At 42.5% G+C, this 288,358-nt stretch overlaps 1 pseudogene; it reads right to left on the bottom strand.

The window, feature by feature from the left end:
• Positions 1 to 112,896: 112,896 nt before the first annotated feature.
• LOC142442254 (kelch-like protein 7 pseudogene) lies at positions 112,897 to 113,871 on the bottom strand (annotated as a pseudogene).
• Between the last annotated feature and the right edge of the window lie 174,487 nt (positions 113,872 to 288,358).

Raw genomic sequence — 288,358 nt, 5'->3', positions numbered from 1 at the left:
AAGGTGAGAAGTGTGACTAGAATTTTTCCTAAACATTTCTGACACGGTGTAAGGGTGGTGGGATGGGACTAAAAGTGAGGCTTTCTTCTTTAGTAAAGGGCACAGTCTCTGAAACTCACAGGGAAGCATTGATTCAATAACATTCAGTGACTAAGGGTGCTGGGGCCAAGATTTCAGAGGACGGAGGTCACCCACCCACTTGGCCCTTCCTGAGGTCTGAGCAGATGCAGCTTACCCTTCATGGGTCAGGATTCCTTTTGGAGCAGATTCGTCAGATTGAGCACAGGGACCCACTCAGCATCTTGGAGCTTCCCATCCAGAGTTATCTTGCAACATGAGGCTTCATCCATTGCCTCTCTGGAACGGCTGTCCATAGAATTCTCCCACCGTTGTTCATGGCAGCTGTTGCCTGGAGATAGAGGGAGACAGTGAAAGTCCTGGTGGAGTCCTGGCCCTTCATCTCGCTGCCCCTGGTTGTTCTTGTGACAATCTCACAGGACATCTTTTGCTTGTGAAAGACAGTTGTCTTCATATTCTAAGTTTCCGGAGCTTTTCAAGAACATTTGATATTTGGTTGTTTTTATTTTACAGTGACTTATGTTTGTCTGAAAATTTTGCCTCAGTGTTTTTAAAGGTTATTTTTTTTTTTCAAAAGTCAGCCACTAGGCCTATCTGTTAAAGTGTCTCTGAGGAGAAACGAACCATCTTCTCAGCTGCTAAACATTGGAACTGTTTGTGTTAGGGGTTCCAAGTTTAATTTCACATTTATTCAAGAGGGAAATTGACACATTGTGATGTATTTATTTTGGAGGTTTTAAAGAATTTTTAAGATTATGGTAAATTCTCCCTTTTAAGCTTCTTGGGTTTGCATTTGTATTTGTTTTGTTTCACATTCTAGTAAAAATCTCTGACATTTAAGGAAAAGGCATTGCTTTTAGAATGCTGTTGTTGGTGTTGCTGAGATGACTGCAAGGTGTGACATAAGTGTGGATCAAGTACAAGTCCGGGGAGATATCATATAGCTAAATAAGAGACTGTCACAGTATTTTAACATTAGAATAGAGGCGTCTAACCTACTAAGAATTGTGTAGGGAGATTTGCATTCTGGTGGTGAGAATAATTTTTTATATAATTCATGAATTCTATTTATGAATCATAAAATGCCTGTCATTGACAAGATGTTTTAGGCTGTTCTTGTTGTTAAGGGATATGAAATTGATCCAGAATCTTACATACCCTCAGCACTGACTCATAGTTAGCCTATATGAAAATGGAGGAAATACTGGAAAATCCAGGGACATCCTCAAAATTGTAATGTTGAAACGAAATGCTGCAGTTATCATATCACTCCAGCTTAATGAGTTGATTATACTAAGAAAGTGTTTATACTACTCACTGCTATAACATATTTGATGTAATCATTCAAATTGTTAATTTGGTCTTCAAATATCCAATTCTTTATAGGTCATTGTCTTCCTTGAAAAATGCTGACAGAGACCTGCTCTGATCTGCCTTTCAAGATGTTGATCTTAATTACAAAACATGCCCACATCTTCCTTGAAAGATATCGATTATCTGACTTGTAAGATGGTGACAGAAGACCTGACAAAAGTCTTTCTTGCAAGATGTTACTAAGCTTCCTTGCAAGATGCTGGGAAAACATTCTCTTATCTGTCTTACAAGATGTCGCTGATACTCTTTAAAAGGTGCTGATAGAAGACCTGGCCTGAGCTTCACTGATCTTTTTTGGAAGATGCTGATAGAGTACTGCTCTGATCTTCCTGACAAGATGTTGCTGCTCTTCCTTGCAAATTGCGAGAGAAGACCTGTTCTGATCTACCTTGCAAGATTTAGCTGAACTTCCTTGCAAGAAATTGATTGAGACCTGCAATGATCTTCCTTACAAGATATTGCTGGTCTTCCTTAAAGGGTGCTGATAGAAGACTTGCTCTGGTCTTCCTTGCCAAGATGTTGATGATCTGCTTTGCAATATAGAAGACCTGCAGTGATCTTCTGTACAAGATGCTGCTGATCTTCTTCAAAGAAGCTGTTAGAAGATCTGCTCTGGTCATTCTTTTTTACTTCTTCTTATTTTACATTTTATTAGGGGCTCATACAACTCTTATCACAACCATACATATACATACATCAATTGTATAAAGCACATCCCCACATTCCCTTCCCCAATCATTCTCAAAGCATTTGCTCTCCACTTAAGCCCTTTGCATTAGGTCCACTTTTCCCCCTCCCTCCCCGCTCCCCCCTCCCTCATGAGCCCTTGATAATTTATACATTGTTATTTTGTCATATCTTACCCTATCCAGAGTCTCCCTTCACCCACTTCTCTGCCGTCCATCTCCCAGGGAGGAGGTCACATGTGGATCCTTGTAATCAGTTCCCTCTTTCCAACCCACTCACATTCTACTCTCCCAGCATCGCCCCTCTCACCACTGCTCCTGAATGTATCATCCACCCTGGATTCCCTGTGCCTCCAGCTCCCCTATGCACCAGTGTACAACCTCTTCCCTATCCAGTTCTGCAAGGTAGAATTCGGATCATGGTAGTTGGGGGGAGGAAGCATCCAGGATCTGGGGGAAAGCTGTGTTCTTCATCAGTACTACATCACACCCTGACCGACCCATCTCCTCTCCTAAACCCCTCTATGAGGGGATCTCCATTGGCCGACACTTGGGCCTCCGGTTTCCACTCTGCAATTCCTCCTTCATTCACTATGGTATATATATATATACATATATATATATATACATATATACATATATATACATATATACATATATATATTCTTTTCCCCCCTTTTTTTTTTTTGCATGATGCCTTATACCTGGTCCCTTTGGCACCGTGTGATCACACCGGCTGGTGTGCTTCTTCCATGTGGGATTTATTGCTTCTGAGCTAGATAGTCGCTTGTTCATCTTCAAACCTTTAAGACCCTCTTTCGATAGCTGGCCATCATCAGCTTTCTTCACCATATTTGCTTATGCACCTGTTTGTCTTTGGCGATTGTATGATCGAGGTGTGCAGCCAATGATATGACTTTTTGTTCTTTGATGCCTGATAACTGATCCCTTCGGGACCACGCGATCACACAGGTTGGTGTTTTCTTCCATGTGGGCTTTGTTGCTTCTGAGCTATATGGCCGCTTGTTTATCTTCAAGCTTTTAAGACCCCAGTCACTATCTCTTTTGATAGCCGGGCACCATCAGCTTTCTTCACCACATTTACTTATTCACCCACTTTGGCTTCAGCAGTTGTGTTGGGAGAGTGAGCATCATAGAGTGCAAATTTAATAAAAGAAAGTATTCATGCATTTAGGGAGTTCTTGAGTAGAGGCCCAAGGTCCTTCTGCCACCTTAATACTAAACCTATGAATATAGACATATAGATCTATTTCCCCAACCTCCTATATATATATTAGCATGTACATGTCTTTGTCTAGACCTACATAAATGCCCCTTGAATCCTAGCTCTTTCCTCCATCTCCCTTGACTTTCCTCCTGCCTTACAACCATGCTCCGTCCCCACCTGGGCTACAGCTATACCACTTCTCTCCGCAACTTTGCCCTATATCATTCCCTACCAGGCCTGCCACTCCCCCCTCACTACCATTTTGGGTCCCATGTTGTTCCCTTGTCCCTGTGTTTGTTAATACCACTTCCTTACCACCCCACCGCCCCCTTCCCCAAGTCCCCCCGGAACTGTCGGTCCCATTGTTTTTCCTCCAGATAGTTCATCCAGCCTGTCCTATTCAGACACACCTGTAGAGACATTAACATGCATGAAAACAAGGCAGAGGAAAACAAAGCAACAGTATACAACCAGAAAACAAAACAACAAAAACAAGCCACTGAAAAGAACAAAATAAAACAATTCACAAAAGAAAAGCTTGTAGTTAGTTCGAGGATCATTTGTTGGCCCTAAGGAGTGTTTTCCAGTCCAGTCTGTTGGGGCACCACGCCCTGGCCCCAAAGTCCACTTTCAGCATTGCTTGGGGAACTTGCCACTCCATTCCCTTGCTGTTCTGCTGCACTACCCCAGTGCTTTGCCTCGGTGTGGTGGGATCAGGTCAGGTGCAATTCCTACACTGTGTCTCTGGTGCTGTCCCCTGTATCGCCTCTAGTCACTGAGGGGCATCATTTCTCATAGTAGGGCCAGCCATGTTGTTCTCTCTGTGGACTGGCTGCTCTACTCAGGAACATCATCCTCATGGCCTGCTGGACTAGGCTGTGTTCCACTCTCTCCTCCTGCCCCTTCATCTGCTCCCGTGTGCTCTGATCAGATATGTCTATCTCCCAGAGCTGCAGAATCAATGTCATCCTTTGAAACAAATTCTTTTCGGGGGAGGGGCAGGAATCCACTTAATTTTTGGTACTGGAGCCAGCCTCCCAAACCTCTCCACTGGTTCCCTACTCCACGCCAGGATATTGCATTCACACCTTGCAGCACTGGGTTGAAGTCTGGTCCCACTTTCCCTGTGGAGATATAAACAATACCCTCCCCTTGGGTGGATTAGTGCCCCATGCCCCCACTCCCTCTTCTTCCTTATATTCATCCTTTTGTTTTCCTCCCCCCCCCCCTCCACCATTTTCTACCATGTGCATCCCTGGTTTTGGTCCGTTCTCTGTCATACTACATAGTCTTCACCCAAAAAATGTTTGTGTACAGGAGCTTTTTCCCCTATGCCACTTTTGCTTTTTTTTTTTTTAAATAGTTACCTCAGTGGGCTAATGTTGTACTTGTCCTTTTGTGGCTGACTTACCTCACTTAGCATGATTTCCTCCAGTTCTTCCCATGCCACTATTTGCATCAAACGTTCATCACTGCTTTTTAGTTATGCATAGTACTCCATTGTATGTATATGCCACAGTTTTTTAATCCAATCGTCAGTTGATGGAAATTTGGGTTGCTTCCAGCTCCTTGCAATTGTGAACTGTGCCGCAATGAATATTGGAGCACAGATGTCTGGTCTTGGTTTGTTTCTTGCCTCTTCTGGGTATATGCCCAGTAGGGGGATTGCTGGGTCATATGGTAACTCTATTTCCATTTGTTTTAGGTATCGCCAGATTGATTTCCATAGTGGCTGTACGTACTTACAGGCCCACCAGCAGTGGATGAGAGTTCCTGTTTCCCCACAGCCCCTCCAACACTTGTTGCTTTCTGATTTTTTGAATTGGGCTACCTTTGAGGGTGTCAGGTGGGACCTCATTGTTGTTTTAATTTGCATTTCTCTTATGGCTTAAGATCGGGAACATTTTTTCATATGTTTGTTGGCCATTCGGATTTCTGTCCCTGTGAAATTTCTGTTCAAGTCCGTTGCCCACCTTTCAAGTGGGCTATTGGTTTTTTCTTTTTGGAAGCTAGCAGAGTATTGTAGATTTTAGTAATAAGGCCTTTGTCTGATGTGTCATTGCTAAAGATGTTTTCCCAGTATGTGGACTCTCTTATTACTCTCCTGGTGAATTCTTTAGATGTACACATGTGTTTTATCTACAGTATATCACATTTGTCAATTTGTGCCTCCTCTGTGTTTGTGTCCTTCCCTATTTCTGATAGCCTGTGTATTCCCTGTACCAAAGATCTCAAGTTGTTCCCAATTCCCTCATTGATGGCCCTAATAGTTTGGGGTTTAACTTCAAGGTCTGTGATCCTCCTTGAGTTTATTCTTGTGCATGGAGTGAGATAAGGGTCTTGCTTCATTTTTCTGCATGTTGATATCCATTTTTTCCAGCACCACTTGTTAAAGAGGGCATCTGCTTCCCATTTGATATTTTTGGGGTCCTTGTCAAAGATCAGCTGTGTGTATGCTGATGCTTTTATTTCTGGGTTTTCAGTTCTTTTCCATTGCTCTGAGTATCTGTCATTGTACCAACACCATGCAGTTTTGAGAACTGTGGCTGCATAGTATGTGCCAAAGTCAGGTAAAGCAAACCCTCCCACGGTGTCCTTCTTCGAGGAGTTCTCTGCTAATTCTGGGCTTCTTCCCTCTCCATATGAAGTTGGTAGTCAGATTTTCCATTTCTTTGAAGAAAGATGATGGTAATTGTATTGGGATGGCATTGAACTTATATAGCGCTTTTGGCAGAACTGACATCTTAACTATATTAAGTTTCCCAATCCAAGAGCATGGGATATTCTTCCATATGTTGAGGTCGCTCTTCGTTTCTTATAATAGTGTTCTATAGTTTTCCCTATATAGATCTTTTGTTTTTCAGGCAGTTGTATACGTAGATATTTCAATTTGTGTTTGGCTATTGTGAAGGGTACCACCTTTTTGATCCCTTCCTCTGTGTTCTTATCTGATGTGTATAACAGTCCGATGGACTTCTGTTTGTTGATCTTGTATCCTGCCACTCTGCCAAACTCCTCTATTGCTTCAAGTACTCCCCTTATGGAACTTTTGAGATTTTCCATATATAAAATCATATCATCTGCAAATAACGATAGTTTCACTTCTTCCTTCCCCAGACGAATACCTTTGATGTCACTTCTTTGCCTTATGCTGTTAGCTAAAACCTCCAGCACGATATTAAATAGGAGTGGGGAGAAGGGGCATCCTTGTCTGGTCCCCTTTTTCAGTGGGATTGTGTTAGTCTTTTCTCCATTGACTACCACTTTGGCTGTTGGTTTTTCATATATAACTTGTATTGTCTTAAGGAACTTCCCTTCCATTCCTATCTTCGCTAGTGTCTTAAACAGGAATTGGTGTTGGATGTTGTCGAATGCTTTATCTGCATCTATTGACATTATCGTGTGATTCTTATACTTTTTCATGTCAATGTGACGAATAATACTAATGGTCTTTCGGATGTTGAACCATGCCTGGTATGAATCCCACTTGGTCATGGTGAATTATTTGTTTTATATATTTTTGTATTCTGCTAGCTAGTATTTTGTTAAGGGCTTTTGCATCAGTGTTCATTAGGGATATTCGTCTGTAGTTCTCAATTTTTGTGGGTTCCTTGCCAGGTTTGGGTATCAGAGTTATACTAGCTTCATAGAAGGTGTTCGGGGGTTTGCCATCTTTTTCTATGTTCTGGAAAAGTTTGTGTAGGATTGGTATTAGTTCTTCCCTGAATGCTTGGCTGAATTCTCCACTGTAGCGATCAGGTCCAGGGGATTTGTTTGTTGGTAATCCCGTGATAAACTTTTCTATTTCTTCTATTGCTATGGGTCTGTTGAGATTCTTGATGTCCACTGAGGATCGTCTAGGGAGGGATTGTTTTTCCAGGAAATTGTCCTTGTCTTCCAAATTGTTGAATTCATTGGAGTACAATCCTTCATAGTACAGCGTAACTATCCTTTTGATTTCATTAGGGTCTGTTGTAATGACCCCTCCTTCATCCCTTATTCTTGCTATTGAGATTTGTTCTCTCATTTCGTAGGTTAGGTTTGCCAGTGGTCTATCGATCCTGTTTATACTTTCAAAGAACCAACTCCTACACTGCAATAATTCTGGGTCTGGTTTCCTTTCTCACATGTTTCAGGATTTTCTTCAATTCTAAATTTTATAATCTGATTTAAAAAAAATCAGATTTTTATATTGAAGAATGTTATTGAAAGAAATTGGCCGATTATCTTGCCGTGCAAGATCAAATGTTAACTTGTGTGTGTGTGTGTGTGTTATTTTATGCTGTAATCCTCAGTAAGACAGATGACTGATGACCAGGTAGGGCCTAACAGACAGGCAGACAAAGAAATTCAGGTGCTGAAAAAAAATACATAGACAAATATGATGGTACAGACAACATCCTGATACTACACAGCTAGAAGCAGCTGCTGCATGAGATGACCTGCAAAGCTACTTCGCACATTAACCTTTCTGGAAAATGTTCGCAGCACCACTCCCTAACCCACAGATGATAGGATCTTCCTTGTGAGATGGGATAAATCTGATGTGCCCTTCCTTGAAAACTCCACTGATATTTCCTGCAACATGCTGATAGACCACCTGCTCTGATCTGCCTTGCCAAATTGCTGATATATCTTTCAAGATGCTGGGAGAAGACATGGCCACATCTTCCTTGAAAGATGCCTTCGATGTGTCATGGGAGATGGTGAGAGAAGACGTACTAGGGTGTTCCTAGTAAGAGGTCGCTAATCTTCCTTCAAGATGCCGGAAGAACCTGCTCTGAACTGTCTTTCTAGATGTCCTTCATATTTCTTCACGGTGCTGAAAGAAGGCCTACTCTGATCTTCCCTGATCTGCCTTCCAAGATGCTGTAGACGACCAGCCATGATCTTCCTCGCAAGTGGCTCCAGCTCTTCCTTACAAGGTGCCAGAGAAGAAGTGGAAGATATCCCTGTTACCCTTGATGAGTGCTGAGAGAAGACCTGGTCTAATCTTCCTTTCAAGATGCTTCCATCAGCCTTGCAAGATGCTGATGGAAGACATGGTGTGATCTGCCATGCCAGATTTTGCATACTTCTTACCGAGAGGCTGATACAATACTTGCTCAGAACTTCCTTTCAAGATGTGCATGGCCTTCTGATCTGCCATGCAACATTTTGCTGACCTTATTTGCAAGATGTGATACAAGACCTGCTTTAGCCTCCTTGCAAGTAATCCCTGATATCCCTGTAGAAGTGCTGAGGGAAGACCCGCTCTGATCTTTCTGGCAAGATTTTGCTGATCTTCCTTGCAAGATACTGACCGAAGACCGGCTCTGACCTGCCTTGCAACATGTCGCCGATCTTCCTTGGAGGATGGTGACAGATGACCTGGTCTGATATTCCATGCAAAATATCCTTCGTCTTCCTTAAATCGTGCTGAGATGAGACCTGTCCCGATCTTCTTGCAACCTGCTTCTGATCTGCCTTGCAAGATGGCGACGGAAGATGTGATCTGATCTTCCTTGCACATGTGGATGATCGTGTTTGCAACATAGAAGACCTTCTCTGGTCTTCCTTGCAAAATGCTGATGATCTTCCTTGCAACATGCTGATAGGAGAGCTCCTCTGGTCTTTCTGGCCAAGATGTGGCAGATATTCCTTGCAAGATGCTGTGAGGAGACCTGGTCTAAGCTAACTAGCAAGATATTGCAGATTCTCCACCGAGGAGGCTGATAGAAGACCTGTGCTAATCAACCTTGCAAGACATCACCGATCTGCTTGGCAAGCTAGAAGACCTGCTCTGATGTTCCTTGTATGTGACTACTGGTCATCCTTGCAAGATGCTGAGGGCAAGCTGAGGTAGATGTTCCCATGTGCGCCTGGGTCTCCACCTTCAATGGGTCTGAGCCCAGTTCAGGCATCAGGAGGCTCACAGGTGAGTGAAATTATTCTCCCTCCAGCTCTCTGGAAAATTTTGGGTAGGTATGCATAGACTTCACTTCTCTTTTTTTTCTTCTTAAGTTGGCTTCAAAAGGTTTGTGGGGAAAAATAGGACTTTTATCTGTATTTCATAATTGCACATCAAGACCAGGGCATATGCAGAATGCAACGCCTTTAGAGAGACACGTTTGGGGGGTCCTGAATGTGTGTGTGTGTGTGTGTGTGTTTCTGCTTGTACATCATATACGGTTGTTTGCGTAGCATGGGTGTTAGCAAACACCTCGACAGTCTGTCAACCAGTGGTCTAGGCCAGGCAAACACAGTGGAAACTTCTCATGTGCTTCTTCACGTATGTTTGTCACACTCACCCTGCTCATAAGGAGGTCTGCATGCTGTCGAGCTGCTCTGGCTCCTCTCTGGTTAAAAACTTCACCTCTTCTTACTGAGGAATAGTATGGGTGCTTATTTCATTGCTCAAAGGTCTCATTATTTTTTGATTATTCATTTTAATATCGGGTTTATATACAGAATAACGTATTTTAAAGATACTGGCTGATGCTCTTGTTGGGTGCACGCCAATGTTGACTCGTGTGTGTGTGTGTGTGTGTGTGTGTATGGGTGTATGGGTGTGTGAGTGTTTCCATGTGATTGCACATCACAGAAGAGTCCTTGTGTAACTAGGATTTACCAAACACCTTGGAAGTCAGTCGACCAGTGGTCTAGGTCACGCAAACACTTTGGTACTTTCTGATATGGCAATTTACATGTGTTTATCAAATTGGTGCTGCTCCTCGGAACTGTGCAGGTTGTGAAACAACTCAGGCTACACATTGGCTAACAAATTCACCACCTACTACGTTGCAATAATTCTGGGTTTGGTTTCATTTCTCATATGTTTCAGGATTTTCATTAAGTCTACATTTTAAAATCATATTAAAGAAAATCAGATTGTTATATTGAAGAATGTTATTTAAGGTAATTGGCCGATAATCTTGCGGTGCAAGTTCAAATGTTAACTTTTGTGTGTGTGTGTGTGTGTGTGTGTGTGTGTGTGTGTGTGTGTGTGTGTGTTATTGTATGCTGTAATCCGGAGTAAGACAGACGACTGATGAGTAGGAAGGGCCTAACAGACAGGCCAACAAAGAAATTCAGGTGTCGAAAAATATATATACATAGCCAAATCTGATGGGAGGCACAACATGCTGATGCTACACACCTAGAAGCAGCTGCTGCATGAGATGACCTGCAGAGCTACTTCACACAGTACACTTTCTGGAAAATATTCGCAGCACCACTCCCTAACCCACAGATGATAGGATTTTCCTTGTGAGATGGGATCAATCTGATGTGCCCTTCATTGAAAACTCCACTGACCTTCCCTGCAACATGCTGATAGAAGACCTGCTCTGATCTGCTTTGCAAAATTGCTGATATATCTATCAAGATGCTGGGAGAAGACCTGGCCACATCTTCCTTGAACGATGCTTTCCATGTGGCATGCAAGATGGTGAGATAAGACGTACTAGGGTGTTCCTAGTAAGAGGTGGCTAATCTTCCTTGCAAGATGCCGGGAGAACCTGCTCTGAGCGGTCTTTCAAGATGTCATTCATATTTCTTCACGGTGCTGAAAGAAGGCCTACTCTGATCTTCCCTGATCTGCCTTGCAAGATGTCGGTAGACGACCAGCCATGATGTTCCTCTCAAGTTGCTCCAGCCCTTCCCTGCATGGTGCCAGAGAAGAACTGCAAGATATCCCTGTTAACCTTAATGGGTGCTGAGAGAAGACCTGGTCTGATCTTCCTTTCAAGATGCTTCCATCAGCCTCGCAGGATGCTGATGGAAGACCTGGTGTGATCTGCCATGCCAGATTTTGCGGATGTCCTTACCCAGAGGCTGATACAATACTTGCTGAGATCTTCCTTGCAAGATGTGCCTGGCCTTCTGATCTGCCATGCAAGAGATTGCTGACCTTCCTTGCAAGATGCTGATACAAGACCTGCTTTAGCCTCCTTGCAAGTAACCCCTGGTCTTCCTTTATAGGTGCTGAGGTAAGACCCGCTCTGATCTTTCTGGCAAGATTTTGCTGATCTTCCTTGCAAGATGCTGACCGAAGACCGGCTCTGACCTACCTTGCAAGATGTGGCCGATTGTCCTTGGAAGATGCTGACAGATGACCTGGCCTGATAATCCATGCAAAATATCCCTCGTCTTCCTTAAATCCTGCTGAGATGAGACTTGTCCCGATCTTCTTGCAACCTGCTTCTGATCTGTCTTTCAAGATGGCGACGGAAGACGTGCTCTGATCTTCCTTGCCCGTGTGGATGATCGTGTTTGCAACATAGAAGACCTTCTCTGGTCTTCCTTGCTAAATGCTGAGGATCTTCCTTGCAAGATGTTTATAGGAGAGCTTCTCTGGTCTTTCTGGCTAGATGAGGCAGATATTCCTTGCAAGATGATGTGAGGAGACCTGGTCTAAGCTACCTAGCAATATATTGCAGATTCTCCAGCGAGGATGCTGATAGAAGACCTGCGCTAATCAACCTTGCAAGACATCACCGATCTGCTTGGCTAGATAGAAGACCTGCGCTGATCTCCCTTGGATGTGACTACTGGTCATCCTTGCAAGATGCTGAGGGCAAGCTGAGGTAGATGTTCCCATGTGCGCCTGCGTCTCCGCCTTCAATGGGTCTGAGCCCAGTTCAGGCATCAGGAGGCTAACAGGTGAGTGAAATTATTCTCCCTCCTGCTCTCTGGAAAATTTTGGGTAGGTATGCATAGGGTTCACTTCTCCTTTTTCTCTTCTAATGTTCGCTTCAAAAGGTCTGTGGGGAAAAGTAGAACTTTTATCTATATTTCATTATTGCACATCAAGACCAGGGCATATGCAGAGTGCTACGCCCTTAGAGAGACATGTTTGGGGTGTCCTGAATGTGTGTGTGTGCTTGCACTTCATATACAGTTGTTTGCGTAGCATGGGTTTTAGCAAACACCTCGACAGTCTGTCAACCAGTGGTCTAGGCCAGGCAAACACAGTGGTAACTTCTCATGTGCTTCTTTACGTATGTTTGTCACACTCACCCTGCTCACAAGGAGGTCTGCATGCTGTCGAGCTGCTCTGGCTCCTCTCTGGTTAAAAACTTCACCTCTTCTTACTGAGGAATAGTATGGGTACTAATTTCATTGCTCAAAGGTTTCATGATTTTTTTAATTATTCATTTTAATATTGGGTTTTTATACAGAACAATGTTTTTTAAAGATCCTGGCTGATGCTCTTGTTGGGTGCACGCAAATGTTGACTCGTGTGTATGTTGTGTGCGTGTGTGTATGGGTGTGTGTGTGTGTCCATGTGATTGCACATCACACAAGAGTCCTTGTGTAACTAGGATTTACCAAACACCTTGGAAGTCAGTCGACCAGTGGTCTAGGTCACGCAAACACTTTGGTACTTTCTGATATGCCAATTTACATGTGTTTATCAAATTGGTGCTGCTCCTCGGAACTGTGCAGGTTGTGAAACAACTCAGGCTACACATTGGCTAACAAATTCACCACCTACAACGCTGCAATAATTCTGGGTCTGGTTTCATTTCTCACGTGTTTCAGGATTTTCTTTAAGTCTGCATTTTAAAATCATATTGTTATATTGCAGAATGTTATTTAAAGAAATTGGCCGATTATCTTGCCGTTCAAGCTCAAATGTTAACTTTTGTGTTTGTGTTTGTGTGTGTGTGTGTGTGTTATTGTATGCTGTAATCCTGAGTAAGACAGACGACTGATGAGTAGGAAGGGCCTAACAGACAGGCCAACAAAGAAATTCAGGTGTCGAAAAATATTTATACATAGCCAAATCTGATGGTAGGCACAACATGCTGATACTACACACCTAGAAGCAGCTGCTGCATGAGATGACCTGCAGAGCTACTTCACACAGTACCCTTTCTGGAAAATGTTCGCAGCACCACTCACTAACCCACAGATGATAGGATCTTCCTTGTGAGATGGGATCAATCTGATGTGCCCTTCGTTGAAAACTCCACTGACCTTCCCTGCAACATGCTGATAGAAGACCTGCTCTGATCTGCTTTGCAAAATTGCTGATATATCTATCAAGATGCTGGGAGAAGACCTGGCCACATCTTCCTTGAAAGATGCTTTCGATGTGCTATGCAAGATGGTGAGAGAAGACGTACTAGGGTGTTCCTAGTAAGAGGTCGCTAATCTTCCTTGCAAGATGCCGGGAGAACCTGCTCTGAGCTGTCTTTCAAGATGTCATTCATATTTCTTCACGGTGCTGAAAGAAGGCCTACGCTGATCTTCCCTGATCTGCCTTGCAAGATGCCGGTAGACGACCAGCCATGATGTTCCTCTCAAGTTGCTCCATCCCTTCCCTGCAAGGTGCCAGAGAAGAACTGCAAGATATCCCTGTTAACCTTAATGGGTGCTGAGAGAAGACCTGGTCTGATCTTCCTTTCAAGATGCTTCCATCAGCCTCGCAGGATGCTGATGAAAGACCTGGTGTGATCTGCCATGCCAGATTTTGCGGATGTCCTTACCCAGAGGCTGATACAATACTTGCTGAGATCTTCCTTGCAAGATGTGCCTGGCCTTCTGATCTGCCATGCAAGAGATTGCTCACCTTCCTTGCAAGATGCTGATACAAGACCTGCTTTAGCCTCCTTGCAAGTAACCCCTGGTCTTCCTTTAGAGGTGCTGAGGCAAGACCCGCTCTGATCTTTCTGGCAAGATTTTGCTGATCTTCCTTGCAAGATGCTGACCAAAGACCGGCTCTGACCTGCCTTGCAAGATGTGGCCGATCGTCCTTGGAAGATGGTGACAGATGACCTGGCCTGATAATCCGTGCAAAATAACCCTCGTCTTCCTTAAATCGTGCTGAGATGAGACTTGTCCCGATCTTCTTGCAACCTGCTTCTGATCTCCCTTGCAAGATGGCGACGGAAGACGTGCTCTGATCTTCCTTGCCAGTGTGGATGATCGTGTTTGCAACATAGAAGACCTTCTCTGGTCTTCCTTGCTAAATGCTGAGGATCTTCCTTGCAAGATGTTTATAGGAGAGCTTCTCTGGTCTTTCTGGCTAGATGTGGCAGATATTCTTTGCAAGATGCTGTGAGGAGACCTGGTGTAAACTACCTAGCAAGATATTGCAGATTCTCCAGCGAGGATGCTGATAGAAGACCTGCGTTAATCAACCTTGCAAGACATCACCGATCTGCTTGGCAAGATAGAAGACCTGCTCTGATCTCCCTTGGATGTGACTACTGGTCATCGTTGCAAGGTGTTGAGGGCAAGTTGAGGTAAATGTTCCCATGTGCGCCTGCGTCTCCGCCTTCAATGTGTCTGAGCCCAGTTCAGGCATCAGGAGACTCACAGGTGAGTGTAATTATTCTCCCTCCTGCTCTCTGGAAAATTTTTGGGTAGGTATGCATAGGGTTCACTTCTCCTTTTTCTCTTCTTATGTTTGCTTCAAATGGTTTGTGGGGAAAAGTAGGATTTTAACTATATTTCATGATTGCTCATCAAGACCAGGGCATATGCAGAGTGCTACGCCCTTAGAGAGACATGTTTGGGGGGTCCTGAATGTGTGTGTGTGTGTGTGTGTGCTTGCACTTCATATACGGTTGTTTTTCGTAGCATGGGTTTTAGCAAACACCTCGACAGTCTGTCAACCAGTGGTCTAGGCCAGGCAAACACGGTGGTAACTTCGCATGTGCTTCTTTACGTATGTTTCTCACACTCACCCTGCTCATAAGGAGTTCTGCATGCTGTCGAGCAGCTCTGGCTCCTCTCTGGTTAAAAACTTCACCTCTTCTTACTCAGGAATAGTATGGGTGCTAATTTCATTGCTCAAAGGTTTCATGATTTTTTTTTAATTATTCATTTTAATATCGGGTTTATATACAGAATAATGTATTTTAAAGATACTGGCTGATGCTCTTGTTGGGTGCACGCAAATGTTGACTCGTGTGTGTGTGTGTGTGTGTGTGTGTGTGTGTATGTGTGTATGGGTGTGTGAGTGTTTCCGTGTGATTGCACATCATACAAGAGTCCTTGTGTAACTAGGATTTACCAAACACCTTGGAAGTCAGTCGAACAGTGGTCTAGGTCACGCAAACACTGTGGTACTTTCTTATATGCCAATTTACATGTGTTTATCAAATTGGTGCTGCTCCTCAGAGCTGTGCAGGCTGTGAAACAACACAGGCTACACATTGGCTAACAAATTCACCACATACTACGCTGCTATAATTCTGGGTCTGGTTTCATTTCTCATGTGTTTCAGGTTTTCTTTAAGTCTACATATTAAAATCAGATGAATGAAAATCATATTGTTATATTGAAGAATGTTATTTAAGGTAATTGGCCGATAATCTTGCCGTGCAAGCTCAAATGTTAACTTTTGTGTTTGTGTTTGTGTGTGTGTGTGTGTTATTGTATGCTGTAATCCTGAGTAAGACAGACGACTGATGAGTAGGAAGGGCCTAACAGACAGGCCAACAAAGAAATTCAGGTGTCGAAAAATATTTATACATAGCCAAATTTGATGGTAGGCACAACATGCTGATACTACACACCTAGAAGCAGCTGCTGCATGAGATGACCTGCAGAGCTACTTCACACAGTACCCTTTCTGGAAAATGTTCGCAGCACCACTCACTAACCCACAGATGATAGGATCTTCCTTGTGAGATGGGATCAATCTGATGTGCCCTTCGTTGAAAACTCCACTGACCTTCCCTGCAACATGCTGATAGAAGACCTACTCTGATCTGCTTTGCAAAATTGCTGATATATCTATCAAGATGCTGGGAGAAGACCTGGCCACATCTTCCTTGAAAGATGCTTTCGATGTGCTATGCAAGATGGTGAGAGAAGACGTACTAGGGTGTTCCTAGTAAGAGGTCGCTAATCTTCCTTGCAAGATGCCAGGAGAACCTGCTCTGAGCTGTCTTTCAAGATGTCATTCATATTTCTTCACGGTGCTGAAAGAAGGCCTACGCTGATCTTCCCTGATCTGCCTTGCAAGATGCCGGTAGACGACCAGCCATGATGTTCCTCTCAAGTTGCTCCATCCCTTCCCTGCAAGGTGCCAGAGAAGAACTGCAAGATATCCCTGTTAACCTTAATGGGTGCTGAGAGAAGACCTGGTCTGATCTTCCTTTCAAGATGCTTCCATCAGCCTCGCAGGATGCTGATGAAAGACCTGGTGTGATCTGCCATGCCAGATTTTGCGGATGTCCTTACCCAGAGGCTGATACAATACTTGCTGAGATCTTCCTTGCAAGATGTGCCTGGCCTTCTGATCTGCCATGCAAGAGATTGCTCACCTTCCTTGCAAGATGCTGATACAAGACCTGCTTTAGCCTCCTTGCAAGTAACCCCTGGTCTTCCTTTAGAGGTGCTGAGGCATGACCCGCTCTGATCTTTCTGGCAAGATTTTGCTGATCTTCCTTGCAAGATGCTGACCGAAGACCGGCTCTGACCTGCCTTGCAAGATGTGGCCGATCGTCCTTGGAAGATGGTGACAGATGACCTGGCCTGATAATCCGTGCAAAATAACCCTCGTCTTCCTTAAATCGTGCTGAGATGAGACTTGTCCCGATCTTCTTGCAACCTGCTTCTGATCTCCCTTGCAAGATGGCGACGGAAGACGTGCTCTGATCTTCCTTGCCCGTGTGGATGATCGTGTTTGCAACGTAGAAGACCTTCTCTGGTCTTCCTTGCTAAATGCTGAGGATCTTCCTTGCAAGATGTTTATAGGAGAGCTTCTCTGGTCTTTCTGGCTAGATGTGGCAGATATTCTTTGCAAGATGCTGTGAGGAGACCTGGTGTAAACTACCTAGCAAGATATTGCAGATTCTCCAGCGAGGATGCTGATAGAAGACCTGCGTTAATCAACCTTGCAAGACATCACCGATCTGCTTGGCAAGATAGAAGACCTGCTCTGATCTCCCTTGGATGTGACTACTGGTCATCGTTGCAAGGTGTTGAGGGCAAGTTGAGGTAGATGTTCCCATGTGCGCCTGCGTCTCCGCCTTCAATGTGTCTGAGCCCAGTTCAGGCATCAGGAGACTCACAGGTGAGTGTAATTTTTCTCCCTCCTGCTCTCTGGAAAATTTTTGGGTAGGTATGCATAGGGTTCACTTCTCCTTTTTCTCTTCTTATGTTTGCTTCAAATGGTTTGTGGGGAAAAGTAGGATTTTAACTATATTTCATGATTGCTCATCAAGACCAGGGCATATGCAGAGTGCTACGCCCTTAGAGAAACATGTTTGGGGGGTCCTGAATGTGTGTGTGTGTGTGTGTGTGCTTGCACTTCATATACGGTTGTTTTTCGTAGCATGGGTTTTAGCAAACACCTCGACAGTCTGTCAACCAGTGGTCTAGGCCAGGCAAACACGGTGGTAACTTCGCATGTGCTTCTTTACGTATGTTTCTCACACTCACCCTGCTCATAAGGAGTTCTGCATGCTGTCGAGCAGCTCTGGCTCCTCTCTGGTTAAAAACTTCACCTCTTCTTACTCAGGAATAGTATGGGTGCTAATTTCATTGCTCAAAGGTTTCATGATTTTTTTTAATTATTCATTTTAATATCGGGTTTATATACAGAATAATGTATTTTAAAGATACTGGCTGATGCTCTTGTTGGGTGCACGCAAATGTTGACTCGTGTGTGTGTGTGTGTGTGTGTGTGTGTATGTGTGTATGGGTGTGTGAGTGTTTCCGTGTGATTGCACATCATACAAGAGTCCTTGTGTAACTAGGATTTACCAAACACCTTGGAAGTCAGTCGAACAGTGGTCTAGGTCACGCAAACACTGTGGTACTTTCTTATATGCCAATTTACATGTGTTTATCAAATTGGTGCTGCTCCTCAGAGCTGTGCAGGCTGTGAAACAACACAGGCTACACATTGGCTAACAAATTCACCACATACTACGCTGCTATAATTCTGGGTCTGGTTTCATTTCTCACGTGTTTCAGGTTTTCTTTAAGTCTACATATTAAAATCAGATGAATGAAAATCATATTGTTATATTGAAGAATGTTATTTAAGGTAATTGGCCGATAATCTTGCCGTGCAAGCTCAAATGTTAACTTTTGTGTTTGTGCCTGTGTGTGTGTGTGTTATTGTATGCTGTAATCCTGAGTTAGAGAGACGACTGATGAGTAGGAAGGGCCTAACTGACAGGCCAACAAAGAAATTCAGGTGTCGAAAAATATTTATACATAGCCAAATCTGATGGTAGGCACAACATGCTGATACTACACACCTAGAAGCAGCTGCTGCATGAGATGACCTGCAGAGCTACTTCACACAGTACCTTTTCTGGAAAATGTACGCAGCACCACTCCCTAACCCACAGATGATAGGCTCTACCTTGTGAGATGGGATCACTCTGATGTGCCCTTCGTTAAAACTCCACTGACCTTACCTTGAAACATGCTGATAGAAGACCTGCTCTGATCTGCTTTGCAAAATTGCTGATATATCTCTGAAGATGCTGGGAGAAGACCTGGCCAAATCTTCCTTGAAAGAAGCTTTCGATGTGCCATGCAAGATGGTGAGAGAAGACGTACTAGGGTGTTCCTAGAAAGAGATCGCTAATCTTCCTTGCAAGATGCCCGGGAAACCTGCTCTGAGCTGTCTTTCAAGATGTCATTCATATTTCTTAATGGTGCTGAAAGAAGGCCTACGCTGATCTTCCCTGATCTGCCTTGCAAGATGCCGGTAGATGACCAGCCATGATGTTCCTCGCAAGTTGCTTCAGCCCTTCCCGGCAAGGTGCCAGAGAAGAACTGCAAGCTATCCCTGTTACCCTTAATGTGTGCTGAGAGAAGACCTGGTCTGTTCTTCCTTTCAAGATGCTTCCATCAGCCTTGCAGGATGCTGATGGAAGACCTGGTGTGATCTGCCATGCCAGATTTTGCGGATCTCCTTACCCAGAGGCTGATACAATACTTGCTGAGATCTTCCTTGCAAGATGTGCCTGGCCTTCCGATCTGCCATGCAAGAGATTGCTCACCTTCCTTGCAAGATGCTGTTACAAGACCTGCGTTAGCCTCCTTGCAAGTAACCCCTGGTCTTCCTTTAGAGGTGCTGAGGCATGACCCGCTCTGATCTTTCTGGCAAGATTTTGCTGATCTTCCTTGCAAGATGCTGACCGAAGACCGGCTCTGACCTGCCTTGCAAGATGTGGCCGATCGTCCTTGGAAGATGGTGACAGATGACCTGGCCTGATAATCCGTGCAAAATAACCCTCGTCTTCCTTAAATCGTGCTGAGATGAGACTTGTCCCGATCTTCTTGCAACCTACTTCTGATCTCCCTTGCAAGATGGCGACGGAAGACGTGCTCTGATCTTCCTTGCACGTGTGGATGTTCGTGTTTGCAATGTAGAAGACCGGCTCTGGTCTTCCTTGCTAAATGCTGAGGATCTTCCTTGCAAGATTCTGATAGGAGAGCTTCTCTGGTCTTTCTGGCTAGATGTGGCAGATATTCCTTGCAATATGCTGTGAGGAGACCTGGTCTAAGCTACCTAGCAAGATATTGCAGATTCTCCAGCGAGGATGCTGATAGAAGACCTGCGCTAATCAACCTTGCAAGACATCACCGATCTGCTTGGCAAGATAGAAGACCTGCTCTGATCTCCCTTGGATGTGACTACTGGTCATCCTTGCAAGGCGTTGAGGGCAAGTTGAGGTAGATGTTCCCATGTGTGCCTGAGTCTCCGCCTTCAATGTGTCTGAGCCCAGTTCAGCATCAGGAGGCTCACAGGTGAGTGAAATTATTCTCCCTCCTGCTCTCTGGAAAATTTTGGGTAGGTATGCATAGGGTTCACTTCTCCTTTTTCTCTTCTTATGTTGGCTTCAAATGATTTGTGTGGAAAAGTAGGATTTTAACTATATTTCATGATTGCTCATCAAGACCAGGGCATATGCAGAGTGCTACGCCCTTAGAGAGACATGTTTGGGGGGTACTGAATGTGTGTGTGTGTGTGCTTGCACTTCATATACGGTTGTTTGCGTAGCATGGGTTTTAGCAAACACCTCGACAGTCTGTCAACCAGTGGTCTAGGCCAGGCAAACACAGTGGTAACTTCTCATGTGTTTCTTTACGTATATTTGTCACACTCACCTTGCTCATAAGGAGGTCTGCATGCTGTCGAGCAGCTCTGGCTCCTCTCTGGTTAAAAACTTCACCTCTATTTACTGAGGAATAGTATGGGTGCTAACTTCATTGCTCAAAGGTTTCATGATTTTTTTAATTATTCATTTTAATATTGGGTTTATATACAGAATAATGTATTTTAAAGATACTGGCTGATTCTCTTCTTGGGTGCACGCAAATGTTGACTCGAGTGTGTGTGTGTGTGTGTGTGTGTATGGGTGTGTGAGTGTTTCCGTGTGATTGCACATCAAACAAGAGTCCTTGTGTAACTAGGATTTACCAACCACCTTGTAAGTCAGTCGACCAGTGATCTAGGTTACGCAAACACTGTGGTACTTTCTGATATGACAATTTACATGTGTTTTTCAAATTGGTGCTGCTCCTCAGAGCTGTGCAGGCTGTAAAACAACACAGGCTACACATTGGCTAACTAATACACCACAGACTACGCTGCAAAAATTCTGGGTCTGGTTTCATTTCTCACATGTTTCAGGATTTTCTTTAAGTCTACATTTTAAAATCAGATTAAAGAAAATCAGATTGTTATATTGAAGAATGTTATTTAAGGTAATTGGCCGATAATCTTGCCGTGGAAGCTCAAATGTTAACTTTTGTGTTTGTGTGTGTGTGTGTGTGTTTTATTATATGCTGTAATCCTGAGTAAGAAAGATGACTGATGAGTAGGAAGGGCCTAACAGACAGGCCAACAAAGAAATTCAGGTGTCGAAAAATATATATACAAAGCCAAATCTGATGGAGGCACAACATGCTGATGCTACACACCTAGAAGCAGCTGCTGCATGAGATGGCCTGCAGAGCTACTTCACACAGTACCCTTTCTGGAAAATGTTCGCAGCACCACTCCCTAACCCACAGATGATTGGATCTTCCTTGTGAGATGGAAGCACTCTGATGTGCCCTTCCTTGAAAACTCCACTGACCTTCCCCTGCAACATGCTGATAGAAGTCCTGCTCTGATCTACTTTGCAAAATTGCTGATATATCTATGAAGATGCTGGGAGAAGACCTGGCCACATCTTCCTTGAAAGATGCTTTCGATGTGCTATGCAAGATGGTGAGAGAAGACGTACTAGGGTGTTCCTAGTAAGAGGTCGCTAATCTTCCTTGCAAGATGCTGGGAGAACCTGCTCTGAGCTGTCTTTCAAGATGTCATTCATATTTCTTCACGGTGCTGAAAGAAGGCCTACGCTGATCTTCCCTGATCTGCCTTGCAAGATGCCGGTAGACGACCAGCCATGATGTTCCTCTCAAGTTGCTCAAGCCCTTCCCTGTAAGGTGCCAGAGAAGAACTGCAAGCTATCCCTGTTACCCTTGATGGGTGCTGAGAGAAGTCCTGGTCTGATCTTCCTTTCAAGATGCTTCCATCAGCCTTGCAAGATGCTGATGGAAGACATGGTGTGATCTGCCATGCCAGATTTTGCATACTTCTTACCGAGAGGCTGATACAATACTTGCTCAGAACTTCCTTTGAAGATGTGCATGGCCTTCTGATCTGCCATGCAACATTTTGCTGACCTTACTTGCAAGATGTGATACAAGACCTGCTTTAGCCTCCTTGCAAGTAATCCCTGATCTCCCTGTAGAAGTGCTGAGGGAAGACCCGCTCTGATCTTTCTGGCAAGATTTTGCTGATCTTCCTTGCAAGATGCTGACCGAAGACCGGCTCTGACCTGCCTTGCAAGATGTCGCCAATCTTCCTGGGAAGATGCTGACAGATGACAAGGCATGATAATCCATGCAAAATATCCCTCGTCTTCCTTAAATCGTGCTGAGATGAGACTTGTCCCGATCTACTTGCAACCTGCTTCTGATCTGCCTTGCAAGATGGCGACGGAAGACGTGCTCTGATCTTCCTTGCACGTGTGGATGTTCGTGTTTGCAATGTAGAAGACCGGCTCTGGTCTTCCTTGCTAAATGCTGAGGATCTTCCTTGCAAGATTCTGATAGGAGAGCTTCTCTGGTCTTTCTGGCTAGATGTGGCAGATATTCCTTGCAAGATGCTGTGAGGAGACCTGGTCTAAGCTACCTAGCAAGATATTGCAGATTCTCCAGCGAGGATGCTGATAGAAGACCTGCGCTAATCAACCTTGCAAGACATCACCGATCTGCTTGGCAAGATAGAAGACCTGATCTGATCTCCCTTGCATGTGACTACTGGTCATCCTTGCAAGATGCTGAGGGCAAGCTGAGGGAGATGTTCCCATGTGCGCCTGCGTCTCCGCCTTCAATGGGTCTGAGCCCAGTTCAGGCATCAGGAGGCTCATAGGTGAGTGAAATTATTCTCCCTCCTGCTCTCTGGAAAATTTTGGGTAGGTATGCATAGGGTTTTCTTCTCCTTTTTCTCTTCTTATGTTCTCTTCAAAAGGTTTGTGGGGAAAAGTAGGACTTTTATCTATATTTCATGATTGCACATGAGGACCAGGGCATATGCAGAGTGCTACGCCCTTAGAGAGACATGTTTTGGGGGTCTTGAATGTGTGTGTGTGTGTTTGTGTATATGCATGTATGTGTGTCCTTGCACATCATATACGGTTGTTTGCGTAGCATGGGTTTTAGCAAACACCTCGACAGTCTGTCAACCAGTGGTCTAGGCCAGGCAAACACGGTGGTAACTTCGCATGTGCTTCTTTACGTATGTTTCTCACACTCACCCTGCTCATAAGGAGTTCTGCATGCTGTCGAGCAGATCTGGCTCCTCTCTGGTTAAAAACTTCACCTCTTCTTACTGAGGAATAGTATCGGTGCTAATTTCATTGCTCAAAGGTTTCATGATTTTTTTAATTATTCATTTTAATATCGGGTTTATATACAGAATAATGTATTTTAAAGATACTGGCTGATGCTCTTGTTGGGTGCACGCAAATGTTGACTCGTGTGTGTGTGTGTGTGTGTGTGTGTGTGTGTGTATGTGTGTATGGGTGTGTGAGTGTTTCCGTGTGATTGCACATCACACAAGAGTCCTTGTGTAACTAGGATTTACCAAACACCTTGGAAGTCAGTCGAACAGTGGTCTAGGTCACGCAAACACTGTGGTACTTTCTGATATGCCAATTTACATGTGTTTATCAAATTGGTGCTGCTCCTCAGAGCTGTGCAGGCTGTGAAACAACACAGGCTACACATTGGCTAACAAATTCACCACATACTACGCTGCTATAATTCTGGGTCTGGTTTCATTTCTCACGTGTTTCAGGTTTTCTTTAAGTCTACATATTAAAATCAGATTAAAGAAAATCAGATTGTTATATTGAAGAATGTTATTTAAAGAAATTGGCCGTTATCTTGCCTTGCCAGCTCAATTGTTAAATTTTCTGTTTGTGTGTGTGTGTTATTGTTTGCTGTAATCCTGAGTAAGACAGACGACTGATGACTAGGAAGGGCCTAACAGACAGGCCGAAAAAGAAATTCAGGTGTCGAAAAATATATATACGTAGCCAAATCTGATGGTAGGCACAACATGCTGTTACTACACACCTAGAAGCAGCTGCTGCATGAGATGACCTGCAGAGCTACTTCACACAGTACCCTTTCTGGAAAATGTTCGCAGCAACACTCCCTAATCCACAGATGATAGGATCTTCCTTGTGAGATGGCATCAATCTGATGTGCCCTTCCTTGACAACTCCACTGACTTTCCCTGCAACATGCTGATGGAAGACATGCTCTGATCTGCTTTGTAAAATTGCTGATATATCTCTCAAGATGCTGGGAGAAGACCTGGCCACATCTTTCTTGAAAGATGCTTTCGATGTGCCATGTAAGATTGTGAGAGAAGACGTACTAGGGTGTTCCTAGTAAGAGGTCACTAAACTTCCTTGCAAGATGCCGGGAGAACCTGCTCTGAGCTGTCTTGCAAGATGTCGTTCATATTTCTTAATGGTGCTGAAAGACTGCCTACTCTGATCTTCCCTGATCTGCCTTGCAATGTGCCGGTTGCTCCAGCCATTCCCTGCAAGGTGCCAGAGAAGAACTGCAAGCTATCCCTGTTATCTTTAACGGGTGCTGAGAGAAGACCTGGTCTGATGTTCCTTTCAAGATGCTTCCATCAACCTTGCAGGATGCTGATGGAAGACCTGCTTTGATGTGCCATGCCAAATTTTGCGGATCTTCTTACCCAGAGGCTGATACAATACTTGCTGAGATCATACTTGCAAGATGTACCTGGCCTTCTGATCTGCCATGCAAGATATTGCTGACCTTCCTTGCAAGATGCTGATACAAGACCTGCTTTAGCCTTCTTGCAAGTAATCCCTGGTCTTCCTTTAGAGGTGATGCGCGAAGACCCGCTCCGATCTTTCTTGCAAGATTTTGCTGATCTTCTTTGCAAGATGGTGACCGTAGACCAGCTCTGACCTGCTTTGCAAGAAGTCGCCGATCTTCCTTGGAAGATACTGACAGATGACCTGGCCTGATATTCAATGCAAAATATCCCTCGTCTTCCTTAAATCGTGCTGAGATGGGACCTGTCCCGATCTTCTTGCAATCTGCTTCTGATCTGCCTTGCAAGATGACGACAGAAGACGTGCTCTGATCTTCCTTGCACGTGTGGATGATCGTGTTTGCAATATAGAAGAACTGTTCTGGTCTTCCTTGCTAAATGCTGAGGATCTTCCTTGCAAGATGTTGATAGGAGAGCTTCTCTGGTATTTCTGGCGAAGATGTGGCAGATATTCCTTTCAAGATGCTGTGAGGAGACCTGGTCTAAGCTACCTAGCAAGATATTGCAGATTCTTCACAGAGGATGCTGATTGAAGACCTGCGCTAATCAACCTTGCAAGACATCACCGATCTGATTGGCACTATAGAAGACCTGCTGTGATCTCCCTTGGATGTGACTACTAGTTATCCTTGCAAGATGCTGAGGGCAAGCTGAGGGAGATGTTCCCATGTGCGCCTGCGTTCCGCCTTCAATGGGTCTGAGCCCAGTTCAGGCATCAGGAGGCTCACAGGTGAGTGAAATTATTCTCCCTCCTCCTCTCTGGAAAATTTTGGGTAGTTATGCATAGGGTTCACTTTTCCTTTTTCTCTTCTTATGTTTGCTTCAAATGGTTTGTGGGGACAAACAGGACTTTTATCTATATTTCATGATTGCTCATCAAGACCCGGGCATATGCAGAGTGCTACGCCCTTAGAGAGACATGTTTGGGAGGTCCTGAATGTGTGTGTGTGTGCTTGCACTCCATATACGGTTGTTTGCGTAGCATGGGTTTTAGCAAACACCTCGACAGTCTGTCAACCAGTGGTCTAGGCCAGGCAAACACAGTGGTAACTTCTCATGTGCTTCTTTACATATGTTTGTCACACTCATCCTGCTCATAAGAATGTCTGTATTCTGTCGAGGAGCTCTGGCTCCTCTCTGGTTAAAAACTTCACCGCTTCTTACTGAGGAATCGTATGGGTGCTAATTTCATTGCTCAAAGGTTTCATGATTTTTTTTAATTATTCATTTTAATATCGGGTTTATACACAGAATAATGTATTTTAAAGATACTGGCTGATGCTCTTGTTGGGTGCACGCAAATGTTGACTTGTGTGTGTGTGTGTGTATGGGTGTGTGAGTGTTTCCGTGTGATTGCACATCACACAAGAGTTCTTGTGTAACTAGGATTTACCAAACACCTTGGAAGTCAGTCGACCAGTGGTCTAGGTCACGCAAACACTGTGGTACTTTCTGATATGCCAATTTACATGTGTTTATCAAATTGGTGCTGTTCCTCCGAGCTGTGCAGGCTGTCAAACAACTCAGGCTACACATTGGCTAACAAATTCACCTCCTCCTATGCTGCAATAATTCTGGGTCTTGTTTAATTTCTCACATGTTTCAGGATTTTCTTTAATTCTACATTTTAAAATCAGATTTAAAAAAATATCAGATTGTTATATTGAAGAATGTTATTTAAAGAATTTGGCCGAATATCTTGCCGTGCAATCTCAAATGTTAACTTTTGTGTTTGTGTGTGTGTGTGTGTGTGTGTTATTGTATTCTGTAATCCTGAGTACTCATCAAAAGGAAATGTGTTCCAAGTTTCCAACCCAACTACTGCTGAGAAACAAAGGCAGGGGCTGGATGATAATGAAATGGGGAAGCTTTACTTGGAAAGTGGAAGTAATGATCCAAAAGGAGAATCCTCAAGGTAAGATCTTGAAAGAAAAGGAATATAAAAAGAGAAGGTGAATTGTTAGTTTGTTAGTTTTTTTTTTATAGTTTTATGCATAAGAATCAGTAAGTAAATTTAAGGGTTAATGGATATGTACCACTTTCACAGGAACAATCATGGTTATGCACAGATTGGGGTTGTGATTATTGAAAAGACATGGCTTTTTGTACTTCTTGCTTCTAAATGTCTTTCCATTTCATCTGGTGTCTTTCAAGCACATTTTGGATCCTTGGCCAAAGTCCTGTTTCATGGTGACCTGGAGGTTAGGAAAGTCTTTCCTCTGCATGTGTGCCCAGCAGGTTTAATCCTAAATGATAGTAGGTTTGTGGGATGGTATACTTTTCTCGGAGGAAATGGGTCAACAAAGAGAGGGTATCAGGTAGTAAAATGCAGAATAAGCATCGGCAATACATAAGGTATGTATATTTCATAATCTTGTGTCAGTATGTCATCTCCCAGGGGAGATTCCTTGGGGAAGTGTGAAATTTGCAGTGTTACACAAGTCCAAGCTGTTTGGGCAGTGGTCTCACACAGAATGTCCAATGACTTCATTGTTCTTATTCTGGAATCTGATTCTTCTTGGTTCCTTTATTGGTAATAAATTATTGGTAATAATTATTGGTGATAAATATTGGTAAAATTTCACCAAAGATTATTTACAAGATTAATAAAAATAAAATTTAATTAAGATGGTAAATCTATTTTCATATATTGTTGCTTATTTTCCTTTCCTCCCTCCCTCTCTCCCTCCTTCTCTCCCTCCCTCCCTCCCTCCCTCCCTTTCACCCTTCTTTCCTTCCTTCCTTTCAGGATGTAGCAGTGATTGATAGACAGCCTTGAGAAAGAATGTGCATACCATTTCCTCTTCCATCATTCCTGTCAAAGAGAAAACTGGGGTTTCTGTTAAAAATTAAAGAGTTTATTGGAGTAACAAAACAATCCAGGGAGTGGCAGTAGTACCTCTAAGGATCCAAAGTACTGATGTGAAAGGAAATTTTCAGAGAGTATACATACAGAGGGATCAGGGAAGTTGCAAGAAAATTCTGATTTCTTGGCAATTTATAAAGTTTGAGTAATTTCACAATTATATATATATATAAGTGTGTATATATATTATATTTAAATAGGTGTGCTCATAGGCTTCTTGAAGTATGACAACTTTGGAAAGTCAATTACAAAAACACTACACATCATCAACAACAAAAATGAGGTTTGATCTATATCTTTGGCAGAAAGCATATCCTTATGCTGCCCACATAGTTCTTTTGAGCTCCTTCACAAAATTCAAAAGAAACTCACAAACAATTAGTGGCAGATCAATTAAACACAATCACATGTGGGATTATAGGATCAGGGAAAGGATCTTGACTGGGAGAGGTACACTACTGCCAAACTGAATAGCTTACAAAATTGGGGCAGAAATCTCTGATGTCCAAGTATGACTTAAGAGCATATGACTCTAACACCCCAATATCCATCTAGGACATAACCAGGGAGTGCGTTCTTAACTTTGTCTCCCTGCACTAGCCAGGGTGCTCTCAGTAACCTCGCTCTGTCTGACACTCCTTACATTGCTCTACATTGCAAGTCAGTGATCAGAAATAACTCAGTAGAGGGTGACTATGTGGAGATAGAAGCTGAGTGTAGCTGAGTCTGAACTTAAAGTGTCAAACTGCTATTATTTTATGGTAGAAATATAAACTAGTTAGGGGAATTTTATACTTTGTTTAGCTGTAACTTAGCAAGAACTTCTCCATAGCTCTGACCCAGGTTAACCCCCTCTATCTTGTCTCACTGATTCTCCTGTGACTGTGTGTAGGCATGAGTTGTCATGGGTGCTAGCTAAGTCAAAGGCCTAATTCTTACCTTAGTGTCATGAATCTTTCTGTCCCTACTTGTTAAGATCTGGCACCTGTATACATGGCCGGTCTCATCGATATTTAGGGCCCTAGCACTGAAAGCCCTGAAAAAAATATCTTAGTTAAAGCAAATTGTTTTCACCCTTTGTACCTGTCATTCCAAGTTTTGTGTCTGTGTGAAAAATTGTTTCACTCAGTCTGTGTACATGTGTGTATATGTGTTAGGCCAGGGTGACTAGAAAAAAAATGTAATGACACTCCTATAGGTATAAGAAAGAGCTTTATATCAAGGAGTGATTGTATATCAAACAAACATCCCAGTTCAGATCAAGTCCATTAGTCCAGTACTAGTCCAGGAATCCCTCGTCAGACTCACACAGCCACAAGCAATGATGTAGAGTGCAGGAAGCACAGCCCACTGGGTGAAGAGTTCTGTGGTGGAGGCATCTCCAGGGCTTTGGCAGGTCTCCCAGTGGCTCCTCAACAAGAAGGTGAAAATAGAGAGAGGAAGTTCCCAGGATCATCCTTGTGATAAGGCCACACCCACTAGGAGCTATCATCAGGCTTCCAAAATCCACCTCTTCATTTCTATATCTTCAATTTGACATGACAGTGTGTGTGTGTGTGTACGTGTGTGTAATCACTTCTAGTCAGTTGGCCACACAACTGTGTTAAATATTACATGGCAAAGGTGAGTGAGTGCTTCCAGTGCCTCATCTGCTTGTTGAAGCATTTCAGTCGGCATTCCACCACTCCTGGACCTACTTTTCACTGATGCTCTTAGTGCACCCTTAACTTTGAGTGATCCTGGTTTTTGCTCATATGGTTCCTCTTGAAGTGGTACGGGAAACAGCTACCTGTCTTTTGCCCTTTGTTCTGTATCCTGAACAGCATTCTGCCATTTGTTTCAAAGTTCACTGTAAAGGTGGACTCTCATGTACTTTAGCCTAAAGACCTTTATTATAGACATTTAGAGTCTTTACCACTGGGAATGTTAACATTGTTTTAAAAAATACCAAAAGTCCCATGGAAGTTTATTTACAATAATTTTGATAAAGTTGCCTCTGAAAGCTCACCCTGGCTAAGAAGGTTCTGGAGTCCCCTGGTGGAGAAGCTGCATTTAAACATGCCAGGTATTTGTATATGAGTGTCACTGTGAATGGTCTACAATATGGGAACAGTGAACAGCTTGCTGAACTCATGGATCACAACTCCACAGGAGGGTTTCCCCAAGAGCTGGTTCCTGAAGCAAGTTGGATGCAGGCAAGTGAAAGACCGAGAAGGTTTCCAGGGCTCTCAATATTATGACACACATAATTTAATATTTCACTCAATGAGTGGATGCTGGGTTTGAACCCATAACCTTGTGGTTAGTAACTTAATACTTAGTCCACTGCACCATGGAGCCTTTTTATAAACATCTGCTTCAGGGAACCTGTATTACAGGGTAGTGAGATGTCACTTTGAGGATCAATTGCCTCAAATGCCTGTGATATCTGTACAATGGGTAGGGACGACTGCTGAAAAGTCAATGACCAAAATTATGATTTGGGGGAGGATATTGAAAGTATCAGTGACTGCAAGTAAGGAAACCTTACTTTATCTACTCTTCATCCCTGATATTCTCTTTCAGTCTTATTTTTGTTCCCCAAATGCAAAGGGTATTTAAAAGAACGTGATTGGAGTCCTCAGAAAATGTCCGAAAAGGAAAACACTGACTTGAACATTAAATTACATTAAAATACACTGTCAAGAAATAGCTTTTTTTGTTAAGATTTCTGTTTTTTATCAGTAATAAATCTGGTGTACATGTACAAGGGACCCTCAAAGTGGCAGATATACTTATATTTCTTTTTACATATATACTCAGACTTTGAATATATTGAGTATATATTCAAATAATATATGACAAATATATTGAAATATTTTTTAAACATTTTATTAGGGACTCATACAGCTCTTATCACAATCCATACACACATCAATAGTGTAAAGCACATCTGTACATTCGTTGCCCTCATCATTTTCAATGCATTTGCTCTCCACTTAAGCCCTTTGCATCAGGTCCCTTTTTCCCCCTCCCTCCCGCTTCCCCCTCTCCCCTCCCTCATGAGCCATTGATAATTTATAAATTATTATTTCGTCATATCTTGCCCTGTCCTATGTCTCCCTTCACCCCCTTTTCTGTTGTCTGTTCCCCCAGGGAGGAGGTCACATGTAGATCTTTGTAATCGGTTCCCTCTTTCCAACCCACTCACCCTCAACCCTCCCCGTATCGCCCCTCACATCCCTGGTCCTGAAGGTTTCATCTGCCCTTGATTCCCTGTGCCTCCAGCTCCTATCTGCACCAGTGTACATCCTCTGCTCTATCCAGACTTGCAAGGTAGAATTCAGATCATAATAGTTGGCGGGAGGAAGCATTTAGGAACTGGAGGAAAGCTGTATTCTTCATCAGTGCTACATCCCACCCTGATGGACTCATCTGCTCCCCTAGACCTCTCTGCAAGGGGATTTCCAGTGGCCGACAAATGGGCTTTGGGTCTCCACTCTGCACTTCTCCCTTCATTCTCTGTGGTATGATTTTTTCCCCTGATGATGCCTTATACCTGATCCCTTTGACACCTCATGATCGCACAGGCTGGTGTGCTTCTTTCATGTTGGCTTTGTTGCTTGTGAGCTAGATGGCCACATGTTTACCTTCAAGCCTTTAAGACCCCAGACACTATCTCTTTTTATAACTGGTCACCATCAGCTTTCTTCGCCACATTTGCTTATGCACCCATTTGTCCTCAGCGATCATATCATGAAATATTTTTATTTTATATAATGATATTTGTATTTATTTATTCACTTTAACATATATTTACTTATATTGATATTCACAGTAATTTTCATATTTATATTCATATTTATGTTCACATATATGTTTAGATTCATATGTGTATTTAGATTCATATTTACATTTACATGCATATTCATATTCACACTCAAATTGTTATTCCTGTTTATATTTTCAATTATATTTACAGTAATATTCGTGTTCATATTTTTATTGATATTAATATCTGTACTTCCATACATATTCACATGTATATGTGTATTCATATTTAGGGCATGTTTGAGTCAAATTAATCTAGCAACCAATGATTACTGTTTTCCAGAGCAGTCATAGAGGTCTACCATTTTTACAGTTTGAACATTTTTATAGCATATGATCTATTTATTCTTTTTTACGTATCAGTTGACATCTTGGACATCAGACTTTTATAACTTAGATAGGTAGTGTTTAGGGCCCAGGCCCAATCCCAACTACCTGGAAAGCTACCGCTCCCCCCAGAAGAATTTACTTCAGAAGATACCACAGAAGCTACAGGTCAGAGAGAGGGATATGTCTGATCAAAGCACATGGGAGCAATGAAGGGTGAGGAAGAGGGAGCGGAGCACATCCTGATCCACCAAGCCTTGAGGACTGATATCCTTGCTCAGAGCAGTCAATGCACAGAGAGAACCATATGGCCAGCCCCACTAGGAGACATGAAAACCCTCGCGAACCCAAAGCCCTACAGGGGACAGCACTGGAGATACAGTGTGGGAGTGGCGCCCGATCTGACCCCACCGCAACAAGGCAAAACACTAAGGCCGGGCAATAGAACAGCAAGAGTACAGAGCAAGGAAGTCCCAAAGGAGTACCAAAAATAGACTTTGGGGCCAGGGCGTGGCACCCCATCAAACTCCACTGGAAAACACTCCTAAATGTCATCAAACAGACCTTGAACTATTATGTCATTGTATTGTTGATTTTGCTGCTGTTTTGTTTTCTTTTTTCACTTTGTCTTGCTCTGTCTTGTTTTGTGTGTGTATTATTATCTCTGCAGGTCTATCTAGATAAGATAGGCTAGATAAACAATCTGGAGGAGAAAACAATGTGACCGATGGTCCTGGGGAGAGGGGGGGGGGGGTCAAAGGAAAGGGGGAGGTTGGGGAAAGGAAATGGTGTTAATAAACCCGGGGACAAGGGTACAAGAAGGGATCCAAAATCAGTAACAAGAAGGGTGTGAGAAGCCTGATAGGGATTGATCAAGGACAATGTAGCTGAGTGAGATTACTGAATCCAAAATGGAGGCTGAGCATGATAGTGGGACAAGAGGAAAGTAAAAGGAAATAATGGATAGAACTAGGAGGCAAAGGACATTTATAGAAGTCACAATGCAGGCATGTACATATGTAAATATATTTATATATGATGATGGGGGAATAAATCTATGTGCATATATTTATAAGTTTATATTAAGGTAGCCAATTGACATTGAACCTCCACTCAAGTACTCCCTCAGTGCAAGAACACTTTGTTCTATAAAACTAGCATTCCATGATGCTCACCTTCCTAGCACTATCACTGAAGACATATGGGTGCATAATCAAATGTGAAGCAAGCTGATGGTGCCCAGCTATCAAAAGATATAGCGTCTGGTGTCTTAAAGGCTTGAAAGTAAACAAGCAGTCATCTAGCTCAGAAGCAACAAAGCCCACATGGAAGAAGCCCACCAGACTGTGTGATCACGAGGTGTCAAAGGATCAGGGACCAGGCATCAAAGAACAAAAATTCATATCACTGTGAATGAGGAGAAGTGCAGATTTGGTAGCCAATGCTCATCTCTAGGCAACTGGACATGCCCCTACAGAAGGGTCTTGGGGAGAAGAAGAGTGCAGGGTACAGTGTAGCAAAGATGGAACACAAAACTTTCCTCTAGTTCTTTTTTTTTTTTTTAGATTTTTTTTTTATTTTAACAATTTATTGGGGCTGATACAATTCTTTTCACAGTTCATACATATACATACATCAATTGTATAAAGCACATCTGTACAGTCTTTGCCCTAATCATTTTTTTTCTCTTTTCTTCTTATACATTTTATTAGGGACTCAAACAACTCTTACCACAATCCATACATATACATACATCAATTGTATAAAGCACATCCATACATTCCCTGCCCCAATCATTCTCAAGGCATTTGCTCTCCACTTAAGCCCCTTGCATCAGGTCCTCTTTTTTTCCCCCCTCCCTCCCCATTTCCCCCTCCCTCATATGCCCTTGGTAATTTATACATCGTTATTTTGTCATATCTTGCCCTATCCGGAGTCTTCCTTCCCCCCTTCTCTGCTGTTCCTCTCCCAGGGAGGAGGTCACATGTGGATCCTTGTAATCAGTTCCCCCTTTCCAACCCACTCACCCTCCACTCTCCCAGCATCGTCCCTCACACCCTTGGTCCTGAAGGTATCATCCACCCTGGATTCCCTGTACCTCCAACCCTCATATGTACCAGTGTACAGCCTCTGTCCTATCCAGCCCTGCAAGGTAGAATTCGGATCATGGTAGTTGGGGGGAGGAAGCATCCAGGATCTGGGGGAAAGCTGTGTTCTTCATCGATACTACCTCACACCCTAATTAACCCATCTCCTCTCCTAAACCCCTCTATGAGGGGATCTCCATTGGCCAACACTTGGGCCTTGGGTCTCCACTCTGCACTTCCCCCTTCATTTAATATGATATGTATACATATACACATACATACACACACATATCTTTTTTTTTGCATGATGCCTTATACCTGGTCCCTTGGGCACCTCGTGATCGCACTGGCCGGTGTGCTTCTTCCATGTGGGCTTATTTGCTTCTGAGCTAGATGGCCGCTTGTTCACCTTCAAGCCTTTAAGACCCCAGACACTATCTCTTTTGGTAGCCGGGCACCATCAGCTTTCTTCACCACATTTGCTTATGCACCCATTTGTCTTCAGCGATCCTATCATGGAGGTGTGCAGTCAATGATATGATTTTTTGTTCTTTGATGCCTGGTAACTGATCCCCCTGGGACCACTCGATCACTTCCATGTGGACTTTGTTGCTTCTGAGCTAGATGGCCGCTTGTTTATCTTCAAGCCTTTAAGACCCCAGTCACTATCTCTTTTGATAGCCGGGCACCATCAGCTTTCTTCACCACATTTACTTGTTCACCCACTTTGGCTCCAGCCGTTGTGTTGGGAGAGTGAAAATCATAGAGTTCCAATTTAATAAAGAAGGTATTCATGCATTGAGGGAGTGTTTGAGTAGAGGCCCAAGGTCCTTCCGCCACCTTAATACTTGACCTATAAATATAGACACATAGATCTATTTCCCCATCCTCCTATATATATTTGCATGTACATGTCTTTGTCTAGACCTCCATGAATGCCCTTTGACTCCTAGCTCTTTCCTCCATCTCCCTTGACCTTCCTCCTGCCCTACTACCATGCTTCATCGCCACCTGGGCTAGAGTATACCTCTTCTCTAAGCAACCTTACCCTTGATCATTTCCCACCAGGCCTGCCACTCCCCCTTCTCTACCATTTGGGGTCCCATGTTTTTCCCTTGTCTCCTCTAGTTCTTAAATGCTTCCTCCCCCCACCACTATCATGATCCCAATTCTACCTTACAAATCCAGCCCGACCAGATAATGTACACTGGTACAGACAGGAACTGGAAATGCATGGAATCCAGAAGATCCCTTCAGGAACAGTGGAGTGAGTGGCGATACTGGGAGGGTTGAGGGAATTTGGCATGTAAAGGGGGAACCGATTTCAAGGATCTATATATAACCTCCTCCCTAGGGGATGGACAAGAGAAAAGTGGGTGAAGGGAGACATCAGACAGTGTGAGATATGACAAAATAATAATAATTTATAAATTATCAAGGGTTCATGAGTGAGGCAGAAGTGGGAGGGAGGGGAAAATGAGGAGGTGATAGTAAGGGCTCAAGTAGAAAGCAAATGTTTTGAGAATGATGATGGCAACAAATGTAAAAATGTGTTTGACACAATGGATGGATGGATGTATGGTTTGTGACAAGAGTGTACGAGCCCCACCCCACCCCCACAAATGATTTTTTTAAAAATAAAGATAGGTAGTGTTTTTCTAGAAATATGTCCACTTATTCTAAATTTTCAAATTCACTGTTGTGATCTTCATAGTTTTGCTTCTGTTGTGATATTGGCCTTTTCATTTCTTATTCTTTATATTTGCTTTTCTTATTCCTTTTTTTGGTAAGTGAAGATTCCCTCCCCCCCCCCAGCTGTCTTCTTATTCCTTTTAATTTAATTTAATAAATTTACCAAAAGTTTGTCAAACTTTGTTAATATTTTTAAAGAATTAACTTGTCTTATTGCTTATTTCCCTGTTTCCTTTTCATTTATTTCTGCTCTATTCTTTAATATTTATTGTCTTCTGGTGACTGATGTTTTCCTTCGCTCTTTTTTGTTCTAATTGTTGAAGGTGTGTGTTAACATGCTGACTTTTGCTTTATTTTTTGATATCTTCATACACTGTTCATAATGTGTGTTCTTAGTATTGCTTCTGAAGTATACCAAAGCTTTTGGTATGCTTATTTTTGTTTTTGTAAGGAATTTAAAATCTTAACCCCTACCATTTCCAAGTAATTTAATGCACACAATTGCTCATTTTCCATGTTAGCTTTTTATTCTTTTATCTTTTATTATTTTATATAATTTAATAATGCTGTGAAGTAAAATTTATTTGTAATATCACAATTAAAAAAATGTATTAAAGCTAGCATTGTAGCCTAACGTATGGTCTATTCTGAAGAATGGTACATATGAACATGAGAAGACAGTACATTGACGCTTTCCCAGATAGTATCTTTCCTATATGTCTAAGAGGTCAGTAATTGTGGTATTTAGTTCTTCTGTTACTGTATTGATTTATTATCCAGTTGATATTTAGTGTTGTTCTGTAAAACCCAGTGGGGATGTATTTAACTCTATTACTGTAAAATTATGTAGTTCTATCTTTAAGTCTATAAGACCTTGATTAATATATTTTGAGGGTCTGCCACTAAATTAATATATACTTATTACTATTTTTCATCTTGCTCTGTTGTTCCTTTTATCATATAATGCCCTTATTTGTCTCCCATTAAAGATTTGGTCCTATTTTATTATTAATTTGTATAGCCAGTAACACATTTTAAAATTGTCATTGATTAATAATGCTACCCTTGCTTTTTTTATTTCCATTCTCTTGATATAGTTTCTTCTACCTTTGATTTTTAGATTATATTTGTCTTTATGTCTCAATTGTGTTTCTTTTAAGCAGATTTATGGATCAAGCAGATTTATGCTTTTCACTGCCTCTTGAGAGGTGCATTGAGTCCTTTTACATTCCATGTCATTATTGATGTGCATGCATTTATTGCTGTCATAATGCATTGCATTTCTGGGGTTTTTTCCCCCTTTGTGGAGTTATTGATTTTTTTTCCTCAAATTTTGTGCCTTGAGTTTATTTTTTTAAGTTTCTGTTAATTTTTTTAATTTTTTTCATTATTATTTTGTAAGACTTCATGCTTTGCTCTTGTTTTTCTTTTGGATTAGCTTTACCTTTTGTTCTTCTTCTGCATCCTTTCCATATTACTCAAGAATGTTGTTAATAATTATATGATTCTAGACAATAAGATTGGCATAGAAAATATTTTCTAGATCATTCTAAGGGAAATTCATTGAATAAATATGCATTTTTGAGTATTCATTAGGATGAAAATATTCAAGATACATCAGAGGATGTGAATAAAATTTCCACTCAGCATGAGAATATTTTTTTTGCATTAACTATTTCTAACTTTGACAACAAATGGCCCTAGTTAGTTTCCTGGAGTGTAAACTGAGATCTCATCTATACCTATTATTCTGAAGTCTGCCTTTGGATCTCTGGTGACAGACAGACAAAGCCCATTCCAATGAAGAGAAGGCAAGTGCCAATGCAGGAAGTTTCCCAAGAGTCACTCTGCACGGTATCCCTAGAAAGGTGCTGACAAGGTGGGGAAACCACAGCTTCTGAGAGGAAATCATCACTGACTTCATTCCCTGGCATCTGCTGAAAACGGCCTAGAGAACATTTTGAGAAATTAGTTTGCAATGTCCTCCCCTTGTGACATATTTACTATCCTTTGGAATCAAAGATGTCCTTCCAATGAGTGCTCCCTTCATTGTGACTCCAATGAGTGATCTTACTAATGACTCCGCACACCAGACTGGTCATTCCAGTTCACCTGTTCCCAGTGTCAGGAGTCTCTCTGTTTGGAACCCTTGTTTCTGTATACAGGGAGACAATGGGTAGCAAGCATCACTAAGGACATGTCACAAATTTAGCCCCAGAAGTCACCACAATTGTTTTCTCAGACATAGAGATCATTAGTCATTCACTGCACGATTCACTGCCAACAGTGCACAGGGAGCAAAACAGAAGGAAACCTTCACAGACCTAACCTTGGGCGATAGTAGGTCACTGAGCTCGGTACATTTGAAATCATGCATTGCAAGCTTGAATCTGGCATGCCTGTATTTTATTGTCAATGGTTTTGAGTAATGGATGGGGTGAGAATTAAAATGATAACCTGTTTTTCAAGAAGGAAACAGGGTTCTATAGGAAGGCAATGAAATATTAGAGTAACTTTAATATTTGTACTGTGAACAAATAATGCTAGTTCCTCCTTTCAAGTTGGCAGTGAGGAGAAAATTTAGAGAGTAATAAATTCTACATTACAATTCTGACTAGATCAGAGGATGTACATAGGCACAGATAGCAACTGGAAACACAGGGAATTCAGGACAGATGACACCTTCTGGACCAGTGGTGAGAATGGTGATTCCTGACGGGTGGAGAGAATGTGGGGTAGAAAGGGGGGACTGATTACAAAAATCTAGGTATAGCCTCCTCCCTGGGGGATTGACAGCAGAGAAAACTGTGGGGGGACACGTCAGACAGTGTAATGTATGACAAAATAATAATAATAATAATTTATGAATGATGAAGGGTTAATGAGGTAGGGAGAGTGTGGAGGGAGGGGAAAATGAACAGCAGATACTAAGGGCTCAAGTCGAAGGCAAATGTTGTGAGAATGATGATGGCAACACATGTACATATGTTCTTGACACAATGGATGTATGTGTGGATTATGATAAGAATTGTACAAGCCCCCAGGAAAATGATTTAAAAAGAAAAACAAAAACTGTCCGTGGACATGCTGAGAGATGAAAGAGGGAAGAAACCCTGAGTCCTCCTTGTCATCCATCTCTACCTGTCTAGTGCTGGGGATGTGTGCTCAGTGAGTCCTGTGCGCCCCCTGCTGCCCAGTGTCTTCCCTGCAGGGAAGTTTGTGTCTGGGCTCACACTGACTTCCCCTCACTGTGTTTCCCTTGCACAGTAATACACAGCTGTGTCCTCAGCAGTCACTGAGCTCAGCTGCAGGGAGAACTGATTCTTAGATGTGTCTCTAGTGATGGAGAGCCGGCTTTGGAGGGATGGGTCATAATTTGTACCGCCATTATAGCATATGAGTCCCATCCACTGTAGACCCTTCCCTGAGGGCTGGCGGATCCAGTGCCAGCAGTAACCACTGCTTGTGATGGAGAAACTAATGACAGTGCAGGTGAGTGACAGCTTCTGGGAGGGCTTCACCAGTACTGGACCCGACTCCTGAAGCTTCACCTGGGACAAGACGCCTGCAGAAAAAAACAGATGGTCCACGTCAGTCACTTGAATTCACAGCAATTCCCAAAGACCCAGGTCAGATATCTGAATCTCCACCTTGGGGAACTGTTACCAGGCACAGGAGAACACACAGAAATAGCATCTTTAGACCACAGCTCTGCTTTCCCAAGAGATCTAGAGCCCTGTCTGTAGAGAACTGATAGCTTTCCCGCCCAAGGGTGAAATTTACCCTAGTGCCTGAAGAATGATTTGCATGTGAGGGAGTTCTGTCCTTATAAACAGATAGTAATAGAGACCAGACAACCCTTTTCCTCCTGAGCCCATGCTAGGGTAGCTCTTTGTTTGAACTCATATGAATGTTAGTCTACAGAGAGAGAGCACTTGACCTAAGCGGTGTGTATTAAAGATAAAAGGAAAACCAAGTATTTCTGAGCTCAGTGTTCTCGCCCTCCAGCCCCTTAACGTCTCTGCCCTGCCTTGGGCTCCTGTATGTCCTGTGCCCCAGAGAGTGGACAGGATATCATTTGTTGAAAACATCAGGTGGACACCAGGGTATCATCATCACCCACAGTCTCCAAACATCTTTTCTTTCCACTTCAACACTTCCGTATCAACCTCCTCAAAGTCTTCAGGGGTTTTCTTTGGGCCACTGCCATCACCAACACCAGCACTCCTACAAACAACACATCTCAGGTTTTGATAACTAAGGCCAATCTCGGTGTAAATAAAGAGACTCAAGTGGCATAGGGCCTCAGGGAGGAGGTTTCCAACTGGGGAATGTGGGCCCCAGAAAAGAATAGTTTCATCTTTATAACTTCTAACTGATGCAAGACTGAGATGACAGTCCCTTGGTTTGCCAGAGCACATGCAACATTAGGGCAAAACTAGTCAGGAGTTCAAGGATAAATACATAGCAGATAAGTGAGTGAAAATTTAAGTCACCAGGGGTGCAGAATAAGAATAATGATATTTCAGTTTCTGAACAAAAAGACACCCACTTGAGACCCAACAGGCACCCTGGATTAAAATAAGGTCCAACCAGGCACTAGTCCTGATCCTAAGCAGGAGCTGGAAATAAAGGAGGGAAGGCGAGGGACGGATTAAAGGGTAATCACCTGTAGTACTTCAGCATCATTATTAAATCGACATAATTTATACTCCAGGAGCCTTCCTTATTGGAATCTCCATCCTTCGGTGAGTCCAGAAAATCAGGGGTTCTCAACATTCCTAAGGCCACGACTCTTTAATACAGTGTCTCATATTGTGGCGATGCCCAAACATAAAATTCTTTTCTTTTTAACATTTTATTAGGGGTTCATACAACTCTTATCACAATCCAGACATACACATACATCAATTGTATAAAGCACATCTTTACAATCTTTGCCCTAATCATTTTCAAAGCATTTGCTCTCCACTTAAGCCCTTTGTATCAGGTCCTTTTTTCCCCCTCCCTCCCCACTCCCCTCCCTCATGAGCCCTTGATAATTTATAGATTATGATTTTGTCATATCTTGCCCTGTCCTATGTCTCCCTTCCCCCCTTTCTCTGCTGTCCGTCTCCCAGGGAGGAGGTCACATGTAGATCCTTGTAATCGGTTCCCCCTTTCCAACACACTCACCCTCTACTCTCCCAGTATTGCCCCTCACACCTCTGGTCCTGAAGGTATCATCCACCCTGGATTCCCTGTGCCTCCAGCTCCTATATGCACCAGTGTACAACCTCTGCTCTATCCAGTCTTGCAAGGTAGAATTCGGATCATGGTAGTTGCGGGGAGGAAGCATCCAGGATCTGAGGGAATGCTGTATTCTTCATCGGTACTATATCACACCCTGACTGATTCATCTCCTCCCCTAAACCCCTCTGTGAGGGGATCTCCAGTGGCCAACAAATGGGCTTTGGGTCTCCACTCTGCACTTCTCCCTTCATTCACTATGATATATTAGATGATGCCTGCCTTATACCTGGTCCCTTTGGCACCTCGTGATCACACAGGTTGGTGTGCTTCTTCCACATGGGCTTTGTTGCTTCTGAGCCAGATGGCCGCTTGTTCACCTTCAAGCCTTTAAGACCCCAGACACTATCTCTTTTGATAGCGGGCACCATCAGCTTTCTTCACCACATTTGCTTATGCACCTGTTTGTCATCGGCGATGGTGTCATGGAGGTGTGAAGACAGTGATATGATTTTTTGTTCTTTGATGCCTGATAACTGATCCCTCATAAAATTATTTTCATTGCTACTTCATAACTATCATTTTGCTACTGTTATGCATCAGGAGAAACATGTTAAAGGGACGCTTGACCCCTAAAGGGGTCGCGACCCACATGTTGAGAACTGCTGGTCCAGATGAAGGCAGAATAAACCCAGGGTGGATTGGGTGAAGTTGCTGTGGGAGGTGTTCTTAGGAAACACTTGGCACCTCTGGGAACGCCTTGCACACACAGACACACATGCACACAGGTGAACACATGAAAATATTGGCGAACAAGAACCTAAAATGTACACAAAGAGAATTCAAAAGCCATGTGAAGTAAGAGACCATGTATAATATTTAACTTACAATAAGAGCTCACCCAAAAACCCAGAGCTTAGCATCGTGATCTGCGTGTCCGCTGCATTTATAAAATGTAATACTTGGTGACACTATTTTTTCCAGTTAATCTCATTTATCACACAAGGTTTTTTCAACAGTAAATAAACTCTTGTCAAACTTCATTGTTCATTGTTCAACCATAACCACCCTTAAATATTATAAATGATCTCTCTCTCTCACCTCTCTCTCTCTTCCTCCTTTCAGTGTAGACTGTTTAAATTTCTTCATGTTTGAATTTTTGAATACTAAAAGGGCACTACAGCATCACCACAGGGCATAATTACCAATGAAAGCAAATTAATTAATTATAAAGATGGTTTAGCTGAATTATGTCTCCTTAATTATGTGTGTCTTATTTGGAGATACATAGAATGAATGAGATTAACAATGAATGGTACTTTTTTAAAACAATTTATTAGGGGCTCATACAACTCTTATCACAGTTCATACATATACATACATCAATTGTATAAAGCACATCTGTACATTCTTTGCCCTAATCACTTTTTTCTCCTCTTTTCTTTTTTACATTTTATTAGGGACTCATACAACTCTTATCATAATCCATACATAAACATACATCAATTGTATAAAGCACATCCATACATTCCCTGCCCTAATCATTCTCAAGGCATTTGCTCTCCACTTAAGCCCCTTGCATCAGGTCCTCTTTTTTTTCCCCCTCCCTCCCCATTTCCCCCTCCCGCATGTGCCCTTTGTAATTTATACATCGTTATTTTGTCATATCTTGCTCTATCCAGAGTCTACCTTCCCCCCCTTCTCTGCTGTCCCTCTCCCAGGGAAGAGGTCACATGTGGATCCTTGTAATCAGTTCCCCCTTTCCAACCCACTCACCCTCCACTCTCCCAGCATCACCCCTCACACCCTTGGTCCTGAAGGTATCATCCACCCTGGATTCCCTGTGCCTCCAGCCCTCATATGTACCAGTGTACAGCCTCTGCTCTATCCAGCCCTGCAAGGTAGAATTGGGATCATGGTAGTTGGGGAGAGGAAGCATCCAGGATCTGGGGGAAAGCTGTGTTCTTCATCGGTACTACCTCGCACCTTAATTAACCCATCTACTCTCCTAAACCCCTCTATGAGGGGATTTCCATTGGTCGACACTTGGGCCTTGGGTCTCCACTCTGCACTTCCCCCTTCACTTAATACGGTATATATATATATATATATATATATATATATATATATATATATATATATATATACACACACACACACATATATATATACACACACATATACATATACACACCATGTACACACATGTACATACATACACACACATACATCTTTTTTTTCTTTTGCATGATGCATTATACCTGGTCCCTTGGCACCTCGTGATCGCACTGGCCGGTGTGCTTCTTCCATGTGGGCTTATTTGCTTCTGAGCTAAATGGCCGCTTGTTCACCTTCAAGCCTTTAAGACCCCAGACACTATCTCTTTTGATAGCCGGGCACCATCAGCTTTCTTCACCACATTTGCTTATGCACCCATTTGTCTTCAGCGATCCTATCATGGAGGTGTGCAATCAGTGATATGATTTTTTGTTCTTTGATGCCTAGTAACTGATCCCTTCGGGACCACTCGATCACTCAGGCTGGTGTATTCTTCCATGTGGACTTTGTTGCTTCTGAGCTAGATGGCCGCTTGTTTATCTTCAAGCCTTTAAGACCCCAGTCACTACCTCTTTTGATAGCTGGGCACCATCAGCTTTCTTCACCACATATACTTGTTCACCCACTTTGGCTCCAGCAGTTGTGTCGGGAGAGTGAGCATCATAGAGTTCCAATTTAATAAAAGAAAGTATTCGTGCATTGAGGGAGTGTTTGAGTAGAGGCCCAAGGTCCTTCTGCCACCTTAATACTTAGCCTATAAATAAAGACACATAGATCTATTTCCCCATCCTCCTATATATATTTGCATGCACATGTCTTTGTCTAGACCTCCATAAATGCCCTTTGACTCCTAGCTCTTTCCTCCATCTCCCTTGACTTTCCTGCTGCCCTACTACCATGCTTCGTCGCCACCTGGGCTAGAGTATACCTCTCCTCTAAGCAACCTTAACCTTGATCATTCCCCACCAGGCCTGCCACTCCCCCTCTCTACCATTTGAGGTCCCATGTTTTTCCCTTGTCCCTGTGTTTGTTAATACCACTTCCTTACCCCCCCACCCCCCCACCCCAAGTACGCCCGGAACTGTCGGTCCCATTGTTTTTCCTCCAGATAGTTCATCCAGCCTGTCCTATTCAGACAGACCTGTGGAGACACTAACATGCACAAAAACAATACAGAGGAAAACAAAGCAACAGTATACAACCAGGCAACAAAACAAAACAAAAACAAACCACTGACAAAGAACAGAACAAAACAGTTCACAAGAGAAAAGCTTGTAGTTAGTTCAGGGATCTTTTGCTGGCCCTTACGAGCGTTTTCCAGTCTAGTCTGTTGGGGCACCACACCCTGGCCCCAAAGTCCACTTTCAGCATTCGCTGAGGACCTTGCCACTCCATTCCCTTGCTGTTCCGCTGCCCTCCCCCAGTGATTTGCCTCGGTGTGGTGGGATCAGCTCAGGTGAAATTCCCACACTGTGTCTCCGGTGCTGTCCCCTGTGTCGCCCTTAGTCACTGATTGGCTTCATTTCTCATAGTGAGGCCAGCCATGTTGTTCTTTCTTTGGACTGGCTGCTCTTCTCAAGAACATCATCCTCACGGCCTGGTGGGCCAGGCTGTGCTCCACTCTCTCCTCCTGCCCCTTTATCTTCTCCCCTGTGCTCTGATCAGATATGTTCATCTCCCGGAGCTGCAGAGTCAATGTCGTCCTTTGAAACAAATTCTTTTCGGGGGAGGGGCAAGAATCAACTTAATTTATGGTGCTGGGGCCAGCCTCCCAGACCTCTCCACTGGTTCCCTACTGCACGCCGGGATTTTGCTTTCACACCTTGCGGCACTGGGTTGAAGTCTGGTCCTATTTTCCCTGTGGAGATATAAACAATACCCTCCCCTTGGGTGGATTAATGCCCGATGCCCCTGCTCCCCTTTTATTACTTATATTCATCCTTTTGTTTTCCTTTCCCCTCCTCATCCACCATTGTCTACCATGTACATCCCTGGTTTTGGTCTGGTCTCTTCCATACTACACAATCTTCACCCCTAAAATGTTTGTATACAGTAGCTTTTTCCCCTATGCCACTTTTGCTTTTTTAAAAATTTTTTAATTCTTACCTCAGCGGGCTCATGTTGTACTTGTCCTTTTGTGCCTGACTTACCTCACTTAGCATGATTTCCTCCAGTTCTTCCCATGCCGCTATGTGCCTCATACATTCATCACTGCATTTTAGTGATGCATAGTACTCCATTGTATGTATATACCACAGTTTTTTAATCCAATCGTCAGTTGATGGAAATTTGGGTTGTTTCCAACTCCTTGCAATTGTGAACTGTGCCGCAATGAACATTGGACCACAGATGTCTGGTCTTGGTTTGTTTCTTGCCTCTTCTGGGTATATGCCCAGTAGGGGGATTGCTGGGTCATATGGTAACTCTATTTCCATCTGTTTTTGGTATTGCCAGATTGATTTCCATAGTGGCTGTACATACTTACAGTCCCACCAGCAGTGGATGAGAGTTCCTGTCTCCCCACAGCCCCTCCAACACTTGTTGCTTTCTGATTTTTTGAAATGGGCTACCTTTGAGGGTATCAGGTGGGACCTCATTGTTGTTTTAATTTGCATTTCTCTTATGGCTAAAGATTGGGAACATTTTCTCATATGTTTGTTGGCCATTCGGATTTCTGTCCCTGTAAAATTTCTGTTCAAGTCCTTTGCCCACCTTTCAAGTGGGCTATAGGTTTTGTTCTTTTTGGAATCTAGCAGAGTATTGTAAATTTTAGTAATAAGGCCTTTGTCTGATGTGTCATTGCTAAAGATGTTTTCCAAGTCTGTGGACTCTCTTATTACTCTCCTGGTGAATTCTTTAGATGTACACATGTGTTTTATCTACAGTATATCACATTTGTCAATTTGTGCCTCCTCTGTGTTTGTGTCCTTCCTTATTTCTGATAGCCTGTGTATTCCCTGCGCCAAAGTTCTCAAGTTGGTCCCAATTCCCTCATTGATGGTCCTAATAGTTTGGGGTTTAACTTCAAGGTCTGTGATCCACCTTGAGTTTATTCTTGTGCATGGAGTGAGATAAGGGTCTTGCTTCATTTTTCTGCATGTTGATATCCATTTTTTCCAGCACCACTTGTTAAAGAGGGCATCTGCTTCCCATTTTATATTTTTTGGGCCCTTGTCAAAGATCAGCTGTGTGTATGCTGATGCTTTTATTTCTGGGTTTTCAGTTCTTTTCCATTGCTCTGAGTATCTGTCATTGTACCAATACCATGCAGTTTTGAGAACTGTGGCTGCATAGTATGTGCCAAAGTCAGGTAAAGCAAGCCCTCCCACGGTGTCCTTGTTCTTGAGGAGTTCTCTGCTAATTCTGGGCTTCTTCCCTCTCCATATGAAGTTGGTAATGAGTTTTTCCATTTCTTTGAAGAAAGATGATGGTAATTGTATCGGGATAGCATTAAACTTATATAGTGCTTTTGGCAGAACTGACATCTTAACTATATTAAGTCTCCCAATCCAAGAGCATGGAATATTCTTCCATTTGTTGAGGTCGCTCTTGGTTTCTTGTAATAGTGTTCTAAAGTTTTCCCTATATAGATCTTTTGTTTTTTCAGTCAGGTGTATCCCTAGATATTTCAATTTGTGTTTGGCTATTGTGAAGGGTACCACCTTTTGACCTCTTCTTCTGTGGTCTTATCTGATGTGTATAACAGTCCGATGGATTTCTGTTTGTTGATCTTGTATCCAGCCACTCTGCCAAACTCCGCTATTGCTTCCAGTACTCCCCTTGTGGAACTTTTGGGATTTTCCATATATGAAATCATATCATCTGCAAATAACAATAGTTTAACCTCTTCCTTCCCCAGACGAATACCTTTGATGTCACTTCTTTACCTTATGCTGTTAGCTAAAACCTCCAGCACGATATTAAACAGGAGTGGAGACAAGGGGCATCCTTGTCTGGTCCCCTTTTTCAGTGGGATTGTGTTAGTCTTTTCTCCATTGACTATCACTTTGGCTGTTGGTTTTTCATATATAGCTTGTATTGTCTTGAGGAACGTTCCTTCCATTCCTATCTTTGCTAGTGTCTTAAACAGGAATTGGTGTTGGATGTTGTCGAATGCTTTTCTGCGTCTATTGATATTATCATGTGATTCTTATACTTTTTCATGTCAATGTGATGAATAATACTAATGGTCTTTCGTATGTTGAACCATCCCTGCATCCCTGTTATGAATCCCACTTGGTCATGGTGAATTATTTGTTTTATATACTTTTGTATTCTGTTGGCTAGTATTTTGTTAAGGATTTTTGCATCAATGTTCATTAGGGATATCGGTCTGTAGTTCTCGATTCTTGTGGGATCCTTGCCCGGTTTGGGTATCAGAGTTATACTAGCTTCATAGAAGGAGTTTGGCAGTTTGCCATCTTTTTCTATGTTCTGGAAAAGTTTGCGTAGGATTGGTATTAGTTCTTCCCTGAATGCTTGATAGAATTCTCCAGTGTATCCATCTGGTCCAGGGGATTTTTTTGTTGGTAATCCCTTGATAACCTTTTCTATTTCTTCTATTGCGATGGGTCTGTTGAGATTCTTGATGTCCACCGAGGATAGTCTAGGGAGCGATTGTTTTTCCAGGAATTTGTCCATGTCTTCCAAATTGTTGGATTCATTGGAGTACAATCCTTCATAGTATTGTGTAACTATCCTTTTGATTTCATTAGGGTCTCTTGTAATGACCCCTCTTTCATCCCTTTTTCTTGCTATTGAGATTTGTTCCCTCCTTTCTTTGGTTAGGTTTGCCAGTGGTCTATCGATCTTGTTTATCCTTTCAAAGAACAAACTTTTAGCGATATTAATTTTTTCCAGTTTTTTAATTTTCCCTCTCCTGAATCTCAGCCCTGATTTTTATAATTTCTTTTCTTTTGCTATTAGGAGGGTTGTCCTGCTGACTCTGCTCTAGTTTTTGTAAATTTTGTGTCAGTGTATCCGTCAGGAGTCTCTCTTCCTTTCTTAGGTGTGCTTGTATTGCTATGAACCTTCCTCTGATGACTGCCTTTGCTGTGTCCCATAAGTTTTGGTACGTCGTGTGCTCATTTTTGTTGGTTTCTAGAAATTTCCTGATTTCGTCTCTGATCTGCACCAGTAATACACTCCTTTTGCAATAGAGAGTTATTCATCCTCCAATTACTTGCTCTTATTTTCTTTGTCTTCCTTTTGTTGATTTCCAGTCTTATGGCACAGTGGTCAGAGAGAGGTCTGTATTATTTCAATGTGCTTGAATTTATGTAGATTTGCCTTATGCCCCAGCATGTGGTCTATCTTCGAATATGTGCCATGGGGACTTGAAAAGAATGTGAAATTTTTTGTATTTGGATGAAAAGCTCTGTAAATATCTATTAGGTCAAATTGTCTAATTGTGGAGTTTAGCTGTCTAGGCTCCTTGTTGAGTTTCTTTCCCTGTGATCTATCTTTCTCAGTGATTTCTTTCTTAATCTTTTGGAGTGTTTGGTTCACTTATTGAGCTGGTCTCTCATTCGGGGAATATATGTTTACAATGCTTAGTGGTTCATTGTCTATCATTCCCTTGAGCATTATATAGTTTCCCTCCTTATCTCTTTTTATGGTTTGCACTTTGAGGTCAATTTTATCCGAGATAAGGATTGCAACCCCTGCTGTTTTTGTATTGCTGTTTGCTTGGTAGGTCCTTCTCCAGCCTTTGATTCTCGGCCTATTTTTGTCTGTAGCCTTGAGATGTGTCTCCTGTAGGCAGCAAATTGATGGGTTGTGTTTTGTAAGCCATTCTGCTAGTCTCAGTCTTTTAATGCCTGAGTTCAGGCCATTGATATTCCGGGTTATTATCTCCATGTGAGGACTCTGTGATGCCATTTTATACCTTTTGTGTTGGGAGTTTTCCTACTTTCCTTTCTCATTAGTGTGTGTTTTTTATGTGTATCATTCTTGACTTCTTTCCATCCTTAAGCCATTGCTATCTTGGGGTCTGTTTTCTCTTTGTTGTGCTCTGGGTGAGGTTATTGTATGTGTTGGTCTCTTATTTGTGCTTGGTGAGTGTTGTTCTTCTGCCCCTACTGAGTCGGCGAGGATCTTTTGTAAGGCTGGGTTGTTGTAACGCATTTTTTGAGTTTTTCCTTGTCTGGGAAGACTTTTACTTCTCCATCGATCTTGATCGATAATTTGGCTGGGTAGAGTATTCTTGGATTTGCGTTGTTTTCTTTCAATTTTTGGAATATGTTACTCCACTCTCTCCTTTTTTTTTCATAGTTTCTGCTGATAGGTCTGAGCATATCCTTATGTGGTGACCTTTATATGTGATTGCTTGTTTTGGCCTAGCTGCTCTCATGATTTTCTCCTTTTCCTCAAAGTTGGATAGTTGAACTATTATGTGCCTTGGTGATTTCTTCTTGGGGTCCCGTCGTGCTGGTGTTCTTTCAGCCTCCTGGATGCTTGCTTGGTTTTAATTCATTAGGCTGGTGAAGTTTTCCTCCAAGAATTCTCTCGCTATTGTTGCAGATGTCTTCTTTGTTGTGTCTTCCTCTGGTAGGCCAATAATTCTAATGTTGTTCCTCTTCATAGCATCAGACATAGCTCTTAGGTTTTCTTCGGCTTCTCTGATGCTCTTATTAGATTTTTTTTCACATTTATTAAAGTCTGCTTGGCTGTCCTCCACGATACTGATGCGGTTCTCTGATTCCTCCAATCGATTCTCAAGGAACATGATTCTGCTATTGTTTTTTGTTATCTGCTCCTTAAGCTCTTATATTTTCCTTTGGTGTATGTCTTTTATCTCCTCTATCATTTCATCCTTTTTCTGTATTGTTTCCCTCATGTCCTGCATGGCTCCAAGCAGCATTCTGAGAGTTTCTTTGTATGGCATCTCAATGTCTGCTTCTTCTATGTATGTTGCTATGTTCAGGACATCTTCTGCCTTTGTTTTTTGTTTCTCCTGTTTTTTCGTTGAGGTCGTTGGGGGTGATGGCTGTTTACGTTGAGTTGTTTTTGAGGGACCAGGTGCCATTTTCTAGTCTCTCTCTGGAAGACTTATAGGAATGCTTCTTAGATCTGCCTACAGCTGATTTTGCTAAGGAATTAACCTACAGCTGATTTTGCTATGGAATTAACCTACAGCTTTTTTTGCCAAGGGATTAACCTACTACTTTATCTTCCTGCGGCTTCCCTATCAGGGGAGTGCCCCAGATGGCAGGTCGACTGCCTGTCCCAGTGTTGCAGAAGCTGGGCTGAAGTTCTGGCTAATAGTTTGAATATTGATAAATGTTGGCTGAGCTGCCTTATGCCCCCAGGTACACAGGCAGGAACTCCCTGGTGAGAAGTCTGAGGAGTATCCCCTGGAGAGCAAGCAGGTCTTACCCTAGCCTTGGGCTATCTATGCAGGGTGGAGCTCTCCTAGCTGGGTGTGACCCAAGTGCAAATGCCCTAGGGCAATGGGAGTGGCCCTTAAGTCTTCAATGGAGTGTGAGAGAGCAGGGCAGGAACAAGGGGGCATAGAAAAATCAAAAAGTGAGACTAGACTGTGCAGGGGTACAGGGAAGCGAGGGAAGCAAAAGAAACTATGTAGCTGAGTCCCACTCCCTGCCTGTGGATCTGCAAGGGTTTACTCCCTGCCCCAAGCCCCAGTGGTAGTCCGTAGCTGAACCCCAAGAAGGGTCGCAATAGAACTGCTAAGTAGCCCCCAGAGAAGTGGGGGGACAGAGAGCAGAGATGTTAACAGACGCTGCAGTGTAGCTGAAGCTTGGTCCCTGCCTATGGAGCTGTGGGGGTTTGGGTTCAGTCCCTGTTCAGACCACGCGGCGAGGCTGCGGCTGTGCCTTGAAAAAGCCCCCGCGCAGCCCTCCAAGGCTGTGTGGGAATATAGAGCAGAGACGCAAACAGAAGCAACAATGTAGCTGAACCCCGATCCCTGCCAGTGAAGCCTCAAGAGTCCTGTCCCTGCCCTGAGGCAGGTAGGGGAAAACTGTGGCTATGTTGAGATCAAGCCCTGCTACAGGCTCCAAATGATCCTGGCTTGGGCAGATCCAGCAGCTGGACTAGGGTCGAGCCCCAGCCGGCTTCCACTGAGGTAAGTCAAAAGCCCCCAGTCCCTCAAAACCCCGTGGATCTGTGCCTACATATCTTTATGATTTACCTCCTGCAATCCAGTGGCGTTGAATTTCACTCTGAGCAACTCTCCTGGGCTGGATTCTGCAGAGTCCCTCTGGTGTGTGTCACTCCCTCGCCATCTTCCCTGAAGTCCGAATGGTAATTTTTTTAACACCATTATTTGCAAAAATCTGCCTGGGCACACAGAGAAGACAGTAAGGCCAACATCAGCTTGAGAAATGATGTCCACTCGCTGGAGAGTACATCGTCAGAGGACCATACTGGGGATACATGGTGTGGCGTGAGCCTGGTCTGATCCCCACCTCCCTCCACAGTGGGGTGGACCAATAAGGGACCAGAACAGGTCAGCAATGGGAGCGAAGCGAAGCCATAAAGCCCCTGAGGAGCCACAAAAGTAGACTTCAGGCTAGAAGGAGAAGTTCCCTAAACTCCCCAGGACCGGCGGGGAGAGAGTCATAAAGGTCAGCGTACAGACCTGGGATTATGTATGTTTTTAGGGTTGGGTTTGTTTGTTTTTTGTTTTTTGCTAGTTTTTCCACCCCTTATAATTCAATCTATTCTTTTTGTTTGTTTCAGCTTTTGTTGTTTTGCCTACACATATAGGCAATCATTCTGGAGGGCCTTGGTTCTGGAGGATGGGGGAAGGGAGTGCTTATCAAACAATTCCATAGGTAGAGGAACAATTAGGAAATTAAATCAATAATGAGGAGGACTTAGAGATTCTGGGGGTGTTGGAGCAATAGCAATTTAGCTGAGAGGCATTACTAAGAGGCAGAAAAGTCGTGAGTGTGATGGTAGGACAGGGGGAATGTAAAACGAAATACAGAAAAGATCTAGCAAGCAAAACTATGGATAGAGGTATAAACATAAGGGTGTACATATATAAATATATTAATTCATCAAATAGAGATATTCACTTATGTACATAATTCTATGGCCAGCCCTCCCTCAACACCAGATCACTTTGTTCTAACAACATGGCATTTTACTGTATTGTTATTTAAGTTCAAGTTAATTGGGTACAAACATAACAATGGTTGAGAGATAACAATTAATAACACATTCTATGAGTCCAGTAATATTCTGATACCAGGGTCAGATAATGATACTTCAAGAAACTGTAGACCAATATTGATAATGGAGCTACAAGAAAAAAAATTTTTAATATTAAGAACTGAGGCAGACAACATTTAATATGTTGTCTGCCTCAGTTCCCAAATAACTTGAACTTAAATAACAATACAATAAAATGGTATTTATTCACAACTGCCAGAATCTGCACCTTTGAAAGTCTTACAATTAGTCTAGAAATGTCTCATGGAATTTTATTTATTTTATTAAATATTTTATTGGGGGGCCTTATACCTCTTTTCACAATTCATGTAGTCATCCATTGTTTCAAGCAGATTTGTACAGGAATTAACAAGACTAATAATAGCATTGACCACACATGCTAATGATCCTCAGAAATCAGGATGGTGACATGTTGTCTCATGTACTTTGAATATGTTATCAGGAGAGATCCATCCTGGGAAAATGATATCATGCCTGGTAAAGTAAACGGGCAATTGAAAAGAGGAAGAGCCTTGTGAGGGACTGGATCATTGGTTGCAGCAATGGGCTCAAACATAAAATCCACCGTGAGATGGAGCAGGACTTGGGAGTGTTTCATCTGATTGTACCTAGGTTCTCTGTGAGCTGGAACCTACTTGAGGGCAACTAACAACAACAACACACTATCCACTTTGTCCAAGACTCTCCTGTTTCCAATCTTCCCCATCAGCTAAATCCTGTCCTTGATCTTACTTACATGACTGGTTAGCCTAGCAGGGGGTGAGTTCAGTTCTGGACATGAAAGTGACCAAAGGCCATTTCCTTGAGGGTCTTATTTGTGAGTCTGAGTTTGGGTCCCCATTTTTCTCTCACTCTCTCCAGGACTTTCTAAAGGGATTAATTTTGGAGCAATTGGTAGCGGTGGCTGTGCACATCTCATTCTGCTGATAAATCACTACTTTTAGGTGAGCAACCCAATGGGAAGTGGCTTGTATAATCAAGGGAGCCATTTGTATTCTAGTTGCATACTATAGTGGGTGGATGTACAATGAATAAACAAACCCCTGTGTGTGAAGAGGGTATAAGTTGGGCTGCTAAGACTAGCAGTTTGGAACCACCTATAACACCACAGGAGAACGAATGAGCGTTCTACTTCAGCAAACATTTTCATTCTTGTAAACTCACCAGGGAAATTCTCCCCTGTCCTGTAGTATCTATGTGAGTCTGCATTGACTGGATGACAATGAGGTTTTTATGGTGGAGGTTGGGGAAAGGGAAATTAATGATTTATCCACAGAAACAGGAAACCTCACATGAAAGCAGGTGTAGTAGCTACATAGTTTCATTTCAACTTGGGAAATAAGTCTAGTGGTAGAGGTTAGCCTGTCAATCAGATCACAACTTGATGATGCCTTCTGGTGGGCATGACCTTCTCATGTAGATTCTTTTTATTTCTACTTTTTCCCTGGAGCTGGGCTCCCTCTCTTTCTGCTTCACCTTCATGCTCTTGAGTCACTTGGAGAGCTGGAAGAGCCACAAGGAGATCCATGCCAGCACTAAATGCTTCTACCACCATTGGATACACAAGACTTTTCACCCACTGGCCTATGGTCTTGCTGCATTCGTCATCATTGCATGTACTGTGTGAGTCTGAAGAGGAAATTATGGACTACTATCAGATATATGGGCTAATATCAGACTTTTAGAGTTGATCTGGACTGGGATGAAATGTTTTCTTGTTATCTATTAGTCATTGATGTAAATCTTTTTCTTACACATATTTGAATGACCCTGAACTTGTTTCTCTAGTCTACCCAGTATAACACAGCAAGTATTTCCAGAGAAGTCACCCTTTAGTTGCAAAACCTAGGCTAAGTTTCCCCAGATCTAAGGATAAGGTGGCTCTAGCAGAACTGGGAACAGAAATCAGTTTAATTCAGAAAATATTGGCTGATAAGTGACATTTGTGGATTCCTGATAAAGTCAGGTGACAGTTTTCTGTACAGTCTGGGGAACTATCTGACCATATTGGGAAATGTAACCGAGTGTTACAAATCACCTTTTTCTATTTTCAGCCAAGAATTTTGGAATCTGACTTGAACTTTCATAAAGGAATAAGAAGTATAACAGGCATGAAAGAAGCACAATCTTTATGGATGCAAGTTAATCGGGAAATAGTTCACTTTGATCTTTCCCAAAAACACTTATGCTGAGTGTCTCGGCAGCCAAGAGTTACCTGCAGGAAGTACATTTAAATTTCAGATCACTCAACTTGGAAATGTTTTCCCCACTGTCCATAACGACCTCTTGGACTGATAGAAACTTGAATGAGTGATACATTAAATTAGCAGAGTGCATGAATCATTATAAGCATCATTGAAGAACATAACTCTCATGTTTAACTGTCCCCAAAGCTTCCCGGTGAAATCAAACAAGAAGACTGTACAAATTCCATCTCTAAGAACAGGCGAGTTTAACAAGCATTCTCCCATCCATGTTCCTCCATTCCCTTTTCACTGCTCCTACTGAAGGTTTATTTTGAAATTCTGTTAAACTGACATATAACTTACCTAGACGTGCATGCCAGTAGGTACTTCTCTTTTCCCCAAAATCAGTCATACACGACAGTGCTTTAGGTCAAAGAATGGACCATCACTGTAAAGGTTAAGCAAGGACCCTAAGTTCTTGCTTCAGACCCAATGACACCTTGGCAGGATTGGATGGTTGGGTGTTTGGAGTTAGTTAGGAGAATGCACATACGGGGAATCTGATCACAGGCTACACCCCAACGTACATTGTTCTATTTCACCCATGTCACCTATACAAGCTCTCTGCTATGGGTGAAAGTACTGGAGCCTCGGTCATTGTTATCTGAGTCTCAGCCACTGCTGTGGGCCCTTTGGCGCGGACCGCCTCTCCCTGGCTCTTCCCTGAGCTCCGCCCCATGCCCACCAGGCCCCGCCCACCCTCGCCAGGCGCCTGTGTTGGTGCAGAAATGGGCGGGGCAAGAGCTGCCTTGAGAGGAGTGAAGGCAGAGACCCTACACCTCCCTGACCCCGCTAGCTCCTCCCCCTCCGGGTCACGCCCAGAAAGGGCCGGAAGTGGCAGTGTCTTAGCCAGAACTGTCGCTCCCAGCAATGATGCTGCTGTTCCATGCTAGCTCTGGGTGCCAGAGAAGCGCCCACAGCCTGAGCACCCTGTTGCCGGCGCTCCCAGGTGGGAGGCTCTGGGCTCCGGGACATGTTTGTGGGCGGAGGCTATTTTAGTCCAGCTGACTAGGGTGCCAGCACCCTTTCTCAACCCCATAACCCTGCCAGTGCTTCTCTTGGTGAGAGGTGGGCGGGTGTCCCCGAGGCCATCCTATTTTCCCGCTTTCGGATTGGTTGGGGTTCATGGTGGGAGTCCCTGTTGGAGAAAGGGGATCCTGGCTGGGGGTTGGGGCTTCGGGTTTCCCTGATTCTCTCTTTGCGGGTCTCCTAACCCCCCTCCCTTGTTTCCTTCTACACAGCGGCACCTCCTCAGCTCAAAGGTGAGCCCCGGGGTCTTGTTCTGCTGACCTCCCTCTGGACCCGACCAGAGTCTGTGCTAGGGGCAAGATCTCTTGCTGGTCCGTGACAGAAACGTCTTCCCTGGCTTTAAAATATTGGTCGCGGCCCTTTCTTCTTACTCCTTGTATTTATTTCTATCTATATATTAATAAGGTTTTAAAAATCATTCCCATTTCATTTCCTTTCTATTCTTTATTGTTTCTGTTGGGTTCCGTTTGTGAAGCACAGAAGGAGTGAATGCCTAGAGATGAAATAACATGCAAGGGTCTGTGAGGATGTATGGGTGGGGTCAGGGTGGGTGGTGGAGTTGGGGAGGGTGAGGGGACTTGGGGAGTAAGAATGAAGGATTGAGGGGACGGAGCACTAGAACTGAAGTTGACTAACAAGTCTTTTTAAAGGCGATTTAATCATAGTGGGAAAATAGACCATGTGAAATCGATTGTGGTAATGATTGTGGAATGCTTAAGATGGCTGAATTATGGAATTGTGGGATTATGTGGGATATGTGGATTAAGTGCCCCAAAAAGTGTTAAAAGAAAGAGGATCTCCATCACAATAGCAATCAAACTAAACAGTGCACAGAAGAATCAAATATCAAACTGAAACAAAGAAACCAAAAACAAGGTAATGCTAAGGTGTTCAACCTCTATTTGGGGGATGAAACTGGAAGTGACCCTGAAGTGGTACCTTGGGTCTTGAACGTTGTGAGGTTGAAGGACAATTTATTTGGGGCTTGTGTAGTGGGTGTTTGCCCTGGGGCCCTCAGCCAAGGCGCCTCTGTCAGCTGTCCAGGCAGCAGCAGGCACATGGTCACAGGATGTCTCAGGCTGTAATGGTGGAGCAGTTTGGAATGTGCCAGTTGAGATGCCTGGTAGGTGATGCGCCCAAAGGTGTCTTTGGTCAACGAGTGCACAACGCTCATGGCCCTGAACGAGATGCTGGAGTCTGAGTGGATGTACTGGAGCACCTTGTGCACATAACACACAGTAGGTCTCCTTGCCGCTGCACTGGCATTTCTTGCTGTGCTCCCTCTGAGCCTTAGCTGCAGCCTCCTTGGGGTACCTCCCTGGAGCAGGCAGGGACATAGCAGGGTCAGGTGGGTTGTTTGACTGGGACGGTACACCTGGTAAAGGTAATGTAGGTGTCCTAAGGCGAGCTGAGGGAGGACAGAAACCCCCCCTGGAGCAGAAATTGTTAACGCTCACTGGATCTTGATTTTCAGTAGGAACACAGACCATGAAAGCTGGACCTCTAGATCCCTCTGACCTTTTAGGTTTTCAGCAGGAAGTGTTGGAAAAGTTACCACAGGGATAACTGGCTTGTGGTGGCCAAGTGTTCATATTGATGTCACCTTTTAATCCTTCAATGTCGGGATGATTTGATCTGATCTTCCCTGTAAGATGGGGGTGGAGGGGTGAGGGACAGGGGTAGAGGGGAGAGGAGGGAGGACAGAGGAGAGGAAGGAGGAGCGAGGAAGAGATTGGAGCTGCCTCAACACTCCCTGATGGCCCCTAGCCTTGAACCCCGGGCTGCCACCTGCCGGATAAGGTGGGAAGGCCAGCCACTGAGTGGGGACTTACTTATTTTTCTTAACACTACCTAGGTGGCCAACAAAGAGATCCTATTAGGAAAACGGGTTGGAGATGCTCACATTGTACCCTTGTGTGTCAGCATGCCGGTTGGATCCCTGGCCCGCTGTCAGCGCTCTCCCATCCTGGGGTCCCCAGGCTCTCCCTCCTGTTCTCACAAACTTGATTAGTTGAGTTGGATTCCATTTTATTTTCGTAGATCTTATCATTGTTTCAAAATGTTTCACACACACAAAAATCTATTTTCAATTTCATTATTTTATTACATGATTTTGGTGTGTACATAAGTGCATGTGTGTGTACCATACACATGTTTTTGTAGTATCCTTTTGGATAACCACTAAAGAGGTTGACCAGTAGTTTTGTTCGGGCAAAATGTGTGCTACTTGCCAAGTGCATATATAAATCTCCTAGTACTGCTTCTGCCCATTTTAGCCCTGCAGGCAGGCTGGCTCTGCTCTCTGGAAAACAGCATCACCTCCTCCTCCTCTTGTATTTTAGAAAGGTATCGGTGTGTTTGAAAGATGGTCAGCATCTTAATATGTAAGGGTCAATGGTTTGTGCTATAGTTTATTGTGCCAGCCTGGCCGATAAACACAAGTAGGATTAACTGAAGGGCAGAGGGATAAATGGCTCGGTGAGCCTCACCTTGGTTGTTCTGTGCTCAGTTTAAAGGGGTACACTACCTGTGGGATGCTTAGCCTGTGAACTGTGTCGCTGTAAGTTGAGGTCCCTTTAAACCCACACGATTGGAATGTTCATCTCTGGAGCTGGGGACTGACAGTTGATGACAGTTGGGGACCTGCCTTGCTGTTTGCTGCCTGGGTATATATAGCCCAGCTCTCTCTACGGAAGAAAACTGGCAGCTCTCAAGCCTTAAAGGACTGCTAGTGTCTCACTGCTTTATAATTTAAATGTTAATTTCTTGTACTATCTATCTGTATATAATTTAATGGTTCATTTCTTGTATTATATATCTATCTTTATTTATCTATATAAATATATTTATATATAAGTACTAGCAATCTGGTTTGTCTCTCTATCCAATACAGTTTGGGAGTTGGAGATTAGCAGTTAATCATTAGGAATTTTAGTACCAAGTTATTTTTGTGCGTTGAAATGTTGCCTACAACATTTTTACATTTACTAGCTATAGTATCTATGACCTATTTGGCAACTTTTAAAAAATTTAATAAATCCTGTTATTGGGGCTCATACAACTCTTACCACAATCCATAAATACATCAATTGAATAAAGCACCCTTATACATTTGTTGCCCTTGTCATTCTCAAAATTCTCCTTCCACTTGGGATCCTGGAATCAGCTCATTTTCCTTATTATCCCTCCCCTTCCCTCCCCACTCTCCCCTACCCCATGAACCCTTAATAGTTTATAAATGATTATTTTATCTTTTCTTAAACTTCCCGGCGTCTCCCCTCACCCACCTTCCCATTGTCCATTCCCCCAGAGATGTGAGGAAGGTGATCACACAATGATGATTTTTGTTCTTGGTGTCTACCACCTGGTCCGTTCAACACCTTGTATTCGCTTAGCCTGTGTGCTTCTTCTCTGTGGGCTTTGTTGCTTCTGAGCTAGATGGCCACTTGTTTGCCTTCAATTAGCAACATTTTTATATGACATCTTCAATTTATGATGAATAAGGAATTTTCATTTCTTCTTTTTGGAAGTCATTTTTTTCTTTTTATTAATTCTTTTTTTCTGATCAATCTAACTGTGATAATTTTTAATATGAGTGTTGAAAATGGACATGTATGTTTATCCTGATTCTGTGATGTGGTGAACTTTTTTCTCTTTCTCTTACATGTGACATTTGCAATGTTTTTTTAAGAATGTATATTAGCATACTGAGTTTAACCTATTTCATGTTAGATTTGTAGTTGTTTTGTTTTTAACATGAAAAGCTTTTTACTTTGTTTATTATTCATTCTGTGTCTTTTTGGATAATTGACTTTTTCCTCATCACTAGGCATATTTGAGTGTTTATTGTCTTGTGTTAAATCAATTCTGGGATGAATTAGAATTAATCTTGATACATACTTATTTTAATATATTGTCTGACTCAGTTTCCTATTTTAAAAATAACTTTTTCATTCAGATCCTTTATCAACACTGGTCTGCAGTTTTCTTAAAGTATCATCATCTGACATTGGTATCAGGTTATTTCTTGTCTCATAGAAAGTGTTACTAAATGCTCTCTAAAAACTGTTGTTATGTAGGAACCCAATAAGTTGAACTTAAGCAACAAAACAGCAAAAAAGTGCTTATTAATCTTATGTGAATACTCTAGCTGCCAGAATTTTTAGTTTTCATCTATCTTACAGTTAGGCTGGAAGTTTCTCATGAAATTTTATTTTGATTCAATTGATTACAGACCTTCTAAGCATCCTGAAATCCAGTGAGTAACTATTGTCAGTCCCTTGCTCTGCTGGATCCTCTGATCTTCCAGCTGAACCCTCAATGTACAGGACTACATGATTTACAGTTTCCTAGAAAGACAAATAGCTGCTCACCACTTAGTGAGTGTGCTGCCCTTTGGCTAGAGCCCATGTTCCTGAAAGTACTCTGCCATCTGGCATGCTGTGAGGCCCTTAGAGAACTGCCTTCAGCTCACCAAAAGAATGGACAAATGAGGGGTGATTTTGTTGTCACCTTGTTTGTTCCAATTTTTTTAACTGAAGAAACCTCTTCCCTTTTTTAATGAGAGAAATACTATCTTTTGTAAACATAACACACTAATGTCTTTGTGTTTGTACTGGGTGTATATTTGTGGATTCTGAGACTGTTGTCATGTCAGCTGTCATTGAGTCAGTGCCATGTCACCGGGACCCATTGCAGAACAGAACAAAACACTGCACTCTCCTGGACCATCCTCATAATTGAGGATGAACCTATGTTTTTAAAAAATCAATTAATTAATTAATTATAACTGATTTTATGATGGGCTTGTACAACTTGTATTACAATCCATGCATACATCCATTATGTTAAGCACATTTGTACATATGTTGCTATCATCATTTTCAAAATATTTTCTTTCTACTTGAGCACTGTATCAACTCATTTTATTCTTTCCTCATGAAGCCCTGATAATTTATCATTTTTTATTGCTTTTTCATGTCTTATACTGTTTGATGTCTCCTTTCACCCACTTTTCTGTTGTCCATCCCCCTGAGAAGGGGTTATATGTAGATCAATGTGTCCATTTCCCCTTCAGCCCTCACCTACCCCTTACTCTCCTGGTATTGCTACTCTGATTATTGGTCCTGATGGGTTTATCTGCCCTTGATTCCCTGAGTTTCTAGCTCTTTTCAGTACCCGTGTGCATTCTCTGGTCTAGCCAGTTTCGTACAGTAGATTTGGGTTCATGATAGTGGGGTGGGGGCAGCACTAAAGAACTAGAGAAAAGTTGTATGTTTCATAGGTGTTATACTGAACCATAACTGGCTCATCTCATCCTTGTGACCCATTCTGATAGGTTGGTTTATTGTGCCAACCTGGCCAATAGGAATGTGGTATCAATAATGTTGCAGTTTGATTGGAGGGCAAAGAGATAAATGGCTAGGCAAACCCTGCCTCTCTCTTGCTCTCTTCTCATCAGATCAGGGTGCACCTGCTAGTTCTCTGCCACAACTTGTGAGCTACACTAACTGTTGGACTGCCAACCTGTGGATCCTGTCGCTAGAGCTTGAGGTTCCTTTGAGAACTGCTTCATCATGTTGCTGGTGTATGCATCACTTGAGCTTGGGACTGTTGGATCCTATCGTCTTGCTCTCTGTTGATGATCTCCCCTTCTGTTTGCTGCTTGTGTCCAGACTGCCTGCATTGCTGTACATAAGACTCACCTGTCTGCTTCCTTGAACTTGGACCCAGTGGCCCTCATGAGTTGAAGGACTTCCAGTATATTAAATGTTTCACTGAAGTGAGTTGAACTGAGCACTCTGTACAGCTGTGTGAACAAATTAGCTGCTATATTCTTTTCTGCTTTATATGTCTATCCATTATATAGAATATATAATAATATATACAGATTATATATAATTATTTTATATATAATGATTATATGTTGTATATATAATACATGTATGTGTGCACATATCTACATATTCATACGTATCCTGGTTTTGTTTCTGTATAACACACCCTTCTGTTAGGGGGTGTCCACTTGCCTATAGACGGGCTTTGGTTCTCACTACACACCAACCCTCTTTCAAATTGATAGGATCTTTTGCCCTCTGTCTCTGATGCCAGATACCTGATCCTATTGACACCTAATGATCACATGGGCTTGTGTGCTTCTTCCATGTGGACTTTGTAGCTTCTCAGCTAGATGGCCTTTAGGGCCCCAGATGCTATATCTTTTGATAGTCAAGCAACATCAACTTTCTGCACCATATTTGCTTCTGCACCATTTTGTCTTAATCGATTGTGTCAGGAAGGAAGCTGAGCATCACGGAATGCCAGGTTATTAGAACAAAGTCTTCTTTCATTGAGAGAGTACTGGAGTAGAGGTCCAATGTCTATCTGCTACTTTAATACTTAAAATTTAAATATATGTACATAGATCTATTACCCTTTCATCATAAATATGTGTACATATGTAAATGACTGTATTTAGCACTCTATAAATGCCCTTTGTCTCCTAGTTCTTTCCTCTATTTCCTTTTCCTTTGCTCTTGTCCCATTATCATGTTTGGCCCTCATCAGTTTTCAGTAATTCCTCTCATTACATTGCCCTTGATCACGCCCTAGCAGGCATCCTACACTCTCCTCAACATTGATTTTAGATCACTTGTTGTGCCCTTGACCCCAGGCTAACACCCACTTCCTTCCCCCCACTTCCCTGTTTCCTTTATCCTCCCAGAACCATCAGCCCCATTGTTGTCTCCTCTGGTGTGTTTATCCTGCCTCTCTTATCTAGATAGACATGCAGAGACAAAAATAAGCACAGAAATAAGACAGAGCAAAACAACAACAACAAAAGGAAACAACCACTGGAAATAAAGAGAAAAGACTAGGAATCACTCCAGGTTTGTTAGTTGATCATTAGGAGTATTTTACTGTTGGTTGGGTCCGATGTGGTACCATGCCTTGGCCACACAGTCTATTTTTTTTGTATTTCCAAGGCACTTCATTGCTTTGCTCCTCTTGCTGCTCTGTTACATGCCCTTAGAGTTTTGCCCCAGTGTGGTGAATTCAGATCGAGCACATTTCCCACACTGTGCTACTAGTGTTGTCCCTTATAGCGCGATGGGTCATTGAGGGATGCCGTGTCTTGTGATTGGGATGGCCCTATGGTCCTCTCTGTGCATTGGCCAATTTGAGCAGGAATATCATTCTTGGGGTTTGGTGGGCCATGATGTGAGTGAACCATTTGTCACAGTCACTTTGTTAATCCATTTGGTAGATGGATTCATGTTTTTCACTGCCCGTCATCTTTACCAAACAAAATATCCTTTTCAAGGAATGATCTTTTCTGATATATGTCCAAAGTATATAATATGAACTCTCACCATCCTTACCTCTAAGTAGCACTCTGACATTACTTCTTCCAAAACAGACTTGTTTGTCCTTTGCATGTCCATGGTATGTGGGATATTCTTGTCCAGAACTACAATTCTAATACATTCATTTTTTCTCAGCCTTCCTTTGTTCATCTTTCAAATGCACATGAATCATTTGACAATAGCATGCTTTGGTCAGGTGAAACCAGTCCTCGAGGTAATATCTTTTCCTTTCAATACTCTAAAGAGGCATTGTTCAGCAGATTTATCTGATGCAATGATTGATCTCTTGACTGTTATACTTTCAGTATTCAGGGTTTTTGTTTGTTTGGTCTTTTTTCCATACGCCAACCATTTTTTTCTGGAAGGCGTTAATTTTGATCAAGGAGAGGCTGTCGGAGCCAGCTCAAGAGGCAAACAGTCCTGAAAGAAGGGGAATGATTATTAGGGGAAAAAGGATAGACTAAAAGAATTGGGAGGGCAAGAGTGAATACTGAAGCCTCGAGTTTGTTTTATATACTCCTTTTATCCATGCAGAAACAACCCGGGGTTTATTATCTCATTGTTAAGCAAGCACATTTGATACACATAGCAATTCTATCTTCTGCCAAGCCAGACATCCCTGAGAAAATTAAACAACCTATCTTCCCAGACTTTGCATACTTTCTTGTTCTTGTTCTTTTTTTGTTGTTGTTCTTGTTCTTAACAGTATGTTCAAAATGTAAAGTCACAGAAGAAATCAGCAAACACTGACACATAGGTCATGAGACTTCTCAGCTGTTTCAAAGCTGAGTCTAAATGGCCTTCAACATCTCCCCTTTTTTATTTACTGAAGATGTCTTTACTCAAAACGTCAGCAGATCACTGTGTCGGTCTTAGGTTATCAGGTCCTGAAATCGCCCTTACCCGTCATCAGTCACAGTATGCAGGAGACTATGACCTGTCTTAGGTTGGGAGACTCAAACTCGTTCTTACCCGTCTGACTAACCAGCCTCTGCCTTATAGCCCCATTTGGTGAGGGGGTGAAGTACGCAGGTGTACTTCATGTAACTTTGCCTAAAGCCAATAATTCAACCATAACCTTGGGAGTATGCATAAGATAAACAATACACACACTCCCGCTGTGACTAGAGACATAAGCATGTGAGGTAGGCCTCTGAGATTTCCTAATGAAGAGAAAGAATCTCGAAAATGCTGGAGCCAATCCTCAGCAACATTGTCGACATCAAAATAAAGAGACTTAGCATTTTTATGGCTAATATTTCTTGGTGGAGTTGTAATAAATCTAAAGACTAATTAGCATTGTGCCCAGTACGTTGAAGATGATTCTACACTTTAACCCAGCTATACTGACTGCAGTTGTACTATTTAGGTGCAACACAGATCCATGTATGTACAGCATGCTGCTGTAGACTAGACCTGGCCTTAAGCCCCTGCACCTCGTCTCCTAAATACATGACCGTGTCATAAAGAGAATTTGCTTTTTGTTCTAACTTCCTGTCTATATCTTCTTGAGTACCCAACACATTAGTCACATTTTTGGATAATTCATTTCCACAGTGGGCAGTTTGTATGATTTGTGAAAGTACAATTGCAGCAGTAGTAGCAGTAGCAAATAAACTTAATATAGCTAAAATACTTGTTATAAGCGAACCTGCAAAACACTTAAATCTGGTTAATGCTTTTTCAATCTCTTCTAATACCTTTAACCCTCTTTCTGAATACCAAGGCCCAGTAATATTCACTGGCAGCATAACAAGAGAAGGTTGATATAAAATGGAGATGACAATACCTTCAGGGGACCAGGTAATACAATTAGACAAATTGCAGTTATTACAAGACCTGTTAAACTTAGAATCATCATGATATATAGTAATATTCCCTGCCAAGAGTACATAAGGCAGTGGTACGCAGGCAGTAACATTTCCCTGTGGTCTGGAGGAAGGGCCCATAAGCTTCATGTCCCCCAAAGCAGACCCTATTTTCCACCACTGAATTTGTGGAAAACCCGAGTCTGACCAAAAAAGTCCTAGAGACAGCCCCTTTTCCCATTTGGCAGTATTTTTTGAGTATGGTCCTGGTTGCCAGACCAATCGATGATATATCTCTCTTTTGTGATGTTATACCAGATGGGCTTGTCCGTGAGACACGATCTCCACAATACGGTTTTATTATTCTTTTGAGTCTCTAGTGTACATGAGGAAAAAGACTGTGGAGTGGGTGAAATAACATTTCTTTCACTTTGTACAGGGAGGGCGTGAGTCATTAACCCACATCTTAATTTCCGGACTTTCCCAAAAACCAGGATGTAAGAGTGGTGGATCAGAAACTTAAGCCTAGTACTGCTTGCTGCACCATGTCCCCAGAAGCACTCTGAGGCAAATTACCATCTGCATGGTTTGCAAACTGCACCAACCATTCAGGCAGCCCCCATGCTCCATCAGCATCCTGCGTAAAAACCCAAACATGCCCTCCTCCCCATATTAATCGCAGGTTGGGGCCATGCCTCCAGGCAAAACAAACCAATGATATCTCTTCATAGACTCTTTGAAGTTGGTGGAAGGGACACTAAAGGCAAATCTTTTACAATCATTTGGATCCAAGGGCATGGTAAAAAAACAATCTTTTAAATTTAAAATGATCTTATATGTATTGGCTGGAATAGCAGAGGGGGAAGGGAGCCCAGCCTGCAGGGCTCTCATAAGTTCCATAGTATCATTAACCCTCCTTTACTGTTTTTCCTTACAAAGCAGCTGCTATCACAAGCCCCCGAGTAAAGAAAGGTCCAATGTCTGAGCATAGTCTAATATAATCGGACAGGTTGCCCTTTTTTTAAAAAGGTCTCAGTGCTGCCTGGCAGGCAGTATTTGCATTTTCAAAAGCCATTTGTTTCCATCCTGTAGGGGGAAGCACCGCGACGGAAAGTGTAACCAATAAAGATTGAGTAAAAGGGGCAGTTGGGCCATATTGGGAACAAGCAACCTTGAGTTCTTTTAGCTGTTTGAAAGGAATAGGAGTAAGCCCTCTCCAATAGTTTGTGTTGTTTTTCCTCAGTTAACATTATTTAGAGAGCTTGAACCCCATTCTCTGGGCAAAGATGATGGAAGATAAGTCATCCCTTTCCTTGATCCATCTCATTTACCTTTAAACTTCTGCATTCACGTTGGCTCTTGGCATCACCCATGTACCTACAACTAGGCATTCTTTGAGTGTAGCATGCATTCTTTTACAAAGGCTTTGTCATTGCCATCTGTAAACACAAGAGCTGCAGGCAGGAGAAAATAAACATCCCTCTGGGCCTGTTTCCTAGTTAAGGATGTCTCTGCATTGACTAGTTCACCTCTAGGATTTCCTGTTCATGTCCTTCTGTTTCGTATTGTACACTTCAAAAAGAAGTTTCACTGATTAGCGTACTCTGCTGTGGATATTACTATGGGCCTATAATCGATTCCCCCAAGCTTAGTAATTTCTTCTTTTTTTTTTTAGGTTATAGCTTTTGATATTTTCCATATTAAACTTTAAAATAGATCATTTACAAATTTACAATAAATAATAATAGTTAACCCATTTCATGCTAATATAAATTACCTGTTACATTAAAATACTTAGCTTTTTTTCCAAAATAATACATGAATATTGTCATTGACCTACATTTTTTATAAATCTCTTACATGCACAGTTTATTAAAAGCTGCTAAATTTTCTTACTTTTTTTAAAAACAATTTATTAGGGGCTCATACAACTCTTATCACAGTCCATACATATACATACATCAATTGTATAAAGCACATCTGTACATTCTTTGCCCTAATCATTTTCTTTTTTTTCTCCTCTTTTCTTTTTTTACATTTTATTAGGTACTCATACAACACTTAGTAATTTCTTAACATTAAATAAATTATTTTATTCAAGGGGATGTGAGCTCATAAAGTTTGATGAAGAGCTCACATGGGTTGGAGTGAACACACGCAAGCAGGAAACTCACATAATGACATTTGTATTTTAACAGTCATATTAACATACACATGCCTACTATGAACAAATCAGCACATATACTAGAACTAACAAATCTTCATACACTAACCTAAGGTTAATAAATACACATGCCTTTACTTAAGAAAAAAAACACAAAGACACACTAAAATATACTAGAATTATAATAAAATCAATGCAGAACAGACTACAAGTTCTGTCACATAGTATAACATCTTAAGGCAAAGAGTGCTTCATGTGTACTAGCAAACACGAAAACACACAGTGCATATAAGAATATACACACACTGAGCTACAAGAATGTGGAGGTATGTGGCAGAGACATTTTTTCTGCAGGTAGAGGAAATAGGTACCTAATTTAACTAATTCTTCTTAGGCTCCTCTACATTTCTCCCCTGAGGGTCCCTGTTATCTGTGGGCTTGAGTGACCCCTGAGCCCCGCCCTATCCCTGTATGGGTGTATGTGTCTGGGTTCCCATAGCCTTTCCCCCTGTGTGTGTCTGACTCAGAAATATGTGATCATAACTGCAGCAGTCACAGTACTAATTGACAGAAAATCAGTCCCTGGGCATGTCGCTAGAGAAGGATATTGTGATCACAATAATGTGTGGAGGCATAGCCACCCACAGAACTTGAAGGGAACCTGTGGGTGCCCTGTACAGAATAGGACGCGCATAGCCCATGCACAAGGGGACATAGGGCAGGAAGCGAGGTGAGGTCTGGGGAGGCATGTTGAGACTAAGCATAAAATGTGTCTTGTCTCCCTTTTCCCACTCTTGTGTCAATATGCACAACTGCTAAATTCAACAGCCTTTGGAGAAAAAAAAACTGACTCTCAAATTAGTCTGTGGTGGACAAGGGCAGACAAGAGCTGTGAATTAATAAAATGAATGAACTCAGAGAAGAAAGTCTCTGATTGGATGAATGGAGAGAGGTGACTTGATCGAGGATTGGGCTACTGGTGATAAGTTCATGTAGTATGTTGTCTGGAAATATGTGTATATATATATATATATATATATATATACCCACATACAAATATAATAAAGTGAGATCCTTTGCACAGCAGGGACTATTGTTCTGAGGAAGGAGGGAATACAGGAGGGGTATTGAAAGCATGGGATAAATTTTTTTATGAAGTTGATGATTTGAACAGAATTCATCCTAGATGTAGGAATTACCAATTATATGGGAAATTTGAGGCGTTTTAAGGGGAAAATGAAACAGAAGCTAAGTTCAAAATCATCCTATCATCAGAGGGAGATTGGGTGAGTGTTTGAGAAAGACTTGAGGAGATGCACCGATTCCCTGAGGGATACTGAGAAGGAGAAGAATCCCCAGACACAACAGGAAGCCAGTAATGAAGCTCCATTTGAACCTACTCCTCGGTCTGAGTCCTGTGCTCTGCAGGTCCTGAGGGGTCCCTGCAGCCTAATCTCTTCCACTAGGGTACATTCTTGTCTGGGTTAACTCTGACTTCCCCTCACTGTGTGCGTTGGTCTGGGTAGACTAGAGAAACAAATCCATAGACACACGCATATTGTGTATAAGAGATATTTTTATATAAAGGGCAATTGTACATTAAGAAAGCATCTTACTCCAGTCAGGTCCAAGCCCATAAGTCCAGTATTAGCCCATATGTCCAATACCAATGTATAAAATCCTCTTCAGACTCATGTAATGCATGCAGTGATCCTGAATGCAAGATGACCACACGCCAGTGGGCAGAAAGTCTTTGGATCCTTTGACATTGTAAGCTTTTCAGCGGACACGGGTCTCTACATGGCTTCTCCAGCACCCAGGGCTGCATGGAGTAGGTCCATGTAGCTCCTACTCAGGGATGTCTCACAGGGAGTCACCCTTGTCAGTAGGGTGTCTCCCAGGGATTAGAGAGGGTGTCTTCCACCTCCAAGATGGAATATGGGATTTCCCAGAATTCTCAGGAGAAGGCCATGCCCACACAGAGGCTTCATTGGCTATGATCCAATTGGCAGACTCCAACCCTTCCCTCTTTATGTTCTCAAGTCCCAAATTTACACGAGATTATGTAACTACCATACTGTGCATCTTTTGCAAAGAAATACAAAGCTGTGTCCTTGAAGTTCAGGTTGTCCAATTGAAGTTATCGTATGTCCTTACCATTGTCTTTGGAGATGGTGATTTGGCCCTTCGGAGAGTCCTACCAACACTATTCATGTATGAAACCCACTGCTACCCCTTCTCTGGGGCTAGGCAGACCCAGTGTATATAATAAATACAGACAATGAATGCAGAGACTGCAGGAGAGAGTCTCAGAGAAGCCTTAGCCTGCCTCAAGTCTCCCTTAGAAGCCGTACCTCCACCTCACACTGGACACCTGCAAACACACAGACATCCTGATGATGAAAATCATAATATATTTACTGCCTCTAACTCATGCCCTCTCATACACAATTTCTCTCCATCAAAGCACCTTTTGAAATTTCCAAAAAGGAAAATGGAGCTCAATAGCGATTCCATTGTGACTTGATTTGTTCAGTCTTGAATGAGTGGGGGTACCTTGGAATTCTAGAGGTGGAGCAACTGTCCAAGAGCTTCAGATTTGGGACTTGGATGGTTTTCCTCTGCAGGGAGGGGTCTATTTGCATACCTTCTGCCTATGTAGTCATAAGTAATGTTGAATGACTTCTAAGAGAGTCACTCCAAGAGTAGAAAAGGATGTTCTAGATATCTTGGAAAGCCCTGCTGGTGAGGTTCCTTGTGCAGTGTGCTGCTAAACGCAAGGTCAGTCATTCTAAATCGCCAATGGCTTTGCAGGGGAAAGAATGCTCTCCACACCCATGAAGGTTTACAGACACAGAAGCCTACAAGGGCAGTCCTATTCTACACAGTTGTTATGAGAAAGGATTGACTTAATGAAAATGTCAACCTACAGTTACAGACACTGCCTTGAAATGTGCACCCCTCCAAGTGTGGTGTTTATTCTTGATGCAGTTAAATATTCCCCGTAAAAATATGTATTTAATCTGATACAAGCTTTCCTTGTCTAATTCTGTTTTAAATTATCTTTTGGAAAAGGAAATTCACATGCTAAAAAGAAAACCCTCCCAAGCCCCTTCTGGACCTGCCCTTAATTGTCCCCTAGAGCTGTATATGACAGTGGCTCCTGAGTCTCACTCCTTCCCTACAGGTTTGTCCTGTCTTGAATCAAACTTGCTGTCTCCTCGCAAGGCTTTTGCACACCAAGAAGTTTAAGGTACTGAGTTGAACTTAGAAGTTCTGTAGATGCTGAAGGTCTCTACATCTCCCAGAGAAACCAATGCTGTTTGTGAATTTTGATAACACATCGGGACGTTTCCAGGGCATCTTCCAAAAACTAGAGGAAGTCTCCCATGCTCAGGGAGTTGATTGTGCTCTCCAAATCTAGGTATTACTCTTTACAATACCAATGCTTTCTCTTTTATTGGGGGCTCTTATGGCTCTTATCACAATCTATGCATTCATCCATTGTCAAGCACTTTTGTACACATGCTGCCATCATCATTTTCAAAGTGTTTGCTTTGAACTTGAGCCCTTGATATCAGCCCCTCATTTTCCCCTCCCTCTCCCACTCTCCCTCTTTCATGAACCTTGATAAATTATAAATGATTATTTTAATACTTTGCATTGTCCGCTGTCTCACTTCACCCACTTTCTGTTTGTCCCACTGGGAGGGAGTTATATGTCAATCCTTGTGATTGATTTCCCCTTTCTACTCCCACTTCCCATTACCTCCTTGGTATCCTGATTCTCATTATTGGCCCTGAGGGGTCCTGGACTCCCTGTGTTGCGAGATCTTATCTGTAGCAGTGTACTTGTTCTGGTCTACTCAGATTAGTAAGCTAGAATTGAGGTCATGATAGTTGGGGGAGAAGCATTAAAGAACTAGAGGAAAGTTGTTTGTTTCATCAGTGCTGTAGTGCACCCTGACTGACTCTTCTTTTTCTTGTAACCATTCTGTAAGGGGATGTCCAATTGTCTGTAGATGGGCTTTGGGTCTCCACTGCACACTCTTCTTCATTCACAAAGATATGATTTTTTTTTCTTGTTCTGGGTCTTTGATGCCTGATACATGATCACATGTACACCTCATGATCACACAGGCTGGTGTGCTTCTTCCATGTGGGCTTTTTTGCTTCTCAGCTAGATGTCTGTTTATCTTCAAGCCTTTACGACTGCAGACACTATATCTTTTGATAGACATGAACCATCAGCTTTCTTCACCACATTTGCTTCTGCACCCATTTTGTCTACCACCATCGTGTTGGGAAATTGAGCATCACAGAATGCAGGGTTTTAGAACAAAGTATTCTTGCATTTGGGGAGTACTTGAGTTGAGGCACACTTTCCATCTTCAACCTTACTACCTAACATATAAATATAAGTGCACACATCTATTTCCTTACCATTATATAAAAATATATTTACATAGGTACATGCCTATATTTAGACCTCTATAAATGCCCTTTGCCTCCTAGTTTGTTTCTCTATTTCTTTTTACTTTCCTCTTGTCCCACTACCATGTTTGGCCTTCATTTGGGTTTCAGTAATTCCTCGCTCTTATTTTGCCTTTGATTAATCCCCACTAGGCATCCTATGCCTTTTCTTCATCAATTTTAGTTCATTTCTTGTTACCTTGTCCTTTGGTTGTTTGACCACCCCCCTTCTTTTCTCCCACCTCTCCTTCTCCCATGTCCCCCCCGGAACCACTGGTCCTATTTTTTCCTTCTCTGAATTGTTTATCCTGTCTTTTATGTAGATGCATAAGCAGAGACATTAATAAGCACGAAAACAAGGCAAAGCCAAAGAAAACAAGAAAGGAAGACAAAACCAACCAAACAAACAGCAATAACAACAAAAAGATAGCCAATGACAAAACAAGAAAAGGCTATGAATCGATCCAGGTCTATTTTTAGACTTTCAGGAATGTTTTCCAGTCAAGTCTGAAGGGGTAGTATGTCACACTCTGTCTCCAAAGTCTAATTTTTTTTATTCCCCAGGGTTTTTATTGCTTTGGTTCCCTTGCTGTTACATGCCCTTAGTGTTTTTCCCCAATGTGATGGGGTCAGATCAGACACAAGTCCCACACTGAGTCTCTAGTGTTCTCCGCCATAGTGATATGGTTCAGTTAGGGACATCATGTCTTGTGGTGGGATCGGCCCTTTGATCCTCTCTGTGCATTGTCTGCTGTGAGCAGGAATATTGTCCTTGGGGATTAGTAGGTCAGAATGTGTTCTTCTCACTCTCCTACCATCTTCGTTTCTCCTGTGTGCTCTAATCAGACATGCCCCTCTCCCCATGTCTCGCCTTCAGTGGAGGTTTGTGTCTGAGCTTACACTGACATCCCCTCACTGTGCTCCTTGCACAGTAATTCATGGCTGTGTCCTGAGTTTCAATGGAGTTCAGCTGCAGGAAGAACTGATTCCTCAGTTTTTCTCTGGTGATGGAAAGTTGGCTTTGGAAGGATGGGTCATAACTTGTACTACCCTCATAGCATATTACTAACATCCGCTGCAGTTCCTTTTCAGAGGTCTGGCAGATCCAGTTCCAGCAGGAAATACTGGTGATGGAGAAAACTGAGACAGTGCTGGTGAGGGACTGCTTTTGGGAAGGCTTCGCCAGTCCTGGTCTCGACTGCTGAGACTGTACTCCTGTAAATAAAGATAATTGGTCTCTGTCAATTACTTGCACTTACAACCATCCCTATATACCCAGGTCAGATATCTGAATCTCCCACCTTAGGGAACTGTCACCTGGCACAGGACAACAGAGCAATAGCATCTTTAGACCACAGCTCTGCTTTACCAAGAGACCTAGAGTTCTGCTGAAGAGAACTGACAACCTTCAGTGCCCAAGAGTGAAATTTTAACCTGGTGCCTGAAGAATGATTTGCATGTGTGAGTTTTAAAAGTTTGGCATTGAATAAGGAAGACCCCCAAAAATCTATCCAATTGAATTGTGGTCCTGAAGAAGAAAGTTGAAAGTACTGGGGACTGCTCAAAGGACAAACTATCTAACTTGGAGTGAAGTGAAGGGGTATGGAAAGAAGAAGGCCTTCAAGGAACTGGACTGACAGTGTCTACAACAATGGGCTGAAGCATGGGGACAATTGTAAAGAAAGCGCAGGAGCGTGCTGTGTTTTGTTTTGTTGTGTACAGTTCACTATGGGGTTGTAACCAACTGGATGGCAGGTAACAACAACAAATGGGTGATGGTTGTGGTTGAGTCATTGGAATGACAGAAAGCATGCTGGCTGGGAAGTAGTTTGACCATAACACAGAGTCGTGTGTAAGCAGAATGATCACCAATGTGATACCGTGTCTGTAAACATAATTGTTTAGGATCTGATCCAGTGATTGCAGAAAGGTAATGAGTCAAGAGGCAGTACAGTGGAGAGGTCTGACTAGAAGATCTTCCAGGCCAGTTAGTAGCAGAGAATCTGATGGCAGGGATTGTGGCACCTGAGCTACCCAATGTAGATAGCAGGTAAGGGCTGAGAAATCTGCTATCCAATGCCTGTGAGCTAGGTCACATAGCAGTAGAGAGGTTGCTAGTGCAGAGACCGAATGCAGAAATGCTGTACTGGCCTGGAGTTAGACCAGTGAGCAGCAGAGAGACCCCACTGGTAGAAAACTGTCCAATGCTCTGATCAAGAATTGTATCAACAGGGAATATTTCTGTTCCAAGGTTTATCTGCTTCGAAAGCTCCCCTGGTTAGCAAACTACATACAATTTGTATCTTGTTACATTCAAATTATTTTTTTTCTTTTAAAAAATACCTTTTTTGGGGGCTCTTACATCTCTTATCACAATCCATATGCTCCTCAAATGTGTCAAGCACATTTACACAAATGCCACCATCATCATTTTCAAAGGATTCTCTTACCACTTGAGCCCCTGATTTCAAATTAATTTTCATCCCAATGTATAACCCGTTTCCAGCCTCCAATTGACTACATACCTGTGAGTGTGGTGTGAGTCTGTACAGCTAGTGGATGGAGTTGTCAAACCCAGCTGAGCAGGGAGTGAAGTACAGGGAACTGTTGGGTTTAGAAATAGTGAAGGGCAGTTGGAGAACGGTAGGGGTATATCTGACCTCAAGCTTATAGTAATCACCTTTATGCTGATTGCAAATCTATTCCACTGTGAATTACTCAAATAATTAAAGTACACCATAAATGCGTATCTCCCCACATGTTATTACAAATTCCTTAAATTTTTTTGAGTTTTTATTCCTAAATAAATTTGCAATAACTTGATGGCACTACTTTGTGACGATTTAAAAATACAAACCTTAAAATTTACAATCCAGTTTTTTATTTATATTGATCCCATTTCATGAGTTAGCTAGACATGTATTACCACCCTACCAAATTGAACATCAGAGATAATGACCAAGACTTCCTGTTTTATAGCTATGACTATATAATGAGAAATGTAAAGTATAATGAGAATTGTGCATGTGTATATATATACATATATATGTTGAAAAAATATATGAAAATCCGTGAAATCAACATTTAAATGATCCCAGACAATAAAATTTCAAAACTAGTTGATATTACACAGCAGAAAGATTGTATATATATTTGAAAGTGAATGACTAACCTCATGAACCCGTGTGGAGTGATGGATTGCTTTTATATGGCCTTTCTGTCCACTGCTTTGTCCTTCCCAGTAAAAGAATGGGTAAGGCCATGCAAATAGGGTGTATGAAATTAGAACAAGTGGGACACACACACACACACATATGGCCTTTCTGCCCACTGCTTTGTCCTTCCCAATAAAAGAATGGGTAAGGCTATGCAAATAAGGTGTATGAAATTAGAACAAGTGGGAGACACACATACACATACACCCACCCACCCTTTCCTCTTTTACGGAAAGTAACGTACACATGCTTTCCTTTTGTAAGGATAGTATCTAAGCATGGCGGCTTCCACCAAGTCTGTGAAGGGCGGGGCCGGAAGTGCGTGTATTTCGGCCTTTGGTGGCCTCACGCGCTGCGTTCCCTTCGCGCCCTGGAGCTGCGGCGGGAGTTTGAGAAGGGTCCTGCGCACTGGCGGGGTGGTGGAGCCTTTGGGATGTAAGTGTAAGTTGTCGGGACGACGATGAGAGAGGAGAACAAGTGCGTTTCTGTCTCTGAAACAGGGCGAGCGACGCGCGGACGTGTGGCGTCAGGACCCGGGCTCCTGAGGGCGAGGCGGAGCAGAGGAGCTCGGTGGGCTGCTGGCGGGAGCCATGCTTTCTGGGGTCCGACGGGGAGAGCACCCACCGCAATCGCCGGGCTGTCCTGCCCGTCAGGGCCAGAGGGCTTTGCACCTCTCCCTGAACGACAGAATTCACTGGGTGGACAACCGTTTATAATTGTATTAGAGCTCCTTAAATTCTGAGCGCTCTAATTTGCAAAAAGTGGTGGCCTCCTTGTTTACAGATTGGGCTGCTAACTGCAAGGTCAGCAGTTCAGAATTACAAGCCACACCTGGACAGAAAAGCAGGGTTTCTACTCTTGTCTTGGGAACCCACCCGGGGCAGGTCCAACTGCTCCTAAAGGGTCGCTATAATTGGAATCCACTCGATGGCAGTCAGTGGGGTTTTAGGTTTCGGTTGCTGATGACAGTGATAACTCAGTGTCCATTTGCTGTGTTCCCACTTTGATTAAGCTGCAATTAATTTCTCTCTGATCATTAACCAAGTGTATAGATCATGTCCCCCTCCGGGGAAATGCATTAGAAAGTAGATTGCCTGAACTCCTCTGCAGCCAGCCCTCTCTGGCCTGCCTCGGTGTATGCCTGATGGAGGTCACCTTACTGAGCACAGAACAAGGGACATTGTCGAGTCTTGCCTTGACTGGCTTTGTATGAAGGTCCTGGACCAGTCTTGTAAGTTCTTCTATTGAATAAGGTACATGTCCTAGTCATGGTCCCTTTCCTGCTTCTGAAGTCCCACCTGTACCTGTGATGTATTGATCTGCCACCAGTCATGATCTGTGACATGCTTTTTGTTCTATGCCCTGTTATCCAGGGTCCAGGCTGTGAATCCTCAGGTGTTATTTTGACCTCGTGCTAGTGGTCTCCCTTATCCATCCAGTGTGTGTGTGTGTGTGTGTGTGTGTGTGTATGTGTGTGTGTTTTGTTTTCTCTTACAGTTCAGTAAATCTCCTTAAATTATATTTGGCATAGGGGTAACTTTTGTACCCTAACACACAATTAGGATCCTAAATGACTCAAGATACGGTTCTACTTTGGGACAGCATCTTGACAGTCATACCTGCAACTAAAGTGCGGCCCTGCAGCCCCTTGGCTTCTGTCCTGAATGGGCAAGTGTTACAAAGGTCTTTTAGTTCTGCAGATAAGTGCCCACTCTATCCCTTAGCCTCACGGACCTCTGTGTAGGTTGGCAGAACTGGTTCCCCAGATAAATACTCAGATGTACACCACTTCACTTATTAACCTCCTGCCCAGAGGCACTCAGCTCTCTTGCTCCGTGGCCTGGGAATTGCACTGCTCTGTCTCAGTCTCTTGGTTCTGCTGCCACCATGTCTCTGTTGCTGCTTCTCCCCATCACTTCCTCTTTTGTGTCACAGCTCTCTGTCTTCTACATTGAAGAGTTTCAATGCAAGAATCTGAGATCCAAAAACCCCTACTCCTGGTGCGCTCTGTCTCTCTGTCTCTCTCTCTCTCTGTGTGTCTTTCTCTCTCTTATGGTAGTGAGATCCCAATTTCTGTCTCAGAAATGGCTCAATGAAACCTAATAGAATGTCCAATGTGACTCATTTCCAGGTTGGGTTTTCAGGCAGCTTATTTGCATAGCCCCAAGTCTCAAGGGTACCAATCGTTTGGCAATTTTAACAATTTTCTTAAACCAAAAAACCCAAACTCACTGCCATCAAGTTAACACTGATTCATAGCAAGCCTATATGACAGGGTACAGCTGCCCCATGTGGGTTTCCAAGACTCACTTTTTAGTGGAGTAGAAAGCCATGTCACTCGTGAAAGAAGAAATCCCCATCTTTCTTTCTAGGAGAAATTGGTTTCCAACTGCTGATCTTGCTGTTAGAAGCCCAACAGTAACCACTATGCCACCAGATCTCCTTTTCCTCATTCACGTTGTCGGATGACACACCCACCTAAATATTTGGAAGGAGTTAAGTGGCCATCGCTAGAAAGACGTACAGGCAACTAACTGCATTGGGTTACTGCAAATAATGCTACATTAAAAATGTTATTTGTCTTGGAGTTCAAACGTACACTCACTATGGGGGGATGTATACTTCTAACTTCATATATATATATTTAAATTTCAAACTAATATGTGATATATGTGTTTAATATGGAGCTGCGGTTTTGACAAGTGTTAAGTGTTCGACCGCTAACCCATTAGCTGCCTGTAGTGGCTCTATAGTCTCGGAAACACTGTAGAACCGTTCTCCTATGTTCTATTGTTGCTTATATGTGTAACTCTACTTGATGGTGAGTTTTAAAGTGTTTCTAAAGTGATTGTACTAGAAAAACAGCATTCAGTTTTAAATAGTTCTTTATATAGCCCTTTTCAAATTTTCCAGATGCTTTAATTAACATACTCATCATAAAGGTTCATTGATTTGTCATTCTCCTTGAGAGTCACAAAGTAAGGAATTGATATTTCGTGTGCTTTGAGGTAGCGATCTGGGTTTGTTGTTTCTTATTTTTGACATGTATTTGATTACACAATCTCTATTATAAAGTCATCTTTTATACATAGGTCTGAAAATTATGAGTTTTAGTTTTATTGCTCATGGTATTAACATGTTTTCTGTCACTCAATAAGGAGACCGTTAACAGTATTGGGGACTGTGTTAAGAAGATGGACAGGAACACTTACAGCATCTGGACCTAAACTACTCACATTGTATCCGCCCATCAGCCTACAGATTTTCACCAACTAGCAGCTTAGAGGAAGAAGGAAGAAGTGCCTGGTTTGGGTATTATTATTTCTGGGATGTCCTCATGTGAGACTGAAATTCGTGAGCATCATTGGAGCTGATACAGATAAGACAAACATAGAGCATCCCAGTTGCTGGCAGTGTTATTAGGACCACAGAAAATGACCAAGGCTCAGGTAATTCTGATGCGTTTTTTCCTTTTCTGTATTACCTACTAGAAGTGTAGAAGCCTGTATAATACTGATTCAGTTCACTGGAAAGTGAAAATTTGAAGTAGTAGAAGTTAGAGATGAACTTTGACTCTGACTTCAACATTGGGATGGAGAAGATTAGGAATATGTTGATCACAGGAATAACACTAAACTACTGACATTGAACATAATATATCACTAAGGATTCTTTGGATGATATTAGCTTTCAACTGATAATTCATTATTTTATGGCCAACCCATGAGCATCATTCAAATTTAACACTATGCTAAGTTTTTTTTTTTTTTCACACCAACAGCCTTACATCATTTATTGTTAAACTTTATTAGGAAGCAAAAAACCAAGGAATAAACCAGATTATTTGCCAATAGAAGTTCAAGTCATCAGATAGGGACAAAATTTGAGCTTGGGAAAATGCAGCCATGTGTGCCACCCTTCAGGAGGCTCCTTACAGCCCCAGCTTGGTTCTTCTCCAATGTCTTCTCGTGGAGTTGTACCTGATTTTATTACCGATTTTCATTCGAATCCATTGGGGAATGGGCCGATTCTGCTTCTGTTTCTTGGCCAGGAATCTCTTGATCCTGAAAGTCTTATGAGATGACATGGTGAAGTCGGAGCACCACCGCACTCGGGGTGGCAGAGAAACGGAGAGAGGGAGGAGAGGACGGAAGTGCGTTTTTCATTATGCTAAGTTTTTAAGGAGAAATAAGATCACTTCTTTAGGAGAGTCCATTATTCCATGTGTTTTTATGTCTGAGTGAGTTTCCATAATGTTTCTTTCTGAAGGTGGTGTTGAATAATCTCCCAAACTGCAGCATTCTCATTAATGCCTCTGAAATGGGCCTTGTAGGAATACTAATTTTAAAATGGTTGATGGCTTCTCACTTCCTCTAATTAGAGATGTAGGAGAGCGAACCAACCATCAGCATCAACCCTGATTAATGTGAGGCAGAACTTAAACGTAAATCTACCCTCCAATGGTTTTCCAGTTCTGACAGCAGTTATCTTTACACAGTTCTCTCCTTCGCAGATCATTATTTTTTTGCAGTGGCCACATAGAAATTATAGTCCAGAATACAGGTACAAGTTTTATTAAGTAACAAAATGTAACTTGCTAAGAGAATCAATAGGATAGACATTGGGATTCATGTTAAGGAAACATGTAGGCAGATTTGCTCTTCTTCAGAGCAGGCCTGTTCTCTGTGTCCCTCTCAGACACTGTGCCTTCTGAATATAGGCTCATTTCTTGGTTCCATCTTTATCAGTTCATCTATATCAGCTCCTTAGTGATATTGTCCTGTTGATCTTGCCGGCCTGTTCCAGGATCTTGGCTGGAAAGCTCTTTGTGGACCTGTCACTCTGTCCCATCTGCCCTGGTCATTATCCTCATTGGTATAGATCTTGATCCATGAATATTACAGTTCCTTTTGCAGGACCAGCAGTAGACCTATCCCTATTGGGTAGAGCTTCAGTATGCTCCAGGATTTGCCCTGCTGTAGCTCACAAAACAAGATAAGCATCAAGTAAATAAATCCCTCTTCAAGATGTGGAAGCTGGTGAGTCCCAAATCCATAGGTCAGGTATCACTCTGGATCAGTGGTTCTCAACCTTCCTAATGCCGCAACCTTTTAATACAGTTCCTCATGTTGTGACCCCAAATCATAAAATTATTTTCGTTATTACTTCATAAGTGTAATTTTGCTACGGTTATGAATCATGAGGATGTGTTTTCATTGTTACAAATTGACCATAATTAAAGCATAGTGATTAATCACAAAACAATATGTAATATGTTGGGAAATATTTCTTTCTAATGACAAAAAAATGAAATTTTGTTTTGAAGCATGTATAGCATGGGTAATAGTTTTCACACCCGGTACTCATATGTGGGGGTATCTGCATGTGAGTGGACTTGCCTGGATAAAGATAGAGGAGCAGTATCTTGGTTCCTAAGACCATTGCAAATATGTGGTTTCCGATGGTCTTAGGCGACCCCTGTGAAAGTGTCATTCGACCCCCTCAGGGGTTGAGAGCCATAGATTGAGAACCGCTGGTCTGGAAGCTTCTCCTCATTGATGTGTTTGCAAAGGCTGATGAACCAGATCAGCAGGACAGACAACAGTGCACTGCCTCACAAGGTGAAGTTGTTGAATCTGGTCAGATAATAGGTTGCAGGGGCTGAGGAACCCAAATGGGAAGGTCACACAGTAAGCTGTTGACTCATGGAGTGGAGGAAGCTCTCAAGTAAGTTCACACAGGCAGCTCGCAGTTGTCATTAAAAGAAATGGCTCATGAATTTCTGGAAGCTGCAAATCCCTAATCCATGGGTTCCTTCTGAACTGTGTGGCTGCAGGGGCTAACAAACCCAAATGAACAGCTCAGATGACAGGCTACTGCCTCACTGTCTCCTCTCAAACCCTGCCTGCAGGCAGTTCTCTCTCTCCCTCTTAATACGATGGCTTCTTGGGCCAACCTAGCACCTTCCCTGCCTAGGCAAGATTAGGAAGGCTCCAGAGATCCACCCAACAGAACTAGGAGGGGCCCCTTGGGGAGCATGTGGTGAAAGATGGAAAGTTCAAGAGGACCTTGTAATTAAAGTTAAAGTTAAGGTAATTCGGTCCAAAGGTGGCTGAGGAGAATTTGTCCTAAGGTTGTCAAGAGGAGCTTCTCCTAAGGTGGCCTTTAAGAGCTTAGAAAGTTGTTCTGCACTCAGGAAGGCAGATAATGTCTATGAACATTCTGATCTTGGTTCTGAGTTATACCTTCTTGTTTCTGATCCCAAGCTGTACCTTGTTCATTAATATACCACTTTGATCTATTGAGTGTTGTGTGACCACAGCAACAGATTACCAAACCCGGAAGTGAGACAGTGGTGTGGAAGGACTGACTTTTTTTAGTGTTGACAAAAAATGTTGGAGAGTGGAGGTATGTTTGACCTCCCCCATCTGCACTGTTCCTGATACTTATTGCCACTGAAGGGACTGAGCCTCTTATAATGGTGATGCCTGTAGAAACCCTAATTCCATTTAATAACAAGCAGGTGTTTATCTACTTTGTGTGATTATAAAGCTGAGCTATTGCTAGAACATTCAGATAATGTCACTGAGCTCAAAATTCTAATTTTATGAGTGGGTGCATTATTTTCAGACACTGGGGTCCCCAACACTCCAAAAGTGATCCTCAGGAGTGACATTGCAATTGTGGGAAATATTAAAAGACAGAGAGCAGACAGCTGGACACAGGGGCTCTCTTCCCATGTCAGGCCTGAGAGAGTGAATATATTTTCCAATAAGTATATATAATGGAGCTTACAGACCTTTCCATAGGCGTTCATGTCATGCAATTAGCATGTACATAGTTAATGGGTCATATCTTAAGCGGGTAAAATTATAAACAAGCAAGATGCTGAGTTACCATCTTGACCTAGTGTTAGTTGACTTCAAACCGGCCCTATGCCCTCCCCAGGCGTTTGCTACATTTATGTTGGGCTGGCTCTAGAACCTGATTGTTCTGACCTACAGATAACTTTCAGGCATAGTGAAGTAGCCAGGCACAGAAATGATTCATCTACTAAACCTGCTCCTTAATGTAGAGCTAGCTATTGTGGGGGGCACACTATTTGACCTGGAGAATGTATATTTGAAAACATTTATTTCTCAGAACACTGGACATCTTTCTAAAAATAGGGCTAGTTTTCTGGGCCGATGGTCGTGAATGTAGAAACAAGGTAAAATATTGTCTACCATGTCCTCAGTTAATGACACATTATGGAATGAGCTACCACAACAGTTTTTATTACTGTTTTGCTTTCTTTACTGTAAGATATATTTTTTAAATCTTCAAGTGCAAAATACTCCATTAAATAAACTCCCCTTACTACATGAACCACTGACATTCAACAATGTGGCTGTAAAGTTCACCCGGGAGGAATGGCAGCTCCTGAACCCTGCTCAGAAAACCCTGTATCAGGATGTGATGTTGGAGAACTATCACAACCTGGTTTCCATTGGTGAGAAGAATTCTCAAGTCATTGACCTCGTCACTGGCTTTTCCTGTCTTATGTGTTAAAAACTTTGCGGTGTTTGTGGTATTCTCAAAGAGGTAGATTCTCATTGCATTGTATCATCCTAGGTTAGTGGGTTAGGTCTTCTACCCTTGAGAGAACACTATTTACTTTTTTCCTTTGAACATTATTTTCCTAGAAATACAAAATTCTGCAGACTTTACAAACTTTACGTTAATGTTGGTGTCTAAGATTCTGTAATTTCTCATAACAGGTTATCTAGTTGTCACCCCAGAAGCTTTCTCTCAATTGGAACAAGAGAAACTGTGTCTGGTATTAGAAGCAAGCTATAGTGGAATTTTCTCAGATGCATGGTCAAAATACCTTAAGGGGAATTGGCTGGGGTAGTTGATTGAATAGGGAGAAGGCCTCCTATCTATGATAGAGTTCCGAAAATGCATAAAAGTGTGTGCTACTTTGAATGTGAGAGTTCACTTGTCCTAGATGTTGAGGGAAGTACACCTGTAGCTCTAATGAGATTAGATTTCAATTTTCTTGTTTTACTCTATGTGTGTTTGCTTCCATAATTTTCTTTAACATTCTGAAATTTTCCCTTCTTTTATGTTTCCACTTTACTATGAAAATCTGTCTTGCAAGCATCTCTCCAAACAGAGAACTCTGAATTTTAACTGTCCTCTGAATACAGCACATTCCTCCCCTACTGAGTCAGAATGGATATCCATTTGCAGTATGCAGCACCGTCTTGCATCTTGAGCTCCCACCATAAACGGGTCTCCTTTGCGCTTCCTTAGCTTCCCCCCTTGGAGTTTCTCTGAAGGTTTTGGTGTCCATTTTCTCATTCGTTGTCCTGTTCCTTTAAAGTTTTCTTCATGCAGGTGATATCTGTTCTTTCTGTTTTCTTAGAGGGATGGTCAAATTGCCTGCTCTGTTGGAATTCTTTAACAGACATGTTTCTCCATATTTTATTCCTCTTGTTAAAACACATTTATGACTTCTGTTATTTTTAGGTGTCTAAAATCATCTTCCTTGCAAGAAAATTGTTATCAGCTTAGAACATACTTTAGCATTGTACCTTCAATATTTTTACCTGTAAGATTTTTGTTTTAAGTTGTCTATTCCTCTAGTAATTTTCTAAGTGGAAAGGGCATTTTTAACATCGTGTATTCTTGCTTTTTTCATTACGCACATATCTGCTGTATATCCCTTAGTATACAGTGGGCCTTCCTTAGGCCCACTACTTCTTAACAGGTCCAATACATGACAGATGACCGTTGCTGCTTCTAAAGAACATTTTTGCAATATATTCCAATAGATTTTATTGCTGTTATTCAAACAATGCATAGTGTATTAAATATTGCTCTCTTTTCTTTTCTGTCTTTTGAGTAACCTTTTGGTTTCCATATGGAAGTTGGCTTTCATGTCATCCCACATCCCATCTGGTCTCTGTCATTAGTCTTCAGTCAGTCTTTTATTCCCCAAGTTTATTCTTTACATAGTCTCTAAGCTTTGTGCTCTAGCTACTTTGGATAGCTTCTACTTGGATTTGAGCAACTTATGATCTGTTCCATAGTTAACCCATGGGCGTGTTTTGACTAATAAGCGTCTCCACCATTTTTTTCTTTAGATGTGGTTGATTTGATTTTCATTTGTTCCATTCTGAAAGAGCCATATGTGTAGTTTCCATTTCTGGTGTTTAATAAGGAATTTGCTATGAATTCATCATTAGTCTCAAAATTTTATCACTAAGCTTGCGCGTCATCTCTATTACTAAGATCACATTTTCCAACTACTGATACTTTCCCCAAATTTTACATTCATCAGTGTACATGATTGTATGGTTGATCAATGTCAGGCTGAAAAATTCATGTAAATTTTGCAATATATTTTTTAAAATATTTTATTGGGAGCTCTTATAGATATCATAACTTCCCATAGTTCAATTACATGGAGCAGTACTGTACAATTGCTACCACCATTTGAAAACATTTTCTTCTTGAATTCCTTGATAACAGCTCTCCTTTATCCCCTCTCCACCTCTCCCCTCAATTTCATTATTGTTGTGGAAAACAGAACCTGGATGAAAGTGTGAGTAGGCTTATCTCTATACTCCTGACTACAGGGCTTGGAAGACCAGTTCTAGTGTTGGAAGAAAACCTCCACAAGCCCCAAAGCTAGAACTTCTAATGAGCAATCTCCAGACAGAGTTTTCCCCACAACTCCCCTCCAGTAAGATGTTAGTATACAGCTGCTACAGATGCCTGACTTCTTGCTACTCAGCTGAAAGATGCCTAGCTTTAAAAGCAATCAGGTTCCCTTTGTTGCTGTCACTCAAGGAATCAACTATCACTTTGTCTCTTAAATGCCCTCTGGATGGGTCCTAAAGGGAGAGTTGTGTAATTGAAGGGCAGAAATTAAAAAAAAAAAAGACTTTGTATTCTTTCACCAGTTTATATAATCTCAAGGCATGCAGTTCCCCCTCCCCCCAGCGCCCTTCCCCCCCCCACACACACACAGGCAGACACCTACCTACCTAACAAGGTAGGCAGGATCTTTTCCCTGGGGATCCCTGAAATAATTGGATGAGCAACTTAAGACCATTGCTGAGGGTAGCTGGAGTGGGGTAACTGTCTCCTGAGCAGGGAGAACAATAACATGTCGGCTTTTGTAGTTAAAGCTGCTGGCACATAGTAATTAGTTATGTGCTTGTGTGCGGTATCATTAAGGTAGCACTATAATGAGAGGGTATTGTGGCAATGATTTTTAATTAAGAGAATGTGACTGGGACTCTTCTCCAACTTAGCGAATGCTTCTATGTTTTCTTTAATTGGTGCACAAAACTAAATAACACTTGGACTAACTGGTGTTGCTTGCAGGCATATGAATATTAGCCTACCACTGACAAAATTATACATCAGGAAAGATATTGCAGTGTTCTTTTGGATAATGATTGTGATGCCAATCTTCTTGAATTTGTCTATCTCAGCCTTATAAACCACTTGATTATCTAATTCAAAATAGCCAGTACCAGTCTATTAAAGTTGAATAATGCATACAATATCAATTTTTTACCATTTTGTTTTGTTTTGACAACTTGCAAGTTTTTCATGATAATGTTGCATGTATGCCATTTTCCAATTACTGGAGGATATTTGCAGCTATTTTTTCTCACTTTCAGTCATGCCATGTCAAGCACTGAAGGTCATCAAAGCTCTTCCTCCATTCACATCATTACTGTTGACTGTACTTTGAGGATTTAGTACTTCCTCAGTATTATTTCATTGCCATCAAACCTAAGGGGTTCATGTTCCAGAAGTCGATCACCAAATCTTCCTCCCAGTCCCTATTTCAGGAGAATCCACTAAGACCTGTGCACCATGGGTGGTCCTGCTTGTATTTGAAACACTGGGTGGCAGTGCTTCTGGCATCACAGCAACCTGCACGCCCCCACAGGACAGCACTGTAAGATGAGTGCTGTGAGCTAGAATACAGGCTCCACAAACATAAAGAATGTGTTTCTGTACCATAATCCCTTTCATATATACCGGTAAAAGTGGTTTTCTCCCAAGTAGGACATTCACCATGTTTCACATTCCCAACTTTGTCTAGCACTTAGTTGTTTTTCAGTTACATTGGTGAAATGAATACATCTAATCTCTACCAACTGGAATTAGCAAGTCTTATCACTCCTGTGGTCTATTGGTCTCATGTCTTCCTTCTGTTATGTTTGTTGTATGTATTCATGTACCTCTTTAAGCAAATATCAAACCTGTGTCCATTTATCACTTTCATAACCAACCTGATTTCTATAGTAACTATTTTTATCATTTGGATTGTTTACATGATTGTATTTCGTCCAATGGGCAATAAACATTAAGCATAGTGTTTTATTTATATTCATATAAGTGGGTTGTCACTAAAGATCTGCTTTGTATCAATGTGTATTTTAAGGGGTCCATTGTAAACCAATATGTTGAAAAGAGTCAATGTTCTGTTCTTTTATAGAAATCGAGGAAGATGATGATCATTTGCTTGAGCACTTGCAATGTGAAAGATGCATGGACAGAATAAAACAATGCTATAAATTGAATACATATTCTCAGCATAAAAATAATTTTCCTTCAAAGGAAACTTATGAGATGTTTGGATTACATGAAAAAATTATAAAATCAGATTTAATCATTCTGGAATTAAATCAGAACAGAAGCAACAAAATACACAAGTCAGGTGTGCTCAGTGAAGATGAGAAAACTGTTCTCCACACTGAACAAGAGCAGTTTTGTACTGAAATGAAATTCCCTGAGTGTGAACCACCCAGACTCATGAAGTCACAATGCATTCAGCATCAGGAGTCTGATGAAATTGAGAAACCACACACAGGCGATAAATGTGGGACAACTTCCATCGAGGACTCTGTGCTCTATGAACACAAGATTACTGATGTACTAGATAAGACCTATGAATGCAGTCAATGTGGGCAAAAATTCAAGAAAGCGTTTAAACTCAATGCACATTATCAAAAAAGTCATGAAGGACAAAAGCTAGGAAAATGCTTGCAACGTGGGAAAACTTTCCACAGTGTAGAATACCTCAAGGGACATCAGAAACCTCATGTGGCAGGAATGTCCTGTGTATGCAGTGAATGTGCTAAAGGCTTCACCAGGAAGACTGATCTCACTGCTCATCAGCAAACTCATACTGGAGAGAAACCCCATGTATGTGGTGGATGTGGCAAAGGCTTTATCAGGAAGACTGCTCTCACTGTTCATCAGTTAACTCATACTGGGGAGTAACCCCATGTATGTGGTGAATGTGGAAAAACTTTTATCAAGACGTGTAAGCTTACTGTTCATCAGCGAACTCATACTGGAGAGAAATCCCATGTATGTGGTCAATGGGGAAAAACCTTTCTCAGGAAGGATTGTCTCACTGTTCATCAGCGAACTCATACTGGAGAGAAACCCCATGTATGTGGTGAATGTGGAAAAGGGTTTTTAATGAAGGAAGATCTCACTGTTCATCAGCAAACTCATACTTGAGAGAAACCACATAAATGTAGTGAATGTGGCACAAGCTTCATTTGTAAAGGAAATCTCAAAACTCATCTATGAATTCACAGGAGAAAAACCTTTTGTATGTGGTGAATGTGGAAAAGTTTTCAGCCAGATGTGATGCCTTACAGCACATCAGATATTTCACAAAGGCAAAAAGCCCTTTGCATGAATTAATTGTGGAACATCTTATATGTGGACATCAGATCTCATTAATCATGAGTAATTTTCAACAAGAAAAACTTTCATTGGAGTTAGTGTAACAACGCTTTCAAAACAAAGGAAGAGGTGCTGGAGTTTGGCCTGGGCCAAGTGTGGGAACGGACAGTTGTGACTTACCATATGGGTACCCATGTTCTGTGTTGCTGTCCCTCTACTGACATGGCCCCCCATTTTGGCGACAGATGACCTTCCAGACTTCCACAGAGTGGATGTTCTTCCTCAGATGCATGAAGTTTCCCTAGAGTCTATGCAGGGTGGTCCCTGGAGAAGTGCTGACAAGGTGGGGAAACCACAGCTTCTGAGAGGAAAGCCTCACTGCCTTCATTCCCTGCCTCTGCTGAAACTGCGTTTGTGTCTGTGCTTACACTGACTTCCCGTCACTGTGTATCTTGTACAGTAATACATGGCTGTGCCCTCAGCATTCACAGAGCTCAGTTTTAAATAAACGTGGTTCTGGGAGGTATCCCTGGTGATGCTGACTCAATACTGGAGAGCTGGATTATAGTTTGTGCCCCCCCCCCCCATTCTCCCATATTACCCTAATCCACTCCACATGCTTTCCTGGAGCCTGGTGTACCCAGGACACATGATAGCTGGTTAAAGAGAATCTAGAGACAGCACAAGTGAGAGACAGGGTCTGTGAGGGCCTCGCTAGTCCAGGGCCTGACTCTTGTAGCTGCACCTGGGCCTGTACAGCTGGGGATAGAGAGAAACCCAGTGAGTCATGTGCTCGGATGCTGCACTCCCAGACATCATGTCTGACTCCCTGAACCACTCACCTCCCTGAGTTGCCAGGAATAGGAAAACCCACACTTGCTTCATGTTCATGTGGATAAGATTCGTGACACCCACAAAATGCTCTCTGGGTGAGAAGGAATATGAATTTAAGTCCATGCGTGCTGTGGTTTCATTTGGGTTCTTGTCAGGCATTTGTGTGGTGTGGGAGGTGCCTGGTATGTAAGGTGGAAAGGGCTGAATGGGGCCCCTGCCTCTGGGACTCACACTAGAAAAGCAATGCTGGTGGAGTCCTTGGGAGAACACAACCCTCCCTCTGAGGTCTTCCCTCTACCAGTCATGCGGACAGCTGTGCAGGTTTTAAGTTTAATGTAGCTTTACATCCATTACCATCAGAAATACACAGGGGATCTGGTGAAATTAAAGACAATCTCTATCCTTACCATGCAATGGAATCAAGACGAGGCCTACCTGAATCTTTTCATTCCTTTGACCACATAGGGAGACAAGTATATGTCTCCCTAAAACTCCTTTCCCCTATAACATTTCAGAATATTTGGGAAAGAATAAAAAATACTTCATTATATTCTATATTTAATATTGGAATAAAAGTGTTTCCTAACAACAAGGTCATTTGTGGGGTTACAGGAACCCACAGAAATCATAAGAAGGTCGTTTTTCATCCCATGGATTAGTACCCTATGTGGGTGATGGGTATTCTGAGCCCCCTGCTGACAGCAACCCATCACATACAGGAGAGGTGTTTCCTGGGCTTACACTGGCTTCCAACTTCTGTGGGGCACACAGTAACATTTTCTCTGGTCATAAGCATTCAGCCGGTTGGTCAGGAGTGTTACCTGGAGTTGTCTCTGCAGATTTCCAAACACGGGCAGTGGAGCTACCATAGTGGTCAGCACAACAGCTCTAACTGCAGTCTGTATCCAGGCTCCTGTTGGGCCTTAGCACCCCTGCAAGTCAACTTTCTCCCTGAGGTTATTTTTGTCTCTGGTCCCTCAGTGTGAAAAGCTTTAGAGGTAGAGAGTGCTACAAGTTGCAAACAGTGTGAGCTGGATACAGTGAAAGAAGTATGATCTACAGACATAGCTCTTTATACAGATTTTGATATTGAGATATACACCACAAAAAATACTGGTAAAGAAAATCTGCCTCAAAGACAAAGATATTCTACAGGATTTAGGCTGCATTCTTTCCAGAGGAACAGGGAAGTATTTAAATCGGGTTTCTATTCAAAATAATGGAAACAGGAACTTTTTAGTTAATTATTCAATGTTGAGGGGAAAGTTTCTAGTCAGAATAATTTTGGGGGTGGTTTTCTGTTATGTTTGATAGGAAATTTTGTAGATGTTGGTAATTGTTGAAAACAATAATCTAGTGCACTGAACCATACCTGAGAAGAATGTTGCAAATAGTATTTTGCTGCATGTTTCATGAGAAAAATATGTTCCAATATATGACAGAAAGTTTTGCACACATAGCTGGAAACTTGGAAATTCTTGCCAGTACAACATTTCAAAAACTTTAAAATATTGAACAGGAAAAGGGATTATGATATAAACCAATAACTGAATTTACAAGAAAAAAACTCATAATGAAATAGTCTATGTTTATTATTTTATTGTTTGTTTTTTGCCCAAACCATCTTATAGTTAGCTGTGGTCGTCATATAATCATTTGTCAATTTGACAGGATTAAGAGTGAAGGGGTGGAGTCTAGCCAGTTAATCAGATCATAGCCATTGTGGCCTCTGTGTTGACGTGGCCTTCTCCTGAGGTTTCTGGGAACTCCTTCATTCCTCCTTGAATGTAGGAGTCTGTCTCTGTCTCTTTCTGTTGACTCCCTGGGAGACATTGCAGCTGACAAGGCACATGGAACTATGCGAGTGCCCTCAGCTGGAGAAACCACATGGACCCATGCCAGCGCTGAGATGCTTACAATGCCACCAGATCCAGAAGACTTCCCACCCACCGGCCTGTGGTCTTGCTGCATTTGGCATCATTGCATGTGTTTTGTGAGTCTGAAGAAGACTTTAAAAGTAGGTATCGGACATATGGTCTAAGATTGGACTTAAGGACTTGATCTGGACTGGGCTGGGATGTTTTCTTGATATTTGATATCTCTTGTTGTATTAGACAGGGTTCTCCCGAGAGACAAACCAGATTGCTAGTAATTATATATAAATATATTTATAAAGATAGATATATAATACAAGAAATAAACCGTTAAATTATATACAGATAGATAATACAAGAAATTAACAGTTAAATTATAAAGCAGTGAGACACTAGCAGTCTTTAAGGCTTGAGAGCCGCCAGTTGCCAGTCCCCTTCTGTAGAGAGAGCTGAGCTATATATATCCAGGCAGCAAACAGCAAGGCAGGTCCCCAGCTCCAGAGATGAACATTCCAATTGTGTGGCCTTAAGGGGACCTCAACTTACAGCGACACAGTCCACAGGCTAGGCATCCCACAGGTAGTGTACCCCTTTAAACTGAGGCACAGAACAAGCAAGGCGAGGCTCACCAAGCCATTTATCCCTCTGCCCTTCAGTTAATCCTACTTGTGTTTATCGGCCAGGCTGGCACAATAAACTATCACACTTGTATATAAAGCTATTTCTCAAGGACACCAGTGTCTATGAATTTGTTTCTCTAGTCTACCCAGAGTAACACAGATACCATATCATTTACAGTTCAATCACATCAAGCAGTATTTTATGATTGCTACCACAATCAGTATGAAAACATCCTCTTCTTTCTTGAACTCTTTAATATCGGCTCCCTTTTACCCCACCCGCTGCCCCACTGTAGCTCCAAGAAACCCTTGTTTGTCTTGCTGCCTCTATACATTTATCAATTCTGGGTTCGTATACTGTCAAACAGAAAGACACATAACAAAACTCAAGAGTATTACCCCCAATTGCAAAATACATCTGAGATGAACCCCAATAGGAATTGGAAGTTGAGGAAGAAGGCAGTCCAAGTGTAGTCTTCTGTCCTTCCCTGGAGTCCAGGACTGAACCAGATGTGTTTAGGATCAATTATGTCAGTCTGCCTCCTGGGATGTGGTGACCTTTCTGAATAACTGCCTTTCCAGGGCTTCTGTGTTAAAACATACTCTTTAGGTCTGCTGTCCTACAGCCTGCCCCTTCTACCTTTGGCTGAACACATGCTAGCATTCCCCAAACTGATTGTTAAACATATTACATGGAATACAAACGACAACGACAAAACTAACCTCCCTGCCTTCCCGTAGATTCTCCCCATAACAGCCCTATTTTGTCATCTTTGCTGGTGAGGAGGGAACACTGTTCTTTTAGCAGCACAAATGAGGGATGCTTACAAACCACCATCCCTGCACTGGCCGCAGAGAGACCGCTGGCTGTCACTCACTACACAAGCTCCAAGTCAATTGGCCTTCAGCCTCACAGTGCTCAAAACCAAAAGGCCCTTTTCAGGGTCACCTCCGCTTTCAACCCAAAGAAAGAAGTCAAAAACGTTGGCATTACCTCCTTTCTGCTTTGTGTTTAGTTGGTTTGTTTTGCTTTTGTACCCTATCGTGCATGGTTTATTAAGTTTGGTTATTTTACGTGATGGACATATTTTTGGAACGCATTTTGGTGCACTTAATCCACATGCCCCTCAATTCAATAATCTGTCATCTCAAGAAGATTCGTACAATCATTATCATGATCCATTTCACAACATTGTCTTTCACACACCCAAACACCATTAAATCGCCTTAAAATGACTTTCCGTTCTAGGTCTCAGTCCCCTCCCACCTTCATTCTTTAATCCCCAAAGTTCCTCACCCTCCCCATCTCTGCCACCACCCCCAACTGCCACCCGAACACCATCTGCGCTGATAGAAGACCTGCTCTGATCATCCTTGGAAGATGTTACTGATGTTCCTTACAAAGCACTGAAAGACAACCTGGTCTGATCTTCCTTGCAAGATGCTGATACACAATGTCTACTACCCTGGACCAGTGATATGGGATCGTCTAAAGACTACTTATCCATTTGACTTTGCTTTACCCTTTCTGCTGGCCTTGCCCTGGAACCCAGGCACTGCTAGCCTCTAAGGTGGGTAGAACAGCAGAGTGGGGACTTTGTCATCTTCGCCGTCACGTGGGAGGTTGACCAGTAGTCCCATTCTGGCAACCTGTTGAGATGCACTGATGTGTACATGTGTCTGGACACCGAGGGGTCTGAGCCCAGCTGTGCCATCAGTTGGGCCACAGGTGGATCCACCAACTCTACCTCCTCCTCTCTGGCAAACTTTTGGGTACTTATGAGTTGGTTTCGGTTTTCTTTTCCTAATCTTATTGTTTCAAAATGTTTTATGAAAAAAATGACTTTTATCTGTGGTTTCATAATTTTACTTCAAGACACTGGCATATGGGGTGTGTCTGGCCTGTTCAAGGGCCATGCGTGTTTGCGGGTGCTGTGTGTGTGTCTGTGTACTAGCATGCACACCACATACAGCTGCTTGTGTAGTGTTGTTTTCACCAAACACTTCGGGGGTCAGTTGACCAGTTGTCTGGGTGGGGTCAACAGTGTGGTACTTTCTCAGGTGTGTCTCCATGTATGCCCGTAATGACCCTGCTTGTCGGAGCAGTGCATGTAGGTTGGCCAGCTCTGGCTCCTCTCTGGCAAACCGGATCACCACATGCTACTTTTGAATAGTTCTGAGTTCTGGTTTCCCATCTGAAATTAATCATTTATAAATTTTTAATTTTAAAATCAGACTGTCTATATTTAATCATTTTATGTAAAGATACCTGTGTGGCCTTGATCTGGCACGTGCAAATGGTGACTGTGGCTGTGTGTGTGTGTCCCCGAAAAAGAAAGACAGGTCGAGCGCCAGCACGGGCAAACCCATGGACTGACACACTTGCTGAGGTGGTGGAACAAAACACAACCAAATCCGGTGGTAGGAGGAACATGCTGAAAATACACACTTAAAAGCAGTAGCTGAATGAGAGGACACGCCACACTACTTAGCAGGTTACATTCACTGAAGAAAGATCCGCCCCTCCTGGCCCAACAAGGATCTTCCTTGCAAGACCCATTGTGAGTCAATTCCTCTATCCAGTGGTCAGACAAAGGACCCCTGCAGGCAAATCTACTCAAAAAATGCATTTCGGTCTTTCACTGTCAACCTAGTGCTCATACTATAAACTCCAGTGGAAGCCACTTCATTCACATGGAGACTCAGAAATGGATCTTGGACTTTCACTGTCACGAGAGTATGGGAAACAGAACCTGGAAGACAGTATATGTCAACAAATTCTCAACATTCATATGTGAAGGAGTCTGCGAAGCAGGGGCTCCCCTGGAGGGAAACTTCACTTTCCTGGTTGGAACTGCATCCTCCTCATACTCTCCTAAGTAAAAGACATTCCCCAAGATACCCCCCCCCTGCCGTCACCACCACATACCATAAAAAGGCCAATCTTAAGGCACTTGCAAGCATGTGGTTGCTACTTCATAAGCATCAAAGTCAACTGCTTGGAGGCTACTTGTGAGGGGACCAGTCTTGCCATGTGACATCGAAGACAGAGTCCAAGGACGCCTGGCCCGGCTTCAGAGAAGCTGGACGGTGGGAGTTGGCTGCCCAAACCAGCTCTCAACATGTATTTGAACTTGTTTGATTGGCCTTGCCATAATTATTTGGAGTGCTTTTGTGCAAGATTCTAAAAAAGTTTATCATCCAGTTTTTCCCTTTCCTTATCTTGGTTACAGCATAGGGGGTAGAATACAGCATCCCCCTCCAGAAAATAACCCAAAGAGAAATAGAGTTCCTGGCCCTGATTTACTTTATACAGGGGCTTGAATGGGTAATGTTTCACGCCAGGTACTCGTATGTGGGTGCATCTGGATGTGGGTGGACCCGCCTGGATACGGACAGAGGAGTGTCTAGGTTCCTAAGACCATCAGAAATATGTGCTTTCCAATCTTCTTAGAGGAGCCCTGTGAAAGGGTTGTTCGACCCCCAAAGGGGTTGCAACCCACAGGTTGAGAACCGTTGTTTTAAGGTATTATGAATTTTTTTTAGATGGGGTTAGTGTGTTTCTCGGTCCTTCGGGGTCATTTAAAAGTCTTTTAGGTACTCCTGATAGAGCTCCTCACTGATGGGGAATTGCAGTGGCTGCTCAGATTCCAGGCCGGCTTCCTGCTGATTCACCAATGGCTGAGTCTTCTGCTGAATTACCATGTCGTCGAGGAGTTGGTCCAAAAGCCTGGGGCTCTGTCCAGAGGCTTGGGCAAGCAAAGGAGGGGTCCTGGGAAGAAGTGCTGATAGGTTTGGATGCTCCTGCAAAGAGGGGCCTTGTCACTGCCCCGTAGATGAAACCGTGCACTGCTGTCTGTAATCCTGACTTCCACTGGTGAAGTTGTTACAGTTGAGTCTCTGTGTCTCCGGAGGTCTTCCTGCCTGGGTGGGCTCCTGTGGCATTTGACCCTGGTGTATCCACTGGCCCAGAGAATCTTTGCCTCCCTGGACACAAGCTACCTGGCTGCCGTCTCCATCAGCGCCACCACCGAAGCTGAGGGAGGGTGGCCTTTGGGCATCTATGGGTGTGCTTTGCTCCATTGGCTGCAGAATCCAACATGTGAAGACAGAGCTGGAGCTGAATCGGCCGCGGGGATCCAGGGGCACCCTGGTGTGCTCTGGGTGCCGAGTCCTTCGGTTCTGGAACCACGTGCAAATCCGTGGTTCTGCAAGGTCTGTCTGTCATGCCAGTTCTTGCCTGGCTGTCACGCTGGGGAATTGCTGCTTCTCAAACGCTTGCACCAGGTGGGCGGTTTGATCTTTGGTGATAACAGTCCTCTTGCGTCTGTCTGCCTTCGGAGCCCTGCGTCGAGAAGTGGTGCGAGGCGGCACGGGCACGGCTCTCCCGGAGCAGGCCCGGAGCTCAGTCGGCTCCTCCTGAGCTGTCGACTTCTGCAGTTTTTGAACCACAGGAAGATTCTGTCCTCGGACACGCCGGTGGCTCTGGCAAGTTCTTCTCTGGCCGTGATGCCTAGAATCGGGTCTGGAGCAAAAGAAGCTAGTAAGATGTCCAATTGAGAAGTGGTCCAAACAATCCTCTTTCTTCGGTCTTTGGTTCACTGAGAACGGGCAGGATCATCCTTCGAGGCCATGCTGCAGACAGAGGAGCAGGTCCAACGGAGAAGAGAGAGCAGTTTGAACCGCGACACCTGGAGACCATGAAGCCTCTGAAGGGAAAGCAAATTCCAGCTTAGATATACGATTCCCCTGGAGCACCTCATTAAGTATTTAAGATCTGATTGGCTTCAGGACGGAGGGTGTCCAAAAGAGATGAAGCACGCGTTGCACGCATCTGGCGCATGGCAAACAGCGTCACCTCTTCCTAATTTTGAATAGTCTGGTTTCTGGTTTTATTTTTCTAACGTATCATTTTCTTTTAGATTTTTAAGTTTGAAATTAGACTGTAGATGGCTTTAGGGTTCACAATTTGGGTCAAAAACTTTTTATGTAGTATTTTTGGTATCAAATCGTACACTTCCATACTTCAATCACCTTTCAAAAGTGTTGTACACAGGTATACATATATGTACATACATCTTCACAATCAGTTCACATGCTCCATCTCTACCACATTCAGGGTTTGCTCCCAAAATCGCCTCACCTCTCATATTGTTCCACACCCCATGAGCCCCATAAAGCATTTCATCATTTTTATCTCGATGCCTCCACTCCTCCTGTGGTTCACACACCTGGAAACCCAACAGGGACAATAAAAGACAAAAACAGCACAAAACATCAAGGAGGAATGTGCAGATGTGCTTTATACAATTGATGTATGTATATGTATGGATTGTGATAAGAATTGTATAAACTCCTAATAAAATAAAAAAAGAATTACCTAAGTTTGACCAATGAATATATGAATTACACTTTAATTCTAGGATAATGAGATATACAAACAATAAACATATATTAACTGTAAAAAAAAATCAAGGAGAAAATAAGAACAACAATGACAAGATTAATGAGTAATGAAAGGAAGAGTAAACTGAAAACAAACAGTGATACCCACACAAAAGGCAGGGGTTGGGTAGCCACAACCAAGAAACATAAAGGAAAATCATTGTCAATCATCCCTGAATGACATAGAATTTCACATACGGTTTATATGAGGATGCCGAGTATTATGTGGTGCACAACACACTGCACGATCTCTCTCTCTCTCTCTCTCTCTCTCTCTCTCTCTCTGTCCCTCCCCCCTCCCCCCACTTTTTATCGTGTTGTTCTTCCTGAGGGCTTGCCAAAATGACATCAGGTTATGTGTCCCCATCCTCAAATCCAAATCACAGTTAACGTAAGTGTGTTTGAGATAATAGATGAATTCCTTGCATGTATTACTTTGTATTATCCACAGGATATTGTTTTTACATTCAACAGCACTATGAAAAAAGAAAAGGGAAAAATAAAGTCGTTAATATAAAATCACAGGAACCAAACAGTCACCAGAGTATAAAGCAGGACCCTAGCACACCCTGCAGGTTCCCGGCCCAGGGTCTTTTCCATCTTCCACCTCCGGTGAAGCTGGGCCGGCTTTGTCCACCACAAGATGGTCTCAATTTGTTGGCAAACAGGAGATATAAAGGCCAGCCTCTCAGCTAGCTACTCACAAATCCGTTGCCACTCTTCGGTACTGTGACTGACAGCACGATTGTCCTTAACTGTCAGCATGCGGGACCCGCTCAGTGAGAGCCTGCCCTTGGGAAGAGTACCAAGGAGGCGGCGCCTAAGGCTCAGAGGAAGGACCACAAGAAAGGCCAGCGCAGCCACAAGGAGACCTCCCCTGTGTATGTGCACAACGTTCTCAATCAGGTTCACCCAGTCTCATTGGTCTACCACACGTTCGAGCACATTGCGTGCCAGGTGTTTCACCTGGGACTTTCCAGCATGTGCCCGATCATCATGGTCCGGGGCATCCAGACTGCTGTGTGCCTGCTGCAGCCTGGAGAGCTGGTCGCACACCGTGACCGAGGGCACCAACGCGGACGCCTAGCACCCCAGCTCCAAGCCCAGCACCCCAGCTCCAAGTAAATTGCCCTTTAGCTTCACAGTGCTCTAAACACAAACATCCTTTGCAGGGCACGTGCCATTTTCATCCCAAACAAAGCGTTCAAACACTATGGCACGACCTGGTTTTTTGTTTGGTTCCTGGGTTGGTTCGCTTTGGTTTTGGACACTTTCATGCATAGTTGATTTAGTTAGATTCGTTTTCGTGATGGACATCTTTCCTTCTTTTTCGACGCCCTTTGGGGAACTTACTCCACAAGTCCCACAATTCAATAGTTCAATCTTCTCAAGCAGAGTTGTGCAATCGTTACCACAATCCATTTCAAACATTGTCTCCCCAACTTCCTCATGCACACACCTACAATTAAATCGCCTTTAGAATGACCTTCGGTTCTAATACTCAGTCCACTCACTCCTTCAGTCTTTAATTCTCAAATGCCCTCAACCTCTCCACCTCCACCACCCACCAGAAACCCCACCCAGACATCCCTACAAACCGTAGCATCAGTTATTATCTCTAGGCATGAACTTCTTCGTACTCCACAACCTGGGAAACCCAACAGGCACAATAAAGACAAGAAATCCAATATAGGGAAATTGAGTAACGATAAAGAGGACCACCATTGAAAGCCAGGGAAGACATTTTTTAATGATAGAACAAGCCAGAGATCCCTGCACCTAGAACAGATTCTGATCGGACCTGGAGGGAGGTCAACTGACAAGTTTCCAATTGGAACCAGCATCATCAAGCCTACCAAGACCAACTTTTGAGAACAAGGCATATGTAGAACTTAGCCTGTGGCTACAGGGCATCTGCCAGCTGCTTTATCTCTGAATACAGAACCTGCACATGGCTTTCAGTTTCACAAATTGCGGCCAAAACGTTTAAAATAGTTTTCTTGGTATAATAGTCACAGACCATACACTTCCATATTTCACTCACCATTTAAAAGCCTTGTATATATATACATGTGTGTGTGAATATATATAAAATCACAACCAGTTCATATTCTCCATCCCTCCCACATTGAGGGTTTGCTCCCAAAATAACCGCACTTCTCGTACTCCCCGCCCCACAAGTGCCCCATAAAGCAGAGCAACATTTTTTTATCTCCAGGCCTCCACTCCTCCTGCTGTTCACCCCCCAGGAAACCCAACAGGAATGATAAAAGACAAAAAGCACATAACCTCAAGGAGGAAATAAGAACAACCAGGAGAATAATAGAAATCGGGAGAAAAATGAAAAGTAAACCAAAAAGAAAGGATGACATACACACAAAATCTGCGGGTGGGGTGGGACCACTACCAAGAAACAAAATAGAAAATCATTGTCAATTGTGCCCGTGGGTTATAAGTCAATTGCATTGATACATTAAAACATTACTCAATGACATATAATGTCAGATAGCATTTCTATGAGGAGGCTATGAATATTGTGCATCCCACAATCTTTCTCTCCCCCACCCGTTTTGTCATGTTGTTCTTCCTGAGGGCTTCCCCAAATGACATCAGCTTATGTATCACCATCTTCACATCCGAGTCAGAGTCAACTTATGTGTGTTTGAGATAACAGATGACCTTACATGTACTATTTTGGATTATCCACAAGATTTTGTTTGTACATTGTGCATCATTGGGGGTGGGGGAAGACCTTAACATAAAATCACAGGAACCAAATAATTACCACAATATACATAGAATAGTAGTACCCTAGCACACTGTGTTGGTCTGGGTAGCCCAGAGAAACAAATCCACAGAAAATCATTTATGTACAAGAGCGAGTTTTATATAAAGGGTAAGCGTATATTAAGAAAGCATCCCAACTTAGTCTGTTCAAGCCATAAGTCCAACATTAGTCCATATGTCCGACACCAATCTACAAAGTTCTCCTCAATCTCACAAAACACACAATGACTGAATGCAGGAGGAAAGCAGAATCAGTGGTGTAAGCATCTCAGTGGTGGCAGGGGTCTCAACGTGGCTTCTCCAGGACCCAGGACTGCATCAGGGTAGGTCCATGTGGCTTCTCCTCAGGGATGTCTCTCAGGAAGTGAGTCTTGCCAGCTGAGGCAGAGAACTAGCTAAAACAGTTACACACTAGTCCGGCCATCAAAGAACAAGAGACAAGACAGGTGAGGCTTGCCAAGCCATCTATCTCGCTGCCATTAAATTAAACTGCCCTTCAGTTAATCCCACCTGTGTGTTTTGACCAGGTCGGCACAATAAATCTCTCACAAATATCATAAGACCAACGGAGCCATGGTGGCATAATGGTTAAGAGTTGGGCTGTGTTCCCCGAGGTCTACAGTTCCAAACAGCTCGCTGTTCCCATGGCGAAAGACAATGCTGTCTCCTCCTGTAAGAGTTACAGTGTCAGAATCCTGCAGGAGCCATTGATAATTGAATGCATAGGAGTGAGCTTGAGGATTTTTGAAAGCCAACGGGCTCTTTTTTCTTTCTTTTTTTTCTCCATAAAACTTCTCTGAGTAACAATAGACACAATGGCAGCAAATTTGTACTAAGTCCAGAGCCAGATAGATATCATAAATATTCAAAATGTCAAAACTTTATAATGTATAAGAGATCCAGTTTGATAAAGCTATTTCTGGAAGGGTATTGCTCATCCTCCTTCCCTTTCATGTTTTTCGTTATTGAAATCACTTGGGTCGGTGGCACAGTGGGTGATGTTTAATGGCTGCGGTTCTGTGCTGACTTGGCTGGGCCAGAATTCTCAGAAGTTTAGGAATTACGAATGAGCCTAGGAGACAGTGTTTGATATAATGTCATCACTTCCATGAAGAGATTTGCTGTCAGGAGCCAAGGAGTGGGAAGTGTTATCCTGTTGGGTGTGGTTTTTCCCCAGTAAAAATTCAAGTCAATTCTATCTGCAGCTTTTGGCCAGGTCTGGGCACTTCCCAGATGTGTGGATCTCCAGATGTGAGAGAGCATCGTGCCATATTTCATATATAGCTTGCATTCATCCATCTGCACAGCCTATGAGGAAGCAGCCTACCATCTGACCTTCCCATCTTGGATTCATAGAGCACTTGACCTACTTGAGTCAAGAGAAGGGTCCAGACTGATATCTGAGCATTGCCAGCCTCTACAGCTGTGAATTGAAATGGTGAGTGGTGTGACTGAAATATTTCCTAAGTATTTCTGATACAGGGTAGCAGGATGCGAGAAAAACTGGGTTTTCCACCTGAGTACAGAGGACAGTTTTGGAAACTCTAAGGAGAAGTTCTCCCCTTTCCTATAGGTTCTCTATGAGACAGTATTGACTCCATGCCTTCCAGTGAGAAAGGGGTCTAGGGCCAAGATTGTGGAGGCCTGGGCTCTCCTGAGGTCTGAGCATACAACTTACCATTCAGAGTTCAGGTTACCTTTTGGAGTAGATTCCTCAGAATGACCTCAGTGACCCACCCAGTATTTTGGAGTTTGCCATCGAGTTTGTTGCAAAATGAGGCTTCACCCATGGCCTCTCTGGAATGGCTCACCATAGAAATTTTCCCACCGTTGTTCATGGCAACTCTTGCCCAGAGATACAGAGACAGTGAAAGTCATGGTGGAGTCCTGGCCTTTCATCTCGCTGTCCCTGGTTGTTCTAGTGACAATCTCACAGGACATCTTTTGCTTGTGAAAGACAGTTGTCTTCCTATTCTCAGTTTCAAGAGTATTTACATAACATTTGATATTCTGTTGTTTTTAATTTATGGTGGCCTGTGTATTTTAGAGAATAGCCGTGCCTAATCATGTTTTCAAAGGTTAGTTTTTCAAAAATGAATCAATAGGATTGTCTCTTAAATTGTCTCTGAAGAGAAAGCAACTATCTTCTAACTTAGCTGCTAAATACTTTATCTGTGTGCTTGATTAGGAGTTCCAAGTTTAAAGAAGTTATTTAACTTTACTCAAGAAGAAAAATGACACACGGTGATATTTTTATGTTGAAGGTTTTAAAAAATTTCTAATTAAATTCTTCCTTTTAAGATTTTTGGGTTTGCATTCATGTTTGTTTTGTTTCATTTTCTAGTAAAATTCTCTAAGGTTTTAGGGGGAAAAGGCATTGCAGTATTTTGCTTCTACTGATAATTCTGAGATGATTACTAGGTGGGGCATCAGAGTGGATCAATTAGAAGTTGGGTGGAGATAACATAGACTTAAATAAGAGACTGTGATAGGATTTTCAGATTGGAATCTGGGTAGGTCTAACCATTAAGGTTTGTTTGGGGAGATTTGAATTCCTCTGGTGAGACTATTTCTTTTCGATGCATAAATCATAAATTCTATTTATGGATCCTAAAATGTCTGTCTTTGACTGGAAGTTTTAGGCTGTTGTTAAGGGCTATGGAATTGTTCCTGGCTCATACTTACCCTCAGGACTGACTCACAGTTAATCTATGTCAAAATGGAGGGAATACTGCACAATCCATGGCCACACTCACAATTGTGATGTTGGAGGTGATTGCTGCAGTTACCATGTCAATCCTGCTCAATGAACTCTTTACACTAATCAATGCTGTAAAACCATTGATGTAATCATTCAACTTGTTCATTTGGTCTTCAAATATCCAATTCACTATATGCAGCCTGATTTCTGGAATCGTGAAATTTGGCTCTAAACTAGCTGTCCACACTTTACAGTTTTGTGCTTGGTCCCTGATGCACTTTTGTGTTGTTACTGGTTTTCATTGAGTGGTTTCTGACGCACAGTAACCCCAGATATAGCAAGACGTAATGCTGCCCAGTCCAGTGCCAGTCTCACAGTTGTTGTTTTGTTTGATTCCATTGTTGCAGCCACTGTGTCCATCCATCTTGTTGTGTGTGCAGTCCGTCTTGTTGTGGGCTTTTCATTTTTTCACAGGTCCTTCACTCTACCACAGATGCTGTGCTCTCCAGGGACTCTTCTCTTCTGACAACATGTCCATGTTGACTCTGCTTGTCTCTGAGGGCATTCAGGTCTTCCTTCTTTCAGGAAATTGGTTGTTCTATTGGTAGTTTGTGGTACTTTCAAATTCTTGCCTGCCACCACAATTCAAAGGCATTGAGTCTTCTTCTATCTTCCGTGTTTACAGGATTAGATTTAGAATGAGAGTTATTTTTCCAAGGCCCAGTGAAATTTGTACTAAAAAAAACCACGATGTAATGGTTATGTAACACACCCCATGGCAAACCTGATAAATTTGCCCCATAATGTAACTGACAGTGAGTGAATTCAGGCTGTGTCCAGCTAGGTTTTTATATCTGGATTCTAATCACTTTAGGTCCTGCAGTCGGGTTGCCTTTCCTGGGTGCCAGTTCTAGAGCAGTGAATCCATGGATTTCTAATTCAAGAATTTGGAACCTGCCAACTGCTGTTCCCAGTAAGTTCTTTAAAAAAAATCATTTAATGGGCTCTCTTATAGATATTATATATCTGTATATCTTACAGATATTATAACAATCCATAAATCAATCTTGTACATATGTTGCCATCGTCATTTTCAAAACATCATCCATCTACTTGACACCTTGGAATCACCCCCTCTCTTTTCTCCTCCTTCCCTCAGTACAGTAAGTTATTTTCAGGGCATGACCATTCTGTCGGACATAGGTAGGACTGCACTCATGGCATTTCCTGGACCTTTTCTCATACCTATCCTGTGATATTACTGGTGTCTTCCAAAAAAAGAATATGATTTTTTTGTTGGGTGTTGGTGGTCATGATCCCTTGCTTTGGTGTTACTAGAGGCTCCCAAGTTGGTTCTGGGTAATATTGACCCTCCTTTAAGACACACAGATATGCTATAAGTTCTTGCTCCATCTTCGCAATGGTCATGCTTGAGCCCCTTTTTGCAGCCACTGTGTGGATGCACCTTCTTTGGGTCTTCTGCTTAACCTAGAAAGATGTTCTATTTCAAGACTGGAGGCACTGGAAAACATAGTCAGGTTCTATGGAACAATGCATCCTACTACATGGATGTTGATGGGCTTAGAATACTGTCAGCGTATGAAACGTGAAGCCTAAAGGTGTGGCGCTTCATTGGTGGTTAGCAGGAAACACTCTCTGGGATTGAAAAGTTCCCTGCGGAATCAAGATGTTGCTTGGTGCACAGAAGTAGATTTGGTTCACTGTAACTTTGCCTAGTGAGTGACAATTGCTTTCATAGCATAAGTTTGAAGGGTTTTAACAGAGCACTTGATATTCGTTGGTTTTAATGCAGGGAGACTCTTTTTGTCAGAGAAGAACCGAGCCTCATAGGGTTTTCAAAGTTTGAGTTTCCTAAAGGAGGTCAACAGGCCTGTCTCTCATTGATGAAAACTCTTGTTAGTTGCAGATTATATTAACTATTTCTCTCTTTTAAGGACTTCATGTTCAAAGAATTACTATAAAATTTACATTAATTCCCAGAGAAAATGACACATTGTGATGTTTTTATATCTTTGGGCTTTATAACACTTTTACCCATTTAAATCATTATTCTAAAGAATTTGGGGTTTGTGTTTAGTTTTGTTTGTCTTTTGCCAAATTCTTAGCTTGTTGTTCCTGATGCCTCTGAGAAGGTGGCTAGGTGTGGCATAAGATCACATCAAGTAGTAAGTGGATGGAGGTGATTTGGTAATAAATGGAAGATTGTAACAGGAATATCATGGCAGAATCAGGGTGAGCCTAACCCCATAAGAATTGTGTTGGGAGATTTGCATTCCTATGTTGAGAATATTTCATTGACATGTATGATTCATGAATTAAATTATATTTATGGATCCTAAAATTCCTTTGACCCATTGTTAACGGCCCTGGAATCAGTTCTGACTCATACGCACCCTCATAGTCTGACTCATAGTTGGCCTATGTCAAAATGGAAAAAAAAACACTGTCCAATTCATGGTCATCCTCACAATAGTTACTTGGTAGCTGGTTGCTATAGTTACCATGTCATTCCATCTCAATGAATGTCTTCCTCTATTTTTTTCTGAACTTGGGATTTACCAAGCCTACTGTCCACCAAGGACTGAAATTATAGTCTAGTACATTTCAATACCAGTCCCTTGAGAATTTTTTCCTTCAAATCATAAAACAGTACAACAATATCATTTCATATTGGAAACCAGGTTTATTTGTGTATGTGTTTGAGTTCAGTGAAATATACTTTGTCTCTGAATGCAAGTCATATTAGATTTTAATTTTACTTTCTCTACCGTTCGCCTACTGAGGATAAATGCATTCAGTGATGCAGATTGCTTGTGACATGGACATGCTTGGTTTTCTGTTTCAATTTTCTGCTTCTTCTCTTACATATGGAATCAGGAAATGCAACCAATAAGATCTTACATGCAAAATAATAGTCATTGGTTCAAGTCCACCAGCTGTTTGCTGGATTAAGGAATTGCAGGAGAAAGATACGCCTAGAGATGGATGGCACAGTCAGGTTCCATAAAGGTCACAGCCTTGAAGATAAGGCTCTGGTGCAGTGCTGCTGTATTCTATGGGGTCTTTATGCTGTTATAAGATTTCCTTGCTGTTCTTAGTAAAATTAGGTTTATATATTTTTCAATTATGTGATGTAGGTTAAGTTTGGACTGCTGGGTTCTGTGTTAGATATGAAGCTGTGAATCACTGACCTTCACCTCACCCAGGCCTCCTTAAGCTATCCTTAAACTTTATAAAGAGAATTGTGCGTGTGTGAGAATGGACGTGCGTGTTTATTCCTAACAGGACTCTAAAGCTTGTATAATGTAGGAATTAGACGCAAATTAGAAAATAACATAGATTTCACAACTTCTTTCTTGTTTTGTTTGGCCCCAATTTTTTTCTTTCCCTTTTGCTGGTATAGCAGGGGGTAAAATGTGAGATCTGAAACTAGATGGGAATGCCTATAACACTTAAGATTGAGTTTAAAATTTGCTAGTCATTATTTCTACATACTATGTACTTAAGATTCAATTATCTCCAATGGTATCACAATGTTTGAGAACTTTCACCACTTTCAGGTTTATGTCTAACACACAGAGTTACACAAACATCTTTCATAGCTAATTTTCTGGGTACATATACTGGTTTTTCCAAGAGTCAGCTTTGGGTTTTGGTCAGGATGGCTATTGTATTTTCTGTTTCTCTTCATGTGTTTTATGAATTGTTTTTTTGCATTGCTTAATTTGTTTTTGAAGATAATTCATGTTGTTTTAAGTTGACTGTTGAAATCATTCTATGTCAATCTTATTTCTCTCATTAAATTCAGTGAACTCTTTAACCCTGGTGGAGTAGTAGTGAACACTGGGCTGCCACCCAATGGAGCCAGGGGACAGCATGGTTACTAGTTATGGCAAGAAGTTCAGGTCAAGAACCCAACATGACTTATTCAATATTATCTCCTTTTCTACTTCAGATCACAGATTTGCTACACAAAATGTAGTCAGGTCTCAGGAGCTAGAAACCTGGGACTATTGTCTTGTCCATCTATTAATCACAAGGGATCATTTCAACTTATTATTTGTGTGTGGACCAAATTCATTCACCTGACTCCAAACTTCCTAGTGACTCTGCTTCTTTTATTTATAGAGTGCTTTGATTTGACCTCAAGAAGCTGAAACGAAAACATGGTGAGTACTAGAGAGACCTAGCTTATTTGCATTATAGAGAAGGAGGTCAGATAAAAAATAGGAATATTATGGCCCAATATCTAAGGTTCTTCCATAATTTAACCTTATGAAAGGTGTGGGGAGCAAGGGATTTGGAGGATACTAACCCCCACAACTGAATGGATCCAAGGGAGTGGTTTCGTGATTGAGGTATAAATTAAACAGACATCAGCCAAGATAAAGCATGCAGGGGCTCAACCCCACTGCCGTGACTTCAGGTCTCAGGTCCATGCAGAGAAAGAGATTATATTTCCAACAACAGCTTATATTCTCAGGGAATGCAAGCTCCGTCCCCCTAGTTACAGGTAACCACATACATAAAAAGGTGGGCTGTGCACTAATCCTAAAGCACATTGGAGGAGTAACCTAGCACCAGTGTTTGGGACAGGTAGGGGAGAGTGAGTGTCTTCAGAGCCTAGCGGGCAGTAGCACAGGTCTGCTCCTATAGTTAAAGGTGCCGGCTAGATAGCAATCAGCCATGTGTTGTAAGAGGTGACTTTATGCAGCCCTACTATGGGAAGGTTTAGTATGGAACAATATTGATTATGACAATGTGATTGAGATCTGCAACTCACAAGAATGAAGGCCTCCCTCCACCACAGAAACCCAGCCTAACAGACTTCTTAAGATATGAGCATAAAGGATTCATCCCCATGCACTCTCCTCCCGTTCTCTGTTTCCCATAATTTCCCCTTTTCTTTACAAATAGAATTGTGTTTTATGTATAAAATCATGCAGATATAAGAATCTACACGAGTTTCTTTCATATAATTTAGTTTTCTAGAGAAGCAGCATGTGATTGCAAGAATAAAATTGCAATAAGCATTAAACTAGGACTTAAACGATGCAACATGTTTTGGATCCAGGCAGGTAGGTCAAGCCTCCCTAAACCATCTGCCGATTGTTTAATTTCCTTAGAACTAGGGGATAACTTTAGCCCATTTTAAATGTATTGAAAACTGCCCATTTTAGGTGAATCATATCTAAAGAAAAGTTTCCGTTTAACCTTGCAAATGTTTTCTAATTAAAGCCCAATTAAGTAAGGTTACATTCTACAAAGAGAAGGTTACACAAAAATGTTAATATTCTGGTCCATATTAACCATTAGTTAATGTTGAAAGTCCATAATCTTGATCTTTTAGCAAATGAACAGTCTGTGTAATAGTCCAGTCCCTTTTGCATAAACTGTTCAGGAATGATAGACTCCTAGAGTGTTTTTTAGCATCAGCAACAATAGAGATGATTATAAGTCTCAGCAGGCAGCAATTGCCATTCTCAGGAACCTCTGAGGTCTTCGTGATGTTTTGATAACGTCAGCAACAGGGCTGGGGTCTCTGGGCCGTTTTCTCAACTCTCAGGTAACACCATCAGCCATCCTTTCTCTTCTGGGCCCAACTGGCTGAAGAGAAATCCACTTATCCCCTTTGCCTGTGAAAACACCAACATATAGCCCCTCCCTTTGGTATGTTAGCAACCTGGAAACAGAATCATTCTTTAGACTGCGTGATTCCTTCATCGTTTTCATGTTGTTAATTTTTCTTCACACATGGTTGCACCCTCCTAAGAGGAATCCATCTGCTTCCTTCTGCCAAAGCAAATTTGAATAGCCCTTCCTACAGGAGATTAGCGACCCAGAACCCAAACGTGAGTGTCATCCTTCCAGGGTTTCTCAGGATCAGTTTCTTCTGCAGACGTGAAAATGTGCTTATGTGCCCTAATTTTGTTAGAAACTTTTAGTAGGGGGAAAACTTTTAGTTAAAAAGACAAAATGGTTCTCTTCATCTCCCCCTTCTGTTTTAATAATGGAGATTTTTAAGGCCTTGTAAGTAAACCCAGGCAATTTTTTTTATTTTAAATATGTCAAACTAGTTAGATAGAATTCATTGTTATGTATAAATTCCATCTCCTTGGTCTCAGAGACTCAAGAGAGCTTATTAGCTGTAGAGGGAGCTTTCAAAACACTGACATCAGATGGAACTGCTGAGTTTTCTCAACACAGTTAGGATCATTTGAAAGATTGCAAAAGTTCTTAATACATTTTTTTCAACTGGTTTTCAACCAACTTATCCAACAGATCTGTTCCCATAAGGTTTAGCCAGAATTTGTATGGTGTATTTTGAAGGAATAATGTTATATTCTCACCACCTGTCTGTTAGTTCATCATACTGTGGCGGCTTGTGCATTGCTGTGATGCTGGAAGATATGTCACTGTTATATCAAATGCCAGCAGGGATACCCAAAATGAGCAGATTTCATCAAAGCTTCCAGACTAAGAATAGACAATGCAGAAGGACCCCACAACCTTCTTCAGTGGAAGAAGCTTTGAAAATCGTATGCATACCTTTGAAGCATTGTTGAATACTGACAGCCTAAGGAAAGGAATTAGGAAATATTTGAAGCTGCTTCCAGAGTATGAGCCCCTCGGGTTCGAGGGTACTCAAAATGTGACTGAAATGGAGCTGGTTTCTTGGAGGGGAGTCGGCCATAAGGACATAATTTGGGTAAAGACTCTGGGAGTGGAGCCGTCAGGATCTTCATTTGCTGATGGGGCATGACTCAAGGAAAGAGAAACAGCTGCAAATGTCTTCTAATGCTCTGTCACGTGCTCAGTCTCGCCAACAAGAAGGATGCGCCACAACAGCATTCTTCCACAGGCGTTTAATGCGGGTTCGATTTGCAGATGCGGAAAAAGACCCCGAAGCCCCAAACTACTGCTGCTTATATGCGCTCTATGGGGACGTGCTGTGCATTGATTGGTGCGTTCGCCAGAACCCTTATTAGCATACTCCAGGGTGGAGTTATGACTACATCATCTAAGCAGTGCACATGCTCTAAGTGGTTGTTTACCACTTAACTGGGCCACCGCCCTGACTGCCCGGCGCCATCTTGTAATGGCGGCGAGAGCTGCGGCTTCCCACAATGTTCAAAACTGATTATTTGCATACTGTAAATTTAGGGAAATTGGAAGGGGCCAAAGATGAAATGGGATGCTTGAAGTTTGCTTGGTACCCTAGGCATTAGTGAGCTTAAATGGACTTAAATGGTATTGCAATTTGATCAGGAAATAATAAGATTTACTATGCCGGGAACAACACAATGAAGAGAAGGGGATGGCATTCATTGTCAGAAAGGATCTTGCTAAACCCATCATGAAATACAGTACTGTCTGTGATAAGATCATATCCACCTTCAAGGAAATCCAACCAATACAACTATTATCAAACAGTACTTGAAAAATGCATTTGCTGTAAACTATAACATACAAACAAGTGAGGTATAACACTAATAATTAAAATTATATTTTATTTGCTCCTTCCTCCCCACTTTCTGCTGCTGAGATTTCAATTCCATTATTATGCATCCTACATGCAATAGGTCTGATTTTACATATTTCTTATACATTAATCTTGCATTCCTTTGTCATAAAAATTGATAAATTCAAACAGTGCAATGGAGAAGCATCCCCAGACCACAACAAGAAACCAGCCCTGAAACCATGCATCTGCACCTACTCCTGGGGTGTGTCCTATGATCTGTAGCTTCTGAGCGTCCCCTGCAGCCCAGGTCTCTCCCAGCAGGGAGTTTGTGACACCCGCCCCCCTCCCTCTTTTCTCACAGAGTATACTTGATGGTCTTGCCTTCCATTTTCCAACCTTCTATTTGCCAATAAACTATGTTTTTGTCATTGTCTCTGGAGGTGGTTAATCGAACCTTCATGGAGTCTGCATAGTTCTCAGTACAGAGACGGAAGTATTTACACAGAGAGCTAAGGAAAGGCTACATACCAAGGTATTTCTTAACCTCCTCCCTAGAGGGGCTGACTTAATTTCACATTATTATAATGATAATTTCACAGCAAGTTTTTTTCTTTGATTTTCATCTCTAGCTTCATAACTGGTAAATAAAGAGAAGATTCAACTAAATATTCCGAGTCCCTGCCTCAGCGAGTACAGCTGCCCTCCCCTCAGGTGACCTGACGCTCTCAGGATGTGGATTTCTACAGTGTGTGTCTCACACAGGAAGAGGTGGCAGTGTCCTCGGAGTTCAGGCTGCCAATCTGTAGATAAGCTGTGCTCAATGACGCATTCGAGGAGATGTCTTCTAGCCCTGTGCAAAGCCCCGGACATATGTTGACATCCCAGGGTGGGTGTTGATCCAGCCCATCCACTAAAGGCCTTTTCCTGGTGCTTATCACACCCGATTCATACCGTAGCTGGAGAAGGTGTATCCGGAAGTCCTGCAGGACACCTTCACCTACTCTCCTGGCTTCTGCACCTCGGCCTCAGCCTGCACTAACTGCATCTGGGCATGCGCACCTGTGAGGAAGTAAACCAGGTGAGGGCTCTGGAGCTGCCACAGTCTTCTCTCCAGCCTCATCCATGTCTTATCTTACCCAGGGCGGCTGCCAATAGGAAAATAACGCTCCACAGTCACTCCTTGATGCATGCACTTTGGTGTTAGTGGTTTAGGTACAACCTAAGTGGCAATGTCCTTGCTTACTGCTATATATGGGTGATGGCTTCAGCTTTCAACACTATAGGGCACTTGTACATGCACATAATTCACATTCATGAATGCATTTCTGGTCTGCATCAGGTATAAATAAGAGGAAACCTGGAGAACATGGCAGAGCCACACACCAGGATAGCTTCGCTGATCATCTCAAATGTGGTCTGGAATCCTGATGGCAAGTGGTAGATACATCTCATGAACTCATGATGTGGCTGGACAGCTGCTCATGACTGGTACAGATGTATCCACTTATACTCGACCCCTATAATTTCACTGACTTCATGGATGAGATCTGACAAAATCAGCTTCTCATGGACTAATACTGACCAATCAAGGGGCCATTCCTCTGTGTCTGTGATGATGTATAGTGATGTTTCACTGACTCACTGGGGTGGGTGTGGGGGGAGTCTTACTCATTTTACTATATCATCTTCGCTATTACTACTTATGGAATGAGTGTGTTTTCATAAATAGTCAGCTATATCTTCCATGAACTTATATTTTCTTACTCAGTTAAAATAACGTATACCAAAATATTATTTTAATGGGCGTAGTTTGCTTACTTCCTCTTTTCACATAAAAACCAGCACACAAACGTAACATAAGAAAAATTGAAAACAACCAATTGAATAATACAAAAGTATGTAAATTATTAAGAAAACATTCACAATCAAGCAATACAATCTTTGAAATATAAGGAAATATTACTTTATCTCCATAAGTCTGACAGTATTCAGATTAGGAGCACCAGGAAGAAACATGTGGTTAATATCTTATAGGGAGAATCCAGACTGCATCATATTTGAGAATGACGTGTTGTTTTGTATATGTACTGTCCATTTTGACTAAAGGTCACCCTTTATAGAGACTGGAACTGCCCCATAGGGATCTCTAAACTGTAATCATTTTGGACACAGATTGTCAGTTTTATTGTGCAAGGGACCAGCTGGTGGGTGGTACCTGCTCACCTTTCAAACAGCATCCACGATCTTGAACTTTGTGTCACCAGGGATTGCTACCTCATCACTTACAAATATGTAGAGAAACACAGTTTACAAAAACGTTTAATTGGCATGTATAAGGTTTAACTGTAAGCAAGGGTTTTTCCATCTCAATCCTATCACCCACCTAATCTGGGTTGAGAGCAGTAACCTCTATTAACAGGAAATTAACCTCTATTAAGCAGGAAATAAAGGGAGAACATGCTTTCTGTGATGTTCATAAAGATGACTTCATTATTTTCGTTTCTTTTTTTTTTAGTATTACACCTTTCTTTCATTTATATTCATGCTTATGCAAAATGAACCACATAATATATTTCAACATATGAAAACTGTCTTGTCTATCACACTATTAATTATAAAAGTTTATAAGCGAACATTCTATTGAAAAAACAGAATTGTTGGTCCTAGTTAGAATATGAAAATGAAAGTACCATTGCCATGTTCACACTCTAAATCCAACATTCATTATAGAATGCATAATAAATAGAAAGTGTAGACAAGAGTCTTAAATGACTTCAGGGTATGTAATAAAATTCCCAGAAAAGGATAAAGGCATGGGTCTTAAACAGAATTGGAAGTTGTCTCATATGTGAATGTCAGTAGGTTGAGAAATACCCAGCTCAATGTAATCAATAGAAGAAATATATCCCAAACATCTGTACATATGGTAAGAGGGAAAATAAATTTAAAAACTAGGTCTTCTACATAAACATCTATCAAGAGTGTGCCAGGCCTAAGACTGGCTTGCCATTTTCTCAAACTACAGTGTGCACAAAGGACCACGGAACCCATCGCCTACATTATGCAGAGATATCAAACCAAAAGAGGAATTCCCACTTAAAATGAGGAGCACAAGAAATAGTCTATCATCTCTAGAGGAGAATTTTCCAATTAGAACACCATTGGCAATGCTGAACCTGCCTTGAAATCCACACCAGTTAATATAATTTCTGCGCAACATACCCGCCTTCTCCTTCCCTCAGGATCATAGTCTTCCAAAAGTTGTGGGAAAAAAAAGGAAAACTTTTTAATTACATTTCTCAGTGAACTATTTGAAACTCAATTATCCTACTCTCATAGATGAAAAGTTCTCTCTTCCCTGGCCTCCTCAGAATGGTGTGATTTACCTTTAAAATAGAGAGCCAAGAGGTCATTTCCTGGCAATATTCAGAAAAAGATTAAGATTTTCTATTCTGTCATTTTTCATCCGCAAATTAATACACACTTTCCTCCTGTCATCATTTATATACAAGGAATATATAGAGATAATAGTGTATAAGTTTATTAGCTCAAAAAAAGTAGATTGGCTTAATTCTGGATAATTACATGTTACTACTGAAAATGTTCTCTGAAGATCAATTTAATAATAATAATAAGCCACCATTCCTGGCAGGTATAGGCCACCTATGGGTGGGTCTCATTGATTAATAGCTAATATCATTCCAACATTTCTCAAAAATGCCAAGTACAAGAATTTAAAAATAATTACTAAACAATCCTGTATAATAAGTAGTTTACTTACATCAGACTATAAGCTAATGTTCACTTTGGTTCAGGCAAGATAAATGATTTCTAACAAAAGCTGCCTCTGCAATCATTATATTAGAAATAATTATTATGAAAAATATATAGATAGGTCCTAGTAAATGCCAAAATATTTCCAAGACAAAGTTTTATAACAAAAATAAGGGAGGGGTTGGCGCATTTAATATAAATTCTAAATACATATTGTGATGGAATTCTAATAATGCTGGCTTTAGGGAATAACATACTTTATTGAATGAGACTTTTTGGAAAATGAGGGATCAATTCTTCAGTTATTTAAACTGTTCTACTTGAAGACAAAAAACGCGTGGTTAAATATACAAAATAGTTATCAAACAGCTCATTTTAAAGAGCAAAACACGCATCAAATGAGATTTCTGCAGTTATATACTCACTGCAGGATCGTGTAGAATATGCATCTTTTTCTAACTTTGGGTTAAAGTATCTACAAGACTGTGGTCTTCGAGGCCTTGTTCCATTTGCTTGTTCTTTCCGATCCTCAGGAGACAGTAGATGCTCTCTCATTCCACTCATCACCATCTTAAGGCACTCAGGGTTGTCTTGAATGAGGGGTTCAACTCGGACGGTTTTACATCAGAAATTCTTGGAGATGAGAAGAAATCTGACGTTAGCGAGGACATCCACCAGAAAAGGCTGGCGATTCGGCGCATCATGTCTCAGTCCCCTGAAGGCAGCATCATAAACCTGCTCCTCTGCGCTCACGGTCAGGGATCCTGGTTGAGCAGACGTGTTACTCGCTGAGCATCCAGTTGGAGAAACTCCTCAGTTTTGGAAACGTCAGTGAAATGCTGGTGAATAAAGGCGTCGCAGTGGCTTTCAACTCAGGACAGTCTAGACGCGCTGCTAGAATGCTTAGACCGAGACAGTTTGAAGCATCCACTTGCCCTTTCAAAAAATCAACACACATGTTCTTCACAGGCTGAATCTGTTACTGGTTTGCGGCATCCAACAGAGACTGCACGTTGTTGCTATTCACAGAGATCCTAGCAGTGTAAGCATATTCCACCAGGTGCTCAATAATGTCAGGTCGGCGTCTTTGAGTTCTATGTCAAAGGACTTTGATTCCAGCGTGTCAGTTGTGAACATAACATTAAACACTGGGCTGGATGCAGCCAGGACCACACGATGAGTAGGGATCTCTCTTTCCTGATCTATGAGAGTCACATCACACAAAGTTCTGCGTCTTCGCATGTCATTCATGACCGCCATGGAGCCTGCCAACAATTTCGCTTCTTCCCAAGCAGCAGGTTTTTTCTCGGTTTTTCTCCTGCTGCTCCGCGCCACCCCAGAGGCTGACATCCTGCCTGAGCTCAGCTCAAGTCCAGGGCTCGCTGTGCCTGGTGTGGGCTGCAGTCTGTGGACTGAGTCTTTGCAGCTGCAGTCTTAGCCACAGCTGTGGGCCCTTAGGCGCGGACCGCCTCTTCCTGGTTCCTCCCCGAGAACCTCCCCAGGCGCGCCAGGCCCTGCCCACCCCACCAGGCACCTGTGTTGGTGAAGCCCCAGAAATGGGCGGGACAGAAGCTGCCTTGAGAGGAAGTGAAAGCAGAGACCCTACTCCTCCCTGACCCCGCCAGCTCCTCCCACCCCAGGTCACGCCCAGAAAGGGCCGGAAGTGGCGGTGTCTTATTACCAACTCCAGTTCATAGCAAGGCTCCTACTGTCCATGCTCTGCTCCTGGTGCCAGAGAAGCTCCCACAGCCTGAGAATCTTGTTGCCGGCACTCCCAGGTGGGAGGCTCTGGGCTCGGGATGTGCGAGTGGGCAGAGGCTATTTTAGGGTGCCCCTGCTGCACACAGCAGTCCTGCTGACTAGGGTGCAAGCGCCCTTTCTCTCCACCAGGAGCCCTGCCAGCGCTTCTCTTGGTGAGAGGTGGGCGGGTGTCCCTGAGGCAGGTCCTATTTCCCCGCTTTTGGATTGATTGGGGTTCATGGTGGGAGTCCCTGTTGGAGAAAGGGGATCCCGGCTGGGGTTTTGGGCTTCAGGGTTCCCTGGTTATCTTTGCGGGTCTCCTAACCCCCCTCCCTTGTTTCCTTCCACACAGTGACTACTCCTCCCCGAGACTCCTCCGCCTCCTGAGCTCAAAGGTGAGCCCCGGGGTCTTGTTCTGCTGACCTCCCTGTGGACCCAACCAGAGTCTGTTGTAGGGGCAAGATCTCTTGTTGGTCCGTGACAGAAACGTCCTCCCTGGCTTTAAAATATTGATGGTGGGCTTATTTCTTTATGTTTATATTTTTATCTATATATTACTATGTTTTGTTTTTCCTTCCCACTAAAATTTGTTTCTGTTCGTTATCGTTTCTGTTGGGTCTCACAGTTTGTGAAGCACAGGAGTGGATCCCTACAGATAGGAAATGATGGGAGGGTTTGTAGGGGATGTTCAGTTGGGGTGAGTGGTGGTGGTGTCTGAGTTGGGGAAAGGGAGGGCATTTGGGGGGCAAACAATGAAGGAAGGAGGGAACTGAGCACTAGAACTAATAGTGACAACAGAAGTCATTTAAAGGTGATTTAATCATGGTGGGAAAAAAAGACAATGTTCAATTGATTGTTGTACTCATTGTAAAGTTCTTCTTGAGATGTTTGAATGGTTGAATTGTGGGATATGAGCATTAAGTGCCCAAAAGTATTTAAAAAGAAAAGAAGGTCTCCATCATGAAAACTATCCAACTAAATAAACTATGCATGAGTCAAAAACTAAAGCGAAACAATCAAACCAAACACTAGGTAGTGCCAACGTGTTTGACTTCTTTCTCTGGGACGATAACGGAAGTGGCCCTGAAACGGGCCCTTGGGTTTTGAACGTTGTGAGGCTGAAGGACAATTTACTTGGAGCTAGTGTGGTGGGCAATGGCCTTGGTGCCCTTGGTCACGGCGCACTTGGCCAGCTGTCCAGGTAGTAGCAGGCGCACAGCCGTCTGGATGTCCCAGGCGGTGATGGTCCAGCAGTTTGGAATATGTAGTTGAGATGCCTGGTGGGTGATTTGCACGAAGGTGTCATTGGTCAACGAGTTCATGATGCCCATGACCCTGAACGAGATGCTGGAGTCCGTGTGGACCTACTTGAGCACCTTGTGCACATACACAGAGTAGGTCGCCTCACTCCTTCGCTGGCATTTCTTACTGTGCTTCCTTTGAGCCATAGCTGCAGCCTCCTTGGGGCCCCTCCTCGGGCTGGCAGGGCCTTAGTGGGGTCAGGTGGGTTGTTTGACTGGGACAGTACACCTGGAAAAGGTAACGCAGGTGTCCTAAGGCGAGCTCAGGGAGGACAGAAACTCTTGTGGAGCAGAAGGGCAAAAGTTCGCTTAGTCTTAATTTTCAGTACGAATACAGACCATAAAAGCGGGGCCTAAAGATCCTTCTGACCTTTGGTTTTTAAGGAGGAGGTGTCAGAAAAGTTATCACAGGGACAACTGGCGTGTGGTGGCCAAGCATTCATAGTGACGTCACGTTTTGTTCCTTTGATGTCAGCTCTTTCTATTGCTGTGAAGCAGAATTCACCAAGCACTGGATGATTCACCCTCTAATGGGGAACCTGAGCTGAGTTTAGACCTTCTTGAGACAGATTAGTTTTACCCTAATAGGGATGTGTTGTTACCATGGTAACCCTGCTCAGAAAGAGGAACCGCAGGTTTCCATTGGGTGTTTGTGCTTAGATGAGGAGCCAATGGGGCGAAGCTGCTTTCTCTGGGATTAAGACAGGAAGACTCTTAAACTGCAGGAAGGATAGGACACCTCCAGGGAGCCTCCATTGGGCTTGGATAACCTCCAACCCTGCTGGCCTGGGCTGTGGCTGTCTGTGGATGCGAGTCCCCACTGTGCGCTGGGACCAAAACGGTGGCAGCCCCCTCACCCGCCTGTCACACACCTCATGTTAGTGGTGATCCTGGTGCTAGAACATTGGTAGACAACCTGCTTCTGGTCAGGGTTTCCTATGGAGCAGGGAAGCTCCCTCCCTGCGATCTATTGCTGCCCTAACAGGACCTTCCAGTTGACCTCCCAAGTAGCGACGAGAAAAATAAGTCTCCACTCATTCCCAGTAGAAGGGGTCATGGCTCCTAATGGACGTGCCCACGGCTCATGTACACATCGGAGCATCTCCAGCCGGTTGCCCGAGTGGGACTTCTGGTCGATCTCCCAAGTGGTGGCGAGAAAGATGACTAAGCCTCACCTGATGCCAGTCTATCCACCTTTTGCAGCAGGAGCAGCCTGAGGTCTCAGATGAGGCCAACAGGGACTTTGATAACAGGTTATTTCTCGTCTCCTAGAAAGTATTAGTGAGTGTTCTTCTAAAACTATTGTTATGTGTGAACCCAATAACTTGAACTTAAACAAACAAAAAACAGGGGAAAAATTGTTTATTCATCCTATGTGAATAATCTGCTCTCTAGATGCCAGAATCTTTAATTTTTATTTGTCTTACAATTAGGCTGGAAGGGTCTCGTGAAATTTTATTTTGATTCAATTGCACATAGACCTTCTAAGCAGCCTGAAACCCACTCAGCTATCATTAGTCTCTTGTTCTGCTGGATCCTTTGATCTCCCATCTGACCCCTCAATGTAGAGGCCTATATGATTTACACTTCCCTTGAAAGACAAAATGTCACTTACAACCGATGACGGTGTGCTGTCCTTACACTAGAGCCCACATTCATGAAAATGCTCTGCCGTATGGCATCCTGTGTGGAGCTTAGAGAAGTGCCTTCAGCTCACAGCCAAAAGAATGGTATAATGAGGGGTAGGAAGTCCTCACTGATTTTGTTGTCACATTGTTTGTTCCTTTTTCAACTAAAGAAACCTCTTCCCTCTTTTAATAAGAGAAATAATAACTTTGTAAACACAACTAGCATACTAGCATGTCTTTGTGCATGTCTTGGGTGTTTATTTGTGGTTTCTGAGGATGTTGTCATATTAGCTGTCATGGAGTCAGTTCCATCTCACAGGGCCCGAGTGAACAACAGAACAAAGCACAGCACTCTCCTGTGCCAACCTCACAATTTAGGATGAACCCATTGTTGCAGTCGCGTTGTTAGTCCATTCAATAGAGGGATTCCTATTTTTCACTGCCCCTCTACTTTCCCCAACTTAATGTCCTACTCCAGGGACTGTTCTCTTGATAACTTGTCCAAAGTATATTATACGAACTTTCACCATCTTTACTGCTAAGCAATCCTCTGATATTACTTCTCTGATATTACTTCTGCCAAGACACACTTGCTTTTACTGTGGCTTTCCCTGGTACTTGGAGTATTCTTGGCCAGAACTACAACTCAACCACATTGATTATTCTTCTGCCTGCCTAATTCAGTGCCCATTTTTCACATGCAGAGGAAGCCATTGGCCATAGCATGTTTTGGTCAGGTGAACCCAACCCTCAAGGTAATACCTTTTTTTAAAAATAATTTTATTGGGGGCTCCTACAATAATTCTTATCTCAATCCATATATACATCCATTGTGTCAGGCACATATGTACATTTGTTGCCATCATCATTCTCAAAACGTTTGCTTTCTACTTGAGCCCTTAATATTGGCTGCTCATTTCCCCCCTCCCTCCCTACTCTCCTCTACCTCATGAACCCTTCATAATTCATAAATTATTATTTTGTCATATGTTAGACTGTCCTATGTCTCCCACCGCCCTCTTCTTTGCTGCCCATCCCCCAGGGAGGAGGCTATTCATAGATTCTTGTAATCATTTGCCACTTTCTACCTCACATTCCCTCCACCCTCCAGGCATCGCCACTCTCACCACTGGTCCTGAATGAGTCATCTGTCCTGGATTTCCTGTGTTTCCAGTTGCTATCTGTACCAATGCACATCCTTTGGTCTAGCCAGATTTGTCAGGTAGAATTGGCCTAGACAGATTTGTAAGGTAGATCATGATAGGGGGTGGGGGGAAGCATTTAAGAACTAGAGGAAAGTTATATGTTTCATCGTTGCTACCCTGCATCCTGACTGGCTCATCTCCTCCCCACAACCCTTCAGTAAGGGGGTGTCTTGTTGGCTACTGATGAGCTTTGAGAGTCCCCTCTGCACTCATCCACATTTACAATGATATGATTTTTTGTTCCTTGATGCGTGATACCTGATCCCTTCGACAGCTTGTGGTCACACAGGCTGATGTGTTTCTTCCATGTGGGCTTTGTTGCTTCTAAACTAGGTGGCCACTTGTCTATCTTCGAGCCTTTAAGACCACAGATGCTATATCTTTCGATAGCCGGGCAAGATCAGCTTTCTTCACTTTTGCTTATGCACATGTTTCTCTTCATTGATCATATCAGGAAGGTGTGAACCCACTGATAGGATTTTTAGTTCTTTGATGTCTGATAACTGGTCCCTTTTACACCTCGTGGTCAGACGGGCTGGTATACTTTTTCTATGTGAGCTTTGATGCTTTTCAGCTAGATGGCTACTTGTTTATCTTCAAGCCTTTAAGTCCCCAGATGCTATATCTTTTGACAGTCAGGCATCATTAGCTTTCTTCCTCAAGGTAACATCTTTCCAGCGCTGTAAAGAAGTGTTGTTCAAAAAAAAAAAAAAAAAAAAAGGTGTTGTTCTCCTGATACATCCAATGCAATGTAGCTGTTGATCTCTTGACTGTTACTATCACCATTTGGGGTGTTATTTTTGTGGGGCAGGGTTCATAAACTAACCTTTTCTGGAAGGAGTTAAAATTACTCAAACTTAGATTAAGCATGTTGATCAAGGTAGGATTCAGATCATGACAGTGGGGGCAGGGGGAGGAAGCCTTTAGGAACTAGAGGAAAGTTGTATTTTTCATCGTTGCTACATCGCACCCTGCCTGGCTCGTCTCCTCCCCAAGACCCTTCTGTAGGGGGATGTCCAGTGGCCTACAAAAGGGCTTGCAAGTCTACCTAGACCATGTAGGGAACTGCATATCCCCACCCTGGATTTAAGCCATGTACGACCTTTATAAATTTACTCAGTTTCCTGCCATACAAACTGCCCTGAGATTTTACTGTCCTTTGTTCCTTTCCCGCCAGAGTGTGGCTGCCTTGACCCTTGCTAGGATTGGTGCTCTTTCACTAGCAGCTGGTATGTTCATTGGTCAATACATGACTGGTGGCATCTCCCCCCAGGCGTAAGGTATGCTTCATTAGCATACTTACTGTTTGATCGGTTGCCCGCCATTTCTTGCTTATTTAGAGATGCACGACTATTGGCTACCTCAGCTGTACCTTATTTTACATGTGACGTAATGGTGCCAGCCCTTCGTTGGCTATTTAAACCTCTGCTCTCAGCTCAATAAATGAGGCTTGATCAGATTCCTATCTTGCCTCCATCTCTCCGTGCCCTTGCCCATCTTCATTCCCAGTCCCTCTTTCAGGTACCCACGTTGTTGATGTCTTGTGGGACGGGACAAGACCAGAGGATATACACTGGTACAGGTGGGAACTGGAAACACTGGGAATACAGTGTGGATGATCATCTCAGGACCAGTGGTATGATTGGCAATACTGGGAGGGCCCAGGGAGGGTGGGTTGGAAAGGGCGAACCAATTTCAAGGATCTACATGTGACCTCTTCCCTCGGGGACAGACAACAGAAAAGTGGGTGAAGGGAGACGTGGGACAGAGGAAGATATGACAAAATAATAATTTATTAAATTATCAAGAGTTCATGAGGGAGGGGGGAGTGAGGAGAAAGGGGAAAAATGAGGACCTGATGCCAGGGGCTTGGGTGGAGAGCAAATTTTTTGAGAATGATGAGGGCAGTGAATGTACAAATGTGCTTTACACAATGGATGTATGTACAGATTGTGATAAGAGTTTTATGAGCCCCTAATAAAATTATTTTTTTTAAATGTTGATCAAGTAGGTCCAACCTTGTTCTTTAACCAGCCTGCTTCAGAGCTCTGCGATTGAAACCTGGACTTAAGACTTAGGGGATTGGTGAGCCTTATAGTCCAGATATTTATGATGAGTGTGCATGCCAGAGTCAAAAATAAATTGTGTTTTTTTCTAGTAGGCTGACTTGCATACTAGTTTTATAGGGGCACAAATACACACCCCTGTCAAGTAACTGCCACTTCACAACTCCCTGACTAAGAAACCAACTAGAGGTTGAAAAGGGCAATGCCAATGGCATCAAACTAGGATATCCGACTAGCCACTTCAGGCTAATGTCTCCCTACTTTATCACAGCTTAGCCTCTTCCCGTCACATTCATTTTGTGTTCCTATCCCCCCCCCCCAGGCTCCTGGTGGAGCAGGTTTCACAAGTGCATGCCAAGATACTAGCTTTCTATCTCTCCCTAGAAGTTCAAAACTATGGGTGAGATGTGGGTGTTATAGTCCGATAATCAGGGAAAAGGATTACTAAAAATTAAATGTGAAGGGGAAGACATTGTTGCTAGAAAGGTACACAGATAGTATCAGCACCGATAGCATTGATCACACCTCATAATTCTGTAAATTTTTAAAGTACATTGTAAATGTTTTTATAGCAATAAAACTAGCATAAGAATATTGTAGCAATGAGTTTATTGACTTGGCTTGAAAACATACATTCTTCCTGAAAATTCACCTATTTTGATAACGAATTATGGTGCATGGGTTCCTCTTCGAAGTCAACCATTCAAAACCTAGGCCAACACTCAACTGAAGCATTGAACTCCCAAGGCTCTACAGTAATCCAGGGTCATGATTACCTTTCAGGAACACCTGGAATCCATTCATCCTCTGAGACTAGGAAATACCTGCTTCTATTACATGAAGAAGAGAGCCTGACAAAGAGAAGAATGGACTTTATTAATCTAGCTTGAGCTCTGTCTTTAAAACAAAGACCTAATCTTCAGCTCAGGGCGCAGGGTGGTCACTCCTTACAGCAAGAAGTGCAGGCCAACACCCTGACATACCTAAGCGATCACTCCTCTTCTGTTTCAGGTTGCAGATTGGCAACACATACCAAAATACAGTCCAGTCTAGGGAGCCAGAAACCTGGGACTGCTGTCTTGCACACTTAAGCATCACAAGGATTTGAACTTCTGAATGGTTGTGAACCAAATCCATTCACCTAACTCCAAATTTCCTCGTGTCTCTGCTGGTTATTTAGAGTGCATTGATTTTTATTCCTGAAGCTGTACTACAAAATGGTGAGTACGACAGACACCTAGGGCATTTGCATTATACAGAGTAAGGTCAGATAGGAATCACTGGAAACCCGAGGTTAAATTATAAGGTAAAAGTATGATGGGCGAGGGACAAGGGATGGAGCTTTCTGAAGCTGTCTATTGCTATCAAATGCATATGTGGTTCCAAGCACTGGACAACTGTGATGGTCTTCCTTATGTGCCTTGAGGCTTGTTGTATAAGGTATCAGCATACCAGACTGGGCCTTGGTTTTTGAAATGTGCAGTAAACTTCCTGAATAGAGTCCAGATATAAAGGTCTACCAGAGGACATGAATTCTTAGCTCATCCAGAGTCACCATTGCTTCTTCACTACAGTTTTCTTTATTCCGTCAGGGAGTGACATATTTTCTTTAGATTTTTAAAGATGGCAGATTTGGCTCTTACACTGTTGGACGTATCCTCTGATACCTTCATCAAAAGAATGAGTCTGATTGAAATGTGTCCAGTTGGTCAATAAATTGGAATTCCTATTCCTTATATTTATTTATGTTGATAAAAAGCCCTGCAGAAACATTCCTCACTGGTAATGTCCCTTTATACAACAGATGAAATCCTTCCTAGGCTTGCAGTATCTTTACCTTGCCTTACATAATTGACATAATTATTGTGCTATTATTAAAAAAACAGCCACTGAAGATGGTTTATTTTTCTTGAACTTTTTAAAAAAAAACAAACAATTGTTTCTCTTTCTTCAGAGGATCCCATTCATAACATGTCCCATGTATTGAGGATGATATGTCATCATCTTTGCTTTTTAATAGCATTTGTCCTGTACTTTTTTTTAAATTAATTAATTTATTTATTTTAACAATTTATTGGGGCTGATACAATTCTTTTCACAGTTCATACATGTACATAAATCAATTGTATAAAGCACATCTGTACAGTCTTTGCCCTAATCATTTTTTTCTCTTTTCTTCTTTTACATTTTATTAGGGACTCAAACAACTCTTACCACAATCCATACATATACATACATCAATTGTATAAAGCACATCCATACATTCCCTGCCCCAATCATTCTCAAGGCATTTGCTCTTCACTTAAGCCCCTTGTATCAGGTCCTCTTTTTTTCCCCCCTCCCTCCCCATTCCCTCCTCCCTCATATGCCCTTGGTAATTTATACATCGTTATTTTGTCATATCTTGCCCTATCCGGAGTCTCCCTTCCCCCCTTCTCTGCTGTCCCTCTCCCAGGGAAGAGGTCACATGTGGATCCTTGTAATCAGTTCCCCCTTTCCAACCCACTCACCCTCCACACTCCCAGCATCGTCCCTCACACCCTTGGTCCTGAAGGTATCATCCGCCCTGGATTCCCTGTACCTCCAACCCTAATATGTACCAGTGTACAGCCTCTGTCCTATCCAGGCCTGCAAGGTAGAATTCGGATCATGGTAGTTGGGGGGAGGAAGCATCCAGGATCTGGGTGAAAGCTGTGTTCTTCATCGATACTACCTCACACCCTAATTAACCCATCTCCTCTCCTAAACCCCTCTATGAGGGGATCTCCATTGGCCGACACTTGGGCCTTGGGTCTCCACTCTGCACTTCCCCCTTCATTTAATATGATATATATATATATATATACATATATACACATACATATATACATATACACATATATACACATACATACACACACTTATATCTTTTTTTTTTTTGCATGATGCCTTATACCTGGTCCCTTGGGCACCTCGTGATTGCACTGGCCGGTGTGCTTCTTCCATGTGGGCTTATTTGCTTCTGAGCTAGATGGCCGCTTGTTCACCTTCATGCCTTTAAGACACCAGACACTATCTCTTTTGATAGCCGGGCACCATCAGCTTTCTTCACCACATTTGCTTATGCACCCATTTGTCTTCAGCGATCCTATCATGGAGGTGTGCCGTCTATGATATGATTTTTTGTTCTTTGATGCCTGGTAACTGATCCCTTTGGGACCACTCGATCACACAGGCTGGTGTGTTCTCCCATGTGGACTTTGTGCTTCTGAGCTAGATGGCCGCTTGTTTATCTTCAAGCCTTTAAGACCCCAGTCACTATCTCTTTTGATAGCTGGGCACCATCAGCTTTCTTCACCACATTTACTTGTTCACCTACTTTGGCTCCAGCCGTTGTGTCAGGAATGTGAGCATCATAGAGTTCCAATTTAATAAAAGAAGGTATTCATGCATTGAGGGAGTGTTTGAGTAGAGGCCCAAGGTCCTTCCGCCACCTTAATACTTGACCTATAAATATAGACACATAGATCTATTTCCCCATCCTCCTATATATATTTGCATGTACATGTCTTTGTCTAGACCTCCATGAATGCGCTTTGACTCCTAGCTCTTTCCACCATCTCCCTTGACCTTCCTCCTGTCCTACTACCATGCTTCATCGCCACCTGGGCTAGAGTATACCTCTTCTCTAAGCAACCTTACCCTTGATCATTTCCCACCAGGCCTGCCACTCTCCCTTCTCTACCATTTGGGGTCCCATGTTTTTCCCTTGTCCCTGGGTTTGTTATCACCACTTCCTTCCCTCCCCTACCCCCCCACCCCAAGTCCCCCCGGAACTGTCGGTCCCGTTGTTTTTCCTCCAGATAGTTCATCCAGCCTGTCCTATTCAGACAGACCTGTGGAGTCACTAACATGCACGAAAACTAGACAGAGGAAAACAAAGCAACAGTATACAACCAGACAATTGAACTGTTTTGTTCTGTTCTTTGTCAGTGGTTTGTTTTTGTTGTTTTGTTGTCCTGTACTTTTTACGAGACCAAAAACAAAAGGTACAAACTCACTGCCATAGAAAGGATTCCAACACAGAGTAGCTTTAAAGTTGTGAGTAAAACTGCCCCGGAGGTTTCTTGCACTGTAACTATGTATGGACATATAAACTTTGTCTTCCTTCAGTGAAATGACTGATACTTTCAAAGTACTGATCCACCAGTTAGCTCACAGTACTACCATTGTTCCATTATCCATGATAGGTTTGTGATAAGAATTGTACAAGCCCCCTATAAAATGATTTTTTTTAAACCCGTCTCTTAATTTCCAGTGAGAATTCTGGATGTCCTGCTTCTGCAACAGGTCTCTTTGAAGATATTATTATTACTTATTTTAAGAGGTACACCACTAACTTCCCTTTCTATCTCTTCATTCAGTAACATATCAATTAGCATGCTCATTGTTTTGTATATCCATCTTTACATACAGCTTTGTGGTACTTTTGAAGACATCACCGAAGACCACATTTTATTTAGTCTGTTAATCCAGAGACCACAAATCTGGGATGATTTCCAAGCTCAGCCCCTTCAAACGCCTTGTGAATAACTGCCAGCCTGCCTTTAGTAGAACACAAGTAGGTGATGATCCTGGTAGTATATACACTGAGCTTGTATTCAGTTAGTTTAACAAGTAAAATGCAGAAACATGAAAGGGAGGTCATCGTGTGCTTCAATATTCTCAATCTCCAATTCTTATTTGTCTCATTCATATGCAATCCTTGTATGAATATCCTGTGTGAGAACTTTGTATGAATTTGTGTAACCATAAGTTTTCCAGGATATAAGTACCAATAGATATTGGTTTCAACATATTTGTTAGCCTGGGTAGACTAGAGAAACAAATTCGTAGACACTCATATGTGTATAAGAAAAAAAGCTTTACATACAAGAGCAATTGGGTATTAAGAAACATCCGAGCCCAGTGCAGATCAAGTCCATAAGCCCAATATTAGGCCACATGTACAATACTAGTCCATAAATTTCTTGTTACACTCACACAGGCAAGTAATGAAGGGTGCAGGAGGATCACAGGCTAATGGGTGAAACATCTTGTGAATCAGTGGCAGTAGAAGCGCCTCAGCACTGGCAGGGGTTTCCACATGGCTCCTACAACTCCCAGGGCTCTGGCTCCATCAGCCTTTCTCCATGTGGCTTGTCAAAAGTGATGTCTAACCAGGGGGGGGGGTGTAGGTCCCACCACCAGTGATCTATTTGTCTCCTTAGCGCCTCCAAAGAGGTCATCAAGCTGCTACCTGATTGACAGGCTAACCTCCACCCCTTTCGCTCTTAAGTGTGTGCTTTTTATTTTGTTTTTTTTGTTTTTTTGGTTAGGTCGGTTCATTCATTTCCAACTCTTAACAACCCTATACGCAAAAGAACAAACCAATGTACAATATTGAGTCATCGTCATTATGGTTCATAACTCTGAGCCCATTATTGACGCTATTGTCATTCCATCTCCTCATGGGCCTTACTCTATTTGACTGCCCTGTACTTTGCCAAGTATGATACCCTTTTCCATGTACTGGGCTCTCTTGATACCATGTTCAAAAAATGTGAGATGAAGTACCATCATCCTTGTTTCTAAGGAACATTCTGGATAAACTACTCCAAGAAAGATTTGTTTGTTCCTTTGGCCAAACCAAAACAACTAGCATTAAGTCAGTGCTGACTCATAGCGACCGCCCTGTGGGTTTCCAAGACTAACGGTTTACAGGAATAGAAAGTTCAGTCTTTCTCCAGAGGAGCTTCTGCTGCTGGTGGTTCATCAGTTAACCTTTACTCTGCCATCCACATGGTTGGTTCCTTTGAGAGTCCATGGTAATTCCAGTCTTCCTCAATAGCACCTCAGTTCACATGCAATGAGTCTTTACTCTTTTTATTCAATGCTCAACTTTCACAAGCATATGAAGCAGTTGAAAATACCATCACATGAGTTAAAATTCTATGAAGACATATGGCAGTAAATTTAAGTAAAGACATGGTTACCCAATTTAGCATTATTTTTGGTGATTTGGATGCTGTCTGACCACCCCACAACATTCCATTGTTTAAATATAGACTAACGTCGGTGTCATGAATCAGAAGGGACATGGCCCTGGTGTGTGGTGGTTATTTTCATTAGCTATCTTTACATAGTCATTTATCCTCCTTTCTGTCTCTCTGTTTGTTTCTCTCTCTCTGTTGATATCTGTCTCTACTTATCACTGGGAATAAAAATGCCCTCGCTCTGTGGCTGCATATAGCTCCCAGAACAGACTGTACTCTTGTGTGAATTCAGAGAACTCTGCAGCAGATAAAGTGAAGACTTCAGAAGAAATCTGGGTTACCCTGAAGGCGCTGCTAGCAGCATTCTTTGAGTGGGAGGAGCAGACCCAGGGGCCTCACTTTATCCTGTTCACCTTGATGTACAAATGCACTTCCAACATGCAAATACCTCTTTGGCACCCACATGAAGCCACAGCACGCATATACTTAAATTCAAAATCCTTGTTACTCTCGAGAGCATTTTGAGGTGTCCTAAATCTTATCCACATGAACATGAAGCATGTGTGGGTTTTTTTCTGGTGGCAACTCTGGGAGGTGAGTGCTTCAGGGATTCCTACATGAAATCTGGGGATGCAGCATCTGAGCACATGACTCTCTGTTTCTCTTCATCCCCAGGTGTCCTGGCTCAGGTGTAGCTACAAGAGTCAGGCCCTGGATGGGTGAAGCCCTCACAGACCTTGTCTCTCACCTGTGCTGTCTCTGGATTCTCTTTACCTGTTATGTGCACTGGATTGCCAGGCTCCAGGAAAGGGCCTGGGGTGAGTTGAGGTAATAACATGATGGGAAAATATACTACAATCCATCTCTCCAGTCACGAGTCAGCATCAACAAAGGGCATTTCCAAGAGCCAAGTTATTTAAAACTGAGCTCTGTCAATCCTGAGAACACAGCCATGTAGTGTGCTAGAGACAGTGATGGTAAGTCAGTGTGAGCCCAGACACAAACCTCCCTGCAACAGGCCATGGTTCCAGGACATGCATGAGAGAGGAGTCAGGGACGCTTTCCTGTCAGCAGCTACGGTTTTCCCCCCATGATTTCAGCACATCTCTAGGGATTGTCATGTATATACTCTGGGGAATCTTCATGTATCTGAAAGTGCCTTTTCATTGGGATGGGCTTTGTCTATCTTTGACCATGTATATAACAGAGTTCACACTTATGTGTCTTGATATGTCTGCAATTGACTGTACTAACTAGAATTATTTGTTGTCAAAGCCAGAGACATTCCAAAACACCAAACACCACCACAGAGTCTATGCCAACTCACAATGATGCCATTGTGAGTTTCTGAGACTATACCTGTTTACAGGAGTAAAAAGCCCTCTCTTCCATGGAACATCTGGTTATTTTAAACTGTTTACGTGCAGATCTCTGCCCAAAGCATAACTACTTTACTCAAGAGGGATCCTTAAAGAAACCTTAATACAGGAAAAATCTCTTATGAGCCCCAAGTTTTCTCTAAGCAATCAGATGTATTCATACATGCTCACACATGTATATTTATGTAATAATTTTAACTTACAGTGACCTGGATAATATTGCATGTGTTGATATTATTAGGTACGCTTGAGTTGGCTTCAACTCAGAGATCCTATGTAGAACAGGATGAAATGCTGCCCAGGTGTGCCCTATCCTAACAATCATTCCTCTGTTTGGACTGATCATTGCAGCCTTCTCATTGAAAGTCTCTCATTTTCATTGACATTTTACTTTACCAAGCACAAGACCATTCTCCGGGGACTAGTTCCTCATGACGACATGACCAAATAAGTGCAATGAAGTCTTACTCGAATGCTGCAAGAAATATTCAAGATGTTGGACAACAGAAAAATGGGTGGGGAGACATTGGACAGTGTAAGATATGACAAAATAATAATGTAATAAATTATCAAGGGTTCATGATGGCAAGGGGAGCGGTGATGGAGGGGAAAAATCAGGAGCTGATAATAAGGGCTCAAGTAGAAAGCAAATCTTTTGAGGATGGCAACAAATGTACAAATGTGCTTCAGACAATGTATGTATGTATGGATTGTAATAAGAGTTGTACGAGCCTCCAATAAAAAGATTTTTAAAAAATTCAAGATGTGTTTATGTGAAAACAAACCTGCTTGTCCTTCAGACCACCCATGATATATTTAATGGTATTCCCTAACACCATAACCCACATGCATCAATTGTTCTTTGATATTTCTTACAGGGTTTGTAATTGGAGTCACTCTTAGTTTTCACAACTGCGGCAGCTGTTTCTGGCACGACAGTGTCCGAGGTGCTTCTAAAATCATAAACTGCGTAAGGCAGCACCACGCAATAGACACTCAGGAGCAGAAAATAGCAATAGTGCTTACATTGAAGAAATCTATATCATGTCTAAACATGAGGCAACAAGAAGATACACATTCATCTGCAAAAATAAAGGTCAATGTATGTAAGTTATATTTAGATGAACCTGGACCACAAAATTATGTGGCACAATGATTAAATGCTCACCTTTTAGCCAAAAGGGTGACCATTCAATTTGTTAAAATTGATTCAGTTTGTTGAAGACATGATTACTTTCTCCCATGAGTATTATGGAAAAGAAAATCCTTTTCAGCCAGTTCTTCTCTTTCATGGAGCGTCTAACCACCATCCTGAACCCAGACAACCTTGGAGCTTCTAACCACCATCTTAAACCCAAACAAAGTTCTATAGAAGTTGAAAGACATTTTCAACCACCAATTAGCTAAGACACAGTGAGCTTCAACATATGGGCAATGATCAAGACAGTGTATTCTGTTACAAATTTTCTTTGTTAGGTGTATTTCCCCACATAAAACATCTACCCTTTCCCCCGGCATTGTTATTCAACCTGAAAGAATCTTGTGTGCTTTGATTTGTTTTGATGTTGTTAATGCCAAAGTCCATTCCAATTCTAAGTGATTCAATGTGCAACAGAACAAAATAATGCCTCCTGAGCCCATTGTTACACCACCGTGCCAATCCATCTCATGATGTAGCTTCTTCATTGATCCCCTACTTTATCATGAGGATGTCTTTCTCAAGGGACTGGGATCATGATAACGTTGCATGAAACAGTCTCACTGTCCTTGATTCTAAGGAACTCTGGCTGTATTTCACTCAAACATATTTCTTTTATTGAAAGGTTGTCCCACGGTACATTCATCATTCTCTTACAACATAAGTCAAAGTTCATCATTTTTATGGCCTTCCTTATTCATATTAATAATCTTAAAAATTATGACTTGGCTTCTAAAAGTAACATTTAGAAAACCCTTGCTCACCACAAGGTAAGGGATTCAAACCAGTCAATAGTTCCCTGAGTAAGATGACTTTTATTCCTGTAAATAACTACAGTTAGAGAGAGCCTAATGAGCAGTTCTCATCAGTCTTCTAGGGTTCCCATGACACAGAAGAGATGCAATCCCAGTGGGTTTGTTTTTGGAGGAAGAGCTTGTTCATTTCCTAGCTCGGTTGCTTGCCTTATTGGTTTTCCCTCAGTGCAGAAGAATGTTTGGTGTGTTCATAACTCTCAGATCCCACAAAGAATAAATTAGTGCATGAATTAGTGGATGCATATGTTCAAATCAAACCATAACGCTGCACTGGAACTCATAATTTTCTAATTGCACATATTGGAATCTAAGGAGCTTACTAATTCAAGGCATACTTGTGGGTCACATCACTCCCATCTCTGTATCCAACTTGTTTCAACAACCAGCTCTGGAGACACTTTGTTGTGGAGCTGTGGTGCCTGTGCATTAGCATACTGTTGATAGTCCCCCACCTCTTATAACAGCCAGGAACACTCCTTGGCAAATACCTGTTGTGGTTTCTTACTTAATGAGACCATCACCGCGCTGCAATCGGGAATCCAGAGCCATCTGAGTTAGGGAGCCTTTGATAAAGAAATGTCTGCCTCCTTTCTCTTCCTCCCCCTGATGGTGCTGGGTCTCCCATTGGGTCAGTGGCAGGGAGATGCAGTGGGTCACAGCAGACTCAAAGGCCCATGGGTCCTTTAATGCTTGTTCTGACCTTGGTTATCCTGGGTCTATTTGCCTGTTTTTTTAAAACTTGAGTAATTTCCATGTCCTTAAAGATAGATGCTGGAATCTTGTTCAGAATTGCATTATAATTATAGATCGCTTAGAGCAGTGGTTCTCAACCTGCCTAATGCCACAAACTTTTAGCACAGTTCATGTTTTTCTTGCTACATCATATCTGTAAGTTTGCTACTGTTATGAATCGGGAGAACCTTGTGAAAGGGTCGTCCAACCCCCAAATGTGTTGTGACCCACAAGTTGAGAACCACTGTTGTAGACCATATTAACCTAAATAATTTTATGTCACAATTTTAATTTAAATGAAAATCAATCACTTTTTATATAGCTTTCACTTTCTTTATCTCATGGCTTTCAGGAGACACTCAGGGACCATGTTGGGCAGAATCTCAGTCCAAAAGAGAGATCTAAGTTGTAGGTCAAGGCCCTGGCCCTCAACCCTGTATGTATTCCTATCTTACAGCCAGGACAGCATGGCAGACTTAAGGCAAAGCCATCTTGGAAGAAAGGCTCCATTCATTTGTTGAGCTTTTCAATCACGCACTAGATAAGACCTGGAAGGGGATCTTCTCCTCCATGCCATCTCTTAGTCATACAGTCAGAAAAACAAAACAATAACAAAGCATTTAGAATTTTAACCTACTAAGTTTTATTCTTGTTTGCCAATTAACAGAACACAACTGCAGTCAATTGGATTGTATTTCCCTTTGAATCATATTTTCTACCATCATTCCCACATTTCAGAATATTGGGAGGTTTAGTGCACCTTGAGGATGACTGACCTAATCTAAGTCCTAGCAGTGTTTGTGACTATTGTATGCGGGTTCACAGGGAATCAGAACTGACTACAGGACCCCTAGCAATGACGCAGCATCATCAAAACAAGACCTGCTGTGTTTGAGGCTAGCATTGCACTCACTGTATCAATGCATCTCCTTGAGGACTTTACAGAAGGAAAGGTCTCCTCCATGGTTATTTCAGTCAGCACAGGACATCTTCAGATTATCAGACTGCAGTCTGAGGACACTTCCACCTATGACTATGTAAGAAACAGTGAAAACCCACATCCAGAAAATGCCAGCATCCCGGGACAGAGGGAATGACGTTGACAAATTTGTTTGCTGTCCTTTGACTCAACTCACACAATTAGGCCATAAGCACAGTCACCGAGTCAATTTGAACTCACAGGGACATTTTAGGGTCTGGATTGTAAATTTTGGGGAAGCAGACCCTTTTATCATTCTTCCTGGAAGCTGGCTTTCAGGCGGTCAATGTCCTACCACTGTGCATCCAGGGTTTCTATATGCTTATAGCTATTAAACAAACCAAAACCAACCAAGTACTGTTTTAGATTCCATGGGGGTGATTCTGATTCACTATGTCATGTTGTGCAAAGAGTAGAAACTGCATTTCTATTTTAAAGGCTGAGACCTGTGAGAACTCATTCACTAAGCCTGACTTCCAAGGCATCTGGGTGAGTTTGAATCACCAGCCATTTGGTTCGCAGTGCAGTGCTTTAAGAACGTCTCTTGACTCGTGTTCCCCTGTTAAAGAATTTTGAAAATGCTGTCCAGGCCTCTTTCCTCACTAAAGTATGTAACCTCTTTCTCCTCTACACCTACTTTTCCCACGTTGCAGTGTATTATTACCCAAATGTCAATATCATCCAGTTCTCAGTATGTGCCCTGTGTCCCATAGCCCAGTCCACCCTGCCTCAAAAAGTTAAAAAGATTAATGCTTATCTTAGCTTCTGTAAACTTCTTGCTGAAAGGAACGTGGAACCCCCAACAGTCCCCTGCTTACCCACTGCTATAGTTTATTGTGCCAGCCTGGCTGATAAACACAACTGGGATTAACTGAAGGGCAGAGGGATAAATGGCTTGCTTGGTCTGTGCCTCAGTTTAAAGGGGTACACTACCTGTGGGATGCCTAGCATGTGGACTGTGTCACTGTAAGTTGAGATCCCTTTAAGCCCACACGATTGGAATGTTCATCTCTGGAGCTGGGGACTGACAGTTGGGGACTTGCCCTGCAGTTAGCTGCCTGGGTATATATAGCCCAGCTCTCTCTACAGAAGGGGACTGGTAACTGGCAGCTCTCAAAAAACTTGAAGGACTGCTAGTGTCTCACTACTTTATAACATAACTGTTAATTTCTTGTATTATCTATCTGTATATTATTTAACAGTTTATTTCTTGAATTATATATCTATCTTTATAAATATATTTATATATAATTACTAGCAATCTGGTTTGTCTCTCTAGAGAACCCTGTCCAATACATTTTGGTACCAGGAGTGCTTCTAGAGAAATAAACAATAAATATGAATTTCTTAAATTGGTTTTCCAACCTATTTAGTCTTGACGGGGATACGTCTACTACCCATACTAATCCATGGTGTGAAATAGCAAAGATAATACCTAAAGTAGCACCTAAAGTAGATGACGTGCTGGATAAAGGAGATGCTCTAGGCAATCGCATATTTGATATTTTCCAGAAGTTTTGTGATAATGACAAGTATAGGGAAGCTGGTTGGCTGGTCCTGCGTACAATGGAAAGTGTTATTAAGGAGAGGGATGATATCAAAGCCTCAAAAGCACACCTCACGTGCAGACTAACAGATTTGAAAACTTCCATCTGTGCTACAAAGGAGAGCCCTCTCTCCTCTAGTAAAAGAGCTGACATTGCTGAGAACCAGGTCCAGAGTCTCATTATACGAGTGGCTGAATTACAACGGCAACTGAATTGCAGATCTGGAGTAGTGTCTGAAACCAAAGTAAGGGAATTAATTGGGAAAAGTTGGGACCTTGAAACATGGGATGGGAACATATGAGCTGATGATGCAGAAGAAGAGGATATTGAGCCCTTAGAAACACCTGAGCAGATTAGCCAAACTATTCGAGTTGATATGCCAGGTGGGGCTGCATCAGTAGCATTACCTGAGGAAGATGTCTCGCAAGACATTGCTGAGAGCACCCAGGAAACACCCTCACCACCCATAATTCCAGCTAGACCTGTCACTAAAATTAAGTCTCAGAAACCTCCTAAAGGTGAGGTTGAGAGGATTATCCAAGAAGAAGTGCGCTACACACATAAAGACCTGCTTGAGTTCTCAAACACGTACGAGCAAAAGCCTGGAGAATACCACTGGGAATGGTTACTAAGGGTGTGGGATACTGGTGCACGAAATGTAATATTAGACCGGTCTGAGTTTCTGGATATGGGACCCCTAAGCACAGACTCTTCTTTTAATGTCTCTGTGAGACAGGCTAAAAACGGATCTAAGTCTTTATTTGGTTGGTTCAATTAAGCATGGACTGCCAGATGGCCTAGATTAGACCAACTTGAAGTACCTGACCTACCTTGGTACACTGTAGAGGAAGGCATCCAAAAGCTTAGAGAAATTGGTATGTTAGAATGGATCTATCAAGATATTCCCATAGATCCAAAAAGGTAGTGTCCTGAAGACATACCCTTTACCACAACCATAAGGAACAAGTTTGTGAAGTGGGCCCCAGCATCTCTTAAGACTCCTGTAATTGTTATTCTATGTGCAACAAGATTAACAGTGGGCATTGCCCTAAGCGAACTCCGACATTTGCCCACAATGGGGCTGATAGGTACCCGTGATGGTAGAGCGCAGGTGTCAGCACTGAATCAACAGAGACAGGGTGGGCGCGGTTATAATAGACAACAAGTTTTCAATAATAATCAAAGCAACCTGTCTTGTGTGGAATTATGGCATTGGCTACTTAGCAACTGTGTCCCTAGGAATGAAATAGATGGGAAGTCTACTAAATATTTACGTGATCTGTACAGGCAAAAGAATGGTACATCAGGTGAACAGCAGAATAGACAGTCACGATCACTCAATCAATTCCCAGACCTGAGCCAGTTTACAGACCCACAACCCCTTGAATGAAGGGGAGGCCGGGTTCCTTGTAAGGAGGATCCTGCTACATCACTGAAGGTTTATACTGTTAGTCTTTCTTCTAGCCTTCCCCCAAAGGGACCTGCGGCCTTTCACAAGATTGACTGTTCATTGGGGGAAAGGAAATAATCAAACTTTTCGGGGATTACTAGACACCGGCTCAGAACTGACACTAATTCCAGGAGACCCAAAATGTTTCGAAGGCCCACCAGTCAGAGTGGGGGCTTATGGAGGTCAAGTTATCAATGGAGTTTTAGCTCAAGTATGCCTCACTGTGGGTCCAGTGGGCCCCCGGACCCATCCTGTGGTTATTTCCCCAGTTCCAGAATGCATCATTGGAATAGACAAACTTAGTAACTGGCAGAACCCCCATATCAGATCCCTAAAATGTGGAATAAGGGCTATCATGGTAGAAAAGGCCAAGAACACCATTAGAATTGCCATTACCTCGGAAAGTAGTAAACCAAAAGCAATACTGCATTCCTGGAGGGATTGCAGAGATTAGTGCCACCATTGAAGACTTGAAAGATGCAGGGGTAGTGATTCCTACTACATCCCCATTAAATTCACCAATTTGGCCTGTAAAGAAGACAGATGGATCCTGGAGAATGACAGTGGATTATCATAAACTTAACCAGGTGGTGACTCCAATTGCAGCTGCTGTCCCAGATGTGATTACATAGCTTGAGCAAATTAATACTTTTCCTGGTACATGGTATGCAGCTATTGATCTGGATAATGCCTTCTTCTCCATACCAGTCTCAAAGGACCACCAGAAGCAGTTTGCCTTCACCTGGCAGGGGCAACAATATACTTTCACAACCCTCTCCCAAGGGTACATCAACTCTTCTGCCCTGTGCCATAATTTAGTCCAAAGGGACCTTGATCACCTGTCTATTCCACAAAATATCACACTGGTCCATTATATTGATGACATTATGCTGATTGGTCCCACTAAGGAGGATGTATCAAAGACTCTAGATTCATTGGTACAATATCTGCGTACAAGGGGTTGGGAAATTAACCCAACAAAGATTCAGGTACCCTCCACATTAGTAAAATTTCTAGGAGTCCAGTGGTGTGGGCCATGTCGAGATATTCCTACTAAAGTGAAGGATAAGCTATTACATTTAGCTCCCCCAACAACTTATAAAGAGGCACAACGCCTAGTGGGCCTCTTCAGATTTTGGAGGCAACATATTCCTCACTTGGGTGTTCTACTTCGACCTGTTTATCAAGTGACACGAAAAGCCTCCATTTTTGAGTGGGGCCCAGAACAAGAAAAGGCTCTTCAACAAGTTCAGGCTGCCGTGCAAGCTGCTTTGCCACTGGGACCATATGATTCAGCTGACCCAATGGTGCTAGAGGTGTCAGTTGTAGATAAAGATGCAGTGTGGAGTCTTTGGCAGACCCCTATTGGTGAATGACAGTGTAGACCATTGGGATTTTGGAGCAAAGTCTTGCCATCCTCTGCAAACAACTACTCCCCTTTTGAAAAACAGCTGTTGGCCTGGTACTGGGCCTTGATGGAGACTGAACGCCTCACCATGGGCCACCAAGTCACCATGAGGCCTGAATTACCTATCATGAACTGGGTATTGTCTGACCCACGTAATCATAAAGTTGGACGTGCGCAGCAACACTCCATTGTTAAATGGAAGTGGTATATACAAGATCGGGCCAAAGCAGGACCTGAAGGAACAAGTAGGCTGCATGAAGAAGTGGCCCAAATGCCAAGTCTCCACTCCTGTCACATTGCCTCCTTTCTCCTAGTCTGCACCTATGGCCTCCTGGGGAGTTCCTTAACATACTGTAAGTGAAGACCAAAAAAGTCATACTTGGTTTACGAATGGTTCTGCACGATATGCAGGTGCCACTCGTAAGTGGACAGCAGCAGCACTACAGCCCCTTTCTGGGATCTCCCTAAAGGACAGTGGTGAAGGAAAATCTTCCCAATGGGCAGAAATCTGAGCAGTGCACCTGGCCGTTCAGTTTGCATATAAGGAAAAATGGCCAGATATGAGATTATAGACCGATTCATGGGCTGTGGCTAATGGCTTGACTGGATGGTCAGGGAATTGGAAGGACCATGATTGGAAAATTGGTGACAAGGAGATGTGGGGAAGAGGTATGTAGATAGACCTCTCTGAATGGGCCAAGAAAGTAAAGTTGATTGTATCTCACGTGAACACTCACCAAAGGATTACCTCTGAAGAGGAGGACTTTAATAATCAAGTGGATTAGATGGCATGCGCTGTGGAGACTGGCCCTCCTCTTTCTTCTGCCACGCCTATTATCGCCCAATGGGCACTTGAACAATAGGACATGGTGGCAAGGATGGAGGCTGTGCATGGGCACAGCAACATGGACTTCCACTCACCAAGGCTGACTTGGCCACTGCCACGTGTCCCATTTGCCAGCAACAGAAACCAACATTAAGTCAAAGATATGGGACAATTCCTCGGGGAGATAAACCAGCAACTTGGTGGCAGGTTGATTACATAGGACCACTTCCATCATGGAGGACACAGGGGACAGCGTTTTGTTCTTACTGGAATAGACACCTACTCTGGCTATGGATTTGCCTTCCCTGCACGTGATGCTTCTGCCAAAATTACTATTCGTGGACTTAGAGAATGCCTCATCCACCGGCATGGCATCCCACATAGCATTGCTTCAGATCAAGCAACTCACTTTTCAGCAAATACAGTGTGTCAATGGGCCCATTCCCATGGAATCCACTGGTCGTATCATGTTCCTCATCATCCTGAAGCTGCCGGCTTCATAGAACGATGGAATGAGCTCCTAAAGACACAATTACGGCGCCAACTAAGTGGCAACAGCTTGCGGAGCTGGGGCAATGTTCTCCAGGAAGCTGTATACGCTCTAAACCAGCGGCAAATATATGGTGCTGTGTCTCCAATAGCCAGAATTCATATGGTCCAGGAACCAAGGGGTGGAAGCTGGAGTGGCACCACTCACTATTACTCCTAATGATCCCCTTGCAGCATTTTTGCTTCCTGTACCAGCAACCCTGTGTTCCTGAGGCCTGGAGGTCCTGATCCCGAAGAAAGGAACTCTCCCACCTGGAAACAGCACGGATTCCACTGAACTGGCAGCTGAGAATGCCCCCTGGACACTTTGGACTTCTCATGCCTTTGGATCAACAGGTCAGGAAGAGTGTCACCATACTAAGTGGTGTGATTGATCCTGATTACCAATGAGAAATTGGACTGGTACTACATAATGGAGGTAAAAAAGATTATGTCTGGAATCCAGGAGATCCCATAGGCCGACTCTTAGTGTTACTGTGCCCTGTTATTAAAGTAAATGTTAAGTTGCAGCAACCCAATCTTAACAGGACTTATAATGACCCAGACCCCTCAGGAATGAAGGTCTGGGTCACCCCGCCAGGTCAAAAACCACAGCCAGCTGAGATGCTTGCTGAGTGCAAAAGTAATACAGAATGGGTAGCAGTAGAAGGCAGTTCTACCTATCAATTACGACCACGTTATCAATTGCAAAAGCAAGGCTTGTAATTGTCAATGTATTTTCTTTGTATGTGATTATTGCATATATTTCCTTTGTTCAAGTATGTTATATCAGATATAATTTGACTCAGTGTGTTTTCATCTATATGTATGATAGATGATTGATGATAAGTATAAGTGTGATTTCATTAATATCTGGAAATTACATAAGTATGTATTGGTAAAGAATTGTGTACAGGTGCCAGGCTGGCAAGGGGTGGATTGCTATAGTTTATTGTGCCAGCCTGGCCGATAAACACAAGTAGGATTAACTGAAGGGCAGAGGGATAAATGGCTTGCTTGGTCTGTGCCTCAGTTTAAAGGGGTACACTACCTGTGGGATGCCTAGCATGTGGACTGTGTCGCTGTAACTTGAGGTCCCTTTAAGCCCACACGATTGGAATGTTCATCTCTGGAGCTGGGGACTGACAGTTGGGGACTTGCCCTGCAGTTTGCTGCCTGGGTATATATAGCCCAGCCCTTTCTACAGAAGGGGACTGGTAACTGGCAGCTCTCAAAAAACTTGAAGGACTGCTAGTGTCTCACTACTTTATAACTTAACTGTTAATTTCTTGTATTATCTATTTGTATATTATTTAACAGTTTATTTCTTGAATTATATATCTATCTTTATAAATATATTTATATATAATTACTAGCAATCTGGTTTGTCTCTCTAGAGAACCATGTGCAATACACCCACCAAAAGAAATGTAAAATTCTCAATCCCTCCTGATAGCCAAACCAGCTTCGGTTTTTGTCCTTATAAACCCGCCTGAATATCATTGGGCCTTGAGTAATTTTGGAGAGAATTGAATCATCCCAAAAGCCACTGGCTAGAATAAAGACTCCAAATTTGGACACAATGAAATTACACCACTTATGCCCATCAGAGGACTGCATGAAAAGAGAGAAATGAGAGCCCATGGGTTAGGAAATGATTTTTACCAACGACACATCAGACAAAGGGTCAAATACAAAAATAAGAAGAACCCTATAACATCTCAATAAGAAAATAACAAGACCCAATAAAAATGGGAGGATATGAACAGATCGTTCACCAAAAAAGAAATAAAAATGATTAACAAACATAAAAAATGCTCATGATCACCAGTCTTCAGGAAGATGCAAATTCAAACCACAATGAGCTAGCACTTAACCCCTATAATGCCATCCCAAACCAAAGAATCAAAACAAATGCTGGAGAGGATCTGGAGGGATTGGGATTCATACATACTGCTGGTGTCCTTATAAACACATACAGCCACTGAAGAAATCAGTGTGGCACTACTTAAAAAGAAACAGAATTTGGAAAATCATATGATCCAGTAATATCGCGATTAGGCATCCTGGAATTCATAGACAGATAAATATATTTTAAAAAGCAACAACAAAGTTTAAACAGAGATAAACCTCAATCCAAAAGAGGAATATTAAAAAATACAATAGATTTAAAATGGGTCAAAAAGAATCTCAAAGGATAAAGGGATATATTTTAACTTAACTGCATCTAAAATAATCCATCTTCCAAAGAATTCTGCATGAGAGCAAGGTCATTCACATTCCTGCTCCATGGTCACAGTATTTCTCCAGTTGACGTAGTTAACATGGGTCAAAAGAGAGATCAAATGTAAATCAGACATTGGTCTTGATATCAATGTACATATGCACACAGGATGAGTCTATCGGGCTTTCCCAGTTACTACATTCATGATTTCCTGCAAGATTTACATTACAGTCATACAATGTAAGTACAGACATTTTGTTCAGTCCTTTTCTGTCCAATTAGTGCATCAGTTTATCCAATGGAATTTGGGGAACATAAAAGAAAATGTAATTGGATACTGGAGGCACTGCCAGTCACTGAAGGCCTATGAACTGCCACATTCTCTATTCATATGCTTTCTCTGCTGTACAAATCCTCTATTTTCACATGACTCCTTTCAAGCTAAAGGCCAGCCAAATTGAACTACATTGGTTAAAATCCTAATGTAGTTTACTGACATGCTGAGAGAAACGAAAGAGGGTATTTGCAAAGTCACTATATTGCCAGAGCTTTCCTTCTGCATGAGATCACTGGTATGTGATGCCACATAACTTCCTGTGGAGTTTCCCATCTTGACTGAATTTAAGGCTTGTCAATTTTGTGTGTTTATGTCAAGAAAATTTAGAAACACAGGTAAAAGTTTGTTAAAGTTTGTTATATTACAGCTACATGGTAACTGTCCTACATAAAATCATTGATGAGGCATGAACTCTTCATTTTTTATTATTTGAAACATTACAGAGTAAATTGGTTTTCAATTCAACAATTCATACATTGACTGTGTTCCCCGAGATATATCGGCCTTCTTCCCACTTTCACCCTCCCTTAGTTTTTATATTATTCATCTTTCTTTCCTGTTCCTTCTTGTTCCACAGTTTTGATCCATAAGCAACTGCTGTTCCTTTGATTTTGTACAGTGATCTTCCAGGGAGTGCATGTTATTCTTCCCCTCCAAGCCTGTATATTGCTTGGCTGAAGCAGAGGAGTACAGGTCCAAGAGTGAATGGCCACTAAAGGCCATAATCAGCGGATTCCAAGTCTCCTTCAGACCAGTAAACCTGATCTATTTTATGATTTTGGTTTTTTCCACTTTCTTCTCCCACTCGACTCAGGGACCCTCTTTTGTGATCCCTTTCAGAGTAATTAGTAGTGGAAGCTGAACACCATCTAGTTCTTTGGTTTCAGGGTTGTGGAGGCTGAGGTTTGTTGTGGTCCATTCATCTTCTGGATTAATTGTTCCGATACATCAAAGAGCATGCAGGTGGGGAAGGCTCAAGTGGAATCAGGGTGGGCATTCTACTGCTTGGTATAGCTGTGATCCGGAAACACCAGGTTCAACTCTCTTGCCACTGAAAGCTGGAAGAGCAATGAGGTACCCATGTACCCTGTAGAAGTCTGGAAGGTCCTCTCCCCACAAACGTGGGTCATGTCAGCAGTGCCGAACATGGGTCCCCATAAGTCACAACTGTCTGTTCCTATGCTCTGCCCAGGCCAAACTCTAACACCTCTTCCTCGGTTTTGAATCCTTTGTTACACTAACTCCAATGAAAGTTTTTCTTGTGGGGAATTTTCTCATATTTAATGAACTCAGACTTCCTCATATAAGATTTTCCACATTTAATTCATGCAAAGGGCTTTTTTCCTTTGTGAAATCTCGGATGTGCTGTAAGGCATCACATCTGGCTGAAAGTTTTAACACACTCACCACATACATAGGGTTTTTCTCCTGTGGATTTGTAGAGGAGTTTTGAGATTTCCTTTACGAATGAAGCTTTTGCCATATTCACTACATATATGGGGTTTACCGCCAGTATGAGTTCGCAGATGAACAGTGAGAGCAGTCTTCTTGATAAAGGCTTTGCCACATTCACCACATACATGGGGTTTCTCTCCAGTATGAGTTCGCTGATGAACAGTAAGCTTAGTCTTCCTGATAAAAGCTTTTCCACATTCACCACATACGTGGGGTTTCTCTCCAGTATGAGTTTGCTGATGAACAGCAAGCTTACTCTTCCTGGTGAAGCCTTTCCCACATTGACTGCATACACAGGACATTCCTAACACATGAGGTTCCTGATGTCCCTTGAGGTATGATACACGGTGAAAACTTTTTCCACATTGCAAGCATTTTCCTAGCGTTTGTCCTTCATGACTTCTTTGATAATGTGCATTGAGTTTGAACACTTTCTTGAATTTTTGCCCACACTGACTGCATTCATAGGTCTTATCTAGTACATCAATAATCTGTTGCTCATAGAGCACAGAGTCCTCAGTGAAGGCTGTCCCACTTTTATCTCCTGTGTGTGGTCTCTCAATTTCATCAGACTCCTGATGCTGACTGCATTGTGACTTCATGAGCCTGGGTGGTTCACACTCAGGGAATTGCATTTCAGTACAAAATTGCTCTTGTTCAATGTGGAGAAAAGTTATCTCATCTTCACTGAGCACAACTGACTTCTCTATTTTGTTCCTTCTGTTCTTATTTGATTCCAGAATGATTAAATCTGATCTTACGATTTTTTCATGTAAGCCAAACATCTCATACTTTTCCTTTGGAAGAAAATTGTTTTTGTGCTGAGAAACAATACTTTCCAATGTATTACATTTATAGCACCATTCCGTTCTGTCCATGCGTCTTTCACATTGCAAGTGCTCAAGCAAATGATCATCATCTTTCTGGATTTCTATAAAAGGAAAGAACATTGACTCTTTTCAACATCTTTACAATGGACATCTTAAAAATATTCATTGAAACAAAGTTCATCTTTAGTGACATCCATTATATGAATATAAATAAAACGCTATGATTAATGTTTATTGCCGCCTGGAAGAAATACAATGTTGTAACAATCCAAATGATAAAAAGTTATTGTAGAAATCAGGTTGGATATGAAAGTGATGAATTAACACGGATTTGGTATTTGCTTAAAGAGGTACTTGAAAATGTTCAACAAATGTAATACAAGGAAGACACAGAGACCAATAGACTGCAGGGGTGCTAAGGCTTGATAATTCCAGTTGGTAGAGGTCAGATATATTCACTCCATCAATCTTTACTGAAAGACAACTGAGTACTACATAAAGTTGAGAATGTGAAAAATGCAGAATGTTCAACTTGGGAGAAAACAATTTTCACAGGTATAAATGAAAGGGATTATGGTACAGAAATATTCTTTATGTTTGTGGAGCCTGTATTCTAGCTCACACCACTCATCTTTCAGTGTTATCTTGTGGTGGCTTGCATGTTTCTGTGATGCCAGAAGCACTGCCACCCAGTATTTCAAATACAATCAGGATCACCCATGGTGCACAGGGATTAGTGGAATCTCCAGAAATAGGGGCTGGGAGGAAGACTTGGTGATGTATCTACTTCTGGAACATGAACCCTTCAGATTTCATGACAATGGGATAACACCGAAGAAGTACTAAATCCTCAAATTACAGTCAACGGTAATGATGTGGATGGAGGGGAGCTCTGGGGACCCTCAGTGGTTGACATGCCTTGACTGAAAATGAGAAAAAAAATAGCTACAAACATCCTCTAAAAATTGGAAGTTGGAATATATGAAATTGTATCAAGAAAAAAATTTCAAGTTGTCAAAACAAAATGCAGTGTTTAAAAATTGATAATGTATGAGTTATTCAACTAAATAGACTGGAGTTGGCTATTTTTAATCAGATAATCAAGGGGTTTATAAGGTTGAGGCTGACAAATTAAAGAAGACTGGCATCATATTCATCATCAAAAAGTACACTGCAAGATCTTCCCTGAAGTACCATTCTGTCAGTGGATGCTTAATACTCATATGCCTGCAAGTAAGACCAGTTACTACAAGTGTTATTACATTTGTGCACCAACTGTTTAAGCAAACATAAAGCATGGGATACAGCCCCACAGTCAAAATGGCTCGTAGGAATAGCGTGTGCAATTAAGGAAGATAAAGCAGACAGCAAAACAGGGTAGAGTGGCTTCATCTCTGATGATGGAATAAGATAGCGAGGTCATTTAACAGTGATTTCATATAGTACCCAGGTGTGCAAGCCTCCAAAAGGCACAGGCACAACAGAACGGACAAGTGGAAATGTGGGCGTCTGTTGAACTCTTTTAGAACACTTCTTGATAAGTATCAGGCTGTGGGAAACTGAAGACCAAGAAGGGAGTGGATGCAGACCGATTCTTTATTCTCAGAATTAAAGAAGATTGCAAGGCCCGGTATCTGGTTGGAGGGAGGCATTCACATTTGTAAGTTAGAGAAGAGTCCCAGTCACATTCTCCTAATTAAAAATCATCCTCACAATATCCTCTCATTATCGTGCTACCTTAATGATGCCTCATACAAGCATCATTATTGTCTGCCACCAGCTTTAACTACAAGAACAGAAATGTTGTTATTGTTCTCCCTGCTCAGAGGCCAGTTTCTCCCCTTCACCTGCCCTCAGCCTCAGCACTGGTCTTAAGCTGCTCACTCAAATTAGTTCAGGGACCTGCAGGGTAAAGATACTGCCTACCTTGTTATATAGGTAGGTGTCTGTGTGTGTGTGTGTGTGTGTGTGTGTGTGTGTGTGTGTAGGAGGTAGCTGCATGCCCTGAGACTATATAAATTGGTGAAATAATACAAAGCCTTTCTATATCTGCCCTTCAATTACACAACCATCCCTTAGAACCTATCCAGAGGGCATTTAAGAGACAAACGGACAGTTGATTCCTTGAGTGATAGCGACAAAGGGAACCTGATTGCTTTTAAAACTAGGCATCTTTTAGCTGAGTAGCAAGAAGAAAGGCGCCGGTAGGGGCTGTATACTAGCGTCTTACTGGAGGGCAGTTATAGTGAAAGCTCTATCTGGAGATTGTGCATTACCAGCTCTAGCTTTACACTTGGGGCTGTGGAGGTTTTTTTCTAACATTAGTACTGGGTGTCCAAGCCCTGTGGTCAGGATATAGGGATAAGGCTGCTTACACTTTGATCCAGGTTCTGTTTTCCACAATAAATAAATTGAGGGTGGGGGAAAGTGGGGATAAAGCGGAGCTAATATCAAAGAATTCAAAAAGAAAATGTTTTGAAACTGTGGTAGTAAGTGTACAGCACTGCTGGATGTGACAGAACTGCAGAATTTTGTGATGTCTTTAAGGGCTCCCAATAAAATTAAATATATATACCTATATAAATGTATATGTATATATAGAAAATGTCACATAACTTTTGCAGGCTAACATTGATCAACCATACAATCATGTACACTGATGATTGTAAAATTTGGGAACGGTATTAGTAATTGGAAAATGTGGCCTTACTGACAGAAACGACACATAAGTTTACTGATAAAATTTTGAGACCAATGATGAATTCATAGCAAATTCCTCATTAAACAACAGAAATGGAAACTGAACACATGGATCTTTCTGAATGGAACAAACAAAAATCAAATCAACCACATCTATTGAATGAAATGATGGAGAAGCTCATTTGTCAAAAGAAGGCAAGACTGATGTCTGAAGACTAATGACTGAAACAAGGTGAGTTGAGGGATGTCACCAAGGACAGCATCACACATATAGAAACAAAGACTACTCAAAAGACAGAAAACAAGAGAGAGCAATGTTGAATAGACAGAAAATGAGAGGACAATATTGAATATACTGTGCATTATATGAATAACAACAAAAAATATCTGTTGGAGCATACAGCCAAACTTCTCTTTAAAAGCAGCAAAGGTCATTTTTCAGGCATCGGACCTGTTAAGAAGGGGTGGGCCTAAGGGAGGCATACTGTATAGTAAGGAATATATAGCAGACATGCATTTAATAAAAAAAACCATGAATGCAGGATATTAAAAATGCCCTTTGCACTTACAAAATTATTAGAGAAACAGACAAATTTTTAAAAATCTTACAAGTAGAAAAAAATTGGAGGTACAATGGTAAAATATATCCTAAGCTGATAAGACTTTTCTTGTTAGAAAGATGATTTTAGATACCTGAAAATAACAGAAGTAATAAATGTGGTTCACCAAAAGGAGTAAAATATAAAGAAATACGTCCATTAAAGAATTCTAACAGAGAAGACAGTTTGACCATCTCTATTAGAAAACAGAAAGAACTTATTTCACCAGAATGAAGAAAACTTTAAAGGGACAAGAGAACCAATGAGAAAATGGACATCAAAACCTTTAGGGGAAGCTAAGGAAGCACAAAGGAAACCCATTTACAGTGGGAGCTCAAGAGCCAAGATGGTACTGCATACTACAAAGGGCAATCCGTTCTTACTCAGTAGGGGAGGAATGTGCTGTATTCAGAGGACAGTTACAAATTCAGAGTTCTCTGGAGAGAAGTTTGCAAGATGGACTTTCATAGTAAAGTGCAAGATGGATTTGAGACTCTTAAAGAAAGAAAATTATAGAAGCAAACATACAATAGTATAAATCAAATAAATGGAAATCTAATCTCATAAGAGCTACAGAAGTTCTTCTCTCAACTTATAGAAAAGTGACCTCTCACGTTCAAAGAAGCACACACTTTTATGCATTTTCCAATACCTACCATGGATGTGAGGCCTCCTGCCAGTTGAATCAACTCTGCCAGTCAATTCCCCTTAAGGTATTTTAACCATACCTCTGAAAAATTCCACTACAGCTTGTTTCTAATACTGACCAAAGTTCTCATTGTTGGAAATGAAAGTTTCTCAGTGTCAACCAGATAACAGGTTTACAAGAAATTACAGAATATTAGACACACCAAAATTAGCCTAAAGGTTGTAAAGCCTGAAGAATGTTGTGTTTCTAGGAAACTCATATTCAAAGGAACAAAATAAAGGGTGTTCTCTCAAGGATAGAAGACCTTATCCATTAACTCAGGCCCAGAGAATACAATGAGAATCTACCTCCTTGGGAACACCACAGACACTGCAAAGATTTTAACACATAAGATAGGAAAAGCCAGTGACGAGGTCAATGACTTGAGAATTCTCCTCACCAATGAAAACCAGGTTACAATAGTTCTCCAACATCACATCCTGGTATAGGGTCTTCTGAGCAGGGTTCAGGAGCTGCCATTCCTCCCGGGTGAACTTTACAGCCACATCATTGAATGTCAGTGATTCCTGTAGTAAGGGGAGTGTATTTAATGATGTATTTTTCATTTGAAGATTAAAAAAAAAATCTTACACTAAAGAAAGCATAACAGTAATGAAAACTGTACATTTCTTAATGTGCAGTAAACTGAGAACTTGGTAGAAAGTGTATTTGACCTTATTTTGACATTGGCAACCATGGGGATGGAAAACTAGCCCTATTTTCAGAAAGATCTCCTTTGTTCTAGAAATTAATGTTTTCATATACACATTCCCCAGGCCAAATAATGTGCTCCCCCAACAATAGTTCTCCATTAAGGAGCAGTCTTAAAGGAGCTACCATACTAGATGAATCATTTCTGTGCCTGGCTACTGAGCCAGAGTTCAGAATGAGCTCATGGAATAGGGATTTGCCAGCTTCCAAAAATTTATGAGTCATTTTCTTGAATGGTAACTACAAACTGCCTGTGTGACCTGACTTGAGATCTTCCTCCACTCCATGAGCCAGCAGCTTGCTGTCTCACCTTCCCATTTGGATTCCTCACTCCCTGCAACCTATTAGCTGACCAGATTCAACAATTTCACTTTGTGAGGCAGTGGACTGTTGTCTGACCTGATGATATGGTTCATCAGCCTTTGCAAACACATTAATGAGGAGAACCCTCCAGACTGATATCTGATCTGTATATAGATTTGGGACACACCTTCTTCCACATCTTGAAGAGGGATTTATTTACTTTGTGACTATTTAGTTTTTTGAGATGCTGCAGAGCAAATCATGGACCATCTTGAACCTTTACCTCACAGGGACTGGTCTACTGCTGCTCCTTCAAAATGAACTGTACTATTTGTGACACTGTGCCCTGTAACAGTAACAGGCAGCTCACCCTTAGTTTTTGACATGCTGCAGAGCAAATCATGGACCATCTTGAACCTCTACCTCACAGGGACTGGTCTACTGCTGCTCCGTCAAAATGAACTGTACTATTTGTGACACTGTGCCCTGTAACAGTAACAGGCAGCTCACCGGTAAGTAAGGCCTGTTTTCATTCCTGATTCCTGGTTAGGAGCTCTCCACAGTGAGACTTATGGGTGACGGGATGCCATTGCGGCCCCAGAGTATGACCACAACAGTGATGACTGTGGAGGTCCTGGTTTATGGGAAATCCCAAATTTTGAAGTGAGAGTGAATGTGGCCGGCCACGAATGCTGATAGGAAGTTTGTATGTTTGTCTGACTGGAAGCTTGTCATTTTTGTTATTAGGATTGTCTGTATTATTCTTCTCTTTAAGCTTAATTATGGGCCAGGGAAATTCTAAGGGTTCCGACAATACCCGCGAATGTTTAGTGGACGGCTCGCCCACCCGGCTTGAATGTTTGTTAAAAAATTTTTCTGATTTCAGGTGTCGAGGGGACAGATATAGTGTTTCTGTAAATGTTTTTAATTTGAGAAAATTCTGTGAATCTGAGTGGCCCACTTTTGGAGTGGACTGGTCCCCGGAGGGCTCTTTTAATCCCCTCCAAGCTTCATCAGTCCAGCGGATTTGCTATGGCACTCCGGGTTACCCAGATCAAATTCCCTATATTGATACTTGGATCGATATCATTTATGATAACCCTAAGTATTTAAAACCTTGTGGGTGCCCACCGGACCCAGCAAACCGCTTAGACTCCCACCTGCGAAGGTCAGTCCTTCTGGCCGGAAAACTGCCGGGACGAGGGCGGGCCTCCAAACCAGTCTTGCCCTCACCCCCAAAGAATCCCCCTGTTGCCCGCTGAGACAGACCTCCCCCATATGCCGATCCAAGACCGGCTACACCGGGAACCCCTACACCAGCCACCACCACCAGAGCCGTTTCCCCCGACTCCACCCAACCCGATCCCCTTAGGCCTCCCTATACCCTGTCATGATCCCCTTTTGGCGACAACCCTCCAGCTGCCCAACTTCCACTACGCGAGGTTGGGGAAGTTGACAGCCGCGGGCAAAATTTAAGAGTCTACGTCCCTTTTACCACTTCTGACCTTTATAATTGGAAAAATCAACCCCCCACCCTTCAGTGAGGACCCTCCAAGCCATGAGTATTCTCCTAGAGTCTGTTTTTTACACCCATCAGCCCACCTGGGATGATTGCCAGCAGCTCTTAAACACCCTGTTCACTGCTGAAGAGTAAGAAAGAATTAAAATGGAATCTAAGAAAAATGTTTTAGACGAGGACGGAGAACCCGTCACTGACCCAGCCCTCATTGAGGCCGCATGACTCCACCCGTCCCGAATGGGATTCCAACACCTCTGCCGGGGAACGGGCTCTCAATCGCTACCGTCGTATCCTACAAAAGGGGGTCAAGGGGGCGGGCAAAAAGCCCATCAATCTTTCAAAGATAGTTGAGACCAGGCAAGGACCTACAGAGAGCCCAACAGCGTTTCTAGAAAGGCTGTGTAAAGCCTATCGGACTTATACCCCCATTGACCCCACTGCCCCGGCAAGCCAGGCCGCCCTAGCAGTTCAATTTGTAGCCCAGTCTGCCCCAGATATTAGAAAGAAACTCCAGAAATTAGAAGGGTTCAAAGAAAAGGCTTTGTCTTAATTATTTGCCATAGCTCAGAAGGTTTTTGACAACAGAGAGGACCCTGTGGAAGCCACCCGCACGCTTGCCCAGAAGATGGCCCGGGTATTGCTTGCCAGTGACAGGCCTCCACAAAATTCCAAACATCCGCCAGCACGAGGCCCCCATAAGCCGCTTGGGAAGGACCAATGTGCCTATTGTAAAAAGATGGGCATTGGAAAAAAGACTGCCCAGAGAAGCCCCCGGCCAAGAAAGGACGCCCAAGTAACCTTAAAACTGGGGGACCAACCAGTAAATTTTCTCGTAGACACCGGGGCTACTCACTCAGTTTTTCTCCGACCCCAAGGCCCCCTTTCAAAGGAACGGACAAAAATAGTGGGGGCCACGGGAAAAGTAAAAGCCTACCCTTGGTCTGAAGCCCGCATCACCAACTTGGGAAAGGGGACCATCACTCATACTTTTTGGTCATCCCTGAATGCCCAGAACCTACTATGGATGTGAGGCCTGCCAGTTGAATCAACTCGGCCAGCCAATTTTAACCATACCCCTGAAAAATTCCACTAAACCTTGTTTCTAATACCGACCAAAGTTCTCCCTGTGGGAGTTGAGAGAAACCATCTTGAACCTCTACCTCATAGGGACTGGTCTCCTGCTGCCCCTGCACAATGCACTGTACTATTCATGGGTCCTTTGCTGCACCAATGGAGATTATGACCATGTCAGAAAGGACACAGTGACAGAGCCAATGGTGACAGGTCCAGAAAGGGGTTTTCAGCCAAGATAGTGGGACAGGCAGGCACTCTGAAGAAGAGGATATCCCAAAGGAGTTGAGAGGAGCCTATAAAGATAGAACTAAGAAATGAGCCTATGTTTAGAAGGAAAAATGTATGAAAGGGGACAGGGAAAACAGGCCTTCCCTGAAGAAGAACAAATGTGCCTACATGGTCCTTTAATATGAATGCCAATGTGTAGCCTATTGATTCTGATACCAAATTACACTGTTACCGAATAAAACTTGTACCTGTGACTCTGGACTATAATTAGTCCATGGCTACTGCATAAAATTAATGAGCTGAGTAGGAGCGGGCTGTGGCAAAGATACTGGTGTCATAACTGGAAAACTGGAGGGTACAGGTATGTTTAAGCACTGCCTCATACAGGTATGCTTAAGCTCTGCATCATTGATGGTTAATGCTCTCTCCTGCATCCATAGTTAGAGGAGGTGAGATGCTGTCAACTATTTTTAAACCACTATTGCTACAAGGCCCATTTAAGATGCATTAAGGAGAATGTTGCTGTTTGGGAGAGTACGTAACACATCACCTTCAGAAAGAAGCATTAAAGAAACTTAATCAGACAAAAATCAGATGGAATAGTAAACTCTCCTAAAGAAGTGATTTTATTTCTCCTTAAAAACTGTGCATAGCATATAATTTCAATGATTCTCAGAAGCTGGCCATAGAAGAATGAATTATGAGTTGGAAGATGTCATCCAAAGCATCCTCAGTTACGTATTATGTTGAATGTCAATAGTTCAGTGTTAATCCTATGATCAACATATCCTCATCTTCTCCAGCAAAATGTTGAAGTCAGAGTCAAAGTTTATCTCTAACTTCTACTATTTCAAATCTCCACTTTGACAATGAACTGAATCAGTATTATACAGGCTTCTTCAATTCCAATAAGAAAAACAGAAAAGGATAAAACACATCAGAATCACCTGAGCCTTGGTCATTTTCTTTGGTCCTTAGGACACTGATGGCAACTGGGATGTTCTGTTTGTCTTATCTGGATCACTTCTAATGATGCTACAAATTTCAATCTCTAATGAGGACATTCCAAAAGTAATAAAACCAGGCACTTATTCCACCTTCCTCTAAGCTGCTGGTGATGCACCATCTTCAGGCTAATGGGAGAATACAGTGTGAGTAACACATAACCTGTAGGTCCAGATGCTGTTACTGTTCTTTCCCTCTTCTTAACACACAAAGTTCTCAGTACTGTTAACGGTGCCCTTATTGAGTGATGGGAAGCATGCTTCTACCATGAGCAAAAAAATATAAAACTCATAATTTTTCAGACATGTGAATAAAAGATGACTTTACAACAAATAGAGATTGGGTAATCAAATAAAAACGTCAAAAAAAGAAACAAAAATGTATCCCTACCTCACAGCATACAAAAATATCCATTTCTAACTGTGTGACTCTCAAGGAGAATGACAAGTCAATGAAACTTTATGTTAATTAAAGCTTTAATTAACTTTATGTTAATTAAAGCATTTGGAAATGTGTTAAATGGGCTATATAAAGAGCCATTATAAACTAAAGATTGACCGGAGGGACTCTGCAGAATTCAGCCCAGGAGAGTTGCTTAGAGGGAAATTCAACACTGCTGGAGCACAGGAGAAGCATCATAACAAGTAGGCACAGACTCACAGAGTTTTGAGGGGCTGGGGGCTTTTGACTTACCTCTGTGTAGGCCGATTGGGGCTTGACTTTGACCCTGCCACTGTCTCTGCTGGAGCCTGGAACCATTTGGATCCTGTAGGGCGGATTGGTCTCAAAACAGCCACAGTTTGCTACCACCCACCTTGGGGCAGGTCCTGGACCCTAGTGGCTCCTCTCTGGCAGACTTGGAGGTCTGCCCAGGGGCCTTTTCTCAACACAGCCATGGATTGATGCTGCCTGCTCTGAGCAGGGACTAAACCCATGTAGCTCCACTGGCTGGGACTGCAACTCAGATACATGGTTGCTTTGTTTCCATCTCTTCACTATATCTCCCCTCCCCACTCCCCACAGGCCCAGAGGGCTTGCCTTTTAACTGTTTTTTTTTTTTCTCCTCTTTGTCTCTTTCTTGATCTCTCATACACTACTGCTAACCTCCAGACCACTCACCTTACCCTAGGGCATTTACACCTGCAACACCCCAGCTATGTGAGTTCCACCCTGAGTAGCTAGCACAGGGTGGGGGAAGGCCCTGTACACCGCCACCAGGGGATACTCTGCTCTACTTCTTAATTGGGATTTCCTGCCTGTGTGCCTGGGGTCCTAAGGTAGCTCGGCCAAAAATCCTCAGTGCTCCAAGCTGCTGCAGTAACTTCTGCCCAACCTTCTTAACACCAAAGCAGGCAACCCACCAGCTGTCTGGGTCACTCCCCTGATACGGAAGGCACAGGAGGATAAAGTGGTAGGCTAATTCCATAGTGAAATAAGCTACAGGCAGTTTGAAGACGCACACCTACAAGTCTCTCACGGAGAGCCAGTGCCCTCTGACTCCCTGGAAAATGGTACCTGGCTCCTCTAAAACAACACAACGCAAACAGCCATCATCCCCAACGACCTCAACAAAAAAATGGGAGAAACAAATGGCAATGGCAGAAGATGTCCTAAACATAATGACATGCATAGAAGAAGCAATCATGGAGCTGCCACAGAAAGGAATTTCAGAATGCTTCTTGGAGTCATACAGGATATGAGGGAAACAATACAGAAAATAGATAAAATGATAGAAGAGGTAAAAGCCATAAACCAAAGGGAAATACAGGAGCTTAGGGAGTAGATAACAAAACCAATAACAGCCTGATGGACCTTGCGAAGCGACTGGAGGTATCAGAGATCCCCATCAGTGACTTGGAGGACAGCCAAGCAGACTTTAACAAACACGAACAAAAATCTAATAAGATCATCAGAGAAGCTGAAGAAAACTTAAGAGCTATGTCTAGATGGTATGATGCGGACTAATATTAGAATCATTGCCTTACCAGAGGAAGACACAACAAAGAAGTCATCTGAAACAATAGTGAGAGAATTCTTGGAGGAAAGCTTCCCCTGCATAATGAGTGAAAACCAGGCAACCATTCTGGAGGCTGAAAGAACACCAGCTAGACTAAATCCCAAAAAGAAGTCACCAAGGCACAAAATAGGTAAATTATCCAACTTTGAGGAAAAGGAGAAAATCATGAGAGCAGCTAGGGAAAAAGAAGCAATCTCATATAAAGGTTCCCAAATAAAAATATGCTCAGACCTATCAGCAGAAACTATGAAGAAAAGGAGAGAGTCGAAAGATATTCCAAAAGTTGAAGGAAAACAATGCAAACCCAAGAATATACTACCCAGCCAAATTATCGATCAAGAGAGATGGAGAAGTAAGAGTCTTCCCAGACAAGGAAAAAACTCAAAGAATACGTTAGAACAAACCCAGCCCTACAAAAGATCCTTGCCGACCCAGTATGGGCAGAAGAGCAACACTCACCAAGCATACATAAGAGACAACCACATAGAACAACCTCACCCAGAGGGCAAAAAAGAGAAAACAGACCTCAAGATAGCATTGACTTAAAGATAGAAAGACTTCAAAGGCTGCTGAGGTAAGCTTTAAATAAAACAACGGATAAAAGGGACAAAGGGAAAAGCTACGGTATACAAACATTCCTGGGGTGAGGACAAGGTAATATGGCAGGGACCAGACCAAATACAGAGATACACATGGGAGACAAGTAAAAAGGAGGTGGGGAAAGGATAAAATAATAAAAAAGAAAAGGGTAGTGGGGCACTGGGCACTAAACCACCCAGGGGAGGGTATTGTTTGTGTCTCCATAGGGAAAGAGGGACCAGACTTCAACCCGGTGCTCCAAGATGTGAATGCAACATGTCAGCATGGAGTAGGGAACCAGTGGAGAGGCCTGTGGGGTCAGTCCCAACACCAACTAATAATTGGACACCTGCCCCTCCCCTCAGAAGCATTTATTTCAAATGACGGCACTGAATCTACAACTCTGGAAGAGGGACATATCTGATTGGACCACATGGGAGCAAATGAAGGGGAAGGAGGAGAGAGTGGAGCACATCATGGCCCACCAGGCCAGGAGGTCGATGTTCCCAATTAGAGCAGCCAGTGGACAGAGGGGTTCACATGGCTGGCCCCATTATGAGACATGACGTCCCTCACTAACCCATAGCCCTACAGGGGACAACATCGGAGACACAGTGTGGGAATTGCACCTGATCAGATCCCGCCACATCGAGGCAAAACATTAAGGGGGTGCAACACAACAGCAACGGGATGGAGCAATAAGGTCCCCAGGGAATGCTGAAAGTGCAATTTGGGGCCAGGACGTGGTGCCCCAACAGACTGCACTGCAAAACACTGCTAAAGGCCAAACAATCCTTGAACCAACTAGAAGCTTTTCTTTCTTGTTGTGTTTTTGTCATTGGTTTGTTGTTGTTTTGTTGTATACTGTTGCTTGGTTGTGCTTTGTCTTGTTTTGTGCATGTTATTATCTCCGCAGGTCTGTCTAAATAAGATATGCTGGATGAACAATTGGAGGACAAAACAATGGGACCAACAGTTCCGTAGGAACATGGCAGAGGAGGAGGTTGGGGGAAAGGTAGTAATGTTAATAAACCCAGGGACAAGGGAACAACAAGCGATCCAATTCGGTGGTCAGTGGGGCTTGGAAGGCCATGATCAAGGGTAATGTAACTAAGAGGAATTGCTGAAACCCTGGTAGGGACTGAGCATAATAGTGAGACAGGAGGGAAGTCAAAGGAAATAGAGAAAAGAGCTGGGAAGCAAAAAGAATTTATAGAGGTCTGGATAAAGGCATGTACATATGCAAATATATTTATACATTAGGATTGGAAAATAGATCTATATGCATAAATTTATACTGTTAGTATTAAGGTAGCAGAAGTACATTGAGCCTCCACTCAAGTACTTCCTCAATGCAAGAATACTTTCTTCTATTAAACTGGCATTCTATGATGCTCACGTTCCGGACACAACCATTGAAGACAAAGAGGGTGAACAACCAAATGTGGTGAAGAAAGCTGATGGTGCCCGGCTATGAAGAAATATAGCATCTGGAAGAAGGTAAACTAGCAACTATAGTGCACTTTTGCATCCCAATACAGATAATGCTGTTAATGTAGTATTATTTGCTATTACCTAATGCAGTTAGATCATGGTTCTCAATCTATGGTTCGAGACCCCTCTGGGGGTAGAATGACCCTTTCACAGGGGTTGCCTGATCCATAATAGTAGCAAAATTACTGTTACAAAGTAGCAAAGAAAGAAATTTTATGATTGGAGGTTCACCACAACATGAGGAACTATATTAAAGGCTCGCAGCATTAGGAAGGTTGATTATCACTGAGTTAGAGAGTTGGCCTATACAAGTATACAGTCTTTCTAGCTATGTCCCCTTAACTTCTCCCAAATTACTTGTGTGGGTTTGTCGCCCGACAATGTGAACGAGGAAAGAAGCCCATCATAGTGGTGACTGCTGGACTGTAACTGTAATGTCAGCAGTTTGAAACCACCAATTTCTCCTCGAAAGCAGGATGGAGCTTCCTTCTCCCACGAGTGACATGGCTTTCTACTCTGCTACAGAGTTACAGTCTTGGAAACCCACCGGGGCTATTCTACCCTGTCATACAGGCTCGCTATGGCTCAGTGTTAACTTGATGGCAGTGAGTTTGGTTTTTTGTTTATTTGTTTGTTTAAGAGGATTGGGCAGCTTGCCCAACAATAAATTGGTAACTTTGTGCCTTTTGGTTACGAAAATTAACTGTCTGAAACCAAACCTGAGGATTAGTCAAATTGGAAATCGTGTTAGGACTAATTGAGTCATTTCAGAGAGAGAAATTGGAATCTCACTACCATCAAAAAAGAAGACCCAGGAGTAGGGGCCTATGGATCCCAGATTTTTGCATTGAAACTCTTCGATCCCAAAGACAGAGAGCTGTGACACAAGAGAGAAAGTGATGGGGAGAAGCAGCAACACAGACATGGTGGCAGCAGAACCAAGAGACTGAGACAGAGCAGTGCAATTCCCAGGCCACAGGACAAGAAAGTTGAGTGCCTTTGGGCAGAAGATTAGTAGGAAAAGTGAGGTACATATGATTACTTATCTGGGGAACTAGATTTGCCACCCTACACAGAGCTGAGTGTGTTTGGTGTGAGGCTAAGGTGCAGAGTGAGCATTTATCTGCAGAACTAAGAGACCTTTGTAACGTTTGCACATTTAGGACAGAAGACAGGGGGTTGCAGAACCTGACCTCACCTGCAGGGATGGCTGTCAAGATGCTGTCCCAAAGAACTGTTCCTTGAGTCATTCTGATCCTAAATTGTGTGTTAGAGTAAAAAAGTAACCCTTTTGTCAAATATAAATTAAGGAGGAGATTTATTAAACAATAAAAGACCCACATATCGTATGGATAAGGGAGGCCAGTAGCAGGAGGTAAAAATGCAATTGAGGATTCAGTCGGGACCCTGGATAATAGGGCACAGAACACAGATCACGATTGGTGGCAGATCAATACATCACAGATACAGGTGGGACTGTATCAGCAGGAATGGGATAATTTGGACCTGCACATTATTAGAAAGAAAACATTACAATACTGGCCCAGGGCGTTCAAACTGAGGCAGTCAAGGCCAGACTCATGACAATGGCCCCTGTGCTGTCCTCAGTAAGGTGAGCTCCATCAAGGATACATCTAGGCAGGCCCTTGGAAGGGGCTGCATGGAGAGGAGTGGAGGCAATCTATTTTCTAAGGCATTCTCCCCAAGGGGAAGATGATCTACATTCTGGGTTAATGATCAGCAAGAATTTAATGGAGGCTTAATCAAAGTGGGGATGCAACAAGTGGACAGTTGTCACTGTCATCAGCAACGCAAACCTAAAACCCAGCTCACTGCCACCAAATGAATTCTGATTATAGCAACCTTTAAAAGAAGGTGGAACACCACTTTGTGCGTTTCCAAGACTATAACTCTTTATAAGATTAGAAACCCTGTCTATCTCTCCAGGGGTGACTTGTAATTCTGAACCACTGACCTTGCAGTTAGCTGTCCAATCTGTATCCACTATGCCACCAGCCTTTTGAAAATCAGAGTGCTCACAATTTAAGTTCTAATACAATTATTAAACGGTTACGTAACCAGTGCATTCCATCATTCAGCGAGATGCACAAAGAACTTGGACGCTGATCATTGGGGCAGCCTGGGCCCTTGTACGCTGGCTTTTTCCTGGGTTCAGACCCCAGGAAGCTCGGATCCCTTCTGCTTCCCCTCAATTTCCTCCACCTAGCGACACCTCTAGGAACTCCAGAGTTGCTCAACCTATTTGGTGTCAGGTGAATGGTTTTGGTTCACAAGCCAGTCAGATGTTGAAATCCTTCCTTGTGATGCTTCAAAGTGCAAGACAGTAGTAACAGATTTCTAGCTCTTTAGACTGGTCCATATTTCTCTGTGGCAAATCTTTGTTCTGAAACAGAAGAGGAGGCAATGCTAAGAAAGGCATGTCAGGTTGTTAGCCTGCACTTCTTGTGCTAAATAGTGACCACCCTCAACTCTCGGGATCAAAGTCCTGCTCCAGTCTGAGGGTGTTTGCATTTATCAAGAGCCCAATCTATCTTTACAGAGCAATTTTACTAATTTCTCAAATATCATTATCAACTTTGGATCCACATCCTATATATACAATATTTATTTTTAGAATAAAGTGGAAGTATTTAAGGCCTCAAAATTCTCAAGCTCCATTGAAGGTAAATATCTTCTTTTCACCAGCAATCTAACTGAAGAAAGGAATTATTTTATGAAGAACGTTCTTTACCAGCCTCTACTGCACCTCAGACCATAACCCTTGACATATTTTGCTAAAGTGATCAAGCTGAATCATGCTCATATATGCCACTCCAGCCAAGTGTAATCCAAGTTTAACCTGCTCTAATCCCCTTACATCCTGGGTACTCTTTACAATATATCTATTGTGTGTGAAGAAATCCCTATGATTGGGTAGCCCATTTATGCACAATAGTGAGGTAAGTAGAGAAACTTGTTTTAGAGGTGGACAAGAGACAGAGGGACACCAATAGGACATCCTAGAGGTACCTTGACCAAGACAGAGATATTCTAAATAAGAAAACAAGTCAGGGGAACCTTATTTACTACTCTCTTAAGCACTTGTGTTTACAGATGTCTAATTTTAAAGCCTTTGGGAAAGACTGCAGCCTACAGTCAAGGAATGTCAAGGGGTAGGTAGATAGGTGATGCCAAGAGCAAAGGTGAGGGCAGAAGCTTAAAAGAACAAGATGGATCCAGGAAAGAGATGACTGAGCAACCATTGTGTCATCTTGGCCTAGATTCTGGATTCCAAGCTTTCTTGGTAATGTTGAACGATGGCAAACAACACACACTGTAGGAAAGAGCTTATTGGCCTGGGTTCTAAGATGTCCCATCCATAGTCTCAGGTGTGAGTGACTATTTGTCAAGTTTAGTGTAAATCTTTTATCACTCTACACCGAGGAGTCAGCTGTAAGGATCTAGAGGATCTAGTCAGAGCAAGTGATCTGAGAGTTGAGTGGGTTTCAGGATGCTCAAAAGGGCTATAAACAACTGAATAAAAATTAAATTCCAAAGGGTAACTGTAAGATTAAAGTTGAAGACTCTAGCAACTAGACACCAGAGTATTCACATAGTATGAATAAACACTTTATGTTTCTTGTCCAAGTTCAAGTTATTGGGTAAAACATAACAATGGTTATGAGAGTACACTTACTCACATTTTCTGAGACCAGTAATAACCTGTTAACAAGGCGAGATAATGATACTTCAAGAAAACTGTAGAGCAATATTGATAATGGATTTTCAAGAACATGAAAATGTTCACCAAAAATATTGCTAATTGAGTCAGGCAACACATTAAAATAATTACATATGATGATTAATTGAAATCTGTCCTACAGTTGACTTACCATAAGAAAATAAGCACTGCAATATACCAATTAATGTGAAAAAGAATTAATAATCAAAATGGAAGCATAAAACATACTGAGTTAGTTAATTGGGCCAACCTGGCCGATAAACACGTGTGGGGTTAATTGAAGGGCAGAAGGATAAATGGCTTGGTGAGCCTCACCTTTCTAGTTCTCGGGTTTCTTGCTTTCTGATGGTGGGACCAGGGTGCAGGTGCCTTAGCCAGTTCCCTGCTTCAGCTAGCAAGGCTCACTTCCTACAAGTTATCCCTGAGGAGGAGCCAAACGGATTACCCCGATGCAGCCCTGGGTGCTGGAGCAGTCGTGTGGAGACCCCTGCTAGTACTGAGATGTTTACGCATGCAATGATTCAGCTTTCCTCCTGCAGTTGGCATCACTGTGTCTGTTTTGTGAGGTGGTGGAGGAATTTGTGGATTGGTATTGGACACATGGGTTAATATTGGACTTGTGGGCTTAGGCAGCACTAGGTTTGGATGTTTTCTTGATGGGCACTTACCTTTATATAAAACTCTTTTTTATTCATGAGTTTCTGTGGATTTGTTTCTCTAAAGTACCCAGACTATCACACATACTAAACAAAATCAAAGGCTTTTAATGCTAAGAAAAAAATTCTACAAATCTAACATAAAACAGATATAGTTCAGTATGTTCATAAGGTAATATACATCCTAAAACAGAAAAAGTCAAAATGTCACACTTAGAGGAGAGAGAAAATACATCACCCCACCTCAGAAAAAGGACAAACATAAATGTCCACTTTTACCAATGATATTAAAAACTGACTGTATGTTCTAACAACAGCAATGAGATTAACCTTTTTTAAAGAAGAGGCTTCCAAAAAGAAATAAAAATTCCTCTAATCATAATTTAGTTATCACATCCATGAAATATAAATGATAAGCCATAAATAACTAATAAATATTAAAACGCCATAGGCTACATTTCAACACACAGTAATAACTTTTGGTACAAACTCACTAACCATTAATTGCTAATCAGGAGGGTAAAGGGAAAATGGTGGGAGAAAGGAAACTGATCACAATGATCTACATATAACCCCCTCCCAGAGCGATGGAAAACAGAAGTGTGTGAAGGAAGACATCTGTCAGTGTAAGACATGAAAAATAATAATAATTTACAAATTATCAAGGGTTCATGAGGGAGAGAGGGGAATAAAAATGAGAAGCTGATAGCAAGGGCTCAAGTAGAAAGAAAATGTTTTGAGAATGACTATGCCAACAAATGTACAAATGTGCTTGACACAATGGATGGATGTGTCGATTGTGATAAGAGTTTTACAAGTCCCCAATGTTTTAATTTAAGAAATACAGCATGATCAAAATTACAGCATTTATCTTACAGAACAAGAACTGCAAAATTATTCAGATCAGAACCCTGAAACAGGGAATGTTACCAGCCACTTTGTGATGAAAGTCATGGATTTAGAGTCCTGTAGTTTTCTGTAGTGTTGAAGGTCCTCATATACTGATGAATTAATGAATGAAAACAAGAATATTCTGTGCACATATTAGTGAATATATATGGATTTACATATATAGACACACATATATGTATATGATACACTCACATATATTAAGCTGGACAGCAGAAAGGATAGATGTTCACCCAAAAACTGAAGTTTGGGGACTTGAACACACTGAGCCATGGATGCTCCAGCTAGCATTGGACCCATGGGCTTCAGTTGAACTGGGCTGGATTCTCTTGATAAAAGTTTACTTCTTGATATAAAGCACTTTCTTATGCACATGTCAGTGTCTATAGTTGTATTTTTCTAGACAACCCAGCCTAACGCAGGTCCCCATCACATTGGTGTCTTTTGAGGGCGAAAAGGTGTATCTGCCAAACTGCTCTTGGAGAAAGGCACATCACTAAGAAGTCTGAAAAGATGATCAACAATTCCCTGACACCGAGCCAATCCTGTTCCTCCAGGGCTGTGGATTTTGGGTGGGTGTAAATCTACTTATAATAAAAGTATCCTGCTAAGCTTGTAAAAAACACAGAGCACTTCCAAGGCACAACACACACATATTCTCTGCACCAAACGTCAACACTCACATTTATAACATGTAAAGAACTTAGTAGACTCATGGTCACACTTGATGTAAGAAGTTAGTATAACACTAAGAGCTTTATATTCATGGGGGAAGCATGACATGCACACTGCTGAGAGGAAATTACTACACTTGTTTATGTAACAAGTATCCCCATTACTCAGCCGACATACTACAGTAGCATCAATGACTATGCCACACACACACACACACACACACACACATTTTCCTTTTTAATGAAAATATTCACAGCTGCTGAGGCCAGTTTTCTAAACGATTCCATCATCATATGTCTATAGAGTTTCCTCTGAAAAGGATCCAGCAATGCCCATTCTTCCTAGGAGAAGTCACAGCCACCACCTCAACTGCCACAGTGCCCTAAAACATCCCATAGATTCTGGTTCGGCAAGGTACCATGCATTCCATTATGTGAAAGCATGAAGATGACAGTCCTGGGAAAGAGAGACCTCACATGGGGATTAGATACAGGAGTCTTGTTCTCCTAAGGTTTACCATCGGGGTCTAGCTACCAGTCTCATCCTTTCACCCACTACACCAGCGGTTCGCAGCCTGTTGGTTGAGACCCCTTTGGGGGCCCAACGACCCTTTCATAGGGGTCACCCAATTCCTAACAGTAGCAAAATTACAGTAATGAAGTAGTAACGAAAATAATTTTTTGGTTGGGGGGTGAGCACACATGAGAACTGTCTGAAAGGGTCGCAGCATTAGGAAGGTTGAGAACCACTGCACTACGCATACTTCCTCACTAATTACATGCTATCCCCACAACTGCATTCTTCTGGCATTATGTGTCTATCCCTGTACAGTTTGTCTGTGACCAACCGCAAACTTAGTCTTCTCTATGTGGTTCTGAATAGAGAACAGTCAGAACACATAACATAAATCAGACAAATGATCAAAATGAAAGCCTCAATTCCACATTGACATCCTCTCTTCTATTGGAGGGAGGATAGAAATTCACCTCCTTCCACAGGACCAACCAGAATATTTATCAAAACATGAAGCACAGGGTGAAAGGAAGATAACAACTAGGAAACACTGCAGAACTTGTATTTTCCCTTTAGCCCCTCCTTAGTCATTGGAGAGCTGCAGGTATGAACTAGCAAAGTAGCAACTCAAAGCCATGGATTCATGGTATCCTCTTGGAAAATTCTACGTGATCAAGAGTTGGCGTATTACCTTCTGAAAGAGATGATTATTTGGGGGATTATGAAATTTTCTGAAGTGTTTCTATGTTACTTGCCTACTTTTCAGTCACTCTACAGTTGCCCTCTTGTATATTTTGTACCTTTGTGGAGATATTGAAAAGGGAAAGGGGGCAAGAGTAAAAGGCAACAATAGAATATAGATACCCTTAATAAAAACTTCCTTCTCTAAAAAAAAAAGATATCCTTAAAATCATCCCACTCTGAGACACAAAGCTACTGTCATGTAATTATTATGGACTGCTCCCCTCCAAAAATACTGAATACGCACATCAATACACACTGAGCTCATAGGATATACTGACAAAAGAGTACAATATGGGCAGTATCATAATAGCATGTCTTTTTGCTGATTGGGAAAAGTTATTTAGGTTCCAATCTCCTTATAAGTTGCCTGAACTGCAATGCATTTGCCTGTTAAACTGTGTTAGGATTCTAGGACTTACACACCAGGCTTTGAGACGGGCCACTGTAAGATTTTTCACATTTGCAGCTCATGGAAGGCAGACTAGCTGAACATGATGACCACTAGCATTCTCTCAGCTGTGGGACTGGCCTCTATGACTTGTCATCCTTTTGTTCCCACATTTTGTCAGGAGACCAGTCCCTGGAGAAGGACATCGGTGGGGAGCAAGGCCACCCCCCCCCCACAACTAATCATGGGTTCAGTAAGCGCATTGTATGGTTAAGATACATAAGGATTATAATAAAGTCATAGAGAGCATGAGAGATAAGAGATTGACATAATGGAGTTAGACACATTTCATGGTAGCATGCTCACCTCATGGACGACCATGATCTTAGCAGCCAGGTCCACACACAGCATAGTCTGAAGGCAGGAGAGCGATGTGAAGTGTATCCATTTATTGGTCCCAACACGTAGTTAACAGAGGCTTATATCAACTTAGGGGGCATGATTACAAGTAACCACACATATCACAGGAAGGGGATGAACCATAGGCACTACAAGCAATAGGAGGGGTGATATACAATGGGCATAGGTGTAACAGGAAGGGGATGAGCTAGGGGTGAACACATGATGGGAAGGGGAGGGACTAAGGGTATACATGTGACAAGAGAAGCTCCCTAGACTCAATATGGCAGCCTAACCTTGATAAACCTTGAGTGGGCTTGACCTCCCTGGGTTCTCCTTCAGAGAAACAATTTACTACTCTCCTTATCAGAAGAGAGTGGGCCCTGCTTGTTGTGGGATAAACAGTAGTGTCTGCTTGTTCTGAATTGCTGATAACTCTTAGGGAGAATATTCCTTGATCTACTTCTGTTGACCCCAAGTGTAGTCATTTGACACATGTAACAAGCAGCTAAGTTTGGCATGTATTTGGGGGAGACAACTTGGGAGAAATCCTCTGTTTCCCCCAGACATTGTGCTTGGTAAGGGAGAGAGAGGTAAAGAAGAGAAAGACCTTCCAACAAAATGGATCGACACAGGGGCTCAAACATGGGAACATTTGTGAGGATGGTGCAGGACAGGGCAGTGTGTCATGGTGTTATATAGAGGGTTTTAGGGGATTGGAATGGACACGAAGCCACCTAACAACAACATAGAAGAGGCTGCACTTTGATGCTAATATTTCACAGCATCGTCAACTAGCTATAAGATAAAGTCACATGAGCTGCCACGGTCACTCTACAATTCTGCTATAACAGTGTGACGTAATGTCGATCCAAGAAGCCTTTCAAAATCTCATCTACAGCAATGCATCAGGTGACATGTTTTAAAGCCTTCCCAAGCCAAAAGTTCATTCCTTTATGATGAACAAAAACAAGATGTAGTGCTGTCAAGTATATTCTAACTCATTTTGACCTTCTAACAGGGAATGAAACTGCTCATTAGTGTTTCCAAGACTGTAAATCTTTATGAGCACAAGTAGTCTCACTGTCCTACCTTGATGTGTCTGGTATGCTGGAGACACAGAGGGTCTAACCAGCAACCAATCGATTAAACCAGTGAACCACTAGGGTCTCTTTCACACAACATGTTCATGATAAAATATTGCATTTATTCAGCAACCATGATTTCGAAGCAATTTCCAAAGAGATTTCAACACATTGGCTCATTTAGTCCTCTTGTCTCTTTTAAGCAGATGTTGTTTCCAATGGGATACAGCTGAGGAAAGTCACGAACCATTAAGTACATGTTCAGTATTGCTCAAGTGGAAAGTTGTTGAATCAACTCAGCATGCAGTTCCATGTGTCTACCTACAACTAAGTGCGTTGTCAACTACATTTCTGTTCATATGCTGATAGTCTGTATTCTGTCAGTCATCAGTTACAGAGATGATCTAGACATCTTCTGAATAGCACAGAGAGGAGACAAAGAAAACAATCTATTCAATTCAGATAACTGGAACTCATTGCCCTGGAAAAGCCAGGACTCTCAGACAATACTGCTTACCTCAGGACCGTACAACTGGCTCTTGCATTTATTAGACTGATTGAAATAATATAACACCCAGGCAAAGCATGGAGGAAATCAAAAGAAAACAAGATCAATCTGTTCAGAGAGGGCACACCATTCCAAAACCAACCCTGGACACATGAGGTGGCTATGAGTTGAAAATGACTCCACAGCAACGAACAAAACAAAAGCACAAGATCAAATGGTAACAACTTGTATGAGAAATGCAACAAAGATGGAGCCTAAGCATTAACACATGCATATTTACATTTCGTGAGCTAGTGTAGGGAGAAATAAAATGATCACTTTAGGAAACACTAGCCAGTGAACAAACCTTGGTATTATAAGGAAATTCTAACAACATGGGAAGGTTTTGTGATGAGTTTGCAAATGCTCAGTTCAATTTCCATTTCTCAAACATACAAGCAAAGGAATCAAAGAGCAACCAGGTCTTCATGGGCAGGAGAGAGAAGCTCCATGGTCAGCAACCAAATGCAAAGCTCATTAGCAATAAGTATTCATGGAAATTCCCACTCTATAAAAATAAATGGTGCATGAAGAAGCACTAGCAAGAAAGTAAAACAAAAGTAAAACAATAGTTAAAAGAAATGCAAAGGAGGACTTTCAGGTTTATTACCAATATGCGAAGAGCCCAAAGTCACAGTTCCAGTCTCAGAGAAAAAAAGCTGACTATGTTGACGTCAGAGTATGGAGGTCACACGCATGTTTTCTTTCTGTTGTACATTTAAAAAAAAGTCATTGGGTCAATTCTGACTCAAAACATCCCTAAAGAGCAGAGTAGAACAAGCCCTGTGTGTTTCTGAAACCACAGTTCTTTAAGGGAGTAGAAAGTCTTATCTTTCTACTGTGGAGCAGTTAGTGACTTTGAATGGCTGAACATGTGGGCACATGTTCAACACACAGCCCACTACATCACCAACTCAACACAGAGCCCACTACCTCACCAACTCAACACAGAGCCCACTACCTCACCAACTCAACACAGAGCACACTACATCACCAACTCAACACATAGCCCACTACCTCACCAACTCAACACAGAGCCCACTACATCACCAACTCAACACACAGCACACTACATCACCAACTCAACACATAGCCCACTACCTCACCATGGGTGCACAGTGCTGTTACAAATTGGAGAAAACTAGATGGCAACTAACATCAAGAGAGGCATTCTCTTCAATGCCTCTAATTAATTAATCTAGTTAGGACCCAGAGCAAACATCTGTCCTCAAAACAGAGGGGAGGGGAACATAGGTACTCTCTCAGCTGATTTCCACTGTGAAATCATTCTCTGTACCTGTCTATGGGGCCCTTTTGTTCAGTGGTGGTTTTAATCATCTGCCCTTAATAGTCTAATCAATTGAATTCATTGATAACAGTGATTTGAAGGATATAATGAACTTAACTAAGGGATAGCCCAAAAGACTTTGCTCCAGGAGGAGAAAATACCAGACCACAGGGCATCAGGAGGGGGTGTACTTGTTATGTTTTAAGGATAGTCAAATCCCAGGTTGACCAAATAAATCTTAATAAGGATAAAGGATGTCAGAAAGGTGTATCATTGACACTTCAATGAAGAAATATAAACAAGACTGAAATCAATAAAAAAGTAGCATGTTCCAAAACAACTCTCCTCCACAAATAATCAGTACCCAAAACTGTCACACAATTTTTTTTCGCACTTCATGAGAATCCACAAAAACGTAAATTTAATTGCATTTAGCCTCAAATAGCTAATAAGTGGTCAAGAACAAGGTCTGGCGTTGTCCACACATAACTCCCTGCCACGTTTGGTCCAACTCACAGCAGAGCTACCAGACAGAGCAGAACTCCCTGTAGGACTCCCACACCTGCACATCTTTACTGGAGCAGGAAGACTCATCCTCTCTGCACATTTCTGGTGAGTGTGCACAGCTGCCCTTGCAGTCGGCAGCCCAATATTTAACCCACTGGACAAAAGGGCTCCTTTGTTCACGTGTCCCACATACAATAAAGTATCGTTACAGGAACTCATGAAAGACCTACAGAAAAAGAAAAGCAGCCCCAGAAAGGCCCACCAATTTGTAAGGGAAGCTAATTCCTGACACATCAGGCCACACAGGGCTCTGCCTGCAAGCACTCACACTTCAAGATGCAGGTCCTTAAATGGAGTCCCTGAGTAGTGAGAGCAACTGAGTGCTCAGCTACCAAACAAAAGATTGGAGACTGAAGGCAGCATAGCAGTACCTTAGAAAAAAATCAACCAACGTCTGAAGTTAGCCAATGAAAATCTTACGGAGCATAGTTTTACTCTGAAACCACATACGGTCACCATCTAGAATCATAGGGTAGGCAAAATGATTGATATTTACCAATTATCTAATTGAGATAGAAGGAGCTCATAGGTAGCCAATCATTCATGCCATGAATGCACAAGGGGTTTTCATAAAGGTCATGAAAAATGTAATAAAGATAATGGAATTTATCCATGAAACTTTTGAAGCCAATGCATAGCTGTTCCTAATAGATTATACTAAACAGAATAATGTGATACATTTTTATTAATTCCTCAAATATTGTAAATCTTAAAAATCTTTAGGATGCTTGTTTATCTTCCATGAAAATTCAGGAAGAATATTAAGCTACTTACATATAACATCTCTCTTGAGGATCTATTAAAGTTGATACTAATTTTATTCTCTAGCTATGGTAAAGAGACCAGTTAGGTTACAGTATATATGTACTATTCACAAACAAACTTGATAATTGAAAATTAACAGAATGACTTTATTTTTCTGGGTCCTGCAAATTTTACAAATTCAACTGTGTAGTTTCTCATGTTATAGTTAGAAACTCAACCCCATATTTTAGAGTTTTCCTTCTCTGAAAGATTTCAAACTTACATAGGTTCTGGCTTTCCTAAGTGTGTGTACATGCATGCATGTGTGCCTTGCTTCATTTTTGATGTCTCTGAGCATTACAGACGGTTAACATGGATAGGTGCTCATGGAGAGATTGGAAGTTTGCGTCTCCTCAGAGTCTCCAGGGAAGAAAGCCTGGGTGATGCACTTTGAGACACAGTCACTGAAACATCTCTGCAACATCTCTGTGCTCTGACACACATGGAGCCTCCAGGAGTTGGTGTGGATTTGATGGCATCTGCTTGATTTGGTTCATTTCCAAGGGGCAAAATGAATTCTGGCTTCAGTTGCTACCCTCAAGGCTGGCAGTTCAACCCCACCAGCAGATCTAAAAGAGGAATATGAGGCTGATTGCTCCTGTATAGATCTCAGATACCTATAGACGAACACTATGAGTCAGAATTGACTTAGTGGCAGTGAGTTCGTTTGGGGGGGTTAGGGACAATGAATGTTTCTAGGTGGCACAAACAGATTAGACTGTTCCACTGAGGATTGATGAGGTAAACTTGGCCTGCATTACTGTGAAAGAACAGATCTGCTTCCATAATCATGATGCTCCAGAAACAATATGGAACTGTTCTGCTATATAACACATGACGTAGACACCAGATGGGACTAACTCCATGACACCTAAGCAAAGGGGAAATTGAACATGATGAGCGCATATCATATCTATGTATGCACCTGGATATTGTGTTGAAAATATAACTAAATTAGAAACAAACGTCATTCCCATTAAGAATCACCATGTCTATAATGAACAACATGTCAGCGTGGCCTACTTAAATTAGTCCGTGAAGAAGCCCTACTGCTCCAGTAGTTAAAGGACTGGTAGCTCCATGAAATGAAAGCAGTTGTGACTCATGAGGTGGCCATCTGGTAACACACTATTGAAGCCCAGAAACCCCAAGGAGGAGTTTATGACAGAATCCACCGTAGTGCAGTGAGCATAACAAGCCTCTTATCAAGAACACATGGATAAAAGGCTAGAACATTCAAACATTACCATGCACTGGGTCACAGAGGAAATGGTATCTTATTTCAAATAAGATCCTATCTTATTATATATGAGAGTTATATATCTGGATGTTGCCTTGTATTAGAAATAATTATGACACAATTTTTAAAATGAGCTATTAGTAGGACACATTTCTTGTACAGCAAATGCAAACAAGTTGAAGAGACAGCTAACTTATGAAAAAAATAAATCAAAAGGATAAAAATAATTTACAGACTTAGAATTTGGTTACAAGAAACTGTTATATCCAGGTCTGAAGACTAATCAGGGCCACACGGAAAAGGATCAAATGAAAAGCTTTACTGGAGCTGGCCGCCAGGAAACGGCTAGGGTTCCATACATCCGGGCCCCAAGCACACTACTTGAATTCTGGTTTATGGGTGGGCATACTTTTCTCCTCCGATCACAACTGTACATGCTGACTAAGGGGGATGGAGCAGCTAGGGAACTTCCTGCTGGTATCCAACATGGGCATGGGCAGCAGCTCACTAACATTTTGAATATGGTGGGTCTTGGGACCAATGAAGAAATAGCAAGCTTAAGCAATGGAAATATAGAGAGGCGAGTGTCAGCAGGTTAGCAAATGAGACTTAGGGTCGTTCAGTCACAGTATGCAGCCCTTAGGATGTGGATGAATGTCCATCATTAATGATTTCAAAATAAATCATGTGGGGAGAGGGGGTTGAGGAGGATGGGAACCAACTCAATTAAGCATAAGCTGGAAAATATAGAAGCTAAATTCAGCTGGTTAATTAATAAACATCAGGATATTTCAAAACGCTTTCTGTATCCAGTAGGATAAATGATCGATTTAAATTCTATGAAAATAAAATAACTGAAATTACCCCAAAAGTGCTGACCTTGACCACACGTGCCACTAACTTACATCAATTCTGACTCACAGTGACCCTTGAGAACACAGTAGAACTGCCCTGTCGATTTTCAAAACTGAAAAACTACAGGGGAAGACCTAGTATTTCTCCACATTAATACATAAAATGACCTCAAAATAAGTAAAATAATTGCTGGGTCCTGCAAATCAAAAGGATGTAAAAGGAAACCCAAACTCCCTATTAAAAATATGAGTAGATATTAAATCTGGGCCAGCAAGCTCTAAGAGCCAAGAAGGATCATAAGAGGGCGGAGGCAGGGGGGGGGGGGAAGAGCGCAGTTTAAAGAGAGATGAGCCATCAACGAACCAATCTCTGAGGTGACGTTTATTAGGGGAAACATTCCCCCCCCCCCCGACACACACTTGACAGCATCTGCTGCCATCTGCTCCACCTGACCACGTCTCTCCTGCTTTTCACCTGGACGCCTCTGAAACTCAGACACTGATTTCAGGCTCTGCTCCCTGTGCTTCAGGCTCTGGGCCCTGTATATGATCAAGATGGGGAATTCCTGAAAATGCCAGTTGTCCAGTTGTCTTCTTCTCCCCTGCTCTCTCCCTCTCCTCAAAGCTAAAGATTTATTTCCCCCCAATCTGTGGGTTCTATCTTCACATAGAAAGGTTTCAACCTTTCTATGTCAACTGTCACACTGTGCCCTGTAACAAGAGGCAGCTCACCCCCTGCCCGGTCAGGAATGGTGCCCTGTAACAACAAGAGGCAGCTCACCCCCCTGCCCCGTCAGGAATGGGTGCCCTGTAACTGTGACAGGCAGGTCACCCCTCCCCCCGCCCAGGTCAGAAATGGAAAAATTTTTAATTGCAGCCTGAAACAGGTGTAGCCCAGCTCAGGATGTTTACGCTCCAAGAAGCAGCCAGAAACTGACCTTAAATGTAGAACATACTTTGCTAGACTTAAAAACTGTTTTGTTTCACTTTTCTGAGAATGCTTTGCCAGTTTCACACAAGAACTTGCCTTCCCCCTCCCCTTGCTTGGCAAGACCCCCCCCCCAAGGAAGTATAATAACTTCCTTTTGAAGCTGTTCAGGGTTCTCTCCTTACAGACTGAGCCTGCCTCAGTTGCTGGTGAGGGCCCAGATTCGAATCTGTCTGAATAAAGCTTTACTGTTTCCATCTCTGTTTCACTGAGTGGTCTGGGTGAGGGTCTTGCTTGCTAACATGAACAAGTGTCTATTTTGACCAAGTTACAGTCAACTAATTGTCCTACACAGAATGTGTTTCCTTTAATATATTTCATGTGATGAGGTCTGTCCTTTCTATTTCTATGTTATTGAGGGCTTTATCAGGAATAGATATTGTCAAATGCCTTTTATGCATCTATTAATATGATATGGTTCTTATTATTTGTCCTATATATGTGGTTGGTTATATTAATTTTTTCTAATATTGAAACATCCTTGTATCCCTGGTAATAATCCCACTTAGTCAAGTTGAAATATGCACTCAAAGTCAGGGATAGGCGCTCTCTAACTCAATCCATCCCATTTCCATAAATGTAAAGATAAACTGGTCTGATGTATGATCTAATCACTCACCTAAACCAATAGAGTTATGTAATCATCAAATATGTTCCTTTATTGTTAAAATAACAGTATAATATATTCTGTTGTAGGGTGTATTTTGTAAATAATTTTACCCCATATTCTCTGTAGTCATAAAATTTTCTTTTAAAGTTTCTCATGCATTAAAATAATAAATAAGGTTTCTTGTACAAATCTACATTTATTCAATTTTGTCCTTTACTATTGATTCATCGTGCAGGTATACATATTAAAACCATGATTATATTTTTCAACAAGATTCTGGAATGATTATTACTTTACTGCTTATTTTAAAAAGAAACACTCTAACATTTCAGTATTTATTGTACATACAGTCCCTGTACAAGAGAGATTGTTGTTAGGTGTCACTAAGTTCCAAATCATAGTGACCCTATCACCACAGGGAGAAACACTGGCTTGCCCTAAATCGTCCTCATAATTGTTCTTATATTTGAGCCCATTGTCTCAGCCTCTTTCAATCTAAAAAGTTTTCCTCTTGTTCAAGCTCCATGGTTGAAGTGATATATCTCTTGTTTTTGCCTCTGGTTTGCAAATACACAAAACCCTAAGGTTTTACTTATATGGAATAAGAAAATTCATTTAAAAGAAGAATAATAAAGTCAGAGCTGTTGTGTGAATTCTGACTCAAAGAACCATAGAGAGCAGAGTAGCAGCTCCTTAGACTTTTTGTGTTTTATATTTTATAGAACATGTTTCATCTTTACCACAGCAAGTAGTGTCCTTATAGACAATAGTCCAAAACTAGACAGGTGATGTAGTGGTTGATTTTCTGTCTCAGACATGTATAAGCACCACCTGGGAGTTAAAATGTACTTGAGTATCCAAGAGCTGAAGAACATATTGTTTGTTTTGTATAAAATTGTGTCGATATTGTAGAAGTGTATTGTTAATTGTTTTACGTGGCTGTGAGCACAGCTGTGGGGTTCTGGTTGTAAGAGAATGACGTCCTGACCCACTATCACAGTGACTCAGGCATCGCCTTTTACCCTGTGGATATTCAGTGTCACATAGGGAGGTTGGTGCCTTTAGTTCAGTCAGTGCAGTCTATGACGGGTGTGACTTTGATCATGCATCTGATAATAATCTGTTTGTCCAGATAAGAATCTGGTGGGTCCCCCCCCCCACTAAGACCTACACATTGCATTATTTCCAATTCATCTGAATTCTTTCCTGTATGGTCAGTGTTATGAAGAATAAACTTTCAAATATGTTGGTGGGAATTTAAGCACCAAGAACTACTGTTTTTGATGTCTCTGCCACATGCATATTAATCTCTGCCACATCCATATTTTCCTGAATATCTCTGCTAAATGAAGTCTAAATCCTGACTGAATTTCACTTAGGTGTTTGCCGATCACACCCACGACTATGACGGAAGTGAGGGTCATAGCGCGGTTCCTTCTTGCTGTGCACGGAGTGTGGAGCCAGAGAAGTGTTGCAGCCTGAGCTCTGTATAGTCGGCGCGCCCACCTTGGGGTCATGTAGGTGACCAGTTGCATGGTGAGATGTGGGAGGGTGTCCCAGAGACTGGTCCCATCCCCCTTTTGGGGATTGGTTGGGATTCCTTGTGAGAATCCCTGTTGGAGAAAAGGGGATCCCAGACTGGCTTTGGGTGTGTTCCCAATTAATCGCTTTGCAGATCTCGCCTAAGCCCCCTACATTGTCTCCATACAGCGGTGCCTCCTCCCCGAGACCCCTGGAACATCTTCAGCTCAAAGGTGAGCCCTGGGTCCCTTTCTTCTCTCGCTACGAAGAAGTGAATGCTCTTCGGGAAGTGAGTGGTTGCAGCTGGTGCACAGAATGTTAGGGCTTCCTCCTGAGGTTTACCCAGTGTTGTCACCTGTGCAGTAACTTCCCCCCGGAGCAGGGCTCGGGGTGAACCCGGGTCTGGAAACACCCTGGCTCCTTGCCAGCCAGTAGGACATCTACGGGGAGTACACCCAGCCTTGAGGGTGTTGAAGTGATATTCCAGCACACCCACCGCGCATTGAGACATGATTGGCATTCCCAGGTTGCTGGGCTAAGTCCTTCCAGGACTGGGGGCCTCAAGGGAGGTGACCCAGTTTGGTGGCTATCAGTCAACAGTCTGGCAGGTGGCAAGTGAAAGGAGAAAGAGATGGGCCCAGCTGTACAAAGATGGGGTTCTGTGAGCAGGAACTCAGCCAAAGTGAAGGCCAGTCTTTCTTTGGGAAAGCGTATAGGTCTCCATAGAAGGGCAAGACCCCCTCAAGTACGGAAGATCTCCCGTTCCCACGTACACTATTCAAGAATTTTGCCTGTTGTTGCTTTAATTTTTACAAAGCCGGGGGAATGTGGGAGCTGCTCCTGCTTATTGCCCAAAGGTAAATTTCTGTTTCCTCTGAAGAAGTTTCTAGTAGCTTGTCCTATGTTTAGACTTATGCCGACTCCATTTTAACTGTGTATTCCCACCTGGAGTCATTTTATCTCTATTTTAATTCCCTGAGTGTGTTGCTTGGTTGCTTTTTAAAATTTGTTTTTATCTTGCACATTCATACAAGGTTATATCCTCAATTTCATTCCATTCATTTGCATAGGGAAAGTATTTTGGAATCATTTCTTGAGGTAGTTCATCTGCCTGGATTAGTGAAACTTATTCTGCTGCGTGACCCTTGGCTCACCTGTTCTAGTATAGTCTCTAGAAACTAGCTAATTCACATCCAGAAAACCTGAGACACAAGTGAGTGGTTTTTTTTTTTCCCAGGTAGACATTTCCAGAGAAGACTGTCTTAGGGATTCAGAGACAAGTCTAGCGATAATCCACTTAAACTGTGATTGTCCCTTTTCCCCAAAGGTCAATCTCAGATGGAGTTATAGGGATTATCCCCCCAACCCCAAACACCCAATTTACTGCTGTTGAATCAATTAAGACTCATAGAAACTGTACAGGACAAAACATCATTGCCCCTTTGGATTTCTTAGACTGTAAAACCTTCCATGATCAGAAAGCTTTGTCTTTCTCCTGAGGGTTAGATGCTGGTCTTGAACTACAGAACTTGCAATTAGTAGTCTATTGTGTAATCTACAACACCACTGGATCTCCTAGGTATAGGGTGTCTGTGTAGTTTTGGCCTTTTTAATGACAGACTTGTTTCATTTTTTTTAAGTTGAAGAGTAATTTTTTTTATTAAATCATTTTATTGGGGCTCATACAACTCTTATCACAATCCATACATGCATCAATTGAGTAAAGCAACCTTATACATTCGTTGCCCTCGTCATTCTCAAAATTCTCCTTCCACTTGGGTTCCTAGAATCATCTCATTTTCCTGTTTTACCATCCCCCTCCCTCCTTACTCCCCCTCCCCCATGAACCCTTAATAGTTTATAAATTATTATTTTATCTTATCTTACACTGCCCGGTCTCTCCCCTCACCTTCCTTCCCGTTGCCCATCCCCCAGAGAGGAGGTTACTTGTAGATCCCGGAGATCCTTTCTATACCCCCTTCCCTCCAGGTGTCGCCACTCTCACCGCTGGTCCTGAGAGGTTCATCTGTCCTAGATTCCCTGTGTTTCTAGATCCCTACTGTACCGCTGTGCATCCTCTGGTCTAATCCAGTCCCCAAGGCAGAATTGGGATCATGATAATTGGGAGGAAGGAAGCGTTCAAGAACTAAAGGAAGGTTTTGAGTTTCATTGTTGCTACACTGAACCCTGAGTGACTCCTCACCACTATTTCTTTTAAAATTTGGTCAGTAATTTCCATGTCCTTGAAGATAGACGCTGGGATCTTGTTCAGAAGTTAATTAAAATGGTAATTCCTTTTTAATTATAGATTGCTTAGAGTGTGTTATTTTCACAAAGCTGAGCCTTCCACTTCATGAACATGGTCCATTATTCTCATTATTTGCATCCGCCCCCCCACCAGCCGACCGCCTTCGGGCCCGCCTCTGCTGCTCCTGACCAATCACCGCGGAGCTGCTTTTCTTAACTTTCAAAAGCCTTCCAACCTAGCTGGCGCCCAATGGGCAATGAGTGCCTATTTGCATTTCTTTTGGTACCTTGTAGTAGTGTTTTTCTTACAGTTTTCTTTCTACAAGACTTTGGTTCTCTTAGGTTTATTCCATTTATTTTATCTTTTAGGTAGCAATTATAAATGGTATTATTTTCTGATTTCCTTTTCAGAACTTTCAACAATTTTCTTCTAGGGCTTTTGGATTTTCTATGTTTAGAAAATCATCAGCAATTACAGAGAGTTGTCATCAGCAATTATAGAGAGTTTTACCTCTTTGTTGCCATTTAGGATGCATTTGGTTTTCATTTGTTCACTGATAGCTATTGTTCATAGTTTGTGTTAGTCAGGGTGGACTAGAGAAACAAATTCATAGATACTCAAATCTGTTTAAGAAAGACCTTTATATAAAAGAGCAATTGTATATTGAGAAAACATCCTAACCAAGTCCAGATCAAGTCCCTAAGTCCTATATTAACCCATATTTCCAATACAAATCTAAAAATACCGTTTCAAACTCATGCAACACATGCAATGACCCTGGATATAGGAAGATTACAGACCAGTAGGTGAAAAACTTGTGGATCCAGAGGCAATGGAAACTCTCAATGCTGGCAGGGGTGTCTCTACAGGCTCCTCCAGCTGCAGGAATCTAGTGTAGCTCCATGTGTCTTATCAGCAGGAACGTTTCGCAGGGAGTGTGAGGTAAAGGCCAGCCTCCCACACTAATTGCAGGTTTGATAGGCACAATTGTACAGTTGAGATATACAAAGATTATAATAAAGTCCTAGAGAATAAGTAGAGATTAGAAGTGAGATTGAAATAATGGAGTCAGACACATTTCCTGGTAGCGTGCTCACCTCAGCTGCACTTGGTGGTCCACATGGAGATGGGAGACAGGAGGGCAGGAGAGAGGGGGAGGGGAAGGAGGACAATGGGAAAGGGAACAGGGGAGCAAGGATTGAGGGAGAGGAAGAGAGAGCTGAGAGCCAGGGAGAGGGGAGAGAGCATTTTATTGTTAATCCAGGCTTATGTATCTTGTTTTGGGTGGGGCATGCAGGCCCCCGAATTACAGGTAAAGACATACGTCAGAGAAAAGGGTTGTGCTATAGGTAATACAGTAGTGGTAGGGGGTGATATAGGGGTACATACAATATAGGAAGAGGAGGAATTAAGGGTTTACATGTGATAAGATGGGTGGATCCTAGATTCAGGATGGCAGCCTAACTTTTGATGTCACCAAGCAGGTTTGACCTGTTTCCTGGCTCTCCCTGGAAACCATTAACAGTAGTGTGGGTACTCCACCTACAGTGGACCAGAGGCCTGCAGGAGGAATATGTCTATGAGCTGGTAAATAACCTCTGTTTGGCATATCTTTGGGTGAGACAAAGCTGGGTGGGTCTTTTGCATCTCACAACTAGAGTGAGTGTGTATCCCTCCTCCAGCAAGCTATTTATTTCCATAGCGTTACCAAATGAGGTCATCAAGCTGTGACCTGACTGACAGCCCAAATTTCACCCCTTCACTGTCAATATTCTCAAGCTGACACCAGATTATGTAACTTCCACAGTTTCAGCACAATACGAAATAAGATTGGTATTTAATGATAGCCATATCTGATTCCAATTTGAAAGGTGAATGCCTTCACTTACTCTGAATTGAGTTCAATGTTTGTCATTGACCTTGCATTTTGCTGTTTTAAGTCCTATCAAATCAGTTTGGACCCACAGCAACACTAGAGAAAACAGAACGAAGCGTAGGTTTGCTTCATCCTCACAGTTGTGATGTATGAGGCCTTTGTTGCAGTTACTGTGCCGATCTATCTTGTTAAAGGTTACCATTTTTAATAACCTTATGTTTTATAAAGCATTAGGTCCTTATCCAATTTCTGATTTTCCTAACAAATGTCCGAAGTACTTGAGATGAATTAATCACCTCCTCCCTTCTTTCTATTAAGCATTGTACATCATTCAATATACAATTGTTTGTTCTTTGGTGGTGCATCCTACCATCAAATTATTCTCTACTACCATAATTAGAGTACACCGTTTGATCTTTCATCTTTTTCATTCATTGTCCGACTTTGACATGCACATGAGACAATTGGAAACCTCATAGTTTGGGCAAGGTACATCTGAGTCCTCAAAGAGACATCCTTGTCCTTCACCTTTGACAATGTCTGTGCAGCAGGTTTCCTCAACTAAATGCAGCAGGTGATTGAGTCAAGCTTCCATGAATATTGATTGTAGATCCAAGAGAGATGAACTTCTTCCAAACTTCAATATTATCCCCATTTTTCCTGATACTTTCCATTGGTCCCAAATTAGGGAGTTTAATTTTCTTTACATTGAATTTTAATCTAAAGTGAAGGCAGTAGTCCCTGCTCTTTATCAGTAAGTTCTACAAGTCATATTGTCTTACTACATGTAGTTTTATGTCATTTGCATGTGCCAGATTATGAACCTGGCTTCCTTCCATCTTAATGTCATACTTTTCAGTTACTACAGCTTCTCAGGTTATTTGCTCAGTACAGCATAATGCACAGTGAAACTACTACAGTTTTCAATGATTCTGTATCACTGTGATGCACAATGAAAATTCATGGAAAAAACAAACAAATCACACCACAGGTGGCATTAAACATATGTTTAAAAAAATATTCCCTGAAAAGTGCTTAAAATGTGTTCCAGAAAATATGGCCAGGTATTCTGTAACCATTCCAAGAGAAGGTCTCAAAAACAAAGTCAACCTAATAAACAATAACACCAATGAGTAAAGGGAATTAACATATTTGTATGTGTATCTTTGCAACTGGAATGTCCCCTTTGGTAAAGTATCTATTCATGTCCTTTGCCCATTTGCATCTCAAAACTCTGTACATATCCACCGTCTCAACTCGTGCTAATTTCGATGTTAGGCTAAAGAAAGAGGATTGAATTTTCAAGAGACTATTCAGAGAAATGAGAGAACACAGTAGAAGTAATATCCACTGTCAGCTGGGGGTTAATGAAATCAGAATTTCTTAACACTCTCTAAGCGTTCTGTGTCCAGACATTTTCTCCACTCTTCAGTTTAAGGAACTTGAGTTCTCAATAAATGGAAGCCAATTCCAGAGAAGATGAAGACATTACACTTTCTCTTTTCAGTTTTTGAGAAAAGATTGAAAGTATCTCTACTTTTTTCTCCTTGGGCTCTAACATGCAGATCACCCATTCAATTTCCAGGTTAAAGTTCAAAACATGGTGAAAGACACCACACTGGTCACCATTCTCCAGGAACTACATAACTTGTCTGCAAGATTTTGTTTTCTTTCATATATTCTTTGGCCTGGAGGTTATGTCTCTCGTAATATCAAGAGACTCTAAAAATGGGTTGACATAAAAGAGGCTTACATTAGTTGTCATCATGAATTTTTCTCCCTGTCCTGGGTGCCCTGTGACAGGTACAGCATCAGGATTCGAGCCCAGGAGTGATGAATCCCTCACAAATCCTCCTCCTAAGATTTGCTCTCACTTGTGGCTCCATATTTCTGGACCTGAATCTACCACAACCTACAGAAAAGTTTGCAGCGCTTGTTATCAATATGTTTGAGCATCAGGAAACAATTACCCGCCTCAATGCAGGTGACTCTCAAGCGCCAAAAGAATGTCCACCAAGCAGTTCTCCCCACAGCTGAGCGCAATGACCACTGAGGGCACAGCTGTCCATTACTGTGTGAGAGGAACAGTGAGAGGACTCAGTGCCATCCAGGTACAACCTTTCCTGTAATAATGACCTCAGTCTATAGGGATCACATGGCCTGCACAAAGCACAGGAGCCAGACTTCTGGGCAAGGGCAATGGGGGAGGCATGGGAACAAGGAGCTTCCTCTTAGTATCTACGGTTTCCTTTCCCTCCAAAATATTTTCTCTGAGAATCTTGTCTTCCTAAATATTTATTACAAAAAACCACATCAATTTCAATATTCATTCATTTATATGTTGTATGCATAAACACATTTAAATATATGTATGCATAAATGAACCCTGGTGGTGTTTTGGTTACTCATTAAGCTGCGACCTAAAATTTCAGTTCTTAAGCATTAGCTTAAGAGTCTTTTTTTCCTCCCATAAAGAGTTACAGTTTCACAAGTGCTCAAGGACAATGCTACCCTGTCTATAGGGTCATGATGAGTCTGCACTGGCTCATGGCAGTGAGTGTGAGTGATGAATACATGGATATATACTATACTATTTGTATCATGAACATGTTCTTAATGATTTTCACATCCTGGATGGCTGCACTGGATTAAATGACAATGAAATCACAAGACAACAAACCATGGGGTTCATCTGAAGAGAACTTAATGAGGAATTCATAATAACACACAGTTGAATAATGTAGAAGTAAAACTCTGAGATTGATTACTTCAGTTTCCAACTAATGGAACTATTTCCTATGAGTATGCATAGGAAATATCCATGGCATAGGTAGTACGGGCCTGGGAGAGGCAATACAAAGTAACCAAGATAAATGAAATAACAGGAACACAACCAGTAAGCTGATTATATGAAAACTGACTCTTTTAGAAGATGAAGAAAAGTGATAAATAGCCAGGTTTCCCGATTATCATAAAAACAGGAGGATGGGAATCTCTCAGATCAGAAATCAGAGCGGAGACACCATTCTGCATGTTTTGTGGACATGCTTTATGAAGAGCTTCCTGTCCACAGTGTACAAATATCACTGAAATGTGGAAATGCTTAGAAGGAAAGAAAATCAGTTAAGGTTCCCACACAAGAATCAGATAATAGAACGGTCCACTATCATCATGTGTATCCACACCATAAGGGGAATCAGAGAGGATGCATTGTGAATCCTCATACGACACAATTAGAAAGTTTGTTATGTATGTAATATAAAGTTTACAAATTGAAAACTATTTTAAAAAAGATTGATAATATATAACAATTAAAGCAATGCTTGATAAACAACCTGCTTAAGAGCTGTTTTCTGTTGGGAGTGCTCGTGTTTCTCTCAGTCTGAGGGAGAACTCTTGTCCATATTCTCTACTCATCTGCTTCTAAATATCAGGGGACATGCAAATGCAGCTCTCTGCCTGCTGATAAAACCACCACAGCCCCTGATGTGGGGCATCTCAGAGGAGAGTGCCAGTTTCTGTAGTCACTGCTGTTAATATTTTGAAACCAAGGGCTAGTCCAGAGGACACATAATGAATTTCGTACCAAACTTGGCTTTCATTTTGGCCATTTTACATGGTAATCATTTTAGAGCCTGCTGTATAATTGTAAGTGCATGTGTTTGTATGTAAGTCTTCTAATCAGAGTGTCTGTGTTTGCAGGTGTCCAGTGTGAGGTGCACCTGGTGTAGTCTGCGGGTGATCTGAGAAAGCCTGGGGAGTCTTTGAGACTCTCCTGTGCAGCTTCTGGATTCACCTTCAGTGACCACTGGATGAGCTGGGTTCGCCATTATCCAGGGAAGGGCCTGCAGTGGGTCGCAGGCATTAGTACTGGTGTTAGTACATACTATACAGATTCAGTAAAGGGCCAATTCACTATCTCAAGAGACAACGCCAAGAACACGCTGTATCTGCAGATGAATAGCCTAAAAGCCGAAGACACAGCCATGTATTACTGTGCAAGAAACAGTGGGGAAGTCAGTGAGAGCCCAGAAACAAACTTCCCCTGCAGGGAGGATACTGGTCTCCAGGGGGTGCTCAGGACCCACAGAGCACAGACCCAGGAGCAGCTGGAGCTTCAAGGCTGGTTTCCTGTGGTTATATGTGGATTCTCCTAAATCTCACAGTTCCTCGTGGGAAATCTCTCATTTAAAATACTTCTGTGCCTACTCCTGGCATCTGTGAATTCAAAAGTTATATTGTAACTAAAAATATATTCTGTCCTACAGCATCAATCAGCTTCTTAACCTTTAAAGACAGGAAATGACTCTGCCAGCGGTCCCTGCATCACAGTTCTCATGACGCTCCGATAAAATACTTTCCAATCAGACTTCAGGACAATGGTGCCTGGGTAAAGGTATCTATTAAGTGTTTGAGTATTGGCTGAAAGTCTAACAGTATGTTCTTCCATCACACTCTGTGAGGAAATCTGGCAATCATCTAGCTAATAATTTAATTAAATGATAGGCAGTGTGCCTATTTTATATTGAATTGTTTCTTCAAATGGCACAATTTTTGTTGTTGCTGATTTTTGCTTTTGTTTTTCTTTTTTTTTACCCCAGGGGAGAGCGCGAACGCAGAGCTCCACTACCACAAATTATTCAGTCGAGTTTCCAACATTTGGGGAAATCTCAGGGGTCAGGACAGCTTTGGTTGTTTTTCCTAACGTTTGTGGCTGTGTGTGTGTGTGTGCATATCTTTTCTGGAATCCCATCTGAAAATACATAAATTCACCAACTGCATTTTATTATCTGGGTGCTAATATCCTATATCAGCCTATCCTTCAGAACCTGCAGCCCACGATAGTCCAGGAAACACACTACCTTTTTGTGAAAATTCAGGATTCGGGGAGAGTTCTAGGGCCAAAAGGGATCATTCAGTTCTTCATGCTGGATGTTGTATCTTCACCTTCACCGCCCCACAGACTGTCGGCCACTCTTTCTGGTTTCACCCAAAGGGTCCACATTTGTCCTGTTAATCAGCTCATCCTCCTCCTGGTGGCTTTGCTAGTAATTTGTTGTTTGATACTGGTAACAATCCCAGTATCCATTGGCATACAATTGTAAGTGAGGAATTTCAGATATTTTTGGTATAAGTTCCTGTATGAAATGTAAGATCGGGTGTGAATAACTTTATTAATGATGACTTTGTGGATAAGAAATGTCTTCCTGTATCAAAGGTAAATTTTTTTAGTGTTACATGTACTCTTTCCACACTAGAATGACTCCTGAGCAGATGTAGGAGTGTAGTTGTCAAAGAAAAGCTCTTCTGTCTTAGTGACTTAAAAAAGCCATTCCTATTTACAGAATACATTAAAGGGGAGCCACTTTTGGCTGAATTCAATGAGATTTCTAGATTTAGCTGACCTTCAAATTTTTGAATATCTAATAATTTTAGGATAATCTATTGCAGAGAGAAAATGTGTATCTGACCATTAAAATACTCTTGGTTTTGTTCTGAGTATCTTAGAAAGATATAAGTCCCTCAGAGGAGAGGACTACTGCCTTTATTCCTAAAGTTGTCCTCAAACTTAATTAGTGTCTCCCTTCTCAACCTTCTTCTTCATCACTTTCTGTGGCCTGAAAGCATAGGCCTTGGTCTTTGAGAATGGAGAAGTCATGGAAGGGAATGTGTTCTATGAGGAAGCAGCAACATTCTCATCTCAGATTGACCCCTTTTAAACTTTATTACAATGTTACCACTCACATGCAAATCTGCACGTAGTCCATCGGATATAGTCTCATGATGTATTTACTCAAATTTAGGTCTTACACCTGGGAAAATAGGCCTCATTGCCAATATGTCAGTTTCTTCCTCTTCTTGGCGGCAACTCTCAGAAGTGAAACTCTCACGGATTGAAACATGAGGTTTTGTGACAGCTTTATCTGTGCACCTGGCTCATTCTCTGCTGTAGCAGCATATGCAAATAGAGGCCCTCTTTCTGCTGATAAAAACAAAACAAAACACCCCAATCCCAACAATACAGTTCTTGAAGAAGATCCTCAGTACCAAAATCTACAAGAGTACCTATTCTGCAATTTGTATGAACACAGAATCATCATGGAGTCTGTACTAAGCTGGGTTTTTCAGGCAGCTATTTTAATAGGTAATGTTATTGAGAGCAAGTTGTGTGAGTGGCAGATAATTGACATATGTGATCGTTTTCATGCCCGACATATACTGTGTTTGCAAATGTCAACTGTAATGTGCAACTGGTTGAGTCTGAAGGAGACTTGAGGGAGCATAAGACATCTTTGAGATTCTAATGTACAAACTCTGGATTCACTTTTAGTAGCTCTTCCATGACCTGTGTCAGCCAAGTTCCAGGACTGCAGTGGGTCTTATTAGTACTGTTGATATCCCATATTATACAGATTCCATGAAAGCTGGTTTACCATCTCCAGAGACATTGCCAAGGACACACTGTGTCAGTGAAAGGACAGTCTAAAAGTCAATCACACGTCCATGCATAATGGTGGGGAAGACACACAGAGAGAAGTCAGAGTGAGTACAGACAGGCACAAACATCCTATGCAGAGAGGGAGCTGTGTTGCAGGGCTCTGTAAGGGCATGAACAGAAGGAAGGATTCTGACTCATGAGCATTTGGAGAGGGAGTTTCTAGTCTGGGTTTCTATTGTGATCCAGAGTTCTTCATGTCAGTTTCCCATTAGGAATTTATGTGTGTTTTTTTAAATTCAGTGCCTACCCTTAATATCTGTGAATTCAAAGTTGTATTGTAAGAAAAGAAAACATTTTCAGAGAGAGAAAAACAACCAACCCAAATGAGCTTGTTCCATAGGAAGTAGAAATTTGCCAGGGATGATCAGCATATAAGAGAAGGTCATTGTGTTAGTCCTGGTGGACAGGAGAAACAAATTCATGGACACTCCTACGTGTATAGGAAAAAACTTTATATTAAGAGCTATGGTATACTGAGAAAACACACCAGTCCAGTGCAGATTAAGCCCATAAGGCCAATATTAGCCTATATGTCTGATACCATTCTGTAAATTCCTCCTCAGACTCATGCAACGCATGATACAACGCTGAGTGCAAGATCACAGGCTAGTGGGTGGAAAGTCTTGTGGATCCAGTGGCATTAGAAGCATCTTAGTGCTGGCGTGGGTCTCCATGTGGCTCCTCCAGCTCCAAGACTCTGGCTTCCATTAGCATAGTTCCATGTGGCTTGTCAACAGCAATGCCTCACAGGGAGAGAGTGTATCTAGCCCTCAGTGAGCTATTTATCTCCTTCGCACCTCCAAATGAGGTCATTAAGGTGCGACCTGATTGACAGGCTAGACTGCACCCCTTCACAAGTTCACAGGAGATCATGTAACTACCTGAATATCTTTCAGGCAGACTCAGTGTAGTGCCTGGGTAGTGCTAACTGTTCGGGACTCAACTAATGGCTGTAAAGTTCGTGGTTTGGAACTTGGTGTCATTGATTCAAGTACAATATATTGTAAAAAGTTGCTTTTTACCCAATCTAAAATTCTGTTGACATTGATCAGTTCTAACTCATAGTAATCGTATAGGACAGACTAGAACTGCTTCTATAAGATTTCCAAGCCTATATTTCCTTATGAGATTATTCCACCACAAATTCTCCCACAGAGCAGTTGGTGGGTCTGAATGTTTGAATTTTAATTTAACAGCTAGGCAAGTCACCATTGTCCTACTAGGGTTGGTAGTTCTGACCTACCTATCAGTGAATTTTGTAAAATATTATATTCTGTCAAACAATTATTATAGTTTAGAATTATGTATTTCACGAAGCCTTGCTGTTTTTTTTCCAGGCTCTTCCCCTACATCAGGGGTCAACAAATTTCTTTTTTGAAAAAGACCTCTGAAAACCATGATTTATTATTCCATTGGTCATATAGACTTGGAGATAATTACTCAACCTTACTGATTGTGAAAGAACAGCAGGCAGTAGAGAAGGACAAGGCTGTGTGCTAATAGAATGTTATTCACAAAGACAGGCACAGGGCTATGAGTCTGTTACCCAAAGGCCTACACTGAGGGTCTGTGTAAGTAACTGATGATCGTCTGTTTCTTTTCTAAAAACAGTTTTATTGGAATGTCATGCACATATGATACAATTCAATCATATCAAGAGGAGGCATACACCTGTCAGTCTTCTCTGCAGTAGGAGCAGCTAGCCTGCCACTACCCTCACCCCTAAAAATTTTCACCAGCGCCAAATTCTTCTCCACCCCTCCCCTGATGAGGAACGCCTCCCAGCTTATGAGGTGACCCTTGTTTGTGGCGCAGAAACAGCACAGACCCTGACAGAGGAGCGCTTCAGCAGCTTAGCAGCCCCACATTCCCTGACCTCACTGATCCCTAGTCACAGCTTCCAAACAAGCACAATCTCAAGGGACATTGACACAGCAGCCAAGCTCATTGGGACCCAGTTGCCACAGTTGGAGTGGCATTTCTGGAGCCTGCATTGGGACTGGGTTTGGGAGCCTCATCCTGGATTATGCCAGGAACCCTTTTCTGAAGCAGCCGCTCTTCTACGCCATCCTGGGCTTTGCCTTCTCAAAGGCCCTCGGGCTTTTCTACCTGATGGTGGCCTTCCTCGTCCTTTTTGCCATGTGAAGGAGCCATCTCCACCCCCCACATTTCTCTGTCCCACGTCTGTATGCCTGATATGTTCCTTCCCCTGGAAGCCTGGGGAAAATAATTGGCTCAGGATTTGACAGAGGGAAGACAAATAAATACGGTATTAATAAAGATGTTTTTTTTAAGTGGGGGGCATACAATCATCATTACTATGAAAAGTTTTCCTTCCTCCATGTTCATATCATTACATTTTTATTTTGGCAAAAATGTACACAGCAAAACATTTTCCAATTCAATCACTATTATATGTACAATTGAGTGTCTTTGATTACCCTCTTCATGTTTACAACCATTATTGATATCCTTTTCAAAATTATCCCGCCACCATTAATATAAACTGACTTCCCCCTAAGCAACAACCCTGTCTCCTTCATTCATAGTAACCCTTGGTCAAGCTTTGTTTCTTTTTTATGTAGTTTTAAAAATAGGTGTACATAATATTCACTTATCATACACTTATATAAATAATTTTAAAGTGTTGCAAAATATTTATGTATATATATGCATATATCATAATGAATTATTATGTTCCCTCCCCACCCACATTCATTGTTTGCTCCCAAAATGTCCTCACCCTTCCTATTCCTCTGCTACCCAAGAGCCCAACAGACCATTGCATCAGTTATTGTCTCTATGGATCCATGCAACTTCTGTGCTTTACAAACTTGGAAACCCAATAGAAACAACAAAAAACAAAAACAAAATAAAACAGCAAGAAGAAAATAATAATATAAAGATAAAAATGAAAATAAAGAGTAAGAAAGAAAAGACTACCATCAATATTTTAAAGTTCACCAAAAAAAAAAAAATGCTGCCATGGAACAAGTAAGAAATACTTTACCTTGGAGCAAATTCAGGTTGGATCAAGAGGTAGGGTCAACTGACCAATTATCATACTATGCAATGGTCTGATGCACCATGATGGAGTTCATAATCATCGGTGTCTGAGAGTAAAGCTTTTCAAGGGGATCTGCCAGAGGTTTAATATGACTAGATATTCTTCAGATGGATTTCAAGTTCTCACTGTTCACCTACTCTTAGACAAATTGGATGTTCATAATTTGAGCTCTGAAGTTTTTTCCTTCATCACATTTGAATTTAATTGTCATTATCTTTGGATCACACATGCTGGCGTGCTTCTTCATTGTGGACTTCCTTGACACCTCACTTAGATGGCTGCTTGTTTGAACACAAGCCTTTTAGACCCCAGAAAATAGATAGCCTGGCACCATCTGCTTTCTTCACCACACTTTGCTGTAATGCCCTTATCCTTCATTGATTGTTCAATGAATGTAAGTATTGAGCAGAGCCATGTTAAGATCCTGTACCCAGAATATGATCACCTTGAGAATGGATCTAGCTAAATCTTGTCATAAACCATGGGCACCTCTACCTAGTGCCTGGAAAGTGAACATGTGAAACTCCAATACTCTGTTAGTCTGGATGAACTAGAGAAACAAATTCATAGACATTCATATGTGTACATTAAGAAAGCATAACAGCCCAGTCCAGTTCAAGTCCATCAGTCCAATATTAGCCCATATATCTGATACCAGACTATACATTTCTCTTCAGATTCACGCAATATATGCAATGATGCCGAATGCAGGAAGAGTAGATGCCAGTGGGTGGAAAGCTTGTGGATCCAGTCAAGGTGGAAACATCTCAACGCTGTCAGGAGTTTCCACATGGCTCCTTCAGCTCCAGGGCTCTAGTGTAGCTCCATGTGTCTTGTTGAATGTCCCACAGGGTGTGAACCTGTGTCCTGCCTCCAACGAGCTATGTATCTCCTCAGCGCCTTCAAATGATGTCAACAAACTGCACCCGGATTGCCAGAATAAACTCCACCCCTTCACTCTTAAGTGTCAAGTCGACAACAGATTATGCAACTACCACAACAACCATGTAGGCAGATGAAGAGGAAGACAGGAAAAGAGAAGTAGGTACCTTCTCTATTTGTTTTGTACTCTACTTTTATTTGTATCTTTATGTTATTATTTTTCTTTATGTTTCATTTTATGCTTGTTTTTAATGATTTTTGTTACTGTCTCCCTGTTCCGAAGCAAAGAAGTGGATGCATAGAGACAGTAACTGAGGCAATGGTTTCTATGGAAGGGGGAGTTGGGGAGTAATCAGTGTATCTGTGAGGCAGGAGGGAGCATTAAGCTTATTTTGACGATGGGCATACAACTCTTTTTTAGAAGTGTTTTAAGAATGGAAATGTGAATGTAATATCAGAGAAACAAAGAAAGAAAGGAAAAAGAAAGAACGGAAGGAAGGAAGGAAGGGGGAAGAATTAGGAGGGAGATGGTTGACCAGGGGACCGGCATACTCTGAGAGCTCTTTAGAACAAAGTGGGTTTGGTGTCCAGGTGGCCGAGCGGTAGGAGTCTGGTGAGTGAAATATCCAGCTGAGACAGCACCCCAGCCCCACCCCACACATTTGTCCTCAGCAGGAGCCTGGGCGGTACAGGACCCGATTCGTGGGACATCTCCATCACTAGGCTGCTGCCATCGCGGTTGCGACTAGCTTCATCCCCACTCCATCCCCAGATCGGGACTCAAAGCACTAAGTCGCTTGCCTGCCTTGGCGAGACATAGCATGGTATCCTCTACAGCAGCTGTCCACTCGCGGGACCCCACTAGGAGAGAAACTTCCCTTTCCCATGGTTCCCCTCTCCCCATGTGGCAGTGATCTGCCCTTTGGCAGGCGTCCCTCCCTCCATTCATCCAAGGCCCTGGTAATTGACCTGCGGGCTGCCTGGCAACCCCCACGGGGGACCATCCACCCACACCACTGCCTGGGATCACTCCACTGGCACTCCGTTTGCAGGGCCACCCACCCCAGTCAGCTTAGTGCCCGCTCCACTCCTGGCCCGGGAACCTGCGCTGAGCACTTCACGCCGCCAAGAGTCATAGCCGAGTGCAGGCCTACCCCCAGCACTGTGTTTCCAATGGAGCCACTTCAGGCTGGTCTGGGAGACCTCTGGCCACGGCCCTGGTCGCTGAGTCTGTCTGCTGAGGGCACCCTCCCAGCGCCAACAGCGTCAGGCACAACAGTGAGTGCCCCTGCCTACAGGGAGCATGAGCGACAGGTTTCTGCACTCCTGCAGGAGTGGCATTGCCCTCCCCATGTGCTGCGGGGATTCCAGTGGCTGGCAGTTCCAAGCTCTGAGCCTGCTGTGACAAGTTCCTTTCTGAGCAGAGGTCAAGCGCCATTGCCCGCAGTTTCCCACCAGAGCCGCTGCTGTCCGATGCAGCTTGAACCACGTCCCTGCGGAGCCAGCCTGCACCACTCACAGGGCCTGTGGGTCCCCACCTGCTGGGGAGCCTGGGACACGGCTTTGCAGTCCCTGCTGGAGCCATCTTGTGTGCTCCACCCAGCTCTCCTCCCACCCCCCAGCCTTCAACTACCATGATCCGAATTCTACCTTGCAAGTCTGGATAGAGAAGAGGATGTACACTGGTGCAGATAGGAGCTGGAGGCACAGGGAATCCAGGGCGGATGATACCTTCAGGACCAGGGGTTTGAGTGGTAATATTGGGAGGGTAGAGGGTGAGTGGGTTGAAAAGAGGGAACTGATTACAAGGATCTACATGTGACCTCCTCCCTGGGGGATTTACAAAAGAAAAGGGGGTGACGGGAGACGTCGGACAGGGCAAGATAAGACAAAATAATAATTTATAAATTATCAAGGGCTCACGAGGAAGGGGGAAGCAGGGAGGGAGGGGAAAAAAAGAGGACCTGATGCAAAGAACTTAAGTGGAGAGCAAATGCTTTGGAAATGATGAGGGCAAAGAATGTACAGATGTGCTTTACACAATTGATGTTATGTACGGATTGTGATAAGAGTTGTATGAGCCCCTAATAAACTGTTAAAAAAAAAGAAGTGCCAGTAAAGAATCAGGTAAAGAAAAATAGCATGAAGATGCTAATATCAACAATAATACTTATCGTATATACTCGTATAAGCCAAGTTTTTCAGCACAAAAAATGTGCTAAAAACTGGGCTTCGGCTTATACACGGGTCAGTGGTACCCCAGTGATTGCCATCTCTCCACTGTTTATTCTAAGCCCCGCCAACACTGCAGAGCTTTGAATGTTTGTTTACTCAGATCTAACCAATCAGAGCCATCCTATTACGTGAATGGCTCTAATTCGCAGAAGCACCCATAGTGATTCACTTACTCCGGAAGCTGAACTGGTAAAGATGTGTCTGTGGCTGTGCTCCATCTCCCATCTCTGGTCTCTGCATTAATTCACATCCTGCATTCCCCGCCCCCATGGCCTCCCCCCCTCCTCCCAGCTAACACGTTGCGGGGGACAGGGGAGGCATTACCATGAAAGTTCTTTTTCAAAGTCTTGGTTTTTTGGTTTCCTATTAGAAATGGATACTCTTGAACCAAAACAAAAATGCCAGTCATATGAGGCTGGTTTCAAAATGGATACTCTTGATCCAAAACAAAAACGCCAGTCATATGAGGCTGGTTTCAAAATGAAGGTTATGTCAAGAGCAGAAGAGAGCAATAACAGTATTGCAAGTAGGGAATTCTGTTTTGACGAAAAGCAAGTGAGGGAGTGGCGGAAAATGAAGGCTGACTTGGAACATATTCCAAGAGCTAAAAAAGCTTGTCATGGTTTAACATCTTTTTATGGGGCTCTAGAGAGTGAATTGCATACATGGGTTATGGAGTGTCATCAAAATGGTTACTGAGTAACACACACGGGAATCTGCATACGTGCTCTACAAATGGCTAAGGATGACAAATATAAAGCACCAGGCATTGAAAAATTTGCTGTGTCAGCAGGATGGTGTACCTGTTTCATGAATAGGTTTGGCCTACTATGTTTGAGAGAAAGAACAAAGACTTCCCAGAAACTGCCATAAGATCTTGAAGAATAAATTATGTCATTCTGGTCATTTATTATAAAACAAAGGAGGATTTATAATTATGACCTGGCAGATATTGGAAATATGGATGAAACTGCCATGACTTCTGATATTCGAAGCAACAGAGCTGTGGCAAGTTTAGGAGAAAATAATATTTTTCTCAAAACCACAGGAAATGAAAATACACACTTTACAGCTGTTCTATCAGGTTTGGCTAATGGAGTTAAGTTGCGTCCTGTCATTTTTTAAAAGAAAGTCCTTCCCTAAAAAGATCAATTTCCCACCGAGAATTACTGTGAGTGCTCATTTTAAAGGCTGGATGGAGGAAGACGTAACAAAAAAAAATGGCTGGAAGAAATTTGGAACTGACGACCAAGAGCAGCCTTAAAGAAAAAGGCATCATGAAAAAGATGGTCAACCAGGGGACCTGCATACTCTGAGATCTCTTTCTAACAAAGTGGGTTTGGTGTCCAGGTAGCCGAGCAGCAATAGTCTGGTGAGTGAAACATCCCGCTGAGACAGCACACCAGTCCCACCCCATGCATTTGTCCTAAGCCGGGGCTTGGGTGATACAGACTCCTGGGACATCTCCCATCACTAGCCTGCTGCCATTGTGGCGGCGACTAGCCTCAGCCCCATTCTATTCCCAGACTGGCACACTGAGCCCTGAGTCACTTGCCTGCCCTGCCGAGACACGCGCAGCAGGTCGTGCTATCCGCCTATACCAGCTGTCCATTCAGGGGACCCCACTAGGAGAGAAGCTTCCCTTTCTCACAGTTCCCCTCTCCCATTGTGGCAGTGATCTGCCCTTGGGCCCACGACCCTCCCTCCATTCATCCAAGGGTAACTGACCTGTGAGCTGCCTGGCGACACCCACGGGGGACTATCCACCCACACCACTGCCTGGGACCTCTCCACCGGCACTCCAATTGCCTGGCCGCCCACCCCATCAGCTTAGCATGGGCTCCACTCCGGGCCTGGAACGTGCACTGAGCACTTCCCGCCGGCGAGACCCACAGCCAGGCCGCTGCTACCCGTGACCCTGCATTTCTGCCAGGGCCACTGTGGGCTGGCCTGGGAGACCTCTGGCCATGGTCCAGGGTGTGCTCAGTCTGCCTGCTGAGGGCGACCCTCCCAGCACCAGGGTGCCCCTGCCTATAGGGATTACTAGTGGCAGAGCTCTGCAATCCTGCGGGGGAGGCATTCCTGGCCCCTCTGCAATGCAGGGATTCCAGTGGCCGGGGCGACTCCGAGCTCTGAACCTGGGCCAAGGACAAGCGCCATTGCCCCCCCAATACCCACAGTTTCCCCGCTAGAGACACCGCTGTCCTTTCCGGCTAGGACTACATTGCTGCGGAGCCCACCAGCACCGTTCACAGCCCAGGCAGATTAAGCAATAAACGTTGTGCCTGCTGGGGAGCCTGGGACACAGCTTTGCAGTCCCAGCCAAAGCAGGCTGTGTACCCCAGCCAGCTCTCACCACCGAGGGGCCCTGTGGGGTCCCCAGTGCCAGCTCCTAAGCCTGCCCATCCCTTCCCAGCAGGCATAGGAGGCGGGCACTGAGGCCTGTGCCTTTCAGCACCAGTAGCTGCCCTAGGACTTTCCAGCCGGTGGTGGAGGCCCGCCCTTGGGGAGCTGCTCCTGCCTGTATAGCCTCCACCACAGGCTCAACTCTACAGTCCTGTAGGGACCTGGGAGGGCCTGATGATCTGAAGAGCATTCCTCCCCCACAACATAGCAGGGATCCGAGTCCAGATCAGCATCACGTCCCATGACATTGAGGCCTCCCCCACCTCCACAGTCTATCGGACATCATTAATGCTTATGGGGGAAAGGGGAAAATTTTAGATATATACATCTTTTATCTCGCGCTGGTTTGTCTCTTCTCTTTCTTTTACTTTCTGTGTTGCCTATGCTCTCTTCTTCCTTTTTCATTACTGCTAATACTTCTCTTGTGCCGCTTTTCTATAGGTTTTCCTTTTACCTTTTTGTTCTCCTTCCATTTCTATTATCACTGATTTTCTCTCCTCTGACAAATTCTCCTTCGTCATCTCTCTCCATTTTCTTCTTCTTCCCAAAATTTTGTTAAAAATATATTAAAAAAATTTTAACCTTTCAAAATCTTTTACATTACTAAACAAACAAAAAAAGCTTCTAAGGGCACCCTGTGAAACCAGGTCAAAGCAGCATCGGGGCACTCACTGAGGCTCCAGCCCCCATTTCAGCTGCTCAAACATCTCACCACTGTGGGTAACTAAGCCACTGGGGAACTCGGCCCATGACAGTGAGGCCTCCCCCACCTCCACATTCTATCAGACATCACTAATGCTTATGGGGGTGTGTTGTACAGGGTTCTTTAGAGAGACAAACCAGATTGCTATTAATTATATATAAATATATTTATAAAGATATATAATACAAGAAATGAAACATTAAATTATATACAGATAGATAATACAAGAAATTAACAGTTAAATTATAAAGCAGTGAGACACTAGCTGTCCTTTAAGGCTTGAGAGCCGCCAGTTGCCAGTCCCTTTCTGTAGAGAGTGCTGGGCTATATATCTCCAGGCAGCACACAGCAAAGCAAGTCACCAGCTGTCACCAACTGTCGGTCCCCAGCTCCAGAGACAAACATTCAAATCGTGTGGGATTAAAGGGACCTCAACTTACAGTGACACAGTCCACAGGCTAGACATCCCACAGGGTCTGGGTCATTATACATCCTGTCAGGATTGGGTTGCTGTAACTTACCATTTACTTTAATCACAGGGCATGGTAGCACTAAGAGTCGGTCTATGGGATCTCCTGGATTCCAGAATATCCTTCTTTACCTCCATTATGTAACACCAGTCCAATTTCTCCTTGGTAATCAGGATCAATCATACCACTCAGTACCATGGCACCCTTCCAGACCTGTTGATCCAAAGGCATGAGAAGCCCAAAGTGGCCAGGGGACATTATCAGCTGCCAGTTCAGTGAAATCCGTGCTGTGTTTACGGGTGAGAGTGTTTCTTCCTTTGGGAGCAGAACCTACAGGCCTGAAGCACATAGGGTTTCTGGGACAGGAAGCAAAAATGCTGCAAGTGGATCACTAGGAGTATTAGTGAGTGGTGCCACTCCAGCTTCCACCCCTTGGTTCCTGGTCTCATGACTTCTGGCTATCGGAGACACACCACCATATATTGGCCGCTGGTTTAGAACGTGTACAGCTTCCTGGAGAACACTGCCCCAGCCCCGCAAGATGTTGCCAACTAGTTGGCGCCGTAATTGTGTCTTTAGGGGCCCATTCCATTCGTTCTATCAAGCTGGCAGCTTCAGGATGATGAGGAACATGATATGACCAGTGGATTCCGTGGGAATGGGCCCATTGCCACACTGTATTTGCTGTAAAGTGAGTTCCTTGATCTGAAGCAATGCTATGTGGGATGCCATGCTGGTGGATGAGGCATTCTCTAAGTCCACGAATAGTAATTTTGGCAGAAGCATCACATGCAGGGAAGGCAAATCCATAGCCAGAGTAGGTGTCTATTCCAGTAAGAACAAAACGCTGTCCCCTCCATGATGGAAGTGGTCCTATGTAATCAACCTGCCACCAAGTTGCTGGTTTATCTCCCTGGGGAATTGTCCCATATCTTTGACTTAATGTTGGTTTCTGTTGCTGGCAAATGGGACACTCAGCAGTGGCAGTGGCCAAGTCAGCCTTGGTGAGTGGAAGTCTATGTTGCTGCGCAAAAGCATAACCTTCATCCTTGCCACCATGTCCACTTTGTTCAAGTGCCCACTGGGCGATAATAGGCATGGCAGAAGAAAGAGGAGGGCCAGTCTCCACAGCGCATGTCATCTCATCCACTTGATTATTAAAGTCCTCCTCTTCAGAGGTAATCCTTTGGTGAGCGTTCACGTGAGATACAATCAACTTTACTTTCTTGGCCCATTCAGAGAGGTCTATCCACATACCTCTTCCCCACACCTCCTTGTCACCAATTTTCCAATCATGGTCCTTCCAATTCCCTGACCACCCAGCCAAGCCATTAGCCACAGCCCATGAATCAGTATAGAGTCTCACATCTATCCATTTTTCCTTATAAGCCAACTGAATGGCCAGGTGCACTGCTCAGAGTTCTGCCCATTGGAAAGATTTCCCTTCACCACTGTCATATAGGGAGATCCCAGAAAGGGGCTGTAGTGCTGCTGCTGTCCACTTACGAGTGGCACCTGCATATCGTGCAGAGCCATCCATAAACCAAGCATGACTTTTTTGGTCTTCACTTAAAGTATGTTAAGGAACTCCCCAGGAGGCCATAGGTGCAGACTGAAAGAAAGGAGGCAATGTGACAGGTGTTGAGTCTGTGGGCCACTTCTTCATGCAGCTTACTTGTTCCTTCAGGTCCTGCTTTGGCCCGATCTTGTATATACCACTTCCATTTAACAATGGAGTGTTGCTACACAGTCCAACTTTAAGATTACGTGGGTCAGACAATACCCAGTTCATGATAGGTAATTCAGGTCTCATGGTGACTTGGTGGCCCACGGTGAGGCGTTCAGTCTCCATCAAGGCCCAATAACAGGCCAACAGCTGTTTTTCAAAAGGGGAGTAGTTGTTTGCAGAGGATGGCAAGATTTTGCTCCAAAATCCCAATGGTCTACGCTGTGATTCACCAATAGGGGTCTGCCAAAGACTCCACACTGCATCTTTATCTACAACTGACACCTCTAGCACCATTGGGTCAGCTGAATCATATGGTCACAGTGGCAAAGCAGCTTGCACGGCAGCCTGAACTTGTTGAAGAGCCTTTTCTTGTTCTGGGCCCCACTCAAAAATGGAGGCTTTTCGTGTCACTTGATAAACAGGTCGAAGTAGAACACCCAAGTGAGGAATGTGTTGCCTCCAAAATCCGAAGAGGCCCACTAGGCGTTGTGCCTCTTTTTAAATCCTTGGGGGCGCTAAATGTAATAGCTTATCCTTCACTTTAGTAGGAATATTTGGACATGCCCCACACCACTGGACCCTGTGTTGGACAGGGTTCTCTAGAGAGACAAACCAGATTGCTAGTAATTATATAGGTAGATAGATAGATAGATAGATAGATAGATAGATAGATAGATAGATAGATAGACAGATAGATATAAAGATAGCTATATAAAGATATATAAAATACAAGAAATGAACCGTTAAATTATGTACAAATAGATAATACAAGAAATTAACAGTTAAGTTTTAAAGCAGTGAGACACTAGCAGTTCTTTAAGGCTTGAGAACCGCCAGTTGTCAGTCCCCTTCTGTACAGAGAGCTGGGCTATATATATCCAGGCAGCAAACAGCAAGGCAGGTCCCCAAATGTCATCAACTGTCGGTCCCCAGCTCCAGAGATGAACACTCCAATCATGTGAGCTTAAAGGGATCTCAAATTAAAGCGACACAGTCCACAGGCTAGGCATCCCACAGGTAGTGCACCCCTTTAAACTGAGGCACAGAACAAGCAAGGAGAGGCTCACCGAGCCATTTCTCCCTCTGCCCTTCAGTTAATCCTACTTTTGTTTACCGGCCAGGCTGGCACAATAAACTATCGCAATCCACCCTTACCAACCTGGCACCTGTACACAATTCTTTACCCATACATACTTATATATAATTTCCAGATAGTAATGAAATCACACTTATACTTATCATCAATCACCTATCATACATATAAATGGAAACACAGAGTCAAATTATTTCTGATATATCATACTTGAAGAAAGGAAATATATGCAATAATCACATACAAAGAAAATACATGGACAATTACAAACCTTGCTTTTGCAATTGATAACATGGTCGTAATTGATAGGTCGAACTACCTTCTACTGCTACCCATTCTGTATTACCTTTGTCCTCAGCAAGCACCTCAGCTGGCTGTGGTTTTTGGCCTGGCGGGGTGACCCAGACCTTCATTACTGAGGGGTCTGGGTCATTATACGTCCTTTTAGGATTGGGTTGCTGTAACTTACCATGTACTTTACTAACAGGGCATGGTAACACTAAGAGTTGGCCTATGGGATCTCCTGGATTCCAGACATAATCTTTTTTACCTCCATTATGTAGTACCAGTCCAATTTCTCATTGGTAATCAGGATCAATCACACCACTTAGTATGGTGACACTCTTCCTGACCTGTTGATCCAAAGGCATGAGAAGTCCAAAGTGCCCAGGGGACATTCTCAGCTGCCAGTTCAGTGGAATCCGTGCTGTGTTTCCAGGTGGGAGAGTTCCTTTTTCGGGACCAGGACCTCCAGGCCTGGGGAACACAGGGTTTCTGGGACAGGAAGCAAAAATGCTGCAAGGGGATCACTAGGAGTAATAGTGAGTGGTGCCACTTCAGCTTCCACCCCTTGGTTCCTGGACCCATGAATTCTGGTTATTAAAGACACACCACCATATATTGACCGCTGGTTTAGAGCGTATACAGCTTCCTGGAGAACATTGCCCCAGCCCCGCCAGTTGCCCGTCCCCTTCTGTAGAGAGAGCTGGGCTATATATATCCAGGCAGCAAACAGCAAGGCTGGTCCCCAACTGTCATCAACTGTCGGTCCCCAGCTCCAGAGGCGAAAACTCCAATCATGTGGGCTTAAAGGGACCTCAACTTACAGCAACACAGTCCACATGCTAGGCATCCCACAGGTAGTGTACCCCTTTAAATTGAAGCACAGAACAAGCAAGGCGAGGTTCACCGAGCCATTTATCCCTCTGCCCTTCAGTTAATCCTACTTTTGTTTATCGGCCATGCTGGCACAATAAACTATCACAGACCCCTAGAAATTTTACAGATGTTGAGAGTACCTGAATCTTTGTTGGGTTAATTTCCCAACCCCTTGTACGCAGATATTGTACCAATGAATCTAGAGTCTTTGATACATCCTCCTTAGTGGGTCTAATCAGCATAATGTCATCAATATAATGGACCAATGTGACATTTTGTGGAATAGACAGGTGGTCAAGGTCCCTTCGGACCAAATTATGGCACAGGGTAGAAGAGTTGATGTATCCCTGGGGGAGAGTTGTGAAAGTATATTTTTGCCCCTGCTAGATGAAGGGAAACTGCTTCTGGTGGACCTTTGAGACTGCTATTGAGAAGAAGGTATAGGTAACTGTGTGTCCCCCTACCCTGGATTTAAGCCATGAATGAATTCACTCTCAATTTCCTGCCATACAAACTGCCCTGAGATTTTACTGCCCTTTGTCTCAATTCCTGCTAGAGGGTGGCTGCCTTGATCCTTGCTAGGATTGGTGCTCTTTCACTAGCAGCTGCTATGTTCATTGGTCAATACATGACTGGTGGTATCTTCCCCCCAGACTCCAGGTCTGCTTCATTAGCATACTGCTATAGTTTATTGTGCCAGCCTGGCCGATAAACACAAGTAGGATTAACTGAAGGGCAGAGGGATAGATGGCTTGCTTGGTCTGTGCCTCAGTTTAAAGGGGTACACTACCTGTGGGATGCCTAGCATGTGGACTGTGTCACTGTAAGTTGAGGTCCCTTTAAGCCCACACGATTGGAATGTTCATCTCTGGAGCTGGGGACTGACAGTTGATGATAGTTGGGGACCTGCCCTGCAGTTTGCTGCCTGGGTATATATAGCCCAGCTCTCTCTACAGAAGGGGACTAGTAACTGGCAGCTCTCAAAAACTTGAAGGACTGCTTTATAACTTAACTGTTAATGTCTTGTATTATCTATCTTTATAAAGGTATTTATACATAATTACTAGCAATCTGGTTTGTCTCACTAGAGAACCCTGTCCAATACACATACTTACTTGTTTGATCAGTTGCCTGCAATTTCTTCCTTATTTAGAGTTGCATGACTATTGGCTACCTCAGCTGTACCTTATTTTACATGTGACGTAATGGTGCCAGCCCCTCGCTGGCTATTTAAACCTCTGCTCTCAACTCAATAAATGAGGCTTGATCAGATTCCTGTCTTGCCTCCATTTCTTGCGCCCTTGTCCATCTTCATTCCCAGTCCCTCTTTCATGTACCCATGTTGTAGATATCACACGGGACAGGACATTTTGGTGCCCCAATGTGCTGCAAGAACGAGAGAAGCCTCAGTTCCTGCGACCCTAGCATCTGGCCTTATTTCTAAGATGTATCACTGAGCTGAAACAAAACGGTGCCACTGGCGCCCCGCTGCTAATGCAGCGCCACAACAGAGCTGACACTCTGAGCTGTAGACACTGAGCTGGCACTATTCCTGAGCTGCTAAAGCCACGTTGAGCTGTTAACACCTGCAGAGGTGCTAGCACGATCACTGAGCCTTCGCAGAGCGCAAGGCCCTTGGTCGCTGAGCACTAGGCTCGAGCCCGACGCTGCTGTAAAGTGCGGGGCCGCTGCCACCGCCAGCTCATGCCGCGCTGCCGCGGGTCCCGCCGGCACCCACTCCCGCCCGCTGCGTCCGCTTGTCTCCAAAAGCGGGGCTCTGAAAGTGCCGATTTGCAGTGGTACTCTGCAACATCCAGCCGCCGTACCTTCGTCGCTTGGAAGCTTTGAGATGCTCCTCGTTCAAGCAGCCTGAAAACAAGTGAACCCACTGAGGAAGCAGACAAGTCAGCAAGGATCGACCGATCGACTTATCAAGCCCACTACACTGTCATTGTAACCTGCGATGACGAATAACTGGGTGAGTTTTAGTGTGACGATGGTCAAGAAATTAGTCAGCATCAATTATTCGTAGGACAAGTTATGGTGATGCATTCAAAGTGCAGGGAGTAAAGGTTAAAAGTTGTAATTAAAAACAGGATCCCATGACAGACAACACTGAGTAAGTAGCACGGCCGTGATTATTTAAGAAAAAAAATTAAGAGTAAGTGGTGAAAAGTTGGAAGTAGTAAATAATGGGACAAATTTCTAGTAAATAAATATATGTATGTAAATATTATAAGCTAAAGGAACAAAAATAAGTTACCAAAGATTAGTTTTCAGATTTTGTGGTTAATATATGTCCTCGGTTTACTGAGGACGGGACTGTAAATCTTAGGGATGGCCTGGATCCTAAGCATGAGGGACTCCTGGGTGAGAATAATTTGTTTGCATGCTCAAACAAAATTGAAAGAAAAGCTGCTGCTGAGCCTCCAGCTCCTCCCCCTCCGCCACTGAAGCGACAGAAACCACCTGAAAGTGAACCTGAGGGCTTTGAATGCTGGCAGGAGCAGTTAGAGGGCAGATCAATACATTATCATGATAAGGATCTAGGACTTTGAAACCTGGTGCTGCAGATTCAGACCTGCTAGGATGAAAGAATGGCAAAGGCGGTAGCCTGGGAGCAAGAGTCTGAGTCATTAGCAACATAACAGGGAGTAGATTTAGGAATTCCAGAATGTTGTCCAGTTAAAGGACAAGATGCTCATGGACGGGCGAATGTTCCCTTCATTTCATTCAAAACTGTAAAAGATTTAAAATCTGCTTGTTCTCAATATGGTCCTGTGGCTCCTTTTACTATGGAGTTAGTAGAAGCCATGATAGGAGAAAATGTGTTTTGGGCAGAAGACTGGTAATAGTTGGCTCAAGTGTGTTTGTCCGGAAGAGATAACTTGTGAAAATCAATTTCTTGAGAGTTTTCAAAATATAGCAGCCATTTGTGTGATGTGGGTGTGTGCACACGCACACGTGTGTTTGTGTGTATTACATACTCTTTCACTTGTATGTACGGAGAGGTTTTTCTGAATGTTTATTTTAAGGATAAAAATCACTTTTGCTTGTGTTTATTACCGCTTAAAGTTGTGTCTTTTTTGAATATTTAAAAAATAATTATGCCTTTGAAACTACTCTCCCAAGGAAAATAGTGCCATCATTTTGTAGACTATGTAACCTTCAAGTATGTGCTAATTTTTTGTCCCTTTGTCTAATCAAATCAGGATTTGTATAAAAAATAAATTAAACAATTGGCTTTTAAAAACACAAGGCAGTGCTGAGACCTTTAATAAAAAAAAGAGCAACCTGTCAGATTATATCAAACTATGCTTGGATCCTAAAGATTATAAAAGATTTGCTTTTAGTGTCCCTAGTGTTAATTTTAAAGAATCTATGGAGTGTTATCAGTGAAAAGTCTTATGTTAGGGAATGTCTAATAGCGTCACCTTATGTCCAAAGTTTGTAACTGCAGCTATAAAGTCAGTAAAAACTTCTGAAACATCAGTGTGCATCATTCAATACATAGATAATATTTTGATGGCTCATAGGGACCAAAAGGTGGTTCTCTTTATTTTTTACTTATTACAAGAAGCATTAAAAAGGTTAATTATAACAGAAGAAAAAGTACAAGTTATTGTACCTTACAAATATTTAGGACATATTTTATAGAAAGGTTTTGTGAAACCCCAGAAGATAGGAATAAGAAATAATCGCTTACAAACTTTCAATGGTTTTCAAAAATTATTAGGAGATATTAATTGGCTTAGAACATATTTAAAAATAAGTACTGGAGAGCTTAAGCCTTCGTTTGATATTTTAAAAGGAGATCCTGATCCAAATTCTACTCTGAAAATTTCCCCGTTAGCAGAACAAATCTTAAATTTAGTAAATTTACATATTTTAGAACAACAAATTATGTACATTAATTATGGTAAACCGACCACACAACACACCCCACACAACACACATACATACTACACACCACACACAAACACCGCACACACCACACAACACACACCGCGCACACACACACACACACACACACACCACACACACACACACATATACACCACACACCACACACAGATACACAACATACACCACACACACCGCACACCACATACACACACACCACACACACCAAACACACACACCACAGACACATATGCCACACACACCATACACACACACATACAACACACACACCACACATACACACACCACACCACACATAAAAAAAGAAAAAAATTATGGTAAACTTTGAAACTTTTACATCTGGTGTGTTATGGCAGAAAAGACCATTATTGTGGGTATATTTAGCTTCTTCAAGAAAAAGAGCTCTAAAACCTTATTTTGAAGAAATAGCTGAGTTAGTTATGAAAGGTAGATCCAAGTCTGTTAAATATTTTGGAAAACACCCTAATTCTATAGTCATACCTCATGACAGACTCCAAACTTCTTGGTTATGGGAAAGTTGTGATTCATGGGAATTAGCATTTGCTGGAATTTGTGGATTGGTGAACAATATTTATCCTCCAGATAAATTGTTACAATTTGCTAAAAAACATTTCTTTTCCCCAGCATTTGTAAAAATAAACCCATAGCTCATGCCCTTACAATATTTACTGAGGGTTCCTCCAATGAAACTGCAGCCATTTCTTACATAGGACATACTATGATTAAAAAATTTCCAGCTCAATCTGCACTAACATTTATTCAGACAGCCTGTATGTTGTTTTTGTATTAAATAATTTTAAAACTGTTGCTTATATTCAATCACAAAATGAGCCTATTTTGGCTTTATTTGGTGAATTACAACAATTAATTTGGAACCACAAATATCCTTACTTTGTGGCACATATCAGAGCTCATTCTTCCCTACTGGGGACCTTGGCAAAAGGCAACAATTTAGCTGATTGTGCAACTCAAGCTGTGGCAGCATTTGTCAGTTTATCTAAAGATCAAATTACTTTAGTCCAGTGTTCTCATCAACTACATCACCAAAATAGCCAAGCTTTAAAACATCACTTTAACATATCTAAAGAAGCAGCAAGGGACATAGCAAAATCTTGTCCCCATTGTGGAACTCATTTACCAGTTCCTCATTCAGGTGTTCATCCCAGAGGAACTGCTCCTGGGACATCTTTGGCAGATGGATGTTACTCACATTCCTTCATTTGGTAAATTGAGTTATTTGCACGTTACGGTGGACACTTATTCTGGATTTATTGTGGCCATTCCTATGACTGGTGAAAAAATGTCTTTAGTTATGCAACACATATTACATTGTTTTGCTGTAATTGGTGTGCCTAACTGTTTAAAGAGAGATAATGAATCTGCTTATATTAGTAAATCATTTACTCAATTTTGTGTCACTTTTCAAATTAAACACATAACTGAAATCCCTTATAATCCTCAAAGCCAAGGTTGTGAGACGTGCCAATAAAACTATTAAACGACATTAAGACAAAATGAAAAAGGGGGAGATATACCCTTCTACTCCTCACAATTTAATTAATCATACTTTATTTTAACATTTTTGAATTTGGATGTACACAGTTCATCTGCTGACTGCCTTTGGAAAAGGATTGCCAAATATAAAGACAAAACATATGTAAAAATGGAAAGATCCACTTAATGGCAAGAGCCAGCTCCCCTCCTAATTTGGGGGCGAGGGCATGTTTGTGTTTTTTCCCACTGGATCCTGATGGAGCTTGGTGGCTGCCTGAACCTTTGGTGCAGTTTGCAAACCATGCAAATGGTAATTTGCCTGCAAGTGCTTCTGGAAACTTCGCACAGTAAGCAGTACTAGGCTTATGTTCCTGATCCACCACTCTTACATCCTGTTGTCTGGGAAGTCTGGAAATCATGATGTGGGTTAATAACTCACGTTTTCCCTGTACAAGGTGAAGGAAATGTATTATCATCTACTGTGCAGTCCTTTCTCTTTTTGTGGACTAGAGATGTGAAAGAATATTAAAACCATATTGTAGAGATCGTATCTCACATGGACAAGCCCATCCAGTATAACAACACAAAAGAGATATATCATCGATTGGTCCAGCAACCAGGACAATAATCAAAAAATTTTGCCGAATGGAAAATAGAGATTACTTTGGAAATGCGAAGCTTATGGACACTTCCTCAAAACAGCAAGGGAACGTTACTGCCTTTGTACTTTTGGCAGGAAATATTATTATAGATCGTAATGATTGTAAGTTTAACATGTTTTGTAATTTGTCTAATTGTTTTACCTAGACCCCTGAAGGTATTGTCATTGCTATTTTGTGTCAATCTTCTTTTATTATGTTACCAGTGAATATTACTGGGCCTTTGGCATTCAAAAAGATGGTTACAGGTACTGGAAGAGATTTGAGAAAGCATTAAACAGACCTAAGCGTTTTGTAGGTTTGCTTATGGCAAGTATTTTAGCTATATTGTTTAGATGCTACTGCTATACCTGCAGCAATTGTACTTTCACTAAGCATACAAACTTCACCCCCCTTTTTCCGCAATTGTCCCCTTTGTTGGACCTTTCATTGTAATTCTGATTATTTCCTCAGGCCCTGTATTGTTTAACAAAATCATGGCGTTCGTAAAACAACATATTGGGGCAATTCAGGCTAAACCAATCCAGGTGCATTATCATCAGCTAGAGATGATGGACAACGGTGGCCCACTTGTGCGCTGGGCTGGACAGACAATGACGGGTAAGATTTGGGCATGACTCATACCAACCTAAGCCAGGCCAGTGTTTGCTTTTGAAAAATGCACATTCCTTGAGACCAACGACAGGTAAGGGTGAGTCAGTAGCCCAACGACCTAAGCCAGGTGCAGCCCCCAAAGGGATACTCCATATTAATACTCTTGCCTGTTATTGTCTTGGTAAAGAAGGGGAGCATGTAGGGATCTGTGTGTCCCCCTACCCTGGATTAAAGTCATGAATTTACTCTGTTTCCTGCCATACAAACTGCCCTGAGATTTTACTGCCCTTTGTCTCAATTCCTGCCAGAGGGTGGCTGCCTTGATCCTTGCTGGGATTGGTGCTCTTTCACTAGCAGCTGCTATGTTCAATGGTCAATACATGACTGGTGGTATCTCTCCCCTGACTCTAGGCCTGCTTCATTAGCATACTTACCTGATTGATCAGTTGCCCGCCATTTCTTCCTTATTTAGAGTTGCATGACTATTGGCTACCTCAGCTGTACCTTATTTTACATGTGACGTAATGGTGCCAGCCCCTCGATGGCTATTTAAACCTCTGCTCTCAACTCAATAAATGAGGCTTGATCAGATTCCTGTCTTGCCTCCATTTCTTGCGCCCTTGTCCATCTTCATTCCCAGTCCCTCTTTCAGGTACCCATGTTGTAGATGTCCCGCGGGATGGGACAGAAGGCATTAGCCAGATCAATAGCTCCATACCATGTACAAGGAGAAGTATTAATTTTCTCAAGCTATGTAATCACATCTGGGACAGCAGCCGCAATTGGAGTCACCACTTGGTTAATTTTATGATAACCCACCGTAATTCTCCAGGGTCCATCTGTCTTCTTTACAGGCCAAATTGGTGAATTAAATGGGGATGTAGTAGGAATCACCACCCCTGCACCTTTCAAGTCTTTGATGGTGGCACTAATCTCTGCAATCCATCCAGGAATGCGGTACTGCTTTTGGTTTACTATGTTCCGAGGTAATGGCAATTCTAATAGTGTCCACTTGGCCTTTCCTACCATGATAGCACTTATTCCATATTTCAGGGATCCGATATGGGGGTTCTGCCAGTTACTAAGTTTGTCTATTCCAATGATGCATTCTGGAACTGGGGAAATAACCACAGGATGTGTCCGGGGGCCCACTGGACCTACAGTGAGGAGTACTTGAGCTGAAACTCTATTGATAAGTTGACCTCCATAAGACCCCACTCTGATTGGTGGGCCTTCGAAACATTTTGGGTTTCCTGGAATTACTGCCAGTTCTGAGCCGTTATCTAGTAATCCCAGAAAAGTTTGATTATTTCCTTTCCCCCAATGAACAGTCACTCTTGTGAAAGGCCGCAGGTCCCTTTGGGGAAGGCTAGAAGAAAGACTAACAGTATAAACCTTCAGTGATATAGCAGGATCCTCCTTACAAGGGACCCGGCCTCCCCTTCATTCAAGGGGTTGTGGGTCTGTAAACTGGCTCAGGTCTGGGAATTGATTGAGTGATCGTGACGGTCTATTCTGCTGTTCACCTGATCTACCATTCTTTTGCCTGTACAGATCACGTAAATATTTAGTAGGCTTCCCATCTACTCATTCCTAGGGACACCGTGGCTAAGTATCCAATGCCATAATTCCACACAAGCAGGTTGCTTTGATTATTATTGAAAACTTGTTGTCTATTATAACCACGCCTACCCTGTCTCTGTTGATTCGGTGCTGCCACCTGCGCTCTACCATCACGGGGACCAATCAGCCCCATTGTGGGCAAATGTCAGAGTTCGCTTAGGGCAGTGCCCACTGTTAATCCTGATACACATAAAATAGCAATTACAGGACTCTTAAGAGATGCTGGGGCCCACTTCACAAATTTCTTCCTTATGGTTGTGGTAAAGGGTATGTCCTCAGGACACCCCCTTTTTGGGTCTATGGGATTATCTTGATAGATCCATTCTAACATACCAATTTCTCTAAGCTTTTGGATGCCTTCCTCTACAGTGTACCAAGGTAGGTCAGGTACTTCAAGTTGGTCTAATCTAGGCCATCTGGTAGTCCAAGCTTCATTGAACAAATCAAATACTTAGATCCTTTTTTATCCTGTCTCACAGAGACATTGATAGAAGAGTCTGTGCTTAGGGGTCCCATATTCAGAAATCCAGACTGATCTAATATTACATTTCATGTACCAGTATCCCACACCCTTAGTAAACATTCCCAGGGATATTCTCCAGGTTTTTGCTTGTACGTATTTGAGAACTCAAGCAGGTCTTTATGTGTGTAGCGCACTTCTTGGATAATCATCTCAACCTCACCTTTAGGAGGTTTCTGAGACTTAATTTTAGTGACAGGTCTAGCGGAAATTATGGGTGGTGAGGGTGTGTCCTGGGTGCTCTCAGCAATATATTGCGAGGCATCTTCCTCAGGTAATGCTACTGATGCAGCCCCACCTGACATATCAACTTGAATAGTTTGGCTAATCTGCTCAGGTATTTCTAAGGGCTCAATATCCTCTTCTTCTGGTTCATCAGCCCATATGTTCCCATCCCATGTTTCAGGGTCCCAACTTTTCCCAATTAATGCCCTTATTTTGGTTTCAGACACTATACTGCAATTCAGCTGCCTTTGTAATTCAGCCACTCATATAATGAGACTCTGGACCTGGTTCTCAGCAATGTCAGTTCTTTTACTAGAGGAGAGAAGGCTCTCCTTTGTAGCACAGATGGAAGTTTTCAAATCTGTTAGTCTGCACGTGAGGTGTGCTTTTGAGGCTCTGAGATAATCTCTCTCCTTAATCACACTTTGAATTGTACAAAGGACTGGCCAACCAGCTTCCCTATACTTGTCATTATCACAAAACTCCTGGAAAATATCAAATATGCGATTGCCTAGAGCAACTCCTTTATCCAGCACGTCATCTACTTCAGGTGCTACTTTAGGTATTATCTTTGCTATTTCACACCATGGATTAATAAGTGTAGCAGACATATCCACGTCAAGATTAAATAGGTTGGAACGCCAATGTAAGAAATTCATATTTATGGTTTATTTCTCTAGAAGCACTCCTGCTACCAAAATGTGTTGGACAGGGTTCTCTAGAGAGACAAACCTGATTGCTAATAATTATATATAAATATATTTATAAAGATAGATATATAATACAAGAAATGAACCGTTAAATTATATATAGATAGATAATACAAGAAATTAACAGTTAAAGTATAAAGCAGTGAGACACTAGCAGTCCTTTAAGGCTTGAAAGCCGCCTGTTTCCAGTCCCTTTCTGTAGAGAGAACTGGGCTATATATATATCCAGGCAGCAAACAGCAAGGCAAGTCACCAACTGTTGGTCCCCAGCTCCAGAGACGAAAATTCCAATCATGTGGGATTAAAGGGACCTCAACTTATAGTGACACAGTCCAAAGGCTAGGCATCCCACAGGTAGTGTACCCCTTAAAATGAGGCACAAAGCAAGCAAGGCAGCCACATGATTAAAGAACGAGAGATAAGGAAGGCAGGCTCACTGAGCCATTTGTCCTTCTGCCCTTCAATTAATCCTACCTGTGTTTATTGGCCAGGCTGGCACAATACACTATCACAGGGGGAAATTTTAGATATATACATCTATATATCTTTTATCTCATGCTGGCTTTTCCCTTTTCTTTCTTTTACTTTCTGTGTTACCTATTCTCTCTTCTTTCTTCGTCCTTTTTCATTATTGCTAGTACTTCTGCCGCTTTTCTATAGGTTTCCTTTAATCTTTTTGTTCTCCTTCCACTTCTATTATCATTGATTTTCTCTCCTCTTTGCAAGATCCTCCTTCTTCATCCCTCTCCATTTTCTGCCCAAAATTTTGTTAAAAAATATATTTTTAACCTTTTAAATTCTTTTTTTTATTACTAAACAAACAAAAAAAGCTTCTAAGGGTACCCTGTCAAACCAGGTCAAAGCAGCCTCAGGGCATTCACTGAGGCTTCCAGCCCCCACTTCAGCTCTTCAAACATCTCACCACTGTGGGTCACTAAGCCATCGGGGAACTCGGCCTACACAGTAGTCTGACCCAACCTTATAGTAGGTCAGAGGCAGTCGTCTGAAAGAATCCTTAACAGTAACACAGATAAGGTTACTCTGGCATCCCAGAAGCATGGGGCCTATGAAAGGATCAAGGAAAAATCAACAGACCATGTCATTCCCAACAAAAAAAAAGGAAACAGAGAGATGAGACATAGTAGCAGACCTAATGTTTCTCATAGAAGAAACAGATACAGATCTGCCACAGAAGGAAATCTTCAGAAGTCTGCTCGCAGTAATACAGGAGCTATGGGGAGCAACCCGGGATAAGGATGCAATGATGGAGGAGATGAAGTGCACAATAGAGGGGATGAAGTCCACAATAGAGGGGATGAAATCCACTGACGAAAGGGAACTGCAGGAGCTAACAGAGGAGGCTGCAGAGGCCACACATAGGTCACAGAAACTACAATTATTAGGCTTGAGGAGGCAGAGAACCATATCAGTGACTTCGAGGACACTCAAACAGCCCTAAGCAAGTGAGAAAGACAGTCAGATAGGAAAGTTAAAGACATAGAAGACAGCTTGAGATCAATGACAGATGCTATGAAGAAGAATAACATTCGAATAATCGGTCAACTGGAGCACAACACAATACACACGTAGACAACCAAGATACAAAGGAATTTCTAAAAGAAAAATTTCCCATCCTGACAAGGGCGAACCAGACACTGATACAGGAAATAGAAAGGCGCCATCCAAGCTAAATCCCAAGAAGAACACGCCAAGACATATAATAGTAAAAATATCCAATTTAGAGGAAAAAGAGAAAATTGTACAAGCAGCAAGAGAAAGGAAGACAGTCACATATAAAGGAGCGCAGGCAAGAACATACTCAGACCTATCAGAAGATACCATGACGATAGGAGAGAATGGAGCAACATCTTCCAAAAGCTGAAAGAAAAACATGCCTCCCCCAGAATCCTGTACCCTGCCAAGTTATGCTTTAAGATAGATGGTAAGATAAGGGTCTTCCAGGATAAGGAAAGACTCAAGAGGATCAAGCTCCACCAAGAACAAACAGGAGACCACCATATAGCCCATTTCTATCTAGAAGCCAAATGCCAGCAACAATTATGAGGACAACAGGGTCTCAGATGGAAAAGAGGACATGATAGAAACTCTCCACTCAAACACAGCACACTGATATGAAGGGAGATAGGTAAAGACCCAAAACACAAAGCAGGGTATGGCAACTATGAATACAGAGATACTGAAAATAACTCAGAATTCCAATGAACTCAATTCGTACTTTAAAAGAAAGAGGCTGGCGGACTGGCTCAGAAAACATAATCCATCAATCTGTTGCCTGCAAGAGATACATCTTAAGTGCAAAGACAAGAATTTGCTAAAAAATAAAGGGTTGGCAGAAAGTTTACCAATCAAATGGTAACTCCAAAAAGACAGGGGTGGCTATCTTAATCTCTGGCAAAATGGACCTCAATATCCACACTATAAAAAGAGACAAAGAGGGACACTACATAATGCTCTAAGGTTAAGTAAACCAGGAAGCACTTAGCATACTGAATTTTAGCTCCTAATAATGGTGTGGAGATTTTCGTCAAACAAACTATTAAAAAGATGAAAGAAGAAATCAAGGAAACAACAATCATAGTGGGTGACTTTAACACTCCACAGAGAAAGACAGATCACTGGGAAAGTAACTCAGCAAAGAGGCCAGAGAGCTAAACAATGTAATTAGGCAACAGGACCTGATAGACTTCTATAGAGCTTTCCATCCAAAAAAAGGGTTTCAAATTCTTTTCAAATCCATATGGATCTTTTTGAAAATAGACCACATGCTGGGACACAAGTCCAGCTTGAGTAAATTCAAACATATAAATATTATCCAAACATCTTCTCAGATCACCATGCCATAAAGCTGAAAATAAGAGGGCATCCAGAAGAGCAAGGGCAACCAATTGGAGAATGAACAATGATCTCCTGCAACATGAATGGATACAGGCCCTGATCAGAGAGGATATTAGGAAGTTTCTAGAAATGAGAATGAGCATACAACATATGAAATGAAAACTTATGGGACACTGCAAAGGCAGTTAGCAGAGGTAGCCTGATATCATTAAATGCATACATGAAAAAAGAAGAAAGGCCTATGACAGATACGTTAACACAAAACCTCCAACAACTTGAACCCAGTCAGCAGAACAACCCCTCCAATAGCAAGAGAAAAGAAATAATACAAATCAGGGCGGAGTTAAACCAGTAGAAAGACAAGAAAACAACGCAAAAGATAAATGCAGCTAAAAGCAGGTTCTACAAAAGAATTAACAAAATTGACAGTCCTCTGGCGAAGCTTACCAAAGATAGCAAGAAGCAAACATCAATAGCCAGGATGAGGGATGAATCAGGGGCAATAACAAGAAACCCCAATGAGATAAAAAGGATAATTACAAAGTACTATGAAGGTTTGCATTCTAATGAATTCAGAAACCTGGAAGACATGGATAAATATTTGGAAAAACACTCTCTCCATAGATTATCTCAGACAGAAATCAAGAACCTCAACAAACCCATAGCGAAAGATGAAATAGATAGGGTCATCAAAAACCTACCAATAAAAATGGCCCCAGGGTCAGATGGTTTCACGGAAGAATTCTACCAAGCATTCAGGGAAGAGTTGACACCAATCCTCCACAAAGTATTCCATAAAATAGGAGAGGATGGCAAATTCCCAAATCCATTTTATGAAGCCAGCATTATGTTGACACCCAAACAGGGCAAAGATGCCACAGGTACAGAGAATTGCAGACAAATATCTCTAATGAACATAGATGCAAAAATTCTTAACAAAATACTGGCCAACAGAATACAAACATATATAAAATATATCATCCACCATCACCAGGTAGGATCCCAGGGATGGTTTAACATTCGAAAATCCATCAATATTACACATAACATCGAAAAGATAAAACCATATGATAATATCCATAGATGCAAAAAAATCATTTGACAACATCCAGCACCCATTCCTATAAAGACACTCATGAAGATAGGATTGGAAGGTAAGTTCCTCAAGTTTATACAAGCTATCTATGAAAGACCAACGGCTAACATCATAGTCAATGGAGAAAAGTCAAAAACAATCCCACTCAAAACGGGTACAATACAAGGATGAATCATTTTGGAGGTTCTGGCTAACAACATAAGGAGGACATCAAAGGGATCCAAATGGGAGAGGAGGTGGTGAAACAACGCTATTTGCAGATGACATGATTCTGTACATTGAAAACCCCAAAAGCTCCACAGCTGGAATACTTACAGCGTAGAGGAATGTGGAAGAGTAGCAGGTTACAAGATCAATAAACAGAAGTCTGTAGGTTTTCTATACACATTGGACAGGGCCATGGAAGAGAGGGTTAAGAGGAAAGTATCCTTCACAGTACCTAAGAACAAATACCTAGGAATATATTTAACAAAAATATTAAAACCCTGTTACAGGAAACCAAAATCGTCCTCCGCAAATGAAAACATCCCCTGCTCATGGTTTGGAAGGCTCAACATAGTAAAGATGACAGTCCTACCTAAAGCACTTTAAAAGTTCAATGCTATACCAATTCAAATACCATCAACCTTCTTCATAGAATTGAAAAACTGACCACCAATTTCATATGGAGAGGGAAGAAACCCAGAATTAGCAGTGACCTCCCCAAGAAGAAGGACACAGTTGGAAGACTCGTCCTACCCAATTTTAATGCCTATTACACAGCTACAGTGGTCAAAACAGCGTGGTACTGACACAATGACAGACACTGAGACCAGTAGAAAAGAATAGAAAGCCCAAGAGTAAAATCATCAGAATATAGACAACTGATCTTTGACATCGGTCCCAAAAATATCAAGTGGGAAGTGGATGCCCTTTTAAACAGTGGTGCTGGAAAAAAAATGGATATCCACATGTAGAAAGATGAAACAAGACATTAACCTCAACCCGTGCACAAGAATAAACTCAAGGTGGATCACACATCTAAAAGTTAAACCCCAAACCATCAGGACCATCAAGGAGGAAATTGGGACAAACTTCAGAGCACTGGCCCAGGAAGCTCATAGGCTCACTGCAACAGGGAAGGGTACACACACAGGTGAACTGGAAATCGACAAATGGGATCTAATAAGAATAAACCACCTGTGTACCTCGAAAGACTTAACCAAGGGGGTGACAAGACAACCCACAGACTGGGAGAGGATTTTTAGTAATGACACATCAGACAAAGGGCTCATTACTAAAATCTACAACACCATCATGACCTACAAAAAGAGGAACAGTTAACCCCCTAAGGAAGTAGCAAAAGAACTGAAAAGAACTTTCACTAGGGAGGAAACCCATATGGCCAATAAGCATATGAGAAAGTGTTCAAAGTCCTTAGCCATAAGAGAAAAGCAAATAAAACAACCATGAGATACCACCTAACACCCCTGAGGCTAGCCAAAATCAGCAAATCAGAGAGCAACAAGTTTTGGAGGGGCTGTGGTGAAGCAGGAACCCTACTCCACTGCTGGTGGTCATGTAGATTTGTACAGCCACGGTGGAAAGCAATCTGGTGATACTTAAAGAAAATGGAAATTGATCTACCTTATGACCCAGCCATCCCTCTACTGGGCACACACCCAGCGGAAGCAGCAAATAAAACATGACCAGTCATATGTGCCCCAATGTTTATTGCTGCACAATTCACAATCGCAAAGACTTGGAAACAGCGTAAGTTTGCATCGATAGATGAGTGGATTAGTAAACTTTGGCACATACACACAATGGAGTACTATGCAGCACTGAAAAGCATGTACAAGAAGATGAAACACTTTATTTTGTGGGAGGAGCTGGAAGGAATTATGTTAAGCAAGGTAAGCCAGACTCAAAAGGACAGGTATAACATGAGTCCCCTGAGTTATGTACAATCAACATGCCAGGAATAGAAGAATAAGCATCTATCTTGCAATAAATGGGTGGAAGCATAGATAGTTGGAGGGCGGGTAGGCCACACCTAGGGAGGTACAAGAGAGCCCAGCATAAAAAAGGGGAAGTGGGGGAGGGGGAAAAAGGGGGTGGGGGAGGTTGTGGAGAAACCGAGTGGATGGTATGGGGGGCACAGGGCACTAACTCACCATGGGGGAGAGTATTGGTTGTGTTCCCACAGAACTGGAACATGCATACGGACCCCACCATGACACACCAAACTAGGAGGGCAACGTAAAGTACGGAGGAATACACAAAGAGACTGGACCATACACCAGCCCCAACCAAAATTAGCCCGACCCCCACAATCGAAGGGAGTACCACAGAAAATGAAAATACATCCTCTGGTGTGGGAGAGGAACTGACCTACCACACCACACCCAGAAGGAAGCTTAAGCAAAGGAAGGAGGAAGAACGGAGCGGAACACACCTGGGCCCACCAAGCTTAGAGGATGATAGCCCGGCTCAAGGGCCCATTGTACAGAGAGGACCATACAGCTGGCCCCACGGCGAGATGCGACATCCTGCACCGACCCATGGTCCTATACAGGACAACACCTGAGACACAGTGGGGGGTGTATGACTGAGCTGATCCCACCACACTGAGGCAAGCACTGGGGGGTGGGGTGTAATGGAGAGGCAAGGGAAGCAGAGCAAAGAGATACCAAAGGAGTATAACGGATGGACTTTGAGGCCAGGACGTGGCACCCCAGCAGACTCATCTGGAAAACACTCCTAAAGGCCAACAAATAGACCTCGAACTATTAACAGAATTTTTAAAGTTTTTTTGTTTAGATTTTTCTTGTTTTTTCTCTTTTAAATGTATGTCAGTGGCTTTTTTGTTTGTCAGCGTGTCGTTGTTGCTGCTATTGATGCCATGTTCTTATGTGCCACTTGGGTGCTGTCAAAGCCATCTGCATTGTATGCACATATTACTAATCTACAGGTCCACCTAGCTAAGATAGGCTGGACAAACAATGTGAGAAGAAAATAACGGGACCAATGGTCCCAGAGGGACATGAGAGAGTGGGAGCTAGAGGAAGGGAGGAGGTGTTGGCCAACCCAGGGACAAGGGAAAAATGAGTGGTTGAAAACCAGTGGAGGGAGGGGATGGGAGGACTGGTAGGGAGTGACCAAGGGGAAGGTAACTGAGAGGAATTACTGAAACCAGAATGAAGGCTAAACATGGTAGTGGGACAGGAGGAAAGCATTAGGAAATAGAGGAAAGGAGTAGGAGGCAAAGGGCATACATAGAAGCCTAAATACAAACATGTACATATGTAAATATATTTACGATTATGTGGTAAATAGACCTATGTGCATATATTTATAGATTAAGTAGTAGGGTAGCAGGTAGACATTGGGCCTCCTCACGCATACTCCCTCAATACAATAGCACTTTGCTTCACTAAACAGTCATTCCATGACACCCACCTTCCCGACAGGATCACTGAAGACAAGAGTGTACATAGCAAACCTGGTGAAGAAAGCTAATGGTGCCTGGCTATCAAAAAGATATAGCATCTGGGATCTTAAGACTTGAAGGCAAACAAGCAGCCATCTAGCTCGGAAGCAACAAAGCCCACAGAAAAGAAGCACACAAGCCTAAGTGAATAAGAGGTGTTGAAGGGACCAGGTAGCAGACACCAAAGAACAAAAACCATCATTGTGTGATCACCTTCCACACATAAATGCTGAAAACGAACGTGTGCGTAAGTTAGGGTGATGAAGAAGGCTGATGGTGCCCAGCTATTGAGAGAGATAGCATCTGCGGACTTAAAGGTTTGAAAGTAAACAAGTGGCCATCTAGCCCAGAGGCAATGAAGCCCATGGAAGCAGCACAGCAACATGTGTGATCATGAAGGGCCTAGGAGACCAGGTTTAAAACAGCAAAGGTGTGGGGAAAAAGTCATACCACCATGAATGAGGGGAGTTGAGTGAAAGAGAACCAATGCCCATCTGTAGACAGCTGGACATCACTTGCAGAGGGGTAGTGGGGAGATGAGAAACTCAGGGTTCAGTGTAGCAACAATGAAACTCAAAACCTTCCTCTAGTTTTTGAACGCTTTCTTCCCCCAAATCATGATCCCAATTCTACCTTGCGGACCTGGTTAGACCAGATGATGCACATTGGTGCAGTAGAGATCTGGAAACACAGGGAATCTAGGACGGATGAACCCCTCAGGACCAGCGGTGAGAGTGGCGACACTGGGAGGGAAGGGGGTATAGAAAGGGGTAACCGATCTCGGGGATCTACATGTAACCTCCTCTTTGGGGGATGGGCAACAGGAAAGTGGGTAAGGGGAGACGCCTGGCAGTGTAAGATACGATAGAGTAATAATTTATAAGTAATTAAGGGTTTGTGAGGGACGAGGGAGCAGGGAGGGTGGGGGAGGACAAAAAGGAAAATGAGCTGATTCCAGGAACCCAAGTGGAAGGCACATTTTGAGAATGATGAGAGCAATGAATGCATAAGGGTGCTTTACTCAATTGATGTATGGATTGTGATAAGAGTTATATGAGCCTCAATAAAATGATTTATTATAAAAAAAAGAAAGACAGGAAAAGAAAGAAAGAAAGAAAGAAAGAATGAAAGAAAGAAAGAAAGAAAGAAAGAAAGAAAGAAAGAAAGAAAGAAAGAAAGAAAACTTGATCTATGGTTACCATGTGTGAAGGGGGGAGATTTTTTTTCTTAGGGGGCAGTGAATTAACTTTAATGGCGGTGGAACAATATGCAGGGGGATAAAAATAATGGTTGTACAACATGAAAAGAATACTCAATGGCACTGAATTACACATGTAGAAGTTGTTGAACTGGGGAAAGTTTTGTTGCATACATTTTTGCAAGTATGTGAAATATATTACATTAATAATGATTATGGAGGGGAAGAATGTGTTCTATAATTGTGGTAAAGATTGTACAATACTTCTTGATATGGTTGAAATATTGAATTATATGGTAAGTGGAAAAGTGCCAATAAAAGTGTTTTGTTTTGCTTTTAAGAGAAGTGGATGCTCAGAAATGTTCATCATTTACCTTCTACTTTAATGCAACAGCCTGCACATCTCATGGGCTACCCTAGTCTTAAGGGTAGGACTGGGCTGCCCAGAGAGAAAGTGGAACATTCGTAGGACAATAGTATCCCCAGGAATTCCCTTCATTATGGCTCACACCTCAGGCCAACTACCTTCATTTCTACCAGCCCAAATATGGTTTTCAGGAAGGACTTGTTTGTCCACAGTCAGTGCAAACGATGAAGGGTAGAGATTGGCCTCGCAGAACACAGGTCTGGAAAATCCCCTCTGGAGGCCATTACTGCTCTTGCTCAGAGCCATCTGTGGATCACCTACAGTAAAATATGGTAACAGAGCTCCAAGTCACACATGAAAGTCAGGCTTCTTAGGCTTTCATCCTTTACCATGTTGATCAGACATGCCTGTGGAGGTGACACCCTTCTGGATTCTTCTTGGTGACATGAATGTCCTACCCTGTAAGCACCTTCACGTCAAAAGCAGTGCTTTTCATATTAGAATGGTTTTAAATTATCTTTCCCCCCTTATTCCTAGGTGTGATCGTGCAGGTAGAGCTGCTACAGACCAGTCACGAGTTGGGAAAGCTATGTGCAGACATCAAGTTTCTAGATCTAAAAGGCTCTGGGAAACACAACCTGTGTTAGGTGGCACAGAAGCCTTGTGATGAGAGTCTTAGCAACAACTCAGTCTTCACATATCGATGCATTGAAACCATAATAGCTCAACCAGCTGGATGTGCTTTAACTGAACAATCTGAAACCCGAGGACAATGACATGTAAATGTAGGAAACGTACCAGGAGACACAGTGAAGGCTAAATGGTCAAACATGTCAAGCATCACAACAATAATTGGGCAGCAGAGAGAGCTCAGGGTACATGGGACACAGTCTTTGCCACAGGAGCAGGTGCAGGGTATGCCAAGTGTTTGTTTTCTCTTGTGTCTGAAGTTTCCCAATTCACCCACGTGGAGCACCTCTTCAAGGACACGTCAGCAACTACAGTTCTCATGTCTCTTATTTTCCTGAAGGGAAGATTCTAAAAATTAAAATTCCTTGTTCTTCCTGAGAAGACAGGGGAGAAAGAAATCACACTTGGGACAAGTTGAAATCAATCCCAGAAGGGTCGATAGTCTCTCTAGGCCATTAAAATCTGACCTCCATGTGCTTCTCTCAACACAATCAGCTACTCTGTCTCCTAATTCTTTTTTCCAAGTTACTGTAAGTTGAAACTATATGTGTGTGAATCCCAGCCCAAATATCTCCTGTGAAGAGAAAACAAAAGCAAACCTGATTTTACAATTTCTGAAATAATTGACAGTTGTATATTATTTTGAAACTCAGAGAAACTGACATTTTGAGTTTCTTTTTTTAAAAAGGGGAGAGTTTCTTAATAAAGCATCAGAGTGTCTCATAGTCATTATAAATCATATAATGGGGCTGGCCCCAATCCCAACTATGTGGACTCTCCCCCTTCCCTTCCCCCCCACCCCTACCTAAAGAAGGCACTTCAGAGAACAGCACTGTAGCTGAAGCTTGGGGAGAAGTGCATCTGTGATTAGAGCACACGGGAGAAGCGAAGAGCGTAGGAGTGTGAGAAGAACCCATCCTGACCCACTAATCCCCAAGGACGATATTACTGCTCGTAGCAGACAATGCACAGCGAGGATCATAGGGCCAGTCACACCACAAGACATGATGTCCCTAACTGAACCATATCACTATGGGGGACAACACTGGAGACTTAGGGTGGGACTTGTGTCTGATCGGACCCCATCACATTGGGGCAAAACAATAAGGGCATGCAACAGCAAATGAAGCAATGAAGTCCCCGGGGAATGCCAAAATTAGATGTTGGGGACAGTGTGGCACAGCACCCCTTCAGACTCGACTGGAAAGCATTCCTAAAAGTCAAAAAACAAGCCTGCAACGATTTATAGGCTTTTCTTGTTTTGTCACTGGCTATCCTTTTGTTGTTACTTCTGTTTGTTTGGTTGGTTTTGTCTTCATCTGTTGTTTTGTTTGGCTTTGTCTTGTTTTTGTTCTTATTAATGTCTCTGCATGTCCATCTAGATAGAAGGCGGGATAAACAATTCAGAGAAGGAAAAACAGGACCAGTGGTCCCGGGGGACATGGGAGAAGGAGAGGTGGGAGAAAAGAAGGTGGGGGTGTGGGGGTCAACCAACCCAAGGACAAATTAGCAACAAATGAACTAAAATCGATGGAGAGAAAGCATAGGATGCCTAGTGGGGATTAATCAAAGGCAAAGTAAGAGCAAGGAATTACTGAATCCCAAATTAAGGCTGAACATGGTAGTGGGACAAGATGAAAGTAACAGGAAATTGAGGAAATATTAGAAGTCAAAGGGCATTTATAGAGGTCTAAATATAGGTATGCACCTATGTAAATATATTCATATGTAATAGTAGAGAAATTGATGTGTGCACTTATATTTATATGTTAGTTCTTAAGGTTGAAGATGGAAACTGGGCCTCAACTCAAGTACTCCTGAAATGCAAGAACACTTTGTTCTAAAACCCTGCATTCTGTGATGCTCATTTTCCCAACACGATGACGGTAGACAAATTGGGTGCAGAAGCAAATGTGGTGAAGAAAGCTGATGGTTCATGGCTATCAAAAGATATAGTGTCTGCGGTCTTACAGGCTTGAAGATAAACAAACAGACATGTAGCTGAGAAGCATAAACACCCACATGGAAGAAGCACACCAGCCTGTGTGATCATGAGGTGTCCATGTGATCATGTATCAGGCATCAAAGACCCAGAAAAAAATCATATCTATGTGAATGAAGAAGAGTGTGCAGTGGAGACCCAAAGCCCATCTATAGACAATTGGAAATCCCCTTACAGAAGGGTCGCAAGAAAGAGAAGAGCCAGTCAGGGTGCACTACAGCACCGATGAAACAAACAACTTTCCTCTAGTTCTTTAACGCTTCTCCCCTCACTATAACGACCTCAATTCAACCTTACAAATCTGACTAGACCAGAGCACGTACACTTCTACAGATAAGATCTCCCAACAAAGGGAATCTAGGACAGATAAACCCCTCAGGACCCATGAGAATAAAGATACCAAGAGGATAATAGGAAGGTGGGAGTAGAAAGGGGGCATCAATCACAAGGACTGACATTTCCATTAAGTCAATTCTTTCTCCTAACAACCCTATAGGATAGCATAGGACTGCCCTTCTAGGCTTCTGCATCTGTAAACCTTCATGGGTGTGGAGAACATTCCTTCCCCTGCACAGCCATTGGAGATTTAAAATGATTGACCTTGCATTTAGCAGCCCATCGCATAATGAACTCCACAAGCAGAGCTCTCCAAGATATCTAGAACATCCTTAGCTACTCTTGGAGTGACTCTCTTAGAAGTCATTCAACTTTATTTATGACTATATAGGCAGAAGGTATGCAAATAGAACCCTCCCCTCTGATGAAAGTCATCCAAGTCCTAACCCTGAAGCTCTTGGAATTCCAACTCTGGAATTCCCAGGTGCCAACATTCAGGACTGAACACATCATGTCACTATGGAAATCTGTATTGAGCTCAGTTTTACTTTTTGGAATTTTAAAAGGTGCTTTGATGAAGAGAAAGTGTGTATGAGGGGGCGTGAGTGAGAGGCAGTGAATATGTTATGATTTTCATGATCAGGATGTCTGTGTGTTTGCAGGTGTCCAGTGTGAGGTGGAGCTATGGAATCTAAGGGAGACTTTAGGCAGCCTGAGGCTTCTCTGAGACTCTCCCCTGCAGTCTCTGCATTCATTGTCTGTATTTATAACATGCACAGGGTCTTCCTAGCCCCAGAGAAGGGGCAGAAGTGGGTTTCATACATTAATAGTGTTGGTAGGAAAAGTCACACAGACTCTCCGAAGGGTCAATTTACCATCTCCAGAGACAATATTAAGAACATACTATAACTTCAAATGGACAATATGAAATTCGAGGACATAGCTCTGTAGTTCTGTGCAAAAGACTCACACTGTGGTAGTTATATAATCTGGTATAAATTTGGGACTTGAGAGGATAAAAAGGGAAGGGTTGAAGTCTGTCAATTGGATCATATCCAATGACGTCTATGTGTGGGCATCTCCTTCTCCTGAGAATTCTGGGAAATCCTTTATTCCATCTTTGAGGGGAAGATACTCTCTCTAATCCCTGGGAGACACCTACTGACAAGGGGGTGAGGGACTCCCTGTGAGACATCCTGAGTGGAAGCCATGTGGACCTACCTCATAAAGCCCTGGGTGCTGGAGAAGCCATGTAGAGTCCATGTCAGCACTGAGAAACTTACAATGCCACTGGATCCAAAGACTTTCTGCCCTCTGGCCTGTGATCATCTTGCATTTGGGATCATTGCATGTATTTCATATGTCTGAAGAGGACTTTATACATTGGTATCTGACATATGGGCTAATAATGGATTTATGGGTTTGGACTTAACTGGGATAAGATGCTTTCTTAATGTACAATTGCCCTTTATATTAAAATCTCTTATACACAATATGCGTGTGTCTATGGATGTTTCTCTAGTCCACCCATATCAACGCATACAGTTAGGGGAAGTCAGAGTTAACCCAGACACGAATGTACTCTAGTGAAAGAGGTTAGGCTGCAGGGGCCGTCAGGACCCAGAGCACAGGACTCAGACCCAGGATCAGATGCAGGTGGAGCTTCACTACTGGCTTCCTGTTGCGTAAGGGGATTCTTCTCCTTCTCAGTATCCCTCAGGGAATCAGTACGTCTCCTCACGTCTTTCTCAAACACTCACCCAATCTCCCTGTGATGATAGGATGATTTTGAACTTAGTTTCTGTTTAGTTTTCCCCTTGAATCACCCCAAATTTCCCATATAATTGGTAATTCCAACATTTAGGATGAATTCTGTTCACATCATCTGCTTCATCAAGCACTTTATGCCTTGCTTTCAATACCCCTCCTGTATTCCCTCCTTCCTTGGGACAACAGTCCCTGCTTTGCAGAGAATCTCACTTTATTAGCTTTGTGTGTATATATTTTTTTCCCCAGACAACATATTACAAGAACTTATCACCAGTAGCCCAATCCTATATCAAGTCGCCCTTCTCCATTCATCCAGTCGGAGACTTTCTTCTCTGAGTTCATTCATTTTGTTAATTCACTGCTTCTGTCTTCCGTTGTCCACCACAGACTAATTTTAGAGTTAGTTTTTTTTTTCTCCAAAGTCTATTTGTTTAATTTAGTAGTTGTGAATATTGATACAAGAGTGGGAAAAGAGAGACAAGACACATTTTATGCTTAGTCTTAAGGCACCTCCACAGAACTCACCTCCCTTCGTGCCCTATGTCCCCTTGTGCATGGGCTTTACATGTCCTATTTGTACAGGGCACCCACAGGTTCCCTTCAAGTTCTGTGGGTGGCTAGGCCTCCCCATATTATTGTGATCAGAATATCCTTCTCTAGAGACATGGCCAGGGACTGATTTTCCCTCAATTCGCACTGTGACTGCTGTAGTTACAATCATGTATTTCTGAGTCAGACACACAGAGGGAAAGGCTATGAGAACCCAGACACAAACACCAAGACAGGGAGAGGGCAGACCTCAGGGTTCACTGAAAGCCCACAGATAACAGGGGCCCTCAGAGGAGAAATGTAGAGGAGCCTAAGAAGAATTAGTTAAATTTAGGTACCCATTTCCTCCACCTTCAGAGAATGTGTCTCTACCACAGACCTCTACATTCTTGTAGCTCAGTGTATGTTCTTGTATGCACTTTATGTCAGTGTTTTTGTGTGTGCTAGCACATTGCCTTACTATGTTGTATTATGTAACAGAACTTACAGTCTTTTCTGCATTTATTTTATTAGCATAATTCTAGTATATTTTAGTGTATCCTTGTGGTTCTTTTCTTAAGTAAATGCATGTGTATTTATTATTTTGAGGGTACTGTATGAAGATTTGTTAGTTCTAGTATATGTGCTAATTTGTTCATAGTATGCATGTGTATGTTAATATGACTGTTAGAATGCAAATGTCATTATGTGAGTTTCCTGCTAGTGTGTGTTCACTCCAAGTCATCTGAGCTCTTCATCAAGCTTTATGAGCGCACACCTCCTTTAATAAAATAATCTACTGAGTGTTAAGAAATGACTTAGGCTGGGGGAATCCATTAGAAGCCCATAGTAATATGCACAGCAGAGTGTGCTAATCAGTGAATCTTCTTTTTGAAGTGGACAATAAGAGACAGAGGTACATGAACAGCAAATCCTAGAGGCGAGTTGGTCAATGCAGAGACAGCCTCAACTAGGAAACAGGCCAAAGGGGATGCTTTTCTCCCCTCTGCATCTCTTGTGTTTAAGGGTGACAATGATAAAGCCTTTGTAAAAGAATGCACGCTACACTCAAAGAATGCCTAGTTGTAGGTAAATGGGCGATGCCAAGAGCCAAGGTGAAGGCAGAAGCTTAAAGGTACATGAGATGGATCAAGGAAAGAGATGACTTATCTTCCGCCATCTTAGCCCAGAGCATGGGTTTCAAGCTCTCTAAATAATGTTCAACTGATGACAAACACACAAACTGTTGGAGAGGGCTTATTCGCCTGTATTCTAGGATGTCCCATCCATATAGTTGGGCTTCTAGGAAGAGGGTGGATAGCTAGTGTGTGGGCATGAGCTTGTAAAACATGCCCCACCAGGAGGCTGAAGGGGTGGGAAGACAAAAATGAGTGTGGAGGGAAGAGGCTGTGCTGCGATAAAGTGGGGAGGCAGTAGCCTGAGTGGCTAGTTGGCTATCGTTACCATTGGCCATTTGCAAGCACCAGTGAGTTTCTAAGGCAAGTAGGTGTGAAGTGGCAGTTATTTGACAGAGGTGTAGGTTAGTGCCCCTAAAAAACTAATCTGCAAGTCAGCCTACTAGAGAAATACACATTTTAAAATATTTCTCCTCCCCAGTCATCATGCATGTGATAAGGCTCACCATCCCCAGGGTCTTAAGTCCAGGTTTCAATTACAGAGCTCTGGGGCAGACTGATTGAAGAACAAGGTTGGATACTAGGCACCTTGTTGAAAACAATTAAGACTCAGCCTTGAAACGGCTGAGAAGTCTCATGACCTATGTGTCAGTGTTTGCTGATTTCTTCTGTGACTTTACATCTAAAACAAACTGTTAAGAACAAGAATGTATGCAAGCTCTGGAAAAATAGGACATAAGAGTTGTTATGTGTCTCAAATGTGCTTGATTAACTATGAGATAATTAACCCCAGGTTGTATCTGCATGGATAAAAGGAGTATGTAAAATAAACTCGAGGCTTCAGTATTCACTGTTGCCCTCCCAATAAATTCTCTCTCTCTTTTTTCCCTTAATCCTCATTCCCTCCTTCAGGACTGTTCGACTCATTGGCTGGCTCTGAAAAGAGTGGTGCCTGAAACAGGGACTCTGAAAACGGGGGACAAAATGAAGGACACCACGGATTACAAAGAGATAGGTGGTGCTGTGAGGAGCTATTGGGACAAAAATGGAGCAAGGAAATAGCAAACAAATTTTTGTAAATATGTTAAAAGATAGAGGAGCAAAAGTAAGCTACCAAGGATTAGAAAAGTTTTTAGATTTTGTGGTTAAGGTATGTCCTTGGTTTCCTGAGGAAGGGACTGTAAATAGTGAAACTTGGCAAAAAGTAGGGCAACGGTTAAAAGATAACTACACCGCTAAAGGACGTAGTAAGGTTCCCATAGACACGTCTAGCTTATGGAATTTAGTTAGGGATAGCCTGAACCCTAGGCATGAGGGACTTCAGCCTGAAAACCCATTTGCATGCTCAAACAACAGTGAAAGTAAAATTCCGTTTGTGCCTCTGCCTCATCCTACGTTGCTGAAGCTTCTGAAAAGTAAACTTGAGGGCTTTGAAAGCGAGGATGAGGAACCTCTTGACCCTGGCAATGTAGAGCCCTTAGAGGACAAGGTGACACATTAGCATGATGAGGACTTGGGAATTATCGCTGCCTCCGAGGCGCTTCAACCTGAGAATCATAACCCAGTGCAAGACACTCAGAAGTCCTGCCCAGATGAAACAAAGGTGGTAGGCTGGGAGGAAGCTTATGCATCATTAGCAGCAAAGATGAGGGAGATGCAAGTCAACAGAAAAGCACTCTACGATAGAGTCCCAGGAATGGGTGCCAAAACTTACTGGGGCCAAGGTATTTCAGAGGCTTGAGAGTGCATTCAGTGAAAGGAATCCTTTTCTAGAAGACTTGCCAGTTGTAGCACTGGTTGTGACTGGGGCTCCAGGAAAGGATCTATGCTTGGTGCTGCCGCACATGCGGCAGCACCAAAAAGAAGACGATATAGGGGAGTTCAGTACGCGGTTCCCTGTAATTGAGCAACAGGATGCCCAGGGAAATCTGATGAGAGATCATACTCCTATTCCTTTCAAACAGCTAAAAGAACTCAAGGTTGCTTGTGCCCAATATGTCCAGACCGCCCATTTTACTCAATCTTTATTAGATACACTTTCCATTGCAGTGCTTGCCCCCGCAGAATGGAAACAATTAGCTTTTGAAAATGCAAATACTGCCTGCCAGGCAGCACTAAGACCTTTTAGAAAAAGAGCAATCTATGCGATTATATCAGACTATGCTCAGACATTGGACCTTCCTTTACTCAGGGGCTTGCGATAGCAGCTGCTTTGCAAGGACAAACAATAAAGGAGGGTTAATGATACTACGGAACTTATGAGAGCACTGCAGCCTGGCCTCCCTTCCCCCTCTACTATTCCAGCCAATACAATTAAGATCATTTTAGACTTAAAAGATTGTTTTTATACCATCCCCTTGAATCCAATTGATTGTAAAAGATTTGCCTTTAGTGTTCCTTCCACCAACTTCAAAGAGCCTATGAAGAGATAACATTGGCTTGTTTTGCCTCGAGGCATGGCCCCAACCTGGTATTAATATGGGGACGAGGGCGTGTTTGTGTTTTTACGCTGGATGCTGATGGAGCACAATGGCTACCCGAACAGTTGGTGCGTTTGGAAACCATGCAGATGGTAATTTGCCTCAGAGTGCTTCTGGGGACATTGCACAGTGAGCAGTACTAGGCTATGTTCCTGATACACCACTCTTACATCCTGCTCTCTGGAAAGGTCTGGAAATCAAGGTGTGAGTTAATGACTCACGCCCTTCCTGTACTAACAGCAGGAAATGTAATCCCACCCACTCCGCAATCGTTTCCCCCTTGTGGACTAGAGACTCAAAAGAATAAAACCATATTGTAGAGATTGTGTCTCACGGACAAGCCCATCAGGTATAATATCTCAAAGGAATTATATATCATAGCTTGGTCTCGCAACCAGGACAATACTAAAAAAACACTGCCAAATGGGAAAAAGGGCTGTCTGCAGGACTTTGGTGGTCAGACTCGGGTTTTCCAAAAACTCAATGGTGGAAAATAGGGGCTGCTTTGGGGGACATGAAGCTTATGGGCCCTTCCTCCAGACCGCAGGGAAATGTTACTGCCTGCATACCATCGCCTTATGTACTTTTGACCGAGAATATTACTATAGATCATAATGATTCTAAGTTTAACATGTCTTGTAATAATTGTAATTTGTCTAATTATATTACCTGGTCCCCTGAAGGTATTGTCATCGTCATTTTGTATCAACCTTCCTTTATTATGCTGCCAGTGAATATTACTGGGCCTTGGTATTCAGAAAGAGGGTTACAGGTATTAGAAGAGATTGAAAAAGCATTAACCAGATGGAAGAGCTTTGTAGGTTTGCTTATAGCAAGTGTTTTAGATATATTAAGTTTAGGTGCTACTGCTACTACTGCAGCAATTGTACTTTCACAAATCATACAAACTGTCCACTGTGTAAATGAATTATCCAAAAATTTGACTGTGTTGGGTACTCAAGAAGCTATAGACAGGAAGTTTGAACAAAAAGTAAATGCTCTTTATGACACGGTCATATATTTAGGAGACGAGGTGCAGGGGCTTAAGGCCAGGTCTAGTCCACAGTGCCATGCTGTACACACATGGATCTGTGTTACACCTAAATAGGACAACAGCAGTCAATATAGCTGGATTAAAGTGAAGAATCATCTTCAAGGTATATAGCACAATGCTAATGAGTCTTTAGATTTATTACAACTGCATCAAGAAATATTAGCCATTAATGATGCTAAGTCTCTTGATTTTGATGCCGCTAAGCTTGCTGAGGATTGGCTCCAGCATTATCGAGATGCTTTCCCTTCGTTAGGAAATCTCAGAGACCTACCTCACATGCTTATGTCTCTAGTCACAGCGGGAGTGTATGTATTTTTCAACTTATGGATACTCCCTATGATACTGCGCACGGTTATGGTTGAATGATTGGCCTTAAGAACAAAGCTTCATGAAGTACACCTGAACACTTTCCCCCCTCCCCAAACAGGGGTGTAAGGCAGAGGCTGATTAGTCAGAGATGCATAAGATCATGTCTGTGTCTCCCAAATTAAGACAGGTCATAGTCGCCAGCAGGACTGTGACTGATGACAGGTAAGGGCGATTTGAGGACTCGACAACCTAAGACAGGCACAGTCATATGCCGACGTTTTGAGTAAAGACGTCTTCAGTTAATAAAATAGGGGGAGATGTTGAAGGCCATTAACACTCAGCCTTGAAACGAATAAGAAGTCTCATGACCTATGTGTCAGTGTTTGCTAATTTCTTCTGTGACTTTACATTTAGAATGGACTGTTAACAAGAACAAGAAAGTATGCAAGGTCTGGGAAGATAGGTTGTTTAATTTTCTCAAGGATGTCTGGCTTGGCAGAAGATAGAGTTGCTAAGTGTATCAAATGTATTTGCTTAACAATGAGATAATTAACCCCGGTTGTATCTGCATGGATAAAAAGAGTATGTAAAATAAACTCGAGGCTTCAGTATTCACTGTTGCACTCCCAATACTTTTTGTCTCTCCTTTTTTCCTTAATCCTCACTCCCCCTTTCAGGACTGTTTGACTAGTTGGCTGGCTCCGACAACCCCTCCTTTATCAAAATTCTTGATCTAAAGTTGAGTTCATTTTAACTTCTTCCAGAAAAAAAGGTTAGCTTATGGAAAAAAGATCAAACAAACAAAAATCCTGAATAGTGAAAGTAACAGTCAAGAGATCAATAGTTACATTGCATTAGATGAATCTGATGTACAATGTCTCTTTAGAATATTGGGGGAAAACGATATTACCTCAAGGACTGGGTTCACTTGACCAAAACAAGCTATTTTCAATTGATTCATGTGCACTTGAAAGATGGACAAAGGAAGGCTGAAGAACAATGAATGCATTAGAATTGTAGTTCTGGTCAAGAATATCCCACCTACCGTGAACAGGCAAAGGACAAACAAGTCTGTCTTGGAAGAAGTAATGTCAGAGTGCTACTTAGAGGTAAGGACGGTGAGAGTTCATATTATATACTTTGGACATATATCAGAAAAGATCATTCCTTGAAATGGATATTCTGTTTGGAAAAGATAAAAGGCAGTGAAAAACATGAATCTCTGTACTAAATGGATTAACAAAGTGACTGAGACAATTTGTTCACCCTCACATCACGGCCCACCAAACCCTAAGGATGATATTCCTGCTCAAATTGGCCAATGCACAGAGAGGACCATAGGGCCAGCCACACCACAAGACATGGCATCCCTCAATGACCAATAGTGCCATGAGGGACAACACTAGAGGCACAGTGCGGGAAATATGCTCGATCTGACTCCACCAAACTGGGGCAAAACGCTAAGGGTATGCAACATAGCAGTAAGGGGAGCAAAGCAATGAAGTCCCTGGGGAATATAAAAAAATAGACTGTGTGGCCAAGGCATGGTACCACATCAGACTCAACTGGCAGTAAAATACGCTTAATAGTCAACTAACAAACCTGGAATGATTTCTAGTCTTTTCTCTTTTTCTCTGATGTTTGTTTTTATTTTTTTTGTTTTGCTTTGTCTTGTGTTTGTGTTTCCTATTGTCTTTGCATGTCTATCTAGATAAGATAGGCAGGATAAACACACCAGAGGAGAAAACAATGGGGCTGATGGTTCTGGGGGGATACAGGAGATGGGGAAGTGGGGGAAAGGAAGTGGGTATTAACCTGGGGTCAAGGGCACAATAAGTAATCTAAAATCGACATTGAGGATAGTGTAGGATGCCTGGTAGGGCGTGATCAAGAGCAATGTAATGAGAGGAATTACTCAAAACTGATCAAGGCCAAACATGATAGTGGGACAAGGGGAAAGTAAAAGGAAATACAGGAAAGAACTAGGAGACAAAGCATTTATAGAGTTATAAATACAGTCATTTACATATTTAAATATATATGACGAAAGGGAAATAAATCTATGTACATATATTTAAATACTAAGTATTAAGGTAGCAGATGGACATTGGACCTCTATTCCAGTACTCCTTCAATGAAAGGAGACTTTGTTCTAATAACCTGGCATTCCGTGATGCTCAGCTTCCTGACAAAAGATTAAGACAAAATGGTGCATAAGCAAATATGGTGCAGAAAGTTGATGCTGTCTGGCTATCAAAAGAATAGCATCTGGGGTCCTAAAGCCCATCTAGCTGAGAAGTAACAAAGTCCACAAGGAAGAAGCACACAAACCCGTGTGATCATGAGGCATCAATGGGATCAGGTATCAGGCATCAGAGACACAAAACAAAAAATCCTATCAATGTGAAAGATGGGGAGTGTGGAGTGAGACATACAGCCCATCTGTAGGCAAGTGGACACCCCCTTACAGAAGGGTGTTTTATACAGAAACAAAACCAGGACACTTGTGAATATATATGTGTGTGTGTGTGTGTGTATGTATATATATTTATGTGGTGTATACACCTATTATATATACAATATAAAATTATATATAATATATAATCATTACATATTATGTATTATATAAAATGGATAGACATATAAAGCACAAAAGAATATAGCAGCTAATTAGTCCACACAGCTGTACCGATTGCTCAGTTCAACTCACTTCCGTGAAACATTTAATATACTGGATGCCCTTCAACTCATGAGAGCCACTGGGTCCAAGGTCAAGGAAGCAGACAGGTGAGTCTTATGTAGGGCAATGCAGGCAATCTGGACATAGGCAGCAAACAGAAGGGCAGGTCATCAACAGTCAGCAAGATGATAGGATCCAATAGTCCCAAGATCAAGTGGTGTATACACCAGCAACATGACGAAGCACTTCTCAAAGGAATCTGAAGTTCTAGCGACATGATCCACAGGGTGACAGTCCAACTGTTAGAGTAGCTCACAAGTTGGGGCAGAGACCTAGCAGGCGCACCCTGATCTGATCAGAAGAGAGGGAGAGCGAGAGCGAGAGCGAGAGCGAGAGCGAGAGAGAGAGAGAGAGAGAGAGAGAGAGAGAGGCGGGGTTTGCCTAGCCATTTATCTCGTTGCCCTCCAATCAAACTGCACCATTATTCATACCATGTTCCTATTGGCCAGGTTGGGACAATAAACGAAACTATCAGAAAGGGTCACAAGGATGAGACGAGCAAGTTAGGGTGCAGTATAGCACCGAAGAAACATACAACATTTCTCTACTTCTTTACTGCTCCCCTCACACACACACACCCAGTATCATGACCCCAAAGCTAACGTACAAATCTGGCTAGACCAGAGATTGCACACGGGTACCAATAGGAGCTGGAAACACAGGGAATCAAGGGCAGATAAAACCCATTCAGGACCAATAATGAGAGTAGCAATACCAGGAGGGTAAGGGGTAAGTGGAGGGGGGGGGGTGAAGGGGAAATATACACAATGATCTACATATAACCCCTTCTCAGGGGGATGGACAACAGAGAAGTGAGTGGAGACATCGGTCAGGATAAGACATGAAAAAGCAATTTAAAATTATAAATTATCAAGGCTTCATGAGGGAGGAAAAAAATAAAGAGCTGACACCAAGGGCTCAAGTAGAAAGAAAATGCTTTGAAAATGATTACACCAACATATGTACAAGTGTGCTTAACACAATGGGTGTATGCATGGATTGTAATACAAACTGTACAAGCCCCTAATAAAATGAATTAAAATAAATTAATTTTTAAAAACATGCATTAATTCTCAATTGTGAGGATGGCACAGGAGAATACGGTGTTTTGTTGTGCAATGGGTCCCTCTGAGATGGCATTAACTCAATTGCAGCTGATATGACAACAGTCTCAGAAACCACAAATATACACCCAGCACAAACACAAAGACATTAGTGTGTTGTTATGTTTACAAAAGATATTATTTCTCTCATAAAAAAGGGAAGAGATTTCTTCAGATAATAAAATTTGAACAAGCAAGGTGACAACAAAATCACTGAGGCATTTCTACCCCTCATTAATTCATTCTTTTGGTGAGCTGAAGGCAGTTCTCTAAGGGCCTCACAGCATGCCAGATGGCAGAGTACTTTCAGGAACATGGGCCCTAGTCTAAGGGCAGCACACTCACTAGGAAACTGTAAATAATGTCATCATGTACACTGAGGGTTCAGCTAGAAGTTCAGAGGATCCAGCAGAGCAAGGGACTGAAAATAGTTACTCACTGGATTTCAGGATGCTTAGAAGGTCTATAATCAATTGAATCAAAATAAAATTTCATGAGAAACTTCCAGCCTAACTGTACGAAAGATGAAAACTTAAAATTCTGGCAGCTAGAGTACTCACATAAGATGAATAAACACTTTTTTACTGTTTTGTTGCTTAAGTTCAACTTATTGGGTTCCAACATAACAATACTTTTGAGAGAGCACTTAATAACACCTTCTATGAGACCAGAAATAACCTGATACCAATGTCAGATAATGATACTTTAAGAAAATTGTAGACCAGTGTTGATAAAGGATCTGAATGAAAAAGTTACTTTAAAAATAGGAAACTGAGACAGACAATTTATTAAATTAAGTGTGTATCATGATTAATTCTAATTCATCCCAAAATTGATTTAGCAAAAGAAAATAAAACACTCAAATATGCTTACTGAAGAGGAAAAAGTCAATTATCTAAATAGACACAGAATACATACTAAACAAAGTCAAAAGCTTTTCAGGTTAAAAACAAAACAACGACAAATCTAACATGAAATAGATCAAACCCAATATGCTAATATACATTCATGGGGAAAAAAAAACATTGCAAATGTCACCTGTAGGCGAAAGAGAAAAAAATTCACCCCACCTCAGAATCAGCATAAACATACATGTCCATTTTCACCACTCATATTACAAATTGTACTAGCTAGATTAATCAGAAAAAAGAATTAATAAAAGGAAGAAAAACTTCCAAAAAGGAAATGAAAATTTGTTATTCATCATAAATTTATGATTTCATATAAAAATATGCCAAATAGGTGATAAATACTATAGCTAGTAAATGTAAAAAAGTTGTAGGCTACATTTCAACACACAAAAATAACTTGATACTTAAATCCCTAATGATTAACTGCTAATATCCAACTCCCAAACCATTACCCCTTACATACTAAGATGCTAGGCATCTTTCCAACACACCGATACCCTCCTAAACAGAAGAGGAGGAGGAGGTGATGCTGTTGGCCAGAGAGCAGCGAGAGCTGGCCAGCCTGCCTGCAGGGCTAAAACGGTCAGAAGCAGGACGAGCGGATTTATATATGCACTTGGCAGGTAGCACACATTTTGCCCGAACAAGACTACTGGTCGACCTCCTTAGGGGTGATCCAAAAGGATACTACAAAAACGTGTGCATGGTACACACACATGCACGTATGTACACACCGAAATCCCGTAAGTAAAATAATGGAATTGAAAACAGATTTTTTTTTTGTGAAATATTATGAAACAATGATAAGATCTAAGAAAGTAAAATGGAATCCAACTCAACTATTCAAAAGTTTGTGAGAACAGGAGGGAGAGCCTGGGGACCCCAGGGTGGGAGAGCGCCAACAGCGGGCCAGGGATCCAGCCAGCATGCTGACACACAAGTGCACAATGTGAGCATCTCCGACCTGTTTTCCTAACAGGACCTCTTTGTTGACACCTAAGTAGTGTCGCGAAAAACAATTAAGTCCCCACTCAGTGGCTGGTCTACCCACCTTTTCGGGCAGGGGGCAGCCTGGGAATCCAGGCTATGGGCCATCAGGGGGTGTGGAGGCAGCTCCAATCTCTCCCTCTCTCCTCCTTCCTCTCCTCTGTCCTTCCTCATCTCCCCTCTACCCATGCCCCTCACCCTCCACCCTCATCTTACAGGGAAGATCAGATCAAATCATTCTGACATTGAAGGATTAAAAAGTGACATCATTATGAACACTTGGCCACCACAAGCCAGTTAACCCTGTGGTAACTTTTCCAACAATACCTGATGAAAACCCAAAAGGTTAGAGGGATGTAGAGGTCCTGCTTTCACACTCTGTATTGCTGAAAATCAAGATCCAGCGAGCTTTAGCCCTTCTGCTCCAGGGGAGGTTTCTGTCCTCCCTCAGCTTGCCTTAGGACATCTACATTACCTTTGCCAGGTGTACTGTCCCAGTCAAACAACCCACTTGACCTTGCTAAGTCCCTGCCTGCCCTGGGAAGGGGCCCCAACGAGGCTGCAGCTAAGGCTCAGAGGGAGCACAGCAAGAAATGCCAGCGCAGCAGCAAGGAGACCTACACTGTGTATGTGCACAAGGTGCTTCAGTAGGTCCCCTCGGACTCCAGCATCTCATTCAGGGCCATGGGCGTCGTGCACTCGTTGATCAAAGACAACTGTGGGCTCATCGCCTACCAGGCATCTCAACTGGCACATTCCAAACTGCTCGACTATCAAAGCTTGGAACATCCTGGCGACTGTGCACCTGCTGTTGCCCTGCAGGCAGGCTGGCCAGCTCTTGCTGCTCTCTGGTAAAGTAAATTGTCCTTCAGCCTTACAACGTTCAAAATCAAAGGACCCATTTCATTCCCAAAATAGAGGTTGATCACTTTAGCATTACCTTGTTTTTGGTTTCTTTGTTTCACTTTGATTTTTTATTCTTCTGTGCATAGTTTAGTTAGATTGCTTTTATGATGGAGATCTTTCTTTTTTTAACACTTTTTGGGTCACTGAATCCACATATCCCACATAATCCCACAGTTCAGCCGTTTTATGCATAATCATTACCACAACCGATTTCATATTGTCTATTTTCCCACCATGATTAAATCGCCTTTAAAAAGGCTTATTAGTCACCTTCAATTCTAGTGTTCAGTCCCCTCCATCCTTCTTCTTTATTTCCCAAGTCCCCTCACCCTCCCCAACTCCGCCAGCCACCCACCCCGACCCCACCCAGACATCCTTACAAACCCTCGCATGTTATTTCATCTCCATAATCCACCCCTTCTGTGCTTCACAAACACAACAGAAGCAATAAAGAATAGAAAGGAAAGGAAATGGGAATGGTTTTAAAAACCTTAGTAATATATAGATGAAATTCGAAACAAGCGGTAAGATAAAAAGGCCGCGACCAATATTTTAAAACCAGGGAAGACGTTTCTGTCACGGACCAGCAAGACTCTGGTCGGGTCCAGAGGGAGGTCAGCAGAACAAGACCCCGGGACTCACCTTTGAGCTGAGGAGGCGCACGGAGTCTCGGGAGGAGGTGCCGTTGTGTGGAAGGAAACAAGGAAGGGTGGTTAGGAGACCCACAAAGAATCAGGAACCACAAAGCCCCAAACCCCAGCCGGGATCCCCTTTCTCCAACAAGGACTCCCACCATGAACCCCACCCAATCCGAAAGCGGGGAAATGGGACCTGCCTCAGGGACACCCGCCCACCTGTCACCAAGAGAAGCTCTGGCAGGGCTCCTGGGGGAGAGAAAGGGCGCTTGCACCCTAGTCAGCTGGACTAAAATAGCCTCCGCCCACATTCATGTCCTGGAGCTCAGAGCCTCCCACCTGGGAGCGCCGGCAACAGGGTGCTCAGACTGTGGGTGCTTCTCTGGCACTGGGAGCAGAGCACCTGATAATGGAATCCTGGCTGTGAGCTGCAGTTCGGAATAATAAGACACTGCCACTTCTGGCCCTGTCTGGGCGTGACCCAGGGTGGGAGGAGCTGGCGGGGTCAGAGAGGGGTAGGGGTCTGCCTTCACTTCCTCTCAAGGCAGCTCTTACCCCGCCCACTTCTGCTGAGGTGCCAACACAGGCGCCTGGTGATGGGGTGAGCGGGGCCTAGCGGGTCTGGGGCGGGGCTCGGGGAGGAGCCAGAGAGAGGCGGTCTGCGCCAAAGGGCCCACACCCTTGACTGAGACTCCAGAGGCAAAGACTCAGATAACAATGGCTGAGGAACCAGTAATTTGGCCCTTTGCAGAGGGAGTGCATGGGTGACATGGGTGAGATAGAACCATGTACGTTGGGTGTGGATGTGCATCCTCCCAACAAACTGGAAACACCCAGCCATCCAATCCTGCCAAGGTGTTAATGGGGCTGAAGCACGGACTAAGGGCCTTGCTTAACCTTTGTGGTGAGAGTCCATTCTGTGTCCTAAAGCACTGCCGTGTATGACTGATTTTCAGGAAAAGAGAAGTACCTAGAATGCATGTCTAGGTAAGTTATATGTCAGTTTAACAAAATTTAAAAATAAAATGTAAGCAGGAGCATTGCAAAGGGAATGGAGGAACGTGGATGGGAGAATGGTTATTAAACTTGCCTGTCCTTAGAGTTGGAATTTGTACTATCTTATTTTTTGACTTTGCCGGGAAACTTTGGGGACAGTTGAACATGAGAGTTGTGTTCTTCATTGAGGCTTATCATGATTTATGCACACTGCTAATTTATCACTCACTCGAGGTCCTATCAGTCCAAGAGGTCAAGTGTATGGACAGTGTTTGGGGTGACTTTTCCAAGTTGAATGATCTGAAATTTAAATTTGCTTCCTGAAAGTAACCCTTGGCTGCCAGGACTCTCAGAACAAGTGTTTTGGGGAAAGAAAAAGTGAAGCATTTACTGATTAACTTGCATCCATAAGAATTGTGCTTCTTTTATGCCTGTTATACTTGGGAATTCCTTTATGCAAGCTCAAGTCAGATTCAAAAGTTGCTGGCTGAAAATGTTGATAGGAAAACTATCAACTATCAACTCTGTTACATTTCCCAATATGGTCACATAGTTCCCAGACTGTACAGAAAACTGTCACCCGACTTAATCAGGAATCCACAAATGTCACTTATCAGCAAATATTTACTGAATTAAACTGATTTATGTTCCCAGTTCTGATGGAGCTACCTTATCCTTAAATCTTGGGAAACTTAGCCTAGGTTTTGCAACTAAAGGGCGACTTCTCTGGAAATGCCTGCTGTGTTAGACTGGGTAGTGTGGGGAGGTCAGAAGCTTACACAGACATCCTCCCTGAGGGCAGTTAGTCACCAGACTACAGGGTAGGTCTCTAGGGCAGATAGTCACCCGACTATATCGCAGGCCTCACTCCCTGCTACTGGGAACAGTAAACTTTTCCTCCCTGAGACCTGCGACCAAGCGTTCTCACCCTACCAATAATGATCTCTATCAGTTGAGTTAGGGAACAGGCCAAACTGACTCTATGAAATCCAAAGTTATCTGCCCATCTTATCGCATGTATACCCTCAATCCCTCCTCTTATTATTGCGTGTATGTCCCTAGACCACTCCCTCATTACTGTATACCTATAGAACACCCCTTTCTGTGACATTTGTACTCAGCTGTGATTAGGGGACTTGCATGTCCCCAGAAAATATAAAAAGCCTGGGCTAGCATTAAAGAGGCTCTCTCCCTCCTCACGGACCACCAAGCAGGGCTGAGGGGAGCATGCTGCCATGAACCGTGTCTGACTTCATTTATTTCTATATTTCCCTTCTATCTCTCATGCTCTCTATAACTTTACTATAATCCTTATTATAGCTGTACAATTGCGCCTGCTGGACCCATAATGATGTGTTAGAGGCTGGCTTCCCCTGACAGGGCAGACTAGAGATGCAAATCCAGGGACATTCAAACATGTGTACTAGTGCAATGAAACTCTCCTTCATTGAAGGTTATAGACATTGGGATCGGCGGAAGCTCCGAACTCAAGCTGTGAGCACCGTTGCTTCCAGCCCTTCCACCTGCCTGCCTCCGAGTGGCTTCAGGAACCAGCTCTGGAGAAACCTTCTTGTGCAGCTGTTCATGGTCCTCAGATTTTATACCAGTCAGTGACACTTATAGGCAAATAGTAGTCATGGTTTAATGTTTGAATGCAACTTCTCCACCAGGGGCTCCAGAGTCTGCTTAGCCAGGGCGACCTTACTTCAGAAATGTCTGTCTCTTTATTCCTCCTCCTGATGGTGCTGGGTCTCCCATCAGGTCATAGCCAGGGAGATAGAATAGGTTACAATATATTCAGTTATATGGGGGGTATTTACTGTACTTTTTTCTTTTGTCCACAGGTGCCCTGTCCCAGGTACACCTAAAGGAGTCAGCCCCTCAGATGGTGAGACCTTCACAGACACTGGCCTGCAACTGCACCATCACTGGTGACTCAGTCTCCAGCAGCAGTTCTGGTTGGAACTGCATCAGGCAGCACCCTGGGAGGGGTCTTGAATAGATGGCAGGGACCTACTACTACTGCTCAAAGTAGTACAGAGATTATTTGCCATCTCTCAAAGATCGTCTAGCCATCAACCCAGACATATCCAAGAACCAGTTCTCCCTGTGACTGAGCTCCGTGATTACTGAGGACACTGCTGTGTATTACTGTGTAAGACGCACAGTGAGAGGAAGTCAGTGAGAGCCAGACACAAATCTCCCCTGCAGGGAGTGGGAGTGGTCTCAAGGGGCGCTCAGGACACATAAAGAACAGAACACAGACCCAGGAGCAGGTGCAGCTGTACTTTGTGCTCCATGTTTCTTCTCCATCTCATAGTGTCCTCAAAGAAATCTACTTTTATGATTCAGTGCCTTTCCTGATATGCATGACTTTAAATGTCAACTGAAATATATTCTCACCTGCGAAACATCCGCCTGTCTGCACTGCAGGGGAAGTAACTCTGTGAGGTGTCGGTCCCCACCATAAGCTCTCTATTGAAATTCATGGAGACCAGAGGGAATTTTCCCATGAGATTCAGAGCACATGGAGTGTCTGGGTTGCACAAAGTTTATGAGTTTAACTGAGAAGTCGCTGGTTCAATTCACCCAGTGATGTCTCGAGAAAGAGGCCTGCCTAGTTGCTTCTGAAAGGTCATACTCATTCCGCAGACCTTAGTGAGATTCTTCAGTGAATACACTTTCCACCCAGAAGGGTGTCTAGTTCAGTGCTAGAATATTGCAAAAGCAGAAGGGTTTCAGTCTCAATCCTACTCCTCACACAGAGATAAGCACATTGTTCTCAGTACCAGTCTGCAAGCTGTTTTTCTCTGCGTTCATTTTCTTTCTCTAGTTCAGAAGGTCACCAATGGACTCTAGGAAAGGAACAATTATTCTGTCATTCATAGAATTGTTGTGGGTCAGAATCAACTCAAGGGCACTTAACAACAACAACAAAAGCAGCAGCAACAGGTGTGACATCCCAGTTGCATCTGTGAGAATTCAGTCGTGTGGTGGGAAAGTGTTCTTAGAGTAGCTTACCACTTGTGTCTAACTTCCACTGCAGCAGCCATCACCTCTGAATTATCAGAACCTGGGAAACAAAACCATATTACACAGCAAACCGTGCTATTGATTAGTGTGCTAGCCACAACCCAGCCTTCCCACATCTAACCAATGTCATCAGGACCAGTCCAAGAAGCTGGTGATATCTGACCTGAGCAATCTGAAGCCCGAGGACACTGCCATGTGTGACTCTGTGAGAGAAGCACCAGGAGGCACAGTGAAGGGGATGTGCTCCCACATCTCAAGTGACAGGAAGCCAAAAGGACCCTGGGCAGTAGAGGGAGCTCAGAGTACACGGGATACAAGTTTTTCCACATGAGCCGGTGCGGGGGGTGCTGGGTGTTTGTGTCCTCTTGTGGCAGAGTCCCCCAATCCTCCCAAGTTCAGAGCCTCTCCAGGGACTCCTCCGCAACCAATTTCCTCATGTCTTTATTTCCCGAAGAGAAGATTCGGAAAATGAAAAGCCCTGGTTCTTTCTGCAAGGACAGTGGAGAAACAAACCAAATATTGGGATGAGATGAAATCCCCTCCCGTAATGGCCAGTGGTCAATGAACGCCTTGAAGTTCTCGTCTCCAAGTGCTTCTTTCAGCACAGTCCGTTTTTCTCCCTCTGAATCCTTTGTTCAGAAGACAGTGAAACTTTGTCTGTGTGTCTCCCAACCCAAATATCTATTGTGAAATAAAATGTTGATTTTTCATGTTTTTGTTGTTCTTTTACATTCCTGAAGTGGTAGATATCCATTACTATGAAATCTGGGGAAATTGAAGTTTTGAGACTTGAAATAAAGCCCCGAAGTATCCCATTGCCATTAGGAAGCATACAATATGACAGAATACCTAGATTTGGATGAATGACAAATAAGAATTATTACTCTCTTCCAGTTTATAGAAGACTCGCCTGAACCTTTCTCACGGGTTGTGTGAGTTGGCAAAGAACCCTTTATACAACTCCTAATGTTAACTCAGTCCCTTAAAGGTCTTCATCTGCAGAAGCCCTGTGAGTGGGAGGTAACGAGATGCGCCCAAGCTCTCTGCAGGGAAGGGGGAGCGATTCCAACAGGCACTGACATATCCAGCTGAAGGGAACAATAACAGGGAAGGCTCAGAAGAGAAGGGGAGGACGTGCTTTCAGGATGTGGGTTTCCTTCTCCAGTAGGTAATTTACAGCAGAATTTCACGAGGAACGTTTGTCCATTAAAATGTCTTATTCTACTGGGAATACTCAAGTGTCTTGATAAAGGAATGTGCACCACACTAACAAAAGGGCATTTCTAGGGACAGTAGGTAGCTCAGTTATGCTGTAGAGCGTGTGTGAGCGGCTACTAACTGTAGGCTGGCGGTTCCATCAACACAATTATGTCTGCTAGTGACTGCATAAGAGAGAGCACCTCTGTCCTTGTAGGTTTCTGAGGCCATAAATTCTAATGGGAATAGAAAGCCTTATCTTTATCTTGAGGGGAAACTGGGTTTTAATAACTGACCTACCTTTTAGCATACCCATGTGTATATTTGTAGGGTTCAAAAGGATACCTAGAACATTCTTACCTGCTCTTGGAATGATCTTCCCAGAATACATGCAACATCACTTACTGCTATAGAAATGAAGTGCATGCAAATCGACTCCTGTCCTCTGCTATTCAAACCATCCCAGCCCTCACCCTACATCCCTGGCAGAGGCACCACAGCTCCGCAATTCTCAGGGGTCCCCATTCAGTGATCAGGACTGCGCACATCGAGGCATCACCGTGTCTGTGCTGAGCTGGGTTTCCCTGAATTGGGTATTAACAGGTCTTATCAGGAGAGCAAGAGTGTGTTACTGGCCCTCACTGAGCACCAGTGTGTGTGTGTGAGGGTTTTCCTAATCAATCTGTGTTTGCAGGTGTCCAGTGTGAGGTACAGCTGGTGGAGTTGGGGGCTGTAAAGAAAGCCTGGGGGGATTCTCTGAGATTCTCCTGTGCAGCCTCTGGATTCACCTTCAGTAGCTGTGGCATGCTACAGGTCTGCCAGGCTCCAGGGAAGGGCCTGCAGTGGGTAGCAGGCATTAGTGGTGATGGTAGTAGTTACATAGCCTACACTGACTCTGTTGAGGGTGGAGTCACCACCTCCAGAGACAGATCCAAGAACATAGTGTACCTTCCAATGGACAAACTGAAAATTGAGGACACGGCCATCTACTACTTTGCAAGATACACACGACAAATCAATGAGAGCCCAGACACTAACCGCCCCTGTATTAAGCGGACTGGTCTCGAAGCGGCGCTCAAGACCCACCAGCAAAAACTCCAACCTAGAGCAGGTGCCGCTGAAGGTTCAGGGCTGGTTTTCCGCTGCATCTTGGGATTCTTCTCCATCTGTTTTTCTAAGGAATAAGCGGATCTCAGCCTTTTTTTCAGCACTACTCCCCCAGCTGCCTGTGATGATATAACGACTTAGAACATAAACCCCACTCTACTTGGTAGGGCTTCCATGAGACTAAATATGTATACATACAGATATGTATCTACTAAGGAGCAGGGGTACTGATGGTACGTTAATTAAATTATCCAAGCATATCAGGAGACAAACAGCTTTTAAACATAAGATATTCAGATGTCAAGCCTTGGTGACAGGACCTGGACTGTTTGTTGAAGAGAGAGGTGGTGGATCAGTGGTAGTGGCATGGGCATGAATCCAGGTTGACCAGAAAACATTTAGCAAAGGTGGAGGATATAGAAAATCACTGAAAATACATACATAGCCCAAAATTCTACTGAGTAAAATATGGGACCAAGAGTATATGTTAACACAAAACCACTCATGGAAAAGGCTCTGGGCCTGTCAATTTTGCAATTACTATTATCATTGTTATCAGATGTGCAGGTTTGGATCATTCATCACAAGAGTGGTCAGAAAAAGTCATTTTTACTGCACAGCCCGGAGGAATTACCTTGAATTCAGGTGTAGATTTCATAGCAGTCAGGATCCTGTCAGGCCCTCCCATGGCACATCAACTGCCTTTTACCCAGAGGGGACGAGGGTAAAAACTGTACACCTGTTCAGAATCAGAACTCTTGATGGACCCAAAATGTTTTCAAGTGGTCTCTGCACCACTAACGGTGTGGTCACAAGAATAAACAGACCTTGTTAGCGTTGGGTCCATTCAGTGAGAAGAATTCTCTCTGTGTAGTGTTTGGGGACAATGCACAGGAACACGTTCCACAGAGATTAGGTCTGTGCCTTCAGCACCCTGTAGACTCGTGTTCTCTGTGATTTATTTCTTTTTCTCAGACTGTGCAGGCCTTAAGCTATAACATACTCTGCCTTTTGAATATGCAAATAATATAAAGTCTACTCAGGCAAATACAGATATGTCTCTGACCTCCACAACTTCATTCAATAAGCACTTATCTCCTACACAGACTCCTCTGAGGACATAGCCCCCTCACTATGGAGTGGTGCTGGAGAATCTCTTTCGACAGCTGTGACTCCAGGAAATGCACACCCTAGTTCCTAGGAGAGTATGGTGGAACTTGAAGTTATGCTTCATATGTTCCTGTCTCCTCTTTGCGGCATCCACCCACAGGTCCAACTAGTGCAGTCTGGCACTGAGATGAAGAAGCCTGGGGCCTCTGTGAAGGTCTCCTGCCAGGCTTCCAGATATACTTTCACGGACAAATGTATGCACTGGGTGCAACAGGTTGCTGGTCAACCTCTTCCTTGGCTTGAAAGAGTTAACCTCAAAGTGGTAGTACAAACTATGGACCAAAGTTCCAGGGCCGACTCCCTGATGAGACACAGCGTTCATGGAGCTGATCAGTCTGAGCTCTGAGGACACAGTCATGTATTACTGTGCAAGAGACACAGTGTGATAACCACATCCTGAGAGTGTGAAAAACACGGCAGGGAAATCCACTGTATGAGGATTAGATGAAAGAGACATGGAAAGATGAATAGCTCTAATTATCTGAGTGAAACTGTAATCCAAGTAAACAGACAAAAATGTGCTACCTTTCTTCATTTCCATGGATGAAATTTATCCACTTTCACGGACTTATTTTTATAAGGCTCCGTTGCATAGGTAGAATTGTAGTATGTCTTGACTGAACCATTGTGTCCTAAGCACGTCAATTTTAACTTGTCAATTTCCCTAATTAACCCCAAAATTGTGTGTGTGGGGGAGAGTTGAACATTAATTAACAAATAAGACTTTTCTCCTCTCTCTCTCTCTCTCTCTCTCTCACTCACTCCCTTCATCCCTCTTTCTTTCCTTCTCTGTCTGTTTCCACCTCACCTCTGCTAAATGAAGTGTGATGTTTGGATCCAGCCCACCAACTAATCTGTGAGTTAAGGATAATGTGATCACATCCCATAGAGATTTATAGCCTCAGAAACTCTAGGAAGAAGTTCTTCCCTGTTATATGAGTCAGAATTGGCAGGATGCATTATTGTTGTTTTTCTTTCTTGTTGTTTTTTTGGGTTCTATGTTCCCCAAAGATAAAGCAGTAAACACCATTAATGTATCCTTGTTCTCTACCTTGTGTGATTTCCTAACTAGAGGTTCTCCAGTCAGTCACTGGAGTGGCTTAGTGCCTCCTTCCTCAGAACACGAGCCATGCCATCGGTCCTAGTGTCCATAACAGTCAGTTACAACTCTGTGTTAGGCCAGGGCAAGTGAGGCTCAGCAAGGACTCTTAGCTCAGAACTCATCCATGTGTGCTTAAAAATAGGCTGAGAGAAAGAAGAAAAGTAGTCTAGTTGGTGAGCACTAGAAATGGAGGCTAGAAGGTTTATTAGTGTCCCAGATGGACCAGGATCAGAACACGAACTCACATTTGTTGGTAACACTTGGTGAAGAGAAGTTTATAGTACAACTATGTCCTAATATCCCAATGCAAATGGACTTCTGCCACAGATTTCCATTAACTCTCATTCTTCACACGCTGATCCTTCTGGCAGACACTGCACTGACCGATGGCTGATTGGCTATCTAGAGAAGGACAGGCAGATATGCCTGCTCTCTCTGCTGCTGACTGTGATTATAAGGAAAGCTCAGCCCAGTGTCTGAGATTACTCCATTCAGAAGCCAGCACCAGACTCTCACTGTGGCACCTGAGCTGGGATGGGTTTTTCTTCTTGCAATATTACAAGGCAATGATTTTGAAAAATATGAACATAGATTTGGGAGTCTGAGAGGAAGAGAGAGATTGGTATAGGCTTTTAAACACATGTATTTTCTGCATTTGCAGGTGTCCAGTGTGAGGTGAAGCTGGTGGTGTCTGGTGGAGATCTGAGACCACTTGGGGGTTCTCTGAGTCTCTCTTGTGCTGCCTCTGGATTCACTTTTAGCAGCTTCTGGATGAATTGGTTTTGCCAGCTCCCAGGGAAGGGGCCACAGTGGGTGGCTGCTGTTAGTCCTGATGGAAATACTAAAATCTATACAGAAACTGTGAGGGGCCGATTCTCTATCTCCAGAGATAATGGCAAGAGCATGGTGTATCTGCAGATGAACAGTCTAAGAGCAGACGACATGGCTGTATACTACTGTGTGAGAGACACATGTTACAGGAGGCATAGACATAAACTTCCCCTGCAGAAGGCCTCAGGAAACTAAGATGGTTTGGTTGTGGTTGCTGTATGAGCCAGCTCTAGGAGCAGAAGAAGGAAGGACCAGAATCTTCTGAGGACCTGTGGTTTCCTCTTAACCCCAGAAAGAATTTCCCCTGTGAATACAGTCTTTATAAAACTTCATAATGTCTTTATCTTGAATTCATCCCTTTAGTAAATTAGGCTTTTCCTCCTTAAAACCATTCATAAGCTACTCCTCCTCAGATGAGCTAGGAGCCCATCAGCACCGTGAAAAGGTTTCTTTCCTGTGTACACAGATCACTGCAAAGAGCCAGGAAAGGTGTATCAAGCAACTGTAAAATGGTTTGAGGCAGCAAGAATTGGAGACTGCTGTGACTTTTTCACTTGTTAATTTTCTTTAGTGAATTAGGGTAGTAATTACATGTCAGATAATTATTTTTTGTATTAAAAATTCAAACAATGTATCAAACCTAAGCGCTTTCTCTGTCACATTTTGATGTTTCAGTGCTTTGACAATGTACTAGCAGTAAATGGCTAGTAAATTCATCCTTGAAGATTAAAAGGTACAGTAAAGTACATAGCTTGTAATTAGAGGATTATATTTTAAAATGTAGTGGACATAGGGCAGATGTTACATGAAAGATGAAAAGGGGATTTTTTTCTCTCCATGAGCACTAAACAAATACTCTAAATGTCCATGAAAAAAGGATGTGTGTGTGGCCAATTCCAATAACAACATGGGTAAATCCAATGGCTTTGCATATATTAATTTCTGGATAAAAATAAAATGGTTTATTTAAAATAGGAATACAATATTAATGCATAAGAAATATGTAGGATCAGACCTATTGGATGTATGATGTATAATAATGAAATTTCAATCTCAACAGCAGAAAGTGGTGGTAAAAGAGCAAATAAAATTAATTTTTATTTATTAGTGTTATAACTTACTTATTTCTATGTTAAAGTTGGTAGCAAATGCATTGTTCAAGTAGTGTTTGATAATAGTTGTATTGATTGGATTTCCTTGAAGGCAGATATAATCTTATCACAGACAGTACTGTATTTCATGATGGGTGTAGCAAGAGCCTTTCTGCCAATGAGTGCCATGCCATTCTCTTGACTGTGCTGTTCTCAGCATAGTAAATCCGATGATTTTCTGATTCAAATTGGCCAATACCAACCAGTCCATTTAAGCTCACTAATGCTGAGGCTACTGAAATTCATGCATTCCATTTTATTTTTGACTACTTTCAATTTCCTAAATTCATAGTATGCAAATTGCAAGTTCTGGTACTGAGAAGACATTTGCAGCTGTTTCTCTTTACCTTAAGGCATGCCCCATCAGCAAATGAAGAACCTGACGTCTCCACTCCCAGAGCCTTTACCCAAATCACGTCCTCATGGACGACTCCCCTCCAAGAAATCAACCTCTCTTCAGTCACATTTTGAGTGCCCTCGAACCTGAGGGGCCCATCCTCTGGCAGTAACTTCAACAATTTCCTATAGAAGAAGAAGGATATATCTTTTAGTTTTAAGCACCTACATGTGATTACCTAAACAGGCAGTAAGAGGAGGAAAAACAGGATAAATTAACTCTGTTAATCAGAATTGGATTCCATTGATTAGGTCAGAGAATTTTAAGTATAGATGTCTTAGTAAAATAAAACAGAATTGATAGAAGTTTATTATTGTGGCTTAAAAGAGGTCTGCCAAAGCTCCCAGGGTGTAAGAAAAAGTATAAAGGGTTATTCTATGGGTAATATAAACAAAAACAACTGTCATTGGAGCAGTTAATATTTAAGGAGAATGGGAAAGACAGCATTGTCTCAACTATGGCAATAGGTAGCCCTGTTGGTCTTCGAAGTGACCAGGAAAGTATTACACGTGTTGTAAGGGAGCTTCCTGCCATTGGTCTCACTGAATGACAAGAACACACACTTGCTTAGTTTTGCAACCTTCTAGTACTTAATATTTTCACTTCTTAAATATTCTCAGAAGGAAAAGCTTATCAGAAATATATTTTGACCTTTAGCCTACCAAGCACCGTAATTTTGCCCATAGTATTTACCTCATGTTTGTGTCTGCTTCGCTATGGGTTAGCTTTATGGTAAATCATGTCTGGGTTTCAAATGTTTAAGGAGAACTCAGCAAGATCTGCCAACAGTCCCTCTGGAGCCATATGAGGATGTTGGCTGTGAATAACCCAGAGTGTTTGCCCACACGGCAAATAACCCGTGTTACATGTCAATCCTTTGTAGTGTTAATGTTTGTTCTCATAAGCAGACGCATTATGGCAAAATGTACCAATCCTGTCACCACTGTTATCTTTAAAAACCTATTAGCAGCAGTCTAATTAAAGAACTGTCTGGGTTTTTTTTTGCAATAACTAAAATTAAAGGCAGTAACTTCAATCATTTGTGACAAGTGAATTCAATGTATGGATCACTATTTTAAATATTTGTTATGGTTCTACAGGAAATAAAGGCAAGAAAGTAAATATCCAACATTCTCATGTCATCTCAGAGTTGTCCCTGCAGAAAATTGACAATGCTTGCCCCTGTAATGGTATGACTTACAGTCAAAGCTTCATTCTTGGCTGCATGTTGAAAATGTGATTAAAGTTAATAGAGACCAGAAAAAACTGATCAAACTGAAATATTCCCCATGTTGGGACTTTTAACTTCTCTTCTGAACAAAGCTCCACTGTCAGAGAGACGGTGACAAGGGCCAGGTTGCCCATGAGTATTCAGAGTGACACACTCATCTTTGGCTTTAATCTGCACAGATTTATCTGACACTCTGAGTAAAGCTGACATTCCCAGAGATGTGTTTCCTATCCTCAGGCAGCCGGAAGCACAGGGCAGACCTGGGCGCTGGAACACACCTGAGAGGTCTACTGAGAAGGGACCATCAGGGACATCAGAGTCTTCAGCTTTCTCTAAGGAGACAGAGGTACTTTCTCTCCTGGCCATAATTCCCCACAGACAGTAAGGAGGGACCGTTTGTGAGGGCTCATTGGTCACACTGGGTCTCAAACACTCTCCCCCAAGTGTGGCCTGAGAGATGCACTGAGTGTAGAGCCACAGTTCAATACTGTCCGGGGTCAAGGTGCCAATACCAATGTGCATGTGTGTGTGTGTGTGTGTTGTGTGATGTTATTAGGATCAGGTTCTGTCCCTCCCAGCAGTCCCAAGACCTGCACCTCCCCCTGCCTTGGGTTTCCAGGGTTGTGAGGCTGGAGGAGTCTGACATGGAGGGCAGGGCAGGAATAAGCAAAGTGGAAGACCCACAGGCTACGTCCACAGGGGAAGCTCCCTCATCACCCAGCTGGGGATCACAGTGTGATTCCTTTCCATTCTCCTTGCAAGATGGGGTCTTTCCCGTAGATCACCTCACTGCTCTTCTGCTAGGTCAGGATTGCCACGGGGTTTGAGATGGTGTGTGTGTGTGTGTGTGTGTGTGTGTGTGTGTGTGTGTGTGTGTGTGTGTGTAAAATCTCTGATCTCTGAATCCTATCTCCACAGGTGTGTGTGCTCAGGTGCAGCTGGTGCAGAGGTGAAGAGTCCTGGGGAGTCTTTGAGGATCTTCTGTAAGACATCTGGGTACAGCTTTCCTGGAAGCTGGATCAGCTGGTTTAGGCAGACACCTGGAAAGGGCTTGACATGGATAGGAATGATTTATCCTAGTGACTCTGAAACCAAGTACAACCCATCCTTCCAAGGAAAAGTCACCATCTCCACAGACAACCCTATCAGCACCATGTCCCTGCAGTTGAGCAGCCTGCAGGACTCAGGCATGGCCATGTATTACTATGCAAGAGACACAGTGAGAGAAACTCCTTCCTGAGAGGAACAGAAACCCTCAGCCTGATGCAGCTGCAGAGCAGGAGTCTCAGAGGCATCTCTCAGCTCAGCATCAGAGGACACAGTGTCTGATGTCTCCTCGGGAGTGAGAACAAGAACACAGGCCACTGACACGACAGGGAAGCATCTCCCCACGTGGGGGCACTGATGCCTCTTACTGGATCGGGGTTCTCTATAGTGGTCACTCTGTGACTTTTGAATAACTTCAGGACTAAAGAGCAGATGAAGTAAGTTTTCTTCATGAAATTCTCAGAGTTCAGCCCTTGCTGCCCTTGAAGAATGAGCAGGTGCATTGTTGTAATAAGGTGGTGGTTGTGGTGGGGAGTTAATCCTCAACTCAAATTTCCTGACCTTTTTCTCACAAAATTTTCCCCCAATATTTTCAGAACTTTTTCCGTAAAAGTAGCCGATTATTGCTTCTCAGCCTTTTGGCTAAGATCTAGTGTAATCATAGTAGCCATGATCACTCTGTATGTTCATTTGCTCGCTTTTGTACTTGACTCACCTGCCTGCATTCAACTTGATTCAGGAAAGCGCTTTGTAGAAATCTCCTGGTGGAGCGGTGGCGCTGTGGCTTTAGCAAACTGCTCATGGATCCCAGACCTGATACCAGTCAGTTACACTCATAGGAAAATGCTTTGTGTAGTTTCCTGGTTAAAAGTGGCCTTACCAGGAGGAGACTCTGGAGCCTGCTGAGCCAGGGCGACCTTAGTTCAGAAATGTCTATCTCCTTCCTCCCCCTCCTTCTCCTGAAGGTGCTGGTCATACCATGGGGTCGGTGTCAGAGAGAGGGTATTTGGGATTGGATCAGGCAGCACCCACGGAGAGGCCGTGGCGATGGAGAGCTCCTACTATTGGTCACTATGGTAGTGACCTTGATCCTTCCAAAAATCAGCGCTACCTACCTGTGACCTCTGAGGGCACTGAGGACACACCTGTGTGTTACAGTGCAGGTGGGCACAGACAGGGAAGCCAGGGTGGCCCTCACATACACTATCCTGCACGACAGCCTGGGGCGCTGAGACCAGCAGGGGGCGCTCAGGACTAACAGCACAGGCCCAGGAGCAGGAACAGGAGCAGGAGCAGGTGCAGGGCTGAGCACAGATGCAGCTTTCTGCTTTCGCTTCATCTGATTTTGTTCCCACTGCTCTCAAAGAACTTCTGGGGGATCACTATCTACAATCATAGAAAGTGTATAAGCTTCTCCTAAACTGTAAGAAAGAAACTCTCACCGTCATCGAGTTGATGGTGACTGAGAATGACCTTCTCAGACAGGCTTGAACTACTCCTGTAAAAAATATTTGCATAAAGTTTTGTTCTTACGAAATTCTGTTATGTGATCTGCAGGGTTTTTTATTTAGATTCAACCTAATTACTTCAAAATAGAAAATATGATGTTTGTTATATAAATAAACCTTCAGTTTGCATGAGAGTAACATTATAATAACCTGTGAGATTGGCCCATGGAACGGAAAAATAAACGGGCGTGGTGATGTTGAAAGCTAAGTATTGGGCTTTTAACCTCAAGGTCAGTGGTTCAAATCCTCTGCTGTGGGACTGTACTATTGTCTCTCAATTTCGAAGAAAGGAAACAAATATAGTAAAACCCCTAAAAGTTGGTGCCTGTGGAAGGTGAAAACCTGCCACAAAACTAGAACATGAATATAATCCAAAAAAATAAGGGATAGCAAAGTGGTAAGCTTATTTCATGTCAATAGTTGAAAATATGTAAGTCCATGAGGCTGAGGGTGTGGGGTGGTCACACAGTCCCACTGGCTTCCCACTCTCAACAGATTGTATGTTTACTCACTGCACAGGGTGGTGTGGATTAACAATATTGCAGTCTTTGCAGGCTAAACAGTATGACTTTCTAATTTGCTAGTGTTATGATGAAGCTAAAAATTATTTTGTTTTTATGTTGACATATACTTAGAGAACGATGACTATTTCTCATAAAATGGACTTTGACATGAATGCCATCTAAGTGTCTGAAAAATTCTTCAACTTGATATAAAAAATAGAGTATTTAAGAATAGGAATATGTTTGATTAAATATATGAAGACTAAAAGTTCAAATTCTAGGGCAACTCTAAAGAACTTTTTTTTGACTGTTGAAAAAATCATTTGATGAAAAAACCTTTTGAGCAAATAATACAAAAAGTGAAAACAAAGAAATTTCATCCACACTTTATTCCTATCAGTGATCATGGAAATAGCACTCAAGAGATCAAAAGACGAGTTCCATGAGATGAGTCTGTTGCACAAGATATCTGTGAGTACTGGAAGCAAGGACATTCCTGTGAGGACTAAGGTTACTGTGAGGACCAAGCCACGATCATTTCACTTGCATCATATGCATACGAAAGTTGCACATTGGATAGGAAACCGAAGAAGAATCAAAGCATTTGAATGTTGGTGTTTGAAAAGAAGATTGAATATACCATGGACAGCTAAAAGGACAAAGCTATCTGCCTTAGTAAAAATACATGCAGAGTGCTTCTCAAAGGCAAGGATGGCAAGATGTTTGGTCAGCACACTGCCTGATCTAGATGCCCTTCCTCAACACGTGCTGTGCAAGCTGTGGGCTGTGCAGTACTCTGCTCAACCTGGCCAAATTTGGTGGACCGCATCACTGTGCCATGCGGTACCATGCCACCATTGGTCACAATGTGCAGTGTCTGCTGCCTGTGAGCCAACACCACTCTACTTGCCACCACTCCAGATGCCGCACCTCCAGCCAGTCATTTTGCATCCCTACACTGTGAGGCTCCACTGGGACTTGCCTCACTAAGCTGTGTTACTGGCCTCCACTATACCTCACCTCCTCCCTTTCCCACTGCCTGCTTCCTTGGCCTTGGAAAAGTGGCCACGTGAGTTGGAAGGACTGAAGTTGTGAGTGTGTTTGTGTGTTTTCTACCAAGAATTTATCTTACCTATCTACTGGTTCTAATAGCATGCTTAAAGACTTGCTTTTCTTTTTCATATTGTAGAATGAAATCATACATGTCTAAACTGGAATTACACTAGGGGTACTTTTTAATGTAACATTATAAGGTTGCAAACAAGCATGTTCCTCAATAATAAAGGAAACCTTTATTTCAGATCTTTCTACAAGTTACAAAATCATGAAATTATAAAAAAAATTCGACTCTATTTTTTAAAACTCATTATTCTACATGATTCTATCACTAATGTTACAAGTATTTGAGAAACATCTGCAAAACAAAATAGAGTGTCCAAATGCTGAATAAACCAACAAACCCATGGTATCAAGAAAAAGAACAACAACAAACTCGGATAGAATATCTGTAGAAAGAAAGGAAATACTGAAAATTCACACACACGCACACACATACATATACACACATACATTTAAGTATCCTATTAAGGTTTTTATAGAGATGCATTCACCCTTTCCTACTAAGAATTGAAAGCCTGGTTGCCATCTCCCTGGAATGAATCTGAGGATCTTATTGGCCCTCATGACAAAATCTAGGTGGCAATTTATCACATTCCCATGTCTCACTTCACATGTAGCAGAACCCAATACCAGCCTTGAGCACCCAGTCATCATAGAATAGATCCCTTCGTAACACCTATCAATTGGAGGCAGTGGCACCTGTGTGTCTTCCTGGGTCAGAGCCAGATATGAGATTTAAATGCAACAGACAAAGTCTTGCAAAGAATTCAGCTCTCACATCTACTCCATGCCATCCTAACACAATATCGTTACATTCTCCTATGAAACCTGACTCATGTATAGTCAGCCTCATTTACAGCAGGACCTGGAGCATCTCATTGTATGAGAAGCCAGAAGGGCCAGGATGCCGACCCTAAAGGCAGAAGTCAGTAATGTAAAATATTCTGCGGTTTCCTGGCACAGTTCTTCCATGAGAAGGCTGGATGAAAAAGGGAGTGAGGCGAGCACAGATTCAGCTTCCTCCCCTCATCCTCACTGACTTAGGGAAAAGTGTCCAAGGAAAGGGGAGATGCATTTTCCTCTGTGCAGAAAGGAAGAGGGGATGATCACACTCCACCTCTGAGACCAGTGTGTGCTCTCAGCATCCTCCAACCTGATGGCCCTGTCTAAGCACTCTTCAGTGATAGAAATGACTCTTCCTGAGAATTCTTGTAGACATTATATTTTCATTCCAAACTGCTCGACTATCAAAGCCTGGGACATCCTGGCAACCATGCGCCTGCTGCCGCCTGCACAGCTGGCCAAGCAGCCGTGGCCGAGGGCACCAGGGCCAACGTCCACCACACCAGCCCCAAGTAAATTTTCCTTTAGCCTCACAACGTTCAAAGCCCAAGGGCCCATTTCACGGTCACTTCCATTTAGTATTACCTTGTTTTGGGTTTCTTTGTTTCAGTTTGGGTTTTGATTCTTCTGTGCATGTTTAGTTAGATTACTTTTGTGATGGAGAGTTTCTTTCTTTTTTTTAAACACTTTTTGGGGCACTTAATCCATATATCTCACATAATCCCATAATTCCATAGTTCATCCATCTTAAGCATTGCACAATCATTACCACAATCGATTTCATATTGTCTATTTTCCCACTCTGATTAAATCACCTTTAAAAAGACTTGTTAGTCACCTTCAGTTCTAGTGCTCAGTCCCCTCCATTCTTCATTCTCACTCCCCGAGTCCCCTCACCCTCCCCAACTCCGCCACCCACCCACCCGACCCCACCCAGACATCCTTACAAACCCTCACATATTATTTCATCTCCAGACATCCACCCCTTTTGTGCTTCACAAACTGAACCCAACAGAAACAATAAAGAATAGAAAGGAAATGAAATGGGAATGATTTTTAAAACCATAGTAATATATAGATAAAAATTCAAACAAGGAGTAAGAAAAAAGGGCCGCGACCAATATTTTAAAACCAGGGAAGACATTTCTGTCACGGACCAGCAAGAGATCTTGCGCCTAGAACAGACTCTGGTCGGGTCCAGAGGGAGGTCAGCAGAACAAGACCTCGGGGCTCACCTTTGAGCTGAGGAGGCGCAAGGAGTCTCGGGAGGAGGCATCGCTGTGTGGAAGGAAACAAGGGAGGGGGGTTAGGAGACCCACAAAGAGAGAATCAGGGAACCCCGAAGGCCCAAACCCCACCCGGGATGCCCTTTCTCCAAAAGGGACTCCGACCATGAACCCCAATCAATCCGAAAGCAGGGAAATAGGACCTGCCTCAAGGACACCCGCCCACCTCTCACCAAGAGAAGCGCTGGCAGGTTTCCTGGGGGAGAGAAAGGGCGCTTGCACCCTAGTCAGCTGAACTAAAATAGCCTCCGCCCACACACATGTCCCGGAGCCCAGCCTCCCACCTGGGAGCGCCGGCAAAAAGGTGCTCAGGCTGTGGGCGCTTCTCTGGCACCGCGAGCAGAGCATGGACAATGGGACCCTCGCTGTAAGCTGCAGTTCAGAATAAGACACCGCCACTTCCGGCCCTTTCTGGGCGTGATCCGGAAGGGGAGGAGCTAGCGGGGTCAGGGAGGAGTAGGGTCTCTGCCTTCACTCCTCTCAAGGCAGCTCTTGCCCCGCCCATTTCTGCTGAGGCGCCAACACAGGTGCCTGGTGAGGGTGGGCGGGGTCTGGTGGGTTTGGGGCGGGGCTCGGGCAGGAGCCAGGCACAGGCGGTCCACTCAAGAGGGTCCACAGCTGTGGCTGAGATTGCAGATGCAAAGACTCAGATAACAATGGCCAAGGCAACCAGTGCTTTCCCCCATAGCAGAGAGCGTGCATGGGTGAAATAGAACAATGTACGTTGGGTGTGTAAGCCTGTGATCAGATTCCCCGGATGTCCATCCTCCTAACAAACTGGAAACACCCAACCATCCAATCCTGCCAAGGTGTTAATGGGGCTGAAGCACGAACTAAAGGGTCCTTGCTTAACCTTTGTGATGACAGTCCATTCTGTGTCCTAAAGCACTGCCGTGTATGACTGATTTTTAGGAAAAGAGAAGTACCTAGCATGCACGTCTAGGTAAGTTATATGTCAGTTTAACAAAATTTAAAAATAAATCTTAAGCAGGAGCAGTGGAAGGGAATGAAGGAACGTGGATGGGAGGATGGTTGTTAAACTCGCCGTCCTAAGAGCTGGAATTTGTACTATCTTCTTGTTTGATTTCACCGGGAAGCTTTGGGGACAGTTAAATATGAGAGTTATGTTCTTCTATGATGCTTATCATGATTCATGCACTCTGCTAATTTAATGTATCACTCACTCACGTTTCTATCGGTCCAAGAGGTCGTGTATGGACAGTGGGAAAGACTTTACCAAGTTGAGTGATCTGAAATTTAAATTTGCTTCCTGCAAGTAACTCTTGGCTGCCCAGACTCTCAGAACAAGTGTTTTTGGGAAAGATCAAAGTGAACTATTTCCTGATTAACTTGCATCCATAAAGATTGTGCTTCTTTCATGCCTGTCATACTTGGGAATTCCTTTCTGAAAGTTCACGTCAAATTCCAAAGTTCCTGGCTTAAAATGGAGATAGGAGAATTGTAACACTCTGTTACATTTCCCAATATGGTTACATAATTCCCCAGACAGAAAACTGTCACCTGAATTTATCAGGAATCCAAAAATGTCAGTTATCAGCCAATATTTTCTGAATTAAACTGGTTTATGTTGCCAGTTCTGCTGGAGCCAGCTTATCCTTAGACCTTGGGAAACTTAGCCTAGATTTTGCAACTAAAGGGTGACTTCTCTGGAAATACTTGCTGTGTTAGACTGGGTAGACTAGAGAAACAAATCCAGGGTAATTCAAATATGTGTAAGAAAGAGATTTACACCAATAACTAATAGGTAACAAGAAAACATTGCATCCCAGGCCAGATCAACTCTAAAAGTCCGATATTCGCCCATATGTCTGATAGTAGTCTATAATTTCCTCTTCAGACTCACACAGCACATGCAATGATGACGAATGCAGGAAGACCACAGGCCAGTGTGTATCCAATGGTGGTAGAAGCATTTTGCACTCGCATGGGTCTCCATGTGGCTCTTCTAGCTCTCCAAGTGAGTCAAGAGCAAGAAGGTGAAACAGAAAGAGAGGGTAGCCCAGCTCCTGGGAAAAAGAGTAGAAATTCCCAGAATCTACATGAGAAGGTCATGCCCACCAGGAGGCATCATCAAGTTGTGATCTGATTGACAGGCTAACCTCTACCCCTAGATTTATTTCCCAAGTTGAAATGAAACTATGTAGCTACTACACCTGCTTTCATGTGAGGTTTCCTGTTTCCCGTTCCCCCACCCCCACCATAAAAACCTCATTGTCATCGAGTCAATGCAGACTCACATAGATACTATAGGACAGGGGAGAACTTCCCTGGTAAGTTTCCAAGAATGAAAATGTTTGCTGGAGTAGACCGCTCATTCGTTCTCCTGTGGTGTTATAGGTGGTTCCAAACTGCTAGTCTTAAAGTTAGCAGCCCAACTTATACCCTCTTCACACACAAGGGTTTGTTCATTCATTGTAGATCCACCCACAATAGTATGCAACTAGATTCCAAATGGTTCCCTTGGTTATACAAGCCACTTCCCATTGGGTTGCTCACCTAAAATTAGTGACTGATCAGCAGAACGAGATGTGCCCAGCCACTGCTACCAAGTGCTCCAAAAGGAATCCCATTAGAATTCCCTGCATAGATTGGGAGAAAAATGTGGACCCAAACTCCAACTCACCAAAGAGACCCTCAAAGAAATGGTCTTTGGTCACTTTCATGTCCAGAACTGAACTCACCCCCTGCTAGGCTAACCAGTCATGTAAGTAAGGTCAAGGACAGGATTTAGCTGATGGGGAAGAATGGAAACAGGAAAGTCCTGGAAAAAGTTGATAGTGTGTTGTTGTTGTTAGTTGCCCTCAAGTAGGTTCCAGCTTACAGAGAACCTAGGTACAATCAGATGAAACACTGCCAAGTCCTGCTCCATCTCAGGGTGGATTTTATGTTTGAGCCCATTGCTGCAGCCAATGATCCAGTCCCTCACAAGGGTCTTCCTCTTTTCAATTGCCCTTTTACTTTACCAGGCATGATATCATTTTCCCAGGATGGATCTCTCCTGATAACATATTCAAAGTACATGAGACAACATGTCACCATCCTCACTTCTCAGGAGCATTAGCATGTGTGGTCAATGCTATTGTTAGTCTTGTTAATTCCTGTACAAATCTCCTTGAAACAATGGGTGAATATATGAATTGTGATAAGAGATGTAAGGGCCCCCAATAAAACATTTAATAAAAAAATGAAATAAATAAAATTACATGAGACACTTCTAGCCTAATTGTAAGACTTTTAAAGCTGCAGATTCTGGGAATTATGAATAAATACCATTTTATTGTATTGTTATTTAAGTTCAAGTTATTTGGGAACCAAGTCAGACAACATTTAACATGTTGTCTGACTTAGTTCCTAATATTTTAAACAAACTTTTTCATGTAACTCCATTATCAATGTTTGTCTACAGTTTTCTTGAAGTAACATTATCTGACACTGGTGTCAGAATATTACTGGTTTCATAGAATGTGTTGTTAAGTGTTCTCTCTCAACCATTGTTATGTTTGTACCCAATTAACTTGAACTTAACTAACAATACAGTAAAATGCCAAGTTGTTATAACAAGGTGTTCTTGTGTTGAGGGAGGGCTGGAGCAGAGGCCCAAAGTCCATCCACTTCCTCAATGTATGACTATAAAAATACACACATAGGCCAATACTTCTATTTTATGAATTAATGTATTTATGTATGTATGACAATATGTTTAGACCTCCATCCATACCGTTCTTCCCAGATCTTTTCTCTATTTTGTTTTACATCCCCCCTGTCCTACAATAACACTCACCCCTTTTCTGCCTCTTAGTAATGCCTCTCAGCTAAATTGCTATTGCTCCAACACCCCCAGGATCTCTAAGTCCTCCTCATTGTTGATTTAATTCCCTAGTTCTTCCCCTATCTATGAAATTGTCTGATCACCGCTCCCTCCCACAAGACCCTCCAGAACCATTGGTCCAGTTGCTTCCCATGCCTATATGGATAGGCAAAACAATAAGAGCCGAGACAAAACAAATAGATTGAATTAAAACTGGGGGAAACTAGCACCCCCCAAAAAACATATATAAGCATACATAATCCCAGGTCTGCTGACATTTATGACTATCTTCCCATGGGTCCTGGGGTTCCAGGAACTGCCCCTCCTGGCCTGAAGTCTATTTTTGCTGCTCCTCTGGGGTTTTATGGCTTGGCTTGGTTCCCGTTGCTGACCTGTTCTGTTCCCTTATTGGTTCACCCCACTGTGGAGGGAGGTGGGGGTCAGACCAGGCTCACTCCACACCATGTATCCCCAGTATGGTCCTCTGACGATGTACTCTCCAGCAAGGGGATATCATGTCTCAAGCTGATGTTGGTCTTACAGTCTTCTCTTTGTGTCCGGGCATTCGTTGTTAATCCCATTCATTCTAATATCTCCAAAAAAACCACACATAATTAAAAAGACATAATTGAGCTAAAAACCTGTATAAGTAATTGATTTGCTTTCATTGGTAATTATGCCCTGCGATGATGTTGTAGTGCCCTATTAGTATACATAAATTACAAACGTGAAAAAATTGAAGCAGTCCACACTGAAAGGAGAGAGAAAGAGAGATAGGTGAGAGAGAGAGAGAGAGAGAGAGAGAGAGAGAGAGAGAGAGAGAGAGATTATAAAATTAAGGGGTGGTTCTGGTTGAACAATGCACACTGAAGCTTGACAAGATTTCATTTACTGATGAAAAAACCTTGTTTCATAAATGAGATTAAAAAAGTGTCATCAAGTATTACATTTTATAATGCAAGAAACACGCAGATCATGATGCCAAGCTCTGGATTTTGGGTGAGCCCTTATTTTATGGTAAATATTATACATGGTCTCTTACTTCACTTGGCTTTTGAATTGTCTCTGCATACATTTTAGATTCTTGTTTGCTAATATTTTCATGTGTTTGCCTGTGTACATGTGTGTCAGTGTGTACAAGGTGTTCCTAGAACTGCCAAGTGTTCCTAAGAACACCTCCCACAGCAACTTCACCCAATCCACCCCGGGTTTATTCTGTGTGCAGCTATTACAATGGATAGTAGAACCTAGATATGTTCAATAGTGAACAGTAAGATATTGTCCTATCCATAAGAGTTTAGGAAGTTAGTCTCTTCTGTATACAAGGAAAGAACGTTGTCCTTAGGTCACAGGGATACACAGAGCTCTCTCTCGCACTGGGGAAACTTTTCTCAAACCCAGGAGTGCAGGAGCATCTGAGTGGAGAGTGGCCATTTCTCCCGGGCAAGGCTTCCTTCCTCATGTGTGACATTCACAGTGTCATTGGCTGTGCGCTACAATCCGTAGTGGTTCCCAACTGAGTATTTGCATCCTCTAGACAACCCCCAGCAGCACTTGAGGAGAAGCAATGGAAGCGCTGGGAGGTGATCATTTCCTCTGGATTTCCACCTCTCCTTACATGTGGTCCACTTCAATTTCCTCTCTGTCAGGACCAGGGAAACACAGGAACAACTGGATTCAAAGGCAGCTGATGTACAGAGTCCACTCTACACAATGTTCTTGTATCACTTCCGAACCCCCACCTGCAAAAAACTCTTTCGGCCATGGAGAGAGGAGAGTTTTAAGCTTGGGCAGGTCAGTGCTGCTTTCAGTGAGGACTGGAGTTTGTGAGCAACGCAAGATCCTCCAAGAGGAGAACATGGTGTGGCTGTGTCTCCTTCTCTTCCCGGTGGCTGCAGCCCCAGGTGAGATCGTCCCTGATTTTAGAGATCAGAACAAGGCACGGTAGGTCTGTCTGGAACTCACTGTGGTTTTCTTTGTTCCAAGGTGTTCTGTCCCAGGTGCAGCTGCAGGAGTAAGGGGCAGGACTGGTGAAGCCCTCACAGACCCTGTAACTCACCTGCACAGTCTGTGATTCTCCATCACCACCAGTGGTTACTGCTGGGAGTGGACCCGCCAGTGCACAGGGAAGGGGCTGCAGTGGACTGGGGAGATTTGTGCTAGTGGTAACACTTACTACAGCTCTTCCTTCAAGAGTAGCAACTCCATCTCTAGGGACACAGCCAGGAACCAATTCTCCCTGCAAGTGAATTCACTAACTGCTGAGGACACAGCTGTGCATTATTGTGCAAGAAACACAGGGAGGGGAAGTTAGTGTGAGCCCAGACACAGCCTACCCTGCAGACTGACAAAGGCTCAGGCTGAAGGTTGTGCCCAGAGCCCAAGTGTCAGAGCTCATACCCAGGTGCGCGGAGCTGGTGTTAGGAGAAAAATCACACCAGCTCTGTGCTCTGCTTGCTGTTCTTATGTTTTCCCACTGCTCTGCTCTTCTTTTTCCCTCTATGAACAAACAGTGACCCATAGCCCTCTGCCCCCATCCTGCCTTCATAACTTCTATTTCAAACAAGCTAACAAACAAAAACAAAACTTTCTAATCTGTTTTCTTCACATATGGGGTCTTAAAGGATTGTTTCCAAACAAGCGGCCCTCTAAGTAAGATGTCAACTAAGCCTACATGGAGGAAGCACACCATCATCACTGAAGGATGGTAAACCATTTAATCTGAAATTGAAGGAGGATCTAGTATCAAAGACTAAATTGTGATGGTTGAGAGTGGTAGCCCAAGATTCATTTGTCGAACTTCATAAGAAATAAGTCTCTGGAGAAGTCCCTCCATCTACAATTGAGGCATGGAGAAAAGTGGTTATCTAACAGAGAGCTTTGGAGAGATGAGTATAAAGGATCAAAAACGTCAATCTGGCTTGAACAGTTACAACATTGTCAGTAGATTCCGCCTGCTCTACTGATGAGGCTGACCCTTATCTGGTGTCCTACATTTTCTTTATTTTTGGTTTGTGGTATTTGCTTTGGTTTGTGCTTGTCCATATTAGAATGTATCTCAGAGGTGTTATGTCATTGGAGGTCACCTTCTTGAATTTGTGTTATATGTTTTTCCATTTTTTGTTATATGCATCCTATGATTGATGAACCCATAGAGACAGCAAGGAGAATAGGGTTTCAGGAGGAGGGGGTACAATGGTGGAGGGGGGTAAAGGGGAGACAATGTCAAGGAGGCCATGCACGAAAAGAATGTTTGGAAACCGTCATAGCAATTGTACAACTCTGCTGAATGTTTTAACTGTCGAATTATATGATATCTATCATATTATTATTATTATGTATAATAAAATAAAACCTGGCTTCTTCAATAGTGTACTTCTTAGTTGGGGCATCATTGAGCATTCTCATAATGCAGAACTCTGACAAACCCTTCCTCAGTCAGGTGATCAAGGTCAAATTAACACTGATAAGTTTGTGACGGTGTATATACTGTCACAATAACATAGACAGTTTCCAATCAGGCTATTCTCCAAAACAAATCAACAACAACAACAAACAAAAAAAAACAAAATAAAACCTGACAAACACCGTCAGAGCTGTCAAGACAATTTTAAAAATAGAAAGGAATTCCTCAGAATTTGTCACAATAGAGAGCAAGCTAAAGGGGCATGATGACTAAATGTAATATGATGTCTTGTATGGAATCCTATGGCAGGGATAGTACCTTATGTAAGATTTAAGGAAATCCAAACAAATCATAGATTTTAATTCATAACAGTGTATCAATATTGGTGTTTGATGATTAATATGTGCCATTATAAAGCAAGGGAAAATCAGGAAAGGCTGGGAGGTAATGGTTTGGGGGAGATTATATAGGTATGTCTTTCTATTATCTTTACTGGTAAAATTAAAAATAAATTAATGAGTTTACATCTCTGCCATTGTATTAAACATGCAGAAACTGGTCCGAAGTCCATTCCCTCCCACTGATCCGCTGCCATGAAGTCATTTCTGTCTCAAACCAGTGGATGGGAGAGCAGTGCTTCCCTGCTTCTCTGAAAGGGTGTTTCCAAAAGAAGCAAAATGATACACTGTTCTCTTTAGGAGCAGCTGACAGATTTGAACCACAAACACATATAGTTACCACGCCCATGTTTGACCCGTTGCACCACCAGCAATCTTTGATGTAAATTTGACCTCATCCCTCCATCTTCCCAATAAACAGTTTGGTTCCTTGGAGGCAACTTTATAAAGTTCTCTTCAAATAATGAGTCACTCCAGGCAGTGTCATTCCAAGGGCACTTTCCCATGGACTCGGCGACATTATAATCTTCCAGAACCTCTTTTGCAAGCCTTCCAAGTCAACATTTCAAGTAGCCAGTGAAGCAGAGTTAATGATCCTGATTACATGATTGCCCAGTTGATAGGAATCTATGAAGAACTGATATGAACTAAGATGATATCCATTCAATATGTTGGTACATAAAATCTCGAGGGAAAATGTACATTTTTCAAAAGTAAATAATTGCAGTTTTAAAATGTGCTTTATTGTATTGGGTTACACATTTCACCATTAAGTTTGAATGAACCAGGAAAAGAAAGTTCTGGAATCTGTTCTTCTAGATCCTTTTGAATAAATTTCTCTCTCTACTATCTTCCCAGTAACTTACCAGGTGTTGGCAGATGTTGCTGTTGCCTCCACCTGCAACCCAGAGGTTTCTCACAGGCTGCAGCATCCAGCTCCTACAGCTGGGTTTGTGCTTTCTTCTAGAGAGAAATGTCCTCAGTCAAAGCTGCTCTGTACCATGGGCTGACCCAGTGTCCACAAGTTCCTCTTCTGGCTCAGGACAGGATGAGTTTGCAGGGGAAGGTATGAGAGCAGCAAGAGCCCTTGCTGTCTGTCCTCGTTGTTCATTGACACGTGTCCCCCATTCACCAAAAGACAGCTTCTTGAAGAACACAGAAATTTGGGCAGCCCAAGGGCATCAGGACCTTTTACAGAGAGTTCTCATATGATAGGCACTCTTTCTGGGCACAGAAATCGATCAGAACCTTCACCCACAAACCCACGGCAATATTGCTGCTGTTGTTAGAAGTTGTCCATCAGTTCGGACTCGTCTCCACCCTGTGTAGAGGAGAATGAAACGCTGCCCGAGCCTGTGCCATCCTCAGAATTGTTCTTCTTGTTGGAGCCACTGTGTCCATCATCTTCTCAAGGGTCTTCCTCCTTTCGCTGCCTCTCCACTTTACAAAGCATGAGGGCCTGCTGCAGAGACAAGTCTGTCAGATAACATGTCCAAAAGCCTCACCATGCTTTCCTCTGAAAAGAATTCTGGCTGTACTTCTTTGAAGATGAGTTTATGGATTCTTTTTTTAGGACATGGCACTTTAAATATTTTTAACCAACATCAAAATTCAAATGTGTCAATTCCATTCTGGTCTTCCATTTTCCATGTGCAACTTTAGCATGCATAGGAAGTCATTAAAAATGCTTGGCTTGGGTGGAGTGCATCTTTTTGGTCACAGGACCACTTGGTCCCCAGGAGTCATGAACCAGACTGCAGTTTCCCCAAGCAGCGTTGTGATAGCATACCTCTCCAAGACTGACTTCCCTCCCCTATCACAGTTTCTAGCACTCCACTCGTGTCCCCGCCTCACCATTCACAAACCTGCTGCCTCTCTGCTCTACTCCAAGAACAACGGGTTCCTCCTCACCCCTGGATATTCATGTTCCCTTCTCCCTACATTTATTCCTCCTCACAGTCTTACCACGTTGACTTTCAACATGAGAGGCACTGGAAGAATCCTAACAGTAACACCTTCCCTGATTGCAGGTCCTAAGGTGAAGGACACAGAAAACAATGAACTGCTCATTCCTGTACTTTGAGGAATCTAGTTCTGATTCACAGCAATCTGACACAGCCCTGCCCCCTGCCTCTTGCCACACCATAATGTGCTTTTTTTCCCTCTTGGGTCACTCTTTTCATATCTCATCCTTAAGAATTTTTCAGGCCACTTTTTTTTTCACAATGTGGCATCTCTCCTATATTCTGCACTGAGCATGCTGAGTCACATTTTACCATGAACATCTCAGCATGCAGTTCTGTGCTTCCTTTGGGAGATACGCCCTGCAGTTGCTTGTCCCAACTCAGCCTTCTCTGAAATGAAGAGGAGGCATCCATATAATGATCCTACACCATTCCGATGTTGCCTTGCAAAGGATCAGAAGCAAAGCCTGAGCTTCTGTCAATTAAAAAAGACAAATAAGCATATTTTGAAATGCTTCATTATATTTTTGGTACTTTTCCTGTCATTTCTCCTAAATCATGCATTTTAAAATGCTGGGTTTTCCTCTTATAGCTTATGAAGAAAGTTCTCCCCAATTTGTCCTTAATTATCTGTCCCCAAGACAAAGGAACTTGCATATGGACGGTGCAGTGTCAGACAGTGTTCTGTTGCTGTGAATAGGGTCACTGTGGGTCAGAACTGACTCAGTAGCACCTATCCACAACAACCACCACCACATGACTGTGAATTCCAATCTTGCCTTCATTCAGGACACAATGCTTTAGTGGGAAGAAGATATTTTAATTGCCCAATAATTTGGTCAACTTTCTGTCGGGATACCTATTGTATGGAGTAATCGTGTAGAAATTCAAACAGGTTTCAGGGTGATGACCAGGGCTCTATGAAAAAGTTGTAAGAAGATATAAAACTGCACTGTGAGAAAACGAAGTTGGGCCAAGTATTTATTTACTATTTTTTAAATCCTTCATGATTTTATATCTACCTATTTTTCAAGGATAGCAAGGGAGGTCCTGGGAATTTAATTTGGAAACTTTTGTTCATCTACCCTAAAACCCTGATTATGCCCCTTCCCAAATATTTTTGTTCCCAAATTTAAAAGGATATTAAGAAAGAACACACTGTGAGTTCCTCAAAGATATAAAAATGCACTTTTACATTTCTGTTTATAGTATTATTCCTATCAACCAGAGATATAAATTTACACACACATTTTGTGTGTAAAGAGAAAAATAAAATGGATTAATGTGTGATGACAATTTACTATAGAAAGTCACATAATTCATGATATTGTTATTATCATTGTGCCCTTCACACCTAAAACACTCAGATGTGTTCTAGGAACCGAGTCCTCAGATCTCAGAAGTCATGCAACTTCATTTAATGTTATGGATTAGGAGGTAATGCAAATCCATCCCTCCCTCTGCTGATGAAAGCCAATGCAGCTCCAACCCTGCAGTTCTGGAAGTGCTCCTGGATTCTCAGGAGTCCCCACTCAGTGATAAGGACAGAGCACAACACAGACAGCATGGAGTCTGTGCTGAAAGGGGTTTGTCCTTGTTGCTATTTTAAGAGGTGATTTTGTCAAGAACCAGTTTGTGTGCTTGGGTGTGAGTGAGAGACATGGTGAATATGTCAGATGGTTTTCCTGCTCAGGGAGTGAGGTGCAGCTAGTGGAGTATGGAGGCGCCTTGGGGAAGTCTGAGGGGCCTCTGATACTCTCCTGCACTGCCTCTAGTTTTCCCTAAAGTAGCTAAATCATGATCTAGGTCCACCAGACTCTGGGAGGACCTACAGTCGGTCTCAATAACCAGTACCTGGGGCAGTGGTGGTACATAACACAAAGACTCTGTGAAGAGCCAATTCACTATCTCCAACGTCAATTCCTAGAACATGTTACACCTGCGCACGAACAGCCTGAATTTCCAGGACATGCCTTTGCATTACTGTACTACCATCACAGTGAGGAAAATTCAGATTCAGGATACAAGCCTCCCCTGCAGGGAGAAAACAGGTCCCCAGGTGGCGCTCAAGACCCACAGAGCACAGGTCTCAGGTCCAGGAGCAGGTGCAGATGGAGATTTAGGACTACTTTCCTGTTGTGGTATTTATTGGTGTTCTTCTCCATCTCTTCATTTCCCTTAGAGAACCTCTCTATTTTAATACCTTGCAGTGCCTATCCCTGAAATGTTCTACATTACAATAATTGTATTACAACAAGTAAACGTTCTGTACAAAAATTAGTCTGTTTGGTGTGGAGGAAAATTAGCCACGTGGTTCTCAGAATCAGGGTCCAGAAGATAGTCAAGGAAACTCAGAGCTCCAAATCTAATGATATTTAGAGAAGTGGAGCGATTGGGTGCTGCCAAAGGTTAGATATTGAATTGGATCAGAAAGACTGGTTATTCAAACTCTCCAAATGGTGCCTGAAGAGAAAGACGGGGATGTGCTGCTAAAAGGACAGAGAGCAGAGGCTTCCATAGAATTCCTCGATTGTGACATTGAGTTCCAGTCTAGAGTTATGCAGCTGACTAGGTAGGGAACGAACCACATTAAAGCAGAATGTGCCTCCTTTCTTCAGTGGGAATTGTGCAGGTCAGACTCAGCACTGGTCTGAAGTCTCTTTCTGTCTTTATCTATTTTCTGTGCCTCTTGTTCAGCAAGATGACATGATTCAGGAATGTTTATGCTTCCCAACGCAAGTCTGTTCACATTCACATTCTCAATATGCTGTGTTCATGGAAAAGGATGCTCAATACCAAGAAAATGTCAAAACGACACAATACTGTCTCTAAATACAATGTAATTGTGATCCAAATGACAAATTAATCCATTAAAGAAATGGGGAAAATAGTTGCTCATTTTATATGGAGAATCCTAGGATAATCAAGGGACCCCAAAAGATTGAGACCAAGGTAGGGGCCCTCACACAGACTAACCTGAAAACTATTCCACAGCCACAGCAGTCAAAACAGCCTGATACTCGTACAATGAAAGGTATGTCGACCAATGGAACAGAATAGAAAAATAACAAATAATCCATCCACACAATAGACAACTGATCTTCACCAAAGGCCAAAGGGATTTTATAAGGGAGAGTGTGACATTCTCTTAAACAATGGGACCGGCACAATTGGATCGTCACCCTCAGAAGCATGAAAGACAACTGAAACCTCAGCTCATGTACAAATAGGTCGAACACAAGATGACCAAAGACCTAATGTCAATCCCAGAGCTATAGAGACCATCTATAAGGAAGCAGGGACACACTTAAGTGGCCCCATTGCAGGACGTTCATACACCGTCAAGCAGAGCAAAGGAAGCACACACAAAGAAGACAGCATAGATGAGGGTGACCTTCTAAAATCAGACATTTATGTGCATCAGGAGAGTAAAAAGGGAACTCAAGCAATGAATAAAAAGCAAAAGGCTCTTGTAATTTTAAGCTGCAGAGTTGTATATTTATTTAATGTACAACAATAGACAACCAGGAAAAATATTATTGCATTTTCCTTGGACATATTTTGTATCATTTCCACCTTTCAGAATTTTGAGAGATACAGTGTACCTTGACTAAGTGATTGACCAAACCTAAACCAGGAGATGGGGGACCGCAAAACAAACACAGAAATCCGAGTCTAGAAGAGCTCAATGCGTTGCTTCTTTGGAGTGCAGGGAGCACTCAGGAGCTCATTGAGAACATGTGTAAAAAACCTGTTAGGAAAGTGATGTGCAGATGGATAATGTCATAAAAGTTGTCACTTAAGGAGACCCCTACTAACCACTGCTATGAAATTATCTTGAGACAATCATGGCAGTCAAATTCAGAGACGGATGTTACTTGAACTCCTTGAACTCTTGCGCAGCTACATCACGGTCTCAAGCTTAAATCAGTTAGGAAACCACCAAGAGCAGATAGTGAGATGGGAGTTCAGTAAAATGAACAGGATCAAGTGATGCTCTGCCAGTGTGCATATGAAAAGGGAACTGACTCAATGATCTCCAAACAAAAAATGCTAGAGTGTCCTGTGCTTGAACCCCTGGATTTTAGTGAAATTCATGTGTATTCGTTTCAAAGCATTTGCTTATTCCCTTCAGCAAATTCTGGCCCGAAGAAGTCCAGGTGACCAATACTGAGTGCTTGGATTTCCCTATTGAAATATATATATTAATTTGGAGATATAAAGAGATTCTAATTCAGTAAATGAGTGGTGTCAAACCTTAGTCTGGGGAAAATATTTTAAACTTTGTTATTGAGGCAGATAACAAAAGAAATTCCATTTTTGTAAGCTGCTAAGTAACTTGCGCATTCCTCCCTCCCATCTCAGAAAGTTGACTGCTAATGGATCTTCTTGTTCTCCTTCCCCTTATGGGAAATCCTCTGCTGGTGATTAATTTTAGCATGTACTTCCATGTGTTCCTAGGTTCTGGACACTACAATTACTTTGGACTATTCTTCAATATATCATTTGTTCTGATTCAATATTGTTCCCTGTGATGTGATCATCTGAACGGTGTAGTTCATCTTGTTATGGTAACCAGGATGTTATAGTCAATTTTGGTATTGTTTCTTTCTGATTAGGAACGTATCGTGTAATGCATACTTGGTCTTCTTGAAGTTACCAGAATGTTATAATCAATGCTGTACCCTGTAAGGCTCCCTAACCCTAAAGAATAGTAACATCAATTTTGCTTTCTGCTTCTATTCATGCTAGCTTAAGTCTTAGACAATGATAACTGAGTTTTTTCCTTTAAAAGATGGACTGAAACGTGGACTTAGGACTTCAACCAAGGATTCACTTTTATAATCTAGCAGTCCAGTTATAAGTGAACAAAGACTCTTCTAAATTATGAAGACATTACCGTGGCTGTCATTTATTCGAACCTGCAATATTATCTAGAAAGAATCTGAGGGGTTTTCCATTTTAAAACTGCATGGTTAGAGATAGTGTCACAGCTTCAAGAGTCAGAAATATGAACAGTTTTCAAAAATTAGACAATCCTTGAGTTTAGGGAATAAATGTAAGGTGAGATCCATGAGCATTTGTGATGGGGCTGTGCGCAGAGCACAAATGGAGAGGCTGTCCTTGGTTGGAGATGCTCACACTTCGATTGAACCAGAACCCCCTGGGCAAGGGATATTTACAAGAGTGTCTGAGCTCATTCTCTAAATTTTGAGGATCAGTTGTATGGATGAACCTAATTTTAGTGGAAAGTGCCTACTGGGTCTCAAGAAAATATCTTTTTGTGGAAGATCTAAATCACTGCACTTGGCTTTTCTTCTTACTCTGATTATTTTCAGAAATGATTATTTTCCATCTACTGCTCTACTGAATCTTTATACTTGAAATCAGGACTCAACTTATTGTGCATCATTTTGGATATTCCAGCAAACAAAGGTGTGTTTGTGTGTGTGGGGGGGTGTCTGTTCAGAATCTTACTTTTTTAGAGACTACAGAGTTAAAATAGTAACTTGTCTGAAGACCAACTTTTCTTGGTGGCACGTTCTTCCCTGAGACCCTATGGCACTTGAATCTCTTTAGTTACATTGAGGTTGACCTCATTCATCAGACTCTGGGATGTAGTGTGGATATTGCTTATAAGAGTGGTGGGATTGGTAAAGACTATGGCCCAAGGTCAGAAATATCCTGGCTAAATAAGATTAGTAGCAGAACAATGCCTACTGGAAACATTCTGTCAGGGGCTTCAGATCATGTGTGCATAAATAAAATGCAAAGCTAGGAGTGGAGACTGTTCTTCAGACACAGCATCTGGTTTACCCTTTTCTGAACTTCAGAATTTTGACTGAACAGAACCCTCAAACTTTCATGAATTTCTGTTGGATGCTGCAGTGATTCTCAGAACCCAGAAATCTGAGGGGATCTCCTCATGGGTGGAGTGGGTGGGAATTGGAGCTGAATGGCTTCATTGAAGAGTTGGACCCTTGGGACATTATCAATCCTTGGAACAAATTTGGTATTCGTGTTTCTAAAAGATGTTGCTCTCACACAAGGAAAACTACTAAGGACTATGAGGAGGTTAATTAAGAGGTGTCAGGGTGTACAGGAAAAAATGGATCTTAGAGAGTATTAAGACTGAAGATGCTTTCAACAAACATCATATAGAAACCCAAGGCAGGGCAGGGGCAACGAGGGGCTGGAAGGAAAGAACACTGGACTCAGAAATTCTGGGCATTCTTTGACCTTTCCACTCACTTCTTGAGAAAAACCTTTCATTATAGATTAACATGCACATGAGTTAAAACAAGCAGTTACCCTACAATGGGCTCATAAGGAAGAGGGGAGTCTGATCTCCATTACTTTCTGCTTATAAGGACAGGGCTCCCTCACATGCAAGTTATCCTTCAGGCACTGAGGTCAAATTCACCACTGACCTGGGAAGGCTATCAGTTCTCTTAAGACATGGGTGTAGGTCTCTTGGGAAAGCCCGGCTGCGGTCTAAAGATGCTATTGCTGTGTGTTCTCCAGTACCTGGTGACAGTTCCCCAAGGCGGGAGATTCAGATATCTGACCTGGGTCTATGGGGATGTTTTTGACCGCAAGTGACCGACAGGGAACATTTGTGTTTGTTTGCCAGTGCAGCTTCAGGAGTCGGGTCCAGGACTGGTGAAGCCTCCCAGAAGCTGTCCCTCACCTCACTGTTTCTGGTTTCTCCATCACAAGCAGTGGTTACAGCTGGAACTGGATCCACGAGACCTCGGGGAAGGAGCTGCAGTGGATGGGAAACATATGGTATGATAGTGATACATATTATAACCCGTCCTTCCAAAACTAACTCTCCATCACCAGAGACACATCAAAGAATCAGTTCTCCCTGCAGCTGAGCTCCATGACTGCTGTGCAGGGAGTACAGTGAGGGGGAGTCAGTGTGAGCCCAGACAAAAACCTCCCCTGCAGGGAAGACAGTGGGCAGCAGGGGGCGCGCAGGACCCTCAAAGCACAGACACCCAGCCCTAGACAAGCCCAGATGTATGACAGGGAGAATTTCCTGTTGGAATTCCTCTCTTAGCTCTCAGCGTCCCCAAGGATAGTTTTTCTTTTTCTCTGAATTCTCTCCTCACTGAAGGCTTGAAATAAGGAATTAGCATTTTCTGTTGACAGTACAAATATTAAACCTGACTCTGATCCTTTATTGTCATCAATACGATCCTTTTTTTTCTTGACAAACAGGTTAACATGGTCATTCTCATCCTACCTCTTTTTTTCTCTCTTTAAAAAATATTTTATTGGAAGCTCTTACATATATCATAACATTCCTTCAATCACATGAAACAGTATTGTACAATTGCTACCACAGTCAGTTTCAAAACATTTTCTTTCATATTTTTACATAGATGGGCTGACGTCAAGTACTAGAGCTCCACAGAATCTAGACTCTAGATTCTAGAGCATCTCCATATTCAGAGGTTAGACACTCCAGGACAGGATTTCACTGCAAGAGTTCCCGGAGGAAGACTGTGGGATGGGGAGAAAAGGAGGAGTATGGGAACACCACTAAATGACCCACTTGCTTGAGAAGTAAAGCAATTTATTATTTGCCTGGACAAGCTTGCTGTCACAAGACCTCTCAGGACTCAATAATATATAGCTGTGAGCAAGTATTTGCATCAGGAGAATACAAAACAGGCCACACGATAAAGACACACCAATAGTTGGGTGTAATGAAGGTGTGAACAAATACATAGATAGGGTGCTTCCTCATGCTTCTGCTTCAGCATGTTTCATACCTACCATGTTATCACCAGTCTGCATACCCCACATCCCATTTCTTCTGCTGAAATCTGAAAGATCAGTATCTCTCACTATATATGGCGAGTACATTCAAACAGTAGTGGATGCGCATGATCATGTAAGCACTAGGATAATTCTAGAACCATGTTCAAAGAAAAGGCCAATATTTCTCTAAGAATGTATGATTTCCATTTTAATGCAGAGATCACTACCCCCCCCCCTCCTTCCCACTCTCCTTTCTGTCTTATGTGTTGTTTTCTGTGAATCTTGATCATCTGGGATATGTAATGCTTAGCCGTTGAAGAGTGCTTACCAAAAGTTGAGCTGAGAGCAGATTGTCTTTGGTTTCTTGAGGAGATGATAGGACAGAAATTAGAATCAAAAGGACGTAGGCATGCACATCATTAACTTCTACAGCATAATGGGCAATGGGTTGTATCTCAGGCATGAGAAATAGAGTGCGTCCAGAGTGAAGGGTCTAGGACATCTGGAGAAAAATACATATATGTTCAGAAGAACTCTGTGGACTGAGAGTTCATGGGAATATAGAGGCATTTTGTAAATAAGTAATGAATTAATTTAGTATTATATGAGTGTTGGCAGAGGGCAGGGGTTCTACTAAAGAATTAAAACTGGGACAAAGGTTGAAAGAAACAGAGCTCCTTTCTTCAGTCTCAAAGTTATCCATGGAACTTAGTACATTGCCCACCTTGCATTCCCTCATAGAAGAATTTGGAACAGAAAGCCTTGGGGCAGAATAGGTAAGTGCCCAACTTCTAACTGTGCTAGTTGCATAATCTGGTGCCAATTTGATGATTAAGAACTTAGGGGTGGAGTCTAGGTTGCCAATTAGGATATAGCAAATAAAGCCTCTGTGTGGACATGGCCTTCCCCTGAGGGTTCTGGGAATTCCTGTATTTCCTCCTTGGAGGCAGGAGGCATTCTCTCTCTGCTCACTCCCTGAGAGATGCTCTACTCACAAGATACATAGCACTGCACTGATAGATCCGTGCCCTGGAAACTGGAGGAGCCACATGGAGACCCCTGACAGCACTGAGATGCTTACAACACCATTAGATCTACAAGACTTCCCACCCACTGGCCTGTGCTCTTCCTGTATTTGGCATCATAGCATGTGTTTCGTGAGTCTGAAGAGAACTTTATAGATTGGTATTGGACATATGGGCTAATATCGGGCTTATGAACTTGATCTAGACTGGGCAGGGATGTTTCCTTAATGTACAATTACACTTTGATATAACACTCTCTCTTATACACATGTGAGTGTCCATGGAATTGTTTCTCTAGTCTACCATGACTACTACACTAACCAAAAGTTAGGCAATGCAAAGCCACTTGGTATCTCAGTTGGAAAAAGATCTGATGGCCTGCTCCCCTCAGGATCACAGACTAGAAAACCGTATGGGGCAGCTCTCTTTCATGAACTGTCACTCTGAGTGTCTCCTAAAGCAATGTAGGGCTCTTGGTTAATATATTTATAGTTTCAACAGCACAAAACATTCTTAAATGTTGTAACCTGGATTCTGTCCAGGATACAATTCTGGCTTTCTTTTGTTCTTCTTGTTTCATGGAAGAAATATATATTTTTAAAATTGTGAACATCTATTTTACCACTTTATGAAATAGGAAATAAGTTTCATAATTATTTTAATCATAAAATCTCAAAAAGTATAATATTGCAGAGAAATCGGTTGGTATTTTGATAATTATGAATAAGCCACTGATATCACGCTTGTTGGTAGGTGTACTGCAGTTGTTATTCCACGCATCACAACACCATCTGGTAGAGTACAATAGCTTGCCTCAGTGGAACAGAATCGTAGATTTTTCTAAGGAAAATAGCCTGGTGGATTAGAAATATGAACATTTTCCCAACAAGCAAGTGCATAAACTGCACATCAATGAGACCACTTGAAATAATATTAAACTTAGTACTATGTAATTGGAAAATAAGAAGGCTTGAGGTAAATATGAGTTTCTTTAAAATTTGGGTTTCAAAATAATGGCATTTACTTCTAGTTGAACAATTAGTTTAATTTAAATCACTTTCAATTACTTTGGGGATATATAGATATTCACATAGGATATCATTCCACTAAATTATTTTCAACAGTAATAGACAATGAAAACCAAAACACAAAAAATGATATAAATTATGTTTGTTGATATTTCAATGCAGTGAAATATTCTATAAGTCACTGTTAGGTTAGCTGAATTGAAAATGTTCTCAATAACACACACACATGCACATCCATACACATACTTATCTGAGTTACCCAGAGGAATAAACCTGGTGAAATATATATATACACACACACACACACACACACACACAAAGATTGATATCAAGAAATAGCTCACATGATAAATGAGGACTCACAAGTACCAAATCCTTGGATTAAGTGGCAGGCTGATGTCTTATGTGATAAACAACACGAAACAAAGCCTCACTGTCATCAAGCCAATTCTGACTAATAGCATCCCTACAGGACAGGCAGATCTGCTTCTGTGAGCTTCAGGGACTATAACTCTTTAGGGGAACACAAATCTCAGTCTTTCTTCCATGTAGTGGCTGCTGGGTTCAAACTACTGACCTTGAATATGATAGGGGCAGGTGGATGTCAGGCTGCAGGGCAGGTGATAATAATCAGAGATCAAAGTATGAAGTCCTGGTTATTCAGGAACATAGTTGTGAACTGAGGACCATGTATTATCTTTGTTTGCGGTCCTGATGGTTTCAGCTTCCCAAAGTTCTCCTTCAAGTCATGATCTACAGACTCTGAAGAAATTCCATTTCAGGGGAAAGGAAGTACTTTCTAGGCAGAGAGGTAAACTTAGGGCAGAGAGACAGACACATCGGCGGAGAAAAAAAAATCTACTTCATGTTGACATGGAGATATTGCCCGGCACAATAACTCTTAAGTGCACCTGACTCCAAAAGATAGTTTTGGTGCAGACTATTCGCCCACGTTAATGAATGTTTCAAGGTGCATGACAAATAGCACCTTGATTCCGGTTTCATCATGAGTCAATGTTTGGGGACCATTTAATTCCTTTACTCATACTTTGGAATATTTAATATTTTCAACACGTGTGAATGAACATTTGTAATGATTAAAAATGTGAGCATTCAGGGAACCCTGGGGAGTTGGTGACTCTTTGATGTTTATTGGTCTACTTCTCCATTTACCATTATCTGTCATTCTTTATGAAAAAAATCACTGCCATTGGGCTGATGCTGACTCACAGGGCCCCTATAGGGCAGGGTAGAATTGCCCTCGTGAGATTCCGAGACTGGAGCTTGTTAGGGGAGTAGAAAGCCCAGTGTGACTCTGATGTATGGGTGAGGATTTTGAACTGTTGACCTTATGGATCACGACTCAACATGATCCATGGTGGTGTAGTGAGTACGTGTGAGGATGTGTTCTTTAAGGTCAGTAGCTGAAAACCACCAGCTGCTGTGCAGAGAAAGATCAGGCTTTCTATTCCCATAAAAAATTATTCTCCAAAACTCATAGGGGCAGTTCAACCCTGTCCTACAGATGTGTGCTGAGTCTGACTGGACTCAACAGCAGTGAGAGATCTCTCTTTATATCTATTTATTATCTCCACATATCTAACATAAATTATTTATCTGCAGGTGTGTTCACCAATCTATCTTTTATTTTTGACACTATATAAAAATCTATCCACACCTTGGAGTATAAGTTCATTTACCCTATTCCTAGGAGATTTCCTTGATCCATAACTATATCCGGATGCCTGAATATGTCCTGATGTGGATAAAGAGAACCCTGGACTAGTTGAAGTGAAGAACTCTGAGCCAGAAATGTCTTCTCTCAATGGTACGCTCAGCATCAGTCTCCCCGCAGTGTGAGTCTCTAAGCCAGGGACCTTCCTTCACCTTATTTAACCTCTACATACAAATGCATGTACTACATGCAAACCCCTCTTAGGCAGCCACATGAGAACACTGCACATGTGAACTTAAACTCAGGTTCCTCCTCATCCTGGAGAACAGTTCCTGGGCGTCAGAGACCTCACACACAGGGACATGAAACATGTGGTGGTTTTCCTTTTTCTGGCAGCAACTCCTAGAGGTGCATGCTTCAGGGGTTCCCTGTGAAGTCCGGAATTCTACCTCGGAACAAATGGTTCGGTGGGTTCTCCCTGTGCCCAGGGACTCTGTCACAGGAGCAGCTGCAGGAGCCAGGCCCAGGACTGGTGAAGCCCTCGCAGACCCTGTCCCTCACCTGCACGGTCTCTGGATTCTCTTCAACCAGCAATCATGTGCACTGGGTCCACCAGACTCAAGGAAAGGGGCTGATGTGGGTTGGTATGATATGGAGTGGGGAGAGCACAAACGGTGCTCCAACTCTCCAGTCCCGAGTCAGCATCACCAGACATATCTCCAAGAGCCAAGATGATTTAAAGCTGAGTTCTGTGAATTATGAAGACACAGCAGTCTATTACTCTGCAAGAGACAGGCATAGTGATGGGAAAACAGTGTGAGCTCAGACAAAAAGTTCCTTGTGGTAGCCAGCAGGGTGCTGGTGTGTTGGGGTCCCCAGTACACACTCAGTTTAGTGCCCTGTCTTCTCAGCAGATGCTATGGAAAACAGTTAGGTGTGGGATTCTTCTCAGAAGCTGTGGTTTCCACATCTTGTCACCACCTCCCTGGGGACGCCCAAGCACAGTAACTCTAGGGAAAATTTGAGAGGGAACAATACTTTTTCATGGGGATGGATTTGTTTGTCTTCCACTGATCATCCCAGAGATTATTTTAAAGAAATAGTTCTTGGTGAGACTTTGGTTTGCAGTTCATGGAACTAAAAGACGTCATTAATGGCAAAGTTTAGAAACAATGCAGAATTGGTTGTAACATTGATCATGTTAAAACTACATCTGGGTTGAGGGGGTAATGGAGGGAAAAAAGAGGAGCTGATAACAAGGGCTCTATAGAAAGTAAATGTCTAGAAAAGAACGATGGCAACATATATACAAATATGCCTGATACAGTTGATATATGGATTATAATAAGAGTTGTAAAAGCTCCCAATAAAATTATCTTTTAACAATAAAAAAACTAAATCTTTCCCCAGCTTTCACATATATCATCAATCTTCTCATTTATATGAATACTCATCAATCTATGTTACTGCAATGTCATATTTAGAATAACCTGGGTAATGTTATGTACATTGATATTAACAATCTCACATTGCAGAGGAAATTTATTCTCCCAGAGATACCTTGAAATTCTTGAAGTTTATCTCAATTTGCCAAACCTAGGGAAGTTCTGCTGGCACTAGTAGATAGAATCCAGGGATTCTTATTTTAAAATCACAATAAATATATAACCCCAAATATCAATTATGCTAAGATTGAAAAACTGTACTATATAGCCTTAAAACTTACTACGTAAATACAAATATTCATCTGCAGAGTAAATGACAGTTTATGAAAATTACGCTTATGACCATCTTCACCAAATCAAATTAGAACCCTTAACCTTTTATAAATATTTGGTTATGTTATTAATAAAGTCAAAGTTGCAGTTATTCACACATTCATACATATTTAAGCCTAGCCAAGAAGAGCTATAGTTTATGTAAGAATTAGGAAAGTAAGTTCTGCATTCATGTGTTTATTCCAAGTAAAACATGTTTAAACATGCCTCTGCTATCAGGGGATGGCTGTGGCCAAATTTTCTCAGTAACACACTTAACTTGGTTTCATTAGGGTGATTTAAAATACATGTTTGTGTGGAAGTCATGAAAGAAAGAAAGACAGACAGACAGACAGAAAGAAAGAAAGAAAGAAAGAAAGAAAGAAAGAAAGAAAGAAAGAAAGAAAGAAAGAAAGAAAGAAACTAGGTCGACAGAAATTCTGTCTTCTGCACACAAGACAGTTAAAAAATGGATCAAGTGCTATAAGGAAAGTAGTGGAAACTTCACACATGGGTCAAAGAGGGGAAAAGTCAACTGCTACAAATGATGAAACTGGCAGACATGAAGTACTTGTGGAAGAAGACTGTCGAGTTACTATTCAGGAGGTAACTTATGAAGTGGGAATATCACATGGTTCGGTATTTTAAATTTTAAGTGATAATTTTGGTTTCTTGATTGGTGCCAGAAAGCTGTTCACACAGATCAATGAGCTCCAAAAATTGATATTACACAACTGTTTTAAAAGAAAACTGAAGTTAATGAAGCCAGCTTTATGTAATGAAACTTAATTATTGATAATTCTTAGATGTATCACTATGATCCAAAGAGAAAGATACAATGAAAACAGTTCTGAGGGAATCATCTAGGTTGATATTCAAGGTATAAAGGTCAATTCAGAATATGACAGCGGTTTTGTGGATTCTAACAGGTAGGTCTGGAGTGAAATTCTCATAAGACATAGAAAACCTAAGAATATTACTATGAATAAGTTTAAAGAAAATGAAACATGATATTAGTGAGAAAACATCCTAGAATATTGCACAAAGGATCTTTTCTATCTATCGTGACAATACACCAGCTCATTCTTCAAGAGTTGGAAAGGTTGTCCATAGAGGATTTTGTTGACAAACTTTACACCATGGACACTGAAGAGCTGACCTTCCCCTGCATATTTCTGGGTGTTCCCCAAAATCAGAGAACTTTCTTGAGGCTTGTGGAACTATCATTCTGACGTGCTGTCAATCAAGGGGGATAGAATTCTTTGGGGGAAAGTTTAGAAGAATAGCTTTAAATTTTAATTTTTTTCTTTAGAAAAATGTTTAAAATTGTAGAGAAACATATTTTGTATATATATATATATATATATATATATATATATATATATATATATATATACTATATCTCAGAGACGGAGCAATATGGTGACTGAGTAGCACACATGGGAGGGACTCCACAAAGACCAGTGGAAAATAACTTCGAGAGGGATATCCTATACTTCCAGAATGCAGGATTATCAGCATAAAGTAAACACAAATTTAGTAAAAGATCAGTAACCTTTGCTGATAGACTTCACGTTGATATCGACTCGCTGGCTGTGTAAAGATCCCCAAATCTCTAGACCTAATTTTCCCAGTCCAGGAGCTAGCTTGGATGGTGGAGCTGCTGAGATTCAGGGACATAGGTCTACAAGACCAGCATCAGGCTGATACATGCACAAATAACTTGGCTTGCAGAACAAGTCAAGAAAGCTCTAGTAGGATGCCCTGGAAGCCTTAGCTCCCCAATAACAGAGATAGTACAACCTATCTGTGGTAGTCAAAAAATCTGGTGTCAACTTGACACTGTTACTGGTGGAGGGGTAGAGTTTAACCTGTCAATCGGGTTGCAGCTTGATGACCTCATTTAGAGGTCCCGTTGAGATTAATATCTCACTGGAGGCCAGACACATACTCTCTGCTTTGTCTTCCTACTGACAAGACATATAGAGCTAGGCTGATGGAGCCAGAGACCTGGAACTGGAGGAGCCACGTGGAGACCCATGCCAGCACTGAGAGGCTTCCACCACCACTGGATCCACAAGACTTTTCACCCATTGGCTTGTGACCTTCCTGTATTCAACATCATTGCATGGCTGCGTGGGTCTAAAGAAGAATTTATGCACTAGTATTGACATGTGGTGTAATACCAGACTTATGGACTTGATCTAGACTGGAATAGGATGTTTTCATAATGTAAAATTGCTCTTTAGTATCAGGTTCTCTCGTACACACAAATGAGTGTTTCAGGATTGTTTCTCTAGTCAACCCGGACTAACACACTACCCAAGAAGTGTGACAATCACTCTACAGTACAGCCTGCAGTGATCACAAATAGTGCTTAGAGTAACTCTCCACAGAAACTGGGGGAGGTGAGTTCCAGGTTAGAGATATGCAGGCAATTAGTTAGGGAATGGACCACATCATAGCAGAATGTGCCTCCCATAAGACTCTCATCTTCAGTAGGAAGTGTGCAGGCCAGACTCAGAACTGGTCCAAAATCTCTTTGTGTCTTTTTTTATCTATTTTTAGTCTCTCTTTTTCAGTAAGATGACATGATTCAGGAATGTTCATGCTTCCCAATGCAAATCTTTTCACATTCTCAATATGCCACATTCATGGATAAGGATGCTGAGTATAAAGGAAATGTCAATACTACCTAATGAGATATTTAAATACAATTCAATTCCAATCCAAATACCAACTTAATCATTTAAAGAAATGAAAACAGCAACAACAACAAAAACCTATGACTGACTTCATACGGAGAGTCCCAGGATAAGTAAGAGACCCCAAAGAATAAGAACAAGGTAGGGGCCTCACAGAAACCAACCTTAAAATTATTACAGCCACAGCCATCAAAACAGTCTGGCACTCATACAATGACAGGCATGCTGACCAATGGAACAGAATAGAAAACAAATAAATAATCCATCCACAAGCAGGCAACTGATCTTCAATAAAGGTCCAAGGGGAATTTATAAGGGACAGCAACATTCTCTTCAACAATGGTGCCAGCACAATTGAATCACAACTCTCAGAAGATGAAAGAGACCTGAAACCTCAGCTCATGTACAAAAACGAACACAAGATGATCAAGGACCTAATGTCAATACCAGAGCCATAGGGTCCATCTATAAGGAAGCAGGGACACATGTAAGTGCCCCATTGCAGGGCACTCATACACTGTCAAACATAGCAGAAGAAGTACACACAAAGAAAACAATATGGATGAGAGTGACCTTCTAAAAATCAGACATTTGTGCATCAAAAGAATAAAAGGGGAACCAAGCAACAAATAAAACAACAACAAAAATTCTTGTAATTTTAGGCTGCAGTGTTGTATGTCTATTTCGTGTACAACTATAGACAACTGGAGCAAATATGATTGAATTTTCCTTGGAGCCATATTTTCATCATTTCCGCCTTTCAGAATTAAGAGAGATGCAGGGCACCTTGATTAAGTGACCGACTAAGCCTAACTCCAGGAGATGGAGGACTGCAAAGCAAACCCAGACCATCTGCGTCTAGAGCTCGATGTGTTGCTGTTTCAGAGTACAGGGAGCACTCAGGAGCTCACTGAGAACATGTGTAGCAACCCTGTTAGGAAAGTGATGTGCAGATGGGTCATGTCATCAAGGTGACATTTAAGGAGACCCCTATGAACCACTGCTATGAAATTATCTGAGACGATCGTTGCAGTCAAACTCAGATATGGAGGTGAGCTGAACTCGTGTGCAGCTACATCATGGTCTCAAGCTTAAATCGGTCAGACAAGCACCAAGGGCAGACGGTGAGATGGGGGCTTGGTAAAATGAACAGGATCAGGTGATGCTCTGCAAGTGCGCATATGAAAAGGGAACTGACTCAATTATCTCCAAACAAAAAATGCTAGTGTCCTGTGCTTATACCCCTGGATTGTACTGAAATCTATGTGTCTTCTTTTCAAAGCAATTGCTTATTCCCTTCAGCAAATTCTGGCCAAAATAAGTCCAGGTGACCAAAACATTGTGCTTGGATTCCCCCATTGTAATATGTATGTGTGTGTGTGTGTATGTATGTATGTATGTATGTATGTATATATATATATTTGGAGATATACAGAGGTTTTAATTCAGTAAATTAATGGTGTCAAAGCTTAGTCTGGGGAAAATATTTTAAACTGTGTTATTGAGGCAGACTAGCAAAAAAACTCCATTTTTGTAAGCTTCTAAGTGACTTGGTTTTGTAAGCTGCTAAGTGACTTACCAGTTCCTCCGTCCCATCTCAGAATGTAGACTGCTAGTTGACCTATCCTTTCTCCCTTCCCTTATGGGAAAGTATCTGCTGGTGATTAATTTTAGCATGTACTTCCATGTTCCCAGGTTCTGGACACAATTAGTTTTGACTGTTCTTCAATATATCATTTGTTCTGATTCAATATTGCTTCCTTTGATGTTGTAATCTGAACGGTGTAGTTAATCTTATGGTTATGGTAACCAGGATGTTATAGTCAATTTTGGCATTGTTTCTTTTATGATAAGGAATGTACCTGGTAATGCATGGTTGGTTTTTTTAGTTGCCAGAATGTTATAATCAATGCTGTGCCCTGTAATGCTCCCTAAGCCTAAAGAATAGTAGCATTACTTTTTCTTTCTGCTTCTGTCCATGCTTGATTACATCTTAGACAAAGGATAAATAAGTTTTCTGCCTTTAGAAGGGTGACTGAAAAAAGATTGACTGAAATGTGGACTTGGGACTGCAAACAACAAATCACTTTTAGAATCTAGCCATCCAGTTATAACCAAATAAAGACTCTTCTAAATTATCAAGACATTATACTGACTGTCATTTATTCGGAAATGATACATTATGAAGAAAGTATTTGAAGGGGTTTCCGCTTTAAAACAGCATGGCTAGAGATAGTGGCACAGCTTCTAGAGTCAATAATATGAACAGTTTTACAAAAGTAGACTCTCCTTGAGTTTAGGGAATAAATGTAAGGTGAGACCCATGAGTAGTTGTGATGGGGCTGTGTCCAGAGCACAAATGGAGAGGCTATCTTTGGTTGGAGATGCTCCCATTTCAATTGAACCAGAGCCCCCTGGGTAAGGGACATTTACAAGAGTGTCTGCGCTCATTCTCTAAATGTTGAGGATCAGCTGCATGGATGGACCTAAAGTTAATGGAGAGTGCCTGTTGGGTCTCAAGAAACTGTGTTTTGGTTCAAGATCTAAAACACTGTTCTTGGTTCTTCTTCTTATTCTGATTATTTTCACAAACGATTGTTTTCCACCTACTGCTCTTCTGAATCTTTATACTTGAAACCAGGACTCAACTGATTTGACATCATTTTGGGTATTCCAGAAAGCAAAGGGGTGTGTGTGTGTGTGTGTGTGTGTGTGTGTCTATTCAGTATCTTGCTTTGTTTTTAGAGGCTACAGAGTTAAAACATTATCTGTCTTAAGCCCAACTTTTATAGGCCACATGTGCTTCCCTGAGACTCTTTGGCACTTGAATACCTTTCCTTACACTGAGGGTGACCTCGATCATTAGGCTCTGGGATGTGGTGTGTCTATTGCTTGTAAGAGCAGTGGAGTTGTTGATGACCATGACCCAAGGTTGGAAAAACCCTGGTGGATAAGGTTAGTAGCAGGACAATGCCAAATGGAAACATTCTTTCAGAGGCTTAGGGTCAGATGTGCATAAATAAAATGCAAAGCTAGGAGTGGGGCATATCTTTCTACCCAGTGTCTGGTTTAGCCTCTCCTGATCTTCAGAATTTGGACTGACCAGACCCCACCACCACGTGATTCATTCCTTCAAGCGTTCACAAATTTCTGGTGGACGCTGCAGTGATTCTCGGAACCCTGAAGCATGAGGGGATCTCCTCAAGGGTAGAGTGCCTAGAAATTGGAACTGAATGGCATCATAGAAGAGTTGGACCTTTGGGACATTATCAACCCCAACTCCTTGGGACTGATTTGGTGTTAATATTTCTAATAGATATTACTCTCACACATGTACAACTTCTCAGGAATATGAGGATGCTAATTAGGAGGTGTCAGGGTGGACAGGAAAAAAATGGGTCTTGGAGAGTGTGATCTGAAGATGCCTTGGTGTCCAATGGATGTTTTCAACAAACCCTGTCCTGCCCACTCTCTGGGACACAGGACTTATAGAAGCCCAAGGCAGGGCAGGGGCAATGAGGGGCTGGAAGGAGAGAACACTGGGCTCAGACATTCTGGACATTTTTTGTCCTTTACCACACACCTCTTGAGAAAAACCTTTCATTATAGATTAACATGCATATGAGTTAAAGCAAGCAGTTATCCTACAATGGGCTCAGAAGGAAGAGGGGAATCTGGTCTCCAACACTTTCTGCTTATGAGGACAGGGGTCCCTCACATGCAAATTATTCTTCAGGCACCAAGGTAAAATTTACCATTGGGCTGGGAAGGCTATCAGTCCTCTTCAGACAGGGCTGTAGGTCTCTTGGGAAAGCAAAGCTGTGGTCTAAAGATGCTATTGCTGTGTGTTCTCCTGTGCCTGGTGACAGTTCCCCAAGGTGGGGGGTCTCAGATATCTGACATGAGTCTATGGGGATGGTTGTGACTTCAAGTGACTGACTGGGACCATCTGTTTTTGTTTGCAGGGATCCTGTCCCAGGTGCAGCTTCAGGAGTCTGGCCCAGGATTGGTGAAGCCCTCCCAGGAGCTGTCCCTCACGTGCACTATCTCTAGTGTCTCCATCACCAGTGTTTAGAGCTGGAGCTGGTTCTGCCAGCCCTTGGGGAAGGGACTGCAGTGGATGGGAGATATAAGGTATGATGGTAATACATATTATAATCCATTCTTCCAAACCGGACTCTCCATCACCAGAGACACACCAAAGAATCAGTTCTCCCTGCAGCTGAGCTCCGTGACTGCTGAGGACACGGTCGTGTATTACTGTGCAAGGAGCACAGTGAGGGGAAGTCAATGTGAGCCCAGACACAAACATCCCCTGCAGGGAAGACAATGGGCAGCAGGGGGCACAAAGGACCCACAGAGCACAGACACCCAGGTCTAGACAACACAGATGGATGACAGGGAGAATTTCCTGTTGGAATCGGGGTTCCCTCACTTAGCTCTCAGCATCCCCAAGGATGGTGTTTCTTTTCTCTAAATTTTCTCCTCACTGAAAGCTTGAAAGAAGGAACTAGCCTTCTCAGTTCGCAGTACAAATAGTCAACAGATTAACATGGTCATTCTCATCCTATCTCATAATCAGTTTGTTGAAGGGTCAGGTCTCTGGAGATGTCTCTCTGCATTGCTCCCTGTGTGCTGTGGGTAGTGATTGACTAAAGATCTCTAGGTCTGAGAAAATAATTGTGGTGACTTCTGGGGCCAAACCTGTGGCATGTCTTCAGGGATGCTTGCTACCCATTGTCTCCCTTGATGCACAAACAAAGCATATGGAGACCCTCGACACCGGGAACAGGTGCACTGGAGTGGCCTATCTGCTTGGCGGCGTCCTTTGTGAGATTCCTCTTTGGAGTTATAAAGAGTCCACATTCTTTGGAAGGACAATTTTGATTTTAAAAATAGCAAATGTGTCACAAGAGGAGGAAATTCCAGACTAATATCTAAGAATTCTCTTTAGAAATGAGAATAGTGAGACCTCACATATTTTGAACATGTTATTGGGGAACCAGTCCCGAGAGAAGAACATCCTGTTTATTACAGTGTCAGCAAAACAGAGGAAAATGCTCAGTTAGATGCACAAACAGAGTGGCTGTAAACATGGTCTCAAACTCAGGAGCAAGTGAGGATGGTTCAAGACGTGGCACTTTATGTGTTTGCTCTCTGGTACACAGTTATTGTGAGTAAAACTGACTCAAAAACACCGAACAACATCCCTGATGAAGTGAGGTACAGAACATTTAGATTAATTCTAGTTAGCCAAGTAACTACCTAAAATAACAATATATTACAGCTTTTTATATTCAGAAAGTGATTTAAAATGCAATACATATACCATTCCTTATTAAATTTAACTATATGGCTATCATAATCAGGAAAAATAAAGTTTAATAAATAAGTAATAAACATGGTAGACAAATATACTCTCCCTGATACAACATTGGATTTCACATTGGAATGTCAAGTACAAGATCAGCAGTTCAAAATCACCAGACAATCCAAGGGAGAGCGTTAAGGATCTAAAAAGATGTGCCGGAATTGTAAATTGTATCATTAAAATCCAAAAGGGGGGATAGTATCAGGGCGTAAATTGTGAGATTATGGTGTGCAGAAAGCTGTGGGTGACACTGAAAACTCAAAACACACTTACAGGGAAAACTCAAAACACACAGGATTTACACTGGTTATAAGCCTCTGGAATTTCCCTCGAACCATAATTGAGGAATGGGAATAACCTGGTGCTCAGATTGAGAGCATTGGAGAAAGGACTTAAGTAAATTAAAATGGCAAATCTGACTTCAATGATTAAAACTTTATCATTTGATCTCCCTTTTGATACCCTTTGTGCTTGATTTGGTTTTCAATATTTTCTGTGGGTTATTTTTCCAGATACAGGTTTATTGCTCTTGTATTTTGTCATTGTTGGTAATCTTTTTGAATCCTGGTTAGGTATTTTTCAAAATTTTTAAACCCCAGGATGGGTGAACCTACAGAGACAATTAGAATTAGGGTTCTGAGGGCTATGGCAGGGGATGTGGCAGGTAAAGGGAAGTTAACATAAAGGATTTCAAGAAGGAAGACAATGTTTTGAAATGGATTGTGGTAGTGATTGTACAACACTGCTTAATAGGACTGAATTATAGAATAGTATGATGTCTGAAATAGATCATAAAATGTTTTTAAGACAATATTAAAGGATCTTAGTTGATAAATGTTTCAGAACATTTTTATTTTGAACATATTTAAAAATTACTTTTATAAAACACAGTTGCACGTTCAAAGGGGAGTCTGAAATTGATTATCTAATACATATTTCATAGTAAAATGTGTCAATTTCTCAATGAAGGAAAAAGATCTCTGGCAGCTGAAACAACCCTAAGGAGCAGTCTCCTCGGTCCTAGAGGGTCACTGTGAATGTGGGTTCACTTGGTGCCAGTGGGTTATGGAAATTGTGTCTCCAATTTGTATCTTATTTTGGTTGCGTTTCTCCAGTAGTTTCTTTTCTGTGTGTTCTGTATTTTGTTTAACCATATTTAATATTATCAGGAATTGTTCTATTTTTCCATTACCTTGGTCTCCACAGAATTTTCTTCATGGCGTTCTTATTTTAATTATGCCCTTTCATCTGTGACATCACTTATGATATCATTTATAATATCTTTATTAAGATGTTAATGGTTTGTGTTGTTTATTTTATAGTTTATTTACTCAATCCTGTCACAGAGAATTTTACAATTGGCCCCACATCAATTATAGAGCATCGCCCCCCTGCCCTGCCATAGGTAAATTGTCTCTAAGAAGATTTATACAATCACAATCTGTCCTAGTGCTCCCTCCCCCCTCCCATCTTCATTAGTTACTCCCCAAATCCTGTTTCCCTCCCGATCTCCCCCTACCTATTCCTATAGACCCTTATAGACGTTATTATCAATATGCATCTGCTCTACCTGTACATCACTGCGGGAAGACCGAACAAAAACAAACAAAAATTCGCTAAGGTGGTAAGGTAAAAACAAATGTGAAGAAGGAAAAGACCACCAAAAATATTCAAAAAGCCAGGGAAGAGGTTTCTGTCATTGAACCAGTAAGAATTGCTTGCGCTCAGAACCAAGTCAAGTCTCATCTGTTTGGCGGTCCCCTAGCCGAGTGTTGAATTCAACCTTGCATAATCAGGATGACCATGGTCTCTGTCTGATAGTAAGGTTGATGGAGACTCTTTTCTGTGACTAGAGCCATCTGCCAGTGGATCCGTCTGACCAGATGCTCTGCAGATGGGTTTGGGGCTCTCACCATCCCCAAAGGCCTCCCCAAATTGGGTGTTCACAATTCGTGCTCTCATGCTTTTCTCCTCACTGTACTGATGGTTTGTAATTGCCATCTTTGGGTCACATGAGCTGCTGTGCTTTCTCAGTGTGGAGTTAGCGGACTCCTTGCTTCGATGGCTGCTTGTTTGAATGCAAGCTTTTAAGACCTCAGACACTGTTCTGATTGATAGTCAGGGACCATCTGGTTTCTTCAACACTTTGCTGTAGCACCCTTATATCAAGTGATCATTTCATTAAGCTGAGGATCAAGCAGGGCCATGAAGTAAGAACTGATTGTTCTTAAATTGGGGCTAGGATTTAGTGCAAGCTCCAAACCGATTCCTTGATCTATTCCTTTATTTCCTTTTATTTGATAAAATTAAAATGATTTAACTTGGGAACCACTGTATAGGTCATACAGTTTCAATTCTATCGAAACTGTGCAATTTCTTGCATACTCATACATGTTTTCCAAATGATAGGGTTCCTTCCTAGACTTCTGGAAATCATCTCCCTTTTGTCTCCTCCACTCTTCAAGCACCCACCCTAAACCCTTGTTATACTTTCTTTCCCTGTGGGCTCAACATCCCTAGGTTTCACTTTCTGAAAAATAATAAAACAAATTACACTGCTTCAAGACGGTGAGCCCCAATGGCGGCACACCTCTGAGACACAGTCTAATGTAGATGAGTATAAGCAGACTGCAACAGGACAGCCATCACAGGGTTGCCAGGATAATACGTCTTAACACAGCACACTCGCTGTACCAAGACTTGTTTGACAACCAATAGTACACAGCTCTTGGTACAGCTGTTTTCTTCAACCCCAGACACCATGTGTTTTCCTGCTTAAATCCTCAGGTTAGAGAGTCTGGGGTAGAATCCAGTTCCCCCAGTGGAGTTCCCATTTGGGGATCTCACAGATGCAGCTCTGCAGCATGACTTGTACTCTGAGAGTCAAGATTCGATGTCCACTGTTCTGAGACATCTGGCCTGGCTTCCCAGGTAACCCCAGAGCCCTAGGTCAGCTCTGCTCTCTGAGTGCAAGTCATGAAATACCCTCCCTACCTGTTGATCCCAAGAACACCTGAAGTCCCTCCTTCCCCCACTTGGCTGTCAGCTCTCCTTTCCCACACCCCAACAGACACGCACTTATGTTCACCCAAAATTGACTGTTCCATCTCCCCTCTTCAGTGCTGTCCACTCCCTATCATCACTAAGCCTCACCCCTTTGAGAGGGCCACCACCCTCTCCAGGGGACCTCACCCCAGATCCGTATTGCTATCACTCAGCACCCTGCCCTCTTTCCCCCCACCAATGGATCCCAGCTATCAGGAAGTGCCCTCTGGCCAAATGACCTCCACTATACTTACCTTGACCAGAGGATTTGTGGTTCATTGCCTGGTCCAGCTATTTCCCAGCCGATCTAGCTCCCTGCCAGAAGACCAGATGGCCTGCAAACTTGAGCTTGTGCCCTTTCTGCCACTTTTCCCAAGTGCAGGGGACTTAGATAGCATTTGTCCTTTTGTGCTTGACTAACTTCACTCAGCCTAATCTCTTCCAGAGCCCTCCACGAGTTGAGGTGTTTCAATGCTGCTTTTTAGGGATTCATATTACTTAATTGTGAATTTTTAAAAAATGTATCCACTCTTCTCTTGATGGGAATTTAGGCCGTTTCCAGCTTCGTGCTATTGTTAACTGTGCTGCAATGATCATGGGGGAACACATGTCTGTTCGTCATCGCTTCCTTATTTCTTTGGGGTATATGCCCAGTAATGGTATTGGTGAGTCAGATGGTAGTTCAATTTCCATGTTTTAGGTATCGCCGTATCTCCTTCCATAGTTGCTGTACAGATTTGCATGTCTACTAGCAGTGTGCAAGAGTCCCTATCCCACCAGACCCTGTCCACCCTTTATTGTTGTTTTGCTTTGTTTTTAAATTGGGATACAGTACTGGGCTTTAGTTGGTATCACATTGTTGTGTTGATTTCCAATTCCTGGATGACTAATGACCTGGAACATTTCCACATGTGTTTATTAGCCATTTAAGTGTCATCTTGTGTGAATTGTTTGTTCAGGTCTTTTGCCCATCTAATCAAAAGTTTGTTTTTTCCTTGCTATAAGCTTGTAAAATTCTGTGGATCTCAGTAATTACTCTTTTATCTGATGTGTCATTACTAAATACCTTCTTCCGGTCTGTGGGCTCTCTTTTTACTCGTTTAATAAATAAACTCTTTTGATTTACACAAGTGTTTTTTTCCATAGGTCCCACTCATCTATTTTACCTTTTATGGAGTATGTTTCTTTTGCTAATTCTGCCAGCCCATGTAGTCCCTGAACTAGGCCTCCTAGCAATGACCCAATCTTCTGATGATCCTGCTAGCTCTGGATTTTACATATAGGTCTTTAATCCACCTGGAATTTGTTTTGGTGCATGGAATGGGATATTTCATTTCATTCTTTGGCAGGTGGATATCCGGATTTTCCAGCACCATTTGTTGAGGAGGCACCTGCTTCCCATTTAATGTCTTTTGGGCCATTGTAAAAATCAATTGTATGTGGATGTTTTTATTGCTGGGTTTTATCCTGATTCATTGGCCTGAGAATATTGGTCTTAACAAAAAATCATATGCTGTTGGATTCTATTGGCCAGGACTTTGTTGAGGATTTTTTGCATCTATATTCATGACAGATACTGATCTGCATTTCCAGAGGTTATTGTGGTTTGGGGCAAAGAAGGAGTATAAACAGTCTACTAGAGTCCCTATGGACTCTCTGTATTATTTTTAGAAGAGTACACTTTTATTTTTGCTTATAACAGTGATTTCCTATACAGCTCAGAATTATCCGCTGTTTATGCGTGGTCCTGGGGTTTCAATTTTCTAGTACAGTGGATGGCTCAGGAAGGAGGGGTGTACATTCAGAAGTGGATCATGCTAGAGTCTGGGCACCAGTTCTGAAAGGTACCTGGCCTGTAGCAGGAAAACTGCTAGGAAACCTGGAGGTGCCAGGTCCCATTTCTACTAGCAGGGTGAGAAGCTTTGTGATTTCTTTCTCAAAACAAAATAGAAACACCTCCACTGACACCTAGCCCAGCTCCTGGCAGATTCCAAGCACTCCTGTTTCCCCAGTGCTGAGCCTCTCTCCAGGTAGCCTGATCTAATCATCTGCAGGAGGGAGCTGGGCATAGCTAGGAATTATCACCAGTGGGAGCTCTCCTCCCTCTGCGGACCTTGTGGTTCAGCATCAAGCCTCCAGATGCCTCTACAGGCTTCTGTGGGATGCTCCTGAAGTATCAACAGCTCGGCCGGGAGTTGCCACAGCACCTGCAAGGGAAGCAAAGCACAGGAAGGTGCTGTGAACTGGGACGGCATGACTGAGAGCACAGCTGTGCGCTCTGTGGGTAAACCAGTTTAAAGGACACCCGGTATTATATCCCAGTCTCCCAACCCAGCTACCTATCCGCAAATTTGGCGATCCCACAGCAGTAAGCTGTACACAGGGGCGATCCAATACTTAGTTTTCCTTTTAAATACATTTTTTCACTTGCTGTGCTTCAATTGAAAGGTAGATGTATAAAAATAGCCTAATTCTTCCTTCCAACAGTATTCCCCTCTATTGCAGTGTAAGGTCAACTT

This window comes from Tenrec ecaudatus, chromosome 3 (genome assembly GCF_050624435.1).
Source record: "Tenrec ecaudatus isolate mTenEca1 chromosome 3, mTenEca1.hap1, whole genome shotgun sequence".
Taxonomy (NCBI): Eukaryota; Metazoa; Chordata; class Mammalia; order Afrosoricida; family Tenrecidae; genus Tenrec; species Tenrec ecaudatus.
This window is presented reverse-complemented; position numbering and strand designations above follow the sequence as displayed.